General features: G+C 37.6%; 5 protein-coding genes and 2 long non-coding RNA genes across 7 annotated transcripts; 5 read left to right on the top strand and 2 right to left on the bottom strand.

Moving 5' to 3' along the window:
- The first annotated feature begins 38,376 nt into the window (after window positions 1–38,376).
- tacr3a (tachykinin receptor 3a) lies at window positions 38,377–86,459 on the top strand. Its single transcript, XM_022681629.2, has 5 exons — window positions 38,377–39,078; window positions 55,566–55,754; window positions 57,760–57,910; window positions 82,341–82,537; window positions 86,007–86,459. The coding sequence occupies exons 1-5, from the start codon at window positions 38,711–38,713 to the stop codon at window positions 86,293–86,295; spliced, it is 1,194 nt and encodes a 397-aa protein (XP_022537350.1). The 5' UTR covers window positions 38,377–38,710; the 3' UTR covers window positions 86,296–86,459.
- On the bottom strand, window positions 53,501–133,792 carry LOC125787717 (uncharacterized). Its single transcript, XR_007429495.1, has 3 exons — window positions 133,735–133,792; window positions 55,600–55,765; window positions 53,501–53,652 (listed from the first exon to the last, which is right to left on the bottom strand). It is a non-coding gene; the product is annotated as an uncharacterized LOC125787717 (long non-coding RNA).
- Window positions 125,022–136,915, top strand: bdh2 (3-hydroxybutyrate dehydrogenase, type 2). Its single transcript, XM_007235683.4, has 10 exons — window positions 125,022–125,088; window positions 126,548–126,635; window positions 128,841–128,919; window positions 130,087–130,183; window positions 132,147–132,255; window positions 133,620–133,680; window positions 134,879–134,992; window positions 135,147–135,205; window positions 135,368–135,460; window positions 136,466–136,915. Exons 2-10 carry the CDS (start codon window positions 126,564–126,566, stop codon window positions 136,517–136,519), a joined length of 738 nt encoding a protein of 245 aa, XP_007235745.2. The 5' UTR covers window positions 125,022–125,088; window positions 126,548–126,563; the 3' UTR covers window positions 136,520–136,915.
- A 136-nt stretch (window positions 136,916–137,051) lies between these two features.
- Window positions 137,052–155,271, top strand: si:dkey-162b23.4 (sodium/hydrogen exchanger 9B2). The gene is made up of 13 exons (XM_022681630.2): window positions 137,052–138,145; window positions 139,711–139,909; window positions 141,317–141,530; window positions 141,698–141,868; window positions 141,989–142,131; window positions 142,488–142,615; window positions 142,936–143,111; window positions 143,832–143,938; window positions 144,744–144,893; window positions 147,752–147,860; window positions 148,606–148,742; window positions 150,518–150,701; window positions 154,239–155,271. The coding sequence occupies exons 2-13, from the start codon at window positions 139,817–139,819 to the stop codon at window positions 154,298–154,300; spliced, it is 1,674 nt and encodes a 557-aa protein (XP_022537351.2). The 5' UTR covers window positions 137,052–138,145; window positions 139,711–139,816; the 3' UTR covers window positions 154,301–155,271.
- Window positions 155,272–160,810: 5,539 nt separating this feature from the next.
- Window positions 160,811–161,261, top strand: LOC125787718 (uncharacterized). Its single transcript, XR_007429496.1, has 2 exons — window positions 160,811–160,897; window positions 161,174–161,261. It is a non-coding gene; the product is annotated as an uncharacterized LOC125787718 (long non-coding RNA).
- A 16-nt stretch (window positions 161,262–161,277) lies between these two features.
- Window positions 161,278–165,850, bottom strand: cisd2 (CDGSH iron sulfur domain 2). The gene is made up of 3 exons (XM_007235685.4): window positions 165,639–165,850; window positions 163,128–163,342; window positions 161,278–161,973 (listed from the first exon to the last, which is right to left on the bottom strand). The coding sequence occupies exons 1-3, from the start codon at window positions 165,739–165,741 to the stop codon at window positions 161,884–161,886; spliced, it is 408 nt and encodes a 135-aa protein (XP_007235747.1). The 5' UTR covers window positions 165,742–165,850; the 3' UTR covers window positions 161,278–161,883.
- A 1,587-nt stretch (window positions 165,851–167,437) lies between these two features.
- suclg1 (succinate-CoA ligase GDP/ADP-forming subunit alph) lies at window positions 167,438–196,355 on the top strand. Its single transcript, XM_022681631.2, has 9 exons — window positions 167,438–167,551; window positions 170,632–170,732; window positions 175,304–175,420; window positions 176,331–176,543; window positions 178,183–178,240; window positions 179,317–179,400; window positions 179,507–179,658; window positions 190,704–190,892; window positions 195,948–196,355. Exons 1-9 carry the CDS (start codon window positions 167,518–167,520, stop codon window positions 195,972–195,974), a joined length of 975 nt encoding a protein of 324 aa, XP_022537352.1. The 5' UTR covers window positions 167,438–167,517; the 3' UTR covers window positions 195,975–196,355.
- The last annotated feature ends 48,391 nt before the right edge of the window (window positions 196,356–244,746 follow it).

The following is a 244,746-nucleotide window of genomic DNA, read 5'->3' as shown; positions in this document are numbered from 1 at the left end:
CTCAACCCTGTTACCATAAGGAATTTTACCTGCAGAGAAAGAGTTAAAAATATTACTGTCTACTGGCACAAAGGAAGTGACATCACAAGGACATTTTCTGCTCACATGGCAAAACCAAGAGTAAGTGCTCTAACAATTTTTTTAACAAGTTTTTTTTCCAAATATGTTTTAGTCCAAGTTGTGTGTGTGTCTCTCAGTGAACTCAACCCTGTTACTCATATTGTAAGACTAATAATGAGTAGAGTCAAAATTTACTTTATATACTTATATAACCATGATTGTCCTTGATCTTGTATACATAGCTAAATTTTACAGTTAGCATCTGTTCCTGGGTTAAACCACAACTTAGCCTAGATTTACAGCCCTGTTACTCACAACCCTGTTACTGTAAGTTACCAAATATATTGCATAATCTAATTAAAAAACTGCTTTGATACTTGAGCTTGATGAATCAAACTTTTTGATAGTCTGTTACCTGTATTTAATAAATATATGACTAAAAATGATCAAATTGAAGATCAAATTTTCAGAAGTGACCACCCCTGAAATGTACCAAAATCCTGCAGTTCTGAGACATCTTTTTTCATGCAACAGGAGAAAAACTATGCGAGCTCCTCTCAAAGCCAATTACAGATATTGTTTTTTTCTCAGAACCATTCAGCATCCTTCATTCTTTCAAGAGTACACCATTTCTACTTCCATTCCAGCCTGTGGGCTTATACACATTAAGCCTATTAGGACACTTACATGCTGCTTCACAGCTTAAGGGTCCTTCAGTGCTATTACAACCAGCGATGAAATGACTTCTTGGACGCTGCGCCTGATTAGTGGCTACAGGTATTCAATTAAGATGTCAAGACAGTGCAATTAAAGGGCCTCTGTATCTCATCCTCCGCTGTCATTTCTATTATACCTCTAACCGTCTAAAGCAGGCTTAGCCGCGCAGCTATTCAGGGGTGCATGGAGCTGGATGCTGCATAATAGATGGCGCAGGTTTTATCCAATTTCCTAGAAAATAGGATGTTCTAATTCAAAGCCAGCCTACCAGGCAGCACTTGTACCAGTGCCAGCAATTCCCACGTTTAACACTGTGGCTGAATGCAGAAGGCTTTCACAGATATTTCAGATTTATCTCAGTTTATCTGCAGTTTACAGCAGTCTGTAGCTACAGAACGGTTTTTAAACCGTGAGCTGTTTGTACTTTCAGCAAAGCTCCGCAGAGAGAAAGGGCATCAGGCATCACCCCGTCAAGTGCTTATGCAGAGCTTTGAGGAGATGCACCTTTTGACATTTGAGAGAACTCCCCTCTAGCAGTGTCTGATCACCTGCCTGAGAAATAGAGCATCGCCTCAAGAGCTATAAACGGAGAAGATCTTCTCATTTCCCTCTGCTTTGATAAGGAAACAACACACATTTAGGCTGTCTTTGTCTTTGGTTAAGAGGGTAGGGCTTTTATATAATGTGTCTTAGGTGCTTCTTGGTATTAATCACACACTTAAAAGAAGAGGCTTTTTTTTTTATTCACTTTCTGTAAAGAAAACGGCGAGGAATCTATTCTACTCTGAACTACCTGAACTTTAGTTTGCTTGATTTTTGGCTATAAGGCTTTATATAAAATTTGATTACTGCTACCTGGAACGAGGTACTTTTTTGTACTTTTGTACTAGTGTTTTTAGTTCCAAAAAAGCCAAGTAGAAACTTAAAAATAAAAAAAATGGATGGAGCTGCTCGGCCATGGCAACTCTCCATTCCATGAGTCTCTCCATACTCTACTGTTCTTGAGTTAATCTGAAGCTACATGAAGTTTGGAGGTCTGTAGTGATGGACCCTGCTCTGTTATATTACACTGCAGAGCACAGAATCCCTGTCATTTCCAGTCTCTTCCACTGTGTTATAATCTCACTGACAGTTGGCTGTGGAATATTTAGTAGTGAGTAGTGAAATTTCACGATTGGAGCTTGTACCAGTCCCCAGCAGTGCTGGGAATTAAAGGGCATTTAAGGTGGAAAAGCTTAATTACACAAGCTTTATTTATATTCAAGGCAGCATAGTTTAACACATGCATTCACACCACTCTTACAGTTATATATTATCAATACTTAAAGCTGATGTGTGTAAGTTTTGGGATTTAGGGCCAATTGCACAGAACATGCGGAAAAATCTTGAAACTGGGCGGGTGTGATGCGGTCTCCTTCTTTCAGAGCGGATGAATCCAATTCCAGGAAACTTCACTCCTTCGTTTCTTTGGTTTTACTATGAGTGAATGGAGGAGCTACTGAGCTCTGAGTTTCCTCTTCTGAAGTCTCCATTGCTCCACCAGCCGCTCGCGTTCAGTAAAACTGAGCCGGATCCTCTTTTAGAGGCTGTTTGTGTGACGTAAGTACGTAAGTGGCCAGAAGAACTCACGCAAAAAGCAACCCGACACCACAGTTTTTAGAATACGTATATTAGGCTTAGCATAAATGGACGATTCATCACACTGGTACCATTAAACACAATATTTTATCCCTCATCCACTCTTTCAGTTTAGAAACCAAAAAATACGGACTGCCGCTTTAACTTTTCAATAATATTTTAAACAAAGAAACAATCACCCATTGAACAACACAGAACTAGCTAAAGCTAATAAAATGTTCTCTCTCATCACTAATGATCAGTGTTAAAAATAGGTCATGTGCATGTGCTTCCAACATAGATAATCTGTCACTTCCTTAATCAGTAAGAATCCTCTATCACCATCTGAATGTGTGAAAACTGTTCAGAATTGATGATTAAGTTTTAAACTAACAGAGATTCATCAACACAGCACTGTTGTGAATCACTAAAAGCACATGAATATGAGGGGAAATTGCAGACAGTAAAATGCTTTGGTATTCTTGTTTATGAATGGCAGACACTCTCACAAAAGCTCTTTTTATTCATTTATTTATTTATATATATATATTTATTCCAGTAAGGCTTTATCCAGTTTCTGAATGCTGGGTAAAATGCAGTTCATATTACACACAAGCAGCATTTTTCAGGCGAAAAATAAAATAAAAAATCCTGATTGAAAGTCATCTACCTGAACACATCATCATTCATCCAGCTAAAGCACAGAGCAGAACCGTCCAGACCTCATCCCGTCCTTCTTCAGATATCACACCTTCTGCTGCTGCTGCTGAACGCAGGAGAGCACAGAGGAAAGTGGGGAAATGGTAAAGCAGCAGGAGGGAGAACGGTAAGTGTAATGACTGGGTGAGGAGGCTGGGACTGTAAGGAACAGCCAATTTCAGACAAAGAAAGAGACACGAGACAAATGCAGACAAGACAGACTAGAATCAAAAAACAAAGGAACAATAAGCAGGAAAGAATTGCAGAAAGACAAGCCAAATTTGGTGTATAATGAAGGAAACTAAAGCTCTACTCAGTATTTTGAGAGGAACTTCTATCTATCTTGAAAGCTATCTTTTGGACAGAAAACTCCAGGAACTAGTTTATAACTGCTAATCTAGATAAAAAAAAACATTCCTAGGCTAGCCTAGGCTGTCTCTTCCCTTGAAAAAAAGTATACTTAACATTTCCTAAAAAAGTATACTTAAAGCTCCACTAGGTAGGATTGAGATTTTGTGCTCGTGGGCTCCCCCTACAGTTGTAGAGTGTAATAAATGTTTCAGGCGGATTAGTTTCTCTTTCTAGTTTTCTGGTGTTCACAGACATATTCGGTCTCTTTCCAGCTTCTGCCAGAGTGTCTGTATGTTAGTTTGTAAAGAATGAACCAGTAGTCCTTGTAGAACTGTTAGAACTAAAGGTCGGAAAGCAGGTCGCAGTTCTCCCGAGCGTTGGTCGCGGCCGCCTCGGAAAACTTACAGAATCTGGTTTGAGCTCAGAGGAGCTCCGGCACAGACACGAGAGCACCGCTATTCCTCCTATTACACCTCAATGCAGCGCTGCAGTGAGTTTCAAGCTGTAATTTTACTTCTTTAAAAAGATGAAAAATCAAGAAAATTTTGGTGGTTATTGTATGGCATCATTTTAAGAACCATTTGAAGAACCTTCATTTTTACACTTTAGTGTTTTCAGATTTTTTTCGGATCTTAATGAATTTATACTTTTAAAGTCTTAATTATTGAGGCTCCAAAGGAAGGTTCCTACCTTTAGTGGAGCTTCTACACTTCTAGCCCTGGAAACAAATGGTTTCCATAAATTATAGAGTGCGACTGGGAGCAGCACGGCAAGATCTATTACAGACAAATGGATCCGAAACTTCATTTACATATGAAACAGCCTCATTTACAATGTTGACAAATGGTAACTTCCAGTAGAATTCCAGTATTAAACTGCACAAACCCAAGTCAGAAAACATTGTGACAGTGTGGAAAATGTAGATAATATATAACTGCAGACCAGTATGAACCCAAGCTATTTCCTGTTTTGTCTGGTCACCTTCATTTAATTTATTATTATGTATCCATTTCTCAGAGGTGGAAAGTAATTAATTCCATTTACTCAAGTTACTGTAATTGAGTAAATTTAATGAGTAATTTGTCATTTTTAAAGTAGTTTTTAAAATAGGTCATTTTACTTTTACTCAAGTACATTTTGACACACTACTTAAATGTTAAAAACATGTAAATAGCAGTTAAAGCAGAGCAATGGCAAGTTAAAATTACAGTTTATAGTCACATATAGGATCATAAGTTTTTAACAGTAAAGAAAAAAATGGATGATAGAAACCTATACCACGTGTTCTTAAAAATGTTTTAAGGGGTGGTCTGAACAAATACTGCCTGAAAGATCCAAATTATCATGTGAAATAATAGTTCATTAAAAACGATTTAATTTATGATTTTTTTTACATTAAATAATTAAAAGTAACTATGTAACTTTTACTCAAAGTACATTTTAAATTGAGTCCTTTTTTTACTTTTACTCAAGTAGATTTTAAGATGGGTACTTTTACTTTTACTTGAGTAGAATTTCAGCAAAGTAAATTTACTTTTACTTAATTACAATTTTTCAGTACTTTTTCCACCTCTGCCATTTCTACATTTCAGACCTAAAACACCATCCAAAAAAGTAGCACAAGTAAAGGATTTACTAGTTTGTAATGCTGTAATTCCTTCTCTCATACTTAAAATATGATAATTTATTTTTTATTGTTTATGTTTGTATAATGTATGAGTTCTGAAGGGTAGATTAATTTGTTATATGGAACAAATAACATAATTATAAGCATAATGCTTCTGCCTGTGCCTTTTTTTAGTCATTATTTTGCTGCCAATGTTTGTAGTGTTTTTGTATTATGTGATGAAGAACTGGCTGAATAAGGGATCATCATCATCATCATATATATATGAGTGCATACCTTGTATACCTGTATACATAACCAGTCCATTATTAAATCACTCATTACTAGTCCAAAATTGCCCCGTCCCAATTAAATTATTAAAATGTGTAGCAGACCCGAAATGCAGGAATGGATGTTTACTAACAAACGAAATGAAGATGAACAGATTAACCATTAAATATTTTGGGTTCAAACTACCTGCAATTAAATAAAGGCATAGTAAATATAAAAAAACTATATTATTTCTGATTTGGGTTGTGGAGGTTTTTTGTAACACTAAGGCAGAACACCTCTCCTGAGTCAATAGATGAATCACAGTGAAACTGATTCATTAACTAATGACTCACTGAGCTTAGATTACTCACACTTACACACACACACACGACCTGATACAATCACTAATAAATACAACACCATGTTTGTTCACGCCTACATATCCAACGGCATGTAATGCAAAAATCACATTTTGGGATATACACACTATTTGTGCAAATACACACATATATGCATATGCACTTTACCCAGGGCATATATATATATATATCTTTAAGGCTACACAGCTTTTTAGTTCCAATCCCTTGAGTTCCCTTCACAATGTGTGTGTGTGTGTGTGGCAATGCTCTTACTTTCACTATTAAACAGTTCTATAGTTTTGTTTTTCTACCAATCGATTTCACCCAACGTATAAGTGACCTTGATCACCATCATTCCAGATTTTTTCCAGTCACATTCCTTCCTCGAATTTTCCTCCACTGTCCTTCCACTGTTTAATAAAGCGCTGCACAGTTCTTAACCTGATTTTAATAGTTTTAGCTATAATCTCTTTAGACATTTTCTCTGCTTTTGATGCATGCCAATGTTTTGACCCTGTGTTTTGAACAGATAAACATATTTTCCTCAACCACAGGATCACAGTGTCTTTCTACATGGTTGTTTAGCAAGTGAGAAGCTACTCACTGCATCAGTTAGGGTAAAATTCATGGGTGCAAAATAATCACCCATGAATTAATTATTATCCAATGGGAGACTCTTAGTTAAATCCAGTTGGTGACCTTTTTTTTTTTGGCCAGGCAGTGTGTTTTTAATATTGCAGAAATATTATGATTCCAAATCATAATATTATTTAGGAAACGTTTTAGGATTTAGGATCTCAACAGTTTTCTTAGTGAAAAGAAATTTGAGCCAAATCGCAGTAGAATACTTTTTAATACTAAAAAAAATCCCCTGATCTTTGAGCCTCTGTTATTTATGGTAAATTACATTTTTTTATAACTCTTTTCACATTAATAATAACAGAATTCACACTTCACTTTTTGTTCCCATTGCTGCTCTGTGTTCTTTTTTTTTATGAACTATTTTTTTTATGTAAGCTCATGTGTTTTAGTGAATTTGTGGGAAGTGCGCGTTCATTTGCATTTTTCCTCCATCTGCATGGAAATTGAAAGCATCGGTTGCTTTTTGAACTGATTTGTGTTTGGACTGAGAGGCTTTGAGAGAGATTACATCAATAATTTAGTGTAGCGACGGCTCAGCTGATCAATGCTGATTCCACCAATTGCGCTTCAGTGATGGAGGAGCGAGGTAATAACAAGATGACGATGACGGCTTGCTGCTTACCTTTTGTCTCAGAAATACCAATTACAGCCTTCTTGCTCCTCGCTTAGCGTGAAGCAGCGGCCAGTCACGCAATTTAGCATTCCAATTTGTCATCAGCGGCCGAGAGGAGGAGGAGGAGGAGGAAGAGGAGGAAGAGGAGGAGAGGACACACTGAGTCTATTCCTCATCAGAGAGACGCTCAGCTCAGCGCCAGCTGATTGTAACACCCAATTTGTCCGTCTGTGTGACGTCTGTTACATAATGGAACGGCCGCAGTGGAGAGGCTCGATCTCTCGCTCCAGATTACGGTGTTTATGGTGTTTATGTCTCCTCTCCTGCGGGAACACCGACTCCCAGAGTGCAGGGAACACCGGAACATCACAGGTTCAGGTTCTGACAGTAAAAAATCGAAGAGAAATAAAGTTAAAGTTACCTGTTTCTGCAATTTTGTTCTCTTTACCTAAAAGAAATTAATTTTATAAAGCTCATGAACAGCTGAGCAACAGCGACAAGGGACTAAGGGGCGGAGCTACAAATGAACACAGGTAAGTGGAAAACTACTGAGACAGGAGACACTGAGGAGCACAGACACACAGACACATGAGACAGGCCAGAACGTAACAAATATTGACATTAATTTTAGTCGATACAATATAATTCTGATATTGATATGAACAGTATAAAAGCAATTGGCATTTACAGCTCTGTAAAAAAAAAAGAAAATAAGAGAGCACTTCAGTTTCTGAATCAGTTTCTCTGATTTTGCTATTTATAGGTTTATGTTTGAGTAAAATGAACATTGTTGTTTTATTCTATAAACTACAGACAACATTTCTCCCAAATTCCTCATAAAAAATGGTCATTTAAAGTGTTTAATTGCAGAAAATGGCTGAAATAACAAACAAAAAAAGATGCAGAGCTTTCAGACCTCAAATAATGCAAAGAAAACAAAAAGTTCATATTCATAAAGTTTTAAGAGTTCAGAAATATTATAATAATATTTGGTGAAATAACCCTGGTCTGGTTTTTAATCACAGTTTGTTTTCATGCATCTTGGCATCATGTTCTCCTCCACCAGTCTTACACACTGCTTTTGGATAACTTTATGCTGCTTTACTCCTGGTGTAAAAATTAATTCAAGCAGTTCAGTTTGGTGGTTTGATGGTTTGTGATCATCCATCTTCCTCTTGATTATATTCCAGAAGTTTTTAACTTGGTAAAATCAAAAATTAAAAATCATAATTTTGAAGAACTCTCAAGCTCTGAAGTAAGGAGGAAATTGTTTTATAGCTTGAGCTAAATATGTTTGTTGTCTCAGTAGATTCTGATAATATATTGAGTAACTGAATATTAATATTTTGAAGAGTTCCCTAAATTATTTTTACATGACTGTGGTAAAAAGCTTTGGTGTTCCTACCACTAGCTAACTGCATTTCAGCATTTGCATTAAAATCTAGCAAGCTAACATTAAGTTGCAGGTCATGTTAGCATGCAATTCTACCGCTAATTTAGAATGTGTCATTGCTTCTATTTTATTGTAGTAATATTAATACTTACGTAGTATTACAGTAAATATTACTAAACTACTAAAAAAATACCACATACAGGTAACCTAGCAACAATGCAGCGCTTACAAGCCAAACAGCGCAGCTACAAACTATTTTAACTTGTGGAGCTTTTATATCCAAACAGATTTTATTTTCTCCTCCTCTTTAACTCAAAATCTTTCAATAAACAGCAATAATGTAACTGTGGTAAAATCTCAATAATACACTCGAGGTTCGTGCTATAAGGTGTGATATCGGCACTGCTGTGCTGCGGCCGTAGGCACGAGGCTGCAGGCTACACTAAATTGCAATAAACCAAAGTAATAAGTTCCTCAAAACCATGTATTATTGTGATTTTATCCTAGAGGAAGGGAGATTTACATCTTTCACCGTGATAAAATCACCGAAACACTGTTTCCCATGGCTTATTGCTTTAATAATCCTGTCGGACACAAACACTGATAAGCATTGTTAATTTCTGGTTGAATTTAGGTCATGGCACCATTGGAACAATGGTGGTAATGCTGGTTTGACGTAGCGTAGTCAACATTTTAATGTATTTTTTTGCTAGAAGCTGATATGTTGTTGGTTTTTTAAGGGTTTAATTATTTTAATGTGTTTAAAAACCATCTCAACTCAACAAGAAAAGGGGTTTTCTAGACAGGGATTAAACCAGCATTTTGAATGGAGATTTTCAATTAAAAATAACAATATATAGTCTACAACTAGGCTTTAATCACTTGGAAAAAGTTGTGAAAGTAAAACACTGTGCCAAACAGGTAGTTTCTATACTGTACATCAAAGAAGAGTTTTTTTTACTATATATATTTTTTTATATAATGAGGGCCTTTTGAGCATGTGCACCACCATCACCAGGACTGAGGGTTTTTCTTTTTTTACCACTTCAGTCACACTTTCATATGAATTATACGGCTGTCTTTAATAAATTGCACAATCACCACAGCTTGACAGTTTAATTAGCTTTAATGACAGTGGGGGGTTTCTTCTGCTCTATTGAGGAAGGCCAAAGCTGAACTTAAAAGAGTCTTTTATTGAATGTAATATACTGAGTATAATATAGAGTAATTGGGAGAGCAGTATGTAAACTGGGAATAACCATGGAACATATTAGTTCTTGTCCCAAGATTTTTAGCATTTACTGAAATTTAATACAAATTAGTCATGGGCAGGCTGATACAGAAAAAATAGAAAAAGTAAATTCTAGCTCTAGCATGAAGCAAGCTTTGCATCTTTCCTAACAACTTAAAGGGCCCTATCAGGGATCTATGGGTAAGCAGACAACCGGAGCACTGTGCATTTTCATTTAGGGCAATGCCAGTGTGTCTTTGCTATCGTAACGATGGAAAAAGTACACAATGCACAGCTCGAAATGCACAAAAAGGCATGTACTAATTCTCTCTTAATTAAGCATTAGTGTATTTTAGGTATAACATGAACATAAATCAATCAGCATGTCACGTCACATCATTCCCTTTAAGAGCCAGGTACGCTCTGACTTTGGCGAATTGCTATTTCAGGGGCGCAGAGCTTCTAACCTGCTCATTCAGGCTTGTAAATATATTCACAAAAAAAGACTGTTGGTGGGGTGCATTACAATGCTCATTGCTATCCTACTCTAATTAATTGGATCAGCATGTGTTTTGAAAAAAAGTGATGCCAAAATGTGTATTAGGCCCTCTGGCCACTTTTAACACACACTTATATTTATATTATATATTAAGGATTATTGTTGCACTGTAAACCCATATGTTGTTTAAACTCAAATAAATTAAGTCTGTTTTACATAAAATTGGATATTTCTAAACAATACTCAAATATTTTGAGTTAGTTGAACTGAATTTGTGAGCACATATACTGTACTATTCAAACTGAGATCTTTGAGTTGCATCATCTTATAATAACTGAGTTTAGTCAGTTACCATTAACAACATGCTTCTTTTCCATTGGCTTCTGTCACAATCTATTTGCATACTGGGCGTGTCCAACAGTTTCTGACTAACCAGACACTCACCATCAGTGTGTAGTGATCCCCCCCCCCCCCCCCCCGGAAACCAGAAAGAAATCTAAATTCAAGTTCAGGAAAATATATATTAATTTTAAATATATATATGTATATGTATTTGTTAAGTTCACTGTACTTAAAAATTATATTACATGAACTTAAAATTTATTAGGTAATCGGTTACAACAAAAGTTTTGAGTTTAGTCAACTTTTACAGTGCATATGTTCTGGTAAAGGCAGTTTACACATTATTAAATGTCTGTTGCATCCTTGAGACTCTTAGACTGTATCATTAGATCACTCAGGATGCACATACTGTCTGTGAATCGTTTCTGAATCTCCATTCTGAATGGAAAAAGCTGAAGAAGCTCCACACTGATTTTTGATCTAGTCGTCCGTATGTTTTAGATGTCTAAGCCCCCCGCTGTTTATCAAGCATTCAATTAAAATTCAGATAGTGGCAGATAGCATCTTGCCCCTAGTATCTTGTCATAATTAAGCTTCTTAGCATTAACTAACTTCCAATCGTAATCAACACCCTGCGCTTTGTGATCTTTTTTAATATTCATAATTGTTTCCATTTTGGAATCTCTGTCAATGCCCATTATTGTGGCATGCTTCATTTACACCAGGCTGATTGGAATACCCACAGCGTGACGCTTAATTAGCTCGCTCAATAGCAGATTCTGCCGGGCCCATCAGAGCAGGCGAGCTCTTATCATACGGCAGCTAAATTAAGAAGGGCTCCGGCGTCTGCGCGTGGAGTCGGTGGCATTTGCTTCATTGTTTGCGGGCGTGTGTCGGGGCCGCGTGGGTCACTGTGCCAGGACCTTGCCAGGCCGATGAGCTTCTGAGAGACAATAGGCCTGAGCAGACGTCAGACACTGGGAATCTTCAGTTAATTTCCCAGTGGACTCTGGCCTGATATCATCGCCACGGCTCTGATTTGATGAGGACTTTTTGGAGTTTGCTGAAAATACATCCTGTGGTTTGGGGTTTTGGGCTTTGTAACCCCAAGATTACAGGCAATAGAATACAGCGCTGCACTGATCTGTGTTTCTAAAGCCATTATTCATGTTTCATCTCCAAGGAACATATGGAAACATATGGTTTATAGTCCTGTATCTCTCTCTCTATGCATATTTTATTATCCTTTTTTGGCCTGTTTTCCAAAACTCAATGCTCAGAAGCCCATAGAGTAGACCAACACAGCTTTTAAAAAGCAAAATTTGATCTTTAATTTGATCATTTTTAGTCATATATTTATTAAATACAGGTAACAGACTATCAAAAAGTTTGATTCATCAAGCTCAGGTATCGAAGCAGTTTTTAAAAATTAGATTATGCAATATATTTGGTAACTTACAGTAACAGGGTTGCGAGTAACAGGGTTGCAAATCTAGGCTAAGTTGTGGTTTACCCCAGGAACAGATGCTAACTGTAAAATTTAGCTATGTATACAAGATCAAGCACAATCATGGTTATATAAGTATATAAAGTAAATTTTGACTCTACTCATTATTAGTCTTACAGTATGAGTAACAGGGTTGAGTTCACTGAGTGACACACACAACTTGGACTAAAACATATTTGGAAAAAAAACTTGATAAAAAAATTGTTAGAGCACTTACTCTTGGTCTTGCCATGTGAGCAAAAAAAATGTCCTTGTGATGTCACTTCCTTTGTGCCAGTAGACAGTAATATTTTTAACTCTTTCTCTGCAGGTAAAATTTCTTATGGTAACAGGGTTGAGCGCATGTTGTGGGACACAACTTAACAGCATAAAAACTGTAACATGCAAAACAATGTAGACCAAAGAAGTTGTTTTCATAAGTAAAGGAGATGTAGATCAACAATATACAAGAGGAAGTCATTTATTTAGAGATTATTTTAATTGTTAAATTTACCAAAGGAGTTGGTCACCCAATGTGTGGGACAAGAGAAAACGGCCATTTTTTGAGGTGGTCCAAAGGTATTCGGTCTTTTGAATAATATCTAAGGAGCTTATTTTTCCACCAAATTTTACAGTTTGTCTTAAAACAAGTACACTTTTCACAAAAAAATAGTCATTTAGATATTTTGGATATGTACATTTGAAATGTAAGTGTTGGGACAGGAAATGTACCAAAATCCTGCAATGTCCTGTATAGTAGGTCTGTTAAAAGAATAAAATCAGCAAACTGTGTTGTGCTTCAGTTGTCCATACTGACCACTCCTGCTCCAGGCGTTCTGCACAGAAAGGCTGTGGAAGTTCAGCAGAAAATGTTAAAGGTGGCGTGTTTTGTACTGCAAGAAAATGACTGTGGTAGAAAAAACTTCACGCCTGGGTTTAGATTTATTGTTTCCGCCTTTAGGGAAAAACTAGCTCATATAAGTGCTTCTTGTTTTTCCTGCATCCTTTGCTTAAATTCTGTGGAAGGACTTTTGAACCATGTCGCTAATATAAATTCACTGCAGACTGATAAAAGCTACAGTCTACAAAAGCTGTCCCACAGGGGTTTCAATTTAATTTAGACTTGGCTCTGACTTTAACTTTTTTTTTAAAGATCCATGTCCTTTTTTTGTAGTTTTTTAGACTTGAAGTGTCTTGCACCGTTCATCTGTCCCAAGATCCATTTGTGAATTTTGAAGGAACTTCCTTAAAGCCTTTTAAAGAACGAGCTCACGATGCCCTAGAATGGAACATGGCTTTTCCTTGACACAGTTAAATAATGAGAGTTCAGTACACTGTGAGCCTCAAATAAAGTCCTTCAAAAGAACATCTAGCAGAGCTTAACCAGAACTCAAAAAAATGGACCAATTCTAAAATTATACATCACAGTCTAGACTTGTATTATTTAAACCTTCTATAAACCCCACCCTCTAGTGCAGGGGTGTCCAAACTACGGCCCGTGGGCCATTTGCGGCCCGTTTCCTTTTTTGGAGCGGCCCGCGAGGTATTTTAGAAATAGAATGAACCTGTTAAGCAGGTTTTTATAATGTGAGATTTAAAGTTTGAACTCTAGGTGTCAGAAACGGGCCAAAGAGTCTAGAAGCAGAGAGAGTGCGCATTTCTAGCGCAGAAAAACGGGCTAAAGAGTCTAAAAGTGGAGAGAGTGTTCAGTTGAAGAGCAGAAAAACGAGCCAAACAGTCTAAAAGCGGCGAGAATGTGCAGTTGTAGCTCAGAAAAACAGGCCAAAGAGTCTAAAACGGATAGAGTGCGCAGTTGTAGCGCAGTAAAATGGGACAAAGAGACTAAAAGTGGCGAGAGTGTTCAGTTGTAGCGCAGAAAAACGGGTCAAGGAGTCTAAAAGTGGCGAGAGTGTTCAGTTGTAGCACAGAAAAACGGGCCAAAGAGTCTAAAAGCGGTGAGAGTGTTCAGTCGTAGCGCAGAAAAACAGTCCAAAGAGTCTAAAAGCGGAGAGAGTGTTCAGTTGTAGCGCAGAAAAACAGTCCAAAGAGTCTAAAAGGGGCGAGAGTGTTCAGTTGTAGCACAGAAAAACAGGCCAAAGAGTCTAAAAGCGGCAAGAATGCGCAGCTGTGTAACATAATGGCGATTTTAAGAGCATATGGTGTTGTTGATAGTGGAGAGCAGTTCATTTTTAAGCTCAAACTTCTGCACGCCACAAAAGTGGCTCTGCAACTTCTTCCACACTTCCTTCAGAGAACTAACCCTCCAGCGCTGTAAACACTTCAGGTGCAGCACCTGTTCTCTCTCTCTCTATCTTTCTCTGCCTTCTTCTCTCTCTCTCTTTCTCTCTATTCTGACCCTTGACAAAGCATCTAGCCGAAAGGTCCTCCAGTCCGTCTTGGAAACGCTCAGTTGAATACTAGTGACAGCAGCATCGCTGAGATTTCATGCTTGTCACTCAGACTCTGAGGAGCCCTAGCTTTTCCCCATAGCCATATTACTCGCCTTTCAAGATGGAGGCCGCTGAGGGAATAGGAGCAGCCTGCAATTAGCTAAATAGGCTCAGACTATTTTTTTGCCAAAAACACAGTGCAGTATCTCAACATGCTGAGAGTGGAAGTTGGGGAGATATCTCTCAGTGAGTGCTGGAATGTAATGGAGCATGACAACTTGGCTCCAGCAAATCAGGAAGCGAAGCTGAGCAAAGCTTAACTTTTACGCTAATGAGCCAAAGAACAGCATCACTTCTTATAAATAAGCCTTATAAATAAAGTGGTTTCAAACTTTTTCGGGAGTTCCCTCCCTAACTATTTGCAAATAGATATATTTTTGAGTTCATCTTCCTTCTAAACTCCACTCCTTCTTTCTTTCCTATACTAAATACGGTAAACATTTAAAGGTACAGATTAGACGTAACGCTGTTACTTTTTTTCAGTAACGAGTAATCTAACTAATTACTCTGACTGTAACTATAATGCCATTACCATTTCCGACACCCCGTTACTGCACCTTACTTTAGCCGCTCAATGAACTTTTTTTTCTTTAACCTTGTGTGTGTGAGTCACAAGGGACAGAAGGATGGACTGATAGTGGGATGGTCGCTCTAACCCTATAAAAAGGGGTAGTGGGAGGGTTTAGGAAGTCGTTTGCCCTGGTTAACCCCTCCTCTTTCCGGTGAACTTGACCTTCTGGCCGCTGGGTAGGTTTACGTGGTTTGGCGTGGTGAAGTGAGGCACAATTGTGGAGATTTGCGTGCTCTAATCAATTCAGTGATTGCCGTGGACAGGCCAAGTTCTGTTATACTTTTATTATTATAAATTAAAAAAATAATAATTGAGGGACAAATGGAAAAATATCGCCTCTATTGCCTTTGTTTGTTTAATCCATGTAATCTACTGTCCTTATACGCATACACATCTTCTTATACACTAACTTCAGGTCTGGTATCCAGTAAGTCTGGATCACATCACATCACATCACTTGTGCAAACTCCACTATCCACGTGAGTGAAAAGATATAAAATAAATGTCACAGTTATTACGGTAGATCATGTCATCTTACATTGTGTTCAGTTCTAAAGGGGACAATTTTCTGATCGATTTCTCCTCAACAGCAAATAAAACCTTTGTAATGGACCCTTGAACATGCTCCACTGCTCTTACAGCTCTCACAAAGTCAGCTAGACATCATATGGAGACAGTTGTAGCACTGATAGGACTGGAATCAGTTCTGATATCATATGAAACTCTATCAAAGCTGCAGTACCTATCCTATACCAACATCTGAGACCGGCTTCATTATCATGTTTTTTCACCTCCATTGAGCATATAGGAGACGGGAGACAGTGTAGTTCTATAATAATTACAGACTGTAGTTCTGTATCTGTTTCTCTGTATACTATATTATCCTCCCCTCACCCTGTTCTTTATTGTTCATTTACACAGCCAATTACCCACTAATTAGGACTCCGCCCATCACTAGTAATGCCCCAACACAACAGGAGGTTGAAGACTAACACATGCTTCCTCTGATACATGTGAAGTCAGCCACCACTTCTTTTTGAGCTGATGCTGATGCAGCATCACAGCGCTAACGCTCGGAGGAAAGCTTCTTTGCAGCGACTCGGTTCCGATACATCAGCTCACAGACGCCCTGTGCTGCAGACATCACCCTAGGAGTGATGTGGGGAGAGAGCGCCATCTGGGATGTGCTGGATGGAGAAGAGCTGCTTTGTGCAGTGGTCAGACTCTACCATCATCAATGCTGCTGCAAGATCTTGGTGAAAAATTAATGCAACACTGGATTGAAATAAATACTGTAATATTGCAGAGGTTTATAAAAGTGGTCCAACAAAAAATTAAAGAGTGTGTGACCTATATATATATATATATATATATATATATATATATATATATATATATATATATATAAAACATTGTAGTCCAGACCTCATAATTCAGACACAATAAAGCATGTCCTAACACTCTTCACTCCCACTCCACCTCTACTATAGTGCTGTGGACAAATATCACAATTCACGTCAGTAACAGAGAGAAGAGTCTATTCTCAGGACTGTGGCTGGGATGGAGGTCCTTAAGCACCTTCCTGGCTTGGCTGTCTTGTTCTTGGAGGGTTGGAGCAGTTTGAAGTACCTTAGGCGTCTAAGGTGGTAACAATGCTTGCTGACAGGTCTTCTCCATCAAGGCATTAATGAGGCAGGACCATGACAAGGCTTTGGAAATGTGAACTCTTGAAGGTACTGGAAGCTGTCTACTCTTTCCACTGCAGCTGCTTTGATCTTGAATAGGTGGCATATAGGTTCCTACGATGCTTCTTACTGCGGTCCACCATCAGATTTGTCTATTTGTCTAGCTGATGTTAAGGAGGAGGAGTTTTATATCCTGCAACCAGTTCTATAGGTTCAGGTGTTTTATCTCATTGTGTTTATCTCATTGTGCTGTGTGGCGATCAGCTGGCCACACAGCAGGGGGCTCAGGACAGGAATCTATACATACAGTAGTTCATTTAGAGACAGGCTAGAACTGCAAGCAGGACAGTTCAGTACCTGTACCCTCTTCTTCCACATCCACATGGTTTTGCATGGTCTTTTTGAAAAATTCATGAACATCCCTGGATGAGATGTCATCTTAAAACTGTTATATGTTACTCCATTAATGCTCATCACAGAGGTGTAGTGACACACCCCCATAACATGATGGACTCTGGCTTGTGGATTTGTCACTGAGAACAATCTGGATGGTTCTTTACTCCATCTCAGTTTCTTCCAAAAAAGATCTGGAATACTGATTTGTCTGACCACAATACACTGTGTTTTCACTGTTGGCGCTTTTCCACCAAAAGAGCTCTGGTTCTTGAACCAGTTCCTTTTGGACTTATAAGAACCGCGGTGCTTTTCAGTGAACCGGCCCGCATTTCCCCCAGTTTTAGTGGAACCTTCAAAACGTCACATCAGTAAACGTACCGGCGGCACTACTGGCTGGGGTTGCATTGGTCCACTGCCATGGCCAAATTCAGTGCCCTAGTCATATGGTTATCTGACCTACTGCCCAGCATGCTGTCCAGCACGTCATAAAACGCCGGTACACTCCCCCGCCCACCTCCACTGCATTTTCAAGCTATTTCAGCTTGTTTATCACTTATCGCTCTTTAGTGCGAACATATCCTGCCTGAGATAAATCCTCTTCTAGTTCATCGTAGTGTTTCTCCTTCCTGTTGTTCCCTTCAAGTTTATCCTGAAATTCCAGCGAACACCAAATCCAGAGTAAATACTAGGCGCTGGTGCCAGGTTCCCGAACGGTTCTTTGCGTTTCCACTGCAAAATCACTGCTTCCGTTCTGGCCCCGCAATCTTGCAGGTCTGGAACCAACGAATCTGTGATGCGAGCGGCCAAAGGGCGGGGCGTTGAAGCATCTCCAGGGCATGTCCAGAAAGTGGTGTTGCCTTCTCTGGGCCTGGAGGCATCTGAGATGTACCATCACACATAGTGGAACCAGACCTGTTCTGGTTTGAGAACCTAATCTGCAGAAGCAGATAAATGAATGGAAATGAATCAACAGTGGTCCACTGAGGAGCTTCAGTGGTTTCAAGAGGAGCTCGGGTTCCGCCATGTTGTTTTCGCAGGAACCGGCTCCAGCTCCGGCACCAGCACTTTTTTGGTTGAGAAGAGGTAACTGTGTTTTCTCAACAGACCACTGTGCATTCTTAGACACGCCCACATATGTCGTCACGGTTCGCGCTGAGGAACCGAGTATTCTTTGGTTCCGAAACCTACTTCTGTTGGTGGAAATACGGCGAACGGTTCAAAATTAGGTTCTCAAACCAGAACAGGTCTGGTTCCACTATGTGTGATGGTACATCTCAGATGCCTCCAGGCCCAGTGAAGGCAACACCACTTTCTGGACATGCTTAAAAAAAGGCTTTTAAACATAAAGATACACAATCAGTAATGAGATATACAAATTATATAAGTCTTTGTTCTGTTCGAATTAAATCTTGTGCAAAATATCCTCACTTGCTTTAAAATTACAAAAGCATAATCAAAACCTTAAACACAGAAATGATACACATAATTCTGAGTAATATTTAAAACCTGCCATAACCTTCACCCAAAACCCAACCTGTGCAAACTTCATCAGGAGTTTAAAGGTTCAAACAGCTCTGGTTTCTCAACAGGCCTCTTCAAATCCCCCACAAGGGGTGACAGAAAAGCACTTTGTGTGAATTATGGTCTGTCAGACTCTTCAGAAGGCACAGCCAGGTCTTTATGGCCAGAGGCCATCACGTAGGGGTCTGGCTAACAGAAGCAAGGCTTCAGAGAGGCACAGCCTGACAGGTGTTTACTCACAGGAGCCGGAGAAACCGAGGCGTAGTCTTTTAACTGAATTGAATGAGAATAAATATTTCAGCTTTTACATGTTTCAGTGCCACATTACTGCTGTTAATGGCCGTAAAAGGGAGTGAATCCATGTGCTGATACTTTTTTAATCAGCGAAAAGCATTAATAGATAAACCATTAGGAGCAAAGTACTGTGGAGCTCTGTTCAATAATGGAAATGTGTTATTGATTTATTTACAGCTTAAAGTCAGAACAAAACTCAAAGCCTCACTTCAGAAAAACGAAAAACTAGAAAAGCAGGAATATATTTGGTATAATGGTATTTTAAAAATGATATACAACATAAAAGAATAGCAACAACTAGCATTAAGAAGTAGCCCAGTTATAGAACTGGACTAGATGTGGTTTTGTGGGCCAAATATGGAAACCTTTTATATTTATATATCAGTTTTATCTGGAGTGATTTTTCAATTTTATTTAACATTATCTTGGTCTTGTTCCACATTACTTATATCATCTACATTCAGTAATAATGTTTATCACTAACCCAAACACACACATTTCAGCTATTGTGAACAATGTGATTTTTTTAATCTTATCTTTTATCTTTTAAACATATAGATTTATACATAAATAATAAATAAATGCCTTTGGTTGGGCTTTTCTTTAATTGTTTATTTTTTTTTATGATGTAGCTCTGCTTCTTTGAATAGCATTACATAACCCAACTAATCTGGTGTCTTGGTGCGAGAAGCAATCTTCTACAATACCACTTTAAAATAAGACTACCTTTATAAAGGGTTTATAAATGGTTTACAATTAGTTTATTAATATTAATTAATATTAATATATTAATTAGGTTGTAAATGCCTTAAAAATCATTAATAATCAGTTATAACACATACATAGAAAGGGCAAATAGTGAAATAGTGAACTATATTACACAGTCATCTATATTGTTGCCCTTTCTACGTATGTGTTATAACTGATTATTAATGATTTTCGAGGCATTTACAACCTAATTAGTAACCATTAATAAACTAATTGTAAACCATTTATAAAACCCTTTATAAAGGTAGTCTTATTTTAAAGTGGTACCAGTATCTGTATCAGAACTTTATGCACTCATTCACTTTACCAGCCTTAAGCTATATACCATATTTGCACTATTACTGTTATACGGGTTCTATTTATACTGTCATTCCATCTCAATCACCATCAATATTGCACTATTGTCTTTCGTCTCATGTACGTCTATTGTGTCCCTGCTGTATTGTACCCATAGTGTCTCCCATTCTCTCCTTTATTATATCTATTATCTGTACTTGCTGTAATTTTTGGGAAGGAGAGTAACGTAATTTTAATTCTCTGTATGTCCTGTACGTATGCACTATTGACAATAAACTACTTGACTTGACTTGACTTGATGATTGGCAGTCATGCTAGTTAAGAGGATACGCCGAAGAATCTGAAACAATACATGTCCAATTCATGAAGACTCAAGGTCTTCACTTCCTGCTGTTAGTGCTCTACTCAAATCCTTTAGAGGATTTCCAATGGTGCTCGTTAACTCAACGCCCTCTTCAGTGTTCTGAGAGGTGTGTTCAAGGCTACGATTAAATGACTAGCCTTTGAATTCAGAGTGTAAATTCCACTTTTTCAGTTTTGATTAAAAACAGGGCTTTTCTGAGTGCTTCCGTAGGCTGCATGATTACCTGATGGGTGCTAGAAGCTTTACGTTGAGAAGTCATTACCAGAGAGGTCACTGACCTTCAGAGCTGAACAATATTCATGTGTTTTTTCCTTTAAGTTGTCTTATAAATTTGGACATAATAGCATTTATAGGAAATAACAGTAGTTAAAACACACCAATTCTCATTCAACGTGTTTTTTCTTACTGTTCATGATGTGTTTTACATTGTAAATTTAATATATAAAGACTATATTAAAGATATACAGGAACATATATCTAATTATGTTGTATTTTGTAAACAAAACGCGTTAAACAAACCACAATATTATACCAGTTTTATTCGTTAGATTATTTTTAGTAGCAAATCTATCTTTGAGGCCAGATCTGCACACTTTAATCTTATTTATTTAATTTCAATCTCAGTGTCTTCATGAAAAAGAGTCACCTGGACTAGTTTTCTCAGCGTCTTGAAAGAAGGAGTTCCTGGAGGTGCTGAACAATAGTTGCTGCTTTTCCTTTATGGATTGAAGCTCCAGCTCATCCCAATTAAACCACCTCAAATCACTTAAATCTCAGTTCATCAGGAAAACAAACAATTTTTAATGTTTACTACATAATTCCATATGTGTACCCTATAATAATAATAATCTACAGTGTTGAAAATAAATTATAATAAAGAAAATAATAAAGAAAAGAAAAACACTAAATGAGAAAGTGTGTCCATACTTTTGACTGGGAGTTTAGGGATGGATTCTGACAGGACACCATTAGGAACATCTACAACACATACGTTACACACTACTTCTGTATGTGTAGCTCAACAAATCTAAATCAACAGCCTTTATCTTTTTTTTTATGAATAGCACTGCAACCCCAAGTTTTTATGACATCCATATATGAGTTTTCTGCCATTAAAAAAATAATAAAAATCATAAGATCTAAGAGATACGGTAATAACGTCTTGTGCGAAGGCTTCACATGCATTTCCTCCACTCATAAAGTGGATGTGACCTGCCAGTAGAACCGTGAAAGACAGGACGTTGTTGAAGCTTCTAAGGACATAAAACGCTGATGTTCTTCTCTGACGCTCATTTGTTCTCTATATTAGAATTCCAGAGGCGTGCATTTACAGATCAGACGGCCTACAGTGGATCTCCACGCAGCAGATCGATGGGGTGTTAGTTACAGAATGAAGTACTGAGGTGAGACTCTGCAGTGACTAACAGTCTCCCTCACTCTGCATGGCCTGACATATAATTAAAGAGCAGGATGGAGGCGGTCGGGGAGGCAGGGATGCTGTGGAAACTCACGTTTTCTGGGATGCTGGGAGCTTCAGAGATACAGTTCATGCAAATATGCACTCATTTTTGCTGATTATTAGGTCCCGTGGGTCCCACCTGTTGTGGGGGCAGGGCAAGAGTAGATCTACAGAAGTGAGAGAGAGAAATTTTTATTTTAAAGGTAAATATGAATGAATTAATTTTTGGGGCTGGAAAAAAAATGTGAATAAAAGCAGGATAGTGTGAATTACTACTGTACTACTGTATTGGGTCAGTTTGTACTGTGTACTAACATGGATTATAATGTGGAGCTCAGTGAGGCAGAGCTAAAAAAAAATATTTTAGCAAGGGAAATTCTCCTAAATGTAGTTGGAATGTCTGGATTGGTTCAAATTCTAAGATTATTGGGAACATAAAATAAATCAACTGGCAAGGTAAACTCAAAACCTCAAACCTTCATCATCATTATCAATATCAGTTGTTCCAATCAATGCCACAAACTGCAGCAGGGAGGCCACAAATGCAGGTCATTTATTTACAAGAAAACAAACATTAAACCAAAACTAAACTTAAACCAAGAAGATACATAAACACATAAACAGTACTACTAAAATAAACATGAAACAAACTAACAATATAGAAAATAAACAAAGAAACAGCAGCCTGAGTGACATCGAACATGCAAAAGAACCAAAAACTAACACTGAAAACTAAGGGGCTTAAATACACATGGAAGGAAAAGGAAACAGGAAACACTTAGGGACAGGTAACGAGGGGGTGGAGTTACACAGGAAGAGACAAGAAGTAAACACTGGGGAGCACATGGCAAGCAAAACCAGGCAAAACCAGAGCTACTGTGACACAAACTTATCCTCTGAAACTTTTAATGAGAACACAGTCATTTGTTCTGTAGGAGGCTCACCTGGACTTTTAGAGGGCGGGGTTATTGATCACAGGGTTGTGGGCTCGATACCTGGGTCAACTAAAGTGCCACTGTTGGGCCCTTAAACCTCTCTGTTCCTGAGTGATTGTAGCACGGCTGACTGATCCAGAAACCTGTGTTTTTTATATTCTATTAGAATGACTTTAGGCTTGTTTACACCTGGCAGTAATATACGTTTTATATCTGGACAGAATCTGCATCTATTTGACTGGATTGTGTTCAGATAATCTGGGGAAATCAGTGTATAAGGGAGTGTACATGGCTGGCAGTCCGTATTGGATGCTGGTGATTTTCACTGTTTTATAAACAGGCTGTACTGATTCTGTATTGGAAATCACTGCATGGGCTCAGGAACACTTCCAGAAATCACTGTCTGTGAACACAGTTCCCCGTGATGTAATCCACAAATACATATTATTTTTTTATTTTTTAAGTAGTTTTTAAAATAGGTAATTTTACTTTTACTCAAGTACATTTTGACACAAGTAATTTAGTTCACTACATTGAAAAACTCCCCATTACTGAGTAAAAAAAGAAAATGCTGGGGGAAAAAAAATATTAATTGTCTGAATTAAAAAAAATTGAGTTTTGTTCTCCATGGCAGCGCAGCTGAACTTTTCCCAGCAGTGTTTACATTATTTTTTTGTATGATTTCATGTTTTTAATGATAATTCCTTAAGTTTTTTTATTGGAAACATTAAACAATCTGCTTAAATGTAAAAAAAAAAAAAAAAACATGTAAATATCAGTTAAAGCACAGCAATGGCAAGTTAAAAAAAAACAATAATGAACTGTAAAACTATAAAAATACAGTTTATAGTCACATATATGACCATAACCTTGTAACAGTAAAGAAAAAAAAAAATGGATCATAGAACAAATACTGCCTGAAAGATCCAAATTATTATGTGGAATAATAGTTCATTAAAACTGTTTAATTTATGATTTGTTTTTACTTTTTTACATCAAACAATTAAGCAAGTAAATAAGTAAGTATGTAACTTTTACTCAAAGTATATTTTAATTTGAGTACTTTTTTACTTTTACTCGAGTAGATTTTTAGCAAAGTAAAGGTACTTTTACTTCATTACAATTTTTCAGTACTTTTTCCACCTCTGGTTTTTAGTGTTCGTCAACTGTAAAGTCAGTATGTTTAGGTGAATCTGAGTGCAATTCACTGCATGACGCAACATGAAACATTCTGCCACATTACAGAAATCTCTCTCCTCAGCTCGTAGGAAATCCCAGGCTTCAGGCTCCACTTAAGACGCCGTCACCCAGAGGAAATGAATCACATGCTCTCAGCAGCTCTCTGCAACTGACCAGCTCAATTATTCTCTCTCCTGGTCCAGCAGGCCCCTCAGGAGGCCAAATCATTTACCTCAGCGCTGCTATGAAAAGCGCTTCTTCTGCACTGTAAGAAGTGCACCAATGTAATTGCTCCATTACTTCCTAACATGCTTAATTAAGGAACTTCAGGCTAAGACAGATTAGCGGCTCTTTTTTAGCAGCATCTAAAACGCACCAGGCTGACTCGTCCAGAGTTTTCTTCGTCTTTGTAACTATAGTGATTTCAAAGCTTAGCATAGAGACGTTGTTCACATGTTGCTTCATAGTGATAATTGTAACAGACTTATCACTTTCACATCCATGAACTGCACCGCAGGAGATACCATAGCAACAGCCTAGCAACCAGTTGAGAAATGATAACCAGCTTCTAGCAACCACTTAGCAACACCTTAGCATCACTTGGGATACCATAGCAGCAGCTACTAAAAAATAACTATTAAAACACCCTATAGGGAAAATATTACTGTGCCAAAAATAAGCCTTAAGGTCCAGACCATGTCCAGAAATGGTGTAAAATTCTCTGGGCTCTGAAGTCTCCTGATTTTGAGAAGGGTGTAGTAATGAATCTATTAGCAAAGTCGAAGCAAGTTTAACCAATCAGATTCATGATTTTCACTCTGGGGGCGGGGCCATGACTGTGTAACCCCTTCTCAGTGCTCTGCTGAAGGTGTTACGCGTTGCTTAGTCATAAACGGAGCTCATGCTGGATTAATTCAATAGTTAGCTAAGTATCATAGAATTGCGGCTGCAAATGAGGCAGATATTGTGTTTTATCATTAAAAAAATAATTCTTCAATATGAAACTAATTCACAATAAGAATAGGCCGCCTGACTGGTGAGTTTTTGTGTGTACTTAATGTTTTGGCTGCCCTGGTGTTAGTTACTGTAGGCATACAAATGAGTGATCTTTGTTGAACGGTTGTACTTGTAGGCAAATTAAGCTTTTGTAGTTTGTAGCTGTTGTATTTGTGGGCTGTTTATGTGTATTAAGTTAATATAACTAAGTCAAGAGAGAGAATATAATGTAGTTATTGTAATATTTATCTATGTGTCGGTCGGCCGGCGGCGGGGTGGGAGGTGTATGGGGGGTGGTTGCAGAAGGGGTGGTTACAGTATCAAATCAAATCAAATCAAATCAAATTTATTTGTATAGCGCTTTTTACAACTGGTGTTGGCACAAAGCAGCTTTACAGAAACATGATTACAGGACAAAGAATCAGGCAAAACATTAAACATAGAATATACAGAATACAGAACCCCCAGTGAAAAACTCCCTCAGAGCTGCAGGAGGAGGAAGAAACCTTGGGAGGACCAAGACTCACATTAAAGGGGGGACCATCCTACCACTGGTCAAACGGCTTTTAAATTAAAATTTAAAAAGTCTTTTATACATCCACATAGGTTTTATGTACTCAGGAGTGTAATAGCACCACTAATGGCTTGGATGTAATCTGTAGTGGAGAGTAAGATGGTCGACAGTAGAAATGTATATTGGAGTTTAGCCCTCCTGCATTGAAACTGTGTACACTGTAAAAAGTGAAGCATGGAGCTGTTCATTCAAGCTAATAAATATGATTGAACACATAGTACAATTATTGACTTTATTGTGAAACTCAACCTTTTTGAATTTTGATGTGTCAATTTTGATTCAGACTAAATTAATTACAATTCTGAAGGAAATAAACCAAATGTTTTGGTTCCACTGAAATCATACTCGAAGAAAAGAGATAAGGATGTAATATTTTTAATTTGAATCAAACATGAATTGCGCATGCGCACTGTGGAGCACGGGAGAAGTTGTAGAGAAGTGCTTCAGAGCACTGAGGGAGAGAGGGAGAAAGTGCCTGAACGCGCTCGCGAGAGAGAGAATGAGAGAGGGAGAAAGTGCCTGAACGCGCTCGCGAGATAGCAACGCATGCTTATGGTATTGTGGCGTCGGGACTTGAGGGGGGGCGCAAGGAATTATGGGAGCTCACCCTGTTGGGGGAAGTGGGTGTTTTTCTGCGTGTTTATGTTACTGTTTATCCCAGAGTTTCATGTCATGTTTTATTATCACTGTTCTAGTATTATTCATGTAGTTATCAGTTATGTGGTTGTTTTGTGCCTCACCCTTTGTGTGTTTTCTGTGTGTGGGAGTGGGGTTAGCTGCGCTGGAGCTGTAGTTAGTTTTACTTTCAAAAGTGGAATCCCACGTAAATCCAGCTCTTAGTGTCCTCCTCAGAGCAAAATAAAAAGAGCAAGAGAGCACTGAAACGAATCTCGCTGGTAATCCGTCCTCTTCCATGCCACAGTAACTTCTGGAACTTCTGAATATGCTGCCATGTTTTTTTTTTAAGTTCGGTTCAATTTAAATGTATTAGTTTGGTTCCGAAACTGAAATGTAAAGAATTTAACTTGGATCAAGGTGAATAATTAATATTGGGTCGAGTGAAGTAATAGGGTTTATGTCAAAATAAAATAATAAGGTTGTAACAATTGACTTTATTTAGATTGAGTGAAGTCAAATAGTTTAGATGCAACAAATGGACATCAATTTTTTTAATTTGAGCAGGGCTACACTTTTTACAGTGTACTGTTGACTCTACCATTGGGAAAGCTAGCTTAGCTTTATCTAGGTAGACATTAATTTATGTCATTAACCTATTAAGACTATTAAGAATTGGTAAAATATATCACTGCATGCACTTTGGAGTAAAAATCTCAGGAAAACACCCAGAGCTTCTGCTTATTTTTCACAGGATTATGCACGACACTGTGTCAGCACAGAAAAATGACTTCATTTTCTCCTCCGCTTACTGTTGTCTCCTCTGATGAATGCTGAAGAACAGAGGCGTCTTCTTCTCTGCACTCAGCAACAGTTCGCTAATACATTCTTCCTTACACTCCGTGCCTCCACGGCCGTGAGAGATGCTTTAGATGTTTTCCTGGACGGTTTTCAATAGACAAGACAGTATTTGACTAGCGGGATCAAATACAGTAAATCTTCCGCGTAAATACAGAGAAACATCTTCCATTACGGGTTTGATAGATAGTGGTGTTCCATTAGTGCTTTAACAAACAAGCGCTGGAACAAAGGATTTATCTCCACCTGAACATACACACAAACGACACTTCTGCAGCGCTGCTGAGAATCAGAATCAGAATTATGACGCCGGACGTTGACATCATCCCAGCGGAGCGCATTCAAAGACACGACCATATGACTGTTCCAAACAGTGAAGAGGTGAATGGAGGTCAGTAAAAGTAAAAGCAGTTCAGCAGGATTAGCACAGGGATGGCTAAATCCAACAACAAGAAACACATATAGAAGATGTGATGGAAAAATCCATGGGACATGCTCTGACATTACATCCCATAACTTGGATTTTTGTTGTAAACCAAAGAAAATAAAGAACAACCCATAACAGTAACCTTCTTGCTGCAGGTTTGTGGTGTCTTGGCTTCACTGAAGGCAATCTGTCACCCAGCCACCATCCCTATGCATCATTTGCAGTGGCTTCAAATCCAGGAACATGGAGGCATTATGGTAAATGCTTTGTGTAGCCATCACATATGTAGCCATCACATATAACAACTGGTAATGCTAACAGCTTAGCATTATGTGCAGGACATCCTGCCGCCACGTGTGTTTCCTCTTATGGCAGGGCTGCCAACTGGCAATTTTTCAGCAGGAAAATGCTTGCAGTTGACGTTCCAGTTAAAATAATAACCTACTTGAAATTCACCACGTTTAAAAGCATTATGCAAATTGGATTTAAGAGTCATAACAATATTTTATTTTCTCAATTAAACTCATGGACGGTATTGTGTCTCAGGGCTCTTTGGATCACTAAAATAAATCTCAGACATCTGTGATAATTGATAATTAGTTTGCCAGGTGAGCTCAAATAAAGGAAAACCACTTAAAAAGGATGTTGCACATTATTAAGCAGGCCACAGGTTTCAAGCAATATGGGAAAGAAAAAGGATCTCTCTGCTGCCGACAAGCATCAAATAGGGCAATGCCTTGGACAAGGTGTGAAAACATTAGATATTTCACGAAAACTTAAGCGTGATTTTGGGTCGGAATCATGGGGAAAGAGCTGGTAGGCCCCTTTAGGGTCCCTGAAGGTGTGAAAACGACCTCAGCAAAGTAAATGGAATTTCTGATCTGATGCAACAAATGACCATTTTCAGTTCTTTACAACCTACAAAATGATTTAAAAACAGTGTTTTTTAAGTTACCTTTATTATGCCTTTATTATACTGACTGTCATTTGCACAATTATTATTTGCATAATCATTCGGAATGCAGTGTGTATAGAATATGTAAAAAAAGTAAAAGTTAAACAGATTAACTGCTATAATTTTAAAACTACATCTTGCTGTTCCTATAAGGTACAGTAAGTTGTAGCAGCTGATCAAATGAACATGCGTGTAGAAACGAGGAGGTGGTGTTAATGAAGTGGCTGGTTTGGTGTATATTTAAACTTTGCACTTATTTTAAAGGAAAACTGCATGAGAACAACATCTGTACTGTGAAACCTCAGCCATGGCAAAGGGGCACTCAGGGGTTGATTAGAAATTCAGCTTTCAAGTTATTTACACCAACACTTTCACACCCATGAGACTTTCAGATTAATCAAGAAGTTTTAAAGCGATAGTTTGCAAATATGCACGGCAAGTCCATCGTGTTCCTTTTTGATTTTTACTAAAGCCAAGAAGTTAACGTAGCTTGGGTAGAGGTAAAGGAAGCAAACACATCCCTGAAACTTCTCAAATCACGTAGAGTTATTAAGTGGTTTCCGGCACACTGTTATTCACGGAAGTGTGAAAAAATGGGTAAAACTCTGAATAAATAAGTGATGGAACACAACAAGTGCTGCAGACGCTTCCATGCGGGTGTACCGCATCATACAACTCAGCAATCAACATCCCACCATGCTCTCGTGTTTGGCATGCAGGAAAATGATAATAGAGCAGGTGACCTAGAGATTAGATCAATATGGCAGGAAGGAAAAATCTTAATGCCTTTGAGAGGGATCAGCATTGATGTAGAGACTGAAAGAGCTCCATACCCAAAGATGGCCCAACTAGCTACTGCTTTAATAGGGCCAGTGATTCAAGTTACCTCTTCTTTTTAAAGATGTACACTTTTAAAAAGGAGCCCAAGCACAAATTAGACAAAAATGCCAAGTACATCAATATGGAACCATTCATTTAAATGGTTACCATTGTGTTTTCATTCCATTGAGAACCAAAGAGAATATAAAAACCTTCACATCAAGTGTTTTTTAAGGGTTGTGACACCTGCACTTTGGTAAAGTGAAAATGTATAGTAGCCTTGGTCTATATTTTGGATCAATATGGCAGATGCTCTGTAAAACCAAAGAAGGCTCAAGTAGTTTTTGCTTCAATAGCACTTCAAACATTGCTTCCTGGGACCAGACATAAATGAGGCCCATTGCGTCAATATGGAACCATTTCTTATATAGAAAAAATTATACAGTTATTCTTATATAGTTGCATAAAGGGAAATAATAAGTAGGACAAGCTGACCTTGATTTTGGATCAATATAGCAGACAGGAAAGATTGTTATAAGGTATTGACAAAAAAGATGAAAAGATGGCTCAACCAGCTATGGCTTCAATAGAACAAGCACATTTTTAAAATATATCAGAAAGCAGTGATTTCTGGGTCAAAGCACATTTTAGTCCAATGAGATCCAGTATATAACAAGGCTGGCTATTAATGTTAATGGGAGAAGAGCTGCTGATGAGGGGCGTTTTGGTAAGTAGGGTTGGTTGGTGCTATAGAAATAATTATATTATTCAGAAATAAGCTTAATGTTTTGGGACACCCTTTATGAATGCATTCAGCTCATTTAAGCTAACACAGATGTACAATTTGCCTCTTTCAAGCAGAGTGCCTAATGCCTAATGCCACTTGTGGGGTGGATTGATATTTGGTCCTCAGCATGGAGATGTAAAGCAGTGAAACTGTAGAGCTGTATTCTCTGGAATTATGGTGCTCAATACTCAATCTCAATTCTTTGGGGATAAGTTGGGGTTTTGGGGATGAAGTGAGGTGGTGATCATCCAAAATCCTGCCACGTTTCAGTAAAAAAAAAACGTAATTATTTAAATTTTTTGGGGTTTAGTCCACATATGATATGATTTTATTAACACATATCAAAGTGGCCCATTGTTTTCTAAAATATCCAGACAAGAGAAGAAGATCTGTGGTTGACCTCCCATTAGTCTGTAAATCCGTTCAGAAATTGATCACTAATGGGTCAATAATGGCTTAAGCAGTGGTTCCCAACCCTGTTCCTGAAGGATTACTTTGCTAGAGGATAAGTTACAAACAAATGGATTGCTCCAACTAATCTCTAACTACGAATAAGCACAGTAGAGTCACATGGTTGGGCTTTTTCCAACAAAGTGGCCGATGATTTTTAGAAGAATGGACACAGAAACAAGATTGACTCTTGCTTTTTTCATTACTGTTGGCCTTCTTGACATGATAAAGGCTCAGTGTTTCTCAGACACTCCTAATGAAAGGAGAATAAAAGATATTTAACCCTTTATCTTTTTGTGAGATAAAAGCCCTGGTCTGGAGAATTTTTCATACTTTTAATTATTGTTATTTCCATATTTCAAAAGCCAGTTCGCTCACCCTGTACAGAACCCATGCCGGGCGCATGACACTGAATTTCAATAGAAGAAAGGTTAATTTTGGCAGCTGAATAAACATATGATAACACAGTGTCAAAGATATATCACATACGAGCACAAAAATGCAGGTTTTTAATTAATCTTAATATTCTGGATTGAGAGGGTTTGTAGATAGTAAGAACATTTTTCTTGCTGTACATCATTCTTGCTGTATAATGCCGCCCCAGATCAGAAAAGGTATGGAAAATTTAAATAAAAGGACAGGTTTCAACTCTTTTCAACTAATGAAAAGGACCAAATTAGCTAAGTAACCGATTGACTTAATATTTATATATATATTTTTAGTCTTTATTAACAAACATTGGCGTGATTTAAATGCTTCTCCCAAACATAATAAAATACTGAACTTAAATGTACACTTTGACATTAGGAAAGGGACTGAATGCTGCCACATTGCAGACTTTTTTTTAAATCTTGACTTGATTTTGTCTTCACATGACTTGGCTTGGTCGTCATTTGACTTGACCTTGTCTTGACTTGACTATGTCTTTATTGACTTAACCTGACTTGGCTTTGTCTTTGCTTGACTTTGTTTTAAATTGACTTGATTTGCCTTGTCATCTCTTGACTTGGCTTTGTCTTCATTTAAGTTGGCTTTGTCTTAAGCTGTCCTGACTTGGCCTTGTTGCAACTTGACTTGGCTTTGTTTTTATTGACTTGACTTGGCTTTGTTTTTATTGACTTGACTTGGCTTTGTTTTTATTGACTTGACTTGGTCTTCAATTAACTTGATTTGGCTTTGTCTTCTCTTGACTTGGCTTAACTTTACTTAACTTGGCTTGGAATGTCTTTTCTTGACTTGACATGGCTCCTTCTTAACCTGTCTTGACTTGGCTTGGCTTTGTCTTCACTGGACTTGGCTTGGCTTGGTCATCATTTGACTTGACTTGGTTTGGCTTTGTCTTCACTTGACTTGGCTCCTTCTTAACCTGTCTTGACTTGGGTCCTTCTTAACCTGTCTTGACTTGGCTTGACTTTGTCTTCACTGGACTTGGCTTGGCTTTGTCTTCATCGACTTGGTTTGGCTTGGTCGTCATTTGACTTGACTTGGTTAAGCTTTGTTTTAACTTTACTTGGCTTTCTCTTCATTGACATTGGCTTGGTCTTGGCTTGGCTTTGTTTCAGCCTGACTTGGCTTTGTATTCGTTAGGGGTGTCACGATTCTCTAAATCCTCGATTCGATTTCATTTTCGATTTGAGGGTCACGATTCGATTCGATTCTCGATTTTCTTGTTTTTTTTTCTTGTTATTATTTTATGCCTCATAAAATTTAAATAATATATTTATTATTATTATTATTATTATTATTATTATTATAAATATTATAAATATTATTATTATTATTTATTAAGATATATATGGTAATGCCATCTAGTGACTTTTTTTGGTAGCAACAGTGTGCACTATTAAAACAAGCAGTTTATCAGAGCTGTGTGTGGATGGCTGGTGAAACTGCTCATTACATGAAGCTGCAGTTCTTCATCAAACCACTAGTCGGAGCTGCAGCAGCACAAGCCCCGCTCTCTTCACTCAGTCACTACTTCAGTACAGCCCAGCCACGGGCTACAGAGCTCAGCCAGTCCGTTTTTACTGTTTCTGTAAACAAATAAAGGTTTTAACCCCACTAACCGGATAATACAGCTCACTACAGTTCATCTTTCAGCCCAAGCAGCTAACAGCAGCAGGTTAGAACAGCCGACACGGAGTCACTGCTCGGATTAAATTATAAACAGGTCAGTTAGCGCGCTGCTAACCTCAGGATGTTTATAACTACGGAGTTTAGTGGACACACCACGGCCGCCAGGTAAGTCTTTTAAAGGCTACTGAAGACTATTAAAGGCTATTAGAGTGTAACCCCTGGCTCCCAGGGGTTACAAGAGGTTATTGAAAGCATTATTGGGGGGCAGAAATCAGTACAGGCTGGTTAGATAAGTGATGTGGGTATTGTCTTATAAATATTTACACATAACATATCTCTCCTGAAAAGCTTTTATTTTAGTCAGAAACACGCTTGTGTTTACTTTATCTGAGAGAAAGATGTTTTTTTAATTCAATGGAAAGCAACAGGTGTAGTCAATTATAAGTTTAAGATTTTTAATCCACCTCACTGTGATCTATAGTCAGTGTTCTCAAGTCACACTGACACACGCATTTCAGCGAGTTCACACGCTCTCACCTGCGCGCACCCACCCCTCCGTTAGATACAGATACAAAACCTGCGCGCCCAACCCCCGCCCCCCCTCCCCCGTTGGACAGATAAAAACAGTGATCACACTCCCGCCGACATTCAAAACTTGAGAGCCCTGTCTATATTTCTATAAATCCGTTTTCAGTTTCTCCTCCGTGGTTGAAAGGCAGCTGTCTCTCACACAGCAGAACTGAGGGCGGGGCTGCGCTCATGCAGTGGCTATCTCTATTTAAATGAATAGGATGCGCTGTGTTGGTGCCGCGCCATTTGCGTAGCGCGCTGCGCTATTTGCGTAGCGCGCGCGGGAGGGATCGTCGATCCTCTTTTTGACTTCGATACTCGAGATCGTGACCTCATTTCGATTCGATTTCGATAAAATATCGAGATCGTGACACCCCTAGTATTCGTTGACTTGACTTGGCTTGGCTTTGTCTTTACTTGAGTTGGCTTTGTCTTAATCTGTCTTCACTTAGCTTTGTTTTAACTTGACAAATGAACTCTCAGCTGGCCGTGCAGGCTGACCCGTTACAGAGTTTGTTTACTTTGTCTTTTATTTGCTACAAGAACCGTCATTCAGCAGTAAGTGATAGAACCTTTATCAAGCTTTACAATTCACAAATTCCACTTCACTCTGCAAAACAGAAACTTTACTCTGTAAGAAGTGTTGACTGCTCTGGGCTCAGAAGCTTCTGGGACTGACCTTTTACACAGTGGAAATTTAGAACATCCACACAATATGGGATTACTGAATCATTGGCCAAACATGGCCTAATTAGCTAAAGTGGACACCCCGTTAATTTAGGATAAATTGTATAATCTACACTAATCGACAGGTCAAAAGAGAACATTAAACAGCGACAGTTTTTCCTCCAGTTATTTGAGGTGACTCACCCTGTTCTGCATTGCAAATGAAGGCTGTCGTACTTTCCCTCGTGAGCGAAGCTTCATAATGAAGCTGATTGGAATTGCTAATTAGAGGAATAAGGGGCGTAGATTTGATATTCAAATGATGTGTAATACAAAACCCGGCGCTGAGACAGATATTTCTGTTGTGCTGCAATGTATAAACAAATTAAATGAACATGGGTTTGATATGGCAATTAGAAAAGCCTTGAAGTAATACTTGAAATTCCCCATATATTACTTTTATTGCATTTATATTTTCTACTGAAGTCCACTCAATGTCTGAGTTATACAGTATATGTAGTAAATGATCATTTTCAAACCTTTTTTATCTCATGTGCTTTCAATGCGGACAATGGTTTTTGTTTTGGTTGACTTTTTTATTGTGCTAATTTAATCATTTTTTAAAGTCATATTGTATAGATCATTGTAAGAGTGTGTCTGCAGTGGATAAATTCATGATATGTGTTTCTGATTATATGGGCAGTGAATTAAAGTACGAGGAAGGGGAGGGTGGAATTTGTAAATCTTAAATCTTTATAACAAGTAACGCAAAAACAATGCAGTTTTATAGAATAAATAAAAAAAAGATTGACCTTTCAATGAAAGTCAACGTAACTACATTATATTATATTTTATAATTTTGGAACATTTCTATTGGTCTATCCATCATAAGAATTGGATGAGATGTAGAGAACATCTGTCTGATTCAAATAATCAATAAAAGTTACAGTATATTAATATAATAATTATTATAATTCCTTCTTCTGGGTTTGCACAGCATTATGCTGCCCATTCTCTTTTATACTTTTTTACACACTGGTACATTATTTGTATGTTATGCATTATTAGTGTAAACTGTCCCACCACTTACATTTCAAATGTACATATCCAAAATATCTACATGTCTATTTTTTGTGAACAATGTACTTGTTATAAGACAAACTGTAAAATTTGGTGGAAAAATAAGCTCCTTAGATATTATTCAAAAGACCGAATACCTTTGGACCACCTCAAAAAATGGCCGTTTTCTCTTGTCCCACACATTGGGTGACCAACTACTTTGGTAAATTTAACAATTAAAATAAGCTGTAAATAAATGACTTCCTCTTGTATATTGTTGATCTGCATCTCCTTTACTTATGAAAACAACTTCTTTGGTCTACATTGTTTTGCATGTTACAGTTTTTATGCTGTTAACTCGTGTCCCACAACATGCGCTCAACCCTGTTACCATAAGGAATTTTACCTGCAGAGAAAGAGTTAAAAATAATACTGTCTACTGGCACAAAGGAAGTGACATCACAAGGACATTTTTTGCTCACATGGCAAGACCAAGAGTAAGTGCTCTAACAATTTTTTTAACAAGTTTTTTTTCCAAATATGTTTTAGTCCAAGTTGTGTGTGTCACTCAGTGAACTCAACCCTGTTACTCATATTGTAAGACTAATAATGAGTAGAGTCAACATTTACTTTATATACTTATATAACCATGATTGTCCTTGATCTTGTATACATAGCTAAATTTTACAGTTAGCATCTGTTCCTGGGGTAAACCACAACTTAGCCTAGATTTACAACCCTGTTACTCGCAACCCTGTTACTGTAAGTTACCAAATATATTGCATAATCTAATTAAAAAACTGCTTTGATACCTGAGCTTGACGAATCAAATGTTTTGATAGTTTATTACCTGTATTTAATAAATATATGACTAAAATGATCAAATTGAAGATCAAATTTTAAGAAGTGACCACCCCTGAAATGTACCAAAATCCTGGAATGTCCCTTATATGTTCCTTTCAGAGACGCGAAGTGAAATTTAATTTTCCAGGATATGAGCCCTTCAGATTTCTACGTTTCAGGTGAATACACTGTCTGCTGACCTACAGACGGCACTGTCCTTTTGTAGCGTGGGACGATTCATCTTAGAAAGCGTGTCCTTATAATAACAGTTTGCGCTTCCCTCCATTACACTCGTCTCCCTCATGGCCGTTCTCGGCTCTACCGCAGACCGCGTGTTAACTGCAGCGTGAGAGCCGGCATACAAAGCTGATATCAGCAGCAGCACAATTCATATTTCCCTTAAGGTTACATCACGCCTTCACGAGCATGTGCTCGGAATATCAGTCAGTCAGTTTCCTGCTCTTTGAGGAAGGAGACACATGGAGAATACCGTCTTTTGAAAGCTTTCCTTTCAAGTCGCTGCATGGGTCTTTCATGTCGCTCGATGGTGTGACATGTTTAAAGAAAAGGACTGGTAGTGATGGCCTCGGCTGAGGAGAGGAAAGCTGTAATTTTGAGTTGAAGTGTCTATTTGTAAACACTATAATTGAAAAAAAAAAAAAGCCATTAAAGCGAATGGAACCTAAACTCAAAACACAGAATGAAAAATGTGAATAAAAGAAAAATGCATTTTTTATATATTTTTAGATTGATTTCACTGCAGACTGTCCTGCCTCACCAACACTCATCGCTCAATCTGCGATCTCTAAGCCTACAGACTACGATACACAGAATGCACTCATACTGACAATCACCAGAGTATTGATTTCACCTGTTCTTTTTTAAGTCATAAACCAGCAAAAACTGGCTCATAATTGTGAAGTGGAACAAAAATTATATATGTTTTTCAAAATTTTAATCAAACCGGTACCCCCTTAATAGGCGTATTGATATAGACCAATACAATACAAAGGTGAACCTTTTGTATATATTTGCAAATACCTATTGTTTCTTAAAAATAAAACTTTTTAAGGCAAATTACATCTTTGCAGTGATGTAATTTCAGACAAAGGTATCTTTGGTAAACCATCATGACTGGATCAGGTGCAGCAGTGCTGCTGGAGGTTTTAAACACTGCGCTTACTTGCTGAGATGTTTAAGAACTCCAGCAGCACTGTCGTATCTGATCACACCCACTAACACACCACTCTCTGTGGTGGTGTCTCTTGTGGGGTCCTAAGCATTGAAGAACAGGGTGACAAGAGAACAAGAGTATCTGAGAAACTGATACAGGACTACAGTCTGTAATTATAGAACTACAAATTGCCCTATATGATCAATGAAAGGAGGGGGTCTTAATGTTTATGTAATATTTGGTATGGGTTCACACAGGCCCTTTGGTGTATATTCAGTCTGTATATTCAGATGTAATTCTGATGTTTCACATTCTGCATAAACTTTAATGGAAATGCAGATGATCTGTATGTTATTGACATCAGCGCAGCAGCAAACAGAGCCGAGCAGAATCGGTTGGCAATTGATGTGATAAGGATGTGCACCTTGTTTGATGTGTCTCGAGCTGATGCTGCTCGGTCCTCTGTATAAAAAGTACTGTGGAGTTTGTGTGAATCCTCAGTTACTGTTTAACACACACAAAATCCTCTTTCACGCTGTCAGTTTACACCCCTCATCGGATTAAACTAGATTAATATCATTGAAATCAGGCGGCTCCATTGTTTTTGTTGGAGGTTTACATCAAATTAGAGTGACTTCTGACACAGTTCAACTTTGGATGATGATGATGTCACTATGCACAAATGTTACCCAGCAACATCAGTTTTAATATTTTCTTATCATTTCATGTCACAATTGTCACATATCACAGACAGAAAATCATTTACTCTGTCTGAAGGCTTCATTTTTCCCCATTTTCTCCATTTTGCTTACTTTACTTTACTTTACGTAACACATTCAGCTCTGGTAAAATAAGAGACCACTTAAAATGATGATGAGTTTCTTTGATTTTACCAAATTGAAAACATCTTGATTATTGATCATTGATTATCACAAGCCATCAAACCAAACTGAACTGCTTGAATTTTTGCACCAGGAGTAAAGCAGCATAAAGTTATTCCAAAAGCAGTGTGTAAGACTGGTGGAGGAGAACATGATGCCAAGATGCATGAAAAAAACTCTGATTAAAAACCAACCAGGGTTATTCCACCAAATATTGATTTCTGAACTCTTAAAACTTTATCAATATGAACTTGTTTTTTTCTTTGAATTATTTGAGGTCTGAAATCTCTGCATCTTTTTTACTGTTATTTCAGCCATTTTTCATTTTTTGCAAATAAATGCTGTAAATGACTAAATATTTTAATTTAGAATTTTGGAGAAATGTTCGTCGTTTATAGAATAAAACAACAATGTTTATTTTACTTTAAACTTATACCAATATGTTTTATATTAACATATAACACTTTGTTCTAGAAATCAGGTCAGAACTAGTTTTATAGAATGTATTTTACATTTCATTAAATCATTTTATTAAATCTAAGAGTCTAAATTGCAAATAAATTTTATTTTTTCTTCATTTCACTTTTTGACTATTTTTAACGCTTTAACTTTATTTATTTATTTATCTCATCTGCTCGTGCATGTCCACTGTGAGGACCCATCACACCATTCATCGTTTTTACAGCAGAGTTTAAACCGTACTTTTTTTTCCCCTTTTTTTCCAACCCTTCATCCAGTGATTACCCAGGAGCTCAGAGCGCAGCTGATGGAAACCCCCATTGGCGGGGCGTCCAGCACCATTTGCCCTCCCAGTTTGGCAGCGCTGGAATCAATCGACCCCCTCCACTCCTCCCTCCCCTTTTCTCCATCTCTCTTTCTCTCTCTCTATGGACAATCAACAGGAGGGAGAGGAAGGAGCGCGCGCACACAGAGGGAATTCAGAGTTACTGAGCTAACGTTACTGATTGGACTTGCTTTTGACGTGCAGCGCGCGCGAGGCTGAAGTGGAGCCACCTGCCCTTTATACACACCGGCGATGCAGCAGCGCGCGCTAGCGTGATCAGCGCGTGCCAGGTACGTTGTGAGGAGCCAGCCAGCGCGCGCTCCGGAGGAACCCGCGTGCGCCTCTCACTCTCTCTCGCGCTCGCGCGCCATGGCACAGTCCCAGAACGGCACCGCGCTCCCGGGGAACCTCACCAACCAGTTCGTGCAGCCCCCGTGGCGCGTGGCGCTCTGGTCCCTCGCCTACAGCACCATCCTGGGCGTGGCCGTGTTCGGGAACCTAGTGGTGATGTGGATCATCCTCGCGCACAAGCGGATGCGCACCGTCACCAACTACTTCCTGCTGAACCTGGCCTTCTCGGACGCGTCCATGGCCGCCTTTAACACGCTGGTGAACTTCGTGTACGCCACGCACGGGGACTGGTACTTCGGAGAGGCGTACTGCAAGTTCCACAACTTCTTCCCCGTCACCTCCGTGTTCGCCAGCATCTACTCCATGACTGCTATAGCCGTGGACAGGTGAGAGGGGGGGAGGGGGGGGGGTTCTACTGCTACTTGTGGTGGTTGATGTGGTGTTTCTGGAAGTTGGTGTAGTTTTTATAGTTGTTCTTGTGATGGTTTTGGTGGTGTTTTTGGTATTTGTTTTTTTTTTTTGTATGGTTGTTCTGTTTGGTGCTGGTGGTTTTGGTGGTGCTACATACTGGTTTTAATGGTTGTTGTGGAGTTTCTGGTAGTTGGTGTCTTTTTATGGTTGTTCTGCTTGTTCTTGTAATGGTCTTGGTGGTTGTGTGGTGCTATAGTTTGTGGTGTTCCTGGTAGTTGTCATTTTTATGGTTGTTCTATTTGGTTCTGGTGGTTGTTGTGGTGTTTCTGGTGGTTGGTGTCATTTTTATGGTTGTTCTGCTTGGTGCTGGTGGTTTTGGTGGTGCTACATACTGGTTTAATGGTTGTTGTGGTGTTTCTGGTGGTTGATGTAGTTTTTATGTTTTTTCTGCTTGTTCTTGTGATGGTCTTGGTGGTGCTGTTGGTTGTGGTGGTGGTTGTTGTGGTGTTTCTGGTGGTTGGTGTCAGGTTGGTGTCATTTTATGGTTGTTCTCATTCATGTGGTGGTAGGGGGAGTGGTAGTAGTGCTGGGGATGGGGGTAGTAGTGGTGTTGGTGGTGGTCGTTCATGTGGTGGTAGGGGGAGTGGTAGTAGTGCTGGGGATGGGGGTAGTAGTGGTGTTGGTGGTGGTCGTTCATGTGGTGGTGGTGGGGGGGGGGGGGGAGTGTAGTAGTGCAGTTGTTGCTGAGAAAACGAGTCGTTGTATTGCTGCTGACATTTATGAAGCTAATTGAGTTAAAGGAGCTCAGAGCAGTAAACAGCGATATTTTTACCTCCATAATGTGTATTTTACACTAAAGACCACCTGAGAAATGCTCAGTGAGCTAATTATGGCACATCGTTTATAACGGCTCTGTAGGCGGATCACACTGTTGGCCATTAGCCTGCTCTAATAACTTATTTACGATATCTCCAGGGGGCGACGTCGTAGAGGCTAAACACACATTCATTCTGGAGGAGGAATTCTCCACTCAACAGTATACACATTATACACATATATACATATATCATGATATACATGTATCATTAAGAGGAGACACCATTATTCTTTTTTTGGGATTGAATACGTGCCAGACGTTTGACTCATTTTCCATTACATATCTAGTAGAGACAGATTATATCTGTCCAGTGTCATTTATTTTACTTTAATCCAGGATATATGGATATATTTGGCATTATTATTATTAGTATCATGACATTCTGAATCATTGACTTCTAATTACAAATCTGATCAAATTCTTGTATTTTTTTATATCTCAGGCAGGGCTGTGACATAAATCGTATGCAATAATAAAATATATACGATATAATATCGTGATATAATTTTAGGGCCATATCGCCCACCCCTAATCCTAACCTTTATTATTCTATTAGATTTGTATATATTAATTTAACAGGATTAATTTAACACTGCACTGTCCACTGTGGGTGGTAATTTAATGCTTTATAAATATTCCCAGGAGACGTGCCATTGTGGATCAAGGGATGTTGCATGTCCCATCCATTTGATAATTCACGCTGCCTCACTCACGAGATAGTACCTCACAACTTATACAGTGTGGGTGTTTCCAAGCTGTCTCCTGAGGTAATCATTTATGATAAATTTACATACTGCTGTCCCGTGACTGAATACGAAGCCAGTAGTCGAGGGGATTCATTCAGTGGTACATTAATTAAAAGGCTGGTCATATTCCTGGTGGAAATCCCTACAGAAAGGTTTTTTTCAGTAGTTCAGTGTTGATTTAACACAGGCAGACATCTGCCAGCCCTGCCTCAGTGGCCTTCTCCTCATCACGGACCTTCCCTCAGATAGCAGAGACCAGAGTTAACGTGCTTCAGCCTCCAGGCTGTGTTCAGTGAACTGCTCCAGCTCTGGAACCTGGGGAACATGCACGCTCTGAGAGGCTTCTGTACAGACGCTAATCTTTACTTCAGACGCGGTGCTTCAGATAAGTGGAGAAATATGAAGCATCCAGTCTGTCAGAAGATTGATGTGTCTCAGTACTGGAGCTGGATATCAGCACTATCAGCATCTGAATATCACTTCTGAAATGTTACTCATAAACTCAATACCTGACTCATCTTTTAACTTACAGCAGACGCACAGTACTCACAGTCAGGTATCAGAGTGATAGGGGTGTCGCGATTTCGATATTTCATTGAAATCGATCGGAATTATGTCATGGTCTCGAGCATCGAAGTCAAAAAGAGGATCGACGATCCCTCCCACAAATGGTGCAGCACACTGTAGCTCAAAGAGCAGCTCTTTCTCCAGAGAATGTGGACATTCTCATCTTCTTAAAGAAAAACTTGAAAATATAAAAATAACAGTTGTTTTGTCTAACCTCAAATATGTTAGTAGTTTTGGTACCTTAAGGAGCATCTTTCTCTCAGATAAAGTCAATAATATATCTTTATTAAAGAAAAAAACTAGTCATTCTCAGGGACCGAAAAAGTCTTAAAGTCTTATTTTTCATGTTTAACTGTTATAGTAGGATAGAGTTCAGTTTGTTAAGGCTCTAATTGTTCTATTATTTTCTACATGACTGTTCCTGTATTTTTTATTATTTATTTTGTTATGTTGCACATTGCTGTTTTAATAGTGCACACTGCTGCTACCAAAAAAAGCCACTAGATGGCATTACATATATATCTTAATTAAATTATTTAAATTTGACCATTAGTGCCTAATGTGGTGTATTACAGATCACTTGTATCACTTTGCATCACTTATATCAAGCCCACCTTTTGAAATAAGATATTGTAAATTTGATGAATCAAACCAATGACTGACCATAGACTAATCTAAAACTGGCATAGGCCTCTCTGCTGTAAAAAATAAAATAAATCGAGAATCTAATCGAATCATGAGCCTAAAATCGGAAATAAAATTGAATCAAGGATTTAAGGAATCGTGACACCCCTACAGAGTGATGGTGGTTTTTAGAAAGTTAGGTTTCTGCATTTACTTTTATAGTCAAGCAGAAAAGTGGAAATTCTTGGCCAGAACCAAACAAAATGAAACATTTAGCTGATTTTTTTCTCACAGGTTTAAATAATTCTGCCACTTTTTCTTTTTGCCCTGAATGAATAAATGAAATAATTAAACGCCCCATGCTTTAAAATCACAAATCATTTTGTGACTGTGTAATCTAATTGATTCTCTACAGAGGAGACTGGAGAATGGGTGGAAAAACAAATGCCTCAAAAGAGGAGTAAAAAAAAAAAATAGAAAATGTGCAAATAGGCTGAAACACAACACAACTCAAAACTCTCCCTCTTTCTTTACTTTCTGTTTTAACTCTAAGAATTATATTAAATTAAATTATACAGATGGATTTCTTTCCTTATAAACTCTCATTTAACTTTCACCCTTTTTACTTTTATAACTTTTATTATTTTTTTGTTCTTTTTCCCCCCAATACTTTCTGCCTTCCAGTCACCTTTTATACAAAGGCGCGACAGAGACGTGTGATTCGATTGGGGTTTATATAGAGTGTTGCACAGGTGCAGCTGGTTGGCACTGATCACCGCCAGAGATTCTGGGAATTGGAGTTTTGGGACTCAACTGCACTTATTCGTCCTCTGTTGCCCAGCTTCTCTGCTGGTGGACGTTTTTTAATATGCTTAATTAAAACAAAGAACATTATTAGCACTATATTTACTGCATTATATGCAAAATACTGTAAATGCAAAATTAATGTAGCTTTTTAACAATAGCAAGCAGCTTTTATATTGAACAAAGTGCAAAAAACATCCTTATATTTCAAGCAAAAGTGCAGAAAAGAGTTCATTATCTATATATATATATATATATATAATCTCCATTATATCGTTTTAAAAGTAGAGATCATCTAAAATGATATATACACTGTGCAGCCCTGGTTAATGCGTATCATCATGGTGTTTGTCTGGTGGAAAACAGTTCAGGATCTGGGATTATATAACGGCGAGCCTACTGTCAGCTCCACTGAAGCAGGCATGCAGTTTTCCTAATGCTAACAGGTGGAGTATAAAATTTGATTACTTTTAAGCACTTTAGATTCATGATTTCAAGCTAGAAAAGCAGACGTGGGTTACAAAACACATCTTAACTGATCAATAAAAAGAAGTTTTTCACTGACCTGCTGCTGTAAATAAGCTGGGGTACATGTGTCCAGTGTCTCTGACCTGCTGAGCTTCCCTATAATCCCCTTTCCTCTTTCCACACCCTGCTGTTCATGTCTTTTCTTCACTTTAGATGACCCAAAATACAATATTACAGTCACATAAAACGATTAGCACACTTCATGGAAACGTTGGCTTTTTAAATACATTTAAACATGTTCGGAAAGGCCCCTATTTTACTGATCTATAGGTGAGCCATCAGCTATCCACAATGTGTCTTTGCTTTCATAAATGACGGGAAAAGTACACCTTGCACTACGTTTCAAGGGTACAGCTACCTGGACGTGTCCAACGCTTCTCAGCAAGGGAAACTGCCCAGCCCGTTCACGCTCATTCATTCTGATCATTATTAATGTAAAAGTTGATAAAAGAAACTTTGGTTTTATTCCAAATTACATACTACTCCCCTTTGCTTTTGTAAAGAAAAGGCAATTACAAAACTACAATTTAAAATATTTATTTTAAGACCACAGCAGACATTGAAACAAATCAGCCTTATCAATAACTTGAATGAAGGATTTCCTAATTATTCCTGTTGCTAAGTAATTATGGTTGATAAATATTCAGTGCATCCTTCAAAAATCAGGCTTTCCTTTTTTGGGCGTTTTGATCACATGGTAAAAAAGTGCAAAATTAATGAAAATATACCTATACAAAAATCATTATTATTATTATTATTATTATTATTATTATTATTATTATTATTATTATTATTACCTGCATCCCTTAGTATTATGTCAATAAAGATGAAATGTCCACATAATTTTAATTTATGTTTAAATATAAATATGTTTTAATGTCCTTAGTTTTAGTCCTCATTAATTTTGGGATAGTAAAAGTAATTGGAAATTAAATGGTAATTTCATTTAATTATTTTTTTTTTTTTTGGGCAGAGGTTTAGGTTTTTTTTAAAGGGATTAATTAATCAGCTGTTTCTAATGAATGAGCCACTGCTTGCATGAGTGGTTTATTACCTACTAAGAACACTTGGTTTGAGTGTGTGGAATGGAAGAACAAGCACTTAGAGAGACATCATACTGGGGAGCTAATGTATAATATGCAGGACCCTCGTACTGGGAACCGCGCGTGAGACGGTGGTTGAATGGCGTGTTGATGGTGCTGATGGTAATGACTGGAAGAGCAGGGTTATTGAGCCGGCTGGACGTTGTTGAGTTGAGTGAGCAGCAGATACAGACTCCACTCCGTCAGGTCGAACAGCAGTCGATGGCTTTTGACGACGGGCTATTTTTACGATTCGTGTTTTGTTCTGTTTTCCAGCGCAGGGCAGGTTTAGCGAAGCGGAGAGAGCGCTAAGCCCTCAGCCCACCCCCTGTCAGCCTGCCACCCCGAGTTAAAGCCAAGCCAGACTGTCAACAAACAAATAGACACACAAACAAATCAAGCAAGCCCACTGCGACTCTGATGTCTGCACTCTAGGAATAAAGAAAGTTCCTCAAAGGTTCCTGCCCTGGACCTCTGATTCCACTCTCTGAATACAAACAAAGAACAGACATAAAGCCTTTTCTGAAAAAAAAAAAAAAAAAGCACTTTTGTCTTCATGTTATAAAATAATATAACGATATTTCATGGTATTTTATGATAACAATGTTATGAATAAAAATGTACTGCTATATAAATAGCAATATATTGATAGCACAATATATCGTATTTAACAGTACTATGTCATATTGTGTAATATGCAATCATATCATTGATATCGTATTGATACATGTCATCAAATATCGATATTATGATTAAAAAAAAAAACACAAGCACTCAAGACTCGCTAAGACCCGCCCCCAAATTTGACTTCAGTTAGTCAGTGCTGCTTTATTACTCCACATGGTGGTGCTATAATCTAATGAATTGGGTACACCTGTGGTTAGAGCTGGGCGATATGGCCCCAAAAAAAAAAAAATCGTTTTTTAAATTTTTTTTTATCGATTTTCAATTTTAATCGATTTAATTTTTTTTTCCCCTACTAAAAATCAAATTACAGATGATAAAGTAATGGTTAAAAACTAGTTTTTTATCTATTTTGTTTTTACTTAATTTTTTTTTACTTTGTGGTTAAAGTGCAACCAGAAACAAGCAAAAAAAAATTAAATTAAATTAAAACTCATTTTTCATACAATCGAAATAATCGATAAAATCGATTAACTGCCTTAATTAACTCTGCCTGTGGTGAAGAATATTAAAGTATAAGAATATTAAATTCTGTTAAACTGACACCAATAAATCCACATTTCTGTTTCCTGTTATTTGCTTATTTAGGAATATTTTATTTCTTTTTAGTAACTCAGACGCTGTTAAGTATCGTATGTATAACTCTATCATAAGTATAATTGTCTTTATTATATTTGTATCAGTGATAACATTGTATCATGAGACACCCTGTGATTCCCACCCACCCTAACTATTCAACCAAATAAATGTATGTCAAGTATAAAACATTCTGTTTGTAAACAACTTATCAAGGTTCTGTAATTTTTTGTGGAAATAATATTATTGTAACTAAATAAATAATGTTAAATAAAAATGTAGCCCAAAAAAGTCTTATTAAACCTTGAAAAAAATGCTTCATCATGCTAGAGGACCCATTTTTGCACATTTAGACAAACCTTTAACTGATATTGATCCAATAATCTGTATTTTTCTTAGAGAAATGATTCTTTGCACATTTAATTTTGGAACCCTTTCAAAGGTAGAATTAGGGGCGTGCCATATCATATCGTACATGATAATATCGCCAAAAATGTTGAATATCGTGAACGATATTATATCCTGAAATATCGTGCCATACCACCCACCCCAAATAACCTAATTATCATATCAGGGTGCTAATTTTTTTGCTGTTTTTAGCAAAGGAATAATTTACACTGTTCTAATGACCTATTATATATCTACTAGAGACAGATTATATCTGTTTACTTTAATCCTGGATATATGGAGATATGTGGAGTACGTTATAAGTATCATGACATTCTGGATCATTGACTTCTGTTACAAATCTGATAAAATCCTTTTTTTTAAATATCTGTTAGCCATATTATATTGCATGCAATAATAAAATTCAAAACAATTTTTCTAATTCAGTGTTTTGTCATATCGCCAAAAGTATCGCTATCGTGAAAATACCATGAAATATCGTGATGTTATTTTAGAGCCATATCGGCCACCCCTAGTAGAAACACAAACAACTTATTTTTACCATAGTTTTTACCAGTTTTAAAGCCTAGCCCCTGCGTTAATGTGGTTGTTCTTAGGGAGCTCATTCTGGCACTCTTGCGTTTAATAATAATGCTAGGGCAGCTGCCAGTAGACCAGCTGAGTAAAGCACGTCTTTGGCAGTGGATCTCCATGAATCTGCTCCACACATGGATCCAGTCCAGACACTTACGTGAGCTGAATGCCTCGTTCATTCTGAGAATATTGGGCGGCTTCATTATTGCCCGCGTGCAGCAGCAGCCTCTTATCAGCCTTTCTACTGAATCGATGTTCACTGCTGCAGCTTATATTATACAGTCAGAGCTAATTAGAGGAAATTATGCTAATAATACTTGAGTATGTGGTGCTTGATTGGTACATTACCACATGCAGACATGACCATATGTCAGCTTAGTGTATAAACATGTGGTTTAGTCCTGAGAAGGTACAGCTACAGTTACAGAGAAGTAACATTCATGTGTGGTTCTTGTTTTGGTCATACACAGTGGTGTGAAAAAGTGTTTTCCCCCTTCCTAATTTTCTGATTTCCTGATTTTTTGCATGTTTGTCACACTTAAATATTTCGTCGGAACATCAAACCAATTTAAATATTACTCAAAGACAAAGACAATTACTGCTCTTGCTGTAATTTTGGGCGGCCGGCCACTCCTGGGAAGGTTCACCACTGTTCCATGTCTTTGCTATTTGTGGACAATGTCTCTCACTGTGGTTCGCTGGAGTCCCAAAGCTTTGGAAATGGCTTTATAACCCTTTCCAGACTGATAGATCTCAACAATAACCTTCTTTCTCAATAATTCCTGAATTCCTTTGGATCTCGGCAAAGGAGATTTTAAGGATCTTTTGATGGAGATATTTCACTTTGTCAGGCAGGTCCTTTTTAAACGATGTCTTGATTGAGAACAGGTGTGGCAGTAATCAGATCTGGGTGTGGCTAGAGATTCAGGTGTACTCAGGTGTCAGAAACCACAGTGACGTTATGTTTTAACAAGGGGGCAATCAATCAATTCACACAGGGCCATGTAGGTTTGGACCTTCATTTTAAAATAGTATTTTGTGTTTACCTGTGTTGTCTTTGACTAATATTAAAATTTGTGACAAACGTGCAAAAAATCAGTAGATCAGGAAACCAGGAAAGGGACAAACACTTTTTCACACCACTGTAGCTGTGTGAAAAATGGCTTTTACAAACCTAAGTGAAGAAAACCATCTATTTCAAGGTTCTCACCATCATAAATAGGTTCTGCTTCCACAATCGGCTGCAATCGGTCCTTCAGATATGACCTCCAAGGTGTCAAAAGTATTTAGATTCATTACTCTGTAGTATAGATACTAGGTTTTAAAATACTTCTGTAGAAGTTGTAAAAGTATCAACTCAAGCTTTTTACTCAAGTTAAAAGTATGAAAGTACTGGTATAAAACTAAAAGTATTGTAAAAAGACAAAATCTTAAGCCTTTTGTCTCCCATTAAACACAAAAACGTACTTTATTAAGAGACGAGAAATGCAAGTAATTAACTCTTGATGAGTTCAGCACAGCTGTTAACTGAAAGCCTGAATTCCAGGTGATTCTACCTCATAGAGCTGACTGAGAAAAGTCAGCAGAGATGTGCAGAACTGATCAACTAAACAAGAGGAACTACTTTTTTGAAGAATCTAAGAAATATATGTATATAAAAAAACATATTCTGGTTTAACACTATTTTTTAATGGTTTCCTAAATAATTCCTTATGGTTTTCTTCATATTTTGGATGGCTTCAGTATTAATATACAATGCTATAAATACTTTATTTCAGGTGTGTCCAAACTTTTTTTTACTGATACTGTTTATGATAAAATCTCTGTTCTAGCCTCGAGGTCGAGTTATCTTTTCTTCTGATATATCTTGTTTTGCAGAACGTAAATTGCACATTAATGTAATTTTTTTAAGCATGTAATTGCAGAATTATATAATGGCATTTAAATCATAGGGATAAGGGCTGTAGGAAACAGTAATGACCCAAGTTAAAGGGTTAACAGAGCAACCGCCGTAGTCTATTATTCATATAATTGTTGCATAGACCTACAGCTGAATAGTGGCAACATGATTAGTCACACATCACAGTAGTGAGCTATTATCTTGTGGTTTGAATGCCATGAAAAGAAAAGCTATTTCCATGTCAGACAACCTGCCCGGAGTCCTCACTACTCACCAGCTCTCAGTCTCTCATTCATTTTTAATGATTTTCCATTAAATCTTAATGGGGATTTCTATTTATCGATTCTTTACGTCCGGAGACATCCGCAGACTCCTTTAACGGACGGCGAACGAGCGTGTCAAAGCAGTTACATCCACAAATGAGGAATGACAAGAATCTAATCCAGGTTTTACTGCTCTTCTCTTTTTTTTCTCTTCACTAGAAACTGAAGTCTGAAGCACGTTTGTTGTTTGTGCTGCTGTTAGGCAGCAAATGTCAGCAGACTGGTGTAATTTCGCTGAAATGTTTGCCCAGCGCCGGCGTGTGTCGCCTCAGTTTAACGGGAAGAAGACGAGCGTGAATCAGATTTGCGAGGACGCGCTCTCTCTACCAGACTGCGTCGCGTTAAGTTAACGTTTAATCTTTTTGACAGAGATGGTGTTCGCCTCTGTTTTCGCAATAATACAGCTCTTATTCCAGCCCTGCTGCGCTAATACTTCACGTCAGCATCGGTATCGCTCCCCTACACTAGGGTGACCAGACGTCCTCTTTTTCCCGGACATGTCCTACTTTTGAGACCTAAAAAAATGTCCGGGGGGAATTTCAAAATCGTCCGGGATTTTGTGTGACTGCCCAAAGTACAGTGCATTAAAATTCCCACGCCGATCCATCCCAGGTTTCTCTGTATCACAAATTTTTTTGGTAATTTGTTTTTTTATAATGTGAGATTCAAAGTTTGAAAGCTAGGTGTCAGAAACAGGGCCAAAGAGTCTAAAAGCGGAGAGGGTGTGCATTTCTAGCGCAGAAAAACGGGCCAAAGAGTCTAAAAGCGGAGAGGGTGTGCATTTCTAGCGCAGAAAAACGGGCCAAAGAGTCTAAAAGCGGAGAGGGTGTGCATTTCTAGCGCAGAAAAACGGGCCAAAGAGTCTAAAAGTGGAGAGAGTGCGCAGTTCTAGCGCAGAAAAACGGGCCAAAGAGTCTAAAAGCGGAGAGGGTGCGCATTTCTAGTGTAGAAAAACGGGCCAAAGAGTCTAAAAGCGGAGAGAGTGCGCAGTTCTAGCGCAGAAAAACGGGCCAAAGAGTCTAAAAGCGGAGAGGGTGTGCAGTTCTAGCGCAGAAAAACGGGCCAAAGAGTCTAAAAGCGGAGAGGGTGTGCATTTCTAGCGCAGAAAAACGGGCCAAAGAGTCTAAAAGCGGAGAGAGTGCGCAGTTCTAGTGCAGAAAAACGGGCCAAAGAGTCTAAAAGCGGAGAGAGTGCGCAGTTCTAGCGCAGAAAAACGGGCCAAAGAGTCTAAAAGCGGAGAGGGTGTGCATTTCTAGCGCAGAAAAACGGGCCAAAGAGTCTAAAAGCGGAGAGAGTGCACAGTTTTAGCGCAGAAAAACGGGCCAAAGAGTCTAAAAGTTGCCGTAATTAAGGAGTTTAATATTAAGAGACATCATGAAATTAAACATCAGTTTTAAAAATCTTAGTTTACACAACACTGTCAAAGATAAAGATAGTGAGTCAAGTAAAATGGTGTGTAAATGAAAGTAATCAGGAAAATGTATTATTTAAAGTGGTATATTTCATTATTTGTTTTATTATAGAGTCTGTGGCCCGTGACTTCAAATATATTTCTCCTTCTGGCCCCCAACAAACAAAGTTTGGACACCCCTGCACTATGCTGTGGATCAGCATGTTTTAAAAAGCACTAAAACAAGTGAAATAACTTATTTTAAAACTGATAAATGATCAGTTAACTTAAAAAGTAAGTGTTAAAAATATAAAAGTAATATTGGCAAAAGGTATGACTTCACTGAATAAGAGTAAAACAGGGTCAAATGCTTTTAAGACAGAGTTGTGTTGCATGAATTCATAAAGCAGCCCTGTTTGTAGCCTGATATAAATACAAGTTATAGCTGTTTAAAGGAGGAAGCACCTTTAACCTGAAGAATTAGAATTAGAATTAGAATTAGAATCAGAAACCCAAATCTGGTCACCCTACCCTACACCCAGTACCACACACATCCATCCATCCATCCATCCGTCCGTCCATCCGTCCAGTCTCCATCGCTCACTGAACCTCATAAATCTTTAAGGAACTGTTACATGCGCTGTGTTTTTGAAGGACGGCCCGGGCCTGCTTCTTCTGAGAGATCAAGCGGGGTTTGATGCAATTGCTTTCCCAGACTTTGATCTCCTGTAATTGTGTTACCCACCTTTGGTAAGCACTTTCATGTAAGAATGGCTGCAAAATAAAGCAATAAAGCTCATATCAGATAGAACCGTGGGCTAAGATACAGAGACAGAAAGAAACAGAGACGCTGACGTGTGTGTGTGTGTGTGATTGTGTGTGTGAATATGTTAGTTTTTTGTACATTTTCAGGACTTTACATTTAATCTGTAATGTGAAGACGAACAAAAACAGGCCTGAGAAACGTTATATAAGTATAAACATACTAAATCTATCAACTAAATCTAAATCTGTTAAAAAATCTTAAAAAATATTTTATTACAAGCCAGTTTGGAGCATTTTTATTTGAAAATAATAATGTAAAACAGTGTAAAGTGATTTATTAATAAACTTCTGATATGTTTTATATATTTATAAATTCACATCACTTGTACAATTTTGTATAAATTATTTGCTTGAACACTAAATGGGTGTTTTTGCCATTTTTGACTGAATTACTTCAGTTGCTGAATATTTAATGAATTCCTATAATATATATATATATATATTTAGTGCACACAGAATACATTATTTTTTTTTTATAAATGGACACGTATTGATCTATATCATTTTGAAGTTGTTCTTAACATGGTTTCAAACTATTTCAAGCAATTCATTAATTATCTACCAATTATTTCACCTAATATTTCAATATTGTCTTTAATTATCTCTTAAAAACATAAAATAAAAATACCTTAATCCCAAACCACACACACAATTCTGTACTTTATGTACTTTATACGCTTTATGCTACATGAATACATTTGTAATGGTGCTCCACTATTTTTAACACATTATTCAGTGTGTGTGAGTGTGTGATCTGGGGCACAGTCTCTGTTTGTCCTGTGTTTGCGACACGTCAGCAAGCGTTATGCAAATTAACGTCCATAATCGATTATGCAGACGAGTTACCCCAGACCTAGAAGAGACCAATAGAAATGCTTCTGAATGAAAGAATGGAATTAAACACTGACTAACCGTTGGAATTTAGATTATTTCCTTTTCTGGTAAAGCATTTTGACATTTTGGAGACACAAGGCAATATAAAACAGAATAGAAAACACGAGACAAGAGTGAAGAATACTTTACATAATAAAAAAACATAGGCTCAGACCAGTCGCACAATTATAAACACCTATTTTTTCGTAAACTCATTGTCAGATTTTGTCAATTTCTGTCACCCTGTTCTTCAATGCCCCACAGGATAGACCACCACAGATAAGCTAGTATGTGGGTAGTGGGTCATTCTGTTACGGTTTAGTGGGGGAGGTGGACTCAAATGCAGAGTTATTTTATTTACTTATTTTATTTATTTTTATTTGCTTATTTATTAGTCTTATTATTTATTGGTAATATTATATTTGATATTACTGATGTGTCTGTATGTGTGTGCAGTTGGTTTGATGGTGTGCTTGAACCAGGGTTTGAACTCCCAACCTTTGTAACTGCAGACGGGTGTGCTACCACTGCACTACTTAGAGTGTGTGCAGTGGCTTTGGATGAGGGCCTTAAATGTGGCAGTGAAGAAAAAGGGCGGGAAAATCAAACAAAGGATCTGCTGCCACATGGCATGGCTCAAACAAAGGAAATTAAATCAAACTTTAAGGAACTTAGAAAAGACTTCTTGAAAATAAAAATTTAAAAAATAAACTGAGATCTTTTCTCTCTCTTTTGCGGCTTCTTTTAAGATCTCTCTTTTTTTTGTGAGCCTTTGTTTCTTTTGAGATCTTTTTTTTTGTGGCTTCTTTCAATATTTCTTTTTTTTTTTTTTTTTTGTGAGCCTTTGTTTCTTTTAGGATCTCTCCTTTTTGTGGCTTCTTTTAAGAGTTCTTTTCTTTCTAATCTTTTTCTTTTGTACCCACTGTTACCGGTCACCCCTCTACAAAGGTGTGACGGTGAACTGAGGTTTGGCTGGGGTTTTTAAGCTGTGTTCACAGCTGAGCCTGATTTGAACTAATTACCGCTGGGGATTCTGGGACTTGGAGTTTTTTGCCCCAGATCCACCAGCTCCTCCACCGCAGTGTCCAGGCCCTCTGCTGGTGGTTGGCGGCACATGCCGCTTTCTTACACATTCTCTGTTAAGCTGGTATGCGTGGATCAGACACAGCAGTGCTGCTGGAGTTCTTAAACACCTTATTGTAACTGCTGGACTGAGAATAGCAGATAGATAGACTGAGAATAGCAGACAGACAGACAGACAGACAGACAGATAGATACATACATACATAGATACATAGATACTTTATTGATCCCCGAAGGGAAATGCTGGACATCCAGCAGCAGGTATGTATAGTTCACAAAGTTACCAAAAGGATAAAATATAACGATACATATAAAAATACAATAAAATAAAAAATAGACAGTCTTTAGTGTGTGTGTGTGTAATGTAGAATGGAGGTCATACAGAAAGTGCAAATACACAGTTATATAATAATTTAAATTTAGCAGTGCAAAAGATACGTAAACAGTAGATGAATGAACTAGTGAGTGAACTACTAGTGCAAAAAAGGGTAGAACTGTAAAAATAGTTTTATAGGCATCAGCACGTCTGAGTGTGTCCATGGATGGGGGTGTGTCCATGGTGTGGCCGGAGTTGCCAGAGTGAAAAAGTGTCAGAGAGTCTTTAGTTTTCTGTGCTGAGAGGCATTGAACAGTCTTATGGCCCGAGGGACAAAAAAAAAAAACAGGAAGATCCAGCCAACTGCCACCTGTGGGCATATATAAGTTTGAGTGTGAGTGTGAGAATGTGTAAATGGCTCAGTGCACATGTTATATATCACACAGACCTCTCTCTGGCTCTCTCACTGAGAGGTCACTCAAAGTGGTATGGCTCTACGTGCCTCTAAATAACCTCTCCTGCCCTGGAAAAAAAAATAATTGACTGACAAACAGGCCGGCCTCTGCTCACACCATGTCCCCGCACAGCACACAGGCTTATATCATTAGTGCTGAGTGCTGTGTAGAAGATCCTCACTCTATACTGTCATCTCACGGGAAATATGCTCTCAGCATTGTGCCTTACAGTCCTTTTCATTAGGTTAGCAACATTAGGGTAGCGCCGTACGGCTAATTAAAGGATGCCAGGTCCGTCCTCCCGATACAGGGCCAAGAGATAGAGAAATAAAGCAGGAAAACATATTCATTTAAGCATGCCGGGGGTTATACAAACACGACACAAGCCTGCTCTAATCATCAGTTCAACACAGCCAGTGCTGCTCTCAGCTCACATTACTTACCATATTCAGACATTCTTCACCAGAAAAGCACTGTTCAATCAGTATATCATAAATACAAAATACAATACAAATACAATTTAGCTGGTCTTTCCTTTCTGCTTTAGTGGTTTAGCTAGTGTTTGATTGTTATGTTTGTTGGTGTGGTGGTTTAGCTGGTCTTAAAGCATAGGTGGTTTAGCTGGTCTTTTTTGGTTTGGCGGTTTAGCTGGTCTTTGTTGGTTTGGCTGGTCTTTTTTGGGTTGGTGGTTTAGCTGGTCTTATAGCATAGATGGTTTAGCTGGTCTTTGTTGGTTTAGCTGGTCTTTGTTGGTTTGGTGGTTTAGCTGGTCTTATGGCATAGATGGTTTAGGTGGTCTTTTTTGGGTTGGTGGTTTAGCTGGTCTTATAGCATAGATGGTTTAGCTGGTCTTTTTGTGTTGGTGGTTTAGCTGGTCTTATGGCATAGGTGGTTTAGCTGGTCTTTGTTGGTTTGGTAGTTCAGCTGGTCATATAACATAGATGGTTTAGCTGGTCTTTTTTGGGTTGATGGTTTAGCTGGTCATATAGCATAGATGGTTTAGCTGGTCTTTTCTGGGTTGATGGTTTAGCTGGTCTTATAGCATAGATGGTTTAGCTGGTCTTTTTTGGGTTGGTGGTTTCGCTGGTCTTATAGCATAGATGGTTTAGCTGGTCTTTGTTGGTTTAGCTGGCCTTTGTTGGTGTGGTGGTTTAGCTGGTCTTATGGCATAGATGGTTTAGCTGGCCTTTGTTGGTTTGGTGGTTTAGTTGGTATTATTGTTTAATGGTTTAGTGTTTCTTTGTTGGTTTAGCTGGTCTTATAGCATAGATGGGCATCATTACACTGGTGTCAGTTTTAGCAGTGGCATTGGGAAGGAAACAAATGTAGACAGTTGGTTCTCTCTTCATTTTTCTCTGACTCTCTCTCTCTTACTCACTCACTCACTCATTCATTTATGCCATGCTGTGGATCTGGGACTGAATATATATATTATGTTTAGCTTCTGTTCAGTCTAGGATGCAGGTAGCATTGTGTGTAACTGTCTATCTCAGGCAGGAAAAATATAAAATTCATTTTAAAATTTTCTAAATGTCCCCTTTCTATTTTTATAAGTGTCTTTTTGGACATTTTCTTATTTGATTCATGCTTCAAAACCTGAAGCATCTTAGTTTAAAAGTGTAAAAAGACCGTCTCTGTTATTTAACTGAACTTGAATCACTGCCAGCCATCATTTACCTGACAGCAGGAAACAGAAGCATGAAGAACAGCATGTAAATATGGCCTCTCTGGCTTTTATTGCATTATTGTCATTATTGTCATCTAAGCTGACTGTGGTGATTTATATGCACTGTAATTAAACAGTGTGTGTGTGTGTGTGTTCTCGCAGGTACATGGCTATAATTCACCCGCTGAAGCCTCACCTGTCGGCCACGGCTACTAAAGTGGTGATCGTGTTTATCTGGGTGCTGGCGGTTGTCCTGGCCTTCCCCCTGTGTTTCTTCTCCACCATCAGAAAATTACCCAAGAGGACTCTGTGCTACGTGGCCTGGCCCAGATCCAGCGAGGACTCCTTCATGTGAGAATGCCCTGAAATTAATAATGTATATTTAATAGAGATGCAGACAATATTTTATAAGTTTGATTAAAGGTGAGAGCAAGCAAACCTCAATATATATATATATATATATCAGTCTGAAAAAGGGCCCTATCTTAGCTATCTATCTATAGGTGAGCCATCAACCCCTCACAGTACAGCGTGATTTAGGGTGTGTCACTGTGTCTTTGCAATCATAACGACGGGAAAAGTAGACACAAAGGCAGGAACTAAAACTCATACATCATTAAATTAATTAAACATAACAGTGTTTAGGGTGTAAATTGAAACAAACCAATCAGAGTGTCACTTTGCCTCACATTCTCTTTAAGAGCCAGATGTGCTCTGACTTTGGCAGATTGCTGTTTTAATGGTGCAGTGCTTCAGCTCTTCTCAGCAAAGGAAACTGAGCTGCTCGTTCATGCTATAAAGGTGCACGAGCAGCTCATTTACAGTAACAGCAAATGTTATTTTATTGTGTATTCTGTTATTATTGATGTAAAAGTTGGGCTTGAACACTGCTGTGTGTTCTTTATGTGTACGAACATCTGGCGGTTTACTGTTGTCAGGGTTTAAATCGGCCAGAGGTGCACCTTTGTTTTCCGTTGCCAAGATAGCAACATGCCAAAATTTAGATATTAATTCACCAGGACACACCTCAATTCGAGACAACCGCACCCATTGGTGTAGAAATATTCACAGGCATCTTTGCTATTTAAACGGCGCAGGTGCAAGGCATGAGAATAGACTGTTGGCAAGGTGTACGATAGCAATGAGCATCGTGACAAGCCTTGCGCAGTGTGTACGATTGTGTTCTTAATCTTCTAAATGGGCCTGCTAGCTAATGTAATCATGTTGTGTTTGAGCTAATCTGTTTTAGAGTGACCAGATTTTGATTTTTAACCAAATAATCTCCCAGATTTGACATTTTTGCAAGTTGCTATGCTAAACTAGACATGTGGGTCAGTTCACATGTAGTTCATGAGACAGCAGTTTCCATTACCAGCCATGACCTCACAGTGACCCGTGCTGAATGTACAAATTGATTGGATGAATTGATTTTGTAGTTCAGTATATGCATGTAATGCATTGAAATCCACTGTTGCTGTAATACTTACTAAACCCCTCCTAACAGCTCTGGATATTCCAGTTTTTTAAGATTATTAAGATTATTTTAGATTATTAAGGTGCTTATTATCTCTATAAGCTGTTTGCAGATATGCTAATTACCACCTCAAATCCCCATTTATAAAGTGCAACTTGTGTTGCTTATAACTGATAACTGTTGTTTTTTATTGAGCCCATCACAAAAATTACATTATCGACTTGTGGTAGAATATAAGGACATGACCTCAGTATTTTACTGACCTCGGTTTAACCCAGTGGTGTGTTTACTTAGTTAAGAAAGCGCATTTCCATGAATCATGTGTTAAATAGGGATGTGCCATATTTGAATCATAATACTGAGTTTTTATCATTTTAAATAATAATGAAAAATATATATATATATATATATATATTGTTATAATATTAGTATTTTGTGTAAAAAAAGGCTATTTCGTCTAATTGTTGGTTTGCTTACACACTAAATATTCTAAATACCTAAACGTTTTGATAGTTTTTTTGCTGGAGAAAGTTGTGGGAAATTCCTTGGTAATTTTTAAAACGTTTTTTATTAAAATGAACTAAAAACAAATAAAAAACTTTTCAGTGTTTTGTCATAAACAAGAAATTTGCTGTTTTAATTTAAATATCACAATAATATTTTAGAATAATATTGCCCTACACTAAATGTTGACTTTACATTGTTTTATTTGTTTAGGGTATTTGGACATGTTTTATATTCTAGACCCAATAATTAATTATATTACTGTTCTCTTATATATTGGGCATCATTGCAGCGCTACATGTACGTATTATTATAAAAATTAGACTCAACCATTGTTATATTGTCCAATCATAATTTTTTTTTTTGTTTGATCGACAGGTACCATATCATAGTGACTGCACTGGTGTACATGCTGCCCCTGGTGGTGATGGGGATTACCTACACTATAGTGGGGGTGACGCTATGGGGAGGGGAGATCCCTGGAGACTCGTCGGATAATTACCACGGTCAGCTGCGTGCAAAGAGGAAGGTAAGCAGCGTCCCAATACCTGTCCCATGACTTTTGTCATAACCCATGAAAGCTAACACATAATAAATCATGTAGTCTGTAAAATGCCTCTGCGGATGTAACTCCCGGTCTTCCTTTCTTGAGTGGTCCTGATGAGAGCCGATTTCATCATCACGTTTTTGATGGTTTTTGCAGCTGCAATTTTCTTTATTTAGTTGAGTAGTTGTTGCTTCTCATAACCTGGATTAGAACATTACTCAAATATTCACTATTCACTGTATACCTGTAACTCTACCTCTTCACTACTTTACTTTAACTGATGCTCTCAAACTTTACATTAAGAGACAATAAATGAAAAAAACTGAAAAGTGGTATTTTTCTCTATCATTCTATCTTATCCTTCTTCTGTAACTTTTGTGTACTATGTATATCTGCTACTGGATGTGTATCCATCAAACCATTCTCCATCCGTCCATCCATCCATCCACCCATCCATCCAATCATCCATCCAACCATTCTCCATCCATCCATTCATCCACCCATTCATCCATCCATCCACTCATCCATCCACACATCCATCCAACCATTCTCCTTCCATCCATTCATCCACCTATTCATCCATTCATCCATGCATCCATTCATCCATCCACCCACCCATCCATCCACACATCCATCCAACCATTCACCATCCATCCATCCATCCTCCATCCATCCATCCACACATCCATCCACACAACCATCCATCCATCTATCCACCCATCCATCCACACAACCATCCATCCATCCATCCAACTATCATCCATCCATCCATCCATCCATCCATCCACACAACCATCCAGCAATCCTCCATCCATCCATTCATCCTCCCATTCATCCACCCATCCATTTATTCATCCATTCATCCACACATCCATCCAGTACAAGAACTACCCTCCCTAACAGGCCTGTGGTTAGAAGAAAAAGTGGCCACTGGTAAAGAAAAAGAGAATAGAAACTACTCTTTATATTTATCAGTCTTTCCATTGGTTTTCTAAGGTCTTGGCTGTGTCTCCTTGAGCTTTAAATTAGCATCTCAGCTCCACCACCTCTGCTCTTCAAAGCTGCTCCTGAAATGCTCAGTGTAAAGATTGCAGAACCAGTTTACCAGGTTTACCAGGTGTGAAGTCAACAGCATCCCTGCACACAAATACCTGCACTGTGTTCTACCTTCCTCCTGTACTGACTATGATGCAAACATCCTTTTATTACAGCGTGTACAATATACAGCTCCGGAAACCACTACAGTTTCTGAATCAGTTTCTCTCATTTTGCTATTTATAGGTTCATGTTTGAGTAAAATTAACAATTGTCATTTAGAGCATTTATTTGCAGAAAATGAGAAATGACTGAAATAACAGTAAAAAAGATGCAGAGCTTTCAGATCTAAAATAATGCGAAGAAAAAAGCAAGTTCATATTCAAAAAGTAGTTTTAAGAGTTCAGAAATCAATATTTGGTGGAATAATCCTGGTGGTTTTTAATCACAGTTTTTTTCATGCATCTTGGCATCATGTTCTCCTCCACCAGTCTTACACACTGCTTTTGGGTAAGTTTATGCTGCTTTACTCCTGGTGCAAAAATTTTAAGCAGTTCAGCTTGGTGGTTTGATGGTTTGTGATCATCCATCTTCCTCTTGATTATAATCCAGAGGTTTTCAATTAGTTAAAATAAAAATAAAAAACTCCTAATTTTTAAAAGGGTCTCTTATTTTTGTCTAGAGCTGTAGTATGTTCTAAATCATTATTTCGTTTTAAATATCCGTTATGCAGCGGCCAGTAAGGGACAGGAGATCACGGGTGTTCAGCTTAGGCTTGTGCCCTTATCTTTATACACATTTATACACATTTCACGAAATTCTTCCAGTTTTTCTTTGAGGAACACTGTTTTTAACCATTTTAATATATATTTTTTTTTCTCATGCATTTGTTAACAATCTAAGGACGCCCCCACCATCTTTGCTTGTGTTGGTAAAGATGGTAAGATGTCCTTCTCAGTGTTCACACCACTGCTGTTGTCCCCTTTTTTCCTGAAATGTCCACATTTCGAGGTCGTATTCAGACTGTCACTTCCTTCACTTTCAACGCTTTTGACACATTTTTCTGCAGTGGGCTCTGGGAGGTCTGGGAGGGTGGCCATCCTGAGAAACCTTACCTGCCCTGCTTAAGTGCTGTCCTGCTGGGGAAGTCTGCTCACAGACCCACTCGCACAGGTCTACAGGATTCAGCACTACGTGGAGATCAATATAACAGGAGAGGAGCTGGGATGCTGTGGTGGAAATGCCAGACGGAGTGGGTTTTTTTGGACAGGTGCATGAGAAAGTCATTTAGAGTGCAGGGTTATGTAATAGAGAGATATAAAACTGGCACTAAAGATCTCTAGATTCTCTCTTTTAAGCTCATCAGTTTGACAACTGGCATTATTTTAAAGTTAGAGTTAAAGTTAGAAAACATTTAAATTCAGTTAGCTGTGAGGCATTATTTCAATTACAGTCATATGAAAATCTTAATCATTTTTAGTTGTAAATATTTGGGTCTTTGCAACAGCCATTTCAGTTTGATATATCTAATAACTGATGGACACATTAATATTTCAGGATTGAAATGAGGTTTATTGTTCTAACAGAAAATGTGCAATATGCATTAAACCAAAATTTGACCGGTGCAAAAGTATGGGCACCCTTATCATTTTATTGATTTGAATACTCCTAACTACTTTTTACTGACTTACTGAAGGACAGAATTGGTTTGGTAACCTCATTGAGATTTGAACTTCATAGCCAGGTGTATCCAATCATGAGAAAAGGTATTTAAGGTATTTAAGGTGGCCAATTGCAAGTTGTTCTCCTATTTGAATCTCCTCTGAAGAGTGGCATCATGGGCTCATCAAAACAACTCTCAAATGATCTAAAAACAAAGATTGTTCAACATAGTTGTTCAGGGGAAGGATACAAAAAGTTGTCTCAGAGATTTAACCTGTCAGTTTCCACTGTGAGGAACATAGTAAGGAAATGGAAGAGCACAGGGACAGTTCTTGTTAAGCCCAGAAGTGGCAGGCCAAGAAAAATATCAGAAAGGCAGAGAAGAAGAATGGTGAGAACAGTCAAGGACAATCCACAGACCACCTCCAAAGAGCTGCAGCATCATCTTGCTGCAGATGGTGTCACTGTGGATCGCTCAACAATACAGCGCACTTTACACAAGGAGAAGCTGTATGAGAGAGTGATGCGAAAGAAGCCATTTCTGCAAACACGCCACAAACAGAGCCGCCTGAGGTGTGCAAAAGCAAAAGCATACCTCAGGCGACTCTGTTTGTGGATCTGGATTGTTTAATGATAAAAGTAATTACACCACATGCTTTCTCAGGTTTGATGTGGAAGTTTTGAAAGCTGGGCACATTTTGCATTGCATGAAGTCGTTATTGCCTCGTTATTCCACGCGTGAGCATCGGTGCCAATTATTTTTCAATTCAGACAATTGCTTTTTCCCCCCAGCATTTTCTTTTTTACTCAGTAATGGGGAGTTTTCCAATGTAGCGAAGTAAATTACTTGTATCAAAATGTACTTGAGTAAAAGTAAAATTGCTTTCAAAAACTACTTAAAAAATTACAAATTACTCATAAAATCTACTCAATTACAGTAACTTGAGTAAATGTAATTCATTACTTTCCACCTCTGCAAATAACAGAGTGATTAAATGTGCTTAACTCTGACTATTTATACATCAGAGAGCAACTTCTTAGAGAAATAGTTTCTATGACTCAGTAAATAAAATCAGTATTCATTTCGTGATGAAGCGCTTCCCTCCCTCAAGTCAAAAGGAGGCTCTGGGGGCGGCTGGAGACGTTCCTGAGCCCTGTGGAAAAGCAGAATGCCCTTCAAGGCAGCCACAGGGATTCCCCTGGAGGCTGAATGCAGAGTCGCAATCTGAAAGTGCCTTTCTTTCCTGGAATCGTAAGTAAGTAGTCTATAGATACTCGCCTTCAGCGTGTACCGGGAAACCAGGACAGAATGAAAATGGGAACCAGCTGGGCCCTAGGAACAAACTGGAAAGCAATGGTGGACCTAAATGTGAACATAAATCACGAGCAGTAGCTTCATACCCAAGTAATGTTGTGACACAGTGTGACTGCTGGATCATTTAATTCCTCATTCAACCCTCAACTCGATTGCAGCCAGATGGTGCTTTAAGTAGACTGATGTGCTTTTAGCTGTGTTTTAAGAGATGTTTTCAAAAGCAGCCTGTTAAAAATGTGTTGTTTCTGGCAGCAGGGACTCTGTAATCTCTGCACTTCACTGCTTTTAACAAAGAGCTTGTTGTTGTTGTTGGGGTGGTTGTTGGCAGCTGTACAAATGCAACACAATCATAAGGTTAGGAAGCCCATTGACACGTATTAATACCAATTGTTAAAAGGAGTTAAAAGCTCTGGAATAAAAAAAAAAATAAGAGAGCACTTAAAAAAATGATGAGTTTCTTTGATTTTACCAAATTGAAAACCTCTGGAATATAATCAAGAGGAAGTTGGATAAAACCATCAAGAATACCATCAAACCACCAAGCTGAACTGCTTGAAGTTATCCAAAAGCAGTGTGTAAGACTGGTGGAGGAGAACATGATGCAAAGATGAGTGATGAAAACTGTGATTAAAAACCAGGATTATTCCACCAAATGTTGATTTTTTGAACTTGTTTTCTTTGCATTATTTGAGGTCTGAAAGCCATTTCTCATTTTCTGCAAATAAATGCTCTAAATGACAATTTCTGAAAGAGAATAACTAAGGTGATTACTTAAGTCTATTGAGCCAAAGTCTTGAGGAGTGCATGGGTAATGCTTTCTTCCTAAAGGCTACAAATAATCTAATGATCCCAACTTTCCTGGCAGGTCCGGAAGTCTCCCACATATTGGTAGTGGCTCCCTGATGGCCACCAATGAATTAGTTGAGTTACCAAAACTCAACTAAGATAAGATAACTAAGAAGAACAATATTTTAATGACTTGATGATCTACTTTTAACAGGTATTTTTTTTTTTTTTTTAGAAGCTGCCTGTTAAAAAGTAGTTTTTTTCCACAGCAGACAGTCTGTAATCTGTGTGCTTCAGTGCTTTTAAGAAAATGCTCTGGTAGTTGGCACTTGTACAAGTTCAATACACTTAAATCTCTACGGCTTTTGTCGTCTTCACAAAGGCAGAAGCTTGAGAAGACCTGTCACATTATGAGCCAATCTGTTCTTCGAGGCGCACAGCTCTGCGTTACTGAAGGACAAGGCTAAAATCTGGGGCTATTGCTGCTCGGCCTTGCACGGCTTTCCAGAAGCTTCGCTCAGGCCTTAGTGTAATAAAGCTGTGGCAGGTCCAATATGCCCTCCGCTCTGCATATCCCACATCCTCTGCAATCAATGCCGGCTGCCACTCAGCTCTCAGGACCCGGCAGAAGTAACGTCTTTCATTACAGCCTCTGGAATTGCTGGAGCTCTTTGCTTCGATCCGTGCTTCGCCTGGCGAGGCGCCTTGCTCCTTTCCTCTATTAAGAGCTAGTTAGGAACTCAAATACGTTTGTGTGTGTGTGTCTCTCTCTCTCTATGAGTGTGTGTGTGTGTGTTTGTACAGAGCCAGGCAAGGTCTTCAATGCACCAAATGCCCCCACTTCCCCTCTTCCTTAGGGATAATTAAGAAGGATCAGAGGGGGGAACATCTTCTCTGGCTTTGAAATAATCCTTAATTACAGCCAGAGACGTGTCTGTCTTCAGTAAGATTTTAAGGATTGGGTAAAGATCTAACGGCAAGCAAAGGGAGGAGTGAGGAGTGGCCATCTAGGGTTCTAGGGTTTTTTCGGCTGGTCTTTTGCTTGGGTTTAATTTTGACACTTTGCTAGAATGACTAGTGGATGGAGTTTAGAAGACTTGAATAACCACAAGACGTTAAATCCCATCATTTAGGAACATCACCAGGCATCCCATCTCTCACGGAAGGCCTGGGAGTCTTCTGGGCTGCTGCAAATGGTGGTTCAATGTGGTTTCTACAGCAAGGTGGTTGCTATGGTTACCAAGATGATTACTATGATGTTGCTAAATGGTTGCAAGGTACACTTAAAAAAATCATGTCAACTTTGTGCATCAGATAATTAGGTAGATCAAGCAAGAGTAGTCATTGTATTTACTGCTTAATTTTCTCCAGTAGTTCTAACATACTTTTTCAGGAAGTGTCAACTTAAATGAGTCCATTGACACTACATGGGAAATTTAAGTATTGTCAACTTAATTAATTTTCATTGTACACTGCTGACTTAAAAAGCTGAGTTAACTCAAATTAAGTGTTTAATTTGTCCTTTTTTAAAAAAAATGATTTGTTAAGTCAAATAAACTAACAATTCATCTTCATTTTAACACACACTTTCAAGTTAATAAAACTTTAGTAATATTCACATAACTTATCATTTTAAGTTAACCATGGGTATTCTCAACATATTTAGTATATTATTATTTATCTGCCAATACTGACAGTACAATACTGGAGCAATACAGGAAAACGGGGGAAAGAGTGAACTCTGTAGCTCAAAGCCAGCATACTGTGATCACCAGGAACACAGAATAAAGGTAACTTGCTCTTACAGCCTACAACACTGAGATCTGCCAATCAACACATATGTTACAATTACTGCACGCCCAGGATAAGGTAGCTTTGGGCAACAGACAACACAAAGATGGTAAGCAAGGGAGAGTCCAAACCCAATATGCAAATATATGGTACCAGGAGCCTATAGGAAAGCTGCATGAACCAACATTGTAGAAAGAGCATTGACACAGGTAGTGACTAAAACCCTAGTAAATATAACACGATTTTAGTTTGTTGTGCAGATTTGTTGTGTACCTAAAAATATTTGTTGGGATTCCATAAATAAATTATATTAAGGAAATCTATAGATAGATAGATAGATAGATAGATAGATAGATAGATAGATAGATAGATAGATAGATAGATAGATAGATAGATAGATAGATAGATAGATAGATAGATAGATAGATAGATAGATAGATAGATAGATAGATAGATAGATAGATAGATAGATAGATAGATAGATACTTTATTTATCCCGAAGGAAATTTAGGAAATTTACTAACGCTCAGATTTATTTTTTTCTTTGAATTCAACTGTTCTGCAATTGGGTTCAACAACCCTCTGGGCTGGAGAGCTACTAGTCTTAATTAGCGTCTCCTGGTCTAGATCTAAAGATGCAGCTGGCCATGGCGTAGTATCGGTGTCTTCACAGCAAGCTCTTGAGATGGCTGCAGTATGTGGTCAAGCATCGTCCTGCTGGAATAGCATGCAGTAGTGATTGCAGATTGATTATCTTTTTATCGGTGATGAGTTCTGCTTTCGTCTTGGTGGAGACGAGCAATGAATCCATAGGTGGAGTCACTAAGAAAAGCCCAGTGGATTGAGCTATGGTCAGCACAAATGAGCAGAAGGACTGGTGTTGTGGTGTAGACGGTCAATAAGCTACTTGTTCTTAGGTTTTCTTTGATTTCCACATGGGAATGTCAGTATTGTCAATCTGATGTTGTCAAATCAATATTAAAAGCACCTTTGGGGAAACATAGCACATGAACAAGCTTCAGCGATGCCTCCGAGCTTTGTGTAGCTCAGCTAATTCCATCATAAATGCAATAAGACCTCGGCTAAGCAGGATGCTGGCCTAGCTTTAGGTATTATCTAATGTGTGTTTTCTTTTGACGTGTGAAAACCAGTAAACTAATCACAAGAAAGTGAATCACAGCTTCTGAAAGATATGTCTGCTGCCTGCATTCGGTTTATAAAGTTACCCAGACTCCCTTGTCAAAGACTGTTAGTAATTTCCAAACATAATGATGCAAAACGTAAGTGATTAGCCAGGGACTTGCTGGGGAAGTGGCTGGAGGCTTTTTTTTTTTAACTGCGTAATTCAATATGCATTACAGTCTTCCAGAGAATTAAGCGCTGCATTCGTATAGGTAGATCAAGCAAGAGTAGTCATTGTATTTACTGCTTCATTTTCTCCAGTAGTTCTAACATACTTTTTCAGGCAGTGTCAACTTAAATGAGTCCATTGACAATACATGGGAAATTTAAGTATTGTCAACTTAATTAATTTTCTTTGTACACTGCTGACTTAAAAAGCTGAGTTAACTCAAATTAAGTGTTTAATTTGTCCTTTTTTAAAAAAAATGATTTGTTAAGTCAAATAAACTAACAATTCATCTTCATTTTAACACACACTTTCAAGTTAATAAAACTTTAGTAATATTCACATAACTTATCATTTTAAGTTAACCATGGGTATTCTCAACATATTTAGTATATTATTATTTATCTGCCAATACTGACAGTACAATACTGGAGCAATACAGGAAAACGGGGGAAAGAGTGAACTCTGTAGCTCAAAGCCAGCATACTGTGATCACCAGGAACACAGAATAAAGGTAACTTGCTCTTACAGCCTACAACACTGAGATCTGCCAATCAACACATATGTTACAATTACTGCACGCCCAGGATAAGGTAGCTTTGGGCAACAGACAACACAAAGATGGTAAGCAAGGGAGAGTCCAAACCCAATATGCAAATATATGGTACCAGGAGCCTATAGGAAAGCTGCATGAACCAACATTGTAGAAAGAGCATTGACACAGGTAGTGACTAAAACCCTAGTAAATATAACACGATTTTAGTTTGTTGTGCAGATTTGTTGTGTACCTAAAAATATTTGTTGGGATTCCATAAATAAATTATATTAAGGAAATCTATAGATAGATAGATAGATAGATAGATAGATAGATAGATAGATAGATAGATAGATAGATAGATAGATAGATAGATAGATAGATAGATAGATAGATAGATAGATAGATAGATAGATAGATAGATAGATAGATAGATAGATAGATAGATAGATAGATAGATAGATAGATAGATAGATAGATAGATACTTTATTTATCCCGAAGGAAATTTAGGAAATTTACTAACGCTCAGATTTATTTTTTTCTTTGAATTCAACTGTTCTGCAATTGGGTTCAACAACCCTCTGGGCTGGAGAGCTACTAGTCTTAATTAGCGTCTCCTGGTCTAGATCTAAAGATGCAGCTGGCCATGGCGTAGTATCGGTGTCTTCACAGCAAGCTCTTGAGATGGCTGCAGTATGTGGTCAAGCATCGTCCTGCTGGAATAGCATGCAGTAGTGATTGCAGATTGATTATCTTTTTATCGGTGATGAGTTCTGCTTTCGTCTTGGTGGAGACGAGCAATGAATCCATAGGTGGAGTCACTAAGAAAAGCCCAGTGGATTGAGCTATGGTCAGCACAAATGAGCAGAAGGACTGGTGTTGTGGTGTAGACGGTCAATAAGCTACTTGTTCTTAGGTTTTCTTTGATTTCCACATGGGAATGTCAGTATTGTCAATCTGATGTTGTCAAATCAATATTAAAAGCACCTTTGGGGAAACATAGCACATGAACAAGCTTCAGCGATGCCTCCGAGCTTTGTGTAGCTCAGCTAATTCCATCATAAATGCAATAAGACCTCGGTTAAGCAGGATGCTGGCCTGGCTTTAGGTATTATCTAATGTGTGTTTTCTTTTGACGTGTGAAAACCAGTAAACTAATCACAAGAAAGTGAATCACAGCTTCTGAAAGATATGTCTGCTGCCTGCATTCGGTTTATAAAGTTACCCAGACTCCCTTGTCAAAGACTGTTAGTAATTTCCAAACATAATGATGCAAAACGTAAGTGATTAGCCAGGGACTTGCTGGGGAAGTGGCTGGAGGCTTTTTTTTTTTTAACTGCGTAATTCAATATGCATTACAGTCTTCCAGAGAATTAAGCGCTGCATTCGTATGCTGAGCGCATCTCACAAGCTTTAATGACACTCATTTTTGTTTGGTCTTCTTTTAGGAAAGAATTTCTTTGGCTAAAAAGATTTTTATACCCATTATACCCTTTTTTTATTTCACTTATCATCTCTGCATCTTTTATTATCCTCCTTTTAGCCTCTACTTTAATCCTCAGGACTGCAGTGCTGAAAGTAATGACCAAATAATAATAATAGCTTCTCTGTGGTGGTTTTCTATCCTGTGGGGTCCTGATTAGAGATAATTATAGAACTAAAAAGTGTCACATATAGACACTATTTTTCAGTGGAGCTAAAAAAAAAAGACAAAAAAAAAAAACGGATGATGGGTGAAGTCATAATTATAATCAACTTACATTATATTGACGTCACATTACTATTCCCAAATTTTCCCATTCCAACTGTTAAATTAAATTATTTTCTTTAAACAAAACTGGACATTTCTTGGGTTCATGCTGTCTGCAATACATGCAGTATAACACTTATAAAATATATATATATATATATATGATTTTTCTTTGATTTTACCAAATTTGAAAACCTCTGGAATATAATCAAGAGGAAGATGGATGATCACAAGCCATCAAACCACCAAACTGAACTGCTTGAAATAATTTTTGCACCAGCAGTAAAGCAGCATAAAGTTATCCAAAAGCAGTGTGTAAGACTGGTGGAGGAGGTGAACATGCCAACTGTGATTAAAAACCAGGGTTATTCCACCAAATATTGATTTCTGAACTCTTAAAACTTTATGAATATGAACTTGTTTTCTTTGTTTTATTTGAGGTCTGAAAGTTCTGCATATTTTTTTGTTTTTTCAGCCATTTCTCATTTTCTGCAAATAAATGCTCTAAATGACCTATAAGTAGCAAAATCAGAGAAACTGATTCAGAATCCCTAAGATATCCCCCAACATATTTGACGTGCTAAAGTTACTGATTTTATACTTTTTCAGTAACACAGATGCTGTGAAGTACCGTAGAAAATTGTCTTGCAATATTTTGAGGATCAGAGAATTACAGTATTGTGGACATTATATCCTTCCATTATATCATCATATCCTTAGATAGATGTCCTGCGATTTCCTCCCCCTACTGCACAAATTTCTCATGGGGTTTTAGACAGAAATAAACATCATATTCAACATATTCAACCATACAGCTTGATTGACGGCTGATTTTCAAAGCTTTCAAAAGCATTTATGTGTTTTAAACCCATCATACTTAGAGCAGTCATCTCCGCATTATCTCCATTGTATTTTGCTGAATTGTAGCCATAACAATAAGCAATGTCTCCCAGTCGGCAGGTCTTTTAAAGTGAACAGCCTATTCCTATCTATACTAAAGCACTAAAGAGAGACGTTCAGTGTTATCAACATGTGTAATCAACTCCTATTCCCCGCTGAGGGAGCGAGGTGTGCTTTCTCCGTCCGAGACGTCGTCTGTCGCCCGTTTCATTTCTCTTCAATAAGCATTGGAAACCATTCTGAGACAACCTGTTGAAATGAACAAATCAATGCCTCATTATGCAGCCTCTGAGTTGTTTGTCCTCTCAAATCTCTGAGGACGGCTTTCCTTGAACCAGCTTTGCCGGCGCTGAAAGACGCATCCGCCTCGCCTCTCAGAAATCTGAATAAAGCTGGAGGGGTGTGAGGGTAAATAGGGCTGCGAGATCAAATGATAAACTGGGTTATTTAGCTGTTCCTGCAGGCAGGACAGTTCAGTATCTCTAGCCTCTACTAGCCTCTGAAGGCAGTATATGTTACTGTAAAATCTCTGTGTGCTTTTGCACACCTCAGGCGACTCTGTTTGTGGCGTGCTTGCAGAAATGGCTTTTTTTGCATCACTCTCTCATACAGCTTCTCATAAAACTGTTGACCGATGCACAGTGACACCATCTGCAGCAAGATGATGCTGCAGCTCTTTGGAGGTGGTCTGTGGATTGTCCTTGACTGTTCTCACCATTCTTCTTCTCTGCCTTTCTGATATTTTTCTTGGCCTGCCACTTCTGGGCTTAACAAGAACTGTCCCTGTGCTCTTCCATTTCCTTACTATGTTCCTCACAGTGGAAACTGACAGGTTAAATCTCTGAGACGACTTTTTGTATCTTCCCCTGAACAACTATGTTGAACAATCTTTGTTTTTAGATCATTTGAGAGTTGTTTTGATGAGCCCATGATGCCACTCTTCAGAGGAGATTCAAATAGGAGAACAACTTGCAATTGGCCACCTTAAATACCTTAAATACCTTAAATACACCTGGCTATGAAGTTCAAAGCTCAATGAGGTTACCAAACCAATTTTGTACTTCAGTAAGTCAGTAAAAAGTAGTTAGGAGTATTCAAATCAATAAAATGATAAGGGTGCCCATACTTTTGCACCGGTCAAATTTTGGTTTAATGCATATTGCACATTTTCTGTTAGTACAATAAACCTCATTTCAATCCTGAAATATTACTGTGTCCATCAGGTATTAGATATATCAAACTGAAATGGCTGTTGCAAACACCCAAATATTTAGAGCTTTTTGTGTTTTCTGCTCACACTGCTCACGTACTGATCTCAGTCTCAGCACAGATGTAAAGATGGTGTATCTCAGGGGCCTCCAAGGCCTCAGCCTGACCCGTCATAATCAAACACTCTTCTAACTGACCTAAGGCCAGTGTTGCCTTTAGGCTAGAGAGAAGTTGCGAGCTTTTATAATCCCTGTGGATGTGAGTCACTGCCTCAGACAAAAATCCAATTACACTCCTCATAATGTCACACAGGATGTCATAATACAATATGTGCTCACTGATTTGTTTTGCGGACGAATTGTGTAAAGTGGTCTAATGCTGGTGTCGCATCTGCAGGGTGTGAGCAGGGCGGGAAATCTGCTCATTTCAGAGCCCAGTTTAATAACGTACAGCAATGACATGCTAAAATTCACAGACCAGGAACTAATACTGTGTCACATGACTTTCTATTTCTATTTCCCATTGAAGCTGAACAACACTGCACTGATCTGCAGGATATGAGGTCACAGTAAGTCCTCCTGCATTGAATGTGGATGTGTTTGAGGTCTGCATGGACAATTCTAGCCAGACACTGCCGGTCACGATCATTACCACTGTGCTGTCCACTGTGGGTGGATGTATTCCAAGTAGGGGTGTGCCATATCGTATTGTACCTGATAATATCGTCGTGAATGATATTAAACCCTGAAATATGGTGCCACATCAGGGTTTTACTTTTTTTTCTGTTTTTAGCAAAAGAAAAATTCACACTGTTCTCATTTCCCATTATATATCTACTAGAGACTAGAGATTATATCTGTTCAGTATCATTTATTTTACTTTAATCCTGAATATATGGAGATATTTGGAGTGCACTATTATTATTTTTATTAGTATCATGGCTAATTCAGTGTTTTATCATATCGCCAAAAGTATCGTTATCGTGAAAATACCTTGAAATACCATGATATTATTTTAGAGCCATATCGCCCACTCCTAATTCCAAGTACAAGTCAACGATTATTTCTCCACCTCTAAAAATGATTGAACATGAAAGTTAAAAGGCATTTAAATAACTACATGTTGTTTAAACGTGGAAAGTACTGATTATTTAATGATAAAATGTGTGATTTGTTGTGTTTGGGCACTTTTGTGTAAGTGTAACCCATTGTGTTTCTGTCCCCAGCATTATGTGTAATGCGGTACTGTTACAAATGAATGATTAGTCGTCATTTAACTTTTTAGTCGACAATTTTAAATAATAATCAACATTAACGATTATATCGACTAATCGTTACAGCCCTATCATTAACATCACCTTGCTGCGAGCATATGGCCAGTGTTCATTTCAGTTCACCTCACTCACAATGTATTTTATACTGGGTGTAAGTTGCTCAACACACAGTGATATGTATTTATTTTAGTCTTTATGTATAGAACAGTTTGATGAAGCACATCTGAACAAATTTATGGACCATAAAAATAAAAATACCAAACATGTTTTCCTTTTTCTTTCCCTGCAGGTTTTACTTTTGTACAGTTAAAGCCACAAAACAGGTTATCAATCAATGAATCAATTAATGAATAAGACTATTTTATCTAACATGCGTCTGTATTGAAAATGTCCTTTTTAAATAGCTCATTTAAAACATATAAACTCTCCTGTGAGGTCCTGACCACTGAAGAACAGGGTTAATGGAGGATAATATACAAAATAAGTATATATTAAATATACAGGACTACAATCTGTAATTATAGCAATAAAAAAAAAAGTGCTCCTAAAAATAGATAATGGCATTAGAAGCAGTAGAAGCTAGGAGGTGATCATAAAGTCTTATTGGGTCTGCATATATAATTTTGGAGTAGTTTATCTAGACTCCTATTTTAAGCTCAGAATTTCAAATATTTATCCAAAAAATGGCTAAATATCACTCATCGGCTCGTGGCTCCTCCTGCAATATCGCCCGGCTCCACTGGGTAATAACTCGAGGAGATTAGCTTGGGCCCTGGTGCCAAATGCCTGGTGTCGGGGATGATTAGTCATGTTTAGCAACTGTTAGCATGGCACTAATATCCGCATGAGTTGCGACCCCTGAGGGAGGCATGCGGGCTGGGACAAGTCCATCTGAGCAGCAGCCCTGCGCCGGCTCCATCTCACAGCAGTGTTAAATAATTTACAAATGTGACATAATTGAATAAATGAAGCCTAACGCCCCAAACTGCGGTTTGGAAATAACCCGCCCGCCCTGTGGTGCTGGCACTGTTGCTGCTGCGTCTCGCTGTCTGGCTGGACGTTGCCTCGCATACTGATATCTGTTTCAGAGCCTCAGTGCTGGAAAACGCGAGTAAACATCTCCCCAGTACTGATCTCATCTTCTGTTGCATTTCAGCAGCTGACACCATGCTTAGAAACCCAACTGGGAGATGTTCACTGCAAATACTGCACTAATCGGCATGCTGTTAGGTCTCAGAGACAAATATGTTACTGGTTACAGGTGCGGTCTGATTTAGACACTGGGTCTTGACTGGGGTGTCACGAAATTATCGAAATTATGTCATGGTCTTGAGCCTCGAAGTCAAAAAGATGATCGACGCAAATGCTGCAGCACACTGTAGCTCAAAGAGCAGCCCTTTCTCCAGAGAATGTGGACATTCTCATCTTCTTAAAGAAAAACTTAAAGAAAATATAAAAATAACAGTTGTTTTGTCTAGCCTCGAATATGTTAATAGTTTTGGTACCTTAAGGAGCATCTTTCTCTCAGATAAAGTTAATAATATATCTTTATTAAAGAAAAAAACTAGTCATTCTCAGGGACCGAAAAAGTCTTAAAGTCTTATTTTTCATGTTTAACTGTTATAGTAGGATAGAGTTCAGTTTGTTAAGGCTCTAATTGTTCTATTATTTTGTACATGACTGTTCCTGTATTTTTTTATTATTTATTTTGTTATGTTGCACATTGCTGTTTTAATAGTGCACACTGCTGCTACCAAAAAAAGCCACTAGATGGCATTACATATATATCTAAATTAAATTATTTCAATTTGACCATTAGTGCCTAATGTGGTGTATTACAGATCACTTGTATCACTTTGCATCACTTATATCAAGCCCACCTTTTGAAATAAGATATTGTAAATTTGATGAATCAAACCAATGACTGACCATAGACTAATCTAAAACTGGCATAGGCCTCTCTGCTGTAAGAAAAAAGAAAAAAGAATCGAATCGAATCGTGACCCTAAAATCGGAAATAAAATCGTGACACGTCTAGTCTTGACCCAAAATCACATAAAGTAACTTCTCTTGTCTTGTGAAAAAAGGCTCTGAGACAAATTCTTGGACAGTGTACCTCCTGGTGAGAGATTATTGACTGCTAGACATGCCTCTACGATGCACTTTAATGCATTTTATCCAGTTCACAGACTTTGGGAGGGGGAGCGTTACTGGACTGAGAGAAGCAGGAGGGGTTGTTTCAAATAATTTCCCACCATCTAGACCATCCATCAGCCAGCCACCTTCACCTCTATTTGCAGTGGTGTCATTATGGTGAGTGCTCCAATTCTGCCTTCTGCCTGTAGAGCGACACACTGCCCCAGCTGCTGGTGTGATGAGCTGCTGGTGTGAAGCTATCAAATACTGCTGTCATTCACCCATAGTAGTGATACGAGGGACACTAACAGCGCACTGATATGTGCAGAGTGATATTTTCAGTAGGATAATGCTCGCCTACACAAAGCAAAGGGTTTCCTAGTCTCTGCTACACTTGTAACACTTCATTGGCCTGTCTGTGGGTGCCAAACGAACTGTAAATTGAAAATTTATAGGATCAAAAAGTAACAAATAGCAAAAATCATGTATGAACAGTATGTATGTGTTCACAGACTAATCAGTTGACCATTTAATGCTTTGTGTACAAAATATGTTGCCTACATGTATTTTTACAGTATATACGTACCATGTATCAGATTTGCATATGACTGAGGCACATACATGATAAATCCAAACCATACACATGTTTTTAAGGGCCCGGCTCTGTTCCATCAGCATATTGTTTTCCTCCAACACTGTGCCTCTGGATATGAATCCATATCAGTTCATTGATGGTTGTATTGTGCAGAGCCGGCAGATTGCATACAACCTTGATGAAAAAAAAAACAATCCGCCCATTTCTTTTATCGCTGTTTCCTGTTTCGCCACACAAAAGCAAGTTGGGTTTCTGTTGAGGCTGTACTTTTCCTTTTGTGCGCTCCTGGATCAATAGAAGAGCCAGAGATAAGGAGAAACGAGTGTAGAGAGGAGCTTTCAAGCCGGGTGGCTCTGCTGCTCTCGGAAATGTAAGTTGCAAAAGAGGGTTCTTTGATGATGCTGTAGAAGAACCACGTTCGGTTGATTTATTATTTTTTTTAACATAATGTTTCCATAGAACTTCCAAAGATGTTCTAGAAGATTTTCATCCATGTTTTGACATTTTCAGATATGAAACACTCAACGTCAAAACATAGATGCATCTAGATGGAAGCAGACAAAAGGAATGAAACTTGGTGGGTAGCTTTTTCATGTTCAACAGTGCATGTGAGGTTAGCAAGGACAGGTCTTATCTGTGTACTTGGCTAACTATGTATGGTCATCCAGTGGCGCAAGCTTTTTAATCTTTGAGTTAGAAAACCTAAGAGGCCTTAGAGAACAATTTGAAAGCAAATTAACAGTCTGGGTTTGAGAGGTTCCCATCGTAGGGCACTAGAAAACAGGATGGTCACAGTGGTTGCATTGCGTGCCACACTGGTATTACCATAGCACACTGTTCGTAGTAGTAGATAGGAGAAGCATTCACCAATAACATGAAGGATCTGAAGGATATTAGGGCTGCAACGATTAGTCGATATAATCAACAATGTAAATTATAAAAATTCGTAGAATTCCTCCAAATGTTCATTGTCAATTAATTAATCGTCAATTAGTAGCACTACACAAATTACTGGGTACAAAAACACGGCCTGCGTCTCCAATCACAACAGATTTCACATTTACTCGCTAAAAATCAGCACCTTCCACATTCAAGGGACAATTTTCTAGACATTTAAAAGCATTTAAATCCCATTGTCAGCTATTTCTATCGTTTTGAACCTATAGTGTAAGCTAGAAATCAGAGCCGTACCCACAGCAAGCAGAGAGAGAGGACATGGCAGAAATAATCGCTGACTAATCCATTAATCAGAAATATAATCATCAGATTAATTGACTACTAAAATAATCATTAGTTGCAGCCCTAATAAAATGTACAACATGCATGGAGTGACCCAACAGCCACAATCATGATCAGTGAGCTCTGTGTGTACATCCCGTTAGTGCCAGCACCATTGGCAGACGACAGAATGATGCATGACCACATGCACCTCATGCAGACCATTCTGTTGACCAAAGAATGTAATGTTTGCACCAACCACAGTGCAAGAACATTTTAAATTTAACAAGTTCGTACAATCTTTCTTAACTTTCACACACTCCAGTGTGCTATTCCAACAAGAAAAAAAGATTTTCCATATCAGTATAAATTTCTAATCATTTATTGTTAATAACCTTTATCTTCCTTCTGAGCAGCATTGCAATCTCACACTTCCTTCTGGGTACATTTTTTTTTTTGATGAGGATGATGATGAGTGTATTTGCCATAAAACACAAATAACTGAGTCATTATTATGAATCCCATAGTGAAATTCCAGACAGTAATTAGGTCTGAAAATTTGGCGTTCTATTTTTTTCTCACAGATTGTTGAGTGTTAGTAGAATGAGAAGTTGCAGAATGAAAAATGTCTTTGATGTGGATGGTTTTTAAGGGACTTAGGACACTAAATCAGGGATTTTAGCAGAACTAATCCTGGTGATCAGCCACTCTGCAGAATGGAGCTCCAACCCTAATCTTACACATGGAGCCAGGCAATGGAGACACGCTTTGGTCGACACTAAATTCTCCCAGGCATTAGCCAGATCACCAGAGCCAATACTGGCCAAGACCAATGCTGGCTTATTAGTCATTTTCCAAACTATGAGTTAAATCTCAAGATCTCTAAGATTCAAATCCTAACTAGCCTAATTAGACTAAAAGCTTGAAAAGTTCCAAGTTCTGCATTTATGAGATCTGTGATTCTGAGTGAGATTTTGAAGTGGAAGTCAAGTCTTATATATTTAAGAACGCAAGTTTTAAGGTTTTAGGAGACATAACAGGAGCAGTGGTGGTTCAGCAGTTAGAGCACGAGGTTGTGGGTTCGATATCTCGGCTCAGAAAGCTCCCTCTGGTTGCCCCTTGAGCACGGCTTAACTCTTAACCCACACTGCTCGCCGGACGCCCACTGCAGGGTGTGTTTTGAACTGGTTTTAAAGTTAATCTGTTTCTGAGCTATGGGAAGAAACAGCTCTGTACTCGTGAGACCTTGCCTTAAATCACTTCCTCTTCCCTATGTATTATACTGTGATGTATTATACTGTGTAGGTCATGAAATAATAGCATCTTCACCCAAACAGTGCATAATACTTTATATCTATCTAACAAAGAAGTTTGCTCATTTTTGCTAATTTGCACAATTGCCCATCTAAGATTTAATCCCTATTTAATGGCAGTTGTTAGTTTTAAAAGTAGTGCACTACATATGGGACATGGAGTGATTTAAGAAGGTATTAATAGTCACTGCAGGCTAGTTTTATGTAAATATTAAATGGCTATAAATAATGGCATGTAAATAATCACCAATATAATGGTAAAATGATCTTTATGCTGAGCTCTCTTTCGACCTTTTACTTGAGTAGAATTTTTTCAGCTGGAAAAAAGCCGTTCTTTGCAGTGGCAATACACTAAATATAAACAGATACTAAGCTTGATTAAAAAGATGCTGAATGCTTTATTTAATTTCATTTATTTAATTGTAAAGTGAGTGTAAAAAATGAACTTAAACTTGTTATTTTCAGGCTCTCCCAGTCAGCTCTCTCCCACACTCCCTGCTTTACACAGCACTGCCAGGGCATGATACTTTTACTTAATTACAATTTTTCAGTACTTTTTCCACCTCTGGTTATTAGTAACATCCCAATGTTACGCAACAGCGATCATTACTGGCTCAGACCTCCATCTGTGAAGGCTTCTCAGATGGGAAACGGTGTGTGGGAATCATAAAAAGCATCCAGGACACCTTTCCACCATGTCTGCTCCTGCGCTGGGATTCAGGTGGAGAATACTGATTACATTTAACAAACAGAAGAGCATCTCCTCCTCTTCATCGTCTACAAAACTCCAAACGCAGACGTCATTAACATTCTCCGCTCCCATGCTGCTTGTGAGCGAACCGGCCGGATGTAATGACTGGCACAGAAAGGCAGCGGTGTGTGTGTGTGTGTGTGTGTGTGTGTTCTTGGTCAGATACAGTATTTCAGCCTTTGCCTCAATTATTCATGCTCCACAATGATTCATTCATGTATGATGGCTCTGTGTTTGGTACAGTAGCCGTGAAACCTGATTAATCCTGCTCTGATTTCATGTGCCCTTCTGTCCTGCAATTTCATGGTAAATATGTATTTTTTTAGTTTCCATTGCAATTAAGATGTTTTTGTCATTTGAAAATTGTTGGTATAACTTTTAAAGAGAATAACGCTTTGATAAAAAATTACTAGAAGAAAGCTCAGCTACTATTCTAGCCCTGTACAGCTCGTTCTGTGTTTTCTTTCTTTTAACACCTTTCAGCTGGAAAAAAGCTGGTTTGTGCAGTGGCAATACACTGAATATGAACCGATACTAAGCTTGATAAAAGATGCTGAATGCTTTATTTCTTAAACTTGTCATTTTCGGGCTCTCCCAGCCAGCTCTCTCCCACACTCCCTGCTTTACACAGCACTGCCAGGGCATGAAATGACTATGCTGGCCAGTGATCAACTGCACTCACAAGATAACACCTCAGATAGCAACTTGTACAGGTATAAGTGTTTCTAAGCCACACCATGTATGTAACACTATTACGTAAATTTGCAAAATGTTGTCCAAATATTTAAAAAATAATGAATTAAAAAAGACTTTTTCCATCATTTTCTCTGCTATTGTCTTTTCGTACTTTTTCATAATTTTTTCACCCAGACAGACAGTCAATCGTTCAGCCCTCTTTTTCTTCTTCTCCTTTTCAACCTCTTATTTTTTTTCCTCCATGATTCAATCTCACAGAACCATTTTCCTGGAGATGGGAGGGTGTCTCCTGCTCAGCCCCTTCATTCGGTTCTCTCGGACTTTCTTTTCTCTCTGATATTTCTCTTTTCGTCTTTTTGTTCGTTTTTTTTTATCCAATCAGTGGCTTACTCATTCTCTCTTTCACCTCTTTCTTTCTTTCCTTCTATCATTTCTTTCCCATGCTTTAATCTCCGGGGTCACTTCTAGTCATAACAGGTACGAGGCAGTGTTTGCTGAAACACGGTGGAAGTCGGTAGGGAGGGAAATTGTACTCCAGCTAATGTGTTTGTTTAAGCCGGATTGCCAGATATAGAGGTTAGACACCCAGGTGGAGCTTGTTGGCGGCTTAATGTTCAAACACTCAGCGCTGGTTTATGGGTTTATGCCAGGAGCCTAGCCAGGATTTCATTTCGAAGGGCTTAGAAGCTCCAGCTAGCAAATAATACGTCTTATAGTGGGTTTTACAACCGTCAGCTAACATGCGTTACGTGGACGCCATTAGAAAATGACCCTTAGTGACCATAATTAGGAGGGAAAACACTTCTAAAGGGTCCACATCACTGAAAAATTTGTATAAATCAATTTGTATAGTGTCATAGATCAAAGAAGTTCATTGTTTAAAATGGAATAAAACTTTATGTACAACATTTTAGAGTGAAAGGATGAGTGTATTGAGAAATTTTTTTTTTACTGAAATTGAATGGAGAGTATTAATAATAATAACCTGTTAACGATACGAAAAGATGAGATGCGATTGGTCGGTGGTGTTGTATGGCACCCTGCTGCATATTTACAGGGTTCTTGCACCTTTTTAAAAGTGAAATTTATTGCTTTTTAAGATCTTTTTAAGACCTCTTTAAATATAATTGAAGACAAAAAAAATGTAGTCATAATCCTTTAAGTTCTAACTCACCGCTAATGTAAGCTAGCTTTCCGCTAACCTTAGTTCTATCTCCGGTAATGTTAGCTAGCTTTCCGCTAACCTTTTTAGTGCTATCTCTGGTAATGTTAGCTAGCTTTCTGCTAACCTTTTTAGTGCTATCTCTGGTAATGTTAGCTAGCTTTCTGCTAACCCTTTCCTAGATTTCTGCTAACCTTTTCAGTTCTATCTCTGGTAATGTTAGCCAGCTTGCTTTAGCTAGCTAAAGTTAGTATGTTAGCTAGCTTGTCACTAAATTTAATATGCTAGCTAACTCACTGCTAATGTTAGCTAGCTCTCCGTTAATCTTAGTTGCCGCAGACATTTTAAGAACTTTTTAAGGACCCGCAGGAACCCTGATTTAGCCCTAGCCAAAACTGATCATCACTGGATCCCAAAAAGAACCTCAATTAATCTCTAAAGATGCCTCATAGACGCATTTTGGGGAGTCAGTGATCTCTCACCAGGAGGTACACTATCCAAAAGAGTATTTTTGATCTAAGAGTCTTCTTAGAGAGCAGTGTGGGAAACACCACAAGTGTCTAATCAGACAATCATGTAATCGTTTACATATCTCATGCATCTGAGACATGCATGCTGAGTTGTACATATGTATACATATATGTATGTATATATATATATATATATATATATATATATATATATATACATGTTGCAATAAAGGAAAACATATTTCAGTTTTGAGAATCTTTTCAGCAAATTGTCATTATTATCTGTACAATTTGCTCCAAGATTTGGCTCATTCCTCGTCAGAGAGACTGGCATAATTGGATAATTGGTTATTTGTGTTTGTTTAATCGTATTTCTGGAATTATTATGAATTCTGCTCAGTCTCAGAGCTCTGCCGCTTTTTTTGATGAAAGTGTCAGATTGTATTTATGAGCTCTGCCTTTTTCATAAGCCTGTCATGTCCTGTCATTTCCCCAATCTAACACAGCCATGCGATTGTGCAGCAGCACAGCAGCACTGGTAAGTTCGAAGAAGAGAAATAAAGCGTCAGCAGACGGTCAATGCATGCTTTTTTTAATCATGCGTTTGTTTGCACCGTCACTGGTGTGTCTAGCTGTGTCATTGTGGTTAAATTGGGATTTAATTGGTTAATTTTCTGAACTCAGTGAAACAGCAGGAATAGTGTGGCACCGGTGGGCTGACTGTTCTGATCCCGGTTAATTAGTTGTTTCTTTGTTGAGTGGCAATTGTTGATGAAAAACACTCAACAGGACTCTCAACAAGACATCAACAGCATATCAGTGATCTTGTAGCAGGAGGAAAACACTTGAAAACACTCAATAAGTCACCAAAATAAACAAAAACATTTAATTAACTTCATAAATACAATTAGCTTATACTTAAATTACAATAAACGCCTGCAAAACTTCTCTTTTTACATCTTTAATAATTCACGTTGTCTTTTCAGCTTTCAGCCAAGCGTTCAGTTTCAATCAAATATAATTATCATTTCTGTGCTTCCTTCATCATGTTTTGATTAGTTAAAATGTTTTCTGAATAGTAAACTTTGTTTTTACAATGTTTATCTGTTGGATTCTCTGGACATTCTTAGAACGAATTTGTTAAATATTCTAGTAGTGTTTTATTCACTTATTCTCTCAATTGAATATGGAATTTAACATTTAATAGGAATATCTGATCTATTTGAGTAAAGAAAATTTATTATTGTAATTAAGAACGTATTATATGTCGTGAATAAAAATACATGTGATTTTATTTGGAAAATGTTATGTAACGTTAATTATTTGTCACGTTAGTTATTCATCAATTGAATTGAATATTTATATCATGTTTTTTTTTTTGTTTGTTTGTTTTGGGAATGTTACTTCAAACATTTCCATTATGTTAGGGTTTGTGTAAATGGAAAGGTCGTGTGAGAAACGTATAAATAATCTTGTTATTGGCGGCCGCGACCAACGCCCGCGAGAACTGCGACCTGCTTTCCGACCTTTAGTTCTAACAGTTCTACAAGGACTACTGGTTCATTCTTTACAAACTAACATACAGACACTCTGGCAGAAGCTGGAAAGAGACCGAATATGTCTGTTAAAGACAGAAGACGAGAAAGAGAAACTAATCCGCCTGAAACATTTATTATACTCTACAACTGTAGGGGGAGCCCACGAGCACAAAATCTCAATCCTACCTAGTGGAGCTTTAAGAGAGGTCTGTCAGATCCATTTTCCAAACTGTTTCAACAAATAACGTTCCTCTATCCACAGGAATGTGAACCAGGAATATAGAATAGAAGACTTTTTCCCTCATTACAACACAAGTGATGCTCTCAAACACATTCAGAGGACAATAAATTCAAGTAGTTAACTGTTAAATCTGACTGAGGAACTTCGAAGATGTACAAAGCTGTCATCTAAGCAAGATGGCTCCTTTGAAGTACCTAAAATATAAAATATTCTGGTTTACTTCTATAAAACCTCTTTAAAACACAAATTCAGAATAATAACAGGTACATTTTGAAAGGCACGACATCCTCTAAGGGATTTTTTTATAAGCTTAACATATCTTTAGCAGTTAGTATGGATTGAACCATTCCGTTGATTTAAGTTCAGCACCTTCTATAATAGCATATAGTGACTCAAAGTGCGCTCTAATAAACAGTTGAGCAGACGTTAAAGGGTTAAGCTCTACTGGGTGTGTAGAAAGCGATGCAGTTTTGTTCCATACTGCTACTTAACTTCCAGTTATGAAAAATCACTCATGAAAAATGATGGAGCCTTGAGGTTCTTGAGAAGGTCAGATTCGCTCAAACTGGCCGGGTCACATTCTTCATTCCTCGTTTCCTCTGAATCTTCTCTCTTGTTGTGACCAAATGTCACGTCCTCCCACCAAATGATAATGCTTCCCTTCTCTCGCTCCCTCTGCTCGTCCAGGTGGTGAAGATGATGATCATCGTGGTCGTGACCTTTGCCATCTGCTGGCTGCCGTACCACGTGTACTTCCTGATTACAGGCCTGAACAAGCAGCTGGTGAAGAGGAAGTCCATCCAGCAGGTCTACCTCGCGGTCATGTGGCTCGCCATGAGCTCCACCATGTACAACCCCATCATCTACTGCTGCCTCAACAGCAGGTAACCCTCTTTTCTTCTTCCTGTGACTCCCATTGCCCTCGAAACTTGTTCACTTACTGTGCTGATGACAAACGCTTTGAACGTTGAACTACACTGTAAACCCAGAAGTTGTTTGAACTCAAATAAATTAAGTCTGTTTTACATAAAATTGGATATTTCTAAACAATACTCAACTATTTTGAGTTAGTTGAACTGAATTTGTGGCCACATATTCTGTACTATTCAAACTGAGATCTTTGAGTTGAACAAACTTATAATAATAACTGAGTTTAGTCTGTTTTGCCATTAACAACATGCTTCTTTTCCATTGGCTTCTGTCACAATCTATTTGCATACTGGGCGTGTCCAACAGTTTCTGACAGACTAACACTCACCATCAGTGTGTAGTGATTCCCCCCCGGGGCTACCTTAGGTAAACTTGTAGATCACATATTATGATTAAATGCTTGTTCTCTGTGTTGTAGGCTGTAAGAACAAGCATCATTTACTGAGCTGCAGTAACTCTGTGTTCTCTCTGTGCTCTCAGTACTTTTAATTCTTTACTGTTTTCTTTCATCTACTTTTCTATGAGGATTTAAAAAAAATAGTTGAATGAAACCAGAAAGAAAACTAAATACAAGTTCAGGAAAATATAAATTTTAAATATATGTGTATATGTATTTGTTAAGTTTACTGTACTTAAAAATTATATTACATGAACTTAAAATTTATTTCCAGGTAATCGGTTACAATAAAAGTTTTGAGTTTAGTCAGCTTATCGGGTTTTACAGTGTAGGATGAATGTATGTCGGTCATGAAAGGACACTGATACCACAAGGTAGAATATTTTTTTAGTAATTTAATACTGCTTTTAATTTACAAGAAACGGTCTTATGGACTGCTGCTTTTAAGAACACAAGCTGGTACGTTTCAACCCAATCGAAATCCCACTCGTTCCACCTCCACGCTCGAAAACGCTTAACCCACCAGCCTCAAACACAAAAGACCTTTTTTCTTTAACTCCAAGGGCTTTCGTCATGGCAACCTGGAGTACTCTCCTCCTCCATGCTGGTTAAAAGCTAGTCTCGTTGAAGTCTCTTTGATGGCTCAGGTGTGCTCCCGAGGGCTTATTCATGGTGATGATGATGAAATAGCCTTTTATATAAAAAAAGAAATGACCTTGACATATTTATTTGAAAGTATGTGCCAGAAAGATTAAGAGCTTAGAAACGTGTCCTGCTTTGTTTGGAGATACTAGCTAACTTTTTGACTTCCCTTCTAAAAAAAAACCATATCAGCTGCTGATTTGGTTGGATGGTTTGGTTGGTTGGATGGTTCTAGAATTTCTCCTCTGGGATCAATAAAGTATCTATCTATCTATATCTATTTATCTGATCTAAGTGGGACTTTGTTGGTGAGGGAGGTTATAAAAACCTTGACCAGCATAGTGTGTGTTGCGTTTTATTTTTGGCGCACAAAAAGTGCTCAAACAAAAAGTGTTCACTGGATAAGTTTGGTCATTGGATCTCTTCTTCTAAAAAATATAGATTATGTTTTCAAAAAGGCTCAAAAATGTATTATATCCTTCTTTCACCCTGTTCTTCGATGAAATCACTCAAAGAACATTTTGTCCAATATCAGAATTGTTGAGCTAAAGCCTTCATATTTATATAAATATATATATATATATATATAATACATATATATATAAAATGTATATGTCTATCAGTGACTTGATGCTGATATACTACATGTCGTGATGATTGAGCACAAAAGGACTGGCAGTGGAAATGCCCATTATAGCTGCTCGCTCCCTCATTCAGCATGTAGCTTTTGAAGCCTGAAGGCTAACATCAAAGACCTGGCAACCCAGGAACAGCAGCTCATTGATAGATTTCTCCATGCTTTTAGTAAATGGAGGGACTACACACACACACAGACACAGGCACACACACACACATACCTCCAACCTTACTGGTTAAAAAAAGAAAAAAAAAGAAAAACAGTTACACATAAAGCTCAATTAAGCACACGCAAACACTAAAACAAGCTAATTAATGCTAACAAAATGGCTTTTAAACCATAACAGAGCTCTGCACTGGCTTATGAGTATGCAAATTAGACAAATATGCATACACGCATGGCTTTAATTGCGACTGTAAACACTTGAATATAAACTACTTAAAATGTAGAAATTGGTCTAAATCCCCCTAGATTAGTGCATTAGCACATTTTAGCTTAACTTAACAAATACATATACATATATTTTTAAAATTAATATATATTTTCCTGAACTTGTATTTAGTCTTCTTTCTGGTTTCATTCAACAATTTTTTTTAAATACTCATAGAAAAGTAGATGAAAGAAAACAGTAAAGAATTAAAAGTACTGAGAGCACAGTGAGAACACAGAGTTACTGCAGCTCAGTAAATGATGCTTGTTCTTACAGCCTACAACACAGAGAACAAGCATTTAATCATAATATGTGATCTACAAGTTTACCTAAGGTAGCCCCGGGGGGGAATCACTACACACTGATGGTGAGTGTTAGTCTGTCAGAAACTGTTGGACACGCCCAGTATGCAAATAGATTGTGACAGAAGCCAATGGAAAACTCAGTCAACTAAACTCAGTTATTATAAGATGATGCAACTCAAAGATCTCAGTTTGAATAGTACAGTATATGTGCTCACAAATTCAGTTCAACTAACTCAAAATAGTTGAGTATTGTTTAGAAATATCCAATTTTATGTAAAACAGACTTAATTTATTTGAGTTTAAACAACTTCTGGGTTTAAAGTGTAGATGCTCAACTCATACTGTAAATCCAGAAGTTGTTTGAACTAAAATAAATGAAGTCTGTTTTACATAAAATTGGATATTTCTAAACAATACTCAACTATTTTGAGTTAGTTGAACTGAATTTGTGAGCACATAAACTGTACTATTCAAACTGAGATCTTTGAGTTGAATCAACTTATAATAACTGAGTTTAGTCTGTTACCATTAACAGCTTCTTTTCTATTGGCTTCTGTCACAATCTATTTGCATACTGGGCGTGTCCAACAGTTTCTGACAGACTAACACTCACCATCAGTGTGTAGTGATTCCCCCCCGGGGCTACCTTAGGTAAACTTGTAGATCACATATTACGATTAAATGCTTGTTCTCTGTGTTGTAGGCTGTAAGAACAAGCATCATTTACTGAGCTGCAGTAACTCTGTGTTCTCACTGTGCTCTCAGTACTTTTAATTCTTTACTGTTTTCTTTCATCTACTTTTCTATGAGTATTTAAAAAAATAGTTGAATGAAACCAGAAAGAAGACTAAATTCAAGTTCAGGAAAATATATATTAATTTTAAATATATATGTATATGTATTTGTTAAGTTCATTGTACTTAAAAATTATATTACATGAACTTAAAAAAACGTATCACATTTTACGGTGTACAGTTAAATGTTTTTCGCCTCTTTTTTTTTTTTACCAAAGGTTTCGTGCCGGTTTCAAGCGAGCGTTCCGCTGGTGCCCCTTCGTACGCCTGTCCAGCTACGACGAGCTGGAGCTGAGGGCTACGCGTCTGCAGGTGGCTCGGCAGAGCAGCATGTACACCCTGTCCCGCATGGAGACCACCGTGGTGGCGGTGTGCGACCCGACGGAGCCTTCGACCAACCCGACCCGAAAAAGCCTCCTGAACCACCACCCCAACGGCTGCTCCCACTCCACCAAGAGCAGAGCGATCACCTACACGCCCAGCGACCCTCAGGAGGAGTTCTGCTGAAGACCGTGTGCCAATGCTGCAGTACTCGGGGGGACGACGGACGGAAGGAACATCTTGCCTCGTTTATCTTTCGCTCCATTTTATTGTGCATCTTAAATGAAGATTGAGAGATGAAGTGTATTTGAGGCCTGTTGTTGTGGGTTTTAGTCATTAAGGGCCAAAAATATGTATATATATATATATATATATATATATATATATATATGAGACACGCTTTATATAGAAAGTTTTCATCATATCAGGTTGGAACTGTGAAAGACCGCGGCGGAAATCACTGTTTGAACTGAGTCATTTGCTAGCTTTCAGGATTCAGAACTGATCCTGTGTAAAAGAAGAAGTTTAGCTTTTATTTTTGCTGTTGTGTTCCTCAAATTAAACTAAAATAAAATAGAAGAAAAATATGAAAAAAGGGAGAGGGCAAAGAATCTACACTGAAGCATTGAAAAAAAAACCCTGCCAGTTAGCTTTAGCTTTTCTAACAAGTAACAATATGTAAAAAAAATATATATTCTTTTCTGTTTTTGTCTTTGAGAAAAGCTGTAAATTCTAAATTCTAAGTTCTAGCTTGTTTTCTGAGTGTAAGCTCAGTATAAGCTATAGTCGACAAGCTAGCTAGCGTTTCACACTGTAGCTAGACTACAAAACTCTTTGTGATGGTAAAAAAAAATAATAATAATACTTTGAAGCACTTTGATATGCTTTATATAGCCAGTTTTCATCATATCAAAATGCAGCAGCTTTCATTACACTGTGTACTATTTAGTGCATTTACCAGTGTAAGAATATACTTACGAACATAAAAAAAAAAGTTAAATCAAACCAACCAAACTTTAATGTGTCCATTCCAAAATATGTAATCGTCACTGTAGAGATGCACCAAAATATTGGTCAACCAAATATGTATCCAAAAATGGCAAAAAGGACCTGAAGGGTTTAGACAAACAATTAAACACACACTAAACACACATACCAGGTTGCAGCCAGCGTGGAATGTGGAGCTCTTTGCTAAAATGTCAGTTCTGTGGAATCATTTTTACATAGTATATCAGAGAATGAAAAACTGCAAAATAACATGTTCTGTATTTAATAATTTACCTTCAAGAATTTGTTTATAATTTATATGTTTGTTCTTAGTTTTGGCCTAAAATATTAATTTCAGGGCGTGCATTCTTTACATTTGCATGGATGTTATAGAGGGCAATTTAAAGTGTGAACATGGCGACAGTGTTCCCACTTTTAGACCTCAAATAATGCAAAGAAAACGTTCATATTCATAAAGTTTTAAGAGTTCAGAAATATTATAATAATATTTGGTGGAATAACCCTGGTCTGGTTTTTAATCACAGTTTTTTTTTCATGCATCATGTTCTCCTCCACCAGTCTTACACACTGCTTTTGGATAACTTTATGCTGCTTTACTCCTGGTGCAAAAAAATCAAGCAGTTCAGTTTGGTGGTTTGATGGTTTGTGATCATCCATCTTCCTCTTAATTATATTCCAGAGGTTTTCAATTTGGTAAAATCAAAGAAACTCATAATTTTTGAGTGCTCTCTTAATTTTCTTTCCAGAACTGTATAAGGCTACACTGCCCCCTACTATTTGGAGTGGTATTGCTCTCTTCCATCTGTATCTATTATTATTATTATTATTATTATTATTATTATTATTATTATTATTATTATTAAACTGATAATCAATTAAAAAGAAGAACATTCAAGACGAACATCTGATTTGTTGAGTATTCAATTTGTCTGATGCTCCCTGTAATAAACATCAGTCAGTCAGTGCTGGTGATAGATCGATAATAAATAGTGTGTAATAATACAGTAATTAATCGATGAGGACGTCCAAATTCCATTGAATTACACTGTTTTATCTGGACCCTGCAGACACACACACTGCGGGATTGTGTGTATGAAAGTGTCATCAGCTGAAGATGAAAGGTTGCTGCAGGAAACCCTTCCCCCCGTACGCCTGTGTGCGTGAGATCGCTCTATTTAGCTTTAGCTCGCAGGAAGCAGCCTGACAATTTCAACTGTCAAGTTCTGTTCACATTCCTGCAGAAAAAAAAGAGCCTGAAATGATAAGCGGCGACAGGGTGGCCAGAGCTGGCGTTTTCCTCCTTTTTCCGCGAGGCGTCTTTGTTTCGGGTGATTTTAGAGGACTTTTCTTCTGTAAAACACTGGATTAACCCTGTCGGAGGTCTGTAAATTACTGTGGGATTGAGATATAGTTAAAAAAAGGTATTTAGAATTGATCCTGTGTAAAAGAAGAAGTTTAGCTTTTATTTTTGCTGTTGTGTTCCTCAAATTAAACTAAAATAAAATAGAAGAAAAATATGAAAAGAGGAGAGGGCAAAGAATCTACACTGAAGCATTGAAAATCCCTGCCAGTTAGCTTTAGCTTTTCTAATGCTAACGGATGTTTTTCCAGATATTTCTGAAGTAACATAGCCTCAATATGTAAAAAACAATTATACTTTTCTGTTTTTGTCTTTGAGAAAAGCTGTAAATTCTCATTTCTAAGTTCTAGCTTGTTTTCTGAGTGTAAGCTCAGTATAAGCTATAGCCGACAAGCTAGCTAGCGTTTCAAACTGTAGCTAGACTTTTTCTCCTTTTTCCGCGAGGCTTTTTGTTTTGAGTGATTTTAGAGGACTTTTCTTTTGTAAAAACTGGATTAACCCTGTCGGAGGTCTGTGAATTACTGTGGGTTTGAGATACAGTTGAAAAAAGGTAATTATTTACTGTAATTGGCTGCGTAATTGACTCTTTTAGGCCTGAAAGTAATTTTTTTTGCGTGTGTGTGTTCACTTTTTTGCCAAAACCTGTTTAAAACTAAATTATCGGTTCACATCAATGTTTATCTTAAGTTTAAAACCCGGGAAAAAAATAACAAATTTCAGATTTTAAATAATCTTTAAAACTATTTTATATATGAAGGGAAATTTTAAAAAGTTTAGTCTTAAGTTATGTTATTTTGTATTTTGTATTCGAAAGTTTAAAAATAAAGGACAACAAAACATTACATTATATATATTACTTATGTATATGTAATAAACATTTACATGGATTAATTTAATATAAATTATTTTTTTACCCATAGTTCAGGTGATATAGATAGAACATTGAGTAGAGACTACAAAAAGTAAAAATAAGTGATAAATAAGATTTATTACCTTTTCAAAACTGCAACAGGATGATTGCTTTAAAAAAGTGAATTATAACAAATAAAAAAAACATTACATTAAACAATGAATAAATTAATATGAATTAAACTAAAGTCACAGATTATAGCAGTTTAAATTTGATATATTACTGATGTTCCTGAAATATGGAAATTTTTTAATCAAATGTACATTTTAGATAGTCCAAACTTCTGGAAGTTACTGAAACATCAATAATGAATAATAATTAATAATAATAATAATACATACTTAATGATATTTTATACAAACTGTTTACACAATACAAAAAATTAAATTGAACTTATTTTGTTTAAAATTCAGTAAAATTATAAGTATTTAATTATTTCAGTATGCTGGAATGATACAACACTGTATTGATTGGTTTAAAGTGGGGGAGGAAGTGAGATAAAAGCACGTCCAGAAGCCTTAGAGTGTGTTCTTCTAACTACAGGGCAAATTCAAGTGTAATGGTTTATTTTCCAGGTGAGAGAACTCCACCTGTGGCCACTGCAGAGAACACACACACACACACACAAAACAAACATACTCTACACACAAACACAACTTCTATTATGTTCTTAAAAATCTGCATTCATTCATCCCATTTTCAGTCAAAACAGCCATTAAGTACCAGTTGTTCCTCTTGTTCAGAAGATATTACTGAGGAGATCAAATAGAATATCAAGTAAAGTACAGAGGTGGAAAGTAATGCATTACATTTACTCAAATTACTGTAATTGAGTAGATTTTATGAGTAATTTGTAATTTTTTTAAGTAGTTTTTAAAATAGGTAATTTTACTTTTACTCAAGTACATTTTGACACGAGTAATTTACTTTGCTACATTGGAAAACTCCCCATTACTGAGTAAATAATTAAATGCTGGTAAAAAAAAAAATAAAAAGTATTGTCTGATTTAAAAAATGCTAATAATTCCATACGTTTTTATTGGAAACATTAAACAATCTGCATAAATGTAAAAAAAAAATATATATATAGTAAATAGCAGTTAAAGCACAGCAATGACAAGTTAAAAAATAATAATGAACTGTAAAACTATAAAATTACAGTTTATAGTCACATATATTACCATAATTTTTTAACAGTAAAGAAAAAAAATGGATGATAGAAACCTATAACACGTGTTCTTAAAAATGTTTTATGGGGTGGTCTGAACAAATACTGCCTGAAAGATCCAAATTATTATGTGGAATAATAGTTCATTAAAAATAATTTAAAGTAACTATGTAACTTTTACTTCAAGTATATTTTAAATTGAGTAATTTTTTACTTTTACTCGAGTAGATTTTTAGATACATTTTTTAGGTAATTTTACATCATTACAATTTTTCAGTACTTTTTTCCACCTCTGGTAAAGTATATATTATATACAGAAGAAAGAATGTAAAATTAAAATAAATGGAAGTTCAAAAAAATATTTAAAAACTACCAAAATCGCCCCTTTAGATGAAAAGTCTTTTTCTGAAAAATGTTCTTTTTTTTAAAATAAGACACGTATGGTTTGGATCTGTGTTTCTGAGAAAGGCATGTTATATAATTGTATATAACATATATAAAACAGTTGTCAGCAGATTGCGTATTACTACAGTAAATATCTGTATATAAGTGTCCATTAAGAGAATAGGTATAATACAGTGAGTAAGTGTACAGTAAAACTGGTTTAAAAATGTTTATAGAGACTCTAGAGTCTATTTGGTTTAAAAGTTATTTTATATGAAAGCTATAACATCTTATAGTGGTACATACGTCGTGAATGCATTAGCATGGGTGCATCTACAGATACAGATCTGACAGATAAAACCTTTTTTAAAGCCGTTACTTTCTTTAAAACATGTGCTCTACAGATTCTTCAGACGTGTGCTCTTTGTGTGTTTCAGATTAACAGCGTGTAATAACTGTAATTCTGTTAAATGAATGTATTTCTATCGCTGCTGGCCTTTCAGGCATGACGCTTGGAAACTCCTCCCCCTCTCCACTCTTCATTCCTGTAAAAGCATCTGAATGAATGTATTTCTCAGCAGCTCTGGATTCCTTTTGTCGTAACGGTAATGGATTGCGTTGAACTGAAAGCGTAACTTAATTCCTTTCGCTGCTTCTTGGAGACGGAGCGCTTTTTTCTTCGCAGTTTGGACTTTAGTTTCGGCTGTTTCTTTCTCTGTAAATAAGACTGTATGTATACAGTATGTACCGCCTACCAACTGAATGTTCAGACGTTTTGAAAGTACTCTTCATGATTGTACTCATGATTGTGTTTTAAGGCACGTGTGTGTGATGTGCGTCACTCTGTCGTCTGTTAAAGTTCTCACCTTTTCGTGGATTCTTCTGTATTGAACTCTATTTAAGAGCTATATGAGATATTGTATTGTATATTCATGTAAAGAGATCAATAGTATATAGTTATTATATTCTATTTAAAGGAATGCTGGGGTATTTCTCAGCCTGATCTACAGCTTCTGTAGCATGTGATTCATTAGCACGGGCAGCAATTCTCATCTTTTCAATCATTTTAATATTTAGAAAATATTGTTATAATAGAAGTCAATGGGCAATTGCTAAAATGTGCTAATAATAAAAACAAAACAACAATAAAACTTAAACAACAATTTGAATACTTGTCCAGGTAAATGTCTGGCATATTGGCACATTGGTAAATGTCTGGCAACAGAAAACACAGAAAACACAGGTGTGCCACTGACTGAATACAACCTAGACATATGTCAACAGTCAGGTGTTCATTGCTATCTTGGCAGTGGGTAAAGGTAAAGAGAGGGAAAGGTAAAGAGATGGAAACATTTCTAAATGGGTGCATAACGACTACAGTAGATTAGAATATAACAGCCTAAATAAAGGTATAGAGCCAGAAGGTAACATAGACATGAGAGCACCTTAAATACTGGTGCCCGTTCACACCACAATCAACAAACCCGATTGAACAGAACCAGGATATCAGTTTATCATAATTTCCTGATGTCTTACAACAAAACACCCAGAATTCTGCAGCCTTTATATTTAAGGGGAAACCAAATTCAATACCAAAAGCTAAAAAAACAAGCAGGTTTTCAGCTTTGTGAAAACTGGTCTCAAACAATATTTGTAAGGTTATTAAAGAGTAGAGTGGCCTTTATAAAGAGAGTTTATCCATCCATCCATCTGACTTCCACCAAATCTTAACTACTGCTGCCTATTTTCTGTATTACTCTATTTTCTTTTCTTAAAAAGATGAAGAAATGTGACAAATCTTACAAATATTGTTGATTAAAAATTCAAATTTGTAAGAAAGAATACACCCACTATTATCGATTATCTATTATAAGGTAGTTTTCAGTGAGTAGTTCTTCTTTTCTTTTACATAACAAAAGCAAATATTGAATTTCTGTCCATGATAAAGAATGATATGCAGATACAGATACAGTGCATATACATAATATAAAAAAATACCAGAGCATTTCTTTGATTTGTGAGTTGATGTGTGCTTTTGCAATTTCACCGTGAATTCAAACAATTAAAAACGTTTTGTGGCATGCAGGCGATTGTGTCTTAGTTCTGTCGTGTCTTTTTTAAAGGGCATCACGTGCCCTGTAATTGTGTAGGTCAGTAAAATTTGTGTATTGTGACCCTTTTTTTTAAGGTCACTTTTTTTTAACAAAAAGGTCTTTGTTGGAGCATACTAATTGTTGGTTAAATTTCGTTTACGCTTTTTTTTTATGCAGATATGCTATTTGACATCATGTTGGCCTGTAAGATGTTTAATCCCCAGAATTTAAGATTTTTTATTCAGTTATTAATCCTAATAAAGGAACATGAATGCACTTACTTTTAACCCAATTCAATGAGTTTTCCTTGATAATTATATTTATTTCTTTTAAATAAAGTCAGTATATTTACGTAAACATTTCTGCATACAAAATACAATCTGTTAAAGCCACGTCCACAGCTAATATCATTGGTCCGTTGCAATTTGGGGCTTAGGGGTGCCTTTCTGGGGTATAGTGATAAATTTATGTTTGGGCCGTGCAAACCTTGTGTAAATGTGTAAATCTCCTACATTTCCTATTGGCTGTTTGCCTACAGGGGGTGTGTTCACCTTTTTTACTCACCATCACTGTATAATCTTTCCCTCTAGGCTACCTTCCCTTATCTGTACGCTTAATTTACAGATTAATCATGCCTGGCCTCAGTGTTGAAGGCTGTAAGAGCAAGTTACCACTTTAATCTGCTGCAAAGGGTTGCTTTACATTGGCTAAATCTGAGCCAATAAGATCACTGATGTACTAACTCAGAGTGAGTCAATTTGGGATAATTGTTAAAATGTAAGATGAATATAAATACAAAGCCTATGATATTATTAACTAAATAAATCTATTCAGATCTATCAGTTCAGCTTTCAATGAATAGGGAAGTGTTGTTGGTTGAACAAATTATAACGGACTATATTTTACATTAAAAGGTAGCTTTAAATTATTATAAGTTGGTTATAGGTTGGTTTAACAAATCAAAGTGTTCAGCATGTACATACTTTTCCCATTTAAATCAAACAGACATTTGTTTTTCCAGTGTACAGAATCAACTATGATGAATGATTTTGTAATTTTTTTTTAGTTCAGCATTTCAGCTTCTTCAGTCCCACAGGGTTCAATTTTGGGTCCTATAAAATTGATGATAATCACGACAGCAGTGTTGTTGCTGCTGGACGTGGGTTATTAGGATCACCTGTTAAAGGCTGTAGGAGTCGGTAGGTGTCTGGTACAGTCACCTGTTTTCACTAGTTTTGCCGGGTTCGGCGAGGTTAGCTCATTAGCGGCGTCGAGACGAGTTGGAATAAATGCCTTCTGTCGTCGTGGCCTTCAGTGGGTCAAGCTGAGCGCCCGTGTCCTGGCATTTCTGCATTCATGCTAGCCTAGGGGCTCTCTGGCAAAGTTATAATCCAGTCCCCTGCCATGGATCCGCCTGGCGTCACACAGAGTCTGCCTTCTGGTCATGCCTTGTGTAGACTGTTTTTAGTGGGTGGTTACTGATATGAATATGGATATTTGTATAGTTTATATGGTGGTTTTGACAAAAAAACAATGTACACAAGGTTAACCTTACTCTACTATACCACCAAATATATGCTGTGAGCCTGGATAAGGCACTTTCAATGTAAATCAATGTAAATGTGTTTTTTGAGCGATTCTATTGGTCCATTCATCAACATAAAGACTGTAAATCTGCCAGATTCACAAAAAGATGTCAAAAAGATAAAAACCTTGGAATTGGAGATGGATGGTTATATTTTAGTTAACATTATATTAAAATAACCTTAATATCAGCTTGTTAACAAGATAAAAATAAGAATAAATTGGACTGCATTTTCAAGGTCGATTAATAATATTTTGATTGGCTACTTACTAGTGGATATATGCCATTCCACTAAAATCTACTGTAAATTAATCAGATTTTGTTGTGTTGTGCTACGTCTACGTCTAAGGTGTGATATCTGCAAATACCAAGCTTTTATTCAGAAATATGTATTGTTAGTGTTACTACATAAATTAACTTGTAATAAGAAAAACTTGACGTGAGAATTAGAGTGAGACCAGAGACTTTAAAAAAGATGGACGTCGTGTCGCCGTTCCCATTCATTCAATAAAAATGAATACAAAATCTTCCTCCATGTTGGCGATCCTGAAACCTGAGTCTGTAGAGCGCAGTAGAGACCAGAGGAGGGAGAAAGACTGTGGAGAGACCGCCTACTCATTTAAATAACCCCGCCCCTGAGGGCTGCCTCGAGGTCACAGGCTGCAGAGCGGAGCGAGGCGGAGCTGACGGTCTGTTATTGGTCCCGCCCATAACCAGCCCTTTTACAATAACCACACCTTTTAGAATAGAGCTGAATAACGTTTTAAAAAAACAATTATGTGGGGATATAAAAATTTAACAATATAAGCAGAGGTTACACTAAAGCTGCTGCTTTTAAATAATGGAGGTAGAATTACAGTATATTAGAAAATAAAAAAAAACGTGATTGACAGTTGTTCTGTTTTGCCTGTTTTGAAACCTATGGGGATGGGTGGGGTTACACAGCTTTCTGCAACCGAACAGCAGGGGGCGCCCGACCTGTGGTGGCTTCACTTTTGAGAGACAATGCTCTGTCCAGCTATAAACTGTCTGTCCTGCAAATACCTTGCATCTCCAAAATGGCAATTTACAAAAAAAAAAGTGTAAGAGTGATTTTGGAGCATTTCTATTGGGCCATTTATCATACAATTTGAACACAATGTAAAGAACACCTACCAGATCCTATGAATAATGAATAATGGAAATGGGATACCATCAAACATCAGGCAAATGTGGTTCAAAAAGTATAAACGTGTTCCTTCAATTCTCATCAGTTTTCTTTTATCATCATGGTACATGTGATGGGTCATTATGAATCTGGCCTGTGATGTTTCCCTTCTGATCTTTTCTTCAGGAGACTCCAGCCACACTCGTCTCTTCTCAAGCCCTGTACTAAATCCAGCGCCACTCAGTCGAGACTAATCCCTCAACCCTCATGACTGCATTGTTGGTGTGCATCAGCTGTGCACCATCTCTGCAGCTCCCTGACGGCCATTTCTGTTTCCTGGGGAATGTTCCCACACATCAAAGTAAAGAGAGATTACCACAGCGTCTGAAATGTGCTGGAGAGCACGGCGGCGGTTAATACGAGCTCTGATTTCAACACAAAAGGAAGGTCTTCAGCTTCAGTACAGTTAAAGACTGTAATGTTTGACGGATTCAACTGCTGAATTTTTTTATTTAATAAATTAAATGAATGTTTGTTTAATAAACTATAAAAATAGTCGCAGTGGTAGGATTCTCTGTCCATTAGTATTTTTCCCTTGATATCAATGTACACAGCATAGACTGTGTATAGCTGGACAGAGCATCGTCTCTCAAAAGTGAAGCCACCACAGGTCGGGCGCCCCCTGCTGTTCGGTTGCAGAAAGCTATAAATCTGTGTAACCCCACCCATCCCCATAGGTTTCAAAACAGGCAAAACAGAACAACTTTCAACCACGTTTTTTTTCTAATATACTGTAATTCTACCTCCATTACTTAAATGCAGCAGCTTTAGTGTAACCTCTGCTTATATTGTTATAATAATTTTTATATCCCCACAGAATTCGTTTTTTAAAAAGGTGTGGTTATTGTAAAAGGGCTGGTTATGGGCGGGACCAATAACAGACATCAGCTCCGTCAGGACACCTTATTTCAGAAACGAAATGGAAATTTATATATCTAAATACCCCAGCAAGTAATGATGTGATGGGGCCTATCATTTAGAATATGTTCAGAACAACATGGCCGCCATCCTTTATGAAACAAAAGAGTGGTATGGCAGTAGTACTTTAGACCATATGGGTATATATGGGGTATATATGGGGCTTGATGACCCAGAGGTAGAGTTTGGCGCAAACTTTTCCCAAAATCTAGCTATGAAAAAACTTCACTAACTTAAACAGCTGATGCAACCATTTAAATATCTCACATAATTTTTTTATTGTTCCCTGCTTTGGAGTATTTACCCATGTCTAAACACCAAACAGACAGAAATGGAGAGGAATCATAAACAAAGCAACAAAACTAATATTTTTTATGTTAATGTTGTATTATCGCAGTACTATGGCCTTTCCCCATAGTGCCTATTTAGATTAGTGTATTGTCTGAATGGCACAGAACCAGGTTTATTAATTAGCCTCATTGTTAGAATTATAAGAGTCTTATAAAACTGTTCCCAGGGTGATATATATATATTTAGCAGGCCAAGTGTGTCTGCTTTACTGCATGCTAAGTAACCTGGCCATGATCCAAACTGTTTGAGTGAGAATTCACTCAGTTTGGAGTAAATGCCCGAGGCCGCCTCGTTCTCTCTCTGTGATTTAACTGTCTCTCACTATTAACATCAGTTCTGAGGGAAGTGAAGGCCGAGAATTTAAACATTTTGTACTCAGACAGTGGGGACTGCCTGTACTTTATGTATTTTATTTAAATTTTTTATATTTTAAATAGATTTTAAATAGCGACAGTCTGTACATTGAAATCTTGTTATTAAAATTATGTAATTGCACCAAATATACAGAAGAGTATTCCTTTCAGGGGATAATAAACTGCCGATTTTGGTTTAAGTTTGACATTCTGATGCTATCCATTATAATATTTTGTCCCCTCCCCACTCAGGAATACTCCTGCTTTCTTTCAATGTAAAAGAAAAAGTAATCTTAAGGTCTGTTGCTTTAGAGTAACAGGTTGTAAATAGGCTTGTAAAACCTCATCTGAGCATTTTTAGCAGAAAAAAATATATATATTTACTATTTTTACATTAAAAAAATCAATATAGGAATGTGTAAGAACTTTTGGTTTGGACCTCTCCCCCCAAAAATACACTATACACAATACACTAGTATGACAAAAGTCATGGGACAGTTGATGCCCACATCTGTATAAGTGTAAGGTATTATCTAGGTCTGAGTGAGTTTAATTTAACCCTTGAACACCGGCCAAAGTGCCCAAGGTAGCTAGAATCTGACAATCCGTATCCTCAATCCGCTGTGTTACAAGTGTCCAAGAATGCAGTATAGAGGGCTTATATTACCTCCCACAGTGGACAGCACAGTATATAGTAGACAGTAGTGATCATGACTGGTAGTTTTTTCTGGCTAGAACTGTCTGTCCATGCAAAGAAACAAGCAGCTCTGCAAAAATCACACCAATATTTAATACCGTAGACATGCAGCATTCTTAAGTTCCCATTGGACATGGCAAAAGTCCTGGAACACTAGTTCCTATCCCGTGACTTTTGGCATGGCAATTTTTCCACATATGAGCAAATGCATGGGCACATGTTCTCACAGAAAAAAAAAAAATCACAGCAGAAAGACCAAATGACCCCCAGACATGAGCGTAATTTCCACCAGCCGTTCTGCAGCCAGTGTTAGTCTGATTGCAGTCTGACATTAATCATAACCCCACGTCCTGATAACTCGGACTCACACGTTCCACTCAGCTGACCATGAGGCCCATCAAAAAAGCAAGCAGGGGCCGAGACCCCCATACTGCTGCATAATGAGCAAAAAGCCCACCTTATTTCCTAGAACTCTATATTCCATCTAAAACTACTATAATATTTTGAATGTGAAATTTAAGGTTTACACTTAGTAGTATGCTCCTATGTACCCTCTACATAGAACAGTCACAAATAAGGACAATAACCTGGATTAGTCTTCGTATACTTCATATACATACAGACTTGATTTGAATTTGACTTGCGCTCAACATTTAAAGTATACTACCAAAGGAACACCTTTACTTATGTAAAGAAATAGAAGGATTTACAACCCCAAACCAGAAAAGTGCAGTGTTTCAATCCAGGATTTTCTCTGATTTTGCTATTTATAGGTTTATGTTTGAGTAAAATGAACATTGTTGTTTTATTATATAAACTATGGACAACATTTTACCCAAATTCCAAATAAAAATATTCTCATTTAGAGCATTTATTTACAGAAAATGAGAAATGTCTCAAATAACAAAAAAAAAAAGATGCAGAGCTTTCAGACCTCAAATAATGCAAAGAAAACAAGTTCATATTCATAAAGTTTTAAGAGTCCAGAAATCAATATTTGGTGGAATAACCCTGGTGGTTTTTAATCACAGTTTTTTTTATCATGCATCTTGGCATCATGTTCTCCTCCTCCACCAGTCTTACACACTGCTTTTGGATAACTTTATGCTGCTTTACTCCTGGTGCAAAAATTCAAGCAGTTCAGCTTGGTGGTTTGATGGCTTGTGGTCATCCATCTTCCTCTTGATTATATTCCAGAGGTTTTAAATTTGGTAAAATCAAACAGGTAATGAACTGCAGTCCTGACCTATCCTCATAAACTTAACCATGAGACTCAACCTAAAGGTTTTGGATCGGTCCTCACTGTTCTGATTTCTGTTCTATACAACCCAGAGCCCTCCTGACACCACTTTAGCAGTAAATTGGACTCTCAGACCACTCAGACAATTGAATCTTTTGGAATGAAAATCCTGAGAAAATCCTTAAAGCTCTTTCTCTTGTGGTATGTCCATTTTGCAGGCGTTATTGTTCAATATAGAGTAGCCAATAGCAAGAATAGCAAGAATAGAAAGTCTCACAACACTATTAATTCTGAATAATGAGAATAATGAGACAGCACTTTCATTAGCTTTAGTGCGCTGGTTCCTTGGTCCTGGAGGACCTGCACATCATGCATAATTTAGCATTTCCTTGCTGCAACACACCTAATCCAACCAATCAGCTACTTAAAAAGCCCGTCCTGAGTTTAACACACTACAGGACTTTTACAGGGACCATCAAAGTGAAGCGTGACCTCAAACTGACTCAGAATCAGTGTTATAGCTGCATCTCTCCAAGTGCAGGAGAAGAGATAGCAACCTCTGGGGATTTGTTATCAGCCTCTCCTGAGCATGCAGCTCCCAGGGGAAATGAGGCAGGCTATTCATAGAGCGGAAAAGCGAGTGTCGCGGCTGCACGCGAATTAAGAGGCTGACGCAAAACGGCATGACTTGTTTCATCAGGCAATAAAAGTTATCAGCTGATAAAGGTGACAGAATCTGTGAGTTATGGCCGAGGTCTTTCGTAAGTGTGTCTGATTGTGGATCCAGGACTTCGAAATTTTTAATGCGTGTAATGGCTTTTTAAAATTGTGCTAACGACAAAAAAAAAAAAAAAAACATCAAAAAGGAATTGTTGGTGATGTATCTAAGTAATACAAAGTTAGATAAGTGAAAGGTCAAGGAACTGTTGCAGTCTGGCAGGGTGAGCATTATCCTGCTGAAAAATGGCACATGTGCTCCTCATGTGTCCCTCGTTTTACTACTAGAGGTAACTGCCTGTCATATGCGATGGCTCTTCAGAGCATGTACGAGTAGTAATATTTCAGGATTGAAATGAGGTTTATTGTACTAACAGAAAATGTGCAATATGCATTAAACCAAAATTTGACCGCTCAAAAGTATGGGCACTCTTATCATTTTATTGATTTGAATACTCCTAACTACTTTTTAATGACTTACTGAAGCACAAAATTGGTTTGGTAACCTCATTGAGCTTTGAACTTCATAGCCAGGTGTATCCAATCATGAGAAAAGGTATTTAAGGTGGCCAATTGCAAGTTGTTCTCCTATTTGAATCTCCTCTGAAGAGTGGCATCATGGGCTCATCAAAACAACTCTCAAATGATCTAAAAACAAAGATTGTTCAGCATAGTTGTTCAGGGGAAGGATACAAAAAGTCGTCTCAGAGATTTAACCTGTCAGTTTCCACTGTGAGGAACATAGTACGGAAATGGAAGAGCACAGGGACAGTTCTTGTTTAGCCCAGAAGTGGCAGGCCAAGAAAAATATCAGAAAGGCAGAGAAGAAGAATGGTGAGAACAGTCAAGGACAATCCACAGACCACCTCCAAAGAGCTGCAGCATCATCTTGCTGCAGATGGGGTCACTGTGCATCGGTCAACAATACAGCGCACTTTACACAAGGAGAAGCTGTATGAGAGAGTGATGAGAAAGAAGCCATTTCTGCAAGCACGCCACAAACAGAGTCGCCTGAGGTATGCTCTGTTTGTGGCGTGCTTGCAGAAATGGCTTCTTTCACATCACTCTCTCATACAGCTTCTCCTTGTGTAAAGTGCGCTGTATTGTGCCCAAACTTTTTCATATGACTGTTTACAGCGTAGATTTGTAGCAAAAGTGCACAGGCTGCTTTCCTGGCTGGCTACTGAGAGTGCAATTAAAAGAGATGGGAAAGCTAAAGGTAGCCAATAGGATCATTAGAATCAAGATGCTCCAACTGGAACATGTCCTAGAAAGCCTGCTGTTAGAGTAATGTCCCATTGATAACAGTCCTGATCCCAGTAGAGTGGTTTGAATCAATGCAACTTTAAAGCATCTAGGTCGGTGTTGTCCTGTCTGTGGCTACAGGTTTTCCTTCTAAACAACCAACAGCGCATCAGCATTCACAAGTTCGGACTTTCCTGATTTTCAGGTCTGGGGATTTTACCAAATTGAAAAGCTCTGGAATATAATCAAGAGGAAGATGAATGATCACAAGCCATCAAACCACCAAACTGAACTGCTTGAATTTTTGCACCAGGAGTAAAGCAGCATAAAGTTATCCAAAAGCAGTGTGTAAAACTGGTGGAGGAGGAGAACATGATGCCAAGATGCATGAAAAAAAAGAGTTTTTCCACCAAATATTGATTATTTCTGAACTCCATTTCTCATTTTCTGTAAATAAATGCTCTAAATGTTTCTATTTGGAATTTGGGAGAAGTGTTGTAAGTGTAGTTTATAGAATAAAACAACAATTTTAATTTTACTCAAACATAAACCTATAAATAGCAAAATCAGAGAAACTGATTCAGAAACTTGATGTAATCTGATTTTTTCCAGAGCTGTACGTAATGAAGAGATTGTCCTGTGGGCAGCATCCTGTGGTCAGTGTCTTGTAGCCAGTGTCATGTGTGCAAGTTCCTGTTACCACTAAACAAAAACAGGACTACAGCATTAATAGACCTACAGAGTATCCAATATGATTTGTGTATTTATATATTTTTGCTTGTATTAGTTGGTTACTGCATACACTCTGCTGTATTTCAAGCCAAGCCATTTGATTCCTCTCTTGGGACAGTGCGGTATTGAACGGAATTGAACCGGATACCCCTGTTCCCCAAGCACTTATAAAGACAGATCAGGCTCAGGAGACGGTGGGGATATGGATGCACGGTGTCGCCATTCAGAGCTACTTCATGAATCAGCTTCAGGTTAGCAGCCCAACCATGAGTGATGACCGCAGGGAGGAAGATAAACGCGAGGGAGAGAGGGAATCTTTAAACGATGTGAATATGTAAATGGTTGCTAAGGGGGGAAAAATTAAAACCTTCCCTAATGTATCTCAAATGAAATCATCACATATGAAACAATACATTTTATTCTCAGCGGGAGATAACTGATTTGTATTATTCATCACTGTGGGGGGGGGGGGGGGGGGGGACCCATAAAAAACACACACAGATTGATAGGCTGAATTATGTAGGTGCCAAAACATACAGGATGGACTGGCGTAAGCCTATTGAATTAGAAGCTTCTACAGTGCATAGCAGTTCCACTCATTGGCCACTTTATAAGAAACACACAATAAGGTGTACTTTTAATTGCATGGTTGTGGAAGTACAATATTTTGTAGATGTTTCTAATAAAGTGGCCACTGAATGTAATCACAGGGTGTTTCTTATAGGTTTCTAGTAGGTGTTTCTAATAAAGTGGCCATTAAGAGAAAACACATGGGACTGAAGGTGTTTCTAATAAAGTGGCCTTGTAAGTAGAAGCACAATATAGGTAGGTGTTTCTAATAAAGTGGCCAGTGAGTGAAAGTACAAGTTACTGTAGGTGTTTCTAATAAAGTGGCCTTGTGAGTGGAAGCACAATATAAGAAGGTGTTTCTAATAAAGTGGCCAGTGAGTGAAAACAAAAGGGACTGTAGGTGTTTCTAATAAAGTGGCCAGGGAGTGGAAGCACAATATAAGAAGGTGTTTCTAATAAAGTGGCCAGTGAGTGAAAACAAAAGGGACTGTAGGTGTTTCTAATAAAGTGGCCTTGTGAGTGGAAGCACAATATAAGAAGGTGTTTCTAATAAAGTGGCCACTGAATGTAATCACAAGGGACTGTAGGTGTTTCTAATAAAGTGGCCAGTGAGTGGAAGCACAATATAGGTAGGTGTTTCTAATAAAGTGGCCAGTAAGAGAAAACAAAAGGGACTGTAGGTGTTTCTAATAAAGTGGCCAGGGAGTGGAAGCACAATATAAGAAGGTGTTTCTAATAAAGTGGCCAGTGAGAGAAAAGAAAAGGGACTGTAGGTGTTTCTAATAAAGTGGCCAGTGCTTGAAAGCACAACGGAATGTAGGTGTTTCTAATAAAGTGGCCAGTAAGAGAAAACACAAGGGAATGTAGGTGTTTCTAATAAAGTGGCCAGTAAGAGAAAACACAAGGGACTGTAGGTGTTTCTAATAAAGTGGCCACTGAATGTAATCACAGGGTACTGTAGGTGTTTCTAATAAAGTGGCCAGTGAGTGGAAGCACAATGGAATGTAGGTGTTTCTAATAAAGTGGCCACTGAATGTAATCACAGGGGACTGTAGGTGTTTCTAATAAAGTGACCTTGTGAGTGGAAGCACAATATAGGTAGGTGTTTCTAATAAAGTGGCCAGTGCGTGAAAGCACAACGGAATGTAGGTTTTTCTAATAAAGTGGCCAGGGAGTGGAAGTACAAGGTAGAGTAGGAGTTTACTGAAGGTGTTTCTAATAAAGCGGCCAGTAAGAGAAAACACAAGGGACTGTAGGTGTTTCTAATAAAGTGGCCAGCGAGTGAAATTACAAGGTACTAAAGGTGTTTCTAATAAAGTGGCACGTGAGAGGAATCAAAAGGCAGGTGTCTACAATAAAATTGTAATAAAGCAAAATTGTCAGGGCAATAAATTGTACACTAATATATATAATAGACAGATTGAATGAATATCAGCTACAGCAGGAAGATCAGCTGATGGTCACTAGATTGTAGTGCACTTGCCTGAGCTGGGACCCTATCACACGCTGGAACAGGCTGGAAATCCTAATGTGAGGGTCCTCTAACAGATGTTGTGTTCAGTTCTGGCAGATTGGAGCTTTGTATGGAAATGCATGAGCCTGTGCTCCTGAAAGAAAGACTAGTTGTAATCTGGGGTGCAGGGGACCTTTCCAACAACCAGTGAACGTGCGGCGACATGTACACCAGACCGAATCACTGTGCCTGTGGGAAATCCACCCAAACACTCAAAAAATAGAATCATCTGCTGCTGACCGTGAAGAAAACAAGGCAAGCGTGATGTTTCAGACCAACCTTCAGTTCTGAGTCTGAGTGTTTCCTGTATGTTCAACAGATGTGCTGTTTTCATAAACATTATATAAGAGTATTCAAGCTGTGGGTGTATTCCCAACATCGATTTGAAGGACTCTACTGGGTGAATGCCCTCATACTAATGCCCTGTCCTGTGCTGAAAGACACAGCAAACCTTTATTCATGTTACGCCCAGTGTGTTCCCCAGTAATTTTCCATCACGTGTGTGTACCTGTTTCCCCAGGTGTGTGCTTCCTGTGTGTATATATAGTCCCCATATGTCTGTGTTTATTGGTCGGTCTTTCTGTCACGGGTTGGCCAGGCAGGAAGACGTGGAGGCGGATGTAAAAGCAGCTAAGGGAGTATTTATTAAACAAATTAACAAACAAGCAAAGAAAGAAGGAAATAAACCAGAACAAAAAAGCTAACATCAATAAACAGTAAGGCTAACAAAGAAACAAACAAGAAACTATAACAAGACAGAATAAACTAATAGAACAAGAGAATAAACAAGAAATAAACAAGGAGCAAAGAACTAGGGTAATAAACAGGATCAAACACAGAAAGACAAAACAACAGGGATTAGTGCAAAGACTGATGAATAAACACAGACATAAGGGGACTATATATATACACACAGGAAGCACACACCTGGGGAAAGAGGTAACGAGGGGCGGAGCTACAAATTACTGGGAAACACACTGGGAATGTAGTGCCATTAGTTGTTAACTGGGATCGAATCAAATTGAACCACTTAATTTCCACAAAATCAACCAGAAAAAAACACCCACCTTTTACTTCCACTCACTGGCAACTTTATCAGAAACACCTTCTTATAATAATGTTAACTTAATATAACGACAAACAGTCAAAATTAATGCACCATAATAAACTAGTTGTGTCAGTCAGTCAGTCAGCCACTTATTAAACTAAAAGAAAAGTAAATAGAACTGATGTTGTGCTGAAATCAGACTCCCCTTTTCATGCAGGTGCATCATACAGCATTATAAGTACAACAGATTATGCTGGTGATCACTGTATCTACTGTGACTGTAGATTAACCCTTATTCATAAACACATCAAACACATAAAGACATCATTCTCACATACCCTTCTACAGTCCAATCACAGTCCAATAGAAGAAGACTCCATATCGCATCGTATGCGATAAAATCGCCAACATTTTTGAATATCGTAAACGATATTTTACCCTGAAATATGGTGCCATATCACCCACCCTTAATTATCACATCAGGGAACTACTTTTTTGCTGTTTTTAGCAAAAGAAAAATTCACACTGTTCTCATTTACCATTATAAATCTACTATATGAAGTAGATTTACTTTAATCCTGGATATATGGAGATATATGGAGTGCATTATTATTAGTATCATGACATTCTGGATCATTGACTTCTGTGACAACTCAGATGAAACTTTTGTATTTTTTAATATCTCAGTTATTGGTGTGCCAAATCGTATCATATGCAATAATTACATCTTATTTTTATTTTGTTGCATTGGTGTATTCTCAAAATATTTTTTTTAATTCAGTGTTTTGTCATATCACCAAGAGTATCGTATCGCAAAAATACCATGAAATATCGTGATATTATTTTAGGGCCATATCGCCCACCCCTATCCCCTATGTAGGTGACTGTGATCACTCGATGTAGTAAAGTTTTTCGATGCTCACTATGACTAAATTGCAGTGTAAAACCAAAACTTACTGTACTAAATGTAGCTTAAACAATTAATGCAAAACACACAAACCTTGGTTCAGGCTTTGGCATGACCTTTAAACCTTTAAAAAGGTTCTTCATGCTCTTAAATCTCTATAAATAATACTTTTTTGGAACCAGACACTGAAAAAAAGGTCCTTGTCCTTGTTCGTACATTTGGACAGACCATTTGTTTAATAGTGATCACTGTTATTCATTCACAGCGTGAGGTATCAGTCACTTTCAAGCTTCAGTGGAAAATATCACATTTGCACAAAAGTTATGCCTGAGGAGCTCTGTCCTGGAATTAGACAGTAAATCACGCAATAACCAATGACCTTAAGAGGCAACATGATGTTTAATGATGTGCATTAATGCATTACAGATTCACGGGATGCTTTTCTCTGCACCAGAACTTATCGTTTTTTTATATTTTGTTTTTAAATGCCAGAAGTCTCATTTCGCTGCATTTTCGAGAACACATCTTTTCTTTTTAGCCCTTGAACTGAGTCTGAGTCTAAATTACCCACAGCTGCTGTTTTATTCAGATTTTACAGAACGACACTTCAGCCTTCCTTTGAATACTGAGTGGAATTTTCCAGCGTTGTTCTGGCCACCTCTGCAGTGTCCAAAGGCTTTCATTAGTGAAATTCTTCTGAAGCAGATACAGCACTAATCATTTTAAAATGTGAATGTCATTTACTTTGGATGAGACGTCTTTTCTCAAAGCAGCATATTTCATGTTGCTCAAAGCACATTTCTACATTAACCCTGGACATGCTTTTAAACGTGTTGCTGATGTAAAAACAGTCTTGATAATCCTTTTCATATTTTGTACAGAGAATATAATGTCCAGTTCTCCCAAAACAATGATCTGGAATTATGATTCATCATCAAGTCCTAAAAACATGGAGATCAGGTAAACTGAATACTCTAAATCAGGGGTGTCCAAACTACGGCGAGGTATTTTAGAAATAGAATAAAAGTTGGCCCGCTGTTAAGCAGGTTTTTATAATGTGAAATTCAAAGTTTGAACGCTAGGTGTCAGAAATGGGCCAAAGAGTCTAAAAGCGGAGAGAGTGCGCAGTTGTAGCTCAGAAAAACAGGCCAAAGAGTCTAAAAGCGGAGAGAGTGCGCAGTTGTAGCACAGAAAAACAGGCCAAAGAGTCTAAAAGCAGAGAAAGTGTGCAGTTGTAGCGCAGAAAAACAGGCCAAAGAGTCTAAAAGCGGAGAAAGTGCGCAGTTGTAGCGCAGAAAAACAGGCCAAAGAGTCTAAAAGCGGAGAGAGTGCGCAGTTGTAGCTCAGAAAAACAGGCCAAAGAGTCTAAAAGCGGAGAGAGTGCGCAGTTGTAGCACAGAAAAACAGGCCAAAGAGTCTAAAAGCGGAGAAAGTGCGCAGTTGTAGCGCAGAAAAACAGGCCAAAGAGTCTAAAAGCCGAGAAAGTGCGCAGTTGTAGCGCAGAAAAACAGGCCAAAGAGTCTAAAAGCGGAGAGAGTGCGCAGTTGTAGCGCAGAAAAACAGGCCAAAGAGTCTAAAAGCGGAGAGAGTGCGCAGTTGTAGCGCAGAAAAACGGGCCAAAGAGTCTAAAAGTTGCCGTAATTAAGGAGTTTAATATTAAGAGACATCATGAAATTAAACATCAATTTGAAAAATCTTAGTTTACACAACACTGTCAAAGATAGATAAAGATAGTAAGTCACGTAAAATGGTGTGTAAATGAAAGTAATCAGGAAAATGTATTATTTAAAGTGGTATATTTCATTATTTGTTTTATTACAGAGTCTGTGGTCCGTGACTTCAAATATATTTCTCCTTCTTATTAAAATAATAAACAAAATTAAAAATTAAAATTAAACAAAATTCCACATAAAGTTGAGACAGTAAAGCATTTACCATGTTTACCTCACCTTATTATCCCTGGAGATTATAGACTTATAATTGTATTATAGATGTATAACAGAAATATAATTTTCACACCAAAGCAGGGAAAGCCACCATCAGTGTCCGGTTTGTGATTACTGACTTCCTGCCGCTCTTGTATAACTCAGCCCCCCTCCGTCCCCTAGCCCCCTAGCCCCGCAGAGTCTGTTAATCTGTTAGCACCACAGAGAGAACTGTGCTTTTGACTGAATTCACCACATTTATCCAATTACCACTTCATTTTCACAAAGAGGCTCAAAGATGCTTGCTCAGTTTCGAGCTCCCAGGAAACAGACAGAAGGCCTTCGCCTCAAACGTCAATCCAGAGGGTCAATCCGCACCCCTCACCCAGTTCCCCCACCCGTCACTTACTCTACTCCTCTCGCGAAATTGCTCTCGCGATCGCTCTCCACAACTGCAGCTCTCAAAAACAACCCCTGTCCATGTGTTGTCCATGTGCACAGCTTCTTCAATATTCATAAAAGATAAAAAGCATAAAAAAACATCAAATAATACACATCCTTCAGCATTTCCATTTCTCCATTTTTCTGAAAGCTCTGTGCTAATTAAGCTTACCGTTGTCCTCACTTGCTCATTAAATCTTTGCTTAAAAGCAGCAATTTCAGCAATTAAAACTGAAACTCAAAAATCCATGTACTTCAGTGGTAAAGTCGTAAACAACGCTCTTCAGAGTCTGAAACTTGAAGTTGAAGCTGAAGTCAGAGATTCAGATCTGCACATCTGAAGAGTTGCTGAAGATGCTTCTAGAAGCTTTCTCATAGAAGAACTGTACATGAAATGATTACAGACAGTGACGGGCACAGACATTTTGGGGGCAAGTGCTCAGAGGGGAAAAAGGGCAATTTAAAGCGCACGTGGAACACTTCATTATAAAAAAACGTTATCTATCATTGATTTGGGCTATAGAGCGGCTAGTTTATCTGGTGACCAGTCGTCTAAAGATGCTTAGTAGTTTGGTGCTGTATGAGACATTTTACTGCACAACAAAATGATTTCACGTTGGGCTTAGAGGGCAAACGGTAGGATTTTACTTGATGTGTATGTTACCTGGCTGGTGGGACACGGGGGAGAAGAAGCCTATCTGTTGCCGTGCGTACTGTGCTGAAGACTCGCTGAACTCGTGCCTTGCGCGTGACCGCGCGGGGTCACGTGACAGAGGAAGAAAGAGGTCGGGTGAGTGCGAGCTGATTTCAGGGCATTCTGTTTTCACTCGTTTTTAATCGCTCAGGTTTTCAAAAGATCATTTCAAACCGGCCTCAGTAAAATCTTAGTAATAATTATTATTAAAAAAATTAACAAAAGGGCACTTTGGTTGATAAAGGGCAGAGTTGGTGGTGTTTTAGCACCACCTGATGTCTTTGTCTGCACGCCCCTGATTACAGATACACTACCTTACGCCTCTCTGGTTTTTGTTGGGGTGCAAACTAATTACTAACTAATAAAAACAAGCATTATCAACTGAGTGTCTATAATATCAATTTACAGATAGATAAAGTGAGATCAAATGTAATTATGTTTCGACTTATCGTACAATATAAAAACTTAACCTCAATAGGAGGAGCTACAGTATGTCTGGAAGTCTGGAACTATTAGAGAACATAGTGGATAGTGACACGAGATCAGTGGCAACAGCATCACTTCCTGTTACTGCAATAATATATAGTCTATACCTTATAGAATTATATAAGTATAGTGTATAGTGCAATTGAAACAGCACCACTGTTTTACAACAGTGGTAAAAAAAAAAAAAGAGTTGGTCTTAGACATATGTTTAATATATTACGATTTAGAATGAAAAATTTAAGAATGAGAGAAATTGTAAACTGAACCCTGAACCACTGTTGTTTCTTTAAAATAAATGCAAAACAAGCAAGATGGGTCAATTCTAAAACCCCAAAACAATCAAGACATCAAGTTTTTTAATCTCAAAGTTTACATACCCTCAAAAGCTAATTCTAGCAAATTGGGTGAAGCACTGCATTTACACATTTATAGTTTCACTGCCTTTCAACAATTTAACAAGGCGAGTATTTTATTTGTTAATGAGTGAATGTCTTTTGTGAAAGTATTTTCACCCACTAAAATGCTGTGGTTTTATCACCACTGCCCGGTGCGAGACCCACTGTTCAGATTGTTGTTTTCAGATGTTCCTCAGTTAGTTTTGTGTTACAGGAAGCTGCAGGAATCCCATCATCAGTGTCACTGCTCATTACACTAGCCTCATTAGCCTGCTCTCAGTGTATTACAGCCACTGCAGTGTTTATTAATGAAGTGAGAATGGGGGTCTTTTAATGGGCTTGTTCCTGAATTCCTGGGCTTGTTTCTGATAAAGTGGCCAGTGAGTGGAAAGTACAAGGTGGTTCCTGTTTCTAATACAGTAATCTGAGGTTTTGTTCTGTGCTGATGTGATGCTGTACGTTTCATGGGCAGCAGTAATAGGTAGGGTGGAAACGAAGGTGTTTGATGGAAGTTGTGTGTGTGTGTGTGTGTGTGTGTGTGTGTGTGCAGTTTTTTGCAGTTCTGCAGAAAAATGAATCTGAGGTATGCTCTGTTCAGAACTAATATTACATATCTTATGTTTATACAGTCTGTAATTAAACTAAATGTAAAGTAAATGTAAGAAAAGCTGATTCTACATTATGCAGAAATGTATGGGAAAAAATGGTGGAATGTCATTTTAACAAAATGAGCCACAGCTTATTCCACTTTAGCTTTCTATACCAGCATTCCCACTTCCACAAATAACCCACTAACAGACACATCCAGCAGGGCGCTTTCAGACCCTCTTCAATGACATTACATAACGCTTCATTGACTACATTAATTTCCTCCTTATCTTACGAGCAGCGATTTCTGTTAGAACCCTAATCTTTTCAGGGCCGTCGCCTGAACGAAACCACTTTTCTCTCGGAGAATATGGGAGATATGAGATAGGAGGAGAGTGGGAGTAACAACCTGAAACAGAAGCATGTCTGTCTGTGAGCTGTGAGTGCGTCATATCCCAGAAGTTTTCCGCAAAAATGACGCTCATCCATCAATCAACCTGCAGTTTTAGCTTCATAACTCTTTTTGGAAGGCTTTACACTACATTCTCAGTGTTGGGCACGTTACTTTGAAAAAGTAATTATTTATAGTTAAAAGTAACTGAGTTACTAACGGAGTTACTCCAATATAAAAGTAACTAGTTACCAGTACAGGTAACTATCGTGTTACTTTTGTTATTCGCCAGTAAAATAAATAAATAAATAAAATAAAATAAATTATGTATGTACTATTATTTTTAGAAAAATAACAAACGAAAATAAACCCAAAATGTTGACAAAAATGTAATCTAACGAATTTCAAAAAAAAAAAAAAAACGAAATTCTCCACACAACCAAAGAAAATTACTAAAACTTGTAATACTGAAAAAAAAAAAAAAAACGCATCTGGGGATGAAATTAAACAAACCAACCCACACTCAAAGAAAAAATGTATATATAAACAAAACAAAAGAATGGACAACAACAACAATCTAATGACCGTTAAAATGGTATTAATATACTAGTTAGATTACTCCCAACACTGTACATTCTAAACAAGTTAAAAAAAAAAGGTTGAGTCAATTACCCCTCCCCCACTCACAAGGACTCATCCCTAACTCCACAACTCATCCCAGCAGTACGGTTGGGGTTAAATACCTCAGGTTCATGTGTGACTGAGAATAGTCCAATAGCTGCTCTGGTGGTCCTGACCATTAAAGAACAGGGTGAAGGGAGGATAATAAATTACGCAGAAAAGCAGATACAGGACTACAGTCTGTAATTATTGACCAATAAGTGCTCCTATATGATCACTGGAGCTGAGAATATGAATAATGTCATAGTCATAAGTCAAAGTCATAAGACTCTATTTTAGTGTTTTATAGGCATGTTGTCAACTATGAAGCTTGATTTAGGACGTGTAGGACGTGTCTTTGCTATCGTAACAATGGGAAAAGTACACCTTGCACAGCTCGGAACACCTAAAAAGCGAGGAACTAACTTTTTGAATTAATTATGGGTGTGTGTTATGTTTGGGCATACATTCCCTTAAAAACGCAGCTGCACTCGGACTTTGGCGGACTGCTATTTTAATGGCGCAGTGCTTCTGCGCTACTCAGCAGAGGAAACTGACCAACATACAGCAGCTTCATGTTTATCTGCCTAGTTAAATGCATTTATTAGAAGGGGGGTGTCCACAAATATTTGGCTCGGATTGTGGTCATAAACATGCATTTATGTAGTTTATTAGTTTATTTAAGCCCAGTCTGTGTGTTTTCAGTGTTTCACCTGACCCCTGTCTACTATAAAGCTGTGTGTATACAGTGATACGGGCTCTAACATGGTCCGGCAGCAGCCGGCTCCGTCTTGAGTCACCGCTCCGGTGAGTAATGCCGCGGTGATTCAGAGAAAAGCAGAGAAGCTGTTTTTTTTCCATTACATTCTCCAGAGAGCATTCTGTGGGGTATCACAGATATTAGATCACCACTGATAAGCTCACGATTAAGCGCAGAGCTCGAATTGATAGCGCTTCCTGTCTGATAGTTAATAATCAGTCTGTTCTTCATGCTCAAGTAGGTTCTGAAGGCAGAGCTAACAAACCTTGATGTCATCAAACTTTTCTTTCCTGTTGACTTTCGGTAGTAGCTGCAGTTTTAGGCAACGGAGTGTTGTGACATTTATATGACAACTATATGCAGATTAAATGTGATATTAGGAGCTCAGAGCTGATATTATTTGGGTGGTGGGTGAAACTCTGCACCAGAGACAACTCTAGGATCAGAGGTTTAGGGGTGCTGCCTCTTAGAAAAACATGTAAATAGAATAAAAGCGAGTTCCCAGGTTCTTAAAATAATTCTAGAAGTGCGGAGCTCTTGTTTACTGCTATTCCTTCACTCTGCGCTCCAACTCATTGGTTTAATTAAACCAATTAAACCAGAAGGATTGGGTTTTTATATCGTGATTTTTTGTCTATCTACTATCCAAACTGAATGTGTTACTTCATAGTATTTAAATCTTCAATATTAATCTACATTGTAGTAAAAAAATACAAATAAACAACAAATGCTAATGAGAATGTGTGGCCAAAATGAAATTTTGACTGGTACTGTATAATTAAGCATATAACCCAAAAATATGGTTAGAAAAAGGGAGGTTTAAGCTGATCATGCAGAGAAAAAGTCATACTGTACATAAGCACCGTCTTCTTTTAGCTAAAACGTATTTTAAAACGACATATTTTGATTAATCTAAGTTCAGTTTTCCATCCCGTTACATTTTAAAATGAGCCTTAGCCCAGAAAAGACAACATTTTACATTCATTTACATTTTACACAGCGTTTTTGGATATTTTTTTTGAGAAACTACTATGTACAGGTGCAGGTCTGTTCATTTTATTTTAAACATTTTTCCACAGCTGTATTCTTCACTATGTGCTCTAATTTAAATATCTCCAAACCCTGCTCTAGGCAACAAACACATCATTTATTTTCACCTTATTTTCTCAACTAGCTTCTCTCACTCCAGTTTAAACATCGGCGAGTGGCTGATTGTCAGCCTGCAGAACTAACCTACTACATAAAAAAAGAAGTGCATGTTCATCTTGTGGCAGAGCGGAGAGAAAGTGGATCATACCATTTGCATTAAAAATTCTGTTTAATGATATGCTTTTCAAAACTGTATGATTTTAACTTATCAGACACACACTTCTATTAAAAAAAGTGCTGAAACACATTTTAGGAGTGCTTGAGCCCCTCTGAAAAAGGACTGGCTGCACCCATGCTCAGAGACACTGGCATGGTGGTAGTGTGTGAGTGTAGGGTGTTAGTATTTGTTGTTCTGGTATGAGTAAATCAACACACAGCAGTGCTGCTGGAGTTTTTAACAGTGTTGGGCACGTTACTTTGAAAAAGTAATTAGTTATAGTTACTAGTTACTTCTCCAAAAAAGTAACTAGTTACTTACTGAGTTACTCCACTACAAAAGTAACTAGTTACTTACTGAGTTACTCCACTACAAAAGTAACTAGTTACCAGTAAAAGTAACTATTGCATTACTTTTGTAAAAAAAAAAAAAAGTTGATTAAGCGGCTAAATTAACGTGCAGTAACAGCATGTGTGAAATGGTAACGGTGTTATAGTTACAGTCACACCGGGCGTTTTGCATGGTGCCAGTATGTGCATTTGCACATAAGTGTCAGCAATGAGTACATGCAGCATGAAGCATTCATTAGGAACAGTCTCCACAAACATTAGGAAACACAGCACAGCAGTACCCTCACTATAGGCAAAAAGGCAAGTTGATTTTAACTCTTTTTCAGGGTTTATATTCTGTAGCTCCACACTCTTTGGAGTTAAATCAACACTTTCAAAATAGTTAAACATTTAACACCTTAATGCCAGAGTTCCTTTTTAACTCACATTTGTATTTCTTTAACTTCCTAAATTGTTACACTAACACTATTATTCAGGACAGGTTAGTGTGTAATTCTCCATTGTATTTCTTAGTGCTTTACCCTTAACACTTTATCACAATTTACTGTACAAAGGACGGTAACTTGCTCTTATAGCCTACAATATATTGGCTAGATAAACAACCATTAAACAAAATATAACACAATACCCAATGGAAGGTAGCCATGGTGGGCAAGATTTCACACTGATGGTAAGTTAGGATCTGGGGGACACACCCATTATGCAAATAACGTGTTTAACTGGGCGGAGTTTAATTAAATCTCTGTAGAGTTGGCCAGTATTTATTGGGTTTAGTGGGATTAACACTGAAATATTCAACTCTGACAAATAACTCCAACACTGAACACCATGTTTTTGCTGTGTACTATAAATCCATATCCAGCATATCCACCAATTTTTATGAATAAGTTTTATACAGAAAATCTCTTTTGATGGGATTTTTCTCTTTAAATCCGAACTTTTTTGTTGTTTTGTGAGAGTTCTCTGACCTCGAGTCACAAAAGTGGAAAATTGGCCCCGGTTGTGCCCAGAGTCTGATTTATATGCTAATCTCTGTCACGATGTTAAAGGACAAAACCGTGTCAGGAACGGTCATTTTGTCTACCCGCCGCTAATAATCCTGTGTGGTGACCCGCCACATTCATTCCAGAGGGAATGTCAGGTTCAGGAATGCATAAGCCATATGGTCAAACTCTTTCATGCTAATTTCTTCTGATTTATGTATCAACACTCGGTCTGTTCAGCCATGTAAATGGCAGTGTGTATAATATAAAATAAAATATATACATCAGAGATAAAAGTTGGGAAGGACTTTTTTCATGTACTCAATGATATTTATCAAATTGAAAAGCTCTGGAATATAATCAGAGGAAGATGGATGATCACAATCCATCAAACCACCAAACTGAACTGCTTGAATTTTTGCACCAGGAGTAAAGCAGCATAAAGTTATCCAAAAGCAGTGTGTAAGACTGGTGGAGGAGGAGAACATGATGCCAAGATGCATGAAAAAAAACTGTGAATAAAAACCACCAGGGTTATTCCACCAAATATTGATTATTTCTGAACTCTTAAAACTTTATGAATATGAACTTGTTTTCTTTGCATTATTTGAGGTCTGAATTTGAGCTCTGCATTTTTTTTTTTTGTTATTTCAGACATTTCTCATTTTAATAGACTATTAAAAAGTTTGATTCGTCAAGCTCAGGTATCAAAGCAGTTTTTTAAATTAGATTATGCAATATATTTGGTAACTTACAGTAACAGGGTTGTGAGTAACAGGGTTGCAAATCTAGGCTAAGTTGTGGTTTACCCCAGGAACAGATGCTAACTGTAAAATTTAGCTATGTATACAAGATCAAGCACAATCATGGTTATATAAGTATATAAAGTAAATTTTGACTCTACTCATTATTAGTCTTACAATATGAGTAACAGGGTTGAGTTCACTGAGAGACACACACAACTTCGACAAACATATTTGGAAAAAAAACTTGTTAAAAAAATTGTTAGAGCACTTACTCTTGGTCTTGCCATGTGGGCAGAAAATGTCCTTGTGATGTCACTTCCTTTGTGCCAGTAGACAGTAATATTTTTAACTCTTTCTCTGCAGGTAAAATTCCTTATGGTAACAGGGTTGAGCGCATGTTGTGGGACACAACTTAACAGCATAAAAACTGTGACATGCAAAACAATGTAGACCAAAGAAGTTGTTTTCATAAGTAAAGGAGATGCAGATCAACAATATACAAGAGGAAGTCATTTATTTAGAGCTTATTTTAATTGTTAAATTTGCCAAAGGAGTTGGTCACCCAATGTGTGGGACAAGAGAAAACGGCCATTTTTTGAGGTGGTCCAAAGGTATTCGGTCTTTTGAATAATATCTAAGGAGCTTATTTTTCCAACAAATTTTACAGTTTGTCTTAAAACAAGTAAATTTTTCACAAAAAATAGTCATTTAGATATTTTGGATACGTACATTTGAAATTTAAGTGGTGGGACAGGAAATGTACCAAAATCCTGGAATGTCCCAAATACCATCAACAAATGTTCTGAAAACGTGCGACATACTAATGTTATTATAAGCTAGACCAATATGAACTGAAATGTATTTTATTTATGTATTATTATATTATTTATTAGTTCATTTTTGTCAATAAGTGTATAGACAATTTGCATACTCAAAAACAAATGAATAATGCAGTGGCGTTGTTATCGCGTGTAGTAACACAGTTTGAAGTGAAAGCAACTCATTCAGCTCCATTTTTTACACCTTGCAGCTCCCTGACGAACCACTAACCCATTGACACGCACTCTCACACACACAGCGATTATATATACTCTCTCTCTCTCTCTCTCACTCTCTCTCGCTCTCTCTTTCTCTCTCTTGAGAAAGCAGCAGGCAATCTTAGCTGCAATCATCCGAGTCCTCTTGGCTGCTTTAACACACTCCTCCAGCACTCCTGGAAGTCAGACCTGACTACCTTCTGCCCCTCAAATGAGCTTTTTTCTCCACTAGACTCAATGTTTACAGGGTTTTTTTAAGGACTACCGGACAAGTTCTGATTATGAAGGCCGACACTGCAGCTGATTTGAGTTGTGGCAGCATGTTAACAGCCTCTTTATTCACTCCATTTACTCATTTCCATCCCAGTCTCTTCACAAGCAGAAGTGCTGATGTTGAAGCACTGTGGCTAAGCTAGCAAAAGCTAACCCTGCCGACTTGCTACAGCCTTTTTTTAGCTAGCTAACAACACACTATGCAGACTGGACTTACTTTTTTAAGAGGACTCTTAAAACGCTCATCACTATTTATTGCTAAAACTTGGAATAATTACAACCGAGATTGGAGAATTGTTCTTGTTACAGCAGATAGATATCCCAGCCTGCGAAAACTTTTAATTTTTTTTTATTAAAATGATATAAATTTGCACTAAATTCAAACTAAGTATACTAGTCGTATGTTATTTTCGCCACTATTTAATATAATTAAGTATATTTGTTTGAGCTGTCCGAATGAACCTTAAAAATCTATTAAAAATGTGAATAAAATATAGATTTAACATCACATTTATTTTGAGAATTCATACTTAAATTATATTAAATAGTGGCAAAAAAATTAAAACATACGAATAGTATACTTAGTATGAATTTAGTGCAAATTTATAGCATTTTAATTACAAATAAGTAGTAATTAAGTACAAATTATTGGTTCCAAAATAACATAGCTTAAGTATATGTCTTTTTTACAAGGGAAATCTGAGCAGAAAGTAAATCTCTGTACTTTTCAGAATTCATCCCTATATTCCTTTCTTCTGTCACATGTTCAATAAACACCCTATACCACCACCACCATGTTTTACAGAGGATGTGGAGAGCTTTGTATTGAGCCGTTTCATGTCTCCTCCATACTTTCTTCTTCCCATCATTCTGGATGATCTTAGTTTCATGTGTCCAAAGAATGCTGTTCCAGAACTGATATGGCTTCTTTAGATGTTTTTTGGCAATGTCTAATCTAGTCTTTCTATCAGTGATTTAAATCCTCTGTATTTGTTCTCATATTACCTGTTTGATGATGGATTATCTATGGAATAACCCAACAACCCATAAAATAGCTTTATTTACAATTATTTGTCCAATTACTTTTCAGCATCTGAAATGAGGAGGCTTTTTTAAAAATGGTTGTACCAGAACTCAAACCAGTTCTGATCCCATGTCACCATGTCCTTCTCCAGGAACAACCAGTGTTCCTACATCAGAGTCTCTTACAGTCTCTGAAAAGATGATTTCTGACAAGAAACAACGTCTGGATGGACAGATTTCTGGACTTTTTGTGACTTCTGCCCAACAGGAGTCTTCCCATCACTCCCCTTTAGGAGAACATCACAAACAATAAACTACGCCCTAAAATACACATCCTGTACAGATGCTCTCCTTTAAACAAGCCAGATTATACTGTATTATTACTCAAAACTACATATGGAACATATTAAAACATATTAAAAGTAATTAATATAAAGCTTAAAATCTAACATAATCAATCCACCCTTAATATCCTTCTGAGACCCGGACTTTTGCTTGGTGTGCATATTTTATTTAGGACTACTAGGACCTAACAAGTATACAAACTAAACTGTGATTTTGCAAAAAAACATTTTAGCTTCCTACAATAAGTAAATAACTAGTTTTTTTAGTTAAACATAAAAGTTAACCTGAATTTTTACAGTGTTTCTATCTGGACTGGCTGTAGAAACTTTTGAGTGGGATTCCTGCAATCTGGTTTTCAATCAATTGAGTGTAATGTTGTCATGTGACCACTAGATGATACAGTCAGTGTCTCAATATGAGGCCAAAGTCTCAACGTTTCAAGAAATTAAGTATCATGGGGGAAAGAAGCAGAAATGTAATGTCCACATATGAGGACACAGGGTCTCAAGAGGATATGACTAAAATATCTGTATATGACTGAGTTGCAGAGTGGCAGTGATTCAGTAAATATCACCTATTAGCCTCTAATGCTTCTAATCCCTGAGACGTTGATTATTAGAGATCGGTGGATGGTTTTAATAGTACTTGCTTTATTGATCTACAACCAGTGCAGTCTCTCGCTGAAAGCAGCCCTTCCTCTCTGCGGTTTACCTTCACGCCAGCTCTTATTCTCAGGACACGGTGAGCCAGATTAAATAAAATATTGACTCTCAGACTGATCAGAAAATTGAAGGGCTCTGAAGAGCTGCAGGTTTGAAATGACGCTGAACTTTTGCCTCTGGCTGAATTATAAATGAGGGCATGTCAGGATAGGTAAGACTGATCATCAGCCAGCCTGTAAACTAAAAAACTCTCAAGCAGAAACAGTAAGAAACAATGTGCAGGCAGCAGTCTTAAAAATAGAGATGGACAGTTTATTGGAAACATTATTCTTGTACCTACACTCAGTGGCCACGTTATTGGAAACTCATATTAGTGTATAAAATTTCAGTTTCAGTACATATAGCATCTCACAGGTCATCTTTGTGGAGAGCGACAATTCTATTTCTCACATCCTCAGAGAGTTCTTTCCCATGAGGTGCCATGTTAAATACACAAAATTTGACAGGTCTTCTCCTCATTTCCACCTGATACTCTAACGAGAAACACTAACATGAGTTACATGACACAAGTAGTGGACAATTTGCTAATTTGGTGCCATTTAATTGAATGCATTTTCCATTTTGTTGTCAGCAGTTTAGACGTTAATGGTTGTGGGTTGACTACTGTACATTGTATCAGAGGAAATATGCCAGGTATGTCCCAAATACAATTTTTAAATAAATTCAGTAGTCCAATATAGGAATTTACTGTTCATACTGAAAGCAACATAAAAGCAGGTTTTTCTTTAGTTAAAAAACTTGATTTAGTTAAACTTGATTCTAATCATTAAATATATGGATTGTTTTCCTGGATTCTGAACTGTATGATTCATAAGTTTATATTATTGCTTGCTGCTGTCTTGCTGTGATCTTTGATTTTGTCATATATAATATTCCCAGGTTGACGTCAGACCCGGGCCTTAACCTTCCCAGGCCACACTGTGGAAATGTCAGCAATCGATCATGGCTGGAGACTGTAGACTCTCTGCTCTCAGAGTCAAATATCGATGGACTGCATTCATCCCTCTTGCATCCGCCGGGCGCTCTCTTATCTTCCTTCCTTCCTTTCGTTTTGTGCTTTTCTTGCTGGTGTGATTCAGGTCAGCACGCTTTTTCCTCAAGTTCAACATTTCAACATCTAATCTCATTGTTTTCAATGATTTACGGTCATCCTGGCCTGGAGTCGCTTTGCTTCGGTTAGGAACAAATGTTCCAGCAGTCACAGTTTGGCTCCATTGTGTCAAAACGAGAAAAAAAAAAACAAGAGTAGAAAAACACACTGACAGCTTTTCACGCTGACGTGTGGACTGCTACGCCAGCGATAAAGACGGCATTAAAATGTAGTGTTATCTGCAGCCTGGCACGCTCCTCTCAGCTCGTCACTCCGGCCCGGATGGCTTTGTAAACCCAGTGTGACGATTGATTTACGAGAACATGCGATAATTAAGCCAGCATACGGGCACTCTATTGATCGCGCTGTGATGTAACGGTAAAATGCCAGTCTGTTCTGCCTGTTAATGAATGGGGGAGTGTTTGCCCATTATTAATAAGAACAAAAATCTTAGGACACACACTAAGAAAAGTAAGTACAGATTTGTACAGATTAAAAGAGTATAAAGCTTGTCGCTGGAGCTGTACCTTAAATTGAGGTACAAAAAAGTACCGTTCAGTGAAAGACTTTTTTTGTACCCATGGTTTTTGTGCCAGTAAAGATTATAAAGATTATAAACATTATCATCAACTAAATATAGCTCAAAAACTTGATAATCCAAAATTGTCTGGCTTTCAAATAAAAAAAATGTGCAATTAAAATATATATAGTTTATTAGTACAGTGATACAGAATACTGAAGTACCATTTAGCTGCAGGTTAAATAAATAAATAAATAAATAAATAAATAAATTTGGCAGTGTTGATTTAACACTGCCAAATTTCCTGTGTACAAATTTGTACTTATTGCTGATAGGAAAGACTTTGTACTTCAGAGGGAACAAATCTGACCCTGTAAAGACCAATATTGTACCTTTGAGGCTACAATTATGAAGAGTGTACCTTTGAGTACAAAAAAGTACTCATATCATACCTCTGTTTTTTTTTTAAAGTGCACCTTACATTACACCTACTGGAGCTTTGCTTTTTTTAGCTTCCCATTCTAAACCAAACCATGGACATTAGTTTGGAGTCAGTCCCCCTTTTTGCAGCTCTAAAAGGAGGTGCCCAGCACATTAATAGGTTACCTACATGTCTTAAAGGGGCTGTAAAGTATTCCATAAATCCGTGACCTGACAAACATATTTGGACGCTTACACATTTTACATTTTACAGGTCCATTTGCTTTTATGGTATACCATTCTATACCATAGGCTTTAGTTTGAAGTTGGTCCCCCTTCTGCAGCCCTAATGGGAGGTACAGTTCAGTTTTTAATATTTTGTTATTAAATATTGTAGCAGTAACAGTTTGTAAGAGTTTTAGCATATTTTGTGGAGTCATGAAGAGGTATATTATAGGATCTATGTAGTTTGTATTAATTCTAACAGTAATGTAGCTTTGAAAGTAGTAAAAAAAATGTGGGCTAAACATATGAAGAATTACTGTAGTAATTGTATTTAATAATTTATGCATATTCACGCATTTATCATTTTTTAAGCAGTTTTTACACTATTGAACTCTTATTTTGAATCTTTTCTCCTTTTTTATAATGCTGCCAGTCTTGCTTTTGTGAGCCCCCCCACTGAGTAACAAATGCATCCATTTATGTGTTTGAACCAAAGAAATGAGTTTTATGAAAAGCCAGTCTGTGATGTTTGGACAGAAGGAACTTAAAGAAGGGTTTGGAAGAGAAAGGAATAAAAAAAAAACGTTGTTTACTTTTCCTTTCATTTAATCAATAAGCCATTAAAAGTTTGTCCTCCAGGCCTGAAAGGACGTCCAGTGGGATTTGCCTCCACACAGCATGTATGTCATTAAAACACTGTGAATTCAGGGCTTCACATGCACAGATAATGAGGTAATGGGATTTCGTTTGACGGCAGAGTATTTTGTGTGGGAGCTTTGTGTGTTGAGCTGAATCCGTTCATGGATTCATTCATGTTGTGAATGTTTTCAATCAGGTCTGAATTCTGCGGAGTGGTGGACATTGATTGGTCTGCTGTCGCTAAGTGGTGACCTCTCCCATTAGCATTTTCTGAATTAGAGGTCACCAATCCAATCGATAAAGGGCTGGAGTGGCTGCAGGCTTTCGTCACAGTCAAGCTGGAGAACACCTGATTCCACAGTGCATTCCATTAATAACTGGACATTTCAACACAATTCGTGTTATTTTTGTATTCCAGCGAAAGTTAAACTAAACATCAGCTTTAGTAAACATCTACACCAGGGGTGTCCAAACTACAGCCCGCGGGCCATTTGCAGCCCATTTCCGAGGTAATAGAATAAAATAGAGAAATAGAATGAAAGATTGCCCGCTGTTAAGCAGGTTTTTATAGTGTGAGATTCAAAGTTTGAGCGCTAGGTGTCAGAAACGGGCCAAAGAGTCTAAAAGTGGAGAGAGTGCTCAGTTCTAGCACAGAAAAACGGGCCAAAGAGTCTAAAAGCGGACAGGGTGCGCAGTTCTAGCGCAGAAAAACGGGCCAAAGAGTCTAAAAGTTGCTGTAATTAAGGAGTTTAATATGAAGAGACATCATAAAATGAAACATCAATTTGAAAAATCTTAGTTTACACAACACTGTCAAAGATAGATAAAGATAGTAAGTCAAGTAAAATGCTGTGTAAATGAAAGTAATCAGGAAAATGTATTATTTAAAGTGGTATATTTCATTATTATACACCTGTGGCTCATTGAAAATCATTGAAATATCTGTTTTTTCATTTGAGTGAATAGCAATGTATATACCAATATACTGTAGTGTATCTTTACCATATTGTGCTATACAGATTTGTTTTTATATTGATTGTCTGTCTGTTACACAGTCTTTCTAATGACATACTCCATCTGAATGATCAATTTTCCAATGAAAATGTCAACAAAGGTTCATTACATTTACAGTCCAGCTCCATATCTGCATATAATAATTACCAACCCATTTATCAACCAGCCCTCTGCATCAATAATTTCAATTTGTAAATACAAACTGATCTTGAAAACAAGAAAAACATGGATTTTGTGGCAGTGACGTGCTCTCACACGGCCTGTATGACTAAGAGGAAGTCATATTCGTCAAACCAGCAATTAAATTCAAGTGCTTTCTGCTGTGAACATAATGCTGGCTCTGGAGCAGAAGGAGGCCACGCAAAATGTCCATTTAGAGAACGCACGGCCATTTATAAACAGAGTAAATGTCAACCTAGTATTTTTAGTCCTCTAATTGGCCTTCCAGAATGAGAATTGTTAAATAATGATATATACAGATTCTGTATTTAACTTAAACCAGCAGGCAGTTGTTGGACCTAGCTTTTCAATTATATCTGCCCTGCAAGTACCATTATTACCACTGCTTTTTTACACATAGTGCTGTATGCAGGAATATTTAAAAAAACTTCATGACAATTTTAGTTTAAATATTGAAAATAAAGCATTAAAACACTAATTTGTGGCCCAAACAGCCTCTCTCTATCTCAATCTCTAATATCCCCTTTTCAGTTTGAGCTTACTAAAGGGGTTTGTCTTAGCTGATGCTGAAAACTCACAACGACATACGACGCAAATTATCTTTACAGTGCTTTCTTCATCTTCAGACATCACTTACTTACCAACTACACACTGCAAACATAGCAATTAAAATAATAAATAAAACATATGTCATCCAAACTACGAGGAAAATAAACCAAAATATATTTTATTTCAGTGACCTGGAATTCAGGCTTTCAGTTAACAGCTGTGCTGAACTCATCAAGAGTTAATTACTTGAATTTCTTGTCTCTTAATAAAGTGTCTGAGAGCATCAGTTAAAGTAAAGTAGTGAAGAGGTAGAGTTACAGGTATACAGTGAATAGTGAATATTTGAGTAATGTTGAGAAAAAAATACTTATAGAGATAGATAAATTGCATTTTGTCGTTCTACTGAGAGGAGAGAAATGTAATTGCTCTTTTAAATCATATATGTTAATTTGAAACCTGAAAACAGATGGCACTAATTTGAGACACCTTAAAGAATGTTTAAAAAGGAAAATATACAGTTTAATATATGATAAATGTATGATTTAATATGCAATTAATGTAATGTAGTCTTCAGATAGTCTGCCATTGAAGTGACTTTTATTTTGACAGATGTCTTATAGGTTTGCTACAGTTCTACAGATAACAATCAACATGTCTGTGTGATACATATTGTGACTAATTTAATATTTTAAATATTTTACTTTAAAATAAGATTTTTTTGCGACAATATTATATAAATAAATGAATAAAGAAAAAATATTTTAATGAATTTAAATAAAATTAAAATTTGATTTAATTAACTAAATGTTTCAGTTAACTGTTTAAATGTGAAAGATATGGATGTTTGTTATTATAATAGGAAAGAACTAAAATAAAATAACTTAACTCAAATTAAAAAAATCCTTATTTTTCACATTTTAACTATTTTGTGTATTAATTTCTCATTTTAAATGTGTATTCATCATTTTAAATATTTTAGATGTATACGTTGTCAAAAAAATGCATAATTGGAGAAACCTCAGAGAATATTCTAAGAAGAAAAATATCTGATTTAATATAAATAATATATATATGTATATATAAATAAAAAAAGTAATGAAGTATTTAGAAAGTCTGGAGTGACTTTTATTTTGACAGCTCTCTGGTTTACCTAGCGTTGTGTGGTCACATGATCTGAGGGAGAGTTGAGCTGCTGTTGCTGCTGCTGTCAGGTAGGAATATTAATAAGTACAGTGTTAATAGTAACAGTGTGAGTGTGAATAATCTACTATTACTGTTATAAACAGGTTATAATCGGTTATGTATCAGGCTGAGAGGTGCACAGGGGTTTCTGCTGTTTCTGCACTGAGAACTCTCAGTACATACAGAACTAACAAACACCAACCAACTCACCAAACTGGTTTAAACAGCTCTGAGATCAGCTCTGCACCACAGTTACAAAATGTTAAATAGCCTACAGCATATGTTTTAATAATATACACACTTCTGGCCAGTTTCCTGGACATTGATTAACCATTTAGTTCATTTTACTAGTAAATCTCTATTTAAAATGCTGTGTAGTCCAAGACTAGACTTATTTCCTGTCTGGCAAACCACTGCCACTGTATCTTCCAATCACTTTGCACAAAACGCATAAAAATGTTTTTGTTATATGTAGTTCTTATTGCATTATAATGCCAAAAAATTTCCTCTCTCAAGTCCAGTTTTAAAAACTTCAGTTTCTGAATCAGTTTCTCTGATTTTACTATTTATAGGTTTATGTTTTAGTAAGATGAACGTTGTTGTTTTATTCTATAAACTACAGACAACATTTCTCCCAAATTACAAATAAAAATATAGAGTTAATAAAGAGTTTTCAGACCTCAAATAATGCAAAGAAAAAAACAAGTTCATATTCATAAAGAGTTTTAAGAGTTTAGAGATAAATATTTGGAATAACCCACAGTTTTTTTTTCATGCATCTTGGCATCATGTTCTCCTCCACCAGTCTTACACACTGCTTTTGGATAACTTTATGCTGCTTTACTCCTGGTGCAAAAAAGATTCAAGCAGTTCAGTTCAGTTTGGTGGTTTGATGGTTTGTGATCATCCATCTTCCTCTTGATTATATTCCAGAGGTTTTTAATTTGATAATATCAAAACATCATTATTAAGTGGTCTCTTATTTTCCCCCCAGAGCTATATATCCACATTTTGTAGTTCTATAATGACAGACTGTATTATCTGTTTCTTTATTATTCTCCTTTCACCCTGTTCCTGCTCAGGACCCTAGATGGTAGACCACCACACAGCAGCTGTTATTTAATTTGGGTTATAATAAAGACAGCACTCTCAGCACTGCAGTGACTTTATGGTATGGAGGTGGTGTATAAGGTGTTAGTGTGTGTTGAGCTGGTGGTACAGTGAGTGGATCAGATCTCAGTGTCTGTGCTGCATGTACTGCACTACTGAGAATAATCCGCCACCAACATCCTGCATCTGTAGTAATTATTGAGTAACATTTATGATTATGATTCTTATAGCATGTTTATAGAATGCCAGTTGTTAATACGTAAATATGCTGGATTATTGATGTAGTATCACAATGTAGAAGAATGACTGTTAGGTATTAGTATGAGCCACGTCTCCACCCACCCATTGTGTCCCCCTGTCTCTGTGCTCTCTCTACAGACCCCCAGTGAGAATCATGGGCAGATTGGACGGCAAAGTGATCGTCTTGTCTGCAGCTGCCCAAGGAATCGGGAGAGCGGCTGCTATAGTAACCGTTTCCTTTATTCCCAGCACAGCACACACATCACAGGAACTGTTCACTACAGCACAGCCCAGAACACTAACTCTGCGCTCTATTGAACCCCGTTCCACTCTGTTCCCTCACACTCTCACACGCTTACGTGAAGGGAATTGCAATCATAACGTAATAGTTTCAAAAAAAAAAAACACCTCCCTTAGTTCTCCCTTAATGTATAATCAAAAATAGATAAAAAGAAAGATAAAAACTAGATTTAAAAAATTGTCAATTGCTGTCATGCAAAAATATGTAAAATTTAAACTCATCAAAATGAAATTCCTAGTTATTTAAGAGCTTTCTATTAATCCATTCAGTATAAAATGAAAAATCTATGTAAAGATTTGCGAAAAAATGGATGATTAAATAATCTAAAAAATGTTTAATTGATTGACACCACTAAAGCTATGGACGATAACATTTCGCAGTTAAAGCCCTTAAAAATCCTCACACGCTTATATCAAGTGGGTTAAAGTGTTAATTAGTCTCTAACTAATGAGCCACTGTAGTTTCTGTTATTCTATAACTTCCTGTTATCTCACAAAATGGATCAAAGTTCAGCTCTGACTCTGACTCTGAGTCTTTATAATGGGTGCACGTTCCATATTACAATAAAAAAAAATGATCAAACTTTTTTTTGTAACAAATATATAACAAATATAAAATATATATATTTTTTAATACCTAATGAATATTTTACGTAAACAGAGACACATGCATAGTTAAAAAAAAAAAAAAAATTGATGATGAAAAATATCATATTGGTCAAAATGTACATGTGAAAATAGCTTAATGTACTAATGAAAAATGATAAAAAAAATAGTAGTTATTCTTCTTTTAAAGAAAAACACTGACGTGCCACATGTCATAGGACAGGAACTAGTATTGTGTCCCATTACTTTTGCCATGTCCAACGGAAACTAAATAAAGCTTCACTTTCCTGCAGGATATGCATATAGAGTCTCCTACATTGAAGATTGATGTGATATTTGTTTGCTTGTTTGAATTGCTTGTCTGTTCGCATGGACAGTTCTAGCCATCGATCACCATCTCTATCAATCCGTTGGTGTTGATTGCACTGGACCACTTGAGCTGGTCTACAGTAGTCACTCAGATTCCATTACGACTGGTTAAATAATAAAAATGACAGAAAGAGCTTACCATTCCCTCAGGCAGAATAAAAAAAGAGAAAAGGAAAATAGAAAATAGAAAAATGCAAAACCTTCCTACTGTAGTTTACAGAGTTTTTCCCTTTATCCTAAATTATTTTGGCTCAACCTAAACAATTAATAACCCTCAAAAAAGATAGATTAATGTTATATTTAAATAAAGAAGTGATTACCCTCTTGAGACCCTGTGTCCTCATATGTGGACATTACATTTCTGCTTCTTCCCCCCATGATACTTAATTTCTTGAAACGTTGAGACTTTGGCCTCATATTGAGACACTGACTGTATCATCTAGTGGTCACATGACAACATTACACTCAATTGATTGAAAACCAGATTGCAGGAATCCCACTCAAAAGTTTCTACAGCCAGTCCAGATAGAAACACTGTACAAATTCAGGTTAACTTTTATGTTTAACTAAAAAAACTAGTTATTTACTTATTGTAGGAAGCTAAAATGTTTTTTTTGCAAAATCACAGTTTAGTTTGTATACTTGTTAGGTCCTAGTAGTCCTAAATAAAATATGCACACCAAGCAAAAGTCCGGGTCTCAGAAGGATATAGTATTTATTAGGTAGAGTTTATTAGGTAAAACATGATGCCAAGATGCATGAAAAACTGTTTTTTTCTATGTCTTTCCATGGTAAGATGGTGAAACCTGTTGGGAGATGAAAGGGAAATAATGCTTTCCTGATGGGAAGCCGTTGCGTCAAAGCTAATGCGCAATAGCTTTTCTCCTCAGTTTGTAATATACACTGGAAGCTCAAATAGATTAAGTTGTCAATTTAATAGGAAAAGAGAAAAATTGCTTCTTTTCATGAGAAGAATAGCTTAGTGTTCATAAATGCCTTACAGGTGTTCCTTTTGTCTCGTAAATATGAAACACAAGCACAAAGAAATATGAATATAAATACATACAGCATATTCTCTGTACTCTGTTGATGTATCTGTTGATTTGTGACTAATTTTAAAGTATTAAAAAACAATGTTTTGTTGTTTTTTTTTCAGGCTTTTGCTAAGGAAGGAGCTCAGGTCACAGCTACTGACATCAATGCAGAGAAGCTGAAAGAGCTGGACGGCACTCCAGGTATAGAGCAGTGCTGCCATCTACTGCTACCAATCAGTGCAACATCCTTAAAATAAAACTTAAAATATAAATAAGAAAGAAAGAAGAGGCTGGTTCTTCTTCAGTATAGTTCAGTATAGGGCTGGGCTGTATAGTTATACACATTTTCATGACACACAGTATTAATGATCATGTGTTCACACACAGACACAATGCATTAATAGTGGCAGATTCTTAAAAAAAAAAAAAACTACAGTTCTACAGTTATATAAATACAGGGATTTTTTTATTGTTAAACTGTGCTGCACTTTATCTGATTAAACAACACTAATTATACTTTATGTAATAAAATTATGTGATTCAGTTGGTAAGTGTGTTTTTTTAAGCACTGATAGAATCCATGATGCTCAGATATCCATATTATTTATTACAATAACAGATATATATATATATTACGATATGATGAAGTCATTTTAATGATGTTAAGTAAATATTTATTATGACATGTATCCTACATTTTTGTACATTTTCTCCTGTTTTATACACAGAAAACTGTAATCATTACTCTCTTTATTACCTAGAATTAAATTAAAATGAAAATTGTTTTTAACTGTGCCTTTTTCTGTTAAGCTCCCAATACAAAAATACAATTTTAAAGATGTTTTTTTTGCAGCTATTTTTGGTGGTCATTTCTGGTTCTTGTCAATTTGGTTCTGACAGTTTTTTTTTTTTTTTTTCATTTTATTTTATTTTTTAAGAATTGGCAATAGTAATTCTCCAGAACTGGTTTGATCTTTTTTTTTTTTACATTAAATTACATTGAAAGCTACTAATTTTACACTGTAAAATTTAAGATAAGCTTCTATCTGTGACACTGATCTCTGTGATTCCACCTGTGTGATCTTACAGTTAATTTAATCCAGTTGTACACTCTATATGTACACTGTATATAATCATAGTGTAATCACTGTGTGCACTGGCCTTTCCCATTACATGAAGCTGTTTCAGGCCAGTGATCCACTTCTTACATTAGTTTTCAGTGTGTGCCCTTTTCTCATCCCCACTAATCCTGTTAATTCCCTGTGATGGAGCTCCTTTTCTGTGGCCTTCTGAGTCCAGAACTGCTTTTCACCACTGACTGCATTTCCTTTTCTTTTGTATTTTGTACTTTTGTTTTATTTTCTACAGGAATCAAGACCAGAGTCCTGGATGTGACCAATAAGGAGCAGGTGGAGGCGCTGGCTAAGGAGTTTGAGCGAGTGGATGTGCTGTTTAACGTGGCAGGGTATGCTTAAGCTCCATATACTGTACAAAAGTCCATAAAGCACTTTTTTAAACATTAATGTAAGGTAAATTATTTCAAAATCACTAAACCACTAAACTAAAGCAGATTTGGGTTGTGACTTTTTAGCTGCTGGGTTAAAGATCATTTCCATAGTGGTTTCCACCAATAGTGGTAAGATAAAATCATATTTTACACATATTTTATGTCTAATACACAGCTCTAGCATATAGTGTATATATATATATATACGTATATATAAAGTATAACTTGTGTTGTTTATTTAATAACAATAGCAGACTATTTGGGTATCACACAGATTGCTTTAGGTGCTCCAAAATATCCATGAACATCAAAAAAGCGAATAAAATATCTGCTGGGCTGATCGAAACATCAGTGTTTGTAGGGCCAGACCCAGCTATGCATTAAGACTACAGATCTTACATCATTTCCTTTGTGCTACATTTTAACCTTCCCCAGAAAGCATTCAAAATGTAGAGATTTCCTTATGTACACAATAAGAAAAGTAAGTACAGATTTGTACTTAAAAGAGTATAAAGCTTGTCTCTGGGGCTGTAGCTTATATTGATCCGCCATGTTTTTTTATGCCAGTATAGATTATATAGATTATAAACATTATCATGAATTTAATATGTGTCAAGAACTTAATGATGCAAAATTGTCTGGCTTTCAAATAAAAAAAAATGTGCAAATAAAATATATATTGTTTATTAGTACAGTGATACAGAATACAGAATGTACTAATACTTTTAGCTGCAGGTTAAATGGTACAAATCTGTACTTATTGCTGTTAGGAATGACTTTGTACTTCAGAGGGAACAAATCTGACCCTGTAAAGACCAGTATTGTACCTTTGAGGCTACAATTATGAAGAGTGTACCTTTGAGTAGAAAAAAGTACTCATATCATACCTCTGTTTTTTAGAGTGTAACACTTTTCTAAGTGAAAAATGACAGAAAGAAATACGTACAGTTTACTTACAGTGAACTTAGTGTTTTACAGTTTACTGTAAATTTACTTACAGTGACCATCAGTGTGAACAAGTTCGATATTTGACCCCATAGTACTGTCAATGGTATTTATTTTGACTATATGGATGCTCTGTTATGTTAAACGTTCACAGAGCAGAAGGTGGGGATCTTAGTCCCCCGTGTCTATGATTGGTCAGAAGAATTAGTTTGGCCCAGAGACTGTAAAAAAAAAGATGGACGCCGTGTCGCCGTTCCCATTCATTCAGTGAAAATGAAGCCAAAATCTTCCTCCATGTTGGCGATCCTGAAACCCGAGTCTGTAGAGCGCAGTAGAGACCAGAGGAGGGAGAAAGACTGTGGAGAGAACGGCTACTCATTTAAATAACCCCGCCCCTGAGGGCTGCCTCGAGGTCACAGGCTGCAGAGCGGGGCGGAGTGGAGCTGACGGTCTGTTATTGGTCCCGCCCATAACCAGCCCTTTTACAATAACCACACCTTTTAGAATAGAGCTGAATAACTTTTTAAAAAACGAATTCTGTGGGGATATAAAAATTTAACAATATAAGCAGAGGTTACACTAAAGCTGCTGCATTTAAATAATGGAGGTAGAATTACAGTATATTAGAGAAAAGAAAACGTGATTGAAAGTTGTTCTGTTTTGCCTGTTTTGAAAGCTATGGGGATGGGTGGGGTTACACAGATTTATAGCTTTCTGCAACCGAACAGCAGGGGGCGCTAGATCCTGTGGTGGATTCACTTTTGAGAGACGATGCTCTGTCCAGCTCTACACAGTCTATGGTTTGGCCAATCGGTGTACAATTACGCTTCACTGTGGCAATGCATGGTAGTTATTAGCCTGGTAGCTCCAGTGCTAAAATAAGCAAATAAAAAAGCAAACATCAGATCCCAAACAGGGAAAGTTGTGCATTAAATTTGAACCATCCTGTTCCTATTTCCAACCTATGTGTCTCTAGGTTCGTCCATCACGGCTCGATCCTGGACTGCGAAGAGAAGGACTGGGACTTCACCATGAACCTGAACGTCCGCAGCATGTACCTGATGATCAGGGCCTTCCTGCCCAAGGTGACCCTCCTCCTGTCCTCCTCCTCCTGCCTGGATTAGCTCCGAGCAGATGTCCCGCTGTGTTTATCTCAGCGGACGATTCTGACTCATTCAGACGGACTGTGGGCTTTTTGTTCTCTTTTCTGCTCAGTGGGATTAGGAGTCCGACAGAGAGGTCAGCCCCTAATCCCTCTTACTAACTGGAAAACATAAACACTGACAGACTTCCAGCTCCTGCTGACCCTCCCTCGTTACTGGAGTAGACCAGGCAGCTAATAATCCAGTGTTATTCTTTTCTATGCTGAATTTTTTTTCTTTTCACCATTGATACCCTCACTGAGCGTGCGAGCATCCTCCTCACGTCTGCACACTCTGATTGCTCCTCGCTGTTTTGTCTACAGTTATAACGTCTAACAGTACCCCACGTTGTGTTTATGTGTAAGCAGAAAGTGGTGTGTGGCTTGTTTACACTGCTGTTGAAATTTGGCTTTGAAACCAAACAAAAGTGAACTTGATGCTCTCTACTTAAAGTTAAACACCATCATCATCATCATTATCAACCACCTGGGATACCTGATTTAGTAGCAGCTGCCTAAAAAAAAACACCAAAGGAACACAACACTTTACACAACAGCAACAGCAAACCTAGCAGCCCATAGAAACTACCTGTGATATACCATAGCAACCACCTAGCAAGACCATTGCAACATTGCAATATAACAAATACGTTGCAAAACACCATAGCCACCACTTTAGCAGCAAACCCTTAGCAGCTAAATATTAACTACCTAGCAATCTCATAGACCTGGTATGCCTTAGCAACCACCTAGCAAATCTAATCACCTAGCCACCACTTAATAGTAACTACCATAGCAACCACATACAGTAGTAACTACAAAGCAATTCCACTGAAACAACCAGGTGTTGCATGAAAATAGGGAATCACTTAAGTTAATTTATCACTAATAAATTAACGTATGTTAATGTATGTATTTGTAATTACACATAAAACGTTGGTATTTTGATTTTTATTACTATTATGCTATAAATACGTTTAATCATAATCTATATTTTGTATTGCGCTAATGTCAACAGGTTCATTGCAGACAAATACACTGACTGTGTTGTCTTTACAGTGGTGGTGAATGGAACGAGGGGTCACAATGTTGACAAAACAAATATAGTTATTATATTTACTATCCAGAACCATCACGGAATCTACACGTCTTCTGACAAAACACGTGTCCTGTCACACATCAGTCTCTGTACAGTGTTTTTAGCAGTTTTGTGCAGTACCTTTTATCGAGGGCTCTTATAGACTTTTTTTTAGAATTTTTTTATCTTATTTTTCTTTACATAATGTACCCTTTGCGTTTTCCACACAGATGCTGGCCAACAAGTCTGGGAACATCATTAACATGTCATCTGTGGCATCTAGCATTAAAGGTAGGCTATATAGAGAAATACTAATTTACTATATTGCCAATAGTATTCACTCACCCATCCAAATCACTGTATTCAGGTTTCAATCACTTCCATGACCACAGTTATACAGCTCTGGAAAAAAAAACAAGATATCACTTAAAAATGATGAGTTTCTTTGATTTTACTCAATTAAAAACCTTATATTATATTTGGGTGTTTGCAACAGCCATTTCAGTTTGATATATCTAATAACTGATGGACACAGTAATATTTCAGGATTGAAATGAGGTTTATTGTACAGAAAATGTGCAATATGCATTAAACCAAAATTTGACCGGTGCAAAAGTATGGGCACGCTTATCATTTTATTGATTTGAATACTCCTAACTACTTTTTACTGACTTACTGAAGTACAAAATTGGTTTGGTAACCTCATTGAGCTTTGAGCTTCATAGCCAGGTGTATCCAATCATGAGAAAAGGTATTTAAGGTGGCCAATTGCAAGTTGTTCTCCTATTTGAATCTCCTCTGAAGAGTGGCATCATGGGCTCATCAAAACAACTCTCAAATGATCTAAAAACAAAGATTGTTCAACATAGTTGTTCAGGGGAAGGATACAAAAAGTTGTCTCAGAGATTTAACCTGTCAGTTTCCACTGTGAGGAACATAGTAAGGAAATGGAAGAGCACAGGGACAGTTCTTGTTAAGCCCAGAAGTGGCAGGCCAAGAAAAATATCAGAAAGGCAGAGAAGAAGAATGGTGAGAACAGTCAAGGACAATCCACAGACCACCTCCAAAGAGCTGCAGCATCATCTTGCTGCAGATGGTGTCACTGTGCATCGCTCAACAATACAGCGCACTTTACACAAGGAGAAGCTGTATGAAAGAGTGATGCGAAAGAAGTCATTTCTGCAAGCACGCCACAAACAGAGTCGCCTGAGGTGTGCAAAGCAAAAGCACAGCTCAGGCGACTCTGTTTGTGGCGTGCTTTCTTTAAGAAGATGAGAATGTTCACATTCTCTGGAGAAAGAGCTGCTCTTTGAGCTACAGTGTGCTGCACTATTTGCGTAGCTTAGAGGGAGGGATCGTCGATCCTCTTTTTGACTTTGAGGCTCGTGACCATGACATAATTTCGATCTATTCCGATAAAATATCGAAATCATGACACCCTTAATATTTGTGTATTTGTGATTCATTCTGCCCTAATTGTTTTGTGCAGGTGTTGTGAACAGATGTGTTTACAGCACATCTAAAGCTGCCGTGATTGGACTAACCAAGTCCGTGGCTTCAGATTTCCTCGAGCAAGGGATTCGCTGCAACTGCATCTGCCCTGGTAGATATTTTTATTGACATTTTGACTCTATAAACTCCCTTAGTCACTTATTTAACTACTCCACATGTTACTCAGTCACTAAACTATACAATACAATATTGCTGCGGACTTGGTAGGAAGGTACAGATGCAGTTTTTTCTCATTTTCTCTGTAGGGACTGTAGATACACCATCATTGAGGGACAGAATCCAGGCCAGACCTGACCCAGAGCAGGTACTGTTGTTTGTTCAGGTTGATTTGATCACTGAATGTTTTGTTTATAGTGTTCGTGGTGACCTTTCTATGTATCGCATTATATAAGCTAGTATTTACTCGTAACTTGTAAGCAAAGTCAACTTTCTGCTTCATTATACGCCCATTATTCTCTATTCTAAGGCGTTTAAGGACTTCATGGCCAGGCAGAGGACTGGCAGGTTGTGCACTGCAGAGGAAGTGGCTCACCTGTGTGTTTACCTGGCCTCAGATGAGGTAAAGCATCGGTTTTTAATCTCATTCTCCCGCAAGGCCTCTGAGTGATAAACAGAGCGACCACTATGCTAAAACTTGGGGATCGCAAACCCCCAAGAGGGTCCTGACATTATTCTTTGTGGGGTCGCAAGAGTGATGTACTCTAGGTGCTTGTCAGAGTGCAGTTCAATGAGTCAAACGATAATAAACCACTAAACTAGAAACCATAACCCCAATCTTTACTGAACTGAGCTTTTATTTCACTAAACATCACTTTTATATAAGAATATGTGACCAAGATTGGAACCCAATGCTGCAACACACATGTCTTTGTCACCAGCACCTTTTTTTTAGGGAAAAATGTACCACTTTAAAATAAGACTACCTTTATAAAGGGTTTATAAATGGTTTACAATGACCATTTATTTATAGCTACTAATTAGGTTGTAAATGCCTTAAAAATCATTAATCATCAGTTATAACACATACATAGAAAGGGCAACAATTACCTGTTGTTTGCCAAATAGTGAACCCACAGCCATCTATATCGTTGCCCTTTCTACGTATGTGTTATAACTGATTATTAATTATTTTTAAGGCATTTACAACCTAATTAGTAACCATTAATAAATGGTAATTGTAAACCATTTATAAACCCTTTATAAAGGTAGTCTTTTTTTTAAGTGGTACCGGGAGAAATATTAGACAAAGCGAAAATTTGTATTTCACTGTTGGTTTGACATCACAAGGTCACATTTTGAGAAAGTCTAATAGATTTATTAATTATTTATGGTCTGATTGTTTAAGATGATGGGGTTGCAAAAATATTTTTAACCCTAAAATATTACAGGAGGTTGCACTGTAAAAAAGTTTAAGAACCCTGTTCTAAACAATACTAAAAAAATAAAAGTAAAATCCAATGTATTATCATTTATACATTTATCATTTATATATTAATTGTAATTGCAGTCGTGCCTATATGATTATCTTCCCGCACTAAATTGAATGAATGTACTCTTTTTGCAGTCTGCCTTTGTGACTGGAACGGAGCAGGTCATCGATGGAGGATGGAGCCTGTGAACATTTAGCACACCTAATGATACTACATCCATTGACCTCATTAATTTTGTTTTATTACACTGATTTAGACACGTCAAAAATGTGCCTTGTTGCCAGTTATTGAATCACTGTACAAATCATCTGTAAAAAAAAGTTTAAGACTATCACTCATTCTCTTTAGTCTGTTTAGGAAAAATTAGGAGTTATGAAAGAGTATGGATGCTGATTTTGACATTTTTAACTAATGCTGTCTTAAATAGTACTGTTTGTGAAACTAAATATGCTGTTTCCTAAAAAGGTAAAAATGGTAAAATGATAATGAATTATGAAGGGGTAATAATGCTGATTTCAGTGGTTATCTTTGTGGATCGAGTTAGTTTTGTGAAAAGGGATGCCTAATAAACATTTACAAATGGCCTTGCATTGCATGCCAATTAATAATTATTAGTAGCAACATTATCATTAATAAAAAAAAAATTTATATGCTTAGACACACCTTAAATTCAGTGTAAAGTTTTTCTTCAGCACAGGCGCTTTAGTCTTACAATCCTTACAGTGTGTTTTCTTGCTTATTGTAAAGTCTACAATACGTAAAATGATCAATTAATTTCACCAGGCCATAACTCACAATAGCCTTCATAGACAGTATATTATACAGCTAATTCAACAGCTAGTCAATGGTACAATGATATACAATCTAGACATGTACCTGTTACATTAAAGACATAGTCTACTGATAATCTAAATCTGTCAGAAATCTTCTTGTCCTGAAAATTTATTTCATATTTTACAAAAACAGAATTTTAAGGTTATACATCAGTGTACCGATTCACTGCATGAATATTTAAGTTAATTGTAGATATTCTCACATATGAGTACCAAATTCTTCTTCAGTACTAAAGCCACCAGAGTATGAAGTTTTTAGTTAAGTACATTGATTGTACAGTGATGTAAAAAAAAAAGTGTTTGCCCCTTCGTGTATTTTATTTATTTCTTTTGTGCATGTTTGTCAGTCTTTCTTATGTCTCTTTCTTATGGTAGAGTCATGAACACTGACATTAACTGAGGAAAGTGAGGCCAGCAGTTCTTTGCATGCTGTTGTGGGGTCTTATGTGACCTCTTGGATGAGTTGCCCCTGCCGTATTATATTATTTATTATGCCGAATAAAACATACAGGCTTCTGAACAGATTTATTTACCACAGAATGTAATTGAGGCATATTTTTGAAAAGCCTTTTCATTTTGGCCATATAGAAATTCAGCTTAGATACTGCACCCAAAATATGGGCATATGAGGACTACAAAATGACGCAGGACTGCAGTGGTCTATTTATGTGAAAGCAAGCATGCTGCCCACTCACCCACTGGCACCAGCTAATCTGCTCTGTTTACTCCTCTTTTTGGATGGGTGTCTCAAACCCATATAGTGTAGGGAATCTGTTTTCCCTACACTATATCAGCATTGAGATTCTTATAGCGCCGTATGCGGAAGTTCCCTAGATAGGGAGCTACGAGTTGGTTTGAGACGCGGGTTGATTCAAATCCGCTACTCGGTACATGGGCCCTTTTCACAAAGCTTGATGACGGGTTTCCTTTAGCAGTGTACCGCAGCTAACGCAGGAAGGACATCCCGGACTGCAGCATGGAGTGAGTACACAGCTTTTTAACCGACATATTACCTAATTATTACGTATTTTTGGATAGAAATATTAGGCTTCTTTGAGCGCGGGCGGGTGCGGGAGAAAGCGTGGCTGGCTGCTGGAGTGAGGAAGCCGGGGATATGCCTTCCCATTTAACGTTACACCAGTTATCCTAGCCTAGCTCTGGTATTATTACATTAGAAACATTTAATTCAGCCTTTTTAGACCTGAATTATGTCCAGTGATGGGAAAAAAATGATGTTTTCTGTCTGTAATGCGCAGAAAAAAAGACTAATATTCTACTGTAAAATGTATTCAGTAAATAAGTCAAAATAACTAAAATATTTTATTTTTATTTTTATTTCCATTGCATTAGATACTATTTTAATCTTTTATATTTCATATTGACCTTTTTATTTAAAAAATCATCCTTAAAAAGTAAGAAAAAACATGATAAAGTGTTCCAAATCACATTAAATTGCTATTAGCTGTACTATTAGCTGTACTATTATTGCCTCAGTGGCTCTAGTAACTTACTACTGTTTTTCCAGGTCCAAACTTCTGTTTCATTGGTTTATAAACTTGATCATTGGCTGGTTTATGGTCTATTCAGATGGACTCAAATGTTGTTATGTGCAACAAAACATTTAGAAGTCTCCATTGTAATGAATTGAAGGGCTTAAAAGGGTTAGAATATATAGAACATTTTTTTGGCAATTTTAGGCCACCTCTGACACCCAGTATTGATGAAACAAAATTAATAAATTGCCTGAATTAGCAGTACAGAGATTTGTAATACTGATTTCTATGTGCAAGTGAGTAAATTCTTTAAGTGAGTAAATTTCACACTTATGGATTTTGAAATAGCAGGCACCTCTAAACATCTGCCTGAAGATGCTAGTATTTTGAAGCAGTTATCTTCTGATGTAAATATGAACACAGTATTGCTGTAAAGTGATGTTTTTTAGATCCTTTTAGATCCTGCTCCATTCACCAACATAGTGCACAATTTTGACCGTTTTAATTGTTTTATTAAACTATGTGTTTGATACCAGTTTAATTATTTTTAATTTATTAAGTTTACATCTTTTTTTAAATGATGCAGAAATAGCAATTGGTAAATATGGTAAAATGGTTGAAATTCCTCATTACCATGCTGCTGAGCTTTTTACGGTGAGCAGGAACAGCTTGTGTCTCCAGCAGCTCCTGTGCCATATGGTCTCCAACTGTAAGGACACAAGTTGATTAGTGTGTAGTCTGTCAGAATCGGATTAGCCATTGTGAATTAAGAAGTTACCCTCTTTACAATGCATATGTTATAGCTGGCTAACAGCGACAATATGGCTTTACTACTTGCTATCAAAAACCTTATAAAATATCAGTAAATTAATTAGAAATAACAGTGGAACTGTGACTAGTATAAAATGTATGAAAGCTATGAGGTATAAGTTCAGCTTAGTTCAGCTGATACTCAATGTTTCAGTGTTTTCAGTGTATCAGAGCAGGAAAAGCACTATCAGGTCTTTTGTTTTTTTAGTCTGACAGATGATTAATAGCCTTTCTCTTCTGTAGCTTGGGTAGGCTGCTGGAGTGAACGCCCAGTTAGTGGGCAGTAGCAGAGATGCCGTTCACCACTGACCACTGCACCACCGGGAGGATGAAGTAAAGGAGCCGTGCCATGGACGATGTCCAGTCTAGACCTCACTCTTCCCGCTCTGTCTGTTCTCAGAGAACCGAGGATGAAGCTCCAGTGGTGGGGAACCATGCTGAGGTGAGTCAAGCTGAAGATGTATACTGTACATTGTTTTAGGCCTGTCACAATAAGAAAATTATTGCGATACACGATATTTTTTTGTAATTTTAAGACTATTAAATGCCACTGACATAATGATAAGAGAATAGCATAAAAAAGCAATTGAAAAAAAAATTGAAGACAACAACATTTTTATTAATAATATATTTTAATTAGTTTGGGAATTACATACGTATTTCTTCACCTACTTTAGTCCACACTGTGTGTGTAGAGTCACAGTTATTGAAGCTGGAATGGCTAAAATACTGTTTACTGTTATATATGTAAATAAACACAATAGACAATATCACGATTATCAAAAATGATTGAGGTCGTGTTCATTTATTGTACGATATATCGATATTGCAATTATTGTGACAGGTCTACATTGTTTAAAATGGTCTTTTTTGTTTGTTTTATGAAACATTTTAACTGATAAATAACAGTAGAAGCTGCAAAGCAAGAAAGTGCTTAATCCAGTAATATGTAGGTCTGGAGATGTTGTCTTTAGGGCAAACTCCTAATATGGCAGTGGTATGTGGACAAGCATTGTTTTGATTGATTGGTCCACCATTGAAGTCATTGAATTTTTCTCAGTTAGCGTATCTTGGGTGTGGGAGACAAACACAGCAGTTCAAACAGGAGGTGTAAGCTGTACTGATATAAACTGATAATGGCCTCTGCTGCTGACCTCCTGTATAAGGTTATATATCAACATGTGTACAGTACACCTTTCTCCATTCAGGCTGAACAGTTGTGTGTACCTTAAGTTTATGTATGTACTTATACATAATAATAAAAATATTATTATTTATACATAAGTACTTTTTTTTTTTTTTTTTTTACTTTTTTAGAAATACAAACCCAAGATACTTAATTTATTAAAGGTTATTCCATTATTTAGTTGTGATCTCTAGTATAAATAAAGGCCATGTGAGCTGGTTGAGAAAAAATGCTCTGGTAATTCGGTATAACGCTGTTTTAGTCCGGTGGAGGAGTAGGTGTGGGTGTGATAGAATTTCGTCTCTTCCTCGTGAATATTCATACATGCAAACATATCGCCTCTAATTGACTAACAGCACTGCAACACCAGGAGGCAGCAAGTCAGTCCAGTACCTCTAGAATATAATTCAAGCTGAACTGTTTGAAGTTATCCAGTTTGCATAACGTTATCCAAAAGCAGTGTGTAAGACTGGTGGAGGAGAACATGATGCCAAGATGCTTGAAAAAAACTGTGATTAAAAACCAACCAGGGTTATTCCACCAAATATTGATTTCTGAGCATCTTTATTGTTATTTCAGCCATTTCTCATTTTCTGCAAATAAATGCTCTAAATGACGATATTTATCACAATTTTACATCCGTCTCTTTCACACTTTGTGCAGCATCACCTCTCGGTCAATCAGACACTCCAGGTCTCGGTCAAGCGACCCGACAGTCCGAGCACCACCGTAACAGAGGAGATGGTGTTTATCCCGCGGGTGGTGCACTCCGTGGATGCCTGTACCAACACTGACCCGCCTCACAAATGCTGCGGATGGCTGCGGCGGCTGTGCCCCTGCCCGCCCCGGGGCCTGCTCGCCTCCATCATCACCAAACGTGAGTCTGGATTTTACACTGTGCAATGGGTATTAATGATGTGCCAATGTATAGCTGAACTGCAATTAGATCATTAATTACACAACGAAACAGGACATGTTTTATATAGACTTTTGTCCATATAGTATGAATTTTCATGCTTTTGCAACTCTTGTGCTGTTTTGTAGTGTCTATGGCTGGAGTGCTGTTTGGGGTGGTTTGGTCCATTACAGAGAAAGAGTGTTTACCTGGAGGAAACCTGTTCGGCATCGTCTCAGTGTTTCTCTGCGCTCTTACTGCGGGAAAGCTGGTGGAACTCATCCGCCTCCCCAACCTTCCACCTGTTCCTCCTCTACTGGGTAAGGCCTGTCTACTTTCTAGGGGCGTCACGATTCTCTAAATCCTCGATTCGATTTTATTTCCGATTTGTGAAAAGAACTTAATAAGATGCCCAGAGTGTGTTTGGTGTCTATCCTCAGGTATGCTCCTGGCAGGGGTTCTCCTCAGAAACATCCCAGTGGTGACGGAAGCGGTCTACATCGACTACAGGTGGTCGGCCTCCCTGAGGAACATCGCCCTGGCTGTTATCCTGGTCAGAGCTGGACTGGGGCTGGATGCCGCGGTATGACACTGACCATCTCACTCTCCTGTTTGATCTATTTAATCCTTAATAGGCAAACGCTAGATCTGTCACCATAACTAATATATTTTATTATGTTACTGTCATTTAAGAGCATGTAATGCCATTGTTATTATGATATAATTGTATAGTAGTGCAGTTACACCCTTTTAAAATCTCCTTAAAGAGCTATAAAGCAGCATTATTCATTATGGAAGAAACAATGAAAGAGCAGGTGTTCCAATACGTTTGTCCATTACAGCAGGTGTTTCTGTGGTTTCTGTGGTGATAAATTTATCAGATAATGAAGTGAAATCATACATTTTTTATGTGTGTGTGTGTGTGTGTGTGTGTTGCAGGCCCTTAAGAAACTGAAAGCAGTGTGTGCACGTGTGGCCATAATGCCCTGCCTCATAGAAGCTTCCACCGTGGCACTGATATCCTACTGCCTCATGGGCCTCCCCTGGATCTGGGGCTTCATACTGGGGTAAAAGAAGCTTTGGTACCTTATTTTACACAGATATGCCAAAAGTCACGGGACAACAGTATGTAGAGATCAAAAAGTTGTCACATGTCGTAACTGCTCCATCGCATTAAGCTGTTGAGCAGTAGATGTGTGTGCTCAGGAATGATTATGGTACTCCATCCAGTACTCTTGTGGAAATAAGTTATAAAATAAGGATTTTTTTTTTTGGAAGAAGGAATAAATGTAATGGAACAGGTGTCCCAATATTTTACCTTTACCTATGTTCTTTATTTAATATTGAAGGTAAGATAATCTTCTCTCTCTCTGGCTCTCTGGTGCAGGTTTGTTCTTGGAGCTGTATCTCCTGCAGTGCTGGTTCCATCCATGCTGCTGCTACAGAAGCAAGGCTATGGAGCAGAGCAGGGCATTCCCTCATTGCTGATGGCAGCCTGCAGCTTTGATGATATTCTGGCCATCACAGGCTTCACCACCTGTCTGGGCATCGCTTTCGCTACAGGTAAGTTACAGGTACTGTAAAACTGGATTTTAGGGTCACGATTCAATTCGATTCTCAGTTTTCTTTTTCTTTTTTTTTACAGCAGAGAGGCCTATGCCAGTTTTAGATTAGTTTGATTCGTCAAATTTACAATATCTTATTTCAAAAGTTGGACTTGATATAAGTGATGCAAAGTGATACAAGTGATCTGTAATACACCACATTAGGCATTAATGGTCAAATTTAAATAATTTAAATGAGATATATATGTAATGCCATCTAGTGGCTTTTTTTGGTAGCAGCAGTGTTCACTATTAAAACAGCAATGTGCAACATAACAAAATAAATAATAAAAAAATACAGGGACAGTCATGTACAAAATAATAGAACAATTAGAGCCTTAACAAACTGAACTCTATCCTACTATAACAGTTAAACATGAAAAATAAGATATATGTGCATATGTGTTCATTCATAGACTTTAATATTAATCTACAATGCAGTGAACAATACAAATTGGTACTGGTACTGTGCATGCAACAGTTAAAATATTTAAAATAATATTAATAATTTAAATCCAAAAACTAATAAAACAAAAAGTTGGTTTTAAGAAACAAATGTTTTAAATAAATATAATTTGTGTATCATTGTCTTTATAAATACCGTAGAGGTTACTTCTAAATGCTGTTTATAGTTGGATTAACATAACAGCTTATTAATGTTCTTTGTCACCCTCTGTAGGCTCCACATGGTTCAACGTCCTTCGAGGGGGTTTGGAGGTCTTGGGAGGGATGGCTGCTGGTGTGGCTTTTGGTTTCTTTCTTCGTTATTTTCCCAGCAGAGACCAGGTAAGCTCAGTTTGGTAGTGATGGAAAAATTCAAAGGAAAATGTCAAATTACTAGGACAAGGATAATTTAATACATATTTATAAAATATATAGTCAGTCTACAATAAGGGTCTAGCAGTAAGGGAATAGCAGTAATGAGTAATGAGCATTATTAAATAAAAAAAAAAATAGTGATGTCTTAACTAATTAATAATTTACACAAAAAATATTAATATTGTCTTAACTAGTGTTAAAAAAATAATTAGTTGAGACATTCTGTACCTTTTTTGTAAAATGTTCTCAAAATATGAATAATTTTCTTTTATTTCCACATTTGCACACTTCTCTACTTTTTACTATACATACTACATTAACGAATGCATGCCTAATGGCAGTGAACTGTCATTAACTTTAACGTTTTTTTGATGCATGCTATACAAACTCTTATTGTATTTGATGACATAGTTGATTATGAATTTTATTGAGGTTACTTCAGACTTGGTTGGAATCACAGGGCATCTTGCTATACAATATGACCATACATTGCCCACGATAATGATGATATCAATATACTGTTATTCTGCAATACTCAGTATATCTCAAGAGGCAAACTAGGGAAAGAGTCTTGGAGAGTTTAGAGCGTATATGTTTCAATAAAAAAAAAAAAAAAATCCATATTTGACGATATTTATAGATAATATATTGCAAACTAAACCGATGATATATCGCAATATCGATATTTCATCCCGCTCCTACTTGAGAATTCTGTGTGTGTGTGTGATTGACTGTACTATACTGATGTGTGTTTTTCTGCTCTCTCCTGTAGAAAGACCTGCCTCTGAAGCGCTCGTTCCTGCTGCTGGGTCTGGCAGTGTTTGCTGTGTTTGGCAGTAACGTGGCGGGGTTCCCGGGCTCAGGAGGACTCTGTACACTGATACTGGCCCTCATCGCTGGAATGGGGTGGAGAAAAGCCAAGGTCAGAGTTTTTTTTTTTTTTTTTTTTTTTTTTTTTTTCCACCATTCACCCACCCAACAAAACAGACCACCACCACACATTTTCATGTTGGTACCTTAAGGAGCATCTTTCTCTCAGATAAAGTTAATAATATATCTTTATTAAAGAAAAACACTTCTCATTCTCAGAGACCGAAAAAGTCTTAAAGTCTTATTTTTCATGTTTAACTGTTATAGTAGGATAGAGTTCAGTTTGTTAAGGCTCTAATTGTTCTATTATTTTGTACATGACTGTTCCTGTATTTTTTTATTATTTATTTTGTTATGTTGCACATTGCTGTTTTAATAGTGCACACTGCTGCTACCAAAAAAAGCCACTAGATGGCATTACATATATATATCTTAATTAAATTATATAAATTTGACCATTAGTGCCTAATGTGGTGTATTACATATCACTTGTATCACTTTGCATCACTTATATCAAGCCCACCTTTTGAAATAAGATATTGTAAATTTGATGAATCAAACCAATGACTGACCATAGACTAATCTAAAACTGGCATAGGCCTCTCTGCTGTAAAAAAAATATATAATAAAATCGAATCGAGGATTTAGAGAATCGTGACACCCCTAATGTACAGTACCAAAAGTTTGGACACACCCCTTCTTAAGTAATGTTTGACAAACATCAAAACTAAAAATTGACATATTTTATGATGTAGATTCTTCAAAGCTTTGATGCCAGCTTTGCCCACTCTTGGTGTTCATTGAGTGATTGTGGAGCACAAACCTGTTATTTACTAAATAACACATTCTCATTAATATTCATTCTTTATTTGTATTATTTACTACATTGCAGAATAATGTTAAAGCCTTAAAAACTATAAAGACTATAAAGAAACATGCAGGCGATTAAGTAGCAGAAAAAATCCAACCCAGGTGGTTTGGGACGAGTTGGAGCACAGAGTAAAGGAAAAGCAGTTAACAAGAGCTCAGCAATCTAGTATAAAATAAGTATAAAATATATTTTGGCTTGTTTTTTTGTGTACTTTATAATAGCACATGCACTGCCTTATAGTTATAATGTCTTCAGTATTAAACTTACAATGTAAAAAATAATAAAAAGAAAGAAAACCAACGTATGGTGGTACAATAGTTTAAAAAAACACCCCTTTTCTTTCTGTCTCTTTGCTTTGGCTTGCTCTCTAGCTCTCACGCTGTTCTTAGCTTTTTTCTCACACTCTTTCAGCTCCCTCCCACTGTCTCTGTTAGTCACATGCACAGTGTGAAACGAACACTTCTGCCTCTGAGCTGAAAACATTTCTCTCCTACCAGTTTTAAAGGTCAAGCCTTCATAATACCCTGAAATCTGCTTTCGTTGCATTCCTCACCTCACCTGAATTTTTTTTCTTCCATCCTTATACAATATGTGGTCACTGTTTGGGTCGTACCTTCTTATTATGTCAATCAATTAGAGCTGGGCGATATGGCCCCCCCCAAAAAAAATCTTCGATTTCTAACAAAAAAATCTGATTTTCGATTTAAATCGATTTTTTCCCCTACTAAAAATCAAACTAAAGATGATAAAGTTAAAATGGTTAAAAACTAGTTCTTATTTAATTTGTTCTCACTTAAAATGTTCCCTTTTTGGTTAAAGTGCAACCAGAAACAAGCAAAAAACCTATTGTAAACAGTGAGAACACGTTTCTCTAGCATAGTTTAGGTACGGACATAATGCACCCTCAAACTTAATAAATAAATAAATAAACACACCCTTAAAAACAAATAGAAAGACATAAAATGGTGCCTTTTTTGATAAATCTTACAAAGTAGAAAATAGAAACAAGTACAATTTAATATGCTATTAAATTGGGAGGGAGGGAGGGAGGAGGAGAAACTCAAGAGAAAATCGATTTTCATAAAAACACATCGTCCTTAACCGTAAATTCGACTTAATCGATAAAATCCATTAATCGCCCAGCTCTACAATCAATAAAAAATGAATCACTACAATATTCTGTATTAAATCAATAGTTTGTTCTCTTATTAAGACTCAAGCTATAAATACTTAGTATTTTTTGTTGTGTTTCTTTGACTTTCACTACATTGTGTAACAGAAAAAAGTATTTTCTCACTTATCCAAATCATTAAATTCAGGGATTTTAATCACTTGAAATGCGCACTCTCTCCACTTTTAGACTCTTTGGCCTGTTTTTCTGCGCTAGAAATGCGCACTCTCTCCGCTTTTAGACTCTTTGGCCTGTTTTTCTGTGCTACAACTGCGCACTCTCTCCGCTTTTAGACTCTTTGGCCTGTTTTTCTGTGCTAGAAATGCACACTCTCTCCGCTTTTAGACTCTTTGGCCTGTTTTTCTGTGCTAGAAATGCACACTCTCTCCACTTTTAGACTCTTTGGCCTGTTTTTCTGCGCTAGAAATGCACACTCTCTCCACTTTTAGACTCTTTGGCCTGTTTTTCTGCGCTAGAAATGCGCACTCTCTCCGCTTTTAGACTCTTTGGCCTGTTTTTCTGCGCTAGAAATGCACACTCTCTCCGCTTTTAGACTCTTTGGCCTGTTTTTCTGCGCTAGAAATGCGCACTCTCTCCGCTTTTAGACTCTTTGGCCCGTTTCTGACACCTAGCGTTCAAACTTTGAATCTCACATTATAAAAACCTGCTTAACAGCGGGACAACTTTCATTCTATTCCTAAAATACCTCGCGGGCCGCTCCAAAAAAGGAAACGGGCCGCAAATGGCCCGCGGGCCGTAGTTTGGACGCCCCTGCTTTAAAGCAATTATAATAATTTTACTGTATTATTTCATGTATTTATTTTTAACAGAGAATATACTAAAATGAGCTTTGTGTGTGTGTTTTCAGGTTCCTGTAGAGGAGATTGTGGGCCAGGTGTGGGATGTATTCCAGCCTCTTCTGTTTGGGCTCATTGGAGCTGAGATCACCATCAGTACTCTGGACCCAAACTCAGTGGGTGAGTGAACCACATTACATCAGTACACTCTTCTCACAGCCAAATCAAAAAAACCACAATCAGTCAGAATAAAGTTTCCTACACTTATATGATACAATAATGCCTCAACTTACAAATGTTAAAAATATACTAATATCAAATCCCAATATTGCCTCAACCAAATATTTTCACAGATTATTTGCGGATACACAAAGTTTGGACACATCATCTAAGATGGTGTTTTTCTTTATTTTATTTATTTTCTAGGCTGTAGATTAATATTTAAGATAATTTAAAATATTTAGGATAACAATTTAGGGAAACGATACGGATTTACGTAGTAAACAAAAAAGTGTTATTCCTCCACATTAATCCCCTGATCTAAACCTGATGAACTGAGATTTAGGTGATTTGAGGTGATTTAATTGTGGATTTAATTGATGAGCTGGAGCTTCTTTCACAGCAAAGTGAAAGAAAAGCACCAATATTCTTCAGCACCTCCAGGAACTCCTTCCTTCAAGACGCTGAAAAAACTATTGCAGGTGACTCTCCCTCATGAAGACACTGAGATTAAAATCTCACCAAGAGTCTGCAGATCTGTCCTCAAATGTCCCGTACAGCTTTAATACTGTCTTCAATATTACATTTACAATGTAAAAAAATCAAAAAGAAAGAAAACACTTTCTTTCTCTACACATATTTTCTGTTGTGAGAGTGTTTGTCACTAACCAGATGTGTGTATGTGTGTGTGCTTATTGTTCCTCAGGCCTGGGAATAGCAACCCTCCTTATCTGCATTACTGTACGAGTCTTCGTCACCTTCGTCATGGTGCTGTGCGCTGGATTTAACAAGAAAGAGAAGCTGTTTATCTCTCTGGCCTGGTTACCTAAAGCCACCGTTCAGGTACATCCACACATACAGCAATTCTCTCATTACTAGAGATCCCAAATAAGGCCTAATACTGTAGTCAAAGTCAAAGTCAAAGTGGTTTTTATTGTCATTTCAGCTATATACAGAGTACACAGTGAAACGAAACAACGTTCCTCCAGGGACCATGGTGCACATAAACACAGTGTAGACAGAACAATAGTGCAACAGTACAAAAGTGCAGACAGACAATACAACACAATACAGACAAAGAATAATAAATAACAAGACAGTGTGCAAATTTTGCAGTGTGCAAAAAAGACCAGGTGAGGTAGTAATTACCTCTATTACACAGTGTGCAGTAGAGTCCAGTGAGGTAGTAGGGTTTTTAGTGCTTTCCATTTTCTGGGGTAAGTGGGGTAAGAGTGTGTGTGCATGTACAGAAAAACCATCAGTTCAGTCTCTGCAGTTGAGGAGTCTGATGGCTTGGGGGTAGAAGCTGTTGCAGAATCTGGTCGTGCTGGACCGGATGCTGCGGTACCTTCTTCCCGAAGGTACCGCAGTAGTACACTACTTATCTTTTATCAACCAAAAGGAAACAACCAACAGAAATGAAACTTGGTGGGTAGCTGTGCCAGACTACTCATAAAGTGACTCAGAATGGCAGCAGGTCACCTCCAGTGAGTGAGGAGTCCAGAAGGCCTGGTGTCACAGTGTTGGGGAAATTTCATACGAAGCCAGATCACCTTTGCTCTTCATTATGGGCACCTTAACAGCCCAGCATTACAACAACAGGACATCCTTCTTTTTCTGAACGCACCAGCAGGACAATTCTCATCTACATAGTGCTGCAGTCTCAGGAGTTTACCAGATACTTTACCAGATCTATCCCTAACTGAAAATGTGTGGAATTCTATGGGACGTGATATTAACTTTATTTCTCTTCTGCCAGTAAATCTGCAGGAACTGTGTGAGAATAGTGTAGCTGCATGGGGTGGATTATCACAGGACCCTAATTTAGAACCTCTACAACCTCTGCAAGGCTAAGATGTCTGGCTTGCAAAAGTATTCATACCCCTTGAACTTTTCCACATTTTGTCCCTTTGCAACCACAAACTTAAATGTATTTTATTGAGATTTTAAGTGATGGACAAACACAAAATATTGCATAAATGTGAAGTGGAACGAACATTTTTTTTTAATCAAATAAAAATCTAAAAAGTGTGATGTGCAAAAGTTTTCAGCACCCCTTTATCAATACTTAGTAGAGCCACCATCCACTGCAATTAAAAACTGTAAGTGCTTCGGGGTTTGTCTATACCAGCTTTGCACATCTAGAGACCGAGGAGAGCATATATGAAAAGCAATTTTCATGTCTTGCCACAGATGCTCAAAGCGATTTAAGAACAGGCCATTCTAACACATTAATATTCTTTAATCTGAGCTGTTACCCTGTAGCTCTGGCTGTATGTTTAGGGTCATTGTCTTGCTGGAAGGTGAATCTCCTTCCCAGTCTCAAGTCTTTTGCTGTCTTTTTGGCACCATTCGTCTTCCCTCTGACCTCTCTGTCCCTGCTCTGTTTCATATTGCTCATCATTATTTTTAATGATTATTGTTACTGGTATGCTGTATCTTCCATCCGAACGTTTTTTTTTTGGATGTGGTATGTGGACGAGCGTTGACCTGTTGGAATAGCACACTGGATTATGCACCCCACATCATCACCCCAGGCCTTCTGAGTGCAAAAATTATTTTGATGATGATTTTGGTTTGATCAACTGCATCATTGATTAAAAACTCTCTCTTGTCAGGCTGCCATCGGTTCGACAGCTCTGGACGTGGCGCGCTCAAAGCAGGACAGTCAGATGCAGAAGTATGGAATGGATGTGCTGACCGTGGCTGTGGTGGCCATCCTCATAACAGCCCCTATTGGAGCTTTAATCATTGGCCTGTGTGGACCACGCCTTCTGCAGAAACCAAAGAATCCTGAGTGGGGTGAGTCCTGCTTGTGTTCATATTCTGTGTGAACACAGTCGTCAGGTATTTTTAAGTATTTAAAGAAACACACACACACACCCCTAGGCCCTCAACCCAAATCCAGACGAGGATCCTAATTTCGCTTGTGCACCGTAACCACAAGTAGGGGTGGGCGATATGGCCCTAAAATAATATCACGATATTTCATGGTATTATCACGATAACGATTCTCTTGACGATATGACGAAATAATGAATAAAAAAAAAAAAAGATTTCAAAAAGACACTACTGCACCAAAATGAATATTACATTTTCTTATTGCATATGAAATGATATGATATGGTACACCCCTAACTGAGATTTAAAAAAAAAAATGTAACAGAAGTCAATGATCCAGAATGTCATGGCACTAAAATTCGCCCTACATATATCTCCATATATCCAGTATTAAATAAAAAAAAATAAATGATACTGTACAGATATAATCTCTATATAGTCTCTAGTAGATATATAATGGAAAATATGAACAGTGTGAATTATTCTTTTGCTAAAAACAGCAAAGAAGTATTACCCTGATGTGATAATTAAGGGTGGATGATATTATGGCACGATATTTCAGGGTATAATATCGTTCACGATATTAAAATTTTTTGGCGATATTATCGTGTACGATATGATATGGCACACCCCTAACCATAAATATCACTTTATCTTTTTGTTAGCTTGTTAGTGTAGCGTGCTCAGCTACCATTATGGTTATGGTTATCGCATGCGTCGAATTTGATGCATTGAGATGCTTTAGCATTCAAACTAGGACTTGCCAATATGGCCCTAAAATAATATCACAATATTAAAGGGGTTATATGACAATTATTATTTGTATCAATTAAAAAAATATATAATAATGCAGCAAAATAAATAGTAAAAACTTTTTTGGTATAAATATGAGTTCCATACATTCAGTAAAAAAAAAAAGGTCTATAAAAGTTATATATATTTCATAAACAGTAACTTACCTGATTTCACCCTGATTTTATATAAGGAAATAATAGTGTAACAAAATATAAATGTAAATTCATCTAACAGTGAAGATCTACGACAAAACTAATGTGTAGCATATTTAGTGCATGCCTATAAACTGCAAACAAACAATCAAAGAAAATACAGTAAATAACCAAACAAATGCTAAATATACTGCTTTTAAGAATAGCACTATTATTCCCACTGGAATTAAGATATTTCTTATTGTACAAAATTTATAAAAAATATTTTAACCAAATAAATACAGCTCTGTAAAAAACAAGAGACCACAGTTTCTGAATCAGTTTCTCTGATTTTGCTATTCATAGTTTTATGTTTGAGTAAAATGAACATTGTTGTTTTATTCTATAAACTACAGACAACATTTCTCCCAAATTACAAATAAAAATATTCTCATTTAGAGCATTTATTTACAGAAAATGAGAAATGGCTGAAATAACAAAAAAAAAAAAGATGCAGAGCTTTCAGACCTCAAATAATGCAAAGAAAACAAACAAATTCATATTTAGTTCAATCAATATTTAGTCCATCTTCCTCTTGATTATATTTCAGAGGTTTTCAATTTGGTAAAATCAAAGGAACTCATCATTTTTTTCAGAGCTGTATATTCGCTGTATATTATTGTGTATGATATGATTTATGGCACACCCTGAGGTCATGTGCGTCTCTGATAACCTCCATATGTGGTTTAAATGATCAGATTATGATTTATTGATCCCAGATCACCTGGGATGAATGATAACGCCAGGTATGAACGGGCTCAGACTCACACTGCCAGTGTAGTATGGTATTTGGTTTATCTCAGAGACTGTAAAAAAGATGGACGCTGTGTCGCCGTTCCCATTCATTCAAAGAAAATGAAGCCAAAATCTTCCTCCATGTTGGCGATCCCGAAACCCGAGTCTGTAGAGCGCAGTAGAGACCAGAGGAGGGAGAAAGACTGTGGAGAGACCGCCTACTCATTTAAATAACCCCGCCCCTGAGGGCTGCCTCGAGGTCACAGGCTGCAGAGCGGGGCGGAGCGGAGCTGACGTCTGTTATTGGTCCCGCCCATAACCAGCCCTTTTACAATAACCACACCTTTTTTGAGTAGAGCTGAATAACCTTCTTAAAAACGAATTCTGTGGGGATATAAAAATGTAACAATATAAGCAGAGGTTACACTAAAGCTGCTGCATTTAAATAATGGCGGTAGAATTACATTATACTAGAAAAAACCGAACAGCAGGGGGCGCCCGACCTGTGGTGGCTTCACTTTTGAGAGACGATGCTCTGTCCAGCTACACACAGTCTATGGTTTATCTAAATGGAACACGTGTTAATGCTGCAGATCTTTGCTGCCCTTCAGCAGTATCTGGATTAGAGTGTTTATTTTGTCAGTGCTAGCATTAGCTCTCCACAGTTACTTTGAAGTTGACCACAGCTGATGGGATTTGCATGACCAGAGGACAGTGTGTTGTTTATTGTGCTCTCCTGCTGCTACAATGAAGGGCTCTTTCTTCATTTTTCACACTTTAAATATCTTTGATTCAAAGTGTTTGAATGGTGGTCCGCACAATTTACAGGGTCTCTGCAGATCTTTAAAAGTTTTACATCCTAAATCTACCTCCCAGGTCGTACAAATGCCAAATACTGCACATACTCTTTTGGTTCTACATTTGCCAGTGCAGTGCTTATGATATTTTATTGCTAGATCTGTGCAATATACCAATTTTTATAGTATTGTGATAAAGCATATTGTTGATTGTCAAAGATAAGAACATTTAATATGCATATCGTGGATATGCATATTGAGCCAATAGTGCTTAATAGGGGTGGGCAATATTATATCGTATACAATATATCGTGACACAGAAATATCATGATATTAAAAATCCATATTGTGATAATAGGGCTATTCTGTCTTAACAGTTAAAAAATGATTTACTGTGAAGCTTTAGGTGTATTTATTATATAATATAAGTTTTAGTTTGCAGCTTATATGCATGCACTAAATATTCTGCAATATTTTTTGCTGCATTATATTTTTTTATGCTATATTATTTATTTTGCCACATTATGATTATACTGTTATACTACTATACTATATTCCTGAAATGAATTAATTATTTTAGTTTTTTCCTATATCACCAAGTATATCGTTATCGCAAAAATACCCTGAAATATCGTGATATTATTTTAGAGCCATATCGCCCAACCTTAGTGCTTAATGAATACTGACCCAACCGTACATTTCACATTTCATTACAGAGTGTAAACTGAATAAAAATCACTGTACTTTATATTAGAAAGTTATATATTGTGAAATATATTGTGATACATTATGTATCATAAAAATGTGCATTTAACCCAGTTTATTCATCATAAAATTGTGACACAATATGAAGAACCACAATCGCATTATATCAAAGTATGAAAACGACAAAAATAGAGATATCACAATTATACTGATGTTACACTTCATCACTGTCTTTGTTCATTTATGACATTTTCTTTTCTTTTTCCATTTTCCAGCTGTAAGTCAAAGTGCGCTGTCGGGGTCAGACACACCAGTCACCTATGAGAGTGCAATCTGAGGCTGTTCCAGGTCATTAAAGTGATCACCAACCTTCCTGCTGGCTCTGTGGCACTTCCCAGGGATTTCCTAGGGGTTTTCCAGGACTGTCATTGGCTGGTTCCCACTGTGGTTGGGGGATTCACCAGTGTATTTTTGGACACTGTACTGGTGCACTGGAGCAGTCTTATCACTGTCCTTCAACCCAACACCTCAATCACCTCAACCCCCCCAACAACTGCTGGGAGACTTCTGAACACTGAATCAAAAAGTTACCAGTACCAAAGACACTACCTGAATCAAAGTGGACACACCTGATTCAGATTCAGATCAGTCTGGATTCTAAATGGACCTTTTTTTTTTTACTTTGTTGGTTTTTCATCATCTTCCATCAAATTGTCATGACCTTGATGCCTCTGAAACATCTGTGATATTGTCCTGGTTCACGTCACACTAAAGTTTTTTTAAACAGATTATCTGTAGGCATGCACTAAAATGGAAAATGAATACCAAATACCAGAAAATATTCAGAAAAACATCAAACAGAGTCGATCAGGAAAAGCACACCATGTCTACGCCAACTCGTGAAGTCATGGCCTTGCTCACTTCGGCTCGCGACCGCCCACACACAGCAGAGCTGAAGCTGACACGTCGTCATCAGACAGGAGCTGACAGCACCAGGAACAGCATGGCAGTTGGTTCCTGTGTTATTTGTGCGAATAACAAATCAGTGTTATATGCTCTGGCCAGTAATTAAGATCTTATGAACAAATGGTTAGAATTTGTCTATGGAGGAAAAACACCACCAGCAAAGTACAATTGAGATAGGTAGGTGTGTATTTTTAGAACAGTTCTGTTTACACTAGTTAAAAGTAAAATTGACCCCTAAGCGTTTTACAGAGACTCGAAGACTAGGTCAGCGGCTGAACAGCACACTCCTCCACCGAATTAAAGCAGTGTTATACTGGATCACCGGAGCACTTTTTTTTTTTTCCACAATAAACAGCTCACATAGCATTCATTCATATTGGCAGCCACCTTTTTCACAATTGCATGAATTAAATAGTCTTTGTCTTGTTTTGTAAAGATAAAACTATTACAAAACTACAATTAAATATTTGAAAAATACAAATATTTCCAACACATACAATACTGTTCAATTTTTTTTTTTTTTGCATTTTCAGTGCATTGAAACCCTTAACGCTTATTTAATCAAGGCTGTGGTGTCAGTATTGGGTTGATGGCAACAGAAAATGCAGTGGTTCTCAAGGTGGTACACCAGATTATACAAGTTGACCTCGAATGACCTCAGAATTTGCTGCATGCACTGATATGTTACTGAACAGAATCTGTTAAATGTTTATTTGTAATTCACATACATCTTATTGTATTTAGAGCTAAATAACACAAAGTACTGCAAGGGACATTTATATACCTTCAGGGGTGTCCAAACTACGGCCCGCGGGTCATTTGCGGCCCGTTTCCTTTTTTGGAGCGGCCCGCAAATCTAGCACTTATAATCACATCCGGTTAATGTAATTGTGCTAGCTGTGTGTGTTTTAGCTGCGTTTTTATTTATTTATACATTAGTTTAGTATTGAATCTGTTTTAGCTGATAATCAATTTTTGAGTATAATTTTATTAAAATAAAAATACGGAATAACCCCCCCCCCTTAAACACTATCACTGAAAAAATACACACATTTTTTTTTTTTTTTGTTACATTAAATTCTGATTTATATTTATGGCAATAATAGTACAAAATACAAGTGTAAAAAAAAATAAATAAATGAAAAGTGATCATTTTGAATGTTTTGATTCTGATTATTTATATATTAATTATTATTTAATATGATATGTAATATAGAGTTGTTTTTTTAGTTTCCAGAGTCGTTTAAAGGTGTAGAAATTAGTACTCACTGCTCACTGTAATTTTATCTGTAATTCCTCTAAAGAAAATGCTTCTATTTTTAATAGTTGCAGAGTTATCTGCGTTTCTGTTTTATCGATTTCCAAATCTCAGTTTATTCCATTGCTACAGACCACACTCTTAAAAACAGAGGTATGATATCAGTACTTTTTTGTACTCAAAGGTACACTCTTCATAATTGTATACCTCAAAGGTATAATATTGGTCTTTACAGGGTCAGATTTGTTCCCTTTGAAGTACAAAGTCATTTCTAACAGCAATAAGTACAAATTTGTACCATTTAACCTGCAGCCAAAAAGGTGCATTATCACAATTCTAATATATCACTCTTCTAATATATATAACAATATATACATTTTAATTGCACATTTTTTATTTGAAAGCCAGACAATTTTTTGACCATCATGTTATTGACACATATTTAGTTAATTATAATGTTTATAATCTTTACTGGCACAAAAAAAAACATTTTTTTCACTGAAAGGTACTTTTCTGTACCTCAATATAAGGTACAGCCCCAGAGACAAGCTTTATACTCTTTCAAGTACAAATCTGTACTTACTTTTCTTAGTGTGTAGTTGTATAAAAATGTTATTTTCTAAAGCTATGAACAGATTATTAATTATTAATTATTAATCTTATGGATCAAATGGCAGAAAATCCGTTCTTTGTAGAAAACGGCTTGGAAATACATTTATTATTGGTTCAAAGACACCCCGAAATGAATGGAAGTGAATGGATAGCTTTGCTCAAATGGTCCTCTCATCCCTCAGCAGCACACTTCCGGTGGCACGTTTTGGAAGGGGAAAGCTGGGGGCCTGCGCTCTACAGACTTGGGTTTCAGGATCTCCAACATGGAGGAAGATTTTGGCTTCATTTTCACTGAATGAATGGGAACGGCGACACGGCGTCCATCTTTTAGCAAATCAGTGAACAAACAGTTAAATTTGTGTCCAATTTATAATTGTAGTTTATCAGAAAATACAGGAATCACACGTTTACTGTGAAGTCTATAAACTGGTATTTGTTTTGTGTGCTTTTTTTATACATATATTTCTGCATGCACCAAACTGAACACATTGATTCCCGGACTCCAGAGACACCGAAGTCACTAAAGTACAGTAGGCTCAAACTTGCATCTCCACAGTCGTAAAAGTCTCATGCACAGTCTCTTGGACTGTGATGCATGCATCTATTCTTACAGTGAGCCACACTAACAGAACTGTAAATGTAATACGGCTTACATGCAGATACCCTGCAAATATGAAGGTAGAAAAACACACTGGTGTTGTTGGGAATATGGGCCTTTGTGTAGGGCGCTCTTATTTTACTGTGATTTGCATCGCATTATATACAGCTCCGCTGTGCTGAGATACGCTTCCAAATAAGATCAGGGATTTTCTCCAGTGCTGTTTAAACAAATACAGCTCTACATTCTCCCTCCTGAATACAGTTTCATCTACAAACACGGTGCTTCAGATAACACACACTCTAAAAAACAGAGGTATGATATCAGTACTTTTTTGTACTCAAAGGTACACTCTTCATAATTGTATATCTCAAAGGTATAGTATTGGTCTTTACAGGGTCAGATTTGTTCCCTCTGATGTACAAAGTCATTCCTAACAGCAATAAGTACAAATTTGTACCATTTAACCTGCAGCCAAAAGTATTAGTACATTCAGTATTCTGTATCACTGTACTAATAAACTATATATATATTTTAATTGCACATTTTTTATTTGAAATCCAGACAATTTTGAACCATCAAGTTTTTGAGCCATATTCAGTTGATGATAATGTTTATAATCTTTATAATCTTTACTGGCATAAAAAACCATGGGTACAAAAAAGGACTTTCACTGAAAAGTACTTTTTTGTACCTCAATTTAAGGTACAGCCCCAGAGACAAGCTTTATACTCTTTTAAGTACAAATCTGTACTTACTTTTCTTAGAGTGTATGCTAACGATGACTTAAAAGACAGCGACCCAAAATACCGCGCTGTAATGTTTGGAGAAGTTGCTCCTCTTAATTTAAAAGTACAGAGCTGATTGAATTAGAGCAGGGTCAAAGTAACCTCTTATTATGCAAATATAATGCTACTACTAACAGTTATAATACATTGTAAATAGAAGTAAGATAGACTATGAGAATTATAATGTAGAGATATAACTGTAATTTATATTACACATTTATTATTCTTATTACTGAGTTTCTAAATCCTTGTTATATAGATAAACTATGAATATTCTTCAGTAAATTCGTGGACTGATATTGGCTATCAGTAATTCTAGTTTTTATCTGCTGTTTATTCAATAAAAGCCCCATTATGGGACGGAATGGAGCTTTTCTCACTGTCTCATTCGCGTCATGCTGGCGCCTGCGCAGTCTCTCACTTTCCCGGTTAACGCCCCACGAGAAGCCGATCAGGAAGTGACACGATTGGCCTCACCTGGCTCCGTTGAAATCAGCGGGATGGCTTGGTCCAGTTAATATATACTGTCAATGGTAGAGTGCAGTAGAGACCAGAGGAGGGAGAAAGACTGTGGAGAGACCGCCTACTCATTTAAATAACCCCGCCCCTGAGGGCTGCCTCGAGGTCACAGGCTGCAGAACAGAGCGGGGCGGAGCGGAGCTGACAGTCTGTTACTGGTCCCGCCCATAACCAGCCCTTTTACAATAGCCACACCTTTTTTGAATAGAGCTGAATAACGTTTTAAAAATCGAATTCTGTGGGGATATAAAAATTTACAATATAAGCAGAGGTTACACTAAAGCTGCTGCATTTAAATAATGGAGGTAGAATTACAGTATATTAGAAAATAAAAAAAACGTGATTGAAAGTTGTTCTGTTTTGCCGGTTTTGAAACCTATGGGGATGGGTGGGGTTACACAGCTTTCTGCAACCGAACAGCAGGGGGCGCCCGACCTGTGGTGGATTCACTTTTGAGAGACGATGCTCTGTCCAGCTATATACAGTCTATGGTTCAAATAGTGTTTATGAAGTTTGTAAATTTGTTTCACTGCAGGAGGTATGCGCTTTTAACTTTTTAATAAATTATATGGCTCCTAAATTAGACACATTAATAATAACAAAAGTTGAAGTTTAGAATCTTTTATTTTATAAAATAGAAACAAAAATAAACAAAACAAAACAAAAAAAAAATAGGCACAATAGATGTACAGTTACACACAACATTTCCAATTATATGAGAACTGCAGAGGAAAGAGGAAATACTACATATATAAAAAATACATCGTCTCAGTCATACAAAAACCTACAAAAAATCTCCCAAATGGCAACTTTGAGTAAAAAGAAAAATACTTCACTTTAAATTTTATTCCATTATTGTATTATTTTAATATTTATTTGGAGCATTTCTATTGGTCTATTCATAAGAAGAAATGTGCCTAAATATAAAATATAAAGACTAAGAACCAGATTCACATTATGTCAAAAAAAAAATATGGTTATTATTGTGTGTTGTGCTGGTACAAGTGCATCAGATGCAGCAGAGCTGCTGGAGGTTTTAAACACTTCAGTGTTTCTGATGGACTGACAATCAACCAATCAAAAATCAGATCCATCCCATGGCAGCGTCATGTGACCAATGATGAAGGACAAGAGGGCGACCAACAGGGAGACTGAAATCAATGTAAAAATTAGAATAGAATAGAATTTATTATTTTTCAAGTTATTCCATTTTGGGGCATTTCTATTGGTCCACGTATTGGGACATTTTGAGGACACCCGTACATATATATATATATATATATAAAAAATAAAAATAAAAATAAAAATAAACATGTACACCTACATATAGGAGGTACAGGTCAGGTGTTTCTGGAGAAGTGAGTGTAAAGTAGATTGTAGTTTGTACTAAAGTGGTAGAAAAGTGTAGTAAAATGATGAACTGATCAGATCTAAAAACATTCGCTTGGACCGTGTTGGCTTATTAATGAATTATTAACGGTTTACTGTGTTTGGATTCCAAAACCAGCGCAGAGATAACAGCATCATACAGCACTGGGACACCTGATTAGAGTCATCTGTACAGATTTTATCCATAATCCATAATCAAACAAAAAACTTTAATGAAGATAGTACTGTATATAAGAATGAGGATAGAGACCCAGCATCAGACACTCCATAAATAATTGAACTCATATCTCATGACCAAGAAAAACAAAAAACAAACAAAACAAAAAACAAACAAAGGACAAAGGAGACATTATCTCGATGACGTAAAACCGGAAAATGTAAGAGTGTGGCTTTAAATGGCTTCTGTGGAATTGATTGTGTTAGCCATGACCTAGCTGACTGAATACACTGAAACTGTAGCTTCAATAAAGGAATAATTCAGCATTTTAACTCAGAAAAACATTTCTACATACTGCGTCTGTATCATACTGTTCACCAACATGGACAACATGGAGTTATTTTAATGCATTTTTGTGAGCTTGGAATAGATCTGAATTTAGCGTTCCTGCCTAGTGAATGTGAGACTGCTTGGGGGCGTGTCGAAAGGTGTGGGCGTGTCGAAAGGTGTGGGCGTGTCGAAAGGTGGTCGTCTATTGGTCTAGACGACCACCTTTCGTCCTGAATCATTACTTCATCTCTCCTGTTTTTAACAAATCAAACCGTGTGAAAATCGGGTAAAAATTGGTGAATTTGTGATTATTATAAGTATATTTTATCCTTTTCGGCAGAAAAGTTTTGACACGCCCACTCGATTGCGTACACCACCATTCGACACGCCCACACCATCAGAAAACTTTCATTTTAAGGCAAAGTCACGTCTAGCCAAAAGTAATAGCACTGCACACATACAGTAGATATGGATTGTTTTTTTTTTTAATTTAAAATGCTGAATGAGTATTCCTTTAAAAAAAAACAGATACAGCCAATAAAACAGCATAGAAATGTGTGTAGTTTGTGTATAATGTTTGTGGTCCAGTTTAGGGATGCTCTGAAATAATAAATGTTTATCAAACATTTATCTAAAAGCCCAATATCGATTATTTTTTTTGTTTTGTGACTTTTGTTTTTTTAATCTGCACTTATAAAAAAAAAAAAAAAAAAAAAAAAAGCACCTCAGTCCACACTGGATGCAATTTGATTGAGTAATTACTCTCTCAAATTTAAATCTCTCAGTATGAATTACTCGTTTGTTTCAGCTGAAAACCGAAAGTGCATTTTTTCTTTTTTTGCCGTTTTGCCACATAATTTCGGTTGCCAAATATTCGATGCATCCCTAGTCCAGTTATATTGCACTTAATTTAAGGCAGACTGAATAAACCACTTTAAAGTACAAAAAAACAACAGGGTGGTCTGTGAGATCAGTCCCACTCTTCACAGCATACGGACAGATGAGACACACTAATGCACTAATGTGGCAATGTCTTTAAAAAGCAAAAATCAATCATTGTAGGATCCAGACAATTAGATTAGTAGATTCACACGGCAGGTAAATCTGATGATGGCCCAAATCCAATCTGATCTGAATTTGGATTTTACCTGCAGTGTGAACGCAGCCTTTAGAGGATGACTGAAGAAGCGTGAAGATCTGTACTGTATTTTAATGATGAGAAACAGATACTGGTGGCTTATCTTGAAGGGAAGTGAGAGTGCCTGCTCTGCTGTCCGCACCTCGTGGCCGTAAAAAAAGCAGATTATAGAATCTTCTTCTTCAGTATGAGCGGCCCCACGTTGTCCCCGGTCAACTCGTTGTGCTTTATATGTGATTTATCACAAACAGGAAACTGCAACAGGAAATGAATGCAGCGATGCATTAATGACAAGTTTCATTTTTTTTTGGCCAAACTACAACCCCCCCCCCCCCCCCCCACACAGTAACACAACCTCACACACAACCTCACACCACAGGCTTTGACACAGCCGTTTTTTTATGCTATACTGAAAAGAGGAAGCCAAAACCCCTTGTTGCCATGTGCAGATATGCAAAACACATCAAGAGTGTCAATAGATGACTTCCAGTCACATCCAACTTCCTCTCCTAGACGGATGCAAATTCTGACTTTTTCAAGGAGTAAACTGTTATTAAAGCGTGGTTAAGCAGTCATTTTTAGGTCGTGACATTGGCTAATCCTGTGTCATTGTTTCGCTTTTGCTCTGAGGTGGTTCGGCTCTGGTTCAACTTGTAAAACTTGTAGAAACATGTCTGAATGTGGTTTATTGTGGGTGGTTAGTGTGCAACAAAAAGAAAACTTAATGCACATTTAAAATGACTGACTGTAGGAAAGGATGGACTTTTTTTCAAAAGTGCAAATGATTTTTCTGAATTAATATTTACAGTTCATATCATTAAACCTAGGATAATCAATCTGTCTGTATGTTAGGGGTGTGTGAAATTGCCCTGAAATAATTTTACAATATTTCAAGGTAATTGAGTAGAAACAAAACCATCTGTAAAACATGTTTGTATAAATAACAGTGATTTATTAAGATTCGATAAATAATTAATAAAAAACAAGAATAGTGTGGTCAACATAATGCAATTATATCTTGTATTATATCTACCATCTAAACTGCAAAAACAAACAATTCTACAAAAATATCCATAAGCAAATGCAAAACTGACTGCTTTCAATATAGAATACTGCGATAATCATGATTAATGATGTATTTAAGGTAAAAATCCTAGAAACCTCTTGGTAAAAGTTATGCAACTTCTACTGGGATTCAAGTTTCCTTTGGATCTGTCTGGCTTTCAAGCTTCTTGAAAACACATTCAAAAATCCTAAAAAGGCTTTTGTGCAAGTTCTGTACCTTCCCTTTTTTTTTTTGTTTAAATTGCCTTTAAACCAAATTCTGTCCATGACTGGTTGCTAAGGAAGCACAGACACAAATCCTTTAGTTCACTCTCCATACCGTTTTCCCTGTCTCCACTTCTTACCGTTTTGGAGCGCCAACACCTGCAGTAGCAGACGTTGGGGCTTCGTAAGTCTTCTATGTCGATCTCGTTAACCACTTTGGGGTTCTCTTTTTGGATCTTCAGATTGATGAGGCAGTCTCTCTGCTTCTTCTTCTTCGGGAGGAAGGGCCGGATGGTCAGATAGCCCAGCAGGGCCAGAATTCCCAGCAAAGGCAGGAGACGCAGCCACTCTGAAACTGAACACAAACAACAAGGAGAATATCTAGTTAATATCTAGTGTCTTTAACCACTTTTTGGAAGCAACGTTTCTCATAAATTAATTAAATTCATTTTTAAACTCTACTCTCGCAATAAAATAAAGCATTAAAACAAAATAAAGCATTCACGATTACTTAAAATGCTGGATATCACCAATGGGTCAGCTGTTTTCCATCTGATAGCTGTACAGGACTAGGATAGTAATGTGAGAGCTTTCAGACCTCAAATAATGCAAAGAAAAAAACAAGTTCATATTCATAAAGTTTTAAGAGTTCAGATATCAATATTTGGTGGAATAACCCTAACACTGTAATCACAGTTTTTTTTTTCATGCATCTTGGCATCATGTTCTCCTCCTCCACCAGTCTTACACACTGCTTTTGGATAACTTTATGCTGCTTTACTCCTGGTGCAAAAATTAAAGCAGTTCAGTTTGGTTTGATGGCTTGTGACCATCCATCTTCCTCTTGTAATTTTTAAGTGTTCTCTTATTTTTTTTCCAGAGTTGTAGTTTTAGCTTTAATATTGCAGTGTACACATGTGCGACAGTCACACCGCAGACCATGCAATTAATAAATGGCGTATAAGCATTGCACTTCGCCAAAAGAACAGACTGAGTACAGGTTGATTCTCACAGTAATAATCAGAGTTAATCTGAGCAAGAGAAAAGTAGGCTATATGCTTAATTAAACAATCCTAAGCTGATTACATTACATTACACGCTCACTTCAAAGAGTTATGATCACAGAGTGCGATCCCAGACAAATCCTATAAGCTCAATGGAGTGGGAATCATTTTTAATTGTTAAATTAAGTCTGTACTAAAGATTTCATTCAGTGGTGATGGTGATGGTTTTGACTGGGTCATGGGTTGAAACTGAGGTAAAATATGCCTGAAGTGACTTTTAAAAAAAGCAGCGGCGGGCGGGTCTGCTGCAGAATAAATATGGCTTCACATTCCCGGCTACAATTACGCCTATACACTCTCCTCAGCCTCCCTGACTAAACACAGGCAACTGCATGATCACCTGAGGGAGGGGTGCAGCCTGCATTCTGCAGTATTACCTCTCCCCGCACTCTATTACATACTGCATATATAGGTGTAGGCGTGCCGACCTCAGCACTGCGACAGTCGCGCGACAGGACCTGCCTGACGGGGGTGTGGTAGCAGTTTAACACAGTCATTTTAGAGACGTAAACACAGACAGTCAGACTGTTTTGATGAAGAAAGCACCATCCTGTAGACTAGGGGTTTGTCCTATCATATTGTATGCAAAAAAAAAAAATATATTGTGGTACATTTCCTGTCCCACTACTTCAACTTCAAATGTACATATCCAAAATATTGAAATGACTATTTTTTGAGAAAAAATGTACTTGTTATAAGACAAACTGTAAAATTTGGTGGAAAAATAAGCTCAGGTAGCATCTGTTCCAGGGTTAAACCACAACTTAGCCTAGATTTGCAACCCTGTTACTCGCAACCCTGTTACTGTTACCAAAGTTACCAAATATATTGCATAATCTAATTTAAAAAAACTGTTTTGTACCTGAGCTTGACGAATCAAACTTGTTGATAATCTATTACCTGTATTTAAAACAATATATGACTAAAAATGATCAAATTGAAGATCAAATTTTCAGAAGTGACCACCCCTGAAATGTACCAAAATTTATAACGTTACTGTGAAATTGTGATATTTTTAATTATGTTCTGGCCTGACCAACACCTAACAGTAACCACTGGCTCATTTCAGTTAAAATAATGAAAAAAAAAAAAAAAAACACCTCCTCCAACCTGAAGATGTGTGTAAAACTAAGCTAACAGACACTGCATCAGTGAATATCTGGTATTAATCAGCTATGAATCAGTGGATGTGTGGTTTGTAGCACGTGTGCTGGCTCTTAACTCTTAGAAAAGTAAACTTAAAGGTTGATTTTTACTGTTATTTGAAGATAAAATCACTGAACTTTGGATATGTTTAGATCTGGTGCACTTTTCATGCTGCATAACTTTACTACTAAGCTAGATGATAAATATTTCACTGTGTGCAACATATCTTCCCAAAAATGAGTCTAAAATGAGTGTAAAATTAAACGTTACACTCCTGAATAGTAGAAAAAGGAGTAAAACACTTGTTAAACTCTTTTTTTACACTTTTTAAAGCCTCAATTTTAACCCTGCAGCTCTAAAACTTTATTTACTGTATATAATAGAATGCCCCCCCCCCCTCCTCATCTCTCTGTCTCTCTCCAGGCCAGGCGGTAACGTTACCTGTGAGTCTGGTGAATCCGCCGATTGTCTCGGGCAGCGGCAGCTTCTTCAGGTAGGCAGGCAGCTGCACTTTAATGATTTTGGAAATAGTCTCCAGCACCATCTTGAACTCTTTCTGGGCGCTTTTTCATTCGCACCCAGCGAGCTGTTTCCCTGAGCCTGGAGGACCTGACGTCGAGCTGCGGAGTTTTTCTGCGTAGCGTCAGTAAGCGGCCTGCGGAGCCGCTGCCGTACAGAGTGATGGTGAATAAGCGCAAGCGGAGGAGGCGGAGCAACAACACTGCCAGCCAATCAGCGTCCGCAGAGCTGGTGTTTTCCTATTGGCTAAGGTTAGCGGTACTCCCCGCCCACACCTGCACAGTTTTTCAATACTAAGGTCTTTTTTTTAAATGATACATTTATATAATTAAATTAAATTAATACAAGAATAATGATACACTTGTTTTGTATATTTATTCTCCTTATTTTATTTAATTTGTGTTTTTAATACTTTTTAGTGCGTGTAATTTTCCAAACTCATATTGATATTGTTTTTGGTGTGATAAAAATAATGAACAAATTAAAATAAATTAGTGAATAAATCATTTTTGGCATAAATAAATGATATGGGGTTAATGGTAAAAAACGAAAAAAAAAAATATGTATATATATATATATACATTCTTTTTTTTTCAAATTAAAATACATAAATAAATAAATAATTTTTGGCGTAAATAAATGGGGTTAACGGTAAAAAAAAAAAAAAGAATTTATTTATGCCAAAAATATTTATTTATTAATTTAGTTCTAATTTGTTTATTATTATCCAAAATAAAGATATGTACAATATAAGTTTTATATTTTAGATTCTTTAAAGAAAGCTTTAAAGTAGGCACTTCTTGGCTGGATTCTCTCAGTCTGCTTTATAAGGTAGTCACCTAGAATGGCTTTCAGTTAACAGCTGTGACTAGTCAGTCAAGCGTTGATTACTTTAATTTCTTGCCTCTACACCTAATTTTACCTACTAAAGTGACTTAATTCCGTAGTGCAGCTCTAGCTCTAGTCAGTAGCTCTAGCTCTGTACAATAAAAATATTGTACAAAGAAAAAAATAACTTTTTCAGAATGTCAAAAACATAAATTAATATTAAGTGTTGTGTTTTCCTCAATATTTAGTCAAGTTAAGTCAAGTCAAGTAGTTTTATTGTCAATACTGCATATGTACAGGACAAATGGAGGATTAAAATGTGTTGCTTTCCCTGCCAAAGTTACAACAAGTACAACATTATAAATATATATTATAAATAAGAGACAATAAATGTACAATACCAAAATGTCACAGATATATATATATATATAACTTACATACGTGAGACAAGAGACACAAGGCAATATAAGAGTATATAGGTATGATGCAGGGAATAAAGAGGGAATGACAGTACCAGTATAAACAAATAAAAAATCAAGGAAAATTGAGATATATTAATTATTATTATTATTATTATTATTATTATTATTATTATTATTATTATTATTATTATTATTATTATTATTATTATTATTATTAATATTATTATTATTATTATTTCAGACTGCGGTTTACTGCAGTGGGGGCTTTGAATTTGCATCAGTATCATGTAAAACTACATTACCCAGCATTCCCGGCGCTGCAGGACCAGAGCAGACCGCCTGTATGGGAATATTTCATTTATTTTTCATTATTTACAGTTTATATATTTTTATAAAGCCCAGTATAAGTGTTTACAGTGCTGTGTGTGATTTTCTGCGGGGTTTTTTGGTGTGAATCTCGGGGTTTCTAGGTGTATTCGGCTCGGGTCAGGCGGATATGAGGCTCCGCGGCGTGTGACGTCTCTCCCCGTGTCATTGGTGAATGACCGAAGATGGCGAGCGGTAGACTGTTCGGCCGGCTGCTCTGTGAGTATTTTTACAGTAACACGGCGCTGTGCGGGGTTTATAGCGGGGGTATGTGCGGGGTAGAGCGGGCTGCGGGGCTGGGGGAGCTGTCGAGCGGGCGGTGAGCGGCTGTACAGCTGCAGAGGTTGAAGTAGGCCGGGCCGCTCTCTGAGAGATATAACCCTAAACTAACCTGCTGCACTTCAGCTTAGAACTGCAACTGTTACTCCGCTTTACACAAGCAATGTTCACACTCTCTGTTTAATCCGCCTTAATACTAGTAATCCAGTTTGTTCTTCAAAATCATTAACCCTAAACTAACCTACTGAACTTAACCCTAGAAATAACCCTAAACAAACCTGCTGCACTTCAGCTCAGAACTGCAACTGTTACTCCGCTTTACACCAGCAGTGTTCACACTCTCTGTTTAATCCGCCTTAATACTAATAATCCAGTTTGTTCTTCAAAATCATTAACCCTAAACAAACCTGCTGAACTTAACCCTAGAAATAACCCTAAACAAACCTGCTGCACTTCAACTCAGAACTGCAACTGTTACTCCGCTTTACACCAGCAATGTTCACACTCACTGTTTAATCCGCATTAATATTTATAATCTGGGTTATACTTTTAAATCAATCCGGGTTTTATTTGTCCATATTATAATTTAGGTGTATACAATTTAGCACTCCCATACCTGCCTTCTACTGGAGCTTCTGCTGTTTAATAATAATAATAAAGTAAATTACGTAGAAAAGAAAGAAAGAGAGAAAAAGAAAAGCACAGAAAAGTCTAACTTCCATAACAACCCATCATTTCTGTGCTGGTACAATGCAGGTTTTCTTTTCGTAATTATTTTTTTTTATACTAAAGTTTAGTTTGCCAACTACTTCAGGTTTGTTTGTTTTTTTTCTTTTCTTAATAGTTCCATATGTGTGATCTTCACAGCTTGGATGAATTTAGAATTAATCCACATTGCAGAACATTTAAAATAATGAAAAAAAAAACCACTGATCTTAAGGTATAGCTTTGATATGGGTCACATAAATATATATTTTTGGACATTATATTATTCTAGGTATAAGTATGATGCATTATATTAATGGAATTGTATGACAATATTATGACACTGCTTTAAAGATGATACAGGAGCATGATAATGCTTTTTCACTCTTTTTTTTTTTTTTAAAGAGCTGAGGAAACTGGGATTAAAATTATATGTTAAACATGGTCCAGTGTTGCTGCAGGGCAATTGACTACTTTTATCATACTGTGATAAACGTTATTGTGATACTTTTCTGAGCATTTCATTACAGAGAGTGTAAATACTCGTCTTTAACTGCATAAAGTGCTGCAGGTTTTGAATAAAAAACACTGTAATAAGTACAGAATAGTATTTAATAGTCTGCAGCTACTAATGTGTTTTTTTCTGTAGGTCAAAAATCTGATGTTTCCTAAATGTCAAGATATAAAATGACATAAACTGTCTTTTCACATTAGCATCTAGTTTAAATGAACTACATTGCTACATTGCCGCAAGGCTCTGCTTGAGTACATTTCTTCTCTATTTATAAATCTTAGTTTAGACAGCCGGGGTCAAAGTTTAGGGTCAGTCAAGCTATAAGAGCTGCTGGAGCTGGGTCTGGCTCAAAGGTTCATCCCTTGGAATCAAATCCACATGGTTTTTAGGGCTCTATTCCTATATTTTTTGGTCTGGTGAGCAGTAAGCAGTGCAGAAGGACAGCGTTATTAACATAGCTAGTCCTGAATTGTGCAATTTTGGCTCCTCTGCTGGAATGTCCACTAACCTGAAATATCTATATTGGCTAACTTCCCATTGCTTATAAAGGGGAACTGCTGGTCCTGCTGTTGTTTGCATGAATGTAGGTTACTGGACCCTTATTTGACCAGGTTAACCATAACTAGACCTTTAGTCTAGTTGTTATTATCCACATAAAATAAACCAAAATCGTATTATTAGTGTGTGGAGAAGGTGACCTAATCTTATTATGGGCTCGCTTGTTTAATATTAATTTTAAGTTAAAATTAATTTTTCATAATTTTTTTATTGAAGGGTTTTTAAGATTTTTTTTTTCATTTAATTTTCTATTAAAAATTAATTTTTATTTTGATGCATCTAAATGTAAAATCTGTCTATTAAAATTAGTTTTAATTTTTCGTTTTCTCTCCTCTTGTCCCCACTTCCTGTATTTTTCATTTTAAGTTAAAAGACCCCTGTATAGTTTTGTAATTGCAATTTCATAATATTGCACAAAATTAAGAAGAAGTGGCAGATATATTTTGTATTCTATTCTATTAAAATATATATATATATATGTATATGCAGCAGAAACAAACTTAAAAAAATTGATTGTGAGAAAAAATACATTTGGAGTAAAAAAAAAAAAAAAAAAAAAATTAAATTATTTCATATTCTTCCTGTGTGTTCCCTGAGTTTATTTATGTAGTTTTATTATTGCTTTATCTCTGTCTTTTCTTTATCTATCAATGGATTCATGTTATAAAACATGAAAAAAAAATTAATAACATAAAAAAATAGGATATCTATATATTGATTTTATTTGTTAAATAAAATAAATATATAATATTTAAGTAAAAGGAACAGTGTAGGATATCCCTATCCTTCATTATTTCCTGAGGTTTTATCATTATTAATGTATGAAGTGAGGTGCCACACCATGAACACATGTTGGTGCTGTTACTCCATGTATAGCTCACTTATCGCTGCGTATTCTCTCGTCAGGCCTTGTTTTAAAACCCACTCATCAGCTCCACCACCAGTTCTCCTTTTTTCTCCTGCTTGTTTTTCCTCATGAATAATTTTTCACACCTCAGCGTGATAAGAACTTTCCATTGTTGATGTATTAAACTGCATTATTAAGACCCTGGCTGTACTGAGAGCCGCCGCTGCTGCTGCTGCTGACCCCTGCTTTAATAACTCTCACTCAGCTGATTGAAGCGTTATCACTGAGATACAGGTCGGCCTTTATCCTGCTGTGGGTCTCTCAGGTAAGATAGGAGTGTTTTTATTTTTATCTCTGGTTCTAATTCCTCTCCTCCTGTGTTCTGTTTGATTCCAGTGCAGCAGGCTGGGGTCCGACACTGTTATACCGGAAACAGGAAGCATCTCTACATCACCAAGGACACTAAGGTCATCTGCCAGGGCTTCACAGGAAAGCAGGTTGGTGGTTCATCATCCACAGTTGCTTAAAAAAAATAACTAGTTAGATTACCTTTTTTAATGCATTTTTAATATCGTATGGGCGAGCAATCACGTGCAAAATAATGCAGTTCTTGCAGTCTTACTGAGAATGTGTAGATTCCCGTAGGGGTGGGCGATACGACCCTAAAATAATATCATGATATTTCATGGTATTTTTGCGATAACGATATACTTGGCGATATGACAAAAAAAAAAATGAATAAAAAAATTATTTTAAGAATACACTACTGCACCAAAATGAACATTAAATTTTCTTACAATATGATATGGCACCCTTAACTGAGATTTCATAAAATACAAGAATTTTATCAGTAACGTTAATTTGTAGCAGTCATGATACTAACAATGCGCTCTACATATCTCTATATATCCAGGATCAAAGTAAAATAAATGATACTGGACAGATATCATCTGTCTCTGTTGTTTTTTTTTTGTTTGTTTTTTTGCTAAAGACAGCAAAAAAAGTAGTATCCTGATGTGATAATAATTAGGGGTGGGTGATATGGCACCATATTTCAGAGTATAATATCGTACACGATATTGAAAATGTTATCGCGTACGATACGATATGGCACACCCCTAGATTCCAGATTTCACAAGCACAGGTTTTACCTAGGAAAACTTGAGCTGAAAGCATTTAGCCAGCATTTAGCGGTGTCATGCTAAGTTTACATCAAGCTAATTGGCGTCTGACTTTGGCGAGTACAAAGGACGCACAGGAGCAAGAAGCTCCCAGATTTACTTTAGGATCAATATGCCAATTTATTTTTCCATATCAAGTATTTGATTCAGTTCCCTGGCCAATATGCAGGGTTCATACGGTCATGAAAAACCGAAAAAAAAAAAAAAAAAAACGAATGAAATTTAAAAATGGCAATTTCCAGGCCTGGATAAGTTTTGGAAAAATAAAAATACCCAAAAGTTTTGGAAAAGTCATGGAAATTTGATCTACAAATCTGTGTTTCAGTTTATCGATGAAGAAAAAATATTTTGAGCTACAAATACATCAAATACAAATACATCAGCTCAGAGTTAATACAGTAATTTAGCCTTTACACAATGTAGCTCTCAGAATCTGACAGGTTTTATTATAAAAAAAAGTGTGTTAGATTAATTTTACTATCGATTATAGTTTTATTGGATTTTGGAGATGCGGAAAAGTCATTAAAAAAAAATTATGGAAATGTATTGGTTAAAAAGTGTATGAATCCTAAATACGGTTACGGGTGCTAGTAACTCCAGGAGCACAAATGTGTCTCATTTTTGCGAGTAAATTCTGATTAGATCTAGCACAGTAAGAAATGATTAAATATTGGGGCTACAACTAATGATTATTTTATTAGTCGACTAATCTGATGAATATTTTTTTTCGATTAGCTGATTAATCAACAATTATGTCTGCCATGTGCTCAACCTTTAAAACAATAAAATCAGCTGAACACAAGATATAAAAGACGTAAAAAAAAACAGATGTTTAAACATGGAAAGTACAGATATTAATTGAGTACAAATGTATTCGGTTGTCTGTTGTGGACACTTTTTTGGGGGAGAAAGACCATAAACCAAAACTATTAACATATTTGAGGCTAGACAAAAACAACTGTTATTTATATTTATATTTTAAGTTTTTCTTTAAGAAGATGAGAATGTCCACACTCTCTGGAGAAAGAGCTGCTCTTTGAGCTACAGTGTGCTGCACTATTTGCGTAGCTTAGAGGGAGGGATCGTCGATCCTCTTTTTGACTTCGATGCTCGAAACCATGACATAATTTCGATCGATTTCGATGAAATATCGAAATCGTGACACCCCTAGTGCATGTGCTATTTTTGGCCGCCGTGTCCAAACCTTCCCTACACCCCTCGACCTTTTAAAATAAATAAATGTCCTCCCTCCTTCTCTTCTGCCCTTCTCTCGCTCGTCTCGACGACTCCTTAACATAATAAAGGGCTATTAGATGAAGTTCTAATGAGCACTCATAATAATTAGAAGGAAGATGAGGAACGGCTGGGATGTCATTGAGGCACGTTGACTTTGCTCAGCGCCTTGATAAGCAAACCATACTTCAAACTCGCAGCACCGTCGTTAACGGGAAAACGGCCGACCTAAATGAGGGAGGCAGGGAAAGCGATGAGAGGAAAGTTGGCAGGAGGTTGTTGCGATGGTGGGAAAAATTGGAAGAGAATGACGGGAAAACGGCTGGATCATTTTTCCCCTCGCTTTATAAAGATGTTTAATTGAAGCTGTAGCTTTAAAAGCAATAGATATCCATTGCTGCAGATGAACGAGGTGCTGCGGGTTTATCTGTGATGTTGTAACATCATTAGTAATCATTAACTAAGATGCAGTGAAGGATCAGATAGCAGGGTAAAGGTTTCCAAGTTGTTAGATCTCAATATAACTCAGTCAGCATAATCCAATCAGAAGGGCAGAAGAGTCCAGTCCAGTCTGCACAGAAGATCTGAAAGAGTTTTTCTACTGAGCGTATTGGACAGTTTGTAGTTCCATAATAATTACAGACTGTAGTCCTGTATCTCAGTTTCTCTGTATACTTTTATTATCCTTATTTCACCCTGTTCTTCAATAGTCAGGACCCCACAGGGGAGACAAATACCACAGAGCAGCTATTTTATGTTTGTTGTTCTAGTACAATTTGATCAGATACAGCAGTGCTGCTGGAGTTTTTAAACACCTCATTGTCACTGCTGGCAGTAGACCACCAACCAGAAACTGAAGAACTGAAGGTTGACCAACACAGACTTGCAGCAAAAGATTCAGAGCTTCTGTCTCTGACTTTACTTTATCTACATGCAGGGGCATTTGATGTAATTATTGCAATAATATGACAAAACACTGAATTAGAAAAAAATAGTGTATTTCAAGAATACAATACAAACAATGCAACAAAAAAAATAAAATAATAGTTTTTATAATTGCATGCATTATGATATGTCACACCCCTATTAAATATATATATTAACCCCTTAACGCCTGAATTAATGTAGCTGTATATGAAAAAATGTTTCATGTGTGTTTTACCTTTAAGTAGATAGTAAATATTGTTGAGATTATTAATTTCACTTTTGCACAAAAATAAATAGAAATTTTGGTATGTTGCAAATTTGCAACAACAGGCAATATGGTCTATTTGGGGTAAATTTGGTATGTTGCAAATTTGCTACAGCAGACATAATGGTCCATACTAAGATAACAATAACAGAGTAATATAACAGTGAAAAATCAATGTTTTATTTATGCACCCAACAGCAGGCATTCAATAATAAATAACACCAATTACTGTCACCAACACAATATACACAAATATTACAGGAAACATTTCATTAATTTGAATTCTAGATTCATTTGAATTGTAAATTGTCAAAGGTTCCTAGGTCCGTGGCGAATATGCACTAACAGGCATTGGGGGAATGCAGGCGCTATCTTGGCAGGTTGATTGAATCAAACGGTTAGTCGCCAATTTGCAACAACAGGCGTTAAGGGGTTAAATATATGTCACACCCCTATATATTAAAAAAAATGCAAGAAATGTATAAGATTTGTAACAGTAATAGTCAATGATCCAGAATCTCGTCATGATACTAATAATAGTAATGCACTCCAAATATCTCCATATATCCAGGATTAAAATAAAATAATAATTATATATCTAGTAGATATATAATGGGAAATGAGAACAGTATGAATTTGTCTGTTGCTAAAAAAAACAGTAAAAATATTTTACAATATTCAGGGTATATTATTGTTCATGATATAAAAAAATGTTGGTGGTATATTATTGTGTACGATACGATATATCATACCCCTATCGATAGAGTGGACAGTGAGTAAAAAACAGTGTTTAAAAATAATAAAGTATGCAGAGCAACCATTTGCTGTTCAGATATTGATAATAACAGATCCATAAAAGTATAATAAAGCATTGTGATAGAACACTTTATATCAGAGTAAATTAAATGTCATGATGCATTGATTTGTTTAATAAAGGAATCAAATCAGAGAGAATTCCATCCCCAGTTGTTTACTCCGGAGTCTTAAGGACATTTTCGCCTGGCTTTATTTGTGTGTATCTGATAGCTGGTGAACGGGGAAGTGGTGGGGGGGGGGGTCTTTCTGTGTGTAAGACGATCCCAGAAGGTCACCCACTGAACTTTACATGTGTGAACTTCTGAAATGACCCACTCCTTCTGCTGACAGACACTTAAGTCTATCTGTGTCTCTGTCTCTCTCTCTGTCTCTCTCTCTGTCTCTGTCTCTGTCTCTCTGTCTCTAAGGAAAACAGATGTATAACCAAAAATAAATACATAATAAACATGAAATCTGCTGAACACTATTAAAACATTTAAACAGCTTTATGAACAACATCAAAAATATATATATAATATTTATATTATATAAAGGGTACAGGAAAAAAAATAATAACATAATAATAATAACAATAATATAATAAATTAAAGCTTTATTTATTTGATTATTTATTTCTCTCTCTCTTTCTCTCTCTCTCTGTTTTCAGGGCACCTTCCACAGTCAGCAGTCTCTGGACTATGGCTCTAGGTTAGTTGGAGGAGTTTCTCCTGGGAAAGGGGGAAAGACCCACCTGGGCCTGCCCGTCTTCAACTCAGTGAAGGAGGTAATGACCTGCTTTCTCCATTTGGGCCTGAGTGCACGTGTCTTACTAATTTGCTGTAATTTTTCATGGTAAGGCTACATTAAATCTCAAAGACAATATAAACAATATTTTATTGTGAATAAAGGTGTGTTCTGTTTGATTTTATGTCCAGTCATCACCTATGTTGTTCAGGGGTTTTTCATAGTAGTTTGAAAAGTATTCTCATATCAAGACCCCCCTGAAAAACATTCAGAACCAGATCTGTCTGGTCAAACCGAGTGGTATGATTCAAGTGGCCAAAAAATTTGGATCAGACAGGTTCAAAACCTAAATATAAAAGGCTTTATGTGAAGCTGCAGCTGTTTTGTGTAAAGGATATGAGCTGTACAGGACTAGAATAGTAATAATCGCTGAGTTCAAATTCAAAAAAGATCTTTAATATCTATTAATATTAAGCTTTTCATTGTACATGGAACATGTCTTAGTTGGTTTTAATGATGTTAAACATAAGATAGATCACTATTATATTAATAATCTAATTTTAATGTTAGCTAAATTTTATATTAATAAATGTTATGTTAAAAAGAGTATCCCATTGTTCATGGTCTTTAAAAATTAAATCAAAATGTAAATGCAAACTATACATGGATCGACAAATAGAAAGGCTGCAAAATCTGTAAATATTTGCAAATCCGTGGGTCTATTATTTTTGTAAGTGTTCCCTCTATTTCTTATCCTTATATATGTTAATGTATGTTGTGTTCTGTTCTTTATTGAATTACATGAACTTTAATTCCATAAAAAAAATCTAATTCTCCCCTCCATTTCCTGTATTCATTATTTCAAAGTGAAAGCCCCATGCAGACTGATTTAATTGTGAATCATTCTTCTACTCAGACTCTTATCTTTACATTCCTCTGTTTGCTCGCAGGCTAAAGCAGGAACGGGAGCAGAGGCCAGCGTGATTTACGTCCCTCCGCCGTTCGCGGCAGCCGCCATCATAGAGGCCATCGACGCAGAGATCCCCCTGGTGGTCTGCATCACGGAGGGCATCCCCCAGCAGGACATGGTGCGCGTCAAACACAGGCTGCTCCGCCAGGGCATCACCCGTCTCATCGGGCCCAACTGCCCCGGCGTCATTAACGTAAGTTTGATCAGGATTAATCGATGTTAAGACCACAACACTGTGCTTTTATATACACTGATATGCATCCAGTGTCCACAGGCCTGTCCTGCTGAAATATGTACTGCACATGGTAGAGAATAATTCATACACATACACTGCCACTATGATCAGGAGATCGCGGGTTCATTGACCATGTATATTGGGGAGAAAATGAGGGGAAAAAATAGAAAAAAAAATATATATATATGATTATACACCTTATCATATATCTCATCATCATATGTTTAGAAGATAATTAAATTGTCTGTGACTCTTCCTCATGAAGACACTGAGATCTGTCCTCAAAGATAAATGTGCTGTCTAAACCTTTGACTGGTACCAAATGTAAACTAATAATTAATAATAAATACTGTGTTTTTGAGACTCGATTCTGCACTGCTACCTGCAACCAGTGATGGTTTAGTTACTTTGAAAAAGTAATCCGATTACTGATTACTGATTACTCCTTTAAAAAGTAACTCAGTTACTTTATGGATTACTTGATTTTAAAAGTAACTAAGTTACTGTACAAGTTACTTTATTAGTTACTTTCAGCAGCTGCAGACACCACCTCCCGCCGCCTTAACATAAACATTATAACCAGTTTTGCTAATACTATACTAATTATTGGAAAATGCATTTTTAACAGCAACAATGTATCTCTAGACATTTAAAGTTGAACTATTTCCTGAAAAAATATGTTTTTTTTTTATAAAAATAAGACAATTTCTCTTGAATTAACTTAACATAATTTTTTTTTTTTTTATAAAAAATAAAATATGGTCTTTCTTAATTTCACTTAACATAAAGACTTGTTTTTATAAAAAAGAAAAATAAAGAAAGTCTTTCTTGATCTGAAATATTTAACACTGTAAATCTTAACGTTGAACCTGTTGTTCTCTGCAGGGCAGCAAGGAGTGGTTTTATAAAACAGAACCGTGTATATGGTCTAGACCAGGGATCACATATATGCGGACTGCGGTCCGGGTCCGGACCCAGACGTTGTCCAGTGTGGACCCAAACCAGTAAACTACTGAAAAGTATTTAATTTTGACAGCGTTCATTTAAAGCGTCAGAACTTTTCTTGTCTTTACGGTATACGCGCTCTGCGGCTGTGCAGACCGCTGCCCTGGCTAGTGAATTGGGAAGCGGCCGGGAAAAAACGCCTTTATAAAGAGATAGGGAGGCTGAGAACTGGCGGAAAAATGAGAACAGGCGGAAACTAAAGACACGCCGAGCGCGAGAGAGAGAGAGAGAGAGAGACGGGAGGATTGTAAAGGTGGCGGGAAAGGGAGCGGTGTGTGTGTGTCTGTGTGTGTCTGTGTGTGAGTGTGAGGTGGAGAGAGAGAGAGAGAGTAACACACAGTGACTTGGATAAGTAACTTTTATCTGATTACTGGATTGGAAATAGTAACGTGTTAGATTACTCGTTACTGAAAAAAAGGGTCAGATTAGAGTAACGCGTTACTGACATCACTGCCTGCAACCAGACTGTAGCGCAGGTTATTTACGCCTGTTTTTGTTATTTTTATTCATCAATTTGAGCTTCTATACATCACTTCTTCTATACGTTTCTTTGTCCAGAGTGTTGCTTATCTTCTGAAACCTTTATTTCCAGCCAGGAGAGTGCAAAATCGGGATCATGCCTGGACACATTCACAAGAAGGGGAGAATTGGTAAGGGTCCTCGCAGAATACACAACCTTCCTCTGTCATTCCTTTAACTCTAACTGTAGATCTATTCTTTTATTTTTTTTCTGCGCAACCCAAGGTGAGACATCACATATATTTCTGAAATAGAATCTGTCTGAGAGCGTCTGGCTCTGGTGTAAGCTACAGCGTCTGGTTTGTCAAAGATACTACAAAGACTAAGAGCGAGACAGAGAGGGTGACCTCTGCTTCTGAGACTTTAGAGCCCCCCCCCCCAACCTTGTCTCTTGTTCAAGTCTGTCCCCGTGGCCGGGTTGATAAGTTGCTGGTCCTTGAACTCAGCGCGAGGCTGAGCAAAGAGCCGTGATGTCCACACGTTGTCTAGCTGTGCCGACGGAGACGGAGCGTGGCAGAACTGATAACTCCCATCAGTGTGCAGCCGGGGCGTCTGCAGACTCAGCCTCTACATTTTAAACAGCACGACGAGCCAGACTTTCAGCCAGAGCCAGAGACGATTTTACGTCTGTAAAGATGCTTCAGGACGTGATCAGCTTCAAAGAGCACTTACTCTCCTAACACCTCTAACTAACTACCTTCTACTACCAGATCAGGAGAATCTCTCACTATCTTTAATAAACTCCTGAAGACAGAGCTCTTCAAAGAGCACTTACTCTCCTAACACCTCTAACTAACTACCTTCTACTACCAGATCAGGAGAATCTCTCACTATCTTTAATAAACTCCTGAAGACAGAGCTCTTCAAAGAGCACTTCATCTCCTAACACCTCTAACACACTAACTACTTCTAACCTCATTTCCTTCTTCCCCTCCTTCACTCCTCTATCCCATTATTTCCCATTTGACCTCCTTTAGGCCCTGTCTAAAGATGTTTTTACCTTTAACTTCTATTACTTTTGTGCTTCACTATTATAAGTCGCTTTGGAAAAAACAGTACAGCATTATATCAGTATATCAGTATTGGAAAAACATATGGCCAAATTGTGTTTATGATGATTTGAGAATAGTTATGAATTGGTGATCTGACTTATTGTTCTGGAATCTTTTCCCCTCTCTCTCTCTCTTTCTCTTTCTGTCTCTTCTAGGCATCGTCTCAAGATCAGGCACCCTGACGTATGAAGCTGTGCACCAAACTACACAAGTGGGCCTGGGCCAGTCGCTCTGCATCGGTATTCCAGTCTCACTCCTCCACTGGGACCAGTACTGTCGCTTGGCATGCTGTACACTCTTCTTTCTGTACACGCTTCTTTTGAAGTCGGCTCTCTTTGCTTTCAGGCATCGGCGGAGATCCGTTCAACGGCACCAACTTCATCGACTGCCTGGAGGTGTTCCTGAAGGACCCTAAAACAGAGGGCATCATTCTGATCGGGGAGATCGGAGGCAACGCGGAGGAGAACGCGGCCGACTACCTTAAAGCGCACAACACTGTAAGTGACTCCTTTATTATTGATGCTAAAACTGAATAATAAACAGAACCAGCTCTGCTGTGGGCCGTTCCTCCGGGCAGAACATCATCGGTCCTGTCTTACTGCGTGAAACTTGCAGCGGACTCATGCTATCAACAAATACATGCTAATCATTGACTCCGGATTGACCTTTGCATTTGCCTCGACTCGTGTGTTCGAACAGAGAATCCAGTAAAAACAAAAAGTTAACTTTTTATCTGTTCTTTCCAGGAGTGAGGTCACAAAATATTTATATACACTTCTAACGTATGCTCTCAAAAGCTATAAAAGCTATAAATATATGTAATTCATTAACATTTCACAGAATAATTAATAGGGGTGTCCAAACTTTTTTTTTGTTGGGGGCCAGAAGGAGAAATATATTTGAAGTCACGGGCCACAGACTCTGTAATAAAACAAATAATGAAATATACCACTTTAAATAATACATTTTCCTGATTACTTTCATTTACACACCATTTTACTTGGCTTAATATCTTTATCTATCTTTGACAGTGTTGTGTAAACTAAGATTTTTCAAATTGATGTTTCATTTCATGATGTCTCTTAATATTAAACTCCTTAATTACGGCAACTTTTAGACTCTTTCACCTGTTTTTCTGCGCTAGAAATGCGCACTCTCTCCGCTTTTAGACTCTTTGGCCCGATTTTCTGCGCTAGAAATGCGCACTCTCTCCACTTTTAGACTCTTTTACTCCGTTTTTCTGCGGTAGAAATGCGCACCCTCTCCGATTTTAGACTCTTTAGCCCGTTTTTCTGCGCTAGAAATGCGCACCCTCTCCCCTTTTAGACTCTTTGGCCCGATTTTCTGCGCTAGAAATGCGCACTCTCTCCGCTTTTAGACTCTTTGGTCCGTTTTTCTGCGCTAGAAATGCACACCCTCTCCGCTTTTAGACTCTTTGGCCCGTTTTTCTGCGCTAGAAATGCGCACTCTCTCCACTTTTAGACTCTTTGGCCCGTTTTTCTGTGCTAGAAATGCGCGCGCACTCCGCTTTTAGACTCTTTGGCCCGTTTTTCTGCGCTAGAAATGCGCACTCTCTCCGCTTTTTAGACTCTTTGGCCCGTTTTTCTGCGCTAGAAATGCACACTCTCTCCACTTTTAGACTCTTTGGCCCGTTTTTCTGCGCTAGAAATGCGCACTCTCTCCACTTTTAGACTCTTTGGCCCGTTTTTCTGCGCTAGAAATGCGCACTCTCTCCGCTTTTTAGACTCTTTGGCCCGTTTTTCTGCGCTAGAAATGCACACTCTCTCTCCGCTTTTAGACTCTTTGAATCTCACATTATAAAAACCTGCTTAACAGCGGGCCAACTTTCATTGTATTTCTAAAATACCTCGCGGGCCGCTCCAAAAAGGAAACGGGCCGCAAACGTTTGGACACCCTTGAGTTAATAGTCTTAATTAACTGCGCTGTAAAAAAAACGAAGTTGAAGATAAAATGTGTATTAATATTGGAGACATTAAATGCTATGCAGGAATGCATATTCAATTATGAACCAAACAAAAAAACTGTTAAACAAGCAAAAAATAATTGGGTTGTTTTATATGTTAGATTCTACAAAGTAGCCCCATTTTGCACACAACTTGCCAAAAAAGAGAATCAATAAACTCGGCATATATAGCCTGAAGATAAATTTCAAACACAAATAGTTTTTTTTTGTTTAGTTTTTTAGTTTTTTCTTTTTTTAATGTATGATAGAAAATGATTACATGTTTTTCCTTTAGATGCAGCATCTCTTCTCTGAACACGTTTCATTATCATGTTTCCTGGAGGCTGGATCTCTCAGCTGAGATTTGGCTCCGGGGGAAGGGGTGAGAGCAGGAGCAGGAGGGGATGGTCAGGCTGGTATCGCCTGTGGGTTTAGGAGCGATTGAGGGGAGTAATATGCCATAGTTCACCGTGTGCGTGCGGGGGTGCCCGCGAGAGTGGATCAGAGCGTGGCCTCGGGCAGCAGGGGCAGTGCTTTGATCTGCTGGATGTGTGAGATGTGATCTTTGGACTGCCTGCGTTGCTATTTCTTCCATTTCTTTAACAGCTTTTATATATTTTGTATATTAAGCGACTCCATGCTGAGGAGAGCTTGTGAACACACAGTTTACACTGTTAGGTTTCAGTCAGTGAAGTACAGATATTTTTACTTTTATACTATATAACTTAAAATGGCAGTGTGTTTTATTTTCGTTTCTAAACTAAAAGCAGAAGCATTTCTGAGTGGAGAAGAATATGGATAAAATATAGTGTTTAATGGTATCAGTGTGCTGAAACGACCATTCCTGCTAAACGTAATAATATATTCATTCTAAAAACTGGGGTTTCGAGTTCTTCTTCTGGCCACATTACGTGTCTTTACGTACTTACGTCACACGTACAGCCTCTAAAAGAGGATCCGGCACAGTTTTACCGAGCGCAAGTGGCTGGTGGAGCAATGGGGACTTCAGAAGAGGAAACTCAGAGCTCAGCAGCCCAGAGTAACACAACATGGAATCAGATTCATCCGCTCTGAAATCTTCTTCACAACCAGCACTAAAAAAACTTTCCACCTTAAATGGCTAAACAGCAGTTACTGAGGCTGTTGCATATAAGGTGGAAAGGAAAAGTTTGAACAAGAAGCTAGCAAGTAGCCTTTATAACATCAAAAGGATTGAACACATTTAATGATAATTTAGAAATAATAAGAAATAATATAGTAAAACATAATACAAAATAAAAGAAGTACGCATTTTAAATCAACATTTGATAAAAATATATATGTAAAACTGAAAATTCTAAAATACCATAAAAAAAACAAATTTGACATAAAACGTAAAAATACATATAAAATAAGTAAATAGATAATAGTAAAGTATAGTAAAATATTAAAAATGATAAGTGATTAAATGAATAATAGAACTAAGAACAAGAATGAAAATACAAAACATTAAAATGAAATAAAAATATAAAAGATATGAAATATTATACCCTAGTGAGAAAGTGCCATTAGACATTAGATTATTATTATTATTATTATTATAAATGTATCTATCAGGTCCAGCCTGGCTGTAGAATGGAGCATTTACAGGTACTGTTAAATCATGACTGGGTCTACTGGAGGATCCCAGAGTATCCAGCCAGTAAAGTAAAATCCAGATGAAAGTTTCGTTAAGGCATCTAAAGTGGGTTTTTTTGTATTGAGTTGAGTGCTCTACTTTCACAAGAAATTTAAATGCTCTTAAGAGCCCATATCGCTCAACTGTTATGCAAATCAGGTACTTCCACAAAGAGCGCATTGACTGGTGCTGAATCGATGGTTGATGAAATCCTGCCATTGCGCTCTTTCTTTCTGTCTGATTTCAATTGAAGCTTTTTATGGATGGAAATGGTAGAAAAGTGTATATAACGTTTTTCCTCTGTTCTCCATATCATTTAAAAGCAGTTCCAGGCCTATCATTTAAAAAGCCAGAAGAAAAATGATTCCGACTGCAGTTTTCTTCAAATATCCACATGCAGTTGTGCCCTTTCGGTCAGTGAGTCCATCATTTTCATTTATACAGCTCTGGGAACATGAAAAATGAAGAGAGCTCTTCAGTTTCTGAATCAGTTTCTCTGATTTTGCTATTTATAGGTTTATGTTTCAGTAAAATGAACATTGTAGTTTTATTCTATAAACTACAGACAACATCTCTCCCAAATTCCAATTAAAAATATTGTTCTTTAGAGCATTTATTTGCATAAAATGAGAAATGGCTGAAATAACAAAAAAAGACCTCAAATAATAAAAGAAAACAGGTTCATATTCACAGAGTTTAAGAGTGGTTTTTAATCACAGTTTTCATGCATCTTGCCATGTTCTCCTCCACCAGTCTTACACACTGCTTTATGCTATATATATATATATATATATATATATATATATATATATATATATATATATATATATATATATATATATATATATATATATTTGTGTATAATATATTAATTATATTATATTATAAGCAAAAAACGGTAGGGCTTTACTCAGTCCAGCCTTGCTCTGATGTCTCATTAACTTAATGAGGCCGTTTTTGGTGAACACTTAATAGACGGCCCGGCCAGAAATAATGTCCCGGAGTCGAAGAGCAATTGCCGTCCGTGCAACATTACACGTATTGGATTCAGCTCAGGAAGATATATCTGCCAGCTGTGACGTATCCTTGTTAACGCTGGACGCGATTGATTGCGCCCTGGCGAATATAACAGCTCGGAAACGCTGTTCCCGGAGCAGAAGGACGAGATTGAAGAGGCTGTCTAGTTAAATACTGGTAAGGCATATAGTTATGATTGTGGAATGTAATATAATTCAGCTTGTGAGATGGACCGGACCGTTTTATAGGAAAGACACCTCCTTTTTCTGAGCAGAAATCATTATATATTATTTAAAATGACCATGTAAATTTTTGGTGAGATTGTGTAACAGAACCTTCTCATTCACGCATCAAAAAAACAACGAAAACCTAAAAAAATTAGAACTAAAGAGAGCTGGAGAGAGATGTCTCTTGATATCATCTCCATGTTCGCAGTAGCTCTTTTATCAGCACCATTAGCATCAGGGTTGAACAGGTAACCACCAAAAGCTGTTATAGCTATAAAAAAAAAATGTCCATGTAGAATATATATATATAGAATCAGATATATATATATACTTTTATATACTCTAGTTTGTTTGTTTGTTTGTTTGACTATATTGTGCCAAAAATATATATTAAATATATTAATTGATATAATAGTGCTATTTAGCTTTTTTTTTTAACAACAAACTTTTATTTTTAAGAATTTTGAGTACAAAAAAAAAGTAAATATACTAAAACACCCTTTTAATCAAATATGTCAAATTGTATGTATATGTGGCATAGAATATCATTATTCTTATTATTGAAACATAGGCACTCTAAACTCCCAATTTGACTCACTTTACTTCCTTACTCCACATGGTGGTGCTATGAACAAATGAACAGGATGCAGAAATACAGTAAACCTGCAGTGAAGAACATTGGTTGTAAAATTCTGTAAACCTGACACCAATAAATCCATAACTCCTGGTTTTAGATTGAGTATTTTATCCTCTTCAGTAACATAAATCTTATTTATTTTTAGGTGAATTAATAGGTGTCAAACTATAAAAATTGGTCTAAAATCGTAAAAGCAATACTGTATTTACAGCATCTTTTACTGACTGTTTATTACAGGGGCTTTTAAGTCTGTGGCAGTATTAATTTATTCATTCATTCATTTGCTCCTCAGCTAAAATTCAATTCAAGGGGTCCTATATGCTTTTAATTTGTTGTAATGTCCTCTGAGCGTTTCGGACCGAGTTTTTGGACGTGGATTAAACCTGAGATATAATTCTCCGTCTCATTGGTTGGATTTTGCTGGATCTCATCTACTAATAGGGTTTAAAACTTTTCGTTAATGTATATTATGTGTAGGTGCTTACTAGGGGTGGGCAATATTATATCGTATACAATATATCGTGACACAGAAATATCAGGATATTAAAAATCCATATCGTGATAATAGGGATGTTCTGTCTTAAATGTAGTCTATTATTTACTGGAAGTTCTAAGTGTATTTATTGTATAATTGTTTTAGTTAGCAGTTTATGTCGTCGCTGTCCTATAAAAAACACTTATCTCCATTTTTGTTAATTTTTAGTTTACTACATTCTTCAATTCTTCAAAATGACCTGAAATAAACTGTTTTTACATTGACTTCCAATTTATTTGTTTTTTTTTCTGTTTTGGAGATCAGTGTTTTTCATTGCACAGCAACGATATGCATGCACTAAATATTCCGCAATATTATTTGCTGCATTATATTATTTTATGCTATATTATTTATTTTGCCACATTATGATTATGCTGTTATACTATTATACTCTATTCATGAAATGAATGAATTATTTTAGTTTTTCTATATCGCCAAGTATATCGTTATCACAAAAATACCCTGAAATATCGTGATATTATTTTAGAGCCATATCACCCACCCCTAGTGCTAACCTGTTTATCCATTATTATTATTATTATTATTATTATTATTATTATTATTATTATTATTATTATTATTATTGGCTGCTTTCTATCCCTCGTTACGTGCCTTCTTTAATCCTCTACCTTTATGCTGTCAATCCCCCCTCCTCCCTCTCTCAACCCCCTGCTCGCTGCACATGTTAAACCTCTTGTAATTCATTTTTGAGACAAGTTGCTGAAGACTCACTTGAGTGGAATGGCTTAAAGAAGCCTTGTTGCTTAAAAAGGTAAAAATAAAAAAAGAAAGAGAAGAAATTGTTCCCCAAGTGCAGCACGCTCGGGCCCCTGTAATTGCTTCTAAAGCAGCTATCTTAATCTTCCCCAGATAAAAGCTGCAGCTGACTGACTGCGTACGAGCGGCAGGAGCAGGCAGGGGCGTTCCTCAGGGCCAAGAGAAGGAGGAGGAGAACACCTCGACTGCGTGTTTCATAATTAAAGTAATTCAGCTGTGCTGAAACAATAGGAACAAAGGCTGGAATTATAATGCTAATTTAACTCGCTTTATATACGCTAAGGAGCTACAGCAGATGGAGGTGGGGTGCATAATTAATTGGTGAATTAGACCCAGCTCTGTTTAGGTTTAGATGTCGGGTGGTTGGATGCTTTGGTTATAAACAGTGTTGGGCACGTTACTTTAAAAAAGTAATTAATTGTAGTTACTAGTTACTTCTCCAAAAAAGTAACTGAGTTACTCCACTACAAAAGTAACTAGTTACCAGTAAAAGTAACTATTGCGTTACTTTTGCATACCTCTCAATTTTTGAAGGGAAAATTTCTGCCGCCCGCTTTGGGCCTACCCACCAGCCCAACTGAGGTTCAGTATCCCTTACATTTTAAGACAGATTTACAAGACATCTAAAATAACCACCTGTGAACCACAAACTACAATTAGATGATCAGAATCCAAAACCAGTAAGCTGATTGGTTGTTTCTCCTGAAAGGCGGGACTTTCTCCTTGAACTGGCACCATGATTGGCATTAAGAGATTTAATAATCTCTCATTAATACGGTCATAAATACTAGTACGGGAGGACAGTGAAAAAGAGGGGTAAAATATGGTAGTTTCTGGACCAAAATGGGAGACTTGACAGGTATGTGGGGTGTGGGAAATGGGAAATGGTAATGGTGTTAGTTACAGTCAGAGTAATTAGTTAGATTACTCGTTACTGAAAAAAGTAACGGTGGTAGTACTCCCATCACTGGTTATGAAGTCATGAAGTTAATTTCTACTGTTGAAATTTCAGGTACGTCACTAAGTTTTGCTTTTCAGCATTTCTACACTAAAATATCTCCAGACAAACGTCAGTTTTAGGCAAATGAGCAGCTAGTTGTTTGGTGATTGGTTTCTTATGTTAACGTGACGGCGGGTTCATGTTCCAGAGCAAAAACAGTGGACTGAAATCTGGATCGGCCTCTCCGGCCCGATATCCGATGCATTTAATGACGTCAATATTAATGCCGACTTTTTAACTATCCAGTAATTTTTTTTTATTCATCTATTAACTTAGATAAATAAAATAGATTACTTATGATCATGATGACAGCAGTAAAAGCATGGTTGCATTTTCAGTGTTGCAGGTCTATCTAAACAGATCTTTTAAAATAGTGCTGGGCGATTTTTATTTTTTTATTTTATTTTATTTTATTTTTTACGAGTAATTCGAATTACAGTTTTATGTGATTTTTACAACAGGATAATCGCAATTTAATATACTGTAACGTGTGAAGGTGGGGGAGTCGTGGGTCCACCCCACACCTCGACACGCAACCCTACCCTTTCTAAAAACTGAGGTGAGGATCTGTGATTAATTGTGGAAAACTATCATAAAAATAATCACTTCTTCTTCTTTTGTGACGCGTTTAGGGCTTTATTTCTCCATTTTCAATCACAGACCCGCGTTCTGAAATATTATCCAGTGTCACTCAGTGTGTGAGTTTCTCCATGTGATATAAACACATGGGCTTGATTTGAATCACTGGTTCACTCAATGATAGGGGTGTGACAAGATCTCATGGCACGAGATCTCGCGAGATTTAAACGGACGATATTTCTCGTCAGGCTTAAACCTGTCTCTCGGGGCAAAAAAACAGTGTGGACTTTTTAAGAGGGATCTGGCAACCCAGTAGCGATTGCGATAGAGTATGATGGCTGAGCAGTGAGAGCAGCTCTCAGCAGAAGAGGAAAATTCAGGTATTTGTATAGAAGATGCTTCTGCTACTTTTTAGTTGTATGTCTGGCTGCATTTTGGCTCCAGTGGAAACAATAAACGGTAACAGAGTGACCAACAAGATACAAACCATATATAAATACTGTAAGTAAATCTACACGTGACTGTTTCATAAACGGGTGTACTAATCCCTTAGCTCTGTACTGTATTTAAAAACATGTTCTGTCTCTGTTTACACTTCAAGTATAGTCTTAATATGACTGGTTATGGTTATTCATAGTTAAATTACAAGAGATTTAGGAGAAAAAACACAAACTATAGTCTTAATATGACTGGTTGTGGTTTGCACTTATTGTTTGCACTATATAAGACCTAGAAAAGTTTTATTTTTATTTTCTATTCTTATTTCTATTTCTTATAGAATCAATGTGTGAGAGAAACCCGTCTGTTAAGTGTGCGTTATATGATTTTGTCAAATAAAAATCTAGTTTTCAAGCCATTTTTCATTTTTGACGTTTTCTTTATAATTTTATTTTTAAATCTCGTCTCGTCTCGTTCTCGTGAACCCAGTATTGTGTCTCGTCTCGTCTCGTGATATTAGTGTCTCGTCACACCCCTACTCAATGAGTTGACTCAACCCAAAGCATCTAAACACCAAAAAGATATATGTATGTATCTGTTTGCGAATCGAATTATTTTTTGTAGATAATTTTTTTTTTTAAGGCCATAATTGCCCAGCACTACTTTAAACTGATTATTTTTTTCAATAATACTTTTATAGCCTGTCACTAGCTTTGACTTAAGTCCTGTAATCTTGCCACTACTCTCCTGACCACACAAAACATAAAACAATCTGCAGAGTTTTGACTTTTTGTGACCATTCGCATTGGAGCTTATCTAGAAGCGCCACTCTCCCAACGTACCCTCTGTCGTTATCAGAGGCCTGGACGCGTCCTGTTGAATCTGCATGCAGAGTTAACGTCTCCTCTGCCGGCCGAGGCGTTGTTATCCAGCCGTCAGAGCAGCGATAAGGCCTGAACCCACGCCGTGTTCCTGGTGTTATTCTTGAGAATGAAATATTGGCCGTTGGATGAGTGTTGGAAGTTGGGGGGGTGGGGGGGGGAATGGATGTTCTCATCTGCCAAACATGATGATCCATCAGCTGAGCAAGGACAAGCCAGCAGCTAATCAGCTCGTACGTGACTAATTACCTCACGGCCCGAATGGGATCATACTGGGTGACGGGCCTGAGCCGCTACAGCTAGCGCTCGCCCACACGGCCTGTTAAACAGTCCACCTCGCCCTGCCCTGCTTTATTTTTACACTGTTGTATTGAAATCTGTGGAGCTGAAGCCCAGAGGCCTCTCTTTTATTATTCACAGGTCTGTGAATGAATAGGATGTGATGAGATTTTTTTAGGGGAACCGAACAGTGATTCACTTCCTTTAGTATCTGTCGAGGTTTAGCTAATGCTAGGGTAGGAGTGTGCTGGATCTCTCTTTTTTTTTTTTTTTTTAAACAATACCAAAATCCATATTTGTAATAATAGCATATTCTGTTTTAAAAAGTAGTCTGTTTTCTACTTGTTGCTAAGGGTGCCAATCACAGGGCACCTCACAATTCTGTGATTCTGTGAATCTCTACAAAACATCACTAAATATACTACTGAAGATGATAAAATACTCCTTAATTAATAAGCAAATACCAGGAATTAAGGATTTATTAGTGATAGTTTCCCAGAATTTAAGAAGCCTGAAGGCTTCAGTTCTTTTTTTCACGCATGCTGTGATTCACTTCTCTTAGTCTCTGTCAAGGTTTTGCAGACGCTATTGGTTTGATTTGGCTTCTAAAGCTTTTAGTGTTGATATAGTTTTAGTGAGGAACACTTGGTTTTATTATGGTTTAGTTGTTGGTTATAACTGTTTCAGTGGCCTTGTATAATGCCTCACTCAGAAGCACTCCAGGTTAAAGTGAATAAAGGCTACTAGCGAAGCTCGTCATAATTCTAATGCTCTTCCGTTTTTTTTTTTTTTTTTTTTGAGTTTGTTTATGGTTATTGGATTGGATTTTATTTCCGATTTTAGGGTCACGATTCGATTCGATTCTCGATTTTCTTTTTTCTTTTCTCTTTTTTTTTACAGCAGAGAGGCCTATTTCAAAAGGTGGGCTTGATATAAGTGATGCAAAGTGATACAAGTGATCTGTAATACACCACATTAGGCACTAATGGTCAAATTTAAATAATTTGATTAAGATATATATGTAATGCCATCTAGTGGCTTTTTTTGGTAGCAGCAGTGTGCACTATTAAAACAGCAATGTGCAACATAACAAAATAAATAATAAAAAAATACAGGAACAGTCATGTACAAAATAATAGAACAATTAGAGCCTTAACAAACTGAACTCTATCCTACTATAACAGTTAAACATGAAAAATAAGACTTTAAGTCTTTTCGGTCCCTGAGAATGAGAAACTTTTTTTCTTTAATAAAGATATATTATTAACTTTATCTGAGAGAAAGATGCTCTTTAAGGTACCAAAACTATTAACATATTTGAGGCTAGACAAAACAAGTGTTATTTTTATATTTTCAAGTTTTTCTTTAAGAAGGTGAGAATGTCCACATTCTCTGGAGAAAGAGCTGCTCTTTGAGCTACAGTGTGCTGCACCGATGGCGTAGCTTAGAGGGAGGAATCGTCGATCCTCTTTTTGACTTCGATGCTCGAAACCATGACATAATTTCGTGACACCCCTAATCTCCTATATTCCTCCCCTTTGTTTGTACCTAGGGTGCCAACGCGAAGCCTGTGGTGTCATTCATCGCCGGACTCACGGCTCCCCCTGGCAGGAGGATGGGTCACGCAGGGGCCATCATTGCTGGAGGAAAGGGCGGAGCCAAAGAGAAGATTTCTGCCCTGCAGTCGGCTGGAGTGGTGGTTAGCATGTCCCCAGCACAGCTGGGAAGCACAATGTTTAAGGTAAGATGAGCAGAAGTAGGACTGGGTATAAATCACTCATTTTCCTAATCGATTTCAATTTAAATAAAGGTCACACAACCTCAAAAAGTTAAAATTAAATGAAATTATAAGAAATATTTTTGTTATGTATCCTTTTGTGCCCTGTACAGCTCAAGATGGTTGAGCTAGTTGACCAGCTAATATATTGACCAAACTGGACTTTGCTTTTGTTAGTTTTTAAAGTTTGAGTTTGATGGTTTAGCTGCTCTTTAGGCGTGATTAACTTGACTAAAGCGAGCTAATCAGTATGATCAAGTTTGATCATCCATATAAATGAGGGTTGATTAGCATGAGCATACTGATCGACCAGCATGACCAGCATTGCCAAGCTGGTTGGTTGACCAGGAAGATCAGTAAGTCTAAAATCCAGCAAAACCAGGATAAAAAAAGCTTTTCAAACACCTTGACCAAAATCCAGATGGGATTAGTTTCTCAGGGGGTTCTGGGGTATTTTTTCTTTTATAAAGGGTACTCTGTGACTTTATTTCCATCTGGAATGACAATGTATGTGTTTTTTTTTTTTTTTTTTTTTAGACATCCTTTGAGAAAATGACTGTTTTTTGCTGAGCGCTGGTAATTTTAGTCCCATCCGGACGCATATCTCCGAGTTTCGTCTCCTCACGTTTAATAAAATCACTATTTGTCCAATGCCACACACCGTAATAACACTTTGTGCATGTGTTTCCACATCTCCAGATCCCCATAAACACAACAGCGTGTGGAAATGGAGGATTTCATTCAATTTGATTTCTAATTTCAATATGATAATTCATTCTTTTCCATTACAATACAGGTTTTTAGTATTAACTGTCTTTTAAAGCTGATAAAAGGTAATAAAAAAAAGATGCTGCAGGTTAGCACTGTGCAGCCTTACGTGGAATAGTCTGAAGAAATACCAAATCAACTTTTATTAAGTGTGTTTACGTGCAAATAATAATTCTATAACATCATAAATGTTAACACAATATTTTGATTTTTCTTTACTGTTTACTTAACCCAGTCAACTAGCCAATAATCTCACAGGAGCTGGAGACATAAAAACTTAAAAACATCCTGATTGGGCTGCTGTTAAAATTTAATATAATAATAAAAAAGCACTAAACTATTAGGTGGAGGCCTAAACAACATATCAGCTATGTTTGTGTATACGTTAAATTATACACAATAAATAAATACTTTGGTTATACTTTTAAGCTTTTTAATATTTAAGGAAATTTGATTGGAACGGAGGAACCGAACGCTTCTCGGCTTCACCGCCGCAGCTGGAGGCTAAGATGGAGTGTTATTTGAGAGTGCGGAAGCAGGGAGTTTTTACCTCTATGATATGCGATCGAGCTCGCTGAGAAAACGAATAAAGCCCGGCTTATATTGGCGAGTTAGCAACTCGGCCCCTTTATTTCAATTTATCACAGGCAGCCACTTTTAACAAGATGTATAAAAAGTGAAAGCGTGTATTACAGCCATTCATCATTTTATTCCTTCATTACTAGCCTCTGCAAATGCTTCTTCCTCTGCATCGATAGCTTCTCTCTCTCTCTCTCTCTCTCTGTGTGTGTGGTGTCTAATTTGTAATCATTGCGAGTAATGATGAAAAACACTCTTGCTGGTTGTTAATTTAGCAGCCCATTGTGTTCATACATCTCTTTTAATCTCGTTGGCCGGTTTAATTTCAGTAGCACAAACACACAGGAGCTACAGAAATTAAGTGCAAACACCGCCTCCTCAGCTTCCTTTCAATTCTCTTGTCTTTTTCACTCTTTGTTCCTTTCTTTATTCGTTTTGTTTTGGGGATGCACCGAATTTTTATGCAACTAAAATGATTTGGCTGAAAATGACAAAACTTTTAAAGCTTGAGTAAGTGAAAAAAAGATGAGAATTTTTATTGTACAATGACAAAAAAAAAGCATTTAGTTTATTTAATTTAGTCTATGATAAGTGGCAAAAGTAATGGCAAAATGTCATACGTTTATTTATTTGTCACATGTTACAGTGAAGCTTTAAATTTTTACATGAAACTAAAAATAAAGCTAAGGCAAAGATGACACCTTACAGAAAAGCATAAGATACAAACATACATTCCATCAGGACAATGCTCATCCGCATACTGCTGACATCTCTAATACTTGCTTTGAGATGGGCCAGTCACATCCCCGTACCTATCGCTGATTTAAAAATGTTTGTGATAGTATTGTGTCCAATAGCAACAACTTTGTCTTTCTTTTCACAGATAAAATTATTACAAAACTACAATTAATATCCCAGCAGACATGCCGATATATATATATATATAATTTCACGCGACATTGTGAAAATACTGAATAGTTTATAAAAAGCAGAGTCTTAAATATTTTCGGTTGCCAAATATTCCAAAATTCCTCCCTATTACTGACTGTAGGGTTAAAAGAACCCACTGAACCCACACACTGTAGAACATACACACTCTGAAAGATCATGTTCACACATATATGAAGGCTCTAGATTTGGATCATCCCATCATTGTGGCTGTACTGCAGAAAGCATACCAATTACAAAATCAATCTTCGAAATATGATGTCGTTTTTTGCTGGATCCCGGGTCATTGCGGTCACACGGGCAATGAAAAGGCAGACCAGGCTGCAAAGAAGGCTACTGTGTGCAAGACCCCACCAACTGATGCCAGACCATTACTGAACAGAGGGCAGGCTGAATGGGACAGACAGGTTGACTCACTCTTTTTTTTGTTGAAAGGAGAAGAATCACCACATTGTTAAACAATCCTACTGAACTGCAAATTGTACCATCAAGACCGATGCCACATATTTACTCAAACCAACCCTGGAACAATGTTAAAGTTCTTATTGCTTACTGGACTAAAAGCATACATCTGAACGCTCCTTTACCCCCCCAAAGGCTGTACATATCATAACCGCTCCTGCCAGGAAAATAGCCAATGAGCCGTCTTGGTGTTAAGAATCCATAGAATTACTACTACTACTACTACATATATAAAGATATTATATAAACTTTCCTCAAAGTAAGCAGCACTCACTCTTACTCCTCCACACTCTATGTTCATCCACCTTCATCCACCAGGGTGCAGTAGAACTCCTCCTAAATCTCCCCGACCTGTACGTTTTCACGGCTCCACGCACCAGCTTCCTGATAAATAGCATTAGCATAAGGGAATTCTCTCTGAAATGCACAATTCTGCCGTAGCCGGTTGGGGAAAATGTGTTTTCAGAGCGCTCCTCGGATCGCCCTGCAGCTGTTACTCTTAGTAAATTGACTATGTAAATAACTGCACTGCAGCGTAATGGTCTAGAGTCATCTTTGTGTCTCTTCATTGGTGCTGGGGAATATATTACAGAAATGAGCGGAGTTTCCCGCACTTTTCCACCTCTTTCGCTCCCTCTCTCTCACCAGTGCCGGTGCTGGATTTGTACTGGTAGTTCTGGGTGGGGTGGTTGGTGTTTTTAATGAATACTGGCTCTTATATATATATATATATATATATATATATATATATATATATATATATATATATATATATATATATATATATATATATATATATATAGAGAGAGAGAGAGAGAGAGAGAGAGAGAGAGAGAGAGAGAGAGAGAGAGAGAGAGAGAGAGAGCTGCTCTGTACTGCAGTGCCACTGTGTTATGCTCTTTGATGCAGTCAGTGGTGCTTACCCCCCCCCTACACACACACACACACACACACACACACACTCACACTGACTTAAGAGTGTGCCGTATCACTTAGACTGTAGACTGTAAATCCTGACACAGTAATATACAGATTTTAAGCAGTCTTAACTATTATTTACTGTGAGGTTTTAAACACCCATTTCTGAATTAATGTCTGTTCAAAGTTAATATCTTTACTGCCCAATCAAAAACGAGCATCTCCAAAACTTCAAATTTCAGATTATGTTGAAGTATTTCTATTTGGTACAATGTAAGGGACACTTTGTCTGTTCAGATGTTGTAGTAAACTAAAAACCGACAAAAAATGGAGATACTTGTTTTTAATTTTTCTTTGGACAGCGATGATATGCATGCATTAAATTTTGGTAGATTTTTGTTAGATTATTTTATTTTATTCCAATTTTATGCCAATTTACTGTAGTTTTTTAGTTTTGAGTTTTTTGAGTTTTTAAAATTGTTATACTAACACAATTTTCTTTTTTTTTATGTCAGCAAGAATATTGTTTTTACAAAAAATCCCTGAAATATTATGAGCTTATTGTACAGCCTCCCCTAACATGAATGCACACACACACAGAGGCATGTGTGTACTGGCAAAAACTTGCTGATATGATGTGCATTGCGATATAGGGTTACGTTTGCAATCCTGTAATACTGTGGAATATTGCAATAGTTTTAAAAAAATATAAAAGAGAAGTTTACTTTTATACAATTAGAAGGAATTAGGAAGTACTTTTGTGGGAATTCTGGGCGGATGTCAATATCCAGTGTTACATATGTATTTATCTGCTGATGCCAAAATCCAATATTACATTTATAGCTTACAGAGAAACTACATACTCCAGTATAACTTTAAAACTTATTGACTTTAAGCTTGCATTTATTTATTTTTATTCATTTTAAAATTAGAAATAATGCTTAGTGTTGTGTTCTTGCTAAATTATATAGTATCAAATTAAAGATAACTGTTTTGTATGATTAATTTTACACTTTTGGTTAAAATGTCAAATTTCTTTTTATTTATTTATGTAATTTATTTGTTGTAAATAAATTGTTGCAAGTGTTAAACTTGAGCATCTTTCTCTCTCTCTTTCTCTCTCTCTCTCTCTCTTTCTCTTTCTTTCTCTCTTTCTCTCTCTTTCTCTCTCTCTTTCTCTCTTTCTCTCTTTCTCTCTCTCTTCTCTCTCTCTCTCTCTCTCTCTCTCTCTCTCTCTTTCTCTTTCTCTTTCTCTTTCTCTTTCTCTTTCTCTCTCTTTCTCTCTCTTTCTCTCTCTTTCTCTCTCTCTCTCTCTCTCTCTCTCCCTCTCTCCCTCTCCTGCAGGAGTTTGAGAAGAGGAAGATGCTGTAAGGAAAGCGAGGGCAGCTCACCTCCCCTCCTGCTACGACGCACAGTGTTTTTTCAGACGTGCTTTCCAGTCTTGTCTCCGTTTCCGCGCACCTCTCCAGAAGAAATCGATAGATCTCTCTCTCTCTCTTTCATCGTTGTCACTCACCACCTCCTTTTTAACACACGAGCAGCACAGTCAGATATCCAGCGGCTCTTATTATCCTGCTGCTGATAAAATAACGCTAATCTCACAGGTGGGTCTAGAGTTGACACAGTGTGTGTGTGTGTAACCATCAATGCACCAGCGCGGGTTTAAAGAAAATAAAAAATCTGTGTGTGTTTGGTTCACTCGCTCCATTATTCAAATGTGGAAATGTATCAAATATAGTTCTCTTGCCTCCATCTCGTCTTGTGTCTCATTTTTTTCTTGACGAGCTCGTTCGTTTGGTGAATTTGAACTAATCTAGAGTACTGCGCCTGAAACTGCTGCTGCTGCTGGTATAAAAACCACAATAGCTGCAGCAGCACTACTATGGAGATGATCCTGGAAAGGCTTCTTGCCGAATGAACCACCTGCTGAATTATCATCAACACGCCAACGTCAGACGCACGTCCTTCTAAAACCCATCAGCTCAAATCAAGTTAAGGAAAACGCATCGATACGTAAACAGGGTTGCCAGGTCAAGTAAAACCCTCTAAATTCCAAAGGTTGCCCTCCAGAGATCTGCCCTAGAAAAGCTGAATCAGGCTCAACATGTGTTCAAACACACAGTATAAACACGCAGCCTTTTATTTAAATTTATTTAAAAGGGGCTTCGTAACACATTCATGAGAACTGAATAAAGCCTTTATTAAGCATTATTTGTATATTTGTGCAGCTCTTCTGACATTACTCAGAACATGCTGTAAGACTTTGGATGTGAAAAATGAGATTTAATTCAAGATTGTATTGATATTACCTGCGTGAATGTTGAATATTATATCTACAATTTTCTTAGATAAAGGCACAGAAGATTATTCACAATATACAGCTCTAGACAAAATTAAGAGCCCACTATTTATAGGTTTATGTTTGAGTAAAATGAACATTGTTGTTGGTTTTATTTCTGTTTTTCTGTTTGTTTTGGGTTTTGGGTTGTGTGTCAGGGCTTGTCAGGAGTCTTATTCTGTGGAAGTTGTCACCTATTAGGCCTTTGTCACTTCTGATGAAGATATCCTCTCTGCTAAGCGGGATTACAGGTTTGAACTGCGCTGCTCTGTGGTGACACGTTGTCAGCTTTGATAACTCTCCCCTGCTGTTTTATGAAGAATTCATTTTCCCAATTTATAAAATCATTTTCCCCCCTTTTTTTTTTTTCAATGCAAGCTTCTGAGTGACCTTCACAAACTTGTGCTCAAACATTTTATTTTAATGGTGAGAACGTGTTCTAGGTCTGCCCTTATAACTGTGCCCAACAAAACATTTTGTCAGTTTTACGGTACTCGTCCACTGGCACTTTTCTTAACGCGCGTCGCTGTGCTGGATCTCTCGGCTCGCCGCAAATGAAGCAACAGATGTAGTCAATCATAAGTCTAAGATTTTACATTTTTACTAAACCTCACTGTGATCTATAGCTGTATAAATCCATATTCCGCCATTTTTAGCTTCTCTTCTGTGTTTAAAAGGCGCCTGCTCTGTGTGGGTGAGGCTCGTCTGTGTGTGGCGTGGCAGCCTGCTGTTCTCCGATTGGCTGGACGCAGTGAGGCGGCCGGATTCATTTGAATAAAGTTAAAATCTGCTCAACTTTTGTGCCGGAGGGCGGGGCTGCGCTCAACGCAACGCAACCCAGCATGCACCGCAGCATGTGCGGCGGCTCTCTCCATTGAAATGAATGGGATGCGTCGGGGCTTAAGTGCCAGTGAACGCGCACCGTAAGACCATTCTATTCCACTGTAGGGCCGTTTAAGCATCGTCATGGCGATGTGCGCATGCGCGATAGTCACATCAGTCAATAAAAAAAACACGTCATGTTGCAATGTTCTGATTTTGACAAAAGAAATATATACTCAGCTTTCTGGGTGAGCAGCGCCACCTCTCTCTGAGCAGCTGTGCAGCTATAGCTGCAAAAAAAACAGCAAAAGCAAACCGCCTGGCATTTTTCTTTACCTCCTGGACCTGATCATGAACTTCAGAGTAGCTGTTTACTGTTTCTCCACTCCAGCAAAAGATGCTCCACATATGAGCTGCTAACTGATTCATTTATAACCCTTTATAAAGAGTCTCTCGTCTCTCTAATATGAGTTTTTTTTTTTTGTTGTTGTTGGTGAAGAAGGAGGCGTTTATATAGGTATCAATGTGCAGCATGTGAGACGGTGTTTCAGGAACAGATTCGTTCACATTCATTCACACACAGATACACATCACTTACATTTACTGTGAATGTGAACCGACAAGATGGACGAATCTGATCTGAGGTAAAAATCTGATTTGAGCAAAAATGCGCACTCTCTCCGCTTTTAGACTCTTTGGCCCGTTTTTCTGCGCTAGAAATGCGCACTCTCTCCGCTTTTAGACTCTTTGGCCCGTTTTTCTGCGCTAGAAATGCGCACTCTCTCCGCTTTTAGACTCTTTGGCCCGTTTTTCTGCGCTACAACTGAGCACTCTCTCCGCTTTTAGACTCTTTGGCCCGTTTTTCTGCGCTAGAAATGCGCACTCTCTCCGCTTTTAGACTCTTTGGTCCGTTTTTCTGCGCTAGAAATGCGCACTCTCTCCGCTTTTAGACTCTTTGGCCCGTTTTTCTGCGCTAGAAATGCGCACTCTCTCCGCTTTTAGACTCTTTGGCTCGTTTCTGACACCTAGCGTTCAAACTTTGAATCTCACATTATAAAAACCTGCTTAACAGCGGGCCAACTTTCATTCTATTTCTAAAATACCTCTGAGGACAGACTGTGTAGGAGTTTCCGCTGCCTCTGTGATTGCGTCTTTTATTGTTATAATTTTTTTTTACTCCACTAAAGAATAAAAATGCTAATCGACCATTTTACCCGAGCAGATTTAAGCTTCGCTAACGCAACGTATGATTGCTGGAGGAGGAAAGAAAGAGGGGAAACGCTCTGAAAATTGCTAAGCTAATATCAGGTTGCTGTTTTGAAAGGAGTGGAAGGTCGTCATCAAAATGTCAAGCCCCCCCCTTTCTAAAAAAAAATAAAAACGGAGGAGGAAAAAAGATCAAATTGACTAAAATAAGATAGCAATCAAAACTGTAGCCTACACCACGGCGGCGTCGCTCTTCACTGCCGCCTCTTCTGGCTGAAAGAAACAAGGGAGGCGCTGATTATAGAGAAGGAAAAATAATGGGCTTTTGTGCTGTGGCATTTTCACTGGAGCTTATGGGGAAAAGGTCTGAGGCAAGACATTAACCTAAATGGCTCAGGGCTGCTTGCTGGATGAGTTTGTGCTGCGTTTCTGTGCCGCTCTGCTTTATTTTTCCATTATATCTTTTAATAGGTTAACATTTGCTGCGATGTTAATGCTTTGCAGCTAAACAGGGTTGCCAGGTCAAGTAAAACCCTCTAAATTCCAAAGGTTGCCCTCCAGAGATCTGCCCTAGAAAAGCTGAATCAGGCTCAACATGTGTTTAAACACACAGTATAAACACGCAGCCTTTTATTTAAATTTATTTAAAGGGGCTTCGTAACACATTCGTGAGAACTGAATAAAGCATTTATAAAGCTTTATTGATATATTTTTGCAGCTCTCCTGACATTACTCGGAACATGCTGTAAGACTTTGGATGTGAAAAAAAAAAAGAGATTGTATGGATATAACCTGCGTGAATGTTGAATATTATATCTAAAATTTATTAAACAAAGCTACAAAAGAATATTCACAATATACAGCTCTGGAACAAATTAAGAGCCGACTGTTTGTTGTAGGTTTATATTTGAGTAAAATGAACATTGTTGTTTTATTCTATAAACTACAGACATTTCTCCCAAATTCCAAATAAAAATGTCATTTATTTATTTAGTGAGCATTTATTTACAGAAAATGAGAAATGTCTGAAATAACAGAAAAGATGCAGAGCTTTCAGACCTTAAATAATGCAAAGAAAACAAACAAGTTCATATTCATAAAGTTTTAAGAGTTCAGAAATCAATATTATATTTGGTGGAATAACCCAAAATATTGCTCTATAAATGCTTTATTTAATGCTTATGCATGTGTCATAAAGCCTATGAACGCTATAAGATTGTTAAAAGTAACAGAAACAGAAAACGTCCAAACCAAAAATAGTTCGCTGGAACCCACTGTGTTCCTTTTATATCCATCTGGGTTTATGCAGTATGTGTCCGTCCGTCTGTCTGACAGAAGCATGTTTCGGATGCACAGTCTTCGCAGGCCTTACACGGATTACAGAGTGTAATAGAGCATTAAAAACCCTCCTCCTCCTTCGGACATCTCCGCTCCGCTCTTATCTCCCCCTCCTGCCACACTAACCCACAATTTGTTTGTACACACTGCTGCCAATTACTTTCTAATCTGCATTAGAGGGAATTACCATAATAAAGATTGCCAGGCAAGTTTGAGGCTTTATTTGTTTGGGAGGCTTAGGGTTGCCATTCTGGCGGAACGTTGCAGTGGCCGAGCGTCAGTGCTGCTGCCGCTGCTGCCGCCGCTGCTGCCGCTGTAGCTTATCTCTCTGCATTGCTAACTAGGCAGCGGGGCGGCACGAACTGCACATGCTCTGCAATCGTTCCCTGTCCGAGGTCAAAAGGTGCATGTAGAGCTCGGCTGGAACGACACGGCGACGTACACACGTCTACTCATGTAGACAAGCGGCATGCGCTGCTTTCTTACGAACCATCGAAACCAGGAGGTGAAAATACATTAATATATTTTACGAGGCATCATTTTGAAGGTGTGTATTGTTTAAAAAAATAAGTGTAAAATAACATTATTTAACAGATTAACTTGATAGTTGATGTTGCACAGACTGTAATAGGGTGAAATGGCTCTACTCTGCACAATGAAGCTGCATGAATCCTCTGTTATACTGCGCTGCACAGGGCTCTGCACTCGAAGAACAAACAGAGAGACCATGCTGACGTGCTTTCCACTGTTAAAAGTGCCTACAGTGGCCGTACAAGCTGCTCCATGAAGCTCTGTGAAGAGTCAGGGCTGGTAAAGTGATGGCAGATGGAGTATGTGCACTGGATTTAGGTCTGTTTTGGCTGTTACACTAGCTTTTTGATGACTGCTGGGCTGTCATGTTTACACTCATGTTAAGACCGTTCACTTGGTGGCCAGCTTTGTAATAACAATGGGCAGTCATTTCCATTCACATAGGACAGGGGTGTCCAAACTACGGAGTGTCCAAAATACTAAAGGTATTTTAGAAATAGAATGAAAGTTGACCTGCTGTTAAGCAGGTTTTTATAATGTGAGATTCAAAGTTTGAACACTAGGTGTCAGAAACGGGCCGTAGAGTCTAAAAGCGACGAGAATGAAGTTCTAGTGCATAAAAACGGGCCAAAGAGTCTAAAAGCGGAGAGAATGCGCAGTTTTAGCGCAGAAAAACGGGCCAAAGAGTCTAAAAGTGGAGAGAATGCGCAGTTGTAGTGCAGAAAAACGTGCCAAAGAGTCTAAAAGTGGAGAGAGTGCGCAGTTGTAGCGCAGAAAAACGGGCCAAAGAGTCTAAAAGTGGAGAGAGTGTGCAGTTGTAGTGCAGAAAAACGGGCCAAAGAGTCTAAAAGTGGAGAGAGTGCGCAGTTGTAGTGCAGAAAAACGTGCCAAAGAGTCTAAAAGCGGACAGGGTGCTCAGTTGTAGCACAGAAAAACAGGCCAAAGAGTCTAAAAGTTGCCGTTATTAAGGAGTTTAATAGTAAGAGACATCATGAAATGAAACATCAATTTGAAAAATCTTAGTTTACACAACACTGTCAAAGATAGATAAAGATAGTAAGTCAAGTAAAATGGTGTGTAAATGAAAGTAATCAAGAAAATGTATTATTTAAAGTGGTATATTTCATTATTTGTTTTATTATAGAGTCTGTGGCCCGTGACTTCAAATATATTTCTCCTTCTGGCCCCCAACAAAAAAAGTTTGAAAACCCCTGACATAGGACAACCCTCTGGTACGTCTATGAATAGGAGGAGACCAAAATATACTGTAATGTATTGATTGCTCGACTAGGAAATGCGCAACTTGGTCTGTGATTGGACCAGAAAGGGTTTAACATTGCACAAAGGATCTAAAATGGAAAGTCCAGTGAAATCCAATATTTTGTCTTGTTTCCCAAATATATATATATATATATATATAATGTGGGATATGTGGAATGGGCAGCTAAAGAAGGGTCAACAGCGACATGTGGCCTGATGTAAGTGATGGGTTATAGATGGTCCTCAGGTCATTGAGTGCTCTATAGTGCTCTATAAGGACGTTGTATATTTATGAAGCAGAATCTCACTATATTTGTAATCCATGGAACAGAATTAGTAGTTCTGTGAGGAGAGAGGCAGAAGGATATTTATAATTCTCCATTTAATTTCATACTTTAATGAATCATCGCATGGTGCATGCACGATTCAGCCCTCATATGAGTCAGTCTCGCTGAATCAGTCTCTGATAATACTTCTGGGAGAGGTACCTTGATATTAACTACTGTATATGAATGTTGTCATGATAAAAATATAATAAAAATTATGTCATACCTTAATTACAGGCAGCATAAACCCAAGATATTTCATGTTTTGTTTGTTAATAAAAGTTAGGAACTTTTAAAATGCTGCCATTCATTCTCTCAACACTACAAAGATGTTTTGGCACCAAAAATATCATGAGATGAAGTGTTATCTTGTCCTATTCTTCCTGCAAACCCTTCCTAAGATGTATAACAGCTCTTATTCCGTAGCCATGCTTTTGTTATGTGTGCTGCATGTGGTTTTCTATTATCTTGCTGAACATTGAAAACAATTCGCAGGCTTCTGCCCACCGTTATTAGTCTTTTGCCCATTTACAGGCTTCTGCCTATTGCAGGCTTCTGGCCATTCACAGGCTTCTGCCCACCATCCTCAGGCTTCTGCCCACCATTATTAGGCTTCTGCCCATTCACAGGCTTCTGCCCATTCACAGGCTCCTGCCCACCATTTTTAGGTTTCTGCCCATTCACAGGCTTCTGCCCACAATTCTCAGGCTTCTGCCTATCATTCTGCCTGGCTTCTAACCATTCACAGGCTTCTTCCCAGTCACAGGCTTCTGCCCATTTACAGGCTTCTGCCCACCATTCTCAGGCTTCTGCCCATTCACAGAGTTCTGCCCAGCCTCAGGCTTCTCCCCATTCACAGGCTTCTGCCCACCATTATTAGGCTTCTGCCCATTTACAGGCTTCTGCCCAGCCACAGGCTTCTGCCCAGTCGCAAGCTGCTACCCAGTAACAAGCTTCTGCCCATTCACGGGCTTCTGCCCATTCTAATGCTAAAATAAAATGCAGCACTCATTGCATAGACATGGCTACAGAAAAGAGGTTACAAAGTACATGACTGGTAATGTATATTTGAGCATACACATGTCTGCATCAAAACATCTTGCAAAAATGTTTTGACTTATTTTCCAATTTTCGTTTTGATATTTGTTCTAGGCCTAAAATGCAGGAATCAGTGTACACTATATTATTAATAAATGAAATGATGTTGCGCAGAATAAACAGTCAAAGTCAAAGTAATGTAAGATAAAGTAACAAACTCCAGCCTGGGCCTGGGCACTCCTAACCAATTAGGACATTGTGGAAAACACTCGGCTAAGTTTTCAGTGCCAATTTTCTTTAACAACGTTGATCCCGCGTCACCCTGCCCGTCTCAACGTCCCATAATCTTTTTACCCTCCACTCGAACATGATGCTTTCAATTCCAGTCGAGTAACGACACGAAAAGCCCCGTCTCCCTGGCAACAGCACCCAGCGGTCCTTGGCCTGTCTCCAGCGTGACATGGGGTCAATATTTGTGAATACAGTGCTGAGTGGCTCTCTGATTGAGACCCTCCCACTCTTTACGTGTCCAGCGCATTTTCCCCAGGAGAACCTTTCCAGAAAAAGCTGAGCTCGGACCCCCACGGGCCGGCGCCGTGCACAAACATGAGGGAGTAATGTAATCAAAAAAAGAAGTCACAAGGTTGCTGGAGCATCACGCATGCAAATTGATGCAAGGCGTTCATTAAACTCGTCGCTATCGAATCAAATCGAATCGAGAACGCGCCCCAGCAGAGGCGTCTGAGAGTGCTGCGCTGTGGAAGCAAGGCTGCAAATGAGCTACGAGGCTCGATTGTTTCTGTGCGTGAAAATGATAAAACGCATTGGCCGCGCTCCGTATCTCCTCAAACCCAACTGAAGTTCATATACTGTGCCAAATCAGCTGGAGCCAAACAAACCGGCGACTGGAGAGGGTTTTGATGCAGAGGTGGCAGTAAAGCTTTTTTTTCCTCGTCCCCCGGCGTAATTATCCTCTTAGATATATCAGACGTGTACTGTAATTGCCTGCTGAAGTGTTACGGTTATAAACACGCAGCAGTTAGCATCTATGAGGGCTTAATGTGCTTCTATCTCCGCAGCCTAATTGGTCAGCGCCTTCGGTGTTGGAGACGGATGGCGATTGATTTATCGGCGCTGTAATTCATGTTGACAGTGGAACGTATGGTCATCACGGGATTCATAAAGGCACTGGAGAGGGAGGGGAAGAGTCAGCAGCCTGGCGAGATGCTGAGCTGGAGCTTAATGAGTGAAGAGGTCAGTAGTAACATTCTTTCTATCTATCTATCTATCTATCTATCTATCTATCTATCTATCTATCTATCTATCTATCTATCTATCTATCTATCTATCTATCTATCTATCTATCTATCTATCTATCTATCTATCTATCTATCTATCTAAATGTATATCTGTCTGTCTGTCTATCTCTCTGTGCAAAAGTATTTAAAAAAGTATTCAGGCCCTTATATCAATACTTAGGTAGGAGTGTGTAATAGAGTGGAGGACAGTGAGTGATTAAACACAATGTTTAAAAACTCCAGCAGCACTGCTGCATCTGATCCACTCATTGTACCAGCACAACACACTAGGACACGCTAGGGGTGTGACGGGACGCTAATATCACGAGACGAGACACGATACTGGGTTCATGAGAACGAGACGAGATTTAAAAACTCTACCGTGGAGCTTTTTAACTGTACCACGGAGCTCACTTACTGTCGCGCGGAGCTTTTTAACTGTACCACGGAGCTCACTTACTGTCGCGCTGAGCTTTTTAACTGTACCGCGGAGCTCACCTACTGTGTTTTTTTTCCCACGGGATCTCGTCACACCCCTACAACACACACTAACACCTCATACACCACCACCATGCTAATTAGTGTTACTCACTGCAGTGCTCAGAAAAATTACCCTCTAATAATCAGAATCACTTCTCTGTTCTAGCCAGATGGCACCAGTCACGATTCCATCACATCACAATACCATCCACTGCACTGTGCGTGGTAATGCCATCTATGATGGATTCCTAGTATAAACATGACAGGAGGAAGAAGTAATCCAACCTCACTCACAAGATAACACCTTACGACCTAAACAGGTGTGGGCATTCACTTCACGATCAATCTCCATATCGCTGTCCCAGGACTTTCGATATCTCTATAGTGTAATAATAATAATAATAATAATAATGTAAGCTATGGCTTGTCTTGGTTTGTCTTGACACTCAAAATTTTGACCTCAAAATAAAGAATTTACTCTGCAGAGAGCTCTGTAGCATTATAATCTGTACAGCAGCAGCAGCAGCAGCCGGTTATTCATACCCACTGAATCTTCTTTTACAGACAGTAGATGCGCCTGGATATTGATTAGCAGAAATTACATCATGGCTAGTGTTTTCCCTTTCTGAACAGTGAAGCGGTGGATGTAGTGTGCAGCTATGAAAGATTGAAGGTTGTCTTATTGTGATTATTGTCTTTGCTGGAGTGTTTCTAAAGCCACGTAAGCTTGAGGGTAATGGGAGCTGTTTGGTGACTGTAGTTACTGTGGGTGATATATAGTATACATAAGAAAACCTCACACAGTCATTGTTAGATATTGTGTTCATTTGATGTTTAAGAAAAGGTAGACAAGGTCAGCTCCAAAATTTAGTTTCGTTACACTAATATATCCATAAGTGAACATTAAATTACTGCTTCTCTGCCCCATGATAATAAATTATTATAATACTTTTTTAAAACGTTGACCCTTTGGCCTCATATAGAGATACTGCCTATAGCAACTAGTGTTCACATAACAACATTATACTCAATTGATTAAAAAAAAAAAGATGGCGGGAATCCCAATCAAAAGTTTTTACAGCCAGTCCAGGCAGGTAAATGGTCCAGGTAACAAAACTCTCATTGAATTTTATGTTTAAAAGTAGTTCATTTTTACTTACTGTAGAGTTGGGTCCTTCTGATCAAATGGCAAGGATAATTTTTAATATTTTTACTACTGTCCCCATATAAGGACATTGGTTTTTAGTTTTAGTTTAGTTTGTTATACTTGGTAGGTCCTGCTAATCTCAAATAGCAGGGATACATTTAAAATACACACTAAGCAAAAGTCTGGGTCTCAGGAGGATATAGGCCAATTATTTTTCAAGAGAAAGCATAATGATCACTGGCAATTAAAAATAACATACAGCTCTGGAAAAAATGAAGAGAGCACTTCAGTTTCTGTTTCAGTTTCTCTGATTCTTTGCTATTTATAGGTTTATGTTTGAGTAAAATTGAATAAACTTACATGTATGTATTTACAACTTAACTTAAGTCAAAACAAAATGATGATTGACTGAGTTGAGGCAAGTTGAGGCAATGAATATTTCTTTTTTAGTGTAGTGCATTTGAGCTTTAAATCCAATACGTACTTTCCTCAGTAGTATTTAGGCAGACACAGCTAATCTAGGTCTTTACAGGATGTGGTGCACCTACCAGTGGCCCACTCTTAAAACTTAGAGTTTGGACCTTGATAAGCGGGTTGGGGTATTTTTCATCCTGCCATGTGTTTCAGTGCTGCTGGTTTGTGTTAGTTTAGCCTACCGTGAGTTGTGTTAATAGCTGTTCTGGTCACCTTCCTGATGTTCCACCTTCCTCCTATTGCCTTGTATGGGTTCTTCCTCTGGCACACCACAGTATTAAATCAAAAGGTAATCCAGTAAGAGTTGAAGCAGTAGACGAATCAAGACCAGTAAATGCAGCACACACTATCTAAAAGATGACTATCCATCTAACTTCACCAGCTTTTAAACCACCTTGATATCACCATCAAAGGCCAGCTTGGACCAAAAGCTAGACGTTTCACCAGGCATACAAAACATACAGGGACCTGTTGCTCGGTGCACTGCTCTATATGGTATATATCTCATATATATATATCTATTTTATCTGCCATCTTTTTTTTTTACTTACGTAAAACATGAACCTTTAGATATGTTTCTAAGCCTCGCAGCTCTGGTGGGCGGCATTGCAGCCTTTTATAGAGTCCTTTTTCATACAAAACACAATGAATAATCCCACAAATAAGGCATGCAAGAAAAAATATCAAGATGAATCAACACTGCTGGGCCGGAAAGTTGTTTACAAGCCTGAAATAATCTGCCCAAACCGCACTCTTGTTTTGTCTTGGCTCATTTTTAAAGCAATGGTCTGTGAACTTTATTAGAACAAATTAGACGCCTCCTTCAAAACCAGCAAATTATTAGTATATAAAGTATTAGACGCAAAACAAGCTACCAAGTCATAGCAATGAATCTGCTCTAATCTAATATTTCCACGTTAATTGGTTTCCCTGGGCCACGGCAACTCATGGAAAACAGACTAGAGAACAAAAAATTAAACAGACTGGAGTAAAACGTTTGTGAAGCTTTTAAAGAAAGATCTGGATGATCTGCATGAACGGCTACTGAAGACGGTCTGGCCTTTCTAATAATGAGCCGCGAGTTCAAATAATACATGAATTAGTTTCATTAGATTGAACAAGACTGTGAATATTTCACAGTTCCAGTATTTTCACAGGGAAATTTCTGTTGAATTGCAGGGTTCAGAGTACCTGAGAGGAAATGCTGTAGCAGTTCTGCAAAGACAGGATGACAGAAAGAAATACAGTACTGTTGCTTCTCTGGATGCCATACAATTATCTTTTTTTGCAGACACACCACAGCCTTAAACAACCCTCGGGTGACTGCTGAGAATCTCAGACATCTCTTAGCCTTGGTTTGTAATTTCTTCTTGGAAAGCTACCAAAAAAACTTTTTTACCAATCATATTTTGCCCTTACAATAATACATAGCATTACTGGAACAGTAGTGATTTTTTTGTAAATTTAAAATACGACCTTATTCTCTATATACTACCCATTATTACTACCCTATATTTCATATGCTACCCTATACTTCACATACACCCCATACTACCCTACGCTACCTATTACTTATTATCTTATACTTTGTATCCTATACCACTTTGTACTACCATATACTCATTTTGCTACACTATAACCTATACTCCCCTAACACCTATATATTACCCTTCACAACTCTATATAACTACCTTGTATAATCACTACTATACCGTATTTTTTATTATTTATACTACCCTATGCTCCTCTATACTACCCTAAATTACACTATACTACTCTATACTACCCTATATAACCCTATACTTCCCTATATAACCCTATACTATCCTAAATTACACTATACCCTCTTTACTACCCTAACTTACACTATACTACCCTATACTCCCTTATACTACCCTATATAACATATACTCCCCTATATAACCCTATACTACCCTAAATTACCCTATACTAGCCTATTTAACACTATACTATCCTAAATTACACTATACCCCCTTTACTACCCTAAATTACACTATACTACCCTATACTACCTTAACCTACCCTAAATTACACTATACTACCTTATATAACCCGGTACTACACTAAATTACATTATACTACCCTATACTACCTTAACCTACCCTAAATTACACTATACTACCCTATACTCCCTTATACGACCCTATATAACATATACTCCCCTATATAACCCTATACTACCCTAAATTACACTGTACTCCCCTATACTACCCTATATAACCCTATACTATCCTAAATTACACTATACCCTCTTTACTACCCTAAATTACATTATACTACCCTATACAACCCTATACTACTCTATATAAATACATACTACCTTATATAACCCGATACTACCCTAACTTACACTATACTACCCTATACTCCCTCATACTACCCTATATAACATATACTCCCCTTTATAACCCTATACTACCCTAAATTACACTGTACTCCCCTATACTACCCTATATAACCCTATACTATCCTAAATTACACTATACCCCCTTTACTACCCTAAATTACACTATACTACCCTATATAACCCGGTACTACACTAAATTACATTATACTACCCTATACTACCTTAACCTACCCTAAATTACACTATACCCCCTTTACTACCCTAAATTACACTATACTACCCTATACTCCCTTATACTACCCTATATAACATATACTCCCCTATATAACCCTATACTACCCTAAATGACACTATAATACCCTATAGTACCCTACATAACCCTATACTACCTTACATAACCCTTTGCTACACTAAATTACACTATACTGCCCTATACTCCCCTATACTACTCTAAATAACACTAGACTACCCTATATAGCCCTATACTACCCTAAGTTACACTAAGTTACCTTATACTCCCGATACCACCTTGACATTGTCCAGTCATGACACAGCCCTTTATATGTTGCTGAATACTGAATAATGGCACTGTATAGATCTATCAGAACTGTCTTGTCCATTCACACTCCCAGATGTGTGGTGAACATCATTCGGGTGGTTTTCTCTAAACCGCAAACAGCCATAAAAAGTCTAAATCATCATAATGTTTCTTCATATAACTGTAATGAATGTAATGTCTATTCCACTGAATGATGAGACTTAAAGTTAGGATAATAACATTTGAACATTTAAAATGTAAGATCCCAATGAAATCAATCTGAAACAAGGTGAACTAATGTTGCCCGTTGAAATGCTGTGACGACGACCTAAAGCAGGAAGGCCATTCAAGACAAGATCAATCACAAAGTGAATGGAAATGGAAGGGTTTTGGTTCAAAGACGTGGTTGAGCTAGCTCCAAACTGCTGTTCAGGGTGGATGAGTAACTTCAGAAAAGAATTTGATTGGGGTTGTGGCCTGTAAAAGATGTTTTGTAAGATGCCAAATATTGTATAAAGGTTCATGTATTTTTTTTCCTTACAAGTAACCTTGACTGCTTAAATCCATTGCTGAATAAAAGTACAGGTCTGTAGAATTTGTAGAATGTGTGCAGGCTTTTATTGTTAAGATTGTGATCAAGGTCATTTGTGTAGTAATTCCAAAAATGCTTGAATACAGTGCATCATTCAATTCAGAATAGCTCCATAAACCTGTGATGTTTTTCTACAGTATGCCAAAAAACAATGACTTTGGGTCAAAGCAAGTTTTCTCTATAGCTAAATAAAATACATATCGTACATGAAATAAAATAACTGAAATTCTTCAAAAATGTTCTATAACACTGGGGCTTGGTCAATACTCTAAAGGCATTTAAATGTTTCAAAGAACTCATTTATGGAACATTTCCCCCAGAGCCGAACCCAATATATTTCATATTTCATATATTCATTTATTCTGATCAACTTCATTTCATTTGTTAATACAAACCCATTCCTGCAGTTCAGGCCTGTAACCCATTCCTAAAACAGTTGGTATAGTAAAGCATGATGTGTTTCAGGTGTTATTCTGTCTCATTCTTCCTGAAAACAGATCTTACCCCATTCTTTTTCCTTTGTAATATGTGCAGCATGTGGTTTTTCATTGTCTTGTTGAAAAAATGCATAGATATCTTTGTAAAATATATCATCTTGAAAGTGGTTTATAGTGTTTTTTATTCATGTGTCCTGCCATCATTTATGAAATTTTTGCTGATAACTTGCTGATAACCTTTTTGTCTTTGGTCCAAAGCTAACAGCATCCAGGTCTTCCCTAAATATATATATTTCCACTGTGAGATGGTCCATCCCATGTTCCTCTGAGCCCATACAAGATCTGGGAACTGAGGAATTGAAGATCACAGATTTTCAGCTTATGTCCAGCTTGTGCTTTTCCCCTTTACACTTAAATTGTATGATGCGTTATACAGCTCTGGAAAAAAAAAATAAGAGGCCACTTAAAAATGATGAGTTTCTTTGATTTTACCAAATTGAAATTTAAAACCTCTGGAATATAATCAAGAGGAAGATGGATGATCACAAACCATCAAACCACCAAACTGAACTGCTTGAATTTTTGCACCAGGAGTAAAGCAGCATAAAGTTATCCAAAAGCAGTGTGTAAGACTGGTGGAGGAGGAGAACATGATGCCAAGATGCATGAAAAAAAAATCTGTGATTAAAAACCACCAGGGTTATTCCATCTAAAATTTATTTCTGAACTCTTAAAACTTACTTAAAACTGAATATAAACTTGTTTGTTTCTTTGCATTATTTGAGGTCTGAAAGCTCTGCATCTTTTTTTTTTGTTATTTCAGCCATTATTCATTTTCTGTAAATAAATGCTCTAAATGACGATATTTTTATTTGGAATTTGGGAGAAATGTTGTCTGTAGTTTATAGAATAAAACAACAATGTTCATTTTAATCAAACATAAACCTATAAATAGCAACATCAGGGAAACTGATTCAGAAACTGAACTGATCTCTTCATTTTCTTCTTTAGAGCTGTATATTGTCGTAAAGGGAGAAACTATGGAAATCCATCCATCCATCTTTCTTTAAGGTACATTGAATATACAGATGAGTATATTGGAGGAGGGAGGCCTCATGTGGGAGGCCTTATAATCATTCGAGACTTTATTTTACATTCAACACCAACACTATTGCCTTGTTTTAGAAAAGCTAAAAAATAATTAGGCTAATGGTCTGTTTTTTAATATCCACAACCCCCTGAAACCCAGCTGGATCTCCAGTCAGCGTTCCCTCTCCCACAACACAGTAGCTGCAAACTAACCGTCTATCCGTGACGGAAATCTGTTATGGAGATCAGACGGTCATGCTTAGTTTACTGCTGGGCTGAGAGGCTGGATGCAGGAGCGTCCCGAGGAACTGCTGAATCCTGTTGTTACAGTGTGGTAAACAGCCTATGAATTTGAATGGAAAGCTCGCTGTGCCTTCACACCCGACCGCTTTCATCCTTTCATTTCCACTGCGCTTCAAGGGCCTGAGAGAGAGCGGCCACTTCAGTTTATCCTTCAGTCTGATCTCACCTCGGAGAATTCCAGCCGCTGCGTTTTCTCTCACCGGGGGTTCTGACGTCGGTGAAACGACTGCGAGAACCAGATACTGGTGTACCTTCTTGATCCTCTCAGGAAACTCCACAAACACTCTCCTCCAGCCCTCGACACTTTCTGTGAGTTTAGAGGAGCAGCTAGAAAGCTCAAGGTCGCTTCTTCTTACCTTGTGCTTCTCGCGTTCCTTGAAAATTTGCCCTAAGAAGCTCTTAAAGATGCAGAGGCTCTTGTGTGCGAAACACTTTACTTCACATCAATCCAGGTTTGCACATAAATGGTGCCCCTGTTTAACATTGATCTACTCCATAGCCTACAAATACCCTACATGTACCCTACATGTGGCCACATACCCTGCTCCACTAGACTAGTAGCTCTCCAGCCCAGAGGGTTGTTGAACCCAATTGCAGAACAGTTCATCTCCAAGTACGTGAACCCAAGAAGAAAAGATAAAAAATAAAGTAAATGAACACACAGCTCCTCATGGTGTCATGGGGGCATAATTTGCCCCGATAAATCGCACAAGTTATTAATGCCTCATTTCAAAATGTCAGGGCTCTCCGGATTCTAGCAAGGAGGTGTGGAGCTACTTTGAGCTGGATAACGGTGGAAAAAATTATTTATCAGTGCAAATAATGCCCCGTGGACTTTGGAACGCTGTGGGAGATTTGCTATTTATCAAAGGTAAGAACTTTTTATCATGTTTTACTAAAACAAAAGTCCATTTTACATCGGGGGTGTCCAAACTTTTTTGTTGGGGGCCAGAAGGAGAAATATATTTGAAGTCACGGGCCACAGACTCTATTATAAAACACATAATAAAATATACCACTTTAAATAATACATTTTCCTGATTACTTTCATTTACACACCATTTTACTTGACTTAATATCTTTATCTATCTTTGACAGTGTTGTGTAAACTAAGATTTTTCAAATTTATGTTTTTTATTTCATGATGTCTCTTAATATTAAACTCCTTAATTATGGCAACTTTTAGACTCTTTGGCCCGTTTTTCTGCGCTAAAACTTCGCAGCCTCTCCGCTTTTAGACTCTTTGGCCCGTTTTTCTGCGCTACAACTGCGCACTCTCTCCACTTTTAGACTCTTTGGCCCGTTTTTTCTGCGCTAAAACTGCGCACTCTCTCCGCTTTTAGACTCTTTGGCTCGTTTTTTCTGCGCTAAAACTGCACACTCTCTCTGCTTTTAGACTCTTTGGCTCGTTTTTTCTGCGCTAAAACTGCACACTCTCTCCGCTTTTAGACTCTTTGGCTCGTTTTTTCTGCGCTAAAACTGCGCACTCTCTCCACTTTTAGACTCTTTGGCTCGTTTTTTCTGCGCTAAAACTGCGCACTCTCTCCACTTTTAGACTCTTTGGCTCGTTTTTTCTGCGCTAAAACTGCGCACTCTCTCCGCTTTTAGACTCTTTGGCTCGTTTCTGACCCCTAGCGTTCAAACTTTGAATCTCACATTATAAAAACCTGCTTAACAGCAGTCCAACTTTCATTCTATTTCTAAAATACCTCGCGGGCCGCTCCAAAAAGGAAACGGGCAAATGCTTTAAAGGGTCACATTTGCAACGTTGACCTTCAATTGATTAAAGTTTGATTTAAGAAACTGTAAAAGATGTCTTTAGTTGGAGGAATATATCCTTCGCTTCACAGAAATCCCAGTGTGCGACTGGAAAATGCCCCTGCTTACTATCGAGCCTATTACCGAGCCCACCGATCTACCCTATCATTCCCTCAAGTCTGACAATTCACCTGTAACTTTAGCAGGAGCACCTCTGTCCTCTCAGGTTTCGTCAGCGGGCCATCAGTTTGACATCTCACTCAAAACTCGTAACATCTTCAACACTCACTCTTAAGGAGAGCTGTGCTTCTGGCGCATCTCTTCAAAGCCTGCCGCTATCCCCTGATTCCCTGGCCATTTTTATTTCATAGCCCCCGGAATTAATGAGACACTCGGAGACGCGGAGAGCGCAGAGACAGGTGCTAATACGAACGGAGGAGCCTGGCTCTCCTCCGATGACTGTTGTGATGGAGCTTGATACATCTGTTCTGTTTTTAGACTTCAAATGGATGAAGCCGAGCTCCCCCGGATGCTCCCAGCGCCGGGCCCAGTGATTACACCACAGTGCGCACCTCGCACTGCCGGGGAACATCTAAAGGTATCAAAGCAGCCGAGCGCATCACATCCTGTTACGAGCCGCCTTCGCTCTCGCACAATCGCGCTGCTAATGCAATTTAACCTCCGCACGTATCCGGCCCTGATTTCATCCAGCGGCAAAACGGCCCAGCTGCAACTTAATGGAACTGTCTGTAATGTAATGTCTGTCTCTCATAAGCCAGATCCAAAAATAAAGAAGAAAAAAGGAACCATAAGAGCGGTCTCATCGTCCCATCGTCCTGCATCTTCCTGCCTCTGGGGATCGTTCATCCTGAGCTCTGTATTACCTTCTCTATTTCCTTTCAACCCTTGATTCTCTACACTTGACCTCAGCCATGTTTTTACATTACATTACATTACATTTGGCAGACGCTTTTGTCCAAAGCGACTTACAATAGTCAAGTACAATGTAAAATAAGTTTAAAGGAAAAACATCTTTGGATAGGGATAAAAGGAGGACAAAGGGGAATAATAGGATAGAGGAGTGAAGGAGAGGAAGAAGGAAATGAGGTTAGTAGTAGTTAGTGTGTTAGAGGTGTTAAGAGAGTAAGTGCTCTTTGAAGAGCTCTGTCTTCAGGAGTTTATTAAAGATAGTGAGAGATTCTCCTGATCTGGTAGTAGAAGGTAGTTAGTTAGAGGTGTTAGGAGAGTAAGAGCTCTTTGAAGAGCTCTGTCTTCAGGAGTTTATTAAAGATAGTGAGAGATTCTCCTGATCTGGTAGTAGAAGGTAGTTAGTTAGAGGTGTTAGGAGAGTAAGAGCTCTTTGAAGAGCTCTGTCTTCAGGAGTTTATTAAAGATAGTGAGAGATTCTCCTGATCTGGTAGTAGAAGGTAGTTAGTTAGAGGTGTTAGGAGAGTAAGTGCTCTTTGAAGAGCTCTGTCTTCAGGAGTTTATTAAAGATAGTGAGAGATTCTCCTGATCTGGTAGTAGAAGGTAGTTAGTTAGAGGTGTTAGGAGAGTAAGTGCTCTTTGAAGAGCTCTGTCTTCAGGAGTTTATTAAAGATAGTGAGAGATTCTCCTGATCTGGTAGTGGAAGGTAGTTTGTTCCACCATTGGGGAACTCTGTATGAGAACAGTCTGGATTGCTTTGTGTGTTTGTTTGGCAAAGCGAGGCGACGTTCACTGGAGGAGCGCAGCGGCCGGGAGGTAGCGTAAGCCTTCAGGAGCGCTTAGGGGGACTTGATTAAAGGGCCAGAACTGAGTCTCTTTTAAACTCAGATTTTGCTGACTGGCTGAAGATGAAGAGCTAGCTAAAGAGTCTTAATTACTGGCTGTTTATGTAAACTGTATATGTAATGTGCAGTTCCTCAAGTTTGACCATGAGGCGTGTTATTAACTCTTCTAGTCACCAATCGGGTTTAGTAGTTAATTTCAACTGTGCAATAAGCCTTCAAATACCTGTCATTGGCCACAATATTAAAGGCTACTTTATTACTGTTTTTTGTCACTGTGGCTCTAAAATTAATATACACTGGGGTTGTATAGATGAGGTGCGCTCTGGAAAGACCCCTTCAGTTTCTGAATCAGTTTCTCTGATTTTGCTATTTATAGGTTTATGTTTGAGTAAAATGAACATTGTTGTTTTATTTTATAAACTACAGACAACATTTCTCCCAAATTCCAAATACAAATATTCTCATTTAGAGCATTTATTTACAGAAAATGAGTAATGGCTAAAATAACAAAAAATAATGCAAAGAAAACAAGTTCATATTCATAAAGTAGTTTTAAGAGTTCAGAAATCAATATTTGGTGTAATAACCCTGGTTTGGTTTTTATTCACAGTTTTTTTTTCATGCATCTGGGCATCATGTTCTCCTCCACCAGTCTTACACACTGCTTTTGGATAACTTTATGCTGCTTTACTCCTGGTGCAAAAATTCAAGCAGTTCAGTTTGGTGGTTTGATGGTTTGTGATCATCCATCTTCCTCTTGATTATATTCCAGAGCTTTTTAAATAGGAAAAATCAAAGAAAATCATTATTTTAAATCTACATTTTTAAAGTATACTGCATTCTTTGGTGAACAAAAATGTACCTGTATAATTCCCGTTTTTTCTGTGTAGTATGTAAAACTGCATTTACTGTCTCTTGGTATAGTTTAATTTTGAGAGTTTAAACCATGGAAGTGACCTCAAATACTCTAAACTCTTCATTCAAATGAAAATCTCTCAACAAAAAGATCTCTAAACAGATTAAATCAAAATAAAAAAAAAAACAAAAATTATATGTTATTTCATTCTTTTTTTTTAAAGTAACACATTTATAGTGTCACATAACGCATCAAACCAATTAGTAACCACCTGACACACCGTAACAACCACAGTTACACCTCTGTGAAAGGAAATGTAGTATTGTGATAAATGGGCTTGTAAAACTACCAACCAAAATCACATACTTCCTCTTCGTACATGAAAAAACAACTTCAAATACTGAACAAATGTATTTTCTGTGTAATCCCGCTGATTGAGGACTCAGAAAAGAGAAAGTCATGTGCCACAGAAAAAAGAAAAGAGCAGTTTCATTCCAGCTCAGATCCCGTCCTGCCTTTACCCACCCACCGGCAGCAGCGTAGCATGTGAAAATTGGGATGAGTGGCGTTTTTATGCCAAGTCTGGCCAAAAAGCAAAGAATCGTAGCAGAGCCGCCACTGCCGGAATCAGTGCTCCACTTTACCTCTGTGTGATTGAGGAGGAAAAAAGCGAGCGGTTTCCCGCTCAGATCGCTTCAGCTTAAAAGAGTCGTCAAAATAAGACACTTGACGGTTTTTGTATACGAAAGATTTGAAATGTATAAAGTAAGTGAGTTTTTCTTCCCTTTTCTTTGCTTGGTAATGTGTAGTCTTCTTTTACTTTGCTTTCTTTAACTTTAATATTTCCATCTTTCCAGGACATCAATCAATCAATCAATCAGTCAATCAATCAATCAACCTTTATTTTCACTCGGGAAATACATTGAGGGTGACCCTCATTTACAATGTTGCCGAGCCTTTACAGCTTCAAAGGGATTGAAAACATTTAATAAGAAATGAGAAATAATGGAATTAAATAGAATAAAAAAGAAATACTAATTTTAAATCAATATATATGTAAAACAGAAACAAATTGACACATAAAAAAGTAAAGAACTTATAAAATATAAAATAACAAAAAGGTAATAGTAAAAGTAAATTGACAAAATGAATAATAATGAACCAAAAACATAAGAATCAAAACATAAAACATTAGAAAAAAAATGATAAAAAATAAATAACAATAAATAATAATAAAAAAAAATAATAAGAAAAAGATTAACCAATTAAAAAATAATAATAATGGTAATAATAAATAAAAATAATAAATAAAACTCATTTAAAACAGGCTTTCTGGTGGTGTATCCACCAGTATCCACCAAGAGTGAGTACACAACTCACATGTCTGCATATAATATTTTGTCATATATTTCATGTAATAACAGCATAGTATGTTTTTTTTTATATATATATAAATATATATAAAAATGGATATATATTAGAGTAGTCAGTGTACAACTTGTGTAGCGGTATATATATAGATTATATTATATATATTATATAGATTTACTGTCTTCTGAAAATATCTCTACACACAATGCCAATAATGACTAAATAGCTGGCAACACAAGTGAATACACCTCACAGTGAATATGTCATTGTCCCTGGTGTCATGTGACTCATTCAGCATGGCGCCTCATGGCAAAGAACTCTCGGTTTGTTCGTACAAAGTCCGCTTGACTAAAAGTCAGTGAAGTCCTTTTGAAGATGAGATAAAGTGTTGGTAGGTCAGTTTAAACTAAATAAAACACACACACACACACACACATATATATATATATATATATATATATATATATAAAATATACCCAATACATAACCCGCTGATTAAATTTCATGTAGGGCACTTGGGTCAACAGGAATCCACCAGGTTGTTTAATCCCCTTCTCCTCTTTGAAGCTTTCTCTTTTTTCTTATTTCTGAATTGAAAGTTTGCCGGACTCCCCGTGTTGGGCTGTTTTTAAGTGAAGTCGACGGATTGACGGATGCCGTGTGGAGTTCTCAGCGCAGTGAGCTGACGCCTGCAGGCCGATAGCTGTCTGTGGATGTGGATGAGGCAGGTTAAGTCGACCCAGGCTTCTGTCTATCCATCGCGTTGCAATTCATTTGAAGTTTTACTGAGTTACTGATTAGAAAGACGGGAGAAGCGCTCATAGTTTAGCCTCATATCTTTCATGGTCATCAATCAAGCTTAACGTTCCTCGATTCTGAGATGTTTAAAAACTCCAGCAGCACTGCTGTGCCTGATCCACCACTCATAGCAACAGCACAACACATATTAACACACCATGTCAAAGTCATTTCTGGACTGATAATAATAGTCCACCACCAGCGTCCTGTGAAGCAGCTGTAAGTAGGAGTGTCTGTTGTCCAATAGATGCTCTTATTGATCTTTTCGAAGCTGATTTAACACATCACACAAAGTGTCGATATAGTTAGGTTATTGAAATTTCACACTTTATTGTGATGCACTCTGAAATCAATTTCAATCCCAGTTTCAGATGCTCCTTTTTCTGTATGTACAGTATGCATGTAGTGGGTTATACTGTGGGTAATGGCTTAAACAGCTCGGTTGCCAGTTCTGCAGTATAATATTTACGGCCATATTTAATTGTGCAGAGTGTTTAAGTGTAAATTAAAGCTGTGCATCTTACATTACCTTGTTTTAAATATTGGCAAGCCAGCAGATTGGTTTTCTTTTTAAGAATTGTGGCCTGAAGGTGTATATATTTAAGTATGATGTCGTTTTTAATCTCCCAATGTCAGGTACGATGTCAGGAAGGAGATGACGTGGAGAGCGGACGCAAATGCGAGTATTTTTATTAATAACGAAAACAAACAAACAAATAACCAAAAAAAAAAAACACAGAAACTCAGAGAACACATAGGAAACAAACACAACCTGAATTGACGTAAACATAAAACAAGAACCGACAAACTAACAACAACTGAAAACAAAGGGGGCGTGTAACAGGAAACACCTGGGGACAGGTAATAAGGAGCAGAGCTACAAGTGAACACAAGTGAAATCACTTGTAAAGGCGGCGATACTGAAGGGAACACGCAGGACACGTTCAGGGGAGTGGTCCTAAATTGTATACATATCTGATCCATGCACATGCGACATGAATGTGAACGGTCAGATCAGAATTCATGCATCTTTTTGCTTTTACACATTAGCATTAGCGCTACGTGCTTCTCTCTCGTACCCACACTGCATCTCTTGGTGCAGCTGTGCAGCTATAGCTGCTGAAAAAAACAGCAAAAGCAAACCACCTGTCCTTTTTTCTCCTCCTTAACCTGAGCTTGAAATTCAGAGCAGCTGTTTCCTGTTTCTCCACTCCAGCAAAAGATGCTCCACATATGAGCTGCTAACTCATCCATTTCCCTTCATAAAGCTACGAGTCTCTCGTCTCTCTAATATAAGGGTTTTTTTAATTGTTGGTGAAGAAGGAGACGTTTAAACAGGTATCAATGTGAGGCGCATGTGAGGCGGTGTTTCAGGGACAGATTCGTTCACATTACACAAACAGATACAGATCACTTACATTTACAGTGAATGTGAACTGTCAAGATAGACAAATCAGATCTGAGGAAAAAATCGGATTTGAGCAAAGTGGATTGTAATGTGAACGTAGCCTATGAGACTTTTTATAGGGAACTTTTAGTTCTAAAACCAAGCATTATTTTTTATCATTGTTTAGTAGTACGATGTAGTATGATTTATATTGTAGTTATATATTGTAGTATATAGTTTGATTTACATTCAGACTCGTGTCTAAAATCCAATTTTTGTTTAATCCTCTGTTCTGTTAATATATACAGCAGATCTCCTCTGCGGCGCTCTGATAAAAGTCCTCCGCCCCAGCCTGACGGAATGTTCTGGCTAAAATGAAATATGCATCTTTTCACAGCCCTCAAGTGCCTGACCTCATCTGCTCCGGTTCAACAGTTCAAGAGGCCACTGCAAATAGAGATCTTAAAACAATCACTTCAATATCAGCTGAATTTAAGGTCGGTGGTGTCCTGCTTCTTCTGAGGAATGGTAATGAGGGGTTTCAGGGTGGTGCTCATTCAGCATGCTGGAGCTGGTGGTGTAAATATAGCTACTGTTATAAGTTACTGTTATTGAGTAGATTTTATGAGTAAATTGTCATTTTTAAAGTAGTTTTTAAAATAGGTCATTTTACTTTTACTCAAATACATTTTGAGTATAGAGGTGTTAGGAGAGTAAGAGCTCTTTGAAGAGCTCTGTCTTCAGGAGTTTATTAAAGATAGTGAGAGATTCTCCTGATCTGGTAGTAGAAGGTAGTTAGTTAGAGGTGTTAGGAGAGTAAGAGCTCTTTGAAGAGCTCAGTCTTCAGGAGTTTATTAAAGATAGTGAGAGATTCTCCTGATCTGGTAGTAGAAGGTAGTTAGTTAGAGGTGTTAGGAGAGTAAGAGCTCTTTGAAGAGCTCAGTCTTCAGGAGTTTATTAAAGATAGTGAGAGATTCTCCTGATCTGGTAGTAGAAGGTAGTTAGTTAGAGGTGTTAGGAGAGTAAGAGCTCTTTGAAGAGCTCAGTCTTCAGGAGTTTATTAAAGATAGTGAGAGATTCTCCTGATCTGGTAGTAGAAGGTAGTTAGTTAGAGGTGTTAGGAGAGTAAGTGCTCTTTGAAGAGCTCAGTCTTCAGGAGTTTATTAAAGATAGTGAGAGATTCTCCTGATCTGGTAGTAGAAGGTAGTTAGTTAGAGGTGTTAGGAGAGTAAGTGCTCTTTGAAGAGCTCTGTCTTCAGGAGTTTATTAAAGATAGCGAGAGATTCTCCTGATCTGGTAGTAGAAGGTAGTTAGTTAGAGGTGTTAGGAGAGTAAGTGCTCTTTGAAGAGCTCTGTCTTCAGGAGTTTATTAAAGATAGTGAGAGATTCTCCTGATCTGGTAGTAGAAGGTAGTTTGTTCCACCATTGGGGAACTCTGTATGAGAACAGTCTGGATTGCTTTGTGTGAATGTTTGTTTGGTAAAGCGAGGCGACGTTCATTGGAGGAGCGCAGCGGCCGGGAGGTAGCGTAAGTCTTCAGGAGTGAGTGCAGGTAGGAAGGAGCTGTTCTGTCATCACCTTGTAGGCGATTGTAAGAGCTTTGAATTTGATGCGAGCAGCAACTGGTAGCCAATGGAGCTCAACGAGCAGCGGGGTGACATATACAGGGTTTCCATATTTCATATTCTTAAATCAGATAAACTGTAATTTCTGCGTTTTATCCAGTACAGTTTATAAGTGAGTATATTAGAGCAGAAGATTGAGACACGGTGTCTGAATCTAGAAGCAGCAGCAGAGGCTGGGGTGGATGCTGTGGATGGAGGACTGAGTGTAGCGTGGCTTCTGACAGCCGCTCTGTAGCTGTGGGCTTCTGAAAGGTGTAGAAGCTGAAGTAGAAGTGCTGGATTTTCATGTTCTTCGCTTCAGTTTTTGGCGCTGCGAGACGCCGGCCTGCGGGCTGCGGGGCGCAGCGTGAGCTGAGAAGATGAAGACGAGTTTTAAGGCTCCAGAAGGTTTGCCAGCGTAGCATGAATTGTGAATGAGATATTTGCTGCAGAGGAATACTGCACTGTATCTGTAGCTCCTGCTGACGGAGACAGAGCCGGCGTGTGAGGAGCAGAGGCTTCCACAAGTCTGGAGACGCCACTTTACTACCCTGTGTAACTGTGTAGTTAATTACACGCTTACATAATGAGAGACATTTACTTATTTACGATTTTCTGTGTGAGTTTTCAGGTTTGAGTCAACACTTCTGCCCCCTATTTTCTCTGCTTTTATGTCAGAAAATCAAGAAGACAATGCAAAAGCAAACAATGCAAAACAAAACATTACAGTGGAAGAAAATAGTGCACTTTCACTTTAAAAAAAAAATAGAAAAACAACATTTTGTACTCTGGTGTTGATTAGAAGTTTAGTATCTGGACCTTTCCCACTTTATTTATATGAGAAATAATTATTTCTGGGTTAAAGTGTAATCAACAGATCTGTGATTAAAAAAATATAATAATTACATAAATAGTATAAATGTGCACACAAAATAACTTTAAAATACATTTTATTATTTAGCATTGTGTCTTGTACATTGAACACATTGAAAAAGTAATGAGTGGGTTGGGTAATTGCCCGTGTAAAAAAAAAAAACGAAATACCAACCTAGCATAATCTTCATTGGCATAAATGATTAATTATTATTGTTTGCTCATTTAACTGAATAGCAAATGTTAAAAATGTAAAAAAAATGAATTTACTTGCTGAGTATATTGTGCTGGGTGATGGGCAGATTTGTGTGCAGGCTGGGCTAATCGCGAGTGTTTGCAGCTGATTTTTAGGGTGTTAACATGCAGAATTAGCAGCTGAAGAGCGCAGTTGATTGCGGTGCCAGAGCTCAGGATGATTCATCACGGCGTGGCAGCCGGGCTGAACTGCATTAAGTAAGGCAGTCCATTGGCCAGTGTGAGTGGGTACATAAATATTTGGAGAGATTGGCCCGGTGACATTCGGAGCTTGTGGAAAACCGGAGAAGGCTGGATTTATACGGGCTAATGATGCTGTAGCGGCTCGGGAGCTATCAAAAAGCACACTCGGTTCAGGAGCCGCCGGCCGTAGATCTTTAAGAGCGGCTCCTGCGTCCCGGCAGGTGGTGGAGGACCCCGCTAAGTGCGTCCCGCTGCTAATTTTATTATTTATTTCTTTTTTAATTTAAGCAGATCGATGGCGTTGGGGAACTGCTGGCCACGGAGAGCGCGCTGTCTCGTCCGATTTACGCTCCTGAGCTTCAGAGTGTGCAGATCTGAGGGTTTGAGAAGCTGCAGGCAGAAAGGCCAGGCGAGACAGAGACTAATTCAGATGTGGTTCTAAATGGGCTTTATTTCACTTTTTACACAAAAAAATATATATATATTAACTTAAAAAAAAAAAAAACGCAAACGTAAAAAAGTCCAAAGCAAGGTTTAACCTCCTGAGACCCAGACATTTTGACTTTAAATTTCTCTTAAATTTGTGATTAGTAGGATCTAACAAGTATATTGAACTGTAAACTTTTGTACAGGAAGCCTTTTAAAAAATAAATAAAAAAAACAATGTCCACATATAGAGACAGTAGTTTATTTTACCGTTTAAAAATATTCTTGCCGTTTAGGATCAGAAGGACCCATTAACAGTCCAAAAACTAAATTTTAGCTTCCTACAGTAAGTAAATAAACTATTTTCAAACAGAAAATTGGATGAGATTATTATCTGACCCACGTTTCTGTCAGGCCTGGCTGTAAAAACTTTTGTCTGGGATTCCTGCCCTCTTGTATTCAATTAATTGAGTGTAATGTTTTCACTGGACATTAGAGGGTACGGGCAGTCTCTTCGTATGAGGTCAAAGGGTCAAGGTTTAAAAAAAATGTGCCAGAAAAAAGTATCATGGTACAGTAAAGCTTAAATGTAATTTCCCGCTATGAGGACGCAGGGTCTCAGGAGGATAAATCTGGAAACAATAAAACACAAAGGGTAATCCAAAAATTGAGGTCAAAAAACACGAAAGGGTCAAAAACACGAAAAATACAGAGAACAATCACAAGGAGCGAAGCAAAATCGAGTCCTTAAATAAGCCGAAGCCCGGGTGAATCGAATCACCACTCAGGTGACGAATCACGGTACTGTGGCATGTGATCTGTGATGTCACCATGTTTGTAGTCCATGGCGTTCTGGGGGTTGTAGTCTTTTAGCTCCAAATCTCTCCCAGGCTCATCGGGAGTGAAAGGAGCAGCAGAATGATGGAATTAATGTGGAATTAATGTAGATAATACCACGCTGGTGCTTCCTGTTGGTTATGGTGTATGTTAATAGCTTTGTTCCAGAGGCGAGAGGCGGGTCGGGGACATCGATGCATCAGAAGTGTCATAATAACCAGGTTACAGGTCTGTAAGCCTTAATTACACTGGATCGCCCCCCGTCGCCGTGCAAATGGATGGGCGTTTTTATGTGGCTGGAAACTAATCTGCAGGTTCCTCGTGGGTGTCTCACTGCAAACAAACTGAGTGCTGATGCATGCAACTCGCAGAAGCACCTCATGTAACACTGGAAATGGCTTGGGAAGATTTAGCTCTGAGCAAAAAGACTCGCATGCTGACTCGTCTTAATAGTACTGATTATGGAGCACATACAGAATATGCTTCACCAATCCTGAGAACTATTTATCCAGCTCAAACTCTTATTATATAGAATAAAATAACATTACTGTCCCCTTAAATGAGCTGCTGGTGTATCTTCACAGTGCGAATGAGCAGGTCAGTATCCGTATCTGCTGATGCTATTAAGATTTCACTGTGCCAAAGTCAGAGCTCACCTGCTTCTTAAAGGGAATGACATATTAGTGACACTCTGATTTGTTTATAATTAATACATGCCTTTTTTTCACATTTTAAACCACGTAAGACATTTTTTGGCATCTTTAGAATATTAAAGACACAACAACATGCTCTAAATCCAGCTGCATGAAGCACAATTGATGTCTTGCCTATAGATCTCTAAAATAGGCCCTTAGGGGTTATTTGGAAAACAATCTTTATTTTATTTTTGTATGCCATCAGAAGCTGGATTGGTCAGCACAGGTGTCTGATAGCTGATGTATCAGAGGTCTGACTTCATATGTATCACAGGAGGCATGTGCTATTGATATTGGGGAGTCCTAATAAGTGAATTGGCCAGTTGGACTTGTACGTGTCCTCTGAAAAAAAAAACAATTACAGGCTGAATTACCTATTGTTTTTCGCTGAACTTTGTAATCGTCCGGATGCGCATCTCTGAGTAGCTGTTTGTCCATTTGATTTGATCCACGTAAACACAACAGCGAGTGGAAATGGAGGAGCTACTGCACGGTGTGTCATGTTACCGAGAAAAAAGCTAAAAAACTCACTGGTCCTCCTGTTTTTTAATGCAGTCCGGATAGTGCTTTAGACCATCCAAAGTTGCCTTTGAGCTGGATTATTTAAACACTTCACATGTCTTTCTTTCTTTATTTCTCTATATCTTTATCTATCTCTCTCTCTCTATCTTTTCTCTCTCTACTCCAGTCTAGACTACCTTGTACTTGTACTGTTTTTTGGAAACAACCAATTTGTTGCTCTTGTTTCTTTCTTTTTTTTGACCACATTGCGTAACCAGCGCTGCCACGTCTTTGAGAACAAAACTTAAAAGTGACTTTAATCAACTCTGGAGTGAGGGATCGTAAATAAATAAATAAAACATGAATAAAATTCAGGACTCCTCAGCTGATTGCAGTTGAAGTTCGGCTATGATTCATCAGATCTGAGTGGACGCTGAGCAGGAATTGGAAATTGGGCTTTATTCTCTTCAGCCGAAGCGTCTGCGGTCAGTCTCGCCCGGCTCTCGTCCTTTACAAGGACACTTGGTGATTCCCTGGCCGTGCATTCTGCTCTGTAATGTGAGCGTTTGTTCTCTCAATATTTGCCTGGCTCCGGTACAGACCCCTGTGGCTAAATGAGCGGGCCGTGGTTTTTTTCCTGTGAAAGTCAAGCCATTACTGAGTCATTTGAGCAGTAGCAGTTTTTTGTATTGCCGCTAAATGCCACTTAAAATCTGTGGTGCTGCACATTAATCAAAGGACTGGAGCTGGAGATATGAGCCCAGAGCATTTGTTTTCTTCCAGTTGCTGGCCTGTGTGGGTTTAGATGGACTAAACATTTGCATTATTTGCATTTGCAATGTGAAACTGTGCTGTATTTGAAGATATTATGCTAAATATAACATACATTATCCGAGCAAATGTATTGTCACACATGTTCTTTTATTGTTGCTTCTTCCAATGGTGTCCTGCGATAATCCATCAAATGTAGCTCAAATTTTCCTGCAGATTTTGATGTAGGGATGGAATGTTTGTCTCATGTCTGGATGACCTGGTGTTGGTGGTTGACGTGGTGAACTCTAACGCCAGCTGATTTTCACCTACACAATTTTTTTCATGTGATTCCTTCATGATCCTTCTGGATTTCCTCAGGCAGCGGTTGGTGTATAAATCCAAAAGGTTTGGGAGCTGAACCGCAGTGATGTACTGTGCTGTACGCACAACCCTCTTATGTGCTGTTGTAAGTTTGTAAGTAAAATTGAAGAAGGGTTCCAAAACTTGTCATACAGTGTAAACTAACTCAGCGTTAGTGATGCTGTTACTTATTTTTACGTTCGTTTAGTGCTCTAGGGTTAATGATAGACCTGTTTTTTTCTGAGTGCGTTCTTGAGTGTGCTGTTCCAACAGGACAATGCTCATCCACACACTGCTGCTGTCCTTAGAGCTTGCTTTGAAGACACAGACCTGTATCTGGAAACAAACAGTAAGATTAGTAACCAACAAAGAAAAACAATAATCTGAATAAAACTAATACAAATAACACAAAAAGCTAAAAACAGTTACAGGTGGAGTGGCACATAATGTGAAGCCTCTAGGGGTGTAAAGCCCCCTGGCTTTGGGCATTAGCTGTGAAGCAGTGGAAAACTTTAGTTTGGATCATTTTGATGAGTTCGTAATCGAGAATTTTCAACATTCTGACCTTACGAATTTTGCTGTTTTCACTGAATGCAATCAGATCTTCACAGCAGTTCGAACCCACGCTCATGCAGCTTTGCCATCAGCTGCCGGCGCTCAGAGGGAGCAAAATTGGCTCTGCTCCCTCCGGGTGGGTAGATGGCGCTCTCTCCCTATGACACTTGAAGGTGGCACCGGGCGGCACGAGGCATCTGTGAGCTGATGTATCGGAACCTAGCCGCTGTGCTTTCCTCTGAGTGCGCTGTGATGCTGCTCAGGCAGTGATTCATCAGCAGCAGCTGGAAAAATGGGGTGATTGACTTCACACGTGTCGGAGGGGGCGTGTGTTCGTCCGCATCCTCCAAGAGTCGCGGGTAACACCGGTGATGGGGACACACAAAGGGGTGGGACAATTGGATATCCAAATTTGGAGAAAATGGGGAAAAATCAGAAAAAAAAAGAAATTTTCACAGCAGTGCTCCAAAAATCGAAGAAAAAAAAACTATCCCTGCACAGTAGAGACTCTTACAATGCAGTTACTCCAATAAAAGCAGGGTAAACTATTTTACAACCCTCGATTTGGGAAGAAACCATGAATAAAAAGCTGATGTCCAGTTCTGTCCTTTTGTCCATATAGTGCAACTCCAGTGCACTAAACTAAACCAGCGAAGCTCGGGACACTCGGACCCCCACGTTGCCTGGGTGGTCAACCCTGTAAGCGTATGATTTTGTTACTGAATTAAAAATTGAAAGGTTCAGTTCAGAGGATCCACTCCCCGCTAAATTAGCACTGCAGGGGTGCAGGCGCTGAAACAGCCCTGTAGACGTGTAGGATTTAAAACTTTGGAACAGATGTTTATATGCATGGAGATCCTGCTGTGGATCCTGATCCTGGGAGCAGCTCCTCGCCCTCCTGCTGAGAAGCTCATAATTAATGCATCCAGGTCTTTTTCTGCATGGCAGCGCTGAACCCGGGGGGCACAGATGGCACAGTGTACGGTCCTCTCCGAGCCCACTGTAGCCAGTGCTGGGACAGTGACCGGGTCAGGAGCATCACGCTGAGTACTGAACGTGACTGAGCTGTTAAACCCACTGCTGAGGCTTCTGACCTGCACCAGAACATGAGATCCTCAGCTGGGTTTGAGTTTGGGTGCACATTTTAGTTTTAAAACATAATTTATTGCTGTCTCTTTGCTGTAAAGATGCTTGAAGATGAGGAAGAAGACGCCGCAGTCGCTGCCTTAGGTGCAGAGGTGGAAAGTAATGAATTACATTTACTCAATGAGTTACTGTAATTGAGTAGATTTTATGAGTAATTTTAAAGTAGTTTTTAAAATAGTTACATTTACTTTTGCTCAAGTACATTTTGACACAAGTAATTTACTTCGCTACATTGGAAAACTCCCAATTACTGAGTAAATAATAAAAAAATGCTGGGGAAAAAAACCAATAAAAAAAAAATCAAAAATTATAACCTACAGGATGATAACAACCAAAATTTGAAAATCATATAGATTGAACATTAAAGCACAAAGGCAGACCAGGTAGTTCCTAATCATAATACATGATCTACAAGTGTTACGGTTTAGTGGGGGAGGTGGACTCAAATGCAGACTAATGCAGAAAACCACTAATTAGGTTGTAAGTGCCTTAAAAATCATTAATAATCAGTTATAACACATACGTAGAAAGAGCAACAGTATAGATGGCTGTGTAATATAGTTCACTATTTGGCAAACAACAGGTCATTGTTGCCCTTTCTACGTACAGTATGTGTTATAACTGATTATTAATGATTTTTTAGGCATTTACAACCTAATTAGTAACTATTAATAAACTAATTGTAAACCATTTATAAACCCTTTATAAAGGTAGTCTTATTTTAAAGTAGTACCCAATTTTCTATAATGTCAGACAGCATTTATATACAGTATTTATTTATGGATATAGCCTGTTTTATTTTTCTTAAACAATAAAGCATCAGATTATTATCTTTTTATTAATTTTTGTTCCCAGTTACAAAACGTTTAACACAATACAATCTCTCACACACACACACACTGCCACTTGTGAGATGCGTCTGATTTCATTGGCTGGAAACCGCTGTGGTGCCTGAAGGCTGAGCTTCAGTCGGCAGCTCTGAGAAAGATTACTCTTGTGTTTTTTTTTACTTAGACTCCACACTGGTCCGTGTGAACTTTGAGCTGACATTAATAATGCTTTCTCTCAACTGCCTGCTCCATCACACAGCTCCTGCAGAAATCAATAGGGTTCTCTCTCTGTCTCTCTCTCTCTTTCTGTCTCTCTCTCTCTCTCTCCTCCAGCGCCTGCGGTGCTTTGTGATATTATTTTTGGAGTTCAGAGAGTGGCTCTGAGATGACCCTCGGCCCGAAACACAGCCACTAACTACAGATCATAGTGAAGACCCCTCTGCTCTCGGGAGGCCTGGAGGTCGTTCTCTGCTCTGTCTCTCTCACATGATCACTGACTCTGCCGTACGATTCGCTGCCTTTTAACTGATCTCAGCTCCTGAAGTGTAGCTCTCAACATTAATCACTCAGCAGCACTGGAGGCCTAAACATGGCCTTAAAGCTGCTGCTTTATTCCAGAAGAGTCTGGAGTCTGGAGGATTGAAAGAGATTGATTTAAAGACTCAATTGCTGCATTTTGGGTCAAATCATCAACCAAATTCAAATCTTGACTCATTAATTTGTGTTAATTCTGTTTGAGTTTTTCATGTTTTAAGATTGTCCTGCTGAAAAGTAGACAATCAAGACTGTAGTTTGTTCATAGCAGGCATCGCTGTGAATTTACATACAATATCCTCAGTTATTTATTCATTTTAATGATTAAAGTTATATAATTCCCATTGTAATATTGGGCACAGGTGTCCATTTTTGGGCATGTTACTTTGTAAAAGTAATTAGTTATAGTTACTAGTTACTTCTCCAAAAAGGTAACTAAGTTACTAACTGATTTACTCCACTATAAAAGTAACTAGTTACCAGTAAAAGTAACTATTGCGATACTTTTGTGTTACACGCCTCCATCACTGCAGGTGTCGGTAATTAGTTATAGTTACTTCTCCAAAAAAGTAACTAAGTTACTAACTGATTTACTCCACTATAAAAGTAACTAGTTACCAGTAAAAGTAACTATTGCGATACTTTTGTGTTACTCGCCCCCATCACTGCAGGTGTCTGTTGGTTGATGTATTGGACCTGGGGTTTCGGCACTTTCCTCCAAGAGCACTGGCTGCATAGTAAAGCTGCATTGGCCATGATAAGGGCCCTATGACTTTTTTTTATTTCATAGTTAGGACAAACTATAAAGTTTTAATGACATAATAACTCAAATTAGATACTATCTCATAATTATGACCAGGTAATTTAATAATTTACAACAAGTACAGCAAAATAAAATTCTAAATGATAAAAAAATGAGAGACATTAAATTCTCAATACAACAAGGTCACAGATATAGACATATGTGAGGTAAGAGACACAAGACAACACAAGACAATATTTGCTTTCAATGAGATGTACAGTGTTGAAATATGACTTTATCAACTTAACCTTTATTGAAGTGTTAATGCCACTGAAAATATTGCTATATTGTAATACCCTTCACTCCACCTGAAAACCTTTATGTCCACTTTATTAGAAACGCCTAGAATATAGCTGTACTATCCAACTTATGTCTGTAGCCCATCTGTTGTACAATCTGGCAACCATATTCTATCCTGTTTTACATGCATCAATGTCCCTGTTAGGTCAAAAGTGGTCCACTACCCAATAATGTCCAGCCAAGAGCAGTTCTGTGGTCCCAAATTAACCCTTTTAGCAGAGCTATATGAGGACTTCCCCACATTTTAGGTCCCTACTATACATCAGTGAGGGTAAGTTACACTGTATGAACTGAAGTACTTATTTACAGGAACTGGGCAAGACAGTAAATTTAAGTGCAATTAGCTTAGCATTAAAATTTGTGCATTAGAAGGTGTGTCTATCTGCTGCAACGAATGATTAAAAACAATTATCTTCAACAAGCTGTTATAACGATAAACTATCTCCTTTTATGAGTTATAATGTCGTTAAAAGAACATAGTATGTCCTAATAATGAAATAAACATTTCATAATTATCAGAAAGTCATTGGGCCCTATATACACCTTGCGCAAGGCACGTCGCGACGCTCATTGCTATCTTACATTAAAATAGCACCGGAGTTTAGGAATATGTGTTATATATATATGTTATATGTGGTAAATGTATTATATTGCGTTATGAGTATGTTTATACAGTAGAGTCTAATAGACTTTAGATTATTAAAAAAAACACATTAAAGACATTTTGAATTATTAGGCACTTTGAATTGTGATTGTAATGCTGTAATCTATGTACCTAAGTTAATTAAATCATATATACAACATATATATATCATATATTATAACTGCAGACATAGAAAAAGCACTGGAGTTACAGCAGATTAAACTGACATGAGCATCAGTAAGTATTACATCATTGGTTTTCTGTCCTCTACTACCACATAATAAAAGCTCTCTCAGTTTAAGGGTATAGAGAAACACATGGCTAAACAACCCACTGCCATGTTTGAAGCACATGTCTCTGAGCCCCAGGGGATTATGGGATTTGCAGTGATAAATTGGATTAAATAACCTGACTAAATGATATCTGTTAAAGAAGGTAAAGGGAGGAAAGTCAGGATATTTGTGTCTCTTTCCTCCGGCAGTTGGTTTGTCTGTATTTGTTTAGAGTCGATGTCGAGGCGAGGGGCCGCTCAGGAGGCTTTGATGCTCTATTCTCTTTTTAAATAATTATGAAGGGAGTTTAGAGAGTTGAAAAGAGAGAGAGAGAGAGAGAAAGAGAGAAAGAGTTAGAGAGAGGGCAGTATTTGAAATCAATGACAGCTAAACAGCAGTCAGCCAAGCTCAGATCTCCATTTAGAGACCAGTGGAGAAATTCACATCTGAAGGAAGGAGTTCTGTCTGACTTCATTTCAAGAAATAAAAAAGGACAGAAAGGAGAAGGGGAAGGGAAAAGGGGGAAGGGGAGAGGAAAGGAAAGGTGTAGAGGAAGAGGGAATGGAAAGAAAAGGGAAGGAAAGGAAAGAAAATGGAAATAAGAGACAGGAAAGGACACAACATGAGAGATGATAAGAATGTAAAGTAAGCAAAGAAATAGATAAGGAAATAAAAAGAAAAAATAAATGATAGGGAAGAACAGGCTGGAATGGAACGAGACAGGAAGGAATGAAACAGAATGAGATAGAAAAGGAAAGGTAATAAATGAAAGTAAGTTGAAAGGAAAGGAAAGGAACGGAAAGGACAGTGGCTCTGTCCTTTTAGCAAGAGAACCTCCATGGAGTTCCTGTAGGAGGAAAAAAAAAAAAACATATCTTACAGCAGAAACCAGGCAATCAAAATCTATAAGATGATCAATACTTGAAGGACAAATCAAGCAGGGAACGGCCTCTTATCTACTTGGACTCGGATTCCTCAGCGAGGCCATTAATATTTCATCAGTTTCCCAGTTCTCTTGGAAGAGAGGTAGAGATTTTTGGTTGCTTTTCCTGCTGGGTTTAGATATTATTGCTGTAGAAATTGATTTACAAAGTAAACTAAGTAGAAAAAGCAGAATAAGTAGCATCTGCTACCATTGGACAGTGATAAAACCACTCGGTTGCCAGTTACTCACTCATGAATTCCCTTTCCTTACCTTAAGCTACAGTACTTCCTTTCATATAGATGCTGCGCTTCCCAGGAAATAAAAAAAAAAATCCATTGTAGCTGAGAAATTCCATTGTGGCCACTGCCTTAGGGTCAAATAATTTAACTGATGAATAATCAGAAGGCTGTGGATTACATTGCCATCTGTTTCTATGTTTTTCATGATATTAATCATTTTAAACTGGGCGGGTGTGATGCGGTCTCCTTTCACTCCTTCGTTTCTTTGGTTTTACTATGAGTGAATGGAGGAGCTACTGAGCTCTGAGTTTCCTCTTCTGAAGTCTCCAATGCTCCACCAGCCGCTTGCGTTCAGTAAAACTGATCCGGATCCTCTTTTAAAGGCTATATGTGTGTGACCCCCAGTTTTTAGGATGAATATATTATTAGGCTTAGCGGAGATGGTCATTCCAGCACTCTGGTACCATTAAATACTTAATTTGATCCCTTCTCCACTCCTTGTATCCATGTATTCCTTACAAAAAGAAAGAGGGATGGAAATAAAGAAATGAAAGGAAAAGTTAAGATAAGTAAAGTAAACAAAGGAACAGCACATGAAAGGAATTAAAACAGGGAAAGGAAACAATGAGATGAGAAAAGGAAGTGACTGGACATGAAAGGAAGTGAAGCAAAAGACCAAAAAAAGCATAAAGCATGAAGCAGAAAAAATAAAAGGAAGCAAAATAAATGATTAAAAATAAAGGAAAATGATGGAAAAGGACAGGAATGGAAAGGGAAGGGATGAGAAAGGAAGGAAAGGCAAGAGGAATGTATGAGGAATTAAGAGACAGGTTGGGAAGAGACAAGAAAGAAGGGACGATAAATTATAGGAATTAAAAAGAAAGGAAATGAAAGAGAAGAAAGGGACAGGAAAGGAAAGGACATTTCTAGTCGGACACAGCCTTATCACCTTTCCATGCACACTAAAAAACAAATGTACGATATAGGTACTTTCTTGTACTTGAGGGTACACTTTTAATAATTTTACCCTGAAAGGTATAATATTGGTCTTTAGAGGGTGAAGATCAAAGTCTTTTCTAACATTTATTTCTTATATCACTCTACTAATATACAATATATATTTTAATTATGTATTTTTCTTTACTGGTACCAAAAAACATCAGTACAAAAAAAAGACTTTCACTGAAAGATACTCACTCTATTGTACCTTAATATAAGGTGCAGCCCCAGCAACAAGCTTTGTTCTGTTTTAAGTACAAATCTGTTCTTATATTTCTTGTGTGTGTGCATGCTTGTCAGGGTGTTAGTGTTGTGCACAAGATAGCACCTCACAACTTGCAATGCAAAGGTGTGGACATTCCCTTTGAGTATTTTCCCAATAGAAACTTTTAACAGCTTAAAACCTGCTCTGGCCTGTTGGACAACAGATCGAGACCCTTATAGCAGTGGCGTGCAGTGAATATAGTGGATACCCTTTCTGCACAGCGCTGAGAAGGGGTTACACTGTCATGGCCCCGCCCCCGGAGTGAAAATCATGAATCTGATTGGCTAGATTGTCCTGCGACTTTGCTAATAGACTCATTACTACACCCTTAAAAAATCAGCAGAATGGTCACGCAGACATGTGAGCAGAAGCCATTTTAAAAAGCTTTGATTGGTTAAAAACGCTACCTCCCGGCCGCTGCGCTCCTCCAATGAACGTCGCCTCGCTTTGCCAAACAAACATTCACACAAAGCAATCCAGACTGTTCTCATACAGAGTTCCCCAATGGTGGAACAAACTACCCTCCACTACCAGATCAGGAGAATCTCTCACTATCTTTAATAAACTCCTGAAGACAGAGCTCTTCAAAGAGCACTTACTCTCCTAACACCTCTAACTAACTACCTTCTACTACCAGATCAGGAGAATCTCTCACTATCTTTAATAAACTCCTGAAGACAGAGCTCTTCAAAGAGCACTTACTCTCCTAACACCTCTAACACACTAACTACTACTAACCTCATTTCCTTCTTCCCCTCCTCACTTCTCTATCCTTTTATTTCCCTTTGACCTCCTTTAAGCCCTATCTAAAAATGGGTTATCTTAATTCCTATTACTTTTGTACTTCATTATTGTAAGTCGCTTTGGACAAAAGCGTCTGCCAAATGTAATGTAATGTAATGTAATAAGAGTCCTATAGCAACTAAAAAACACAGGCTAATGCTTTGAATTAGTTGCTGTTTTTTATTTTAGTTCATTTATATAATATATTCTTATAGTTTACAATAACTATAATATATATATTTCCTGATTAAATATTATGTAAATGATTTACATGCACTTATTGTCACCCCTTCTCTGATAGGTTAAAAAGGCCTACTGCACACCACTGCCTTATAGACATTATTTCTTCTATAAGCCACAATCAAGTCACTCTCAAGTCAATCAGGCTTTTGGGGAGCAGAACCGCTGAATCTTGAGCAACCCTGCAGTTTAATTCTTCTAATAAATAGAGGAGTCACCTGCAGTCCATCACGCTGCTCAACGTTTTATATTTCCTTGAGCACAGAGCTGTTAATGCAGGAGCTGTGCATATTCCATATTTATTGATGCCAAGGGCAGGTGTGTTTAATTTCTCCAAAGACTTGAGGTCAAAGATCTCTGAGTGAGGAATGCTACAATTATGCAGGAGTTATCTTTCAGGATGTCCCTTGGTTTACGAGGCCACATCTTTACAATCCTTCTTCTCCCTCTTCTTTTAATAGAAAAGTGCAGGTTATTTAATTCATAAAAGGGCCAGGAGGTGAGCAACTCGGCTCCAGCGCGCTCGGCGCTGTTCAGATTTGCAATTCCGAGTGGCCTGCCGAGCGCCTGCTGTGTTTTATTGCGATTGTTTCTGACCGGGAGCCAGGAGGCTCCTAAATTGAACACGGTCGGCTAGCGGTCGATAAGTAAAGAGCGAGTGGAAGTGGAGAAACCTGTTCCAGTCTGTGGCCTAAAAGTCGAACATCATCCTCAAAAGAACCATCTGAAAGCAGCTGGTGTTACGTATTTGGGTGGTGGGTCATTATTCTCAGCACTGCAGTGAGTAACACCGGTCAGCATTGGGGTGGTGTATGAGGTGTTAGTGTGTGTTGAGCTGGTACGGGTGGATCAGATACAGCAGTGCTGCTGGAGTTCTTAAACATTCAGTGTGAAGGAGGTGTGAAGGCTTTTACGTTTTACTCATTTAAATGTTTTTATTCATCTAATCTTTCCTTTTAATTTATTTTATTCATTTCATCCCTTTGTTTTGGCCTTTTACCTTTTTATTATTATTATTTTTTATTTATCTCATTTCATGTTTTACCTTTTACCCTTTTTATTTATTGTATTAATTTCATCTCTTTGTTTGTTTTATTACTGGTTTTACGTTTGGCCTTTAACCTTTTTATTCATTTTATTTTTTTTATTTATTTATCTAATTTTATGTTTTACTTTTTAGTCTTTTTATTTATTTTATTCATTTCATTTAATCCCTTGGTTTGCTTTATTACTGGTTTTACTTTTGTACTTTTTATTTTTAATATTTTTTTTACTTATTATTATTATTTACTTTAGTTCCATAATTTTTAATCTTTTTTTATAGTTATGGTGTTATTTTAGTCCTCTATTTGTTTGATTGTGTTTATTTATATTTATTTACTTATTTATATACATATAAATATTTATATTTTTAATCTGACATGTAACACTTCTAATATAATATAATTCTAAGCATTTATAAGATAAGTACACCTGCTGTTTCCTGGAGCTGCCAGTAGATGTCAGTGTAGCAGTTATGCTGTATTAAAATTAGCCTTGTTTTTTTTTTTATCAAAACCACGTGATGGATTCTGCTTTTTACCTGTTTCTCAGGTGAGTTCTGTGCTAAAAACGCTCCAAAATCGTTTAAAACTAGTAAATAAATCATACGAGTCCCTGTTTATACTCATAGGTTCAGTTGTGAATCGAATAAATGCTTATTATTTGGTAGAAATGAAGAGTTGATGTTGTGAGCTATTTTGAGAGTGTTTTATAAACGAATTTTGGTCAGTTTAACTGGATATTGACAGTAGCTTTTAGAAATTGTAATGGTTTTAGGGGCCAGACTAATATATTTAGCTTTGTTTACGCCCAATACATGTATAACATAGGCTTATACATAATAATAATAATAATAATAATAATAATAATAATAATAATAATAACCTCCTTTATATTTAAACAAACAGTAAATGAAACATTACGATGATACAATAAAATGTGGTGGATTATATAATTATTTAATAAACACTGTTTATTAGAAAACTGTAAACAGTAGCATTGAAGTGTACAATATATGTCTATCAGTATGCAAAACATTTACAACATGCTTCAAGTTTATTAAAAAATATGTTAAAAAATTACATACTTAAATCTTAAAGCTTAAGTTTGCATAAAAAAAGTTACATAAAAAGTGCTTAGAAGAGCAATTTAATGCTTTATTTGTTGTGTTTATATATAAATATTGCATAACTACAACTGAAATATACTTAAGTTGCCATAAGTTGTTCCAAAATAGAACATTTAGTACAGGGGTGTCCAAACTACCTGCGGGTCATTTGCGGCCCGTTTCCTTTTTTGGAGCGGCCTGCGAGGTATTTTAGAAATAGAATGAAAGTTGGCCCGCTGTTAAGCAGGTTTTTATAATGTGAGATTCAAAGTTTGAACGCTAGGTGTCAGAAACGGGCCAAAGAGTCTAAAAGTGGAGAGTGTGCGCATTTCTAGCGCAGAAAAACAGGCCAAAGAGTCTAAAAGCGGAGAGAGTGCGCATTTCTAGCGCAGAAAAACAGGCCAAAGAGTCTAAAAGCAGAGAGAGTGCGCATTTCTAGTGCAGAAAAACAGGCCAAAGAGTCTAAAAGCGGAGAGAGTGCTCAGTTGTAGCGCAGAAAAACAGGCCAAAGAGTCTAAAAGTTGCCGTAATTAAGGAGTTTAATATTAAGAGACATCATGAAATTAAACATGAATTTGAAAAATCTTAGTTTACACAATACTATCAAAGATAAAGATAGTAAGTCAAGTAAAATGGTGTGTAAATGAAAGTAATCAGGAAAATGTATTATTTAAAGTGGTATATTTCATTATTTGTTTTATTATAGAGTCTGTGGCCCGTGACTTCAAATATATTTCTCCTTCTGGCCCCCAACTGTAAATTCTATGATAAGTTGACTTTTAAAAAAATGTACTTTTTTCTTTTACAGGGGAGTCCTGAAGGAGAATCAGAAAACTCCTGTTCCTGAAGCTGTAATGTCACAGGAAGTTAAAGGTAGGTGAGGATGATTGGAGGAATGTGAAATGTGCAGAGAGGTTGGGATAATTGAGAAAAGCAATTTATTTAGCTGATTTAAAGTTTGGCCGTGCATTTAATTATCCCTCAATGAATAACTCCCTGAAGTTTGCAGCCGTTCCATTGAGCCAGAGAGATGTAATTCTCCAACTTCCACATGGAGCAGCTCCATACCTCTATACCAGGCTTGTATTCATTCTGTAATTCCCTCTCTCTAGCGCTCACGTTGTCACCAGCTCTGCTGCTGCTGCTGCTGCTGTTCCATGGACCTACATTATTCGCCGCACTCCACAACTCATTTTGAAGGCGAGCAGCCAATTTAACACAGGCTTAATCCTGTAGAGAATTCTCGCGCTCCCCGTGATTGACGTCCGGAGAGATCTAATCGAACCGTGATTGGCACCTCTGTCAGGTGCGCTCGCGCAATTCCGCGCGGCAGAATTGAGGCGGCTTTATTTTTTCCGCACCCTCGTCAGGAGATTAGAGAAGCTGTTGGCCATGAAAAGAAGTAGAAGCGGAAAAAAGGAGCAACGTCTTGAGAATCGCTTCTTGATTACTCTTGAAATCAGCTTGCATATCATGAAATCGCTTTTTTTTCGCTAACTCTGCCTCTTACTGACACACACCCTCTCTCTTTCTCTCTTTCTCTCTCGCTCTCTCGCGCGTCTATCTCTCGCTTCTAGCGGCTGTGGGCGCTCTGAAGCAGGAAAGAGGTGGAGATGTGGGTTAAAGTCGTTACAGATAAAGCTGGCTGGCTCTTTCTTTACGCCCTTTAGCCATGCATTTTTTTTTATTTTAGCGCAAAACAGACTTAAAATAATATGCACCTCTGCAATATACACCCATATACAATCACTGTATAACAGCAGCCATGATTTTTTTTTTGGTCTCAGCAGTAGGGGTGTAACGGTATGCAGGAATCACGGTTCGGTACGTACCTCGGTTTTGGGTCACGGTTCGGTACATTTTCGGTACAGTATGGGAACAAAATGCAGAACCAACCAGCGTGTTGTTTATTTAACCAAAAGATTGCCAATATACAAACTGAAACAGTAAATACATTCAAAGTGCTGATTGGTACCATTATAAGTTAAATGAAATATTCTCAAAAAATAATCTAAAATCTAAAAATAATAAATTGAATTCCCTTTAAACATTAAACAAAACTTTCCACATGCAAAGTGCAGCACTCAGTTCCAGAATTCTAGTGTTACAGTATTCAATTTTACTCAATCTTCTCAATATTTTTTGCCAAGAAAATCAGTTTGTCCACATTGTCAGCAGTGAGAGCAGATGTGCACCTTTAGCATGTGCTTAAAACCAGCATTCTCAACAACTGAATACGGTCTAAGATTCGATGCTATAAAAGCCACAATGGATGCTGTAATGGTTTTAGCCCGATCTGAACTGTGATTGAAAGGATGCCTGAACGCAGATATCAGTGGCGTTTGCACTACAGGGATCTTCTTTCTTGTCGCGGTAATTTTAGCACTTGGGTGGCGCCGTCTCAGGTGACTTAGCATGTTTGAAGTGCTGCCCAAAACATAGACGACCTCAGCAAAACAATAACGACACACCGCTTTCGTTTTATCCACTTGTCTTTTTCCGTCGCAGGTTTTCACTGGGAAACCGAAGTGCTCCCAAACGGGAGATTTTAAGGATAGGGGAGGATTTTCTATCTCGGGGTTGGTCGCTAGCTTCTGCCATAATGTCCAAATAGTCTCCACCATTCTCTGATACAACAGACGCATGTACCTCACAAATGTGTTAAAACTCTGTTTTACATAAAACTGAAAATTTCGAAACAATACTATACAAAACTATTTTGAGTTAGTTGAACTGAATTTGTGAGCACATATACTGTACTATTCAAACGATTGAGATCTTTGAGTTGAATCAACTTATAATAACTGAGTTTATTCTGTTGCCATTAACAACATGCTTCTTTTCCATTGGCTTCTGTCACAATCTATTTGCATACTGGGTGTGTCCAACAGTTTCTGACTAACACTCACCATCAGTGTGTAGTAGTGATTCCTGCTGGGCTACCTTAGAAATAAATCAAGTTCCCGTTTAGTTGTAATAACTTGATGTTTTAATTCATGCTAACTCAAATTACTTAAAAAATGTGAGCAAACCGACTGCTTTAAAAAAAAACTTAATAAACGCAGCTTATCAGGTTTTACAGTATAACAAAACTTATAACAAAACAAAAAGTTAAATCAACTTCCACTTTACTTGTAATAACTTGATGCTTTAAATTATGCTAACTCAAGTTTTTTTTTACCCATTACTTAAATTTTTTAAGGCAACCAGTTTCCTCAAATTTTTTAAGTTAATTCAACTTATCCGCGCTTACAGTGTAATGTTAATAATCATTCTGAACAGATTTAGCTCATTCAAACAGCTGGAAAATGTTTTTTAAAAGCTCAGTTTTAACGCCCTACTTACTCAAAAAATGTCAGGTTTAATTTGGACTCGGGCTCAAAAGGACAGCGTATGGATCTTTGTTCTTCTGAATGATAAGGATAATGATGGTAATCCATAATTGACCATAAAACATCTTGGCTTCGTTAACACTGATCTTATCACTGAATACAATCAAATCCTGGTAGCAATGTTCCAAAAACTGTAGTAGAAATAAGATGCCTATCTCGAACTCAGTATTGGAGTAATTTACTTTACCTTACTTTGAACACGCTGACAGTTTTCACAATGTACTCAGACATGGCTATCATCTCCAAACCATCCCCATCCCCATCCCCATTGTGTCCCATGATTTTTGGCATATCTGTTGGCAAAGTCACTGTAGATCACACACCATTATAAGAAAGAAACTCAAGTCCTCTGCATCAACCCCATTAACACAACATTATTGGCGTAAATCTCCCTAATTGGATTTGCATATGGACACCGGACCTGATTTAGTGCGGCACTTTATGAGCGCGGATTGGGATGGAGTCACCTATGGACGCAACATTAACTCCCAATGCTTATTTTAAATCAGGATAGTGGCCGGTCAGTGACCGTGATCTCTGGGAGGAGGGGGCGGTGAAATATGCTAACACCCCTGGGTAACCTTGCGCTCGGTGCTAATGACTCAAATGCTCTTGGGAGGCAAAGGTGTTTGTCGCGGGTGCTAATGCGCTTTAGTGTATCATGGGTAATAGGGATGAATGGGGTTGTTGATGTTGATTATGATGATGATGATGATGATGAGGAGGAGGATGAATTGTAATTGTAATTGGAGATACAGTATGTTGGTCTGGGTGACTTTAGCACTGTTGCTAAATAAGATAGCATTCTATATTGAGTGCTTGGGTTCATCCTAAGGTTGAGTAAGGAAGCTAGCTCCAGCACTAAACAAAAAATCTCAGTTTGGACCATTAAAGAACTATTAGGACCAATCCCAATTCTCATTTATACCAGTGTCACCTTTGCTGTTGTTCCAAATCCTCCACCTAAGAAATGGGATTCTCCTTCAAACAGACATGATTTGGATGGAATTTGTTGGGATACAGTTGGATTTGAATGGAATTTGTTGGGATACATTTGGATTTGGATGGAATTTGTTGGGATACAGTTGGATTTGAATAGAATTTCTTGCGATACAGTTGGATTTAGATGGAATTTGTTGGGCTACAGTTGTATTTGGATGGAATTTGTTGGGCTACAGTTGTATTTGGATGGAATTTGTTGGGCTACAGTTGGATTTGGATGGAATTTGTTGGGCTACAATTGGATTTGGATGGAATTTTTTGGGCTACAGTTGGATTTGGATGGAATTTGTTGGGCTACAGTTGGATTTGGATGGAATTTGTTGGGCTACAGTTGTATTTGGATGGAATTTGTTGGGATACAGTTGGATTTGGATGGAATTTGTTGGGATACAGTTGTATTTGGATGGAATTTGTTGGGATACAGTTGGATTTGGATGGAATTTGTTGGGATACAGTTGGATTTGGATGTTATTTGTTGGGACACAGTTGGATTTGGATGGAATTTGTTGGGCTACAGTTGAATCTGGATGTAATTTGTTGGCTACAATTGGATTTGGATGGAATTTGTTGGGCTACAGTTGGATTTGGATGGAATTTGTTGGGCTACAGTTGGATTTGGATGGAATTTGTTGGGCTACAGTTGGATTTGGATGGAATTTGTTGGGCTACAGTTGGATTTGGATGGAATTTGTTGGGATACAGTTGGATTTGGATGGAATTTGTTGGGATACAGTTGGATTTAGATGGAATTTGTTGGGATACAGTTGGATTTGGATGGAATTTGTTGGGATACAGTTGGATTTGAATGGAATTTCTTGGGATACAGTTGTATTTGGATGGAATTTGTTGGGCTACAGTTGTATTTGGATGGAATTTGTTGGGCTACAGTTGTATTTGGATGGAATGTGTTGGGCTACAGTTGGATTTGGATGGAATTTGTTGGGCTACAATTGGATTTGGATGGAATTTTTTGGGCTACAGTTGGATTTGGATGGAATATGTTGGGATACCTTCCTCTTTCTTTTCTCACTTCTCACATACTCAACATCATTCCTAAAGTAGACGAACACGTCAACTTCATCAACGGCACCCAACTTTCTCCGGTTTACCCTCCACTGCTTACGACTTCCCTGCATGTGTAAGATGAACATGCGGAGACTTCTAATTGGTGTTTGTGATTGAAGCTTGGACTGATTGGCTTTCTAAGGCTGTAACTGTCATTAATGTCAACAGAAAAGAACTGTAGGCAATCAGTCCTGCCTCGCCTCATAAAGTTTGATGGAAGAGTTTGAGGGCCTGTCTTTGTGCTGGCTTTATTGGTTGATCAGCATCCTCTCACGTCTCGTTTGTGTGTGTGTGAGGATGTGTTAATGTAATTAGCTGGTATAATTCACGGCTCTGCTGTGAACACAGATCCCTGAGAGTTTGGAGTGGCCCCTTAGTGGCTGTAAAAGAGACTGGGAGGAAGTGGGTTCATGCAAACATTCAAAACTTCCTCTGAAAGAAACTCCTGCGTGTTTTGAAGTAATGCAGGTTTACACTGAGCTCATGCTACATCTGCCGCTGTTGCCTGTGCCTTAAGCTTGTGTTTTGGCCAGTGGATACACTGCTTCAAGGTCTGAGATGTGCACCATAAATCTGTGCTGGCACTCCCAGAAGCCCCTTGGCTGTTTACATGTAGGACTTCTGCTTTATATGATCAGAGAGGAACAGAAACTGAAGGTTTTCCCTTATTGTCAAGGTATTCATGAAAGCAGGATTAACAAGTTCAGGTACACACAGAATAAATGTCAGATTTACTGATGTAGACACATTACAAATAATTCAATTAAACCTTTCAATTAAGCTTTGGGTTTAGATTTTTCAGGTGCATGGTCTCTGGTCATTTCTGAAGTGTGTTAAAGTGGGAATGAATAGCTACTCATAATACAGTTGGATTTGGATGTAATTTGTTGGGCTACAGTTGGATTTGGATGGAATTTGTTGGGATACAGTTGGATTTGGATAGCATTTTGTTGGGCTACAGTTGGATTTGAATGTAATATGTTGGAATACAGTTGGATTTGGATGGAATTTGTTGGGCTACAGTTGGATTTGGATGTAATTTGTTGGGATACAGTTGGATTTGAATGGAATATGTTGGGATACAGTTGGATTTGGATGGAATTTGTTGGGATACAGTTGGATTTGAATTGAATTTTTTGGGATACAGTTGGATTGAGATGGAATTTGTTGTGCTACAGTTGGATTTGGATGGAGTTTATTGGGCTACAATAGGATTTGGATGGAATTTGTTGTGCTACAGTTGGATTTGGATGGAGTTTATTGGGCTACAATTGGATTTGGATGGAATTTGTTGGGATACAGTTGGATTTGAATAGAATTTGCTGGGATACAGTTGGATTTGGATGGGATTTGTTGGGCTACAGTTGGATTTGGATGGAATATTTTGGGCTACATTTGGATTTGGAATAGAATGGAATGTCTCATTTATCTGGGATCACTCAGACTCAGTATAGGTATGTGCACTGTTCTACTGTGCAGCGATACCTAAAGCACAATGGACCTTTATTAAAGATTCCCCTTTAATGCAACCTTAAACTTTTAAAACCCACTGTAAGCCATTGCTCCTGTATTTTTTCCAGGGCAAACAAAGCCATATAATATAAAATAGAAAATAAGGAAAAAGGTAAAAGGGAAACTCATTGTTTTATTTATGAAGGTTCTGCCCGCTACGATGGAGACAAATTACCTTTTAACAGTGTGAAATAGAATTTTGTTTACAAGCCTTCGCCCCCCTCCCCCCCACCTATACTTCTTTAAATGAGATTTTTCTGGGCTCCCATTTATATTCTCCGGCATTATCATCTCAATCTCTCAAAGGCAGTCGCTCTTAAAGCCAGGAGGGGAATGAATAGCCACTCATAATGCCAGCCATTACAGATATTTGCAGAAGACCACAAGGCCGTAGTTTATTAAAGCGAAAAGCGAAAGTCTTATCGCGTCTTTGTGGCCGTGCTGACTCTTGCTGAGACGGTGGCATTGCTGCATTT

This window comes from Astyanax mexicanus, chromosome 25 (genome assembly GCF_023375975.1).
Source record: "Astyanax mexicanus isolate ESR-SI-001 chromosome 25, AstMex3_surface, whole genome shotgun sequence".
In the NCBI taxonomy this organism is placed as follows: Eukaryota; Metazoa; Chordata; class Actinopteri; order Characiformes; family Acestrorhamphidae; genus Astyanax; species Astyanax mexicanus.
This window is presented reverse-complemented; position numbering and strand designations above follow the sequence as displayed.

What these genes read in the sequence shown, in the direction of transcription:
- cisd2 (XM_007235685.4), bottom strand. Translation starts at nt 165,741, where the DNA reads ATGGTGCTGGAGACTATTTCCAAAATCATTAAAGTGCAGCTGCCTGCC. An exon ending in CGGATTCACCAGACTCACAG is followed by an intron (nt 163,343 to 165,638) that starts GTAACGTTACCG and finishes GTTTGTGTTCAG; the next exon opens with TTTCAGAGTGGCTGCGTCTC. An exon ending in GGTGTTGGCGCTCCAAAACG is followed by an intron (nt 161,974 to 163,127) that starts GTAAGAAGTGGA and finishes TTCCTGTTGCAG; the next exon opens with TTTCCTGTTTGTGATAAATC.
- bdh2 (XM_007235683.4), top strand. Translation starts at nt 126,564, where the DNA reads ATGGGCAGATTGGACGGCAAAGTGATCGTCTTGTCTGCAGCTGCCCAA. An exon ending in TCGGGAGAGCGGCTGCTATA is followed by an intron (nt 126,636 to 128,840) that starts GTAACCGTTTCC and finishes TTTTTTTTTCAG; the next exon opens with GCTTTTGCTAAGGAAGGAGC. An exon ending in TTTACCTGGCCTCAGATGAG is followed by an intron (nt 135,461 to 136,465) that starts GTAAAGCATCGG and finishes CTCTTTTTGCAG; the next exon opens with TCTGCCTTTGTGACTGGAAC.
- suclg1 (XM_022681631.2), top strand. Translation starts at nt 167,518, where the DNA reads ATGGCGAGCGGTAGACTGTTCGGCCGGCTGCTCT. An exon ending in AGGGCTTCACAGGAAAGCAG is followed by an intron (nt 170,733 to 175,303) that starts GTTGGTGGTTCA and finishes CTCTGTTTTCAG; the next exon opens with GGCACCTTCCACAGTCAGCA. An exon ending in ACTGCCCCGGCGTCATTAAC is followed by an intron (nt 176,544 to 178,182) that starts GTAAGTTTGATC and finishes CTTTATTTCCAG; the next exon opens with CCAGGAGAGTGCAAAATCGG.
- si:dkey-162b23.4 (XM_022681630.2), top strand. Translation starts at nt 139,817, where the DNA reads ATGGACGATGTCCAGTCTAGACCTCACTCTTCCCGCTCTGTCTGTTCT. An exon ending in ACCTGTTCCTCCTCTACTGG is followed by an intron (nt 141,869 to 141,988) that starts GTAAGGCCTGTC and finishes GTCTATCCTCAG; the next exon opens with GTATGCTCCTGGCAGGGGTT. An exon ending in ATCTGGGGCTTCATACTGGG is followed by an intron (nt 142,616 to 142,935) that starts GTAAAAGAAGCT and finishes TCTCTGGTGCAG; the next exon opens with GTTTGTTCTTGGAGCTGTAT.
- tacr3a (XM_022681629.2), top strand. Translation starts at nt 38,711, where the DNA reads ATGGCACAGTCCCAGAACGGCACCGCGCTCCCGGGGAACCTCACCAAC. An exon ending in ACTGCTATAGCCGTGGACAG is followed by an intron (nt 39,079 to 55,565) that starts GTGAGAGGGGGG and finishes GTGTTCTCGCAG; the next exon opens with GTACATGGCTATAATTCACC. An exon ending in TACTGCTGCCTCAACAGCAG is followed by an intron (nt 82,538 to 86,006) that starts GTAACCCTCTTT and finishes TTTTTACCAAAG; the next exon opens with GTTTCGTGCCGGTTTCAAGC.